This window comes from Hemicordylus capensis, chromosome 3 (genome assembly GCF_027244095.1).
Source record: "Hemicordylus capensis ecotype Gifberg chromosome 3, rHemCap1.1.pri, whole genome shotgun sequence".
NCBI lineage: Eukaryota > Metazoa > Chordata > Lepidosauria > Squamata > Cordylidae > Hemicordylus > Hemicordylus capensis.
In genome coordinates this window covers 9,674,953-9,890,150 of record NC_069659.1, presented here as the reverse complement: position 1 = coordinate 9,890,150, position 215,198 = coordinate 9,674,953, and the positions used below count along the sequence as shown (strand labels likewise).

General features: G+C 46.4%; 2 protein-coding genes and 1 long non-coding RNA gene across 8 annotated transcripts; 1 reads left to right on the top strand and 2 right to left on the bottom strand.

The window, feature by feature from the left end:
* Nucleotides 1-5,319: 5,319 nt before the first annotated feature.
* AQP11 (aquaporin 11) lies at nucleotides 5,320-32,465 on the bottom strand. 3 transcript variants are annotated; one of them, XM_053305998.1, is made up of 4 exons: nucleotides 29,734-32,465; nucleotides 22,025-28,925; nucleotides 7,567-7,683; nucleotides 5,320-5,638 (listed from the first exon to the last, which is right to left on the bottom strand). In XM_053305998.1, exons 2-4 carry the CDS (start codon nucleotides 22,623-22,625, stop codon nucleotides 5,568-5,570), a joined length of 789 nt encoding a protein of 262 aa, XP_053161973.1. In that variant the 5' UTR covers nucleotides 22,626-28,925; nucleotides 29,734-32,465; the 3' UTR covers nucleotides 5,320-5,567. The 3 variants fall into 3 exon arrangements, with proteins under 3 accessions (XP_053161973.1, XP_053161974.1, XP_053161975.1); XM_053305999.1 differs by lacking the exon at nucleotides 22,025-28,925 and having other exon boundaries at nucleotides 29,734-32,344; XM_053306000.1 differs by lacking the exons at nucleotides 5,320-5,638; nucleotides 7,567-7,683 and having other exon boundaries at nucleotides 27,411-28,925; nucleotides 29,734-32,359.
* A 39,540-nt stretch (nucleotides 32,466-72,005) lies between these two features.
* On the top strand, nucleotides 72,006-210,201 carry PAK1 (p21 (RAC1) activated kinase 1). 4 transcript variants are annotated; one of them, XM_053310631.1, is made up of 17 exons: nucleotides 72,008-72,306; nucleotides 131,791-131,847; nucleotides 149,179-149,389; nucleotides 161,916-162,008; nucleotides 164,534-164,634; nucleotides 169,799-169,946; nucleotides 172,153-172,190; nucleotides 185,777-185,890; nucleotides 187,846-188,023; nucleotides 190,487-190,550; nucleotides 194,770-194,818; nucleotides 195,719-195,831; nucleotides 201,892-202,009; nucleotides 205,358-205,457; nucleotides 205,849-206,045; nucleotides 207,722-207,859; nucleotides 209,406-210,201. In XM_053310631.1, the coding sequence occupies exons 3-17, from the start codon at nucleotides 149,200-149,202 to the stop codon at nucleotides 209,490-209,492; spliced, it is 1,728 nt and encodes a 575-aa protein (XP_053166606.1). In that variant the 5' UTR covers nucleotides 72,008-72,306; nucleotides 131,791-131,847; nucleotides 149,179-149,199; the 3' UTR covers nucleotides 209,493-210,201. The 4 variants fall into 4 exon arrangements, with proteins under 4 accessions (XP_053166607.1, XP_053166606.1, XP_053166608.1 ...); XM_053310632.1 differs by lacking the exon at nucleotides 131,791-131,847 and having other exon boundaries at nucleotides 72,006-72,306; XM_053310633.1 differs by lacking the exon at nucleotides 161,916-162,008 and having other exon boundaries at nucleotides 72,012-72,306.
* LOC128351250 (uncharacterized) lies at nucleotides 182,473-183,570 on the bottom strand. Its single transcript, XR_008319666.1, has 2 exons — nucleotides 183,217-183,570; nucleotides 182,473-182,665 (listed from the first exon to the last, which is right to left on the bottom strand). It is a non-coding gene; the product is annotated as an uncharacterized LOC128351250 (long non-coding RNA).
* Nucleotides 210,202-215,198: the final 4,997 nt, after the last annotated feature.

Genomic DNA, 215,198 nt, shown 5'->3' with positions numbered 1-215,198 from the left:
CATTGGAGGGCCTCTGAGTACCAGTTGCAGGGGAGTAATGGCAGGAGAGGGGGCATGCCCTCAACTCCTGCCTGTGACTTCTGGCAGCATCTAGTGGGCCACTGTGTGAAATGGGATGCTGGACTAGATGGGCCATGGGCCTGATCCAGCAGGGCTATTCTTATGTTCTTATGGTCCCCTGATCCTCAAGGACATACTTCTGGTTGGCACAGGGGGCTAGAGAGAGAACTGGGCAGGATCAGTGAAAATTGCCCACACACACTATTAGCAGATGTGTTCTGTCAGTGCAGTTATTAAGATGCTACCCAATGTCTTAAGAAATGTGGCTACTTAGTGAGGCTCAGTTCATTTTACAGCTGACATTTCCATGGTACACAGTTCTTTGTGTAAGAAAACTGAAGTGTGTAACACAATCAGTAGAATGAAATTCATATTTCTTATTACTGAGCCAACTAGTTGTCAGGATTTGGAATTAAAGGGGTTCAGTGCCAAAGAGGCATCTTGATGCCTCACTTCAGTAGTAGATACAAAATTTCTGTTAAACAGTGTCTTTTCACAAAACCAAAGTTTCAGAACTTAAGAGGAACTGAGAAGCACTGAATGTAAACAATGTCACATGGACTCTGCTACTTAGTAAGGCTTAAGCTTACACAAACACAAGGTTTTCACTTGGAACGGGAGAGGTCAGCCAAGTGCAAAGTTCAGTTCTTACTGCACATTATTTACTTTAAAAGAATAAACCCTGCAGAATAACACAACTTTTTCTCCCACCAAAAATATTTTACAAGTGGCTTGGCAGTTGAGTCTGGTATCCTTCTGAAATTACAACAGACATTTCAAACTGGTTTGTGAGAAATGTTCCTGGCTGTCTTAGAAGTGCTTTTGTGAGCTGAGAAAGGAGCACTGGTCACTCACCATGAAGACTTCTTCTGGCTGCTGGTGTTGAGGACATCTCATTTGGGTTATTCTCCCCGCACGCTCCAGAGGGCAGGACAAACCATCTAGGCAGAGCTTTTAAAAGGTGGGAGAGGATAGCCCCTCCCAGTTCTGTTTTATCAAGCCGATCTTCTAGAAAATGGAAGTAAAAGAATAAGTAGGAGGAAAGGTAAACAAGGAAGAAAACGCAGACCAGTAGCCGTGGACGCCCAAGAGTGGGTTGAGATGTCCTTGACACCAGCAGCCAGAAGATGCCTTCACGGTGAGTGACCAATGCTCCTTTCTCGGCTGCTGGGTGAGGACATCTCACGTGGGATATGCCACAGCTTGAGACCCCGGGTGGGGGCGTCACCAGCTAGGTCGGAAGGACTTGTTGTAGGACTCGTCTGCTGAATGCAGCCTGGACAGATTTGAAGAGGTCCAACTTGTAGTGTCTTGTGAAAGTGGAAGGTGAAGACCACATAGTGGCTCTGCAGATTTCATCCAAGGGGGCATTGGTGAAAAAGGCTGCAGAAGTGGCTGCCGAAAGAATGGAGTGGGCCATAAGCCGTAGAGGAGGTGGGAGGTGCCGGACCCTGTAAGCTAAGGCAATGCACACCTTGATCCAATGGGCCAAGGTTTGGCCCACGGTAGCTGGGAGAAACGAAACAAAGAGGGATTCCGTCTCCCTGAAGGTGGCCATCCTGGAGATATAAGTCTTTAGGCAACACTGTATATCAAGTTTGTGCCACTGTTTTTCCTTCTGCGCTGTAGGCCTGGGGCAGAAGGAAGGGAGAACTATGTCCTGGGATCTGTGGAAAACTGATGAGACCTTCAGGGGAACTGACGGGTCAGGAATCAGTCGGACAGAGTCACAAGAGAAGATACAGAGTCAAGGATTCATGGAGAAGGCCCCGAGAGGGCCCCTGAGCCCCTTATCCAGGCTGTCCTGTAGGAAATGGGGAAGTTGAGGGGTTCTGCAGCTATCTGGAGTTGTACTGTTTTGGCAGCACCAGGAAAGGAAGACCCTCCAGGTAGTCTAGTAGATGTGACTAGTCAAGGCCTGTCTAGAGGCAAGGATGATTATCATTCATTCATTCATTTGATTTCTATACCGCCCTTCCAAAAATGGCTTAGGGCAGTTTACACAGAGGATCATGTCTAAGACCCTTGGAGTGTACCCGTGTCGGCTCAGGCGGTTACATTCAGTCGCCAGGTGGCAAGCCTGAACCGGGCTGGATCGTGTAGTACTGGGTCCTGGCTGAGTTGATCTGGCACTGAGGGCAGGAACCAAGGTCCCGCCATAGCGAGATGAAAGGTTTATGGAAACCAGGGATGCCTTGGCCAGAATGGAGCCACAAGAATTACTTGCGTGCGAAACAAGCAAATGCAGTGGAGCAGGCAGCTCAAGAGTCGTACTGGAAGGAAGGCGTACAGGAATTTATGTGGCCACAGTGCTGACAGGGAGTCCACTGCTTCTGCTCTGTTGCAAGGGAAGCGGGAGAAGAATCTTGGGAGCTGAGAGTTGGACCGGGAGGCAAATAGGTCCACTGTTGGCCGGCTCAGGCGGAGAGTGAGTTGTTGGAACACCTGGGAATTGAGCATCCATTCTGCTGGGTGGAGATCTTGTTGGCTGAGCCAATCCACCTGGGTGTTCAGGGAACCACTGATGTGATGGGCTAGGAGGAGAGCCCTCTGCCCAGGACACGAGGACAACTGTTTTGGTGTGTAACAACTTGGAGCAAGTGCTGCCCTGGCGGTTGATGTGGGCTTTGGCTGGTGTGTTGTCCATCCGGATAAGGATGTGATGGTGAAGTATCATGTCCTGGAAAGCCAGAAGGGCCAGATGGATGGCCCGAAGCTCCAGCCAGTTTATTCTGTGTCTTGTGTCTCAAGGGGACCACCTGCCCTGAGTCAAGAGGTTGAGGCACTGGGCTCCTCAACCTGAGAGACTGGCAACCGTTGTGATGATGGTGCAGAGCAGGTCCAGGAAGGGACATCCCGTGTTCAGGTGGGAATTCAGGAGCCACCAGTTCAGGGAAAGTCTGACTGAGGGAGAGAGCTCTATTCAGACATGTCTCCTTTGTGCAATGGCTGACTGGTGAGGAAGAAGGAACAACTGCAAGGGGCAATGGTGGAAGTGTGCTCAGGGGACCACTTCCAGTGAGGAGACTATCAATTCCAGAAGTTGGGCTAGAAGAGCAACTGGACTGATTTTGCGAGTGGTACTTGACGAATGAGGGATTGGAGCTTGTCTATACTGTCCTGAGGGAGGAAGAGATAGTTAGGTTGTCTGTGACGACACCACGGTGCAATATCTTGGAGGGAGTCAAATTGCTCTTGGTCATGTTGACATGTAAGCCATGGTAGGTGAGAACTGAGTGTCACCTCAAGGTCCTTCCAGGCTGTGGTGAGGGAAGGCAGCTGGACCAGGAGATTGTCTAGGTAAGTGAAGACCCTGATCTTTTGAAGGCGCATATAGACCACCAGGTGCACCAGGGTCTTTGTGAAGATTCAAGGCGCTGAGGAGACGCCAAATGGAAGGGCTACGTGCTGGTATTGGAGGCCATTGTAAGCAAATCGGAGCAGGCGACAGTGGTCTGGGTGGATTGGAACATGGAGATCGGCCTCGGTGAGGTCCACAGATGCCAAGAAGTCCCCATGGTGCAGGGCTTCTGAGATGGAGCAGATGGGTTCCATGAGGAATTATCTACGCTTCACGAATCCGTTTAAGAACTTAAGGTTGAAGATGGTGCGGAGAGAGCCGTCTCTTTTGGGCACAGTAAACAAGATGGAATAAATGCCCTCTCCCCCACCCCCGTCCCGAGGGTCACCAAAGCTGCCTGGTCGTCCACAGATCTCTTCTGGGTTCCAGAGGAGCCTTGCTTCAGCGTGGACTTGCATGGCATGCGTGGGTCGTTTCTCATGATTAGGTGCCGGATTCTTTTCTTTGGGCATGAGGATGCGGAGAATGCTTGTTCTCTTTGGCTCCGTAAGATAAAGCAGGGGAAGGAGAGAACAGAGGGAGAACACAATGGAGGAGGACTGAAAACAAAGGGGTTTCTTTTTTCTTAAACGCCAGAGGTAAGGGGAATTGGAAGGTAGAAAGAGGCAAGCATGGAGAAATGAGAAAGGAAAGGTCTTAGGAGGGAGATAGAAGCTGGCAGCAGAAAACAAACAACCTTCTCGGGAGCAAAGCAGGACAAACTGAACTAGGAGGGGCTATCCTCCCCCGCCTTTTAAAGGCTCTGCCTAGATTGATTGTCCTGCTCTCTGTAGTGTGCAGGGAGGGTAACCCACATAAGATGTGGGCTATCTCACCCAGCAGTTGAAAATAGGCCAGCAATTCAGTGTTTATAGTCATGAATCCTTCAGACTGCTGATTGGATCTTTCTAAATCTTAATACTAACTTCAGTTGGAGTGAGGGGACCACTGCCCATGGCTTTCGGTAAAATTACAAACACAGGAAAAAAATGTAAAGTGGCTGATGGCAAACCATCTGCTTTAGATGTTAATAAAATATTGGCACAGATAGTTGCCGTACCAATCAAATGTTCAGTGTTTGCTACCTTAAACTGTATCCCAGAACTTTGCACAAATACCTAATGAAAGGCTTTTACTGAAGCACATAATCTTGGCAGCATTTATGAATCCAATTAACTGTTTTTATAATCTGATAATCTGGCTGGAAATCGTTTTGAGAATTCAGTAGAGCTTTTGTATGAATGGTTACACTTGCAAAATAATATAGAGACAAACAAATCTTTGAGTAACCTTGCTGCCTGAATCTAGAGTGCTGTATCATTACAAAATCAGTAACGTCTTATTGTGTGTGGCATTTTTTGGTCCCTCCTGGCTGATTCTGTGTCATATAAACAATTTATGTTAAAAGTGGCAGGTGAGATGCTTTAAAAGACAGAGCATTGAACAGCTTTTCTAAATGGCTGTCAGTGAGTGTTCTATGACAGGAGGCAATCGGTGGTTCTCTTAGCACCAAAATATGTACTGATTTCAGCGAGGGCAAAACATTTTTACCTCTAGATGTGTATAGTACTTTTTTTTTTTTTTTGCAATAGCCCCAGGATTGGACTGGCTATTGAAAGGAATTCCACAATTAGGAATCTAATGCTGACTGGAAAGAGTCCCTGCAAAACGTTTTCCACTGTGCCCTGCTTCCCCTTTCTGATACTTGCTGAATCTTAATGATTCCGATATATCAGAAGTTTTGGATGTTGGTTTTTGTTTTTCCTCTTAAAATGTACTTTGGTGGCTACAAATGTAGACTTGAATCCGATGGAATGGAGGATGGATACTAAAAAGGTGCAGATCAGTGACTTGAGGCTGGTTCTTCACCAGAACAAGTGAGGGGTGTGATAGTGAAAGAAGCTTGCCTACCAGAAGTGTTCACTCTTTTAAAACTTATATTGATTTGGAGGATGTAACAAGTGAGATGTAGAATTTAAAGTTAAGAGTCTTACAATTTGAGAGATCAGAACTATACAGCTCAACTGGGAAAATCAGTTCTAGTTCTTATGGGCACAAGCAAGTACTGTATTGCAAAGTCAGTCCAAATATCTGAAGGTTGCCTGAGTAAACCTAATGTCTTCTGTCTGCATTAGTTTTTCCAAGAAGCTCTCCAGAACATGGTTTTTCAGCCTAGCAAATGTTGTCTCCGTAGCAGGGGAAGTACTTCATCCCACAGTACAACCACCAATGCAGACCCTGAAACAATGAAAACAGAAAATGCTTTTAAGGCAATGACTGCAGATTGTGCAAGGGAACAGGGCTGCCTGCAACAACATGCAATGGAGAGTGGTTTGAAGATGTCAACCTTCCAGTCTTGTGTTGAGATGCTCTTTGCTAGGAGAGGGAAGTGTTGCCAGCATCATTGGCCAATGGTATTGCAGCTTGAAAGGTGCAATTCAATAGCGGGCAGGTATGTTTATATCTGAAGTGAAGCTTGCATGTTATGGAGGTGAAGCAAATGTACTCAAGCATGCGTGGCTGTGAGAAATTTGTGTGGTTTTAAACAGCCAAAGTGTCTACTATTTCAATGTACATAAAGTGGAATTGACCATCTCACACTAGCAGTAACTGGGTAAGGTAAAGGTAAAGTGTGACGTCAAGTTGGTGTTGACTCCTGGTGACCACAGAGCCCTGTGGTTGTCTTCAGTAGAATACAGGAGGGGTTTACCATTGCCTCCTCCCGTGCAGTATGAGATGATGCCTTTCAGCATTTTCCTGTATTGCTGCTGCCTTATAGGTGTTTCCCATAGTCTGGGAAACATAGCAGCGGGACCACTTGCTTGCTAGGCAAGTCATTTCCCTCTGCGCCATTAGGTGGGTAGGTCAGACTATATCTCTTGCATTTCATGGCTGCTTGACCCTACGTGTGTGCGTGGGAGACAGACATATTACATAATATGCTAATAAAACAGGCTTGCAGTTGCAGGCATTTCTTATACCACAAAACAGCCCTGCACTCTCCCTTTACTCATTGCTAGTTGATGTGCAGAAGAGTTTTTGTTTAGAAAAATGTATTTATCTCCAGCATTTCAGCTTTTTCTAGTGGTTTTTTTTCTTAAATGATTTTCAAAGAAATCCAACACAGTGAACTAAAAAAATATGGCTTGTTCATAATTCAGTGAAAGTCTGGACTTTGTCTCAAAGTACCCAAGAAAACTGCCAAAGTTAGTTGGATAGTATAATTTCCCCATGCTTTTCCAACTGGAGAGTTGTTCCTGCATTTTCTGGCAAATCCATCAATTTCCCCAGGATTTTCTATTTTTCTGATAGTCTGGGTGAGTTCTGAAACCTACCTGTAAAAATTGCATCTTTCTCTTTTGTGGTTTTGGTCTAGGAGGCCTAAGCAGCGCTCACTTGCACTCTGTGTGTGAGTGCGTGTGTGTACACACACACGCATACCTTCCAATTAAGCATAATGCTAGAGGCATCTGTTGAAATGGATGGTAGTCCATGAATGCTTCTGCTACAATAATGTGTTTGTCCAAAGTTCCACAAAACTCTGTTCCATTTGCTCGAACATTGCTACCCCTCTTGAACTGAACTAATGTAACTGTTGGTGGTTTTCTCATAACCACAATTTCTCCCTAACCTCACTTAAAAGGTTGGTGGTTGAAGTACCAATATTAATTGCTATGATATTTTGATGGGGAGAAGAATATTAGCCAGCCTTGTTTTTATACCAAATGTAAGCCCTATTCAAAGGTTGTGTTCAACAGACATACAGTCTGTGTGCAATGCATGCATGTACAGTTATTCACATTTTCAATGCATAGCCTGCATTTGAGGGAGTCCTACAATGAATGCATTGCAGCCATTCACACAAATGTGTACATATGTGCAGACTCCAATATGCACATATGACATAATGGCTGGGTTTACTCTTTAAAGAGCTAGAGTGCCGTGGAGCAAGTGTGAAAGCCAGCTTTTGTCAGGCATCAGCCAGAAGAAGTCGTTAAAAAGCTGCCATACTTAAAGGCCGGTCCCTAATCAAGGTTGCTGAGCATTGTGTGTGTTTTGTTTGATGTGTATACCGCCTTTTGCTATTGTGACCTCAAGCCAACATTGCTGCTTATAGGTAGGAGTACTGCTCCATTTTGTCCTAATAAAGATATAAAGGCACTTACCTAGGCAGGGTGCGACCCAGTACACCAGCATGTAATTCCAGAATGCGTCAAGGAAACAACTCATATGCAAGGAAAAAGCCAGTGCTGGGTTAAATATTGCTCCTGTGACATGTCCACCTATAAAAAGGAGGGGAGAAATCCAGTGTGACTAGAATTTGGTAGCAGACCAAAATATTTGTAACACAGAGTACTGCATAAGTATTAATTATCTGCCACTGCTAGCTTGCTACAACCTTGTTCCTAAAGATTTTTGCCAAACATGAACCACCTTATTCTGTCAGACCCACCTAGGCCAGTATTGGTAGTAGTAAATTTTATTACGGTCCTTAGACCAGCTTAAAATTTAACCAAGTATTGGTTATTTTTTCTAGGGAAGAGGATTTTTCCAGTCCTACCTCCAAAATCCTCTCCATCCTGGAGATGTTCAGGACTGAATCCACATGGAAAAACATGTGCTCTACCACAGTGTGTTGTCCCTCTCTCATAGAATGAGAAGTTGGAGGGGTCTCACAGACCATTTTGTGTAACTCCTTGCTCAGTGTAGGAGATCTACCACTTGGCGGTGACAAAGGAGAGGGTGTAGCTGATTCTTGCCTTAGGCCTGTAAGCCTGCCTTTGAGCATACAACAAAACCATGCTCTGAATTGGCTGTGCCATTCCTATTGCAGAATATTTGGTGCTCCACTTACACTGTTAGCTATAAATCTAACATACCTGCCATGCCGCTCAGTGAACCTAATCCACTTTTGTAGTGATGCTCTGCATCTCATGTCATAAGTCAGTCTTGTCTATTGATACTCCAGAGTTGCAGAACTGTGGTGAAATTGCTTCACTGGCATTAAATTGCTATTGCAAAGCTGATCCAGTAGAGCTGCTACATTCAAGACGCATGCAGTCTGTGTACAGCATTTACAGTAGTACACTTCCTTTCTCTATGCTGCATTCGAGGGGGGCTGTACACACTTTCACTTTTAAAATGAATTCACCTGTACAAGGCTTATTACTGTTTTTATCTTCTTATTAATCTTCTTGTTAACCACCCAGGGGTCTTTGGCCGAATAAAAGTAGACCACTGTATGTTCATACCATGCAATGCCTGAATACAGCTTACATCAAGATCAGATCAGTGTACCTGACATATAGAATCTACTCTAAAACTTCTGGGCAAAGCCCCAAAGGTGATGGAGGATTACACCCATGGTATCTTGGAAATGGCAATATTTGCTTTTGATGAGCTTCTGTATGGGGAAGGTTAATCATTCATGTATATAAAATCCCTTACAAATCCTCTCATTCATCCTTCCAATGTCTGCGAGAGGTACAATGCTGCTGTTCCTGTTTAACAAACAGAGCATTGTACCAGAGAAATAGTGCCTTGCCAAAGGTCATCAGTGAATTAGTGATGCAGCATCAGCTCCCTCAGATTAAGGCCAACACTCCACTGAATCACCTTGGTTGATGTGCTGCAATTAATGAAGGGTACTTGTTGAGTTGTGTGTCAGGAAATCATTGGCTCCTGGTTCAGATCAAGACTTGCCCATTAGCCTGCTACATAGGCTGCGGCAAGTCTCTCAGTCCATCATAGGTTATGATAAGGATACTAACCTGCCATACGGGATTGTTGGAAGGAATACTGACATGATGCATGTGAAGCGCTGTAGAAGTATTAAGTAGCAAAACATTTCAAAGCCACTAATGGAATTAGAAATGAGATGTTGCCATTTGTTGTTTTTTATTGAAAACCGCCTAGAGACATAGGTTTGGGGAGGTATGTAAATTTGTTAAATAATTAAATAAAAGTTACCAGCCTTGGCTTGGCCCAGCACAGAAGCACCTTGGAACCACTTTTATAACAGAACTGTGGCCATCTTTCTGCTAGTTGATTAGTGCATCACAAAATTGCTTCCTGGGTTCACCTTGTAGTATGTGGGCCAGGATTAATAGTTAGTTGTTTATTTACGATCTTAGATCAAACATCAATATACACAGAATATACACAGTGAAAAGAAAATAATGGAGACAAAGTCTAAAATGTCATCAAATATATAAAATCAGGAATCTTTGACAGTAACCAATTGCTGTGCTCTAGCTTCTCTTAGTTTGGTCAATGTGTAACAAAATTTAGCAAGGATTAATATCACTTTGCCATACATTAAAGGTAAAGTGTGCCATGAAGTCTATTTCAACTCCTGCTGCCCACAGAGCCCTGTGGTTTTCTTTGGTAGAATATAGGAGGGGTTTACCATTGCCTCCTTCCGCACAGAATGAGATGATGCCTTCCAGCATCTTCTTATATCACTGCTGCCCGATATAGTACCAGTGGGGATTTGAACCGGCAACCTAAAATAATGTGGCATAATTGAAAGCTAAGGGTTCTAGCAAACTAGTTTCCAAGTAATGATACAGCAGAGATACAAGTTTAGGGTGGTATAGAAATATTTTAAGTAAATAAAATAAAGGTGGCTGTGAGAGAGAAACTGCTCTGAGTATATCTGTTTTCAGAGATTAAACTTTTCAGTTAATGCTGTGTTGTACACAAACTTCAGTTAATGGATCTCGTCCAGCCCATTCCCATTAATGCGCATACACTACCCCATTGTGCAGAAAGCAACATCCCTGAGACAAGGACTGACTAGAGCAAAGGATCTCTACAACTGAGTACAAATTGTATCTTTATATCTCAGCTCTCTAAAGAGATCATCTCATCATGATTTGTACCATCTCCTGAAAGCAACTCAAAAATCCTCTGGTACTTATAGACAATGAACCTTCACTTGCAGACTCCTTATTTCTGTCTGTCCAATGCCTTAAACCTGAGAGACTTTGGTTTGAAACCTTCACCCCCATTCACTCTGTCCATCTACAGTTCTTAAAGGTTCAATCAGAATATAAGTTCCTTGCCAAAAAGGCATTTATCACATAGTAAGATGTTCGTTGGAAATCTCAAGAGAAAGGCATATTAATGAAAGTTTCAAGTACTGCCATTAATTCCAATAGATTTGGTTCTGAAACTGTGGTGGCTCTAAAAGTGGGTGCACACAAATAAAGTCTGGGAGCTTAATTTGGCCTGTGGGGGCTTTTTTTTGTACGGCCTGCAGGTAGGAATATTCTGCAGCAGCAATACTAAAAAAGCAAAAGACCGCTCCTTGGGTCAGTTCCCTCTTCACCAAGGTGGCCATCTCACTCTTCTCTGAAACTGACATATAGCACCATCCTATGCATGTTTACTCATAAATATTCCCACTGTGTTCCCAGTGATGCTTGCTCCTAAGTAAACATGCCGAGGTTTGCAACTTGAAAGCAACAGCAATTTAGAGAGAGAAGACTGGCCTTTTGGGGGGGTTGGCATGCACTCCAGGTGCCCCAGTGGCTGAGCAGGGCCATGGGCCTATTTTCTGGCCACTATTCTTAGTTAAAATTGTGGGCCCCTTGACAAGGGGAAAAGAGTCACATGTAATTGCTTTCATTAATATTTTTAATAATTAATGTTAATGTAATAATGCAGAGAAAATTGACCTGTGTCATGGTTGGTTCCAGCCCACTGGGGCATTTCAGTTGTGCATCCCTGCTCTACAGTGAAATGATGCAGTCGACATTTACAACTACTGGACCTACACACTTTTCTAGTAATACATTTGTTAATGGCCCTATCCACCCCACCCCCAGCACAATACTTCCAGTGGCTGCTGCTAGTATCTATCTAGTGTTTCTCTTTAGACTGTGAGCCCTTTGGGGACAGAGATCCATCTTATTTATTTATTATTTCTCTGTGTAAGCCGCCCTGAGCCATTTTTGGAAGGGCGGTATAGAAATGGAATGAATGAATGAATGTATAAATGTATGTTCATTCCCAACAGGAGTAGCATCCCAACTGCAATTGCGCAATGCCTAGCGGACACAGGCACAGTTTCACTTGCATCACAATAGTGCAGGCATCTCTCGCTTCCATCTATGGTTCTCTGCATGGTATGGCAGCACTATTGGTGTACCCTCAGAGGTATATAAAGAGGGCTAGCAGATAAAATGTTGCAACTCAATCCAGTTTCAAATCACATTAGTGAAATTGATATTATTGCTATGAAAAGATTTACAGCCAAATGGGACATGTTAGCAGGAGTTCCATGATCAGATATATCTCCCGTTTGCAAAAGAGCTGAATGCAGTCAGAAATTTAATTAGGGCCATGGCAGTGTGGAAGATTAGGCCTGTAGCCAGCCTAAAAATGGGGGAGGAGGAGGAGGGGCAGGCTTTATCACCTTAGTTGCTCTCCATTACATTACAATATAGAAGTTTTAAAAGTCGTCTTTTTAAAAAAAAAACCTGGGGGGGGAGGTAAAAAATTAGAATGGGCCAGGGCCCCCCACCCAAGTCTTTTAAAAACCTTTCCCCTGTGTTAAGTTCACAGTCTGAATTGCTTTCCTGGAGTTGCTATTTGCAAGGAGGCGGTGACTGCATTTTGCCCTTTAAAATATGCAACCTGTTCATGGATCTCCTGCTTCTTGTCACATAAGGCTGCCTTGGGAATAAATGTCAAGGCTTCTCTAGTACTGGGACTTTGAATGTGTAAGAAGTATAAGAATGTGTCTTCAGTGAGAGAAGAGCAGAAACCACTCTATTCACCTAGAACAGGACAAGAAGCAATAGGTGTGATCGCCTCCCCTCTCTGGGTTTGGTCATAGCTGAGCCCAAAGAGGTACCAAAATGAATGGTGATGGGAGTGAAATGAATGGTGATGGGTTCCAAATAATGTGAACACTCACACTTAACAAAGGGCTGTTCTAGCAGTGTAGGGGAAACAGTAAGAAAGTGGTCAATAATTTCCATTTTGTTCAGCTTTCACACAGGAAGTGGAAAAGGTCGCAGGCAACCTGCCCCAGTACACCATAGAAATTGACTTTGAGGTCACTGCAGAGCTGTTTTCCTTTGTTATAAATTAACTTTCTTGAAACGCCATGTTTATATTAAACTGGAATCATGGTCAAATACACCTATGTCTTTTAAAACAGGATCTATTGGGCCCCAGCAGGAGTTGTCCAAAGTGCTATATGGATGCTAACATGCAGCAAGTGCTGCTGAGTCTTCTGAACTATGAGCAATTCAGCAATGTTTCAGCTGGCCAAGGGAGCCTGTAGAAACTGGAGATTTCAGGGGCTGGTTAGCTATCAGTTTATTCAAAAAAAATGAATAAATAAATAAACTTAAGAAGATTTCATTCAACCCCTAACTCTAATCTAAATAAATTAATCAGACTGCCATGATGGCTGGTATCTTATGAAAGTGTACCTTCTGTGAAAGATGCTACTACAGTCGAGAAGTGCTACAATACTCCAGCTTTCCTGTATTCTGGCAACCTCCCAATCCTGGTTAATCAGCAGCAGCTGAAACTTATTTGTGCCCACTTCTTGGACAAGTTGCTGCTTCTACCTTTTCAGGAGCTATTCACTCCTCAGTCTCCATCATGCCTTTTAGAAAGCATGTAAAAACTTGGCTTTTTATCCAGGCTTTTATGTGATTGTCTCCACTGCTGCTTCTTTGTATTTTATATGGTTATTTTATGCTTGTATTTTAAAATCTTTTTAGTTAGATCTCTGTTTTTATATTTTAGCTTAATATTTTAATTGTGTAATTTTTATAGTCTTGTTTTAATTTTTCTATGTGCACTGCCTTGGGATTATTTTTAATGAAAGGCAGTATATAAATTTAACAATAAAATAAAATAAATAAATAAGACACTTAAAGCAGAAACAGTATGATATGTATACACCTGGCTAATGGTATGCTCAGAGTCCCAAGAAGTTAACAGAGGAGCAAGTGCCTATTCATCTTGATCATTAGGGGACAGCTTTGCCTTAGCTGAACTGACAAGTTTGCCAAGCTAATGAGTAAACACAAAACATTCCATTTGGAAACACTAAGCAGAAAGAAATGACCAGCTTAACAGCCTGGAGTCTGGACTATTAATTTACTCCTGGTAAGAGGTTATGAACAGAATTAATTTGCGGACCTAAAAGTTTTAGTTATTTAAATTCATCTCATCTCATTGAATTGAATCCCATCCCAGCCCTCTTAGTTACTTTATTTTGGAGACTGCAAGAAGCATGATTTGGCTAGAACTGGGGAAATTTAATTTAGGGAACTTCAATCTTCCTCTTCCCATAGCAACATACATAACACAATTTCAATACCTTTAGGCTGCAAGGGAACCATTCATTGCACGTCTACTCAAATATCACTGAGCATTGTCTCCTGTTCTACCCAGGCTGAGACAAGAGGGATTACACTGCATCAAATTCTCAGGTTGTTTTGGAACATCAGGGTCAGCCTTTACACATCTGCAATTCACCATGTTTATCGAGTCCTGCTTGTAGGATGGAGAGTTTTTCCAGTATTTACTTGGGAGTTTTGTCTCCCGCAAAGAGCAGCTTAACTTTGTGCCCTGGGATTTAAGAATATTTAAGAAGGAAATGTCTAATTTTGTTTTAATCCAGGCAGGTTGGGCTTTGAGGCAGACTGCAAAGGGTGTTCAAACTACCTTCTCTGTGCAATTGTTGCCTTAAGCCATTGACAACAACTTTTGCTTCACTGAAGTGTGGCGATGATGTTCCAGAGGTCTCCATCTTTACCACATGCTCTCCTTCCTTCTTAGCAGGAAAAGGCCAAGTCTATGTAGGAACAGCATGAAATGCCTTCTGGCCCCAGCAAGCATCACTTGAATGTACTTTTTTTTTCTCTTCAAGCAGATGGTTACTAGCTTCGTCCATGCAGCCTATGCTTCAGTTTCTCAATGAAGCTGGTTCACTCATTTAGCATCCCATCCCCAAGGCTCTAGCTCTCAAAGGGACATCACAGAATCCAAGACTTCTTGCTGGAACTTAAAAAATAAATAAATACACAACTTTTTGTCCTATGGAGTCTTCTTTGAATAATGGTGCTTTTGACTAATTGATTTTCGAGATCTGTTCAATGGTCCTTGCTCAATGTGGAAGGTCATACACTTTGCTGTCCTCCATAACAGCTGCCTATCACTAGCAGTGGCCTGTCCCTGTAGCAGGGGAGCCTGATGGCATGTGGCCAAAATGTCCTGCCACTCCTCCCCCTTCCCTCTGCCCAACCCATTGTATGTACTTATGTGCACGTGCACATACCCTGACTGTTCAACCCATCACATCCTCTTTATCTCATCCAACAGCAGTGTGAGCTAGAGCTCCCCTCACTCTCCTCTGCTCCCATCCTGAGTTTTGAACAGCCAGAGAAAGCTGTGGTAGGAAGAGCTGTTTTGAGGCCAGAAGGTTGCTGCTGGTCTAGAGTCTCCACAGAGACACTCTAAGTCATGATGAAGTAAAATTCCACTATCCACTTCCACCTGGTTATGTAACCTACATAAGTCCTAAAGGTCACAAGTTTCTGTACCCTGCCATTAGAAGGGTTCCTTTTCTTGGAACCAATACTCTCCCCTGCCTAAGTAGAGATAAGCACCTGTTGCCCTGCCTGACTAGGCATAAACACAGCAAAAAGCTGATTGGTGCATTATTGCTAGTTTCTGCCTTGTAACTGGTTCACCTTGTCTACCAATGGCTAAGCTTTATTCTGCTTGTACTAGTATGATTGGTGTATGCCATGAAACTTTGGCTTCTGATAGGCTCTGTACTCAATCCTATAGCCTGTATATCCTATATAATAAAAGGCTAAGTGAGTGGCCGTGGCTTTGGAACGTTGGGGATCTGCGTCCCTGCCTCCCTGCCTCCATGGGCTGTTCTGGGCCTGCGCTTCGCGCAGGCCCAGAACAGCCCAAGGGAGTCCGGACCCCCAACGCCAGTGTTCCAAAGCCACCACACACTCGACCTCCTGCCGTCGCCCGCCCGCCTTCCAACACCGTTCCGGGCCCACCAGCGGCCATTTCGCCCCTATCCCCGGCCCAACATGTGGCCGGATCGCTGTCTGCCCACCATCACTGCCCCAGCCACCAAACACTAGACCTCCTGCCGCCGCGGCCATTACGGCCGGATCGCTGTCTGCCCGCCCGCCCTCCATCACTGCCCCAGACCCATCCATGGCCATTCCGGACCAATATCAGGTGGTCCTTGCACGGCCCCACTGGCAGCCATTTCCCCCCCAACAATGCCGTTGCCCGCCCCCCGCCCGCCCTCTCTCCCAACTGCCGAGCCCTCCTTACCCCGACCATGTCCGTCGGGCGCAAAACACCAAAACTGCAGAGAAACAGAGGAGCTTGCAAGCAGAGCTCCTCTCTTTGGAATGGCTCTGCCTGAACTGACACTATGGCCGTAAAGGACGCAATAGGCGTCCTTTGCATCCAAACTGACAGTACGGCCAGAGGCTCTGCAAGAGAGTGGAGCTCTGCTTGCGACCTCCTCTGTTTCTCTGCATTTAAGTCGTTTAAAGCTGAAATTGAGCAGTCCTTCGCCCGACGGACACGGCTGGGGCGAAGGACAGGCAGAACAAGAAATGTATTGCTGCTCGCACTATTGCTTGCTATCTCACTTCCCTAAAACCAGACTCTTTTCCAAAAAGGTGTGTACCAGTATGGTTGCCAAGATTTTTTTTAAGACTTAGACCTTTAAGGCTTAGTGTGAAGTTGGCCTCAAGCTTGGAAAGAAAGGATATTGGATCTGGGGTTGGGGGGCAGAGCTTGCAAACAAGTTTGTGTGTCTCATTTTAGAAATTAAACACTGCTTGATTCTTTCCCTGTGATAATGACTACATTGACTACTTGATTTCTGTCTCACCCCAGTGTAAGGATCCATTGACTTTTGTGTAATCATTTCTGTTTGTCCCTCTTTGCCTCAAGTGTGCTGAGGATGAAATAGCAAGGTTATCTACTCTAATGGCATGTGGAATACGTTATATTCCATATATATTTTATTAATGCTCTGCTTAATTATTTACTATTTGTGAAGATGACTGTAATTGTTCAAAATTATAGAACTTTCCAATACTACTTTGCATACTGCGCAGAGATCCACAGCTCTGAGATGTGCATGTACTGCTTGCAAGCCACTCCAAAGTGCAACCACTCTGGGGCCACTAAGCAGTGCATAATTCTAATTGTGATGGTACTCTCATTTTTCCCAATGGGTGTGCAAAACAAAGACAGAGAGAAAGAGAGAGACAGACAGACAGACAAAAAAATAGACAGACAGCAGAAGACAAAACAAGGAATGAGGGAGGGAGACAGAACAATAGAGAAAAGAAAAGAAATAAAGAAGGAAAAACAGAAAAAAGAGAGAGATGGGAAAGAAAAGAACAAAATAAACAAAGAGAGAGGAAGGGAAAATAAGAGAGGTAAAAGTGAAGAACAAAGGGAAAAAACAAAAGATAGAAAAAGAGAAAAAGGAAAACACACACGCACACACACAACCCCACAGAACACACCCATTATAGAAAGAAGAGAGAAAAAGATAACGAAGAGAATAAAACATATAAAAAACAAAACAAAAAAAAGATAGAAGGAAAAGGAGAACAAGAAAAGGAAGGAAAGGAGAGAAAGGAAAAGATACAGGGACAAAAAAAAAGCAATAGAAAGGAAGAACGCTTAAAGGGAGGGGAAAGCTAGCGCCCGTTATTATAACGGGCTTAAAAATACTAGCAAACAGTATAAAAAACTCTTGCCAAAAGCCTGAGTGTGTGCTCTTGGAAGAAAGACACCTGGCATGCTGTGAACAATACATCTGATGGATGGTGAGGGGCTCTGCTCATTAAATGGACCCAGAATTCCTGGAATTTCTCCATCAGTCAGCATTGTGCTGGCTGAGTCCACTCCCATTTGCTTCCTTCACTGGCCTTTGCAGAGCAGAGGAGGGAACAACGCTTTGCTGAAGAGCACAGCACCACTTAATATGGTGTCCCCATAGCACTGGGGGAAGCAGGGGGCATTTTGCCACCCTGCTGGCACCCCAAGGGTCTGCTGCTCTAGGCAGATGCCTGACCTCACCTTATTGTAGGCTGCCCCTGCCCAGCTATCTCAGGCGTGAGGTTAGGGCATATAATTCCAAGTTCTCATTTGTTAGTGCCAACTGGGGTCAAAGATGGTGAGCACACACCTGCTCCCTGCTGAGCAGGCAGAAATAAACCCTTCCTCTTGCATGCTGTCATGCAATTTTTAATGTTTCACAATTAAGTTCTTTGTATCAACAGTTTAATGTACTTAGTGAAAGACAAACAAGGCTGACTTTGCTAGAGTAACATTTGAGGTTCCAGAGGTGAAGTTAAACTGATTTAATAGTTACACCTACAGAAGAGATCCTATAATCAACAATATACTGTACATAATCTTTTTTTTTTAAAGACTGTAAAATAAAGTTTGGAACAGCAAGCCCATGTCTGAATTAAATGTGCATGCCTATGTGCAATGTGGTGTAGTGGTTAGAGTTCTGGACTAGGACCAGGGAGACCTGAGTTCGAATCCCCATTCAGCCATGAGACTAGCTGGGTGACTCTGGGCCAGTCACTTCTCTCTCAGCCTAACCTACTTCACAGGGTTGTTGTGAGGAGAAACCCAAGTATGTAGTACACCACTCTGGGCTCCTTGGAGGAAGAGTGGGATATAAATGTAAAACAAACAAACAAATAAACAAATAAATAAAACTTGGCTGTCTTGCAACTGCTCTGCTTCCTATCACCTGGAATAGATTGGAGGAGAGCACCACCAATGGTTTCCATCTGTTTGAAGCTTCCAATTTCTGCAGTACTTGGCCTTTCCTCCACTGAGGAATAACCACACAACGTGAACTCCAGGAAGCAAAAGGACAACTGCTCAGTCTAGAGGCCAGACAGTGCAGTGCATTTCCTCAAAGAACCTACATATTGCCCTAATAAGGATAATGTAACATTTGCACGAGCCACCTAATGGCACAGTGGGAAATGGCTTGACTACCAAGCCAGAGGTTGCCAGTTCGAATCACTGCTGGAATGTTTCCCAGACTATGGGAAACACCCATATCGGGCAGCAGTGATATAGGAAGATGCCAAAAGGCATCACCTTATATTGCGCAGGAGATGACAATGGAAAACCCCTCCTGTATTCTACCAAAGACAACTACAGGGCTCTGTGGTCACCAGGAGTCGAAACCAACACAACAGCACACTTTACCTTAACATTTGCACAGTCGTGAAAGCACAAAAATTGAGTTGTGCAAAAGTAAAGTCATTATATAGGATGGCCTCACTGTTGTGCAACTCCAGTTTTGTAGTTTTTGCTCTTACACAACTGTGCAAATCATGTTCCACTGTGTGTAATGTTGCACAACATGTAAGCCACTGTTTCACAGAGTATTAAAGGAGAGCTTTTTTCCCTTACTCCCTTTGCCGGAGTCAGCTTTTCTTTCTCCCCTCCCCAGCTTTTTTTTTTAATATATATATATTTTTTGCTTGCTTGCTTGCTTGGGTTTCATGTTTTTTCAACACCTGATGGCTGCCAGCCTAACTGGGGCAGAGAGATTTTGGCCATATGCCAAGGTTTTCACATTAGACGTCACTGCTAAGAGGTGGCAGCTGGAACCCTTCTTCACACTACTGCCCAGTGAATAGCCACACAGCCCTTCTAGTGCATGGGCTAAACCAGAGGTTTTAAGCTGGTTCTAGGGAACCCTGGGATTCCTTGGAAGCTGGATCAAGGGTTTCTGAATGAGATCAGGGAAAGCAGACAAGGAGGCGCTTCACACGACTGGCGCGAAGCGCTGGAGGAGGTTCTGCGGGGAGAGCGGGCTTAGCCCACTCTCTCCACGGACAAGCAGCTGCTTGTAGCTGGGCAACTGGATCAGCCACCCACACGACTGCCAGCTCTATCAGTTCCAGCATGCCCCATGATGCGAGTGTGCAGGGCATCCTGAAGAGCCCTCCGAACCTGGGAGGCTGCTTGCAGCCTCTCGGCGGGGGTCTCCTCGTGTGTTGCCACGGCGCGGAGCCATGCCATGGTGGCACACGATTAGAAAACTAACCTGGGCTAAGGGGAGGGTTACTTTGGCGGGCTAGCTGCCAGAGACCCACCAGGCTCGCCCGCTGGTTCTCACGATGGGGAAAAACCAGGCTGGGCTTCTTTAGCCCGGTTTTCCCGCATCGTGAGAATAGCCTCAAGCTTTCCTGAAGGCCAGCTTTGTCACCCACAACTAATCTTTGAATGCAATGTGCAGGAGAATGTTGCTGGGTGTTACGATCTTGGTCACATGCTCAGTTCACACTTAGCAACAACTACAGCCCTGACCAGTGCCTTCCACAAAACAAGGCTGTGCTTTAGCACATGCCATAGAATGCTCTGCAATGCACGGGGATCCTGGGGCTAATGCTCAAGAGCTCCTTGGCAAACACTTTGATGTAGGAAGTATTCTCTGAAGGGCCAGACTGTGAAGAGCAGTGGGCTAAAGGATAGTTGGGATACAGTGAGCTACTGTAGGTGTGCCCAGTGTCTTTGGCATGCCCCGGGTGATTGATTGGTTTTAGTTTGAGCAGCAGCCTCTCGTAGGAACATAGGAAGCTGCCACATACCGAGTCAGATCATTGGTCCACCTAGCTCAGTATCGTCTTCACAGACTGGCAGCGGCTTCTCCAAGGCTGCAGGCTACTTGCAGGCTATCACAAGCTACTTTTGAAAGTTGCTTCAGTTTCAAGAGCAGTTTGTCATGCAGGCAGTGTTGTATGAGACAGCCCAAAGCCACCCCTTCAGAGGCATGAAATTAATTATTTAATTCTATGGATCTTTCAGTGTATTTCTCCCCCGCGCAACACACACACACACAGAAGCACGTGCAAGGCATTCTGTAGTATGTGCTCGTAAAACGTTACTTACATTTATACTGAGGCTTCTTTTATGCATGAACAGATTGGTCACTCTATTCCAAAACTCCTATTCCAAAACTTCCTCACTCTTAAGGAGGAGCTGTCAATCTAGCTGAGCTTTTTTGGGAAGAGGGCACTCTATGGCCATGTTCATATAGCTTGCATGCTTTGACCTGAAGCACCTGTTCTCTGCCAGTCTATACAGCATAGCACAAGAATGGCAGAGGTAATCCAAGTGCATTCCACATGGCACTTAGATACTGCTTAAAACACCAAGAAATTTAGAACTCACTTTTTCAGTTACTGCTTTCACTACTGAGCACTAAAATGCTGAACTGGTACTGTGGAAAATTCTCATGAGAATCTCTCTTAAGACTGGAAAACAAACTTTTGCAAGAAATGAGGAACTATCCAAAGCTCAAACTCTTGCTTTCAAATGTGTGACACACTTCTTACCACGTGTGGCTAAAGCAAGTTACTGCTTCCTCCTTGTTCCCCAAAATTCCATACACTTAGGATTGCAAAATCAGAATAAAACATTAAGGAAGACTGCAGAGCTATGGCATCTTTAATTTAAGTTTTAGATACCAGAAATATCCAGATAGGAAGCTTCTATATTGTGAAACCTTGAGAAAACTTCAGAAACCACCTTGGCTTGATGGGGAGCCAGAGTTCCCAACTCTTTGATGTTATAACGTTTCAGAGGTTACATTTCCTAACTTGCTTCTTAGAAGACTCAAATAGGGAAGGAGAAAAAACGGATGAAGATCTGATTCCACATGGTCCCCATCTAACTGGACAAGACTAAGATAGTGCCTGCTCTTTTTCCTTCTATACAAGAGTTTGCAAGATGTAAATAGGGTTTAAATGCCTAAGGGGGCTGTAACGTATGCAAACAGGCCTTCTTTAGGGTAATCTGCAGGACCTCTTGCCTGGAAGTTATTCCCCTTTTGATCATGTTGTGCCACAGGTCTTCAAAAACCACAACTGATAAGTAGGAAAACCTGTTCATAAAACTCATTTGAGGCAAGTTCTCTCTTGGGAATATATTGTTAGCTATAATAAAGTCAAAGGTAGATACAGTATAAAGGCAATTGTGTAATGAAACATTTAAATTATGCTTGTTCCACATTATGCCTGTTCTTAAACAGTTGTTCTGGCTGCTGATATTTTTCCAAGCAAAGTACAAAGTGCTGGTTATTACATTTAAAGCCCTGAATGGCTTAGGTCCGGGTTACCTGAGAGCACCTTTCTCTACAAGATCCCCACCACTTATTAAGATTTTATTTATTTATTTGATCATTTATTTATTTGATCAGATGATCAGGAAGGGTCCATCTTCGGGTGCCACCAGTTCATCTGTTGGTGACCTGGGATCAGGCCTTCTCAGCTGTTGTGCGTGCGCGCACACACCGTGGATATAAGAGGATTATCTTCCTTGGAGGCCTTTGGGAGAGTCTTAAAGACCCATCTTTTTAGCCTAGCTTTTAATGATACTTTAATTTTAATGAGTTTTAATCTGGTTTACATGAGTTTTTATTTTATTTTAATGTAAACTACCCTGAGCCACTTTAGGAAGGGCAGTATATAAATTGAATAAATAAAATAATCATTCAAAGCTGGTTTACAGCCCAACACAATAACAAAAACAGGATAAACGGCAACAAACCTTCATATACCAATGTGGTGATCAGCAGAGCTGCAATGTGAACTTTTGTCTTGTAATTCATGGATTCAAACTGCAGGAGGGTCAGATGGAACAAGAAGGAAAAGAGGAGTTCTAGGATAAAAGCGTTTGCTATGGTGGTTTGGATTGGGCTTCTGCAAGTCTCTGCCAATGCGCTTGAATGCACCAGCGTGACCCCCAGGTTCCAGATGAATTTAGTGTATACATTAGCCAGTACTGCACCAGTGAACTGAGCCAAAGTCTGTAGCCACCAGGTCTTGACCATGATCCTACCCATGGAAAGCTGCTGAAAGCTGCTGGAGGGATTGTTGACACTGTCAGGTAATGTCAAGCCATGAAGCACAGTGAAAATGTAAGTGAGGGAAAGTGCCATATAAGGTTGGGGGGGCAATTCAACCAGCAGCAGAAGCTCGTGGGTGCAGGCACAGATCTGGAAGGCACCAGTTAACTCTAGGAAGAAGCACTGGATATGGGAGTGAGACTGGCAGGGGGCAAACTGCTGGGCCAGTCGCCTGCAGTAAGCTGTGGCCACAATCGTACCTGCCATCACAAGCAGCGAGATGCAGGCTTCGCCGACAGCCATGGCAAAAGTGGGATTCCAGCAGCAGAAGTTAAAGGAGTGTGTCACTTTCCCCTCTTCCAGCTCCAGCCCGCCAGGGATGGTCTCAGCACTCTGTCCTCCTCAGCTTCCTTCACACACTAGTTGAAAGTCTCTCGACTCCCTCTGGAGGTGGACGACGTTTTCGGAGGGGTTGACAGCTCCCTCCTCCTCCTGCTGCCGCTGTCCACGCCGCGCTCTCAGGGGACTTCACTCCCCCAGCCATCTGCCCAGGCTCATCCGGAAACTGGCAGCAGCAGCAGCAGCAGCAGCAGCGCTCCTCCGGCCCTCACCTAGCCCTGGGAAGAGGTCTCTGGACTCCTGCGGATCCTTCCTTCCTTCCCATTCGGCTCCCTTTCGGGCTGTTCCGTGGCCTCGCCACAGTGCCGAGGGGGGCTCGGATCCGCTCGCTGCCTCTGCCGAGTCGCCCCACACAGACTGCGAGCGAGGAGCTGGGCTGGCAGCCTCTTCCACAGGGGGTCACGCTCAGTTGCAGAGGGCTGCCGCAGTCGGGGACGACGCGCCGCCGCTTCTTCCCCCTGGAAGTCACAGGTGCTCCCCGCCCGGGCGGAGAAGGCACCAGGGCAGACCCCGCCTCCTCCGAAGCCAGCCCGGCTCATCAAGCAGCTGCCCCAGCCGATGACCCCTTCCTCCTGCCCCTCCGAGGCGAGGCCAACCCAGCAACCTCCTTCCACCGCCCCGTGGCGCCTGTCCCCTCCTGGGGGGCGAATCTGGCTGCATACACCCCGCGCGGCTCTCTAGCACGCTGGAAAGCCAAGCCTGGGGCCGCCCAGTTCGTCGCCAGGAGGCTGCCTTTTCCCCGTAAGCCTCCTCCGGGCCGCCCCAGTTGCGGCGAGGGCCGCCGCCACGCTGCCTCCGGAGCCGGGCTGGAAGGGTCGCCGCAGCCGCCCGCCATCAGCGCGGCTGTGTGACCCTGGAAAGGCGACGGCGCAGCACGCAAGCGGGAGGCTTGCCGGGCTGCCGCGCCACGCTTGAAGAAGGCTGCGCCAGGCGGAGCGGGCCGAGGCCGGCATGCTGGCGGGTCTTGCCCGTTTGGGGAAGGAGAGATCACGGGGGGGGGCTCCTCCTCCCGCTCAGGCCCTGGAAGGAACCGCGCGCGAGAGGGGCATTTGCGCCGTGGCGCCTCCCGCCACCGGGATGCGCACCTTCAGGCACGGCCCGGGACGTGGTGGTGGGCCTGCGGGTTCAGCATAGGCGACCACAGAAAAGTGTGGCAAAGGCTAGGGGGGAAACCGCCGCCGCCGCCGCCGGGGATCTCTCGCCCCCATCCCACGCGTCCCGGGCAAGAACTCGCCAAAATCCGTCTCTCGTGCTCAGACATTGCCCTTATTCCCTTCCAGTACGACCCTTTAAACAAGACAGGATGTCGCTTATTTCAGAAGAAGCAAAACTCTAGACATTTCTGTCAAACTTTGGTCATCTTCCCCTTCATGCAGATATTAAATAACTTAATGTAAGTGGTGCTGCCTGAGAAGACCAGGACTTCCCTTAAATAGAGCTGCAGTGTCAGGCAGTGAATTAGTAAGATTGATTAAAATTTAGTTGACTAAACATCTCTGGCTAATTAGCGGCAGATTTTAAAAATGCAAACTTGCAATACTTGTAAAAACTGCACATGGCAAGGACCATCTTAGAAAAGGCATTCACACAAACACACCCCCCCACACACACACACACACTGAGAAAAGAGAGAGAATGATGATTATGCCTGCTGGCACATTCTTTTATAAACTTTTATATGCATTTAGCAATAGCAATAGCACTTACATTTATATACCGCTTTATAGCCGGAGCTCTCTAAGCGGTTTACAATGATTTTAGCATATTGCCCCCAACATTCTGGGTACTCATTTTACCGACCTTGGAAGGATGGAAGGCTGAGTCAACCTTGAGCCCCTGGTCAGGATCGAACTTTTAACCTTCTGGTTACAGGGCAGCAGTTTTACCACTGCGCCACCAGGGGCTCCTATTTAATTGATTGTCAACCCATTATACTATATAAATATATATTTAGTTATTTCAAAACTATATACCTCACCTTTCCACTCAAAAGCCTTCAACATACAAAAAGTAAACTGCAAGAATCAGAGTAAAATCAGCCAAAACAGACTTAAACAGCTCTAGCATTATAAGCAGCATACACATTTCAATTCTGCTCTACAGCAAGTACAAGCATCCTAAAGTACAAATTAATGTACTAATATATAACTTAGGCAGGTGTTTGCATTTGCTTTTTCAAACCATCTATATATTTATTTCTCTAAGACGTACCCATGGCTAATCCCATGTGTGGCAGCTCTCACAAGAGTTCACAAGCAGCTGCCACATAGCCACGGGTGCGGAGAGAGACAATGGTGGCCACCGCTGAGCCAGTGGGGAGGGAAAGCATCCTGAAGATGAAAAGGAGAAGTAGATTTGGGTGTCATCAGCATACTGATAACACCCAGCACCAAATCTCCTAATGACCTCACCCAGCAGTTTCATGTAGATATTAAAAAGCGTTGGTGACAGAATGGAGCCCTGGGGGGACTCCATATAGCAGCTCCCATTTTGAAGAGCAATTGTCACCAAGCTCCACCATCTGGAATCTTCCCGGGAGATAGGAGCGGAACCACTGCAAAGCAGTGCCCCCTATCCCCAACTCCCCCAGGCAATCCAGAAGGATACCATGGTTGATGATATCGAATGCCACCAAGAGATCCAGAAGAACCAGCAGAGTCACACTCCCTCCGTCGATTCCCCGGTAAAGGTCATCCATCAGGCCAACCAAGGCTGTCTCAACCCCATAGCCAGCCCTAAAGCCAGTTTGAAATGGATCTAGATAATCAGTTTCCTCCAAGACTGCCTGGAGCTGGTCGGCCACCACCCTCTCAATCACCTTGCCCAACCAAGGGAGATTGGAGATTGGCCTGTAACTGTCCATCACTAAGGGATCCTGAGAAGGCTTCTTTAGGAGTGGTCTAATCAATGCCTCCTTCAAACAAGGGGGTACCCTACCCTACCCTCCCTCAGTGATGCTTTTATATTAACTAGGCCATCTCCAACAATCTCCCTGCTAGATAGAAGCAGCCAAGTCGGGCAAGGATCCAGAGAACAGGTGGTAGGCCTCACTGCCCCAAGTAGCTTGTCCTCATGCTCAGGAGTCACAGACTGAAACTGATCCAATCTAATACTGCAAGAGGGATTGCTGGACACCTCCTCCATAAACCCTGCAAAAACAGTGGAGTCCATGTCGGCCTGAATACAGGAGATCTTGTTTGCAAAAATCTCATTAAAGGCATCACAGCAGAATGACCCCAGGGATTGATTTGAAGTAGAAGGAGCAGAAATCAAACCCCTCACAACCCGGGATAGCTCCGCTGAGCGCGAACCTGCAGCCGCAATGCATGCAGACCAAAAGCTCTTTTTTGCCGCACGCACCACGACCGCATAACTCTTCAAATGGGTCACATGCTGTATCCTGTCAGATTCGAACCGAGTTCTCTTCTACTTGCGCTCTAGTTGCCTACCCAACCGCTTCAGCCCTCACAACTCTTGAGTATACCAAGGGGCCATTTCTGAAGCAGATTGGAAGGGACGCTTAGGAGCAATAATGTCTACTGCCCTGATGAGTTCCCTGTTCCAGGTTCCCACCAGGGCATCGACAGAATCACTGGCCACACCAACGTCAAAATCCTCCAAGGCCTTTTGAAATCCCACTGGGTCCAGCAGCTGTGAGACCAACCTTAACCAGGTAGTGGTCCGTCCATGACAATGGGGAGACGACAGGATCCCCCACCCACGGAACACTCCCCTGATCCAAACAAAAGACCAAATCAAGTGTGTGGCCAGCAACGTGAGTTGGATCAGAAACCAATTGGGATAGGCCCATTGTTGTCATGGCCTCTATGAACTTCTGAGCTATGACCAGACAAGCCAGTCCCAAAGTGGATATTGAAGTCCCACAGCACTAAAAGTCTAGGAGACTCCAACACCAACTCCGTGACCAGCTCCGCTCAGTTAGGGAGTCGGTTGGGCAGCGGGGTGGACGGTACACCAACAGAATCCCCAATCTATCCCTCGTTCCCAGCCACAAAAATATGCACTCGATATAAGTCAGCTGTCTCACAGGGGCCCTGGTAAGGGAAATGGTATTCTTATGGACCACAGCCACACCACCACCACCCCGCCCACATCCTCTAGCCTGCTCCACGACAGAATAACCTGGTGGGAGAAGCTGAGCCCACACTGGACCACTCGCCTCCCCCATCCAGGTCTGTTATATATGCCAGGTCAGCTCCCTCATCCACGATCAGATCATTGACAATTTCGGTCTTATTCTGAACTGACCTGGCATTACAGAGGAGCAAGGCCAGACTCTGTGGGTCATTGGGGCTGCTCCCCGAGGCCTGAGAGTTGACAGAACAGTTGGAACTAAATTACTGATTTCCCTTCCCCTGTAACGGCCAGCTGCTCTGCCAGCGCCAATTCTTCTATTCCCCACCACAACAGTAATAGCTGCCCCAGAAACACTGGGTACACTCCCAGCACCATCCCCCTCAAGAGAGCCCAAACACATATATGAAAAAGGCCTGGCACAAGCCGCAGGTGGAACTCTTCAACAGTCTGGGGGGCTGGCAACCAGCCAGCTAGAACTTTGCGACGATATTTATAACAACAACAACAATACTGACAATAAAATTCAGGCATCCCAGGTCCTTGGGAAGGACTCGATGTCTGGATAAAACAAACCAGTCAATAACATCTGTCTGACTGTGTGAATAAGGAGTAATCATAATAAATATTTATATTCTGTCCCTCCAGTACAATACTGCTCAGGGCAGCTCACAACAATAAAGCAATAAAAGTAATATAAAATTTAATGCCATAGAAGAAATAAAACACAATGTTAACCCCGCTAACTTGGCAAACCCTGCTAACTTGGCAAAGAGGCACCTTTTAACGTGGTGATTCTCTTTATTGAGCAGGGGGAGAGTAACTGGCCCTATCCAGCCCCAGCACAATAGCTCCAGTGACTGTTGTTGGTGTCTATCTTGTGTTTCTTTTTAGATTGTGAGCCCTTTGGGGACAGGGATCCATCTTATTTATTTGTTGTTTCTCTGTGTAAACCGCCCTGAGCCATTTTTGGGAATGGGTGGTATAGAAATCAAATCAAATCAAATCAAATCAAATCAAATAAATAAATAAATAAATAAAACAATTAAAACAGAGTGCCCAGAGCCTTTGGATGGAGTGGTATAAAAATGCAATAAATACATAAATTAAATTTAAATTAAGAACCAACTGAGCTGTAATAAAACACATTAAAAAGCCTTTCTGAACAAGTGGGTTTTAAGAACATTTTTAAAAACCCTAAGTGAGGGAGCATGGTGAAGCTCTTCTGGGAGGGCATTCCAGAGCCTAGGGGCCACAACCAAAAAGACTTACTGTTCATCCAAGGCACCCAGAGTGGTGTACATGGTCCTGTTTATAATGTTGTCCATTTATTTATTATTATTTACTTATTACATTTATATACCATCCCATCCATGTGGCACAAATGGTTTGCATATTCTTCAGAGGCAGATACCCCATCGTTTATTGTTCACAGATTTGGTGCAGAAATCATTTGCCTGCATTCTGTAAAGCATCAGGTCAATAGGAGAAGGGGTGCATGTTTGCAAAGTCTTCAGCATCTCAACAGCGAAGGCTTTTTGCACAGCCCAGTGGGCACTGGGGGAGGGAGCATTTTTCGCTTCTTTCCTCACTGCAAAATACCTTTCTGCTTTGAAAAATATGTCCATGAGGGCTACGCAAAAGTACTCCCCTCCACACCCACTTGGCTGTGCAAAAAGACTACATCACTGCTTCGCTGGGACACAGAAGGCTGTTTGCAAACCCTTCTTTAGTCAGCCTACACTGTGCAGAATGTGCCATTGCAGAATGCCTTCTGTGGCATTTGTGCCATATTATTTGTGGTGAAGGAGTTTGTGGTTTAAGCTTCTTATAGCTGTGCTTACAATTACTGAATGAACAAAACTACTGGTTTTTGTAACCCTGTGGCTAAGTGTAGGGTCCAACTACAAACAAACATGTAACTAGAAAAGGCAGTGCGGTGGCAGAATGTTGGGTGTTGGGACACTCATTATTCCACACCACTAATTTTTGTGTTATCTATTGTCTTTTTTATCTAAAAATGTCCCATGCTTTTGAGTCTGTTCGACTTTCTGCAGTCTTCTTTTGAATCACTTCACTGGCACAGCTGGAAGATGTACCCTCTGAAAGCTGAAAAGGAAGGAAAGGTAACAGATTGTGTTTGGGGAACATGCAACTTTTCCCTTGGGGGAAAAGCCCCACCCCCACATGCTTCTTCTCCCAAGAAATGTGTGTCCCTTGCTTTCAGTGAATGTCAATACCCTTTTAATATCAGCAGGCATCATCCCAAGCTTCACCCTCAATGCAGACCTGTTTGCATCCCTAACAGCCAACATACACTCACTAAGAGGTAAAGAAGACTACCATCTTAGCTAGCCTGGAGGCAAAGGGTTAAGAAAACAGAATATGGATATACATAGGTGAGCACAACTAAGTGACACTGAAGGACTTGAGGAAGTGGAGTGGACAAGAGGAGGAAGCAGGTCACAAGAAGAAAGAAAAGTAGGGCAAATCCTACTGGAAAAAGAAGCTGGAGCTGACACTTGCCCACATATTCAGCCAAAGGCCATCTTTTACTGGCCAATTTCATATAAGTTTGCACAGTTTGGAGGGCATCTTCTGAATCAATGTAGTGTACTAAGTAGATGGTTGGATTAACACTAGGGAGTCTTGGGTTCAAATCTCCACTAAACCATGTCATTCACTGAGTGATCTTGGGTCAGTATATCTCAGTATAGCCTATCCTCACAGAGTTGTTGTGAGGATATAAGGGAGGAGAAGGATGCCTGCCACTCTCAGGAGGCTTGGAGGAAGGGTGAGCTATGAATAATAACTTTTTAAAAAGCTTTGCTAGTTGACAAGCGGATGCTTCAAATATTATAATCTTGCCCACAGTTACTATTTGAGACAGTGGAGGAAAGAAAGGACAATAACAGACCTGTATACACCACGGAGGTGATGACGAAAGCAAGCCTGTTGGCTCTGAAAGAGAGCTGTTGCTGTTCTGATGTCAGCATGGCCAGCTGGAACATGGTGGAGGTCACAAGCTCGATGCAAAAGGCTTTAAAGAAATCTGCTTGGTGAGGATTGCATTTGGGTTCAGAGAACTGATAGCTGATTCCCAGTGAGTAGATCCCATTGAAGTAAAGTCTAGCTATAGCGGCCCCGACAAACTGAGCCACTATCTTCAGACTGCCCAGCCTCACTGAGATGCCCTTCCGCAGGATATATAGGAAGGTGCAGGCAGGATTGCTGATGTTCTCATTCAAAGTCAGGATGTAATGCACAGTGGTGAGCACATAAATGTAGGTAATAATTAACTGGTTTTGGGGATGTATGTCCATCAGAAGGAGCAAGAAGCCATTGCAGGTGCACAGTTGGAAAGTGGCAGTCATCTCCATCAGGAAGAGCCGGGCCTCCCGCCGGTTTACGAGTGTGCGGATCAGGATCATGTGCCCTGTTGCCAGAAGCATGGTGGCCAGCTGTAACCCGAGCACCAGAAAGATGGCCTCCTTGGGCATGATGAAACTCTGCTGTTCCTAGACAGGCTAGGATGTTATTCAGGGTTATGCCTTCTTTTGAACACTTTTTTTGCAGCCAAATTAGCCCCGGCTTTTCTGGTAGTCCAGTTATCCCTGCTTTCTTTTTAGGGAGTCATCAAGCTCACTCTTCTGGCAGGAGTGGGGTTAATTTTCTCCTGCACTGCTTCAGTGTATCTCTTTTGTTATTAGGGGTCAAAGTGCCTCTTGTAATTAAGGAATGTAAGCAGCACTCCTGATCAAAGTTCTTCAATGCGCCCCACTTAGGAGGGACCCAAAGTCACTCCTCCTCAGAAAATCTGAATTAACTTCCTTTTGTGAGGGGGTATCATCCCCCCATTCCCCCTTCAACCTCTATATTTGCCCTCTTGTCCTGGAAGCCAGGCCCTATAGTAATAAATGAGTCACCACCTCTCTGCCTTGAATGCATCAAAGCACTTCTTACTAGGATTCTGTTTTATCCAAGGAATGTCACCAACCTAGCCCTTGCCAAGGTATAAAGGCCGCCTTCCTTTTTGGGATGGGATCAGAAAATCCTTTATGAAAGCGAAGTCTCTTTCCTTATTAGGGACTTGAGTGTGAGAGGAGCCCTCAGAAGCACCCCCTTTTCCTCACCCCGTCTGCTACTGCTACTGCTACTACAATATCTAAAGTCCACTTTTTATCAGTGGTCTCCTTCTCAGAGAGCTTGAGGAAGTTCCACTCCCCCCTTGTCCAGTGTGGGGGGAAGCTCTTTCCCCCTTGTATGAGTGGAAGGGGTCAAAACAGCCCATATACTTTGGGAGATTTAAACAGCCCCTTTGGGTTAAATGTTATCCTCTGTCAGTTTATGTATTTCCAGGGGAAACCCCGCTCCCTGCCCCAGTTTCAAGGTGATTTAAGCCTATCCCTCATGCTGCCAGGCTAAGCCCCTCCTCCTGCCTCCCCCCTAAATCCTGTGCGCCCCCCTCCCCAATTTGCCAAGCTTTCCCGCTCAGTTCCAAACAGCCACCAAAAAAGGCGCCAAAAGGGGGCGCCAAAGAGGCCCGACGACAACGGTTCAGCAGGGCACGTGCCCGGAGAGGGGCGGGCCACAGGCCCCGAGGCGCAGGCGCAATCCACCTCGCTCCTCGTGCCTCACATTCAAAAAAGCGGCAGTTTTTTTCTGCAGAGAGTCCGTTGGAGCCGGTCACGTGGGAAGAGGGCGGGAGGGAGTCGAGCTCGGGCATCGGACTTTCTCAGAGGGAGGGAGGCAGGGAGGGAGGGAGAGAGAAAGAGTTCGGGATTGTTATCGGCGCCCCCCCTACACCTCTCATGGGAGCCTCCACTGATATATCCTTCGCGCTCTAAGGACTTTACCATTAGGAAAAGGGGGGGAGGGAAGGAACCAATGAAATTCATTTAGGGGGGCTGGAAGGCTTCGAATTAAAGGGAGGCGGGCTGTACGTTTTTCAAAATCACATAGAAAACATAAGCTGCCCCATTCTCGCCCTCGTGCCTTTAATAAGGGTGTGCTGGGCAGCATGATTATCTGGCGCCGCTTTGTCGGGATGCTGTTCCGGAGTAAACTGCACCTGTTTCATTTCTGCCTGTCGCACATGCTATTAAAGGCACAGGCAGAAACTCTGTCAAGGGGGAAGGAAAACTAAACCCTGCTGGCAAATCCTATCACCACTTCACAGTAGCACCAATGCATCATCACAGTAATCTTTCTAGGAAGGCGCCTGTCTTTTCAATAGCTGTCTGGGGGACAGAAATCCAACAGGCACATTTTTCGGTCACGATGTAATGGGGAAAGCGGCAGGGGTTGATATGCTGGAGCAGACCTCAGGGCGACTGACCCAGCTGGTCCAATTGAGTAGAAGGCAGCTTCAGATGTTCATTCATGGTGCCAGAGCTCTGCAAATACTTGCCCACAAGAGGGCAGCAAAGACTCAGGAATGTTGGCAGATACTTCGTTAATTCCTCCACTGACCAGGTCACTGGAAAACCCTCCTTTTTTGTCTCCTTTGCACCCAGCAGACACAAAGGAGAATGCAGTCCTACTAGGCATGACAGCCACCACCTAGACTTGGGTCTGGGGAGAAGAGCCGGTCTTGTGGTTGGTTGGTTGGTTAAGTGCCTTCAAGTCGGTGTCGACTCTTAGTGACCACATAGATAGTTTCTCTCCAGGATGATCTGCCTTCCACTTAAGGTCTCTGGTGCATTACATAGGAACATAGGAAACTGCCATATACTGAGTCAGGCCATTGGTCTATCTAGCTCAGTATTGTCTTCACAGACTGGCAGTGGCTTCTCCAAGGTTGCAGGAAGGAATCTCTCTCAGCCCTAGCTTGGAGATGCAGCCAGGGAGGGAACTTGGAACCTTCTGCTCTTCCCAGAGCAGCTTCTTCATCCCCTGAGGGGAATATCTTGCAGTGCTCACACATCAAGTCTCCCATTCAGATGCAACCAGGACAGGCCCTGCTTAGCTATGGGGACAAGTCATGCTTGCTACCACAAGACCAGCTCTCCTCTCAGCATTCATTGCTGCCGTAATCGAGTCCATCCACCTTGCTGCTGGTCGTCCTTTTCTTCTCTTTCCTTCAACTTTTCCCAGGATTGTGGACTTCTCAAGGGAGCTGGGTCTTTGCATAGTTTGTCCGAAGTATGATAGTTTGAGCCTGGTCATCATTTGTGCCTCGAGTGAAAATTCTGGATGGATTTGTTCTATGCTCCATTGGTTTGCTTTCCTGGCCATCCATGGTATCCTCAAAAGTCTTCTCCAGCACCAAAGTTCAAAACCCTGCTAACTTGGCAAAGAGGCACCTTTTAACGTGGTGATTCTCGTTATTTAGCAGGGGGAGAGTAACTGGCCCTATCCACCCCCAGCACTGTACCTCCAGTGACTATTGCTGGTGTCTGTCTTATGTTTCTTTTTAGAGTGTGAGCCCTTTGGGGACAGGGATCCATCTCATTTATTTATTATTTCCCTGAGCCATTTTTGGAAGGGCGGTATAGAAATCGAATGAATGAATGAATAAAAGCGTCAATACTTTTTCTAGCTTGCTTCTTCAAAGTCCAGCTTTTGCATCCATCTTGTGGTAGCAAGCATGACTTGTCCCCTTTGCTAAGCAGGGTCCACCCTGGTTTGCATTTGAATGGGAGACCACACATGTGAGCACCATAAGATATGGGGCCGCTCTGGGAAGAGCACCTACATGCTTGTGTGCAGAAGGTTTCAAGCTCCCTCCCTGGCATCTCCAGGTAGAAGCTGAGAGAGACTCCTGCCTGCAACCCTGGAGAAGCCACTGCCAGTCTGTGTAGGCAATACTGAGCTAGATGGACCAATGGTCTGACTCGGTATGTGGCAGCTTCCAATGTTCCTATAACCAGTCTCTGTTCCCAAGGACCTCGCAAACGGAAATAGGCAATAGGGAAGCAATAGAGAGAGAGAGAGAAATGTTGGCAGATGGCACTGCACATTCTTGTTTGGTTAGTAAATTCAAGGCCATGTGGAAAAAGTGGATTTTGAAGGGCATTAGGGTTAGACGAAGAGACGTGGCACCATGTAGGGCATGCGTCCCCTAGATGCCTGGTCCCGAGATGTTGTTGGGCTACTCAGGGGTGTTGCTATAACTGAGCAGACGAGTTCAAAGAGCCCGAGCCCCCAGGTCCAGCCCTCCCTATTTTCTTCATTACCTCCCTCACTCCAAGGGGCCGCCAGGGAGGGGGCAAACATGAGCCCCCTCTCCCCTAGCTACGCCCCTGGGGCTACAATTCCCATCATCACCCTCACCACAATTGTCATGGTGGCAGGGGATGATGGGAGTTGTAGTCCAACAACATCTGGAGACCCAAAGTTGGGAATCCCTGGTGTAGACTGTGGTTTGCCACCATAAGCCAATGCAGTGCAGGATTAAAGTTTTGGATGAAGACTGAGGAGACCCAAGTTCAAATTCCTACTCAGCCATGTATCTCTGTGGGTAATCTTTGGCTGATCATTAGACCAGGGCTGCACAGATCCCGCCCCCCACTGCAGATATTGCACTACAACTTCCATCATCCCTGACTATTGGCCACTGTGGCTGGCAGATGATGGGACTTGTAGTTGGATGTCCAGAAATGTGCAGTGTTAGTCTTAGACTAACATGCTCAAAAGGTTGCTATGAGGATCAAATGGGGTGGAGTGGAGACTATTTACACCACACCAAGTTTCTTGGGTAAAACTGAGCATGTTTTCAATGATGATGATGATGATGATGATGATGGGCAACTGTTTAGGGCAGGGTTTCTTAACCTTGGGCCCCCAGATGTTGTTGGACTACAACTCCCATCCTCCTCAGCCACAAAAACCATGTCTGTGGATGATGTGAGTGCTGGAAGGGGAGAGGGGGCATTCAATCATGCAACCCAACCCCTTTCTTTCTGAAGTGGTATAATCTAGGAAGAGCTGTACCACTCGATTCCACTGAATTTATAGACAGAACTGATGACAATACATAGGAACCTAGGAAGCTGCCTTATACCGAGTCACACCATTGGTCTATACAGTATGTATTTGTGTGTGTGTGTGTGTATATATATATATATATATATATATATATATATATATATATATATAATCTGCAACTCTATAAGGCACCATGTACAAGGCCTGCTCAATTTAGGCCCCCCAGCTGTTTTCGGACTACAACTCCCTTAATCTCTAGCCACAGTAGCCAATAGCCAGGGATTATGGGAGTTGTAGGCCAACATCTGCAGGAGAGCCGAAGCTGAGCAGGCCTGATTACACTGATCATCAACAAACAGATATTCACTAGATTATGGTCCTCCCTGGCACTCATATTTTGTCTGTTTGGGGAGACTTTTTTTCTTTCGTGGGGTTGTATTCAAGCATGTAACTCAAGTTGCCAGGTTTTGCAACAGATATTAGCAGGTGACAACATTTCTCTCCATGCCCTGAAAATGGCCACTTTCTGCCAATCAAGCTGGCGTTAAAGACACAAGAGCTGGATAGACTGTCTGCCACTTCTTATCCTCCAATGCAAGTGTTTCACAACATCTGCTTGTGCAAGGGTAAGTAGTAGTAGAAGCACACCCTTGTGCAGCACCATGGGTATGTCATATATGTTTAATTGACTGCTTTGTTTTCTGTTGGGCCTGTGATTTGATTCAGCCTCGCTCCCAATGCTTAATTCCTCTGTAATGTTGGGTAGGAACATTCAATAGGAACTGCGCTCAAATCTGTATATGACCACCTTTTGCTAAAAGGCCCCAAGGCAGTGTACAATATTAAGACCCATATATCAGGGGGAAGCAACTTAGAGCTGTGCTTGGACTACAGCTTTTATAACCCTTATCTGCATTTAATTGTGGCTGGGGATGATGGACATTGTAGTCCATCAACAGCTGGAGAACCTCAGGTTGGCCACCCCTGCAAAATATAATAAAAACAATAAAACCATAATAAAAAATAAAAAGCAAAGTCTAAAAAGGGAAATCCAATTCATCATAGCAGAAAAAGTCCAGCAGAAAATGAAATCACAGCAGCAATATTAAAACTCTGGTCAGCAGGTCTCCCGCTTCCCCTGAGAAAAAGCCTGGGTAAAAGGCATGGTCATTGTTGGATTACAACACCCATCATCCCTAATCACAATGGCCAGTAGCCAGGAATTATGGGAGCTGTAGGCCAACATCTGCAGGAGGCTGCATTTGGAGATCCCTGGTCTTCAGTTTACTTTCCTAAAGATGGAAAGTGAAAGGATGGAGTAGATCTCTACAGGGAGAGATAGATAGATAGATAGATAGATAGATAGATAGATATAATGAATTATGGAAATGGATTAAAGTATATGTTAGGAACTTAGTGGGTAGCATCCACAATTGTCCTTAGTCTTTACCTCAGAGTATCCTTACTCCAGGATACACCAGAGTATCCTAAGTCCAGTGTAAGCTCTCCTATGTGGAAGCAAGCACTCCAGTTCCAAATGAAGGACAACTGTGGATGCTATCTATTGTATTTTGCATTATGAGATTACGCATTCATATGTACTAGTGCAGAGCATCTGCGTGCTAGTTCTTTATTGCTCTCCTTGTCCCATGCCACAGGCTGCCCCCACCCCCGCCATTGGCTCTCGCTTCCCATTCGTTTTTTATTTCGAGTACACACGCTCTCTCTCCCCTCCCTCTTTCATCCGCTCCCTTCTTTTTCTCTCTCCTCCCCCTCTCTTCCCATCTTTCTCTCTCCCCTCCCTTCTCTCTTCCCCTCCCTTGTGGGTTTTCTCACAAGCCCATGAACACCGGGGCCGGCCGGCTGCTTTCCTTAGCCGCCTAGGAAGGGTGCTTCTTGCAAACGCTGGAATGGCAAAGGCTCCCTCTGAATAGTGCACGGGCGGGGGGGGGGGGGGGGGGCTTGTGTCGGCGTAAGACTGCGCGGAGAGAGGGAGCGATCCAGAAGGCGGTTAAGCGGTGGCATTCTCGCGATCCGCTGCTCTCCTCAAGCCCCAGTCATCCGCCCTCCCTTGAGTGGGCGGGGAGGGCCACGTGCTTTCGTTTTGGGAGCTACTGCTGCTCCCGTTCAGTCCGAGGGAGAGTCAGCACAGATGCATCCCGCCACTTTGGGCCCGTGCTGCTCGCTCTCTCTCTTGCGTTCGACTTTCGTTTTGATTTGGGGGTTTTATTTTATGCTCCTTGCTGCAGCCAGCCAGCCTCTTCCGGGCTTCTCGCCCAGCTCCACCACCCTCTCCAAACCGAGATGCCGGCCCGGCTGGCCTCGGTAGCCCCGCCCACACGTGCCCCGATTGGTTAAGCACTGCATGGGCGGGGCTTGTCACGTACCACCTAAGGCTTTTATATAGATGGCTAGATGGCATTTAAATATATCATTGATTAAATGATATACTTCTTATTAGTAGTGTACTTTTATGAATAAAAATAAAATAATCAACAAATAAAATAAAAACATATCTGCAATGTATTCCAGACAACAGTCTGTTCGGTTCTGCTACTTTTTTGTTCCAAATGCAGCAGCCTCAACTTGGCTTTGCTGCTGCTGCAACAACATATGTTTCATGCTGTCCCTAGATGGAAAGCAGAAAAAAGACATTATTATTATTTCTTGTTTACACAGTCAGGTGTTATTGACTGGTTTGTTTTATCCAGACATCGAGTCCTTCCCAAGGACCTGGGATGCCTGAATTTTATTGTCAATGTTGTTGCTGTTATAGATATCCGCGCAGAATATAGGCTGTTCCCAGTAAAGTTGATTTTTGTAATTGGCTGGTGGTGATTTCTGTGGCCCCTATGGTGTTGAGGTGCTCTTCAAGGTCTTTTGGGACTGCACCCAGGGGGGCGCCAATTATCACTGGGATTATTTTGGTCTTTTTCTGCCACAGCCTTTCAGTTTCAAATGGTAGATCTTTGTATTTTGTGATTTTTTTTTATTTTTTTTTCTTCTATTCTGCTATCCCCTGGTATTGCTATGTCAATTATTTTAACTTGTTTTTCTTTCTTCTCGACTATAGTTATATCTGGTGCGTTGTGTAGCAGATGTTTGTCTGTTTGTAGTCGGAAGTCCCATAATATTTTTGCATTTTCATTTTCTACCACTTTTTCGATTTTATGGTCCCACCAATTTTTGGCTACAGGTAGCTTGTATTTTTTGCAGATGTTCCAGTGTATCATCCCTACTACCTTGTCATGCCTTTCTTTGTAGTCAGTCTGTGCGATCTTTTTACAACAGCTGATTAGGTGGTCCACTGTTTCATCTGCTTCTTTACAAAGGCGGCACTTGCTGTTTGTGGTTGATTTTTTTGACTTTTGCTCTTATTGCATTTGTTCTTAGTGCCTGTTCTTGTGCAGCCAGTATTAAACCCTCTGTTTCTTTCTTCAAGTTGTCATTCTTCAGCCATTGCCAGGTCTTGGTGATGTCTGATTTTCCACTTATATTGTGCAAATATTGACCATGCAGTGGCTTATTTTTCCAATTTTCTGCTCAGTTCTTGACTTGTTCTTTCTTGTAGGCCTGCTTTGTTTCATTGGTGTTGAATAGTTTCTCATTATTGACCATTTGAAGTGCATCTTCTTCACTGTCCTTGGTATATTCTTCAAGGCCTCTTTTCTCCTCCTCTACTGTTTGATGGACTTGCAGCATTCCTCTTCCACCTGAGCTGCGAGGGAGGTATAGCCTATCTACATCACTGTGGGGGTGCAGAGCATGATTGACGGTCATGATTTTCCTGGTCTTACGATCTAGCGTCTCTAGCTCTGCCTGGGTCCAGTCTATTATTCCTGCAGTGTATCTGATAACAGGTATAGCCCAAGTGTTTATGGCATGTATAGTGTTCCCGCCATTGAGTTTGGACTTGAGGATTTTTCTAACTCTCCTGATGTATTCACTTCCAATTTTTCTTTTAACTTAAGTGTGTGCGATGTTATCAGACTGGAGAATGCCCAAGTATTTGTAAGGTTCTTTCTCTTCCAGGTTCTTGATCTTGCTTCCATTGGGCAGTTCTATTCCTTCTGATTTTCTTATTTTCCCTCTGTTCATTATTAATGCAGCACACTTGTCTAGTCCAAACTCCATTGCTATATCGCTACTGAATATACGGACAGTGTTTAGCAGTGATTCGATTTCTGACTGGGACTTTCCATACAACTTCAGATCGTCCATGTAAGGCCGATGATTAATTTGACTTGATGTTTTAGATGTTTGGTATCCGAGGCCTGTTTTGTTTAGTATTTGTGAAAGTGGCGTCATGGCAATTACAAACAACAGAGGGCATAGTGAGTCCCCTTGGAAAATACCTCTTCTAATGCTAGCCTGTCCAAGTGTCTCATCATTGATTGTTAACTGTGTACTCCATATGCTCATTGCTTTTTAAATAAATATCTGAATGTTTTTGCTGACACCAGTTGTTTTGAAACATTTTAGTATCTATGTGTGAGGCAATGAGTCGAAGGCTTTCTTGTAGTCAATCCATGCAACACTTAGATTTGTTTTTCTTCTCTTGCAGTTTTCTAAAATCATTTTGTCAATCAGCAGCTGGTCTTTTGTGCCTCTGGTGTTCGGACAATTTCCTTTCTGTTCAACTGGAAGCTGTTCGTTAGTTAATAAGTGTTGCATCACTTCATCTGCTATTATTCCAGTTAATAATTTGAACATGGTTGGCAGGCAGGTGATCGGTCTATAATTACTTGGAACTGCACCTTTTGCTGGGTCTTTCATGATGAGATGAGTTTTCCCAGTTGTTAGCCATTGTTCAATATCACCTCCTTGCAAAATGTGATTGAACTGTTTTGATAGTTGTTTATGAAGGCTTGTTAGGTGTTTAAGCCAAAAGCCATGCAGTTCATCGTCACCTGGTGCAGTCCAATTTTTAATTTTCTTTGCTCTTTCCCTTATTAATTCTGGTGTTATTAGATCTTGCATTTGTTGGTTACATTTTTCAACCTCTTTCTCCCATCCTGATATATTTTATTATTATTATTTTATTATATTAACAACAACAAATATTTATATACCGCTCTTCAACCAAAGTTCCCAAAGCGGTTTATATAGCAACATAAACAAGACATAAATAAGACAGTCCCATGTCCCCAAACCACCTTAAGTGGCGCAGTGGGGAAATGCTTGACTAACAAGCAGAAGGCTGCCAGTTTGAATCCCTGCTGGTATGTTTCCCAGACTATGGGAAACAACTATATCAGGCAGCAGCAATATAGGAAGATGCTGAAAAGCATCATCTCATACTACGTGGGAGGAGGCAATGGTGAAACCCCTCCTGTATTCTACCAAAGACAACCACAGGGCTCTGTGATCACACTCGACGGCACAACCAACCAACATATATAATAATAATAACAATAACAAAAAGCAACTTTACTGGGAACAGCCTATATTTTGTGACGATATCTATAATAATAATAACAATATTGATAATAAAATTCTGGCATCCCAGGTCCTTGGGAAGGACTCGATGTCTGGATAAAACAAACCAGTCAATAACACCTGTCTGACTGTGTAAACAAGAAATAATAATAATATCTAATAATTTATCTAATAATAATAATATTTTTGTACTGCTTGCACTCTTGAATGTTCTCACCGCCTAGAGAGAGAGATATCTCACCACCTAGAGATATACATATCAGGCGGTATAAAAATATGATTGATAAATAAATAATAAATGTTCCCTTCCATTTTGATTATTCTTTGACTGATTCTAAATAGTTTTGGACAGATTAAGTTCCTCTCTGCAATTCAACAGCCAACAAAGTTTTATGATTATTGCTTGTTTCACAGAGTTCAGAGGAAATGTAATTTTTATTTAACGTCCAGGTCCAATTCTTGAGCTGTTTTGTTCCTGGCTTTGACATGTTACTTGTCACACTTTCTGTCAGCCATAAACCCCACAGGCACAGTAGAGAGCAAAGAATCTTATTTTCTACAGAACACTGCTGGCACTAAGGGAATATGAGATCAAAAACTCTGGTAGTTAAATAGTTTGATATGACTGATTTTTTGGAGGTGAATGTTCTGACATTTTTGGTGTGTTTAAAGCACAAGTATGGACCCACAACAAACTGTTGTAGTATATTCCTGGTGTGCATGTGTTACCTGAGCCTGAGCACGGTGAATGTTTTAGGCAGCTTTGCCCCTCAGAAGCAGAAAGGGTTGTGACTGTCTTAAGGGAGTATCGTTCATGCTGAGAAATTTCCCCTCTTTTTGTTCAAGTCCTCTTTCCTCCCTTCCTTCCCATTGACTTTCATTGGCTCTGCCCACCTGGTTGTTTATTAACTGCCCTCAGTCTATGAACTGAGTCTGTGAACATTCCACTCCATTAAGTTACATTGGGGCAGTAAGGGTGGTTTTTGGTGGGTGTTTTTTTGCCCCTTTAAGGATTTTTTTCTCTTCAGATTTTTGTGAAACTGACATCTTAGCTGGTTATGTCAAGTCTGCTGATTCCTCCCCCTCATTCTCAGATGCTCTGGTTATGAATCCATGAGGATAACAACATTTCCAGGTCTTTCAGAAAAGGATATAAGATTTGTAATACTGTCCGACAGGGGTTCTCAAATGTGGGTCCCCAGCTGTTGTTGGACTACAAGTCCCATCACCCCCTGATGTTGCTGGACTACAACACCCATCATCTTCCAAGGTCACCCAGAAGTTCTCAGACATGGATTGCCAGATACTATGGGACTACAACTCCCATCATCCCCAGAAGCTGGACTACAACTCCTGTCATTCCCAGCCACAATGTCCATACCTAGACTTCTCTGCACAGCCATCATGTTGCACTGTTAAGGAAGCAATCTGGAAGTTCTTCTTAGAGGTGGGGCAAAACATCGGCTCTTCCAAAATCTCCTCCAAAAAATCTCCAAAATCTCCTCCAGAAGTTCTGGTGCTGTCCAGCTGTAAGTGGAGGCCCCATGCAGGGAAGAAGAAGCGCTTTTGCCTCCCTGCCTTGGCAGAACCTAGAGTAGCCTGGGAAGGCAGCTGGATTAGACATCCTCCTTTGCACCTCAGTGGGATGCAGTGAAGAGGCTGTCTTTTCCCCAGCAGCCCCTCTGTGTACTGGAGACCTTCTGTCCTGGAATGTGGAGGGCGCTAGGAGTCCACCCCAGGAACTTCTGTCTGGGTTGTTTGAGCCTCATGCTAGGATAGAAAGTCTGTGATATAGTAAGGAGGTGGTGGAAAAAATCCTCCCCTGCTGAATCTGAGGGCCATCTGAGAGGCCTCTTTTCACTGGCCAAGAGTGAACCCAGAAGAAGCCATTCTAGTCTCCATGGTCCACTCTGGAGTTTGGGCAGAGTGTAATGAAATCATTCCACTTTGTCAAAATGCCATAATGCAGAACCAGACAATTGTGTCCATCCCTGATTCTAGCAGGTGGACACATATGAATGTAAGAAGCTGCCTTCTACTGAGTCAGTCCCTTGGTTCATCTAGGTCAGTATGGTCTGCATGGCCTGGCGGCAGCTATTTAAGGATTCAGATGCGTATTTCCCAGCTGTACCTGGAGATACCAAGGACTGAACCTGGGGCATTCTGCATGCAAAACTGATGCTCTGCAACTGAGTTATGGATACTCCTGATGCCCATAGGGAGCTGCCTTCTCCTGAGTCAGACCATTGATCTGTCTAGCTCAGTCTTGGCTTTTCTGACTGGCAAAGCTCTCCAGGGTTTCAGGCAGGAGTCTTTCCCAGCCCTACCTGGAGACCCCAGAGATTGAACCTGGCACCTTCTGCATACAAAGCAGGTGCTAGACCTCTGAGCTACAGCAACGGTTCCATATATGCTTCTGGGCAAACACCTCAGGGTTTCTTAACCTTGGGCCCCCAGATGTTGTTGGACTACAACTCCCATCATCCTCAGCCATAAAAGCCATGTCTGGGGTGATAGGAATTGTAGTCCAACAACATCTGGGGGCCCAAGGTTAAGAAACCCTGCACTAATTTAATAAAGCTTGTCTCTTTAAGTGTGCACTATAATATTTATTTTAAAACAAAAAACTTGTGTACACATTCTGAACATACTTATTTTTCTTTAGCTCATCTTAACCTCATAGTTTGATGCTAGATAGACAGAGCTGGCCACCAGTCCATAAGCTGGTCTGGTTCATAAAGCAAATTAATTTAGTATTTGGTGCAGGGTTTTGTTTTTGCTTTTTTAAAGCAAAGGTTGGAACTGCACTGTGGTATGTAATCGGAATTTGCACGCATAGTGTGAGCCTCTACAACACACCTGGGCATTCTGGCTATTGGACATCATCATCATCACCATCATCACCATCATCACCATCATCACCATTATTATTATTATTATTATTTTTACATTTATATCCCGCTCTTCCTCCAAGGAGCCCAGAGCGGTGTACTACATACTTGAGTTTCTCTTTCACAACAATCCTCTGAGGTAGGTTAGGCTGAGAACGAAGTGATTGGCCTAGAGTCACTCAGCTAGTTTCATGGCTGAATGGGGATTTGAACTCGGGTCTCCCCGGTCCTCGTCCAGCATTCTAACCCTACACCACGCTGGTGACATGAACTCTCCTGATGTTCAGACATTCCGCCAGATAATCTCATAAGGTCTGGCCATTGATCGATACCGAGATGCGGGAAATAAGTTTGCATAAGCATCCTAAAACATAATCTACTCCAGTTCAGCGGCAGATATTTGCTCCTGCTTGCAGGATCAGAGTCTGGGATTCTAGAGAAGCCTGGACTACTCGCTGTACTTTTCATATGCTTAGTCTCTCTTTTTTTGCATCAGCTAAATATAACACAACTTTTTAATGACTAATTGTGGGATGAGGCTGCAGCTCAGTAGCAGAGCATCTGCTTAGCATGTAGAAGGTCACAGGTTCAATCCCTGGTGTCGCCAGATAAGGCTGGGAACGTCTCTTGCCTGAAGCTTTGGAGAGCTGCCGCCAGGCAGTGTAGAAGGTCCAAGGTCCAATACTTGGCAACTCCAGGTTTCGCTGAGAAGGATTCCTGCTTCAAGCCCTGCAGGGCCTCTGCCAGTCAGGGTAGATAATGCTGAACTCCATGGACCTGTGGTCTGACTCAGTAGATGGAAGCGTCCTATGTTCCTAATTTCCAAACTGAATAGATGTTTTTGGGACTGCACATTTCCCCCCAGTACTTCACATTTTGTGTCTAGTTGCACACTTTATGGTAGTAGTTGGCCATGTAAACACAACAGGCTTGTTTAAGAAACAAAATGGCAGTGTACCAACAACATCATCACGACTGTCAAGCAACAGTCATACGTCTGAGGCTTATTAACTGCTTGGAGAGTTTTCAGCTGCAAATGAAGACACAAATCAAGTTCCCTCTCTCCCTTGCAGGCAAACTTATTTCTCCCTGTCTGCCCACTCCTTCTGTACTTCAAATAACACTTCAAGTAACAGCTTTGTTATGTAAGGCCCCCATGAGGGGCTGACAATTTTGACAGGAGGGTGGCCATAAGACATTCTTCCACCTCATACAAAAATAGCAGACCAAGCCAGCACAGAGTGCTAGTTCACAACCACAGTGTTGATCACACTTCAGATGACTCATCACTGCTGACTCATCAGTCCCACTAGGAGGAGAGCACCGGGAATAAACAGGGTGGCATGCTTAGAAGCAAAACTCCATCAAAGGCAAATGGGCCCAGATCAAGGGGGACTCTTGCGTATGGCTCCACTCCTTGCTTCCCTTAGAAGGAGGGAAATGTCTGAAGGCAGGGCAGCCCAACTCTTATTGGCTCCATAATCCCCAGCCACAGTGGCCAAATGTCCGGGATGATGGGAGTTGTAGTCCGTTGTATTCTACAAAAGTAATCTTTTGTGTTTTGTTGTTTGGAAGTTTGTCCCAGCGGGGCAGGAGAAGGAGAACATGGAGTGTTTCTGGAATAAAGCCTTAGTTAAATCCACCTAAAATTATTTTGTGTTTACAAGGGAAGCAGTTATAAAACAGCATCCAGGAACAGCTGGAGGGCCAAAGCTGCAGAGCCCTGGGTTAAAAGGGGCCAGCTTTCTCTTGGAGTAGAAAGAATACTGGAGGCCTGGCCTATGTGTTGCCAGATTTGGCCAGACTAACACGGCACTCATGCAATGAAAAAAAGATGCACTCTGCCCAACGAAGGCACGTCTCTGAGCCTGCTCAGTCTCTTGCATCCTTGGTCTGTTTGCCCAAGTGTTGTGCTTGCGCAAGAACAGCAGATAGCTTTGCGTAGTTCTCTGCATATGTGGACTGAGAAAGAGCTTTCACAGCAAGCATGCATCAGTGCATCATGTTGCACCTGCGTAACACTAGTCTGGAATGCAGTGATGGGGGCCTGGATGGAAAGCAGGGCCCCAGTGGTAGGGATGTGCTTGAAATGTGATTTGGTGTCCCAATCGCGGGCACATCACTTTAAAACCAAGAGCTTACACAGTCCCTTTAACACAGAGGAGAGCAGGTCCATACCTGCTCTCCTTCCAGTCACCACCATTGCAGTAATCCCAGCTCTCTCCCCAGCTATGCCTGCGTGCCGGTGGAGTATCTCCCAGCTGCCCCTGGGTGATGCCAGCACACACATGGCCACCACACATGCATCCTTTAAAAACCCTCGGCTTTAAAGGGATGTGCCCGCGATTCGGATGCCGAATTGTGTTCCAGGCACATCCCTACCCAGTGGCTCCTGGCGATCCAGCAGCCTGCGTTCACAGAACACGTATGAGGCTACTCCCCTGTAGACAGTCCTGAGCTAGATGGACCAATGGTCTAACTTAGTATAATTCCACTTCCTATGTTCCTCTGATATCAGAAGCAGAGTTTTTCCAAGGCTTGTGCAGACAGGGGAGGGGGAGCACACACCACAAGGCTCAGGCACATTGCGCAGAACATCACACATTTTGCTGCATTGTTCTCCATGGCCCAGTTAACTGGATCCCTTAGAATTCAGTTTTTGCATGGCCCTTTCATTTATGCCATCCTGGTATTTAATATAGCAATTTGGCATTAAGCCTGGTTTACATTCTTCAATTGACACCCTTCAAACCCTTACATGTATTGGCTCTCTGCAGGGAAGGACCTAGCAGCCCTATCTGAAGCCAACAGCAGCCTGTCTCAAAGCCAAGTTATGTTCCAACACTTATACAACAGGTATACAGTGTACACAGGTACAGATCTGTACACGGGTACACTCATTCATCTGTTATGTTGAATGCAGGTACAGAGGTACACTTCCTATTTGTACCAGGCATTTGAAGGGCCAGTATCCAGGTTCACTTTTAAAATGAACACAGGTACAGTCATTCACACAAACACATGTATGAGAGGACAGACATCTGTACACTCGTACAGCATAATGTCTCAATTAGGCTACAAACACATATATGAGTGTACAGATTCCATACATTCGTGCAATGTAATGTTTGAATAGGGCTTCAGTGTTCCTCAAACCCCGGACTTCAGAAGATGCTGGTGACAAAATAGACTCTTGCCTACAAACACTCATGTTGCAATAACTCTATTGGCCTGTCAAGTCCCAAGGCTTTTTTGTCCTCTCTTTTTAAGCAGCTTTGAGCTAGTTTTAAGCAGGCCTGACCTTCACATTTTGGAAGCTTATCTTCACAACAATGAGGACTACAAACAAAGCCAAGATTCTCAGGAACCTGAACAATTTACTGGATGCCGTGCTGGAAGCCAAATTTGGCATAGTCGCAAGAGCCATGTAGTACATTCTCAGTTTTGTTCTTGGTACATGGAGTTGGAGGTTTTCTGTAGGATGGGAGAAAAGGCTAAACTGAAGGTGGTACCTATTTTATATCTCCCTAGGCAGCTGTTACCATGGTATTTTTAGGCCCACTTGGAGAAGTGCTAATAGATAGGAACAGACAGGCTGCCTTCTCTGGAAGGTGAGAGAAAAATGGATGGGCTGCACCCATGCAGAGGAACCAGTGAATCAGGGATGGAGCTGTAAGCTCAGTGGTAGAGCAAACATCTACTTTTCATGCAGCAGTCCGAGGTTCAATCTCTGGAAGCATCTCCAGGTAAGACTGGTAGAGATTCCTGCCTGAAACCTTGGAGAGAGCAGCTGCCAGTCAGTGTAAATAATACTGAGCTAGATTAATCCATGGTCTGACTCAGGATGAGCCAGCTTCCTATGTTCCCCTCAATTTGGGGGTTTGTGAGGCTCACAGGCAGCCAGCAGCAGGCAGCCACTTGAGTGTCTGGCAATGTCCAGAATCCCACATCAGCTTGCTGGATCAGACCAAAGGTCCTCCTGCTTCCCACAGTGGCCATCCAGATGCTTCCAAGAATCCCACAAGCAAGGCGTGGAGACAATTGCACTTCCCTATTTGTCCTCAGCACCTAGTATTCAGAGGTACACTGCTACTTAACATGGAAACTCCATATAACATTGGTCTTATAATGCAAAAAGTTCAAGAAGCACCCCATACCTGAACCACTGTCTTCAGAGAGCAGATCTGAAGAACTGAAAGACTGTTCTCTTAAATGGTCTGATGACATTGCTTCCAAATAGTTAACTTCCATTTTTATTGTGTGCCTCCCCCCTGTTTCCCCTAGACCTAATTTGTGGCTTTGGTGGGGGCGGGCGGGGTTGGTTGTTCCCAATGCAAGTAGTGTGTGATCTGCAATCATGCAAGGGTACTGAAACAGCCCTTTTGCACAGCACTGTCTTCATGTGTGTTAGAGCCCCACAGTAGCACAGACAGGTCTGTACCTCCCTCCCTGCATCACACTGCAGGACAGTTGTTTCAGCCAATTTTTGTCCTAGTTTCTTCTCAGGAGGAATCTGGAAATACTCTTCAAATTCCACTTGGAAGAAATGTTAGTTTCACTTCAAACATCTACTCTGTGTTGGCACCCACAGTTCAGAATTCCCTGGAGGATGTTGCTGGTGTGGGAAATAACCGTGGCAGCCCCTTCCAGGTGGAACCCCCAGTTTCAGCATTACCTGAGTTCTGCAGTTAAAAATTACCATCCCTATTGCTAAGGAGCATATTTCTTAGGAAATTGGTTCCACTGAATTCAGTGGGACTTGTTCTTAAATAAGTTCTAACATGGGCAACGTTGCAGTTCACATTGTTCATGGGCACCTACAACGTCTGACTTTGATCTGTAAATTTTTTGACATGATCGAGCAAGCATATTACTTAATTGGAATCGAGCAATTAATTACATATTACTTCTCCCCAGCCTTTCGGTCTACTCAGCAAAAAACCGAAAGCAACGGTCATTTGCATCTCTTAATATTCTGCTTGTCTGCCTTTGCCATTCACACCGGCTGATCCCATGAAAAGCTTTTCCTATGGCTGTCTGCTTCCTTCATGGGAACCTGTTTTGCAACTGTAAGGATTATAAATGTATTGTACTGGAATTTCAGTCCGGCCTTTGATTGGATGCAAATATAAATAGTGGGGCTTATCCTTTTTCCTTTCTTTCTTTTTTTAAAAAAAGAAAATAATCTATGGTGAAATGCTTGGTGCTGGGAATGTGGAAGTCTGTCTCTCGCCTTCTCCTGCACACACATCAAGACATGACGAAGTGGACCTTTCACTTTTCTCCCAGCCATGTGGGAGCTGCTTCTCCATTAATGGTTTCCGTACAGTGAGGGTAATGGTTCCGAGGTTATGTAGGCAGGAGCTGATTGTGTGGGTCGTTTCTGCAGAATCAGTACACTGCAAAGCGGATCCTTTGTGGTTTGGATGAAGTTTAAATCAGGGGTTCTCAAGCCTGGGGTCCCAAATGTTGTTGGTCTACAACTCCCAAAAAAGAAAAGCATGGGGGTGGGGGAGCAGCACCAAACGCAGAGCCCAAAAAGAAATGATCAGCTGATTCTCTCCCTCCCTCTATTACAAAATCCCAACACATTTTGAGCTAGATGCTCTTCATCAGGGACTGCGCAAGAACATTAAGATACAGAGAAGTAAACAAAGGGAATCAATACTCAAAATGAAATATAGTAGATATAAAGTGTGCCATCAAGTCGATTTTGACTCCTGGCACCCATAGAGCCCTGTGGTTGTATTTGGTAGAATACAGGAGGGGGTTACCACTGCCTCCCGCGCAGTGTGAGATGATGCCTTGCAGCATCTTCCTATATCGTTGCTGCCTGATATAGTACCAGCGGGGATTCGAACTGGCAACCTTCTGCTTGTTAGTCAAGCATTTCCCTGCTGCCCCACTTAAGGTGGTATACTGTATATAGAAAGTAATAATTAAAAGAGAGTATATCTATTGTTTTATTGTATATGTTGGTTCCCTTTATTTTTATGTTTCTTGATTTCCTCACACAGTCCCTGATAAAGAACACATAGCTCAAAAAGGGATTTTGTAATATACATATGAGAGAGAGAGAGAGAGAGAGAGGTGTATGTAGCAGGACCCCTTCTGAGCAAAGAGGCACCTTTTAAAGTGGTGATTATCTGATATTAGCCGGGGGAGAGCAACTGGCCCTATCCAGCCCCAGCACAGCATCCCTCCCGTGGCTGGTATCTACCTTACTTTTCTTTTCAGATTCTAAGCACTTTGGGGACAGGGAAGCATCTTTTAGTTTATTATTTTTCTACATAAACTGCTTTGAGACGTTTTGTTGAAAAGTGGTGAGGTATTCTATCTAGTAACTCTTTTGTGCTTTGTTGTTTGGAAGTTTATCCCAGTGGAGATCCTGTAGAACAGTGGTTCTTAATGTGGGGCCCACCAGAGAGAGAGAGTGTGTGTTATTTTCCTTTCCTTTCCTTTCCTTTCCTTTCCCTTTTTTAAACAAATCTCTGTTGAAATCTATCTATCTATCTATCTATCTATCTATCTATCTATCTATCTATCTATCTATCTATCTATCTATCGATCACCAGGCCGCCGCTGGATTTCAGCTTGAATGTTTCTCTTTCTACTTTGAGCATGACGGGAGAATAGAAGCTTCCATTTGTGGTTTGTAACAAACTACAGTTTCCTATTCTGTCCAAATATGGGAAACTGTGATCTGTACAAACCATAGCCAGTTAATAAGCCAGAATATTAAACCAGGATCGGAATGCACAAGCCCTAGGCTTGTATCAGGCAGCATTCTGTGTTTCTAAAGGGATATTTGCATCCAGTTGGGACCAGGTCGGTCTGCCCTTCTTGATGTTCTTGCTTCAATAGATGGTATTAGCTACCTAAACTCTTAGTTCTCTGGCTGACAGCAGAGGCCAGAGTGTCTTTCTCACTTCTGCCACATGCCTGGATGTGATGTGCAGTAAAATGGTGTGGACGAGTTTGACTTCTAGGCCACACCTCATCCTTTACAACACAGAGGACAGAGGATTTCCTCAGTGGACAAACTGACATCAAGGGGGAATCTCAGTAGGCTTAGCGCTAGGGTACTGAAGGATTGCTTCCTTCATATTAGGAACACAGGAAGCTGCCATATACCGAGACCATTGGTCTATCTAACTCAGTAATTTTCTTCACAGACTGGCAGCGGCTTCTCCAAGGTTGCAGGCAAGAATCTCTCCCAGCCCTAGCTTGGAGATGCAGCCAGGGAAGGAACTTGAAACCTTCTGCTCTTCCCAGAGCGGCTCCATCCCCTGAGGAGAATATCTTGCAGTGCTCACACATCAAGTCTCCCATTCTGATGCAACCAGGGCAGACCCTGCTTAGCTAAGGGGACAAGTCATGCCTGCTACCACAAGACCAGCTCTCCTAACCAAGTTTTCCTCCTACCTTGCTTACACACAATCGAAGATTGGGAGCTCCCAGAGCTCCCAAACCTGGGTAGAACAAAGTTTTCGCTTGAGTGAATGACCTTGCTATCTACTGCTGCAGTAAAATGTATGATATTACTGTCATTTTTTAATATATGTACTGGTCAATGATTGTAAGAAAGTCTATTTATCTATTGCAGAGCTGCTCAGCTTCACATGTTCTCCTGTGCATGTTGGCCTACGATTCCCTCCTTCACATGTTGGCCTTCTGCACATGTTGGCCTACAATTCTCCTATACATGTTGGTCTACAATTCCCATAATCACTGTGCCTGGGGTTTATGGGAGTTGTAGTCCAAAAAGAGCTGGGGCCCCAAGTTGAGCAGTCCTGATCTATTGTTTTTAATGTTATTATTTTAATGTCTGATATTAATGTTCAAATTTGTAAACCACCTAGAGATGGTTGATGAGGCAGCATAGAAATGTAACAACTACACATGCAAACAAATAAAGGTATGTTGCAGATGTGTTCCCGGACCTCTCAGGTCACAGTTTGGCCCTTGGAAGGTAGGTTTGAATGCAGCAATTTTAAAATGCAGAGTTCAGTTGGAGGCACCCCTCCTTTCCCATCAGGAGGATTAATTTCCATGCAAGTAGCTTTGCAATGGGATACCCCTGAGAATAGGAGAGCTGAAGTGAGGGAGAATAAGCCGCTCAGTGTACTGTATTGTCAGAATCTGAATGCTTCGCTGGGTATTTTGTTTCCTTGAAAAAGAGGGAGAGTCACTGTGTACTTTGCTGTGCCAAAACAAAATGTGAATTTCCCACTCATCCTTGTATTTTGTTTCACAAAATAATCTCCCCCCACAGACTCTAGCCATGACTAGCCTCTAATGGGGAGGAGTGCTGGTCTTGTGGTAGCAAGCCTGAATTGTCCTTTGCTAAGCAGGGTCTGCCCTGGTTTGCATTTGAACGGGAGACTACATGTGAGCACTGTAAGATATTCTCCTTAGGGGATGGGGCCGCTCTGGGAAGCCCATCTGCATGCGTGCAAGCAGAAGGTTCCAAGTTGCCTTCCTGGTATTTCCAAGATAGGGCTGGGAGAGACTGCTGCCTACAACCTTGGAGGAGTTGCTGCCAGTCAGTGTAGACCAGGGTTTCTTAACCTTGGGCCCCCAGATGTTGTTGGACTACAACTCCCATCATCCTCAGCCACAAAGGCCATGCCTGGGGATTATGGGAGTTGTAGTCCAACAACATCTGGGGGCCTAAGCAACCTTGGTGTAGACAGTACTACTGAGCTAGGTGGATCAATGGTCAAACTCGGTATAAAACAGCTCCTTATGTTGTTCCTATGAATACCAAACAAATATCAGCAAGATTTACCCCAAAATCCCTGCAAGCTATCAGGGAGCACTTCACACATGATTTGGGGTGTTCATTGTTAGTGTGTATCCCGGTTTATATCCAGGGTAAAAAAATTCCACTTTTTGCATCAGTTTTTTTTTTTGGCAAGTTTGAACTGGCAGTAAACCCACAGTAAAGCCTGCTGTGTGTAAAACACCCAGGGGGATCGTGCAGAGTATTCAGGACCAATAAAGAATTAATCAGGGAGGTGCTCTTAGGGTTGATGGGGGCCAAGTACAAGTACAAATCTGCATCTGAATTATTACAGATTCAAGCAGCCAAATTGTGTGGGTGGTGGGAAACCTTCTGTTGTTGCTGTCAGGAGTCAGACTATTGCTGATGTATTGCAAATCATCTCATGGTTTCCCTCGCAGTTCCTTCTGTCCACCCGGAGTTATCTAATCAGCTTTTGACCTGCCCTAAAACAGCGTTCCTGATAGAGGAGGGCCCAAGTGTCCTTGAAAACCTCCAAGGAAGGTTTTCAGAGGCATAAGAAGCCCGGAAGTGGGCCATGTGCAAGGCAGAAGAAGATCCTCCCCTGTGGTTGTTTTTTGCGGCGCCAAAGGCACTGTTGTATTTTGGGGTGACGCCTGCCACTGCTCACCCACCACCAAGCCCCCCACTGCCATGCCAAGCCCATGCTCACCACCATGGCCATGCAGGGCCAGCACTAGCCCCATTTGCACCACACCTCCCTTGCTTTGCTGCTGCCCATCCTTTTCTTCTTGCCACTGCTGCCACCTCCTCCTCCTCTCCCTCCTCCTCCCACTTCCTCTTCTTCCTGCCTCTTCCTCCCCTCTCCTCCTCCTGCCTCTTCCGCTTCTTCCTCTTCTTCCCACTCCTGCCTCCTCTTCCTTCTCCCTCTTCCTCTTCCTCCTCCCCCCTCCCCTCCCATCACTGCCTCCCAGGGCCGGAGCCACCATTGGGCCAACGGGTTCAAAGAACCCGGGCCGCTGACCAATCAGGGGCCGCGAGAGCGGCCCCGACACGCCCCCCGCGTCTGACTTCAGATGCAGGGAGGCTAGTTTAGTTCCTGAGCGGGGGCCGCGCTATGCCCCTGCTGCCTCCGCCACCGTTTTTCAACCAGCTCACTACTACATGCTGCATTGTTGGCATCAGGGCACATATGTACCCACCACTTCCCAGCTGGCTCATGGGGTAGTAAGTGCCTGGAAGGGCTGCTTCCAGACCACCCAGCCACTTACCACCCCATGAGCCAGCAGGGAGATGGCAGTGGTGGCAGGAGAAAGAGGGGGCAGAGAGTAGAGAGGCCCGTGGTCCTTGTGGAGCTGCCGTGGAGGAGGCATGTGAGCAGGAGGGCAACAGGTGAAGGGCCTGTGGCAGCTCCTGTTCTTGGGGTCACCTGGGGTGGCCTGTGTTCTTTGAACACATCTGCCCAATTACAGTAACGGCACTTCTCTCTTTTTGGCACTCTGGACTGGTTTTGTGGTTGATATATTTCTTTTGCTACTTTTAACTTGAAATTAACTTTCCTCCGGCTTCAACTTACTTCTCCTCCCACCCCACACCTGCTGCAATCCCCAGTGGGTGTCATATTTTTAGATACTCACCAAACATGAAAAGTGAGGTGGGTCGGGAGGCAAAGTAATATTCGGCCTTTTGGCTGGGAAAGCATTCTCTACTAAAGTCATCTGTTTGCTAGGGATGTGCACGGAACCAGTTTGGAGGCCCTTCCAAACTGGTTCGAAGAACTGGCAGTTCTGCCAGTTCGACGGCAGGGGGTGTCTAACTTTAAGAGCGGAGGAGGGTGCACATACCCCTCCCGCCACTTTCCCCCCACCAGCGTCCGTTGTTGTCAAAGCCCATCGGAGCTACAGTGAACCTCCCTGCCGCCCCGTTGCCCCTGTATAACCGGAAGTATCCAGTGCGCCTGTACGTGCCTGTACCTGACATGCGCATGGGCATGCATGACGTGCGTGCGACTGTGCTGGCACGCGCAGGTGCAACGGATGCTTCTGGTTATATCCGAACAACGGGGACGACAGCGCAGCAGGCAGGTATGCTGCCACCCCGATGGGGCGGACGCCGGCGGGGGGAAAGCGGCAGGAGGGTTAAGTGCACCCTCCCCCTCTCTTAAAGCAGCACCCCTGCCGCCTTCGAGTCTCCCCCATGCGGTTCCGTGCACATCCCTACTGTTTGCATTTCTTAGGATGTAGGGCAGTGCGTGTTCCAGATGTGTGAGTAGAAGTCCTTCCTGCTCTTAGCATTAGAAATGCTTTGCTAAGTTCTTCTTGCAAATCTGTGACGGTGAGCTCATCCAGGAGCAAGGGAGATGAGGAATTGCTGTATAATCGGTGGTGGCACCCAGTGTTCCCTCTAAGGCGTGCGTACCTGCCTGCACTCACAAGTTTTCCAATGTCCGCTCAATTAACTGTAGATCCCACTCAGGTTGAATCAGGAAGGCCCCAGTCTGAAGGCAGGTGTGCACACACTGCCTTGATACTCCCACCCAGAACAAAACTCATCCCACACACCGATGAAAAAAATTAGAGAACACACTGGTGGCACCAGAGAGAGAAAATTTAGGCGGGGTGCACAGAAGGGACAAAATGCATTTATGGATGGGCAAGCTGCAGATGGATTTGATGGCAACAACAATGAATGCACCACTGAGAGACCTTAAAGGCCAATTTGAAGAGAGCTCATCCTGGAGAGACTCTATCTATGTGGTCGCTAAGAGTCGACACCAACTTGATGGCATTTAATCAAGCTGTGTCCCACATATTCGATTTTTGAAACAGGAATGGGAGTTTGCCAGATTGGCTTTTTTAAAGCCAAATTTTGGGTTGCGGCCCATTTGACCCACGAGTATACCCCTTGGGTTCTGGTAGTGGGGTGGGAGCAAGCTACTTTTCGGGGGGGGATTCCCCCCCCCACTGGAGCTGACCATGTGTATAATGCAACTTGGCCTTAGGGTGTCCATCTTGAATGGCCAACTAAACTATTGAACTAAAGAATGCTGCTGTCTTATTAGGGCTTGGGGGCAGACCCTAGAGCAGATTGAAAGCCTGGGGCCATGTTGAGGTCCAGACATTTCCGGTGGGTCTGCTGGTGGAGTCTGGTTGCTGTGATGGGTGTTGGCATATAGAGCACTGCAGAAGCTGCTCAGTCTGGTTACCTTAAAGACGGCCTCTTCCTGTATGAGCCTGGCTGGCCGTTAAGATCAGCCACAGAGGCCCTGATATCTGGTCTGCCCTGATCTCTGGTCTGCTGCCCCTGGAATTTTGGCTGGTGGGCAGCAGGGATGGGGCCTTTTCTGCATTGGCCCCTCCTTCATGGAATTCCCTCCCTAGGGAAATTAGACTGGCTCCCTTCCTCCTCTGTCTTCAAAGAGGTTAAAGGCCATTTTTGTTTCAGAAAGCACTTAGCCCTCTGCAGAGCTGATTTTTTTTACAAAAACAATTTTTGCGTTGGTTTTATGTATTCCTTTGGATTAATTTTTTTCTTTGTTGTATTGCATGTGATTTTAAATGGTTCTACTTTGCATTTTATATTATCTGTTTCTTTTGCAATATTTAATGAAAAGAGGGGCACACAAACTTTGAAAAGAAAGAGAGAGAGAAAGAAGAGAAAGAATGGAAAGAAGGGTTGCACAATTACAATAAAACAACCGAAGACTGGGCCAGGGGGTGTGTGTGTGGGGGGCAGAGAATGTCCTTTCATCTGAATACACCCACACAAACTGAGAAAGAGGGGAAAATGGCAAAGGGGAGGTCAACCGGCTAAGGCAGGGGTTCTCAACTTTGGTCCCACTGATTACGTTGGACTACAACTCCCATCATCCCAGCCACATGGTTGGGATGATGGGAGTTGTAGTCCAACAACATCTGGGGGCCCAAGGTTGAGAACCCATGGTCTATTCTAAGGGATAGAGGAGGTGACCATTAGTATGTAAAATTAAAATTATTGCCACAATTCACTGCAGCACTAATAGTGGAACAAACAAGTGGTAGTTTTAATAGTTTAAGGCAGGAGTTGGAACACAGGAACTTGGAACACAGGAAGATAGGAAGCTGCCATATACTGAGTCAGATCATTGGTCTATCTAGCTCAGTATTGTCTTCACAGACTGGCAGCGGCTTCTCCAAGGTTACAGGCAGGAATCTCTCTCAGCCCTAGCTTGGAGATGCCAGGGAAGGAACTTGGAGCCTAGATGCTCTTCCCAGAGCAGCTCCATCCCCTAAGGGGAATATCTTACAGAGCTCACACTTCTAGTCTCCCTTTTGTATGCAACCAGGGAAGATCCTGCTTAACTTAAGGGGACAAGTCATGCTTACTACCACAAGAACAGTTCTCTTCCCCAAATGTTCCCCAGATGTTGCTGGACTACACCTCCCATCATATTTCGGCCATTGTGGCTGGGGATGATGGGAGTTGTAGTCCAACAACATCAGATTGAGAATCCCTGGTTTAAGAAAAATAAATACAAATATATTTGAAGGTTTGGCCCTTCTGCCTCTGAGTTGAGAGTGAGGAACTCATGAGTAGGATATAGAGAAAAGAGCCAGCAGCCATGTATGATTTATCTTCGTGAGGCTTCAGATTTTGGGATGCCATTAAATGGTGGTAAATGACCACCATTCAGTAATTCTTGCTTTTTTACTTCCTGTTTAACATTTTCATGAAGCCCCTGGGAGAGGTCATCTGTAGGTGTGGGCTGCGATGCCATCAATATGCCGATGACACGTAGTGCTACCTATCTTTTAAGTCAGCAGACACCACCAGGGAGGCAGTGGATGCTCTGAACCGGGGCTTGGAGGCTCTTCTGGACTGGATGGGGGCAAACAAGTTGAAAAAGACGGACGTGCTCTGGGTTGGTAGAACAGATCATCTGAATAATGAGGTAAATCTGGTCTTGGATGGGGTCACGCTCCCCCTGAAGTCTTGGTCCGCAGCTTGGGGGTGCTTCTGGACCCAACGCTGTCCTTGAAGTCACAGGTGGTGGCGGTGTGCAGAAGTGCCTTTTTACCAACTATGGCTGGTACGCCAGCTACGACCCTACTTGGAAAAGTCAAACCTGACCTCAGTCATTCATGCATTGGTAACATCCAGATTGGACTACTGCAATGTGCTCTACGTGGGGCTGCCCTTGAAGACTGTTCGGAAGCTTCAGCTGGTCCAGAATACTGCCACAAGGATGCTCGTGGGTGTGAGTCGCTTCACAAGTATTACACCCATCCTGCGTCAGCTTCACTGGCTACTTCCGGGCTAGATTCAAGGTGCTGGTATTGACCTTTAAAGCCCTACACAGCTTGGGGCTGGGGTACCTGTTGGACCGCATTCACCCATATGAATCTGCCAAGGCCCTCTAATCATCATCTCAGGCCCTGCTCATGACCCTGCCACTTACAGAGATCTGGTTGGTGGGGACTAGAGTCAGGGCCTTTTCAGTTGTGGCCCCTCGGCTTTGGAACGCCCTCCCTGAAGAGCTTTGCCATGCTCCCTCCCTCAGTGTTTTTAAAAAACATCTTAAAGCACACCTTTTTAATATTATTATTTTGTTATATCTCGTAGCTTCTTTAGCTTTTTAGAATTTTCAGTTTTAATTTAAAGCTAATAATTGTTTTTAATCTGACTTTTTTTGAGGGACTTTTTTTTTAATTACTTGTATCTGTGTCTATCTTATTGTTCTATTCCGCCCCGAGCAGTATTGCACTGGAGGGGCGGGGTATAAATATTTTAAATAAATAAATAAATAAATAAAATAATATTCCTAGGAAGTATCAACATTTGAGTTTTCTGCCTTGGGTACCAAAATAGCTTTGGCTGTCTGTGCTTGAAATGCCGGAGTGGGGGTGGGGGAGGAATACAATAAAATAGTGACTGCCCCAGCAGCAAACAGAGACCCGTGTAACAAATGGATCTACAACAAAAGGCCATCACTGAATTCTGCAGCAGTCTTTTGACTGGGTGTGAAATGGAAGCTGACTGTTGTTTCTAAGGCTAGAGAGAATGCCTCATCTTTCCCCCTCCAAATCCTCCTACTGGATTCATTAACCAGATCAAGATCATGTGAGCATCTTTGCCAGAATAGTCCCCAAAGTGAAAGAACGGTTCACGGCTATAGTCTTTTTCACCATCTCTTTTAACTGGAGCTTTCCTTACGGGCGGGGGGGGGGGGGAGGCTTTCTTTGCTACTGTTCAACAGTACCAGAGATTAGCAGCTGCCCTTTCTGATGTCTCACTCAAACGGTGAGTTCTTAATGCTAAGAGCAGGAACTCTCCTGGAACCCCACTTAAAAGAGAGAGAGAGAGAGAGAGAGAGAGAGAGAGAGAGAGAGAGAGAGAATAAAAACTATTCTCTTTTTAAGAAACACTCTTGAAACAAAACATTGCCTACCAGGCTTTACAGACAGGGCTTCTACCCTGAATCTCCTTCAGAAGAGAGTGTGTGCGTTCACACACCTGCCAAACGTACCCCGAAGTCCCTTTGAGATCCTTGGACCCTCCACACACACAAATTGGGCTTTTTTTGGTGTAAATTCTAGCTTATCTCAAGGTATTTCCAGGTTTCAAAAATGCTGGTTTTAAGCTACTTTTTCTGAAAACATGGAGCAAATAGGAACAGGCACTGACTTAGTTCATTAGCATGAAAAGAAGGATACACCTTTTAGAAATGCACATGTAACTCTTTAGTACTCGCTCTCCCTGCCCCTCCATTGGCTAGAAGGAAGGAGGCATGCCATGTGAACTTGCACCAAAACAAAACCCGAGAGCAGAAGGGAGGGGCTGCTTCCTTTAATGCTGCGAGTGTGATTCGAAGTGGTTTCGCTCAACATTTACCCCACAGCATGAAGCCATGTGCGAATAACTCCCAGGGCCAAACTAGACATGTCTCATCTCATTTGGGGCTTGTTTTTCTGTAAAGTAACTGCTGCTCAGGGCCCTAATCTGGATTGGGACCATAGTGCAGAGAGGTAAGATGAGCAAGACCTTTTACTTTTGTTCCATTTTTTGTTTTGGCTGGAAATTTCCCTTGAAGCTGCTATGGGTCCTCAAAAATGCCCAATTGCGGTCCTAGAGCAGTTGGTGGGGAGTTGGAATAATTTTTGGTGGGCAAGCAGTCTGGAGGTAAAAGATTAAATATTCTATCACTGATCTGGATTAGGCCCTTGTGCAGCTGCTACTTTAGAGTAAAGCTTCTAACTAGATGATTGCAGAATCCACAGGAAAGAGTTGTGGCACCCAAAGACCAGGCAGTGGAGTGTGACTATGAATATTAACAGTTTATTGAAAATAAATCTAGATTACAGAAAGGCAAAGTGCAAACTGCTTTCTATTCTCCTGCTGTTTGCTGTTTGTCTGCCCTGCCTCCAGTCTAGAACGGAAGTGAAACTGTAACTAATCTAGAACCTGGCCTGGATCAAGGACAGGCTTCACTAGAAACGCAACAATGATGATGTATTTCAAAGTCGCATTTAGCTCGGCCTTTAACCATGGCTCACTGAAGTTGGTTCATTGGCCATTTACTTGGTCTCCTGGGATGAGTAAACAATGCCTCCAAGTGACCAGAGATGGATGATTTTGTAAACAACGGCTCCTGCCCTGGGTGTGTGCTGAAATGGTTCTTGTTTGTCTTTTGAAAACTGCTAATAACAAAGCATTAAAGGAAAGAGTGGAGAGAGAAAAGGAGCATACTGGGGCTTATTCCTAGATCAGTATACATAGGATTGCTGCGTTAAAGATAGAGGAGCCTTTTCAGGAGATGGTGAGGGAACTGAACACCAAGTTCTTCGAGGAACGATGTGCAGCCTGAAGGAAAGAAGACAGTGAAGCTCTCCTCACGATCTGTGAAAAGAGCTTCTGTCGGGTCTGTGGGGAGAATAGGCTTAGCCGACTCTCCCCGCAGACTATCCTGCCTAGAGATTTAGGGTAGACATCAGGAAGAATTTCCTAAACGTAAGAGCTGTTGTTTGACAATGGAACACTTTGAGGCTGTTCTCAGAACTGAAAACTGGATTGGACAAGTGTCCTGCCCAGGTTTGGGAGCTGTGCGCATGTCAGATTTTCAGTTGTGTGGGAGCAACCAACTAGGTAGGAGGAGGGAGAAGTGAATGTGTGGGAGATGGGAGCTGAGTAGGAGAGGAGAGCTGGTCTTGTGGTAGCAAGCATGACTTGTCCCCTTAGCTAAGCAGGGTCTGCCCTGGTTGCATATGAAAGGGAGACTAGAAGTGTAAGCACTGTAAGATATTCCCCTCAGGGGATGGAGCCGCTCTGGGAAGAGCAGAAGGTTTCAAGTTCCCTCCCTGGCTTCTCCAAGATAGGGCTGAGAGAGATTCCTGCCTGCAACCTTGGAGAAGCCACTGCCAGTCTGTGAATTCAATAGTGAGCTAGATAGACCAATGGTCTGACTTAGTATATGGCAGCTTCCTATCTCCCTATGTTCCTAGGACAGCACCATCCTACCCAGCTTTCATACCCAGCATTTGACCAAGGTAGGAGGAAAAGCTGTCCCACCCAGTCCTGTCTCCCACACAATCACTTCTCCCTCCTCCTACCTAGCTGTTTATTCCCACATAACTGGAAACTGGGAGCACGCACAGCTCCCAAACCGGGTTGGATGCTTGTCCTACCCAGTTTTTGGTTGTGTGAACTGCCTCTCTGTCTCAAACAGTGCTGGGCTCTCTTTCACTGCTGGTTTTGAAACCGAGGCTGGACAGTTACCTGTCAGGATTGGGGCCGTGAGTCCATGGAAGAGCATCTGCTTTGCACACAGAAGGTCCCAGAAGGAACCTGGTATCTCCAGGCAGGGCTGGGAAAGACTTTGGTCTGAAACCTTGGAGAGCTGCTGCCAGTCAGTGTAGACCAGGCGTTCCCAACCAGTGGTACTCCAGATGTTGCTGAACTACAACTCCCATTACCCCCAACCACAATAAATTGCTTTGGGGATGATGGGAGTTGTAGTCCAGCAACAACTGGAGAACCACTGGTTGGGAACCTGGACTAGAGCAACTCCTTCCTGCTCTAAACTTCAATGATTTTATAATAGCCCTGTTGCTAAGATCTGATCAAACCAGACTCTTACAGCTTATAGTGAAAGACCTGCCACAAAATTCCTACTGACACCTTTCAAAACTAAGGAACAATTCAAAGGGGTAGCCGTGCTAGTTATGGGCAAAATTGACGTGACAGCAGCAGATTTTATTTTGTATTTTTTTATTTTGATTAAATCTGGGTCTACCCCAATCGCATGTCAAACATGATTGGGGGTTGAATGACCCACTGCTTAGCACAAGAGGTTCCTTTATATATTTCCACTTAAAATATCTGATTTATGGCCGTGTGTTCTTTTATGGAATATGTCAGTGCCCTAATTGGCTGCAATCATAAGATGCAAAAGGACACTGCTAGCTGATGATTGGCATTGTGGTATTTAAGAAACAGAAGAACATAACCCCATCACAGCTGTCTTCTGAGGACCCAGCTTTTGAAGGCAAATCTGTACGAATATTCCCTGTAGCGCATACTATATTTACCCAAATAGAAGACACGATTCTAGTTAAAAACTAGGGTGAATAAATGTGTCTTTAGAGACTTTTTTAAAGCTATCAGAGATGGGGAGGCTCTTATTTCAGCAGGGAGCACGTTCCAAAGTCTTGGGGTATGGCAACAGGGAAGGCCCATTCCTGAATAGGCACTAGACGAGCCGGTGCCAACTGCAGATAGCAATAGCAATAGCAATAGCACTTGCATTTATATACCGCTCTATAGCTGGAAGCTCTCTAAGCGGTTTACAATGATTTTAGCATATTGCCCCCCAACATTCTGGGTACTCATTTTACCGACCTCGGAAGGATGGAAGGCTGAGTCAACCTCTCAGAGATGGACCTCTCTGGATGATCTCAACGCGTGATGGGGCTTGTAGTGAAGAAGAAGAAGTTAGCTTAAATGCTATGTATGCTAGTATCCCAGGGATCGGCCGCCCACACGACTGCTGGCTCTGTCACGGAGCTGGCGAGGGCTGCGGGCATCGAGGGCCGCGTGGCCCCTGGAAGTTCCAGGATGCCCCACGCGGGTGTGCAGGGTATGCTGGAGAGACCCCCGAGCCCGGGAGGCTGACTTTAGCCTCCTGGCGGGGGTCTCCTTGTGTGTTGCCGCGGTGTGGAGCCACACCATGGCAACACACAATCCTTAGGGGAGGGCGCCGTAAAGGGGTTACCCGCTTGAGAGCAACCGGGCTCACCTGCGAGCTCGGTGGTTCTCACGGTCTCCAGAAAGCGGGCTAGGCTCCCTCCACCCGCTTTTTGGCGATCGTGAGAATTGCCTCGATGCCTTTCAGCCTCTCCCTATATTGCTGCTGCCCGATATAGGAGTTTCCCATAGTCTGGGAAACATACCAGCGGGGATTCAAACCGGCAACCTCTTGCTCTCTAGACAACTTACTTCCCCTCTGCACCATTAGGTGGCTACGAATGTGCATGTACTGTAGACCGGTTAAAAGAAGTCATTCTATATAGCTTGGGGTTCGAGTTGCCAACTCTCCTGGATTCGCTTGGATAGGAGCATTCCAGAATCGGCACTGACCTCCCAGTCAGTAAGTATAGTGAACAATCCAGCAGATTTTAATGGTTTGATACTGTAACAACTACTGGGGGAAATCCTGCTGGGGCAAATCTCCCAGAATTGGGGCAAATCTCCCAGAATTGGCAAATCTCCAAATCTGGATCTCCAAATCTGGCAAATCTCCCAGAATTGGCAAATCTCCCAGAATTGGGGCAAATCTCTGGGGCAAATCTCCCAGAATTGCTCTGGTCAGAGCTGGCAGGCTGCATGGCAGCCAGGCATCTAAAAAGTGACCTATTTCCACACACACCTCCCTGAGGTTTAAGATCATTCTCCTTATGCCCTTCTCTGGATGCCCTCATCTTCTGAGGTTAGGTGGGTGGCATCCTGTGAAAGGGTCTTTCTGGTGGTGGCACCCCAGCTGCGGAACATTCACTCTGGGAGATTTGCTTGGTGTCAAGACTTCTATCTATCATTCTGGTGTCAGGTAAGGACCTTTTTATTCACCCAGGTTTCTTTCTTCTTCTTCTTCTTCTTCTTCTTCTTCTTCTTCTTCTTCTTCTTCTTCTTCTTCTTCTTCTTCTTCTTCTTCTTCTTCTTCTTCTTCTTTACAGACTTAACTACTTTAGGTACTGTAGCTGCTTTACTTTTTAAAGGTCTGCTTCTTTAGTATTGTGTTTGTTTTCCACAGTTGATTGATCTTAGCATGCTTTCTGAAGGGAAGAAAGCTATGAAATCACCACATCTGTATATGTGCCTACAGGTCCCCTTCTAATAACTTTTGTGTTTGATATAAACCCAGTTCTCAGCACACGGCGGGAGGGGGGTGTCCTAGGAAACTCCTTTTGCTTTGTTTTCTTGCTGATCCATCATCATCCATCCATCATCATGTTGGTTCAAGATGGCGGCCACTCAAAGTGCAGACAAGATCCTTTTCTAACTCATGTGCTGGCAATCAGATGCAAACTAAATTCACAGCTCATGGGAGGGGGTCCTAGGTAAGCGGCATCATGTTAACAGAAGCAATAGTTCTGTTTAGAATTACTGGTTACATTTTGGATGGTAAGCCATCATGGGAGTTGGAGAAATGAAGGATTAGATAAGTTTTTTAGCTAATCCACACAATCAAAAACTATGTTCTACACAGGTTTGGGAGATGTGTGTGCTTCCAATTTTCAGTTGTGTAGAAGCAAGGTAGGAGGAAAACCTGGTTAGCTCCCCCCTTCTGACATTGCTTCCACACAATCACTTCCACCCAGGTTTTCCTCTGACCTTGCTTCCACACAACCAACAATTGGGAGCACACACAGCTCCCAAACCCGGGCAGAGCACAGTTCTTGTTTGTGTGAATGATCTCCAAAACTACTATGTTAAATAAACTAAGAAACATATCCAAGAAGCCCAAAAGGGGGTAGGCAAGCTGGTCTTGTGGTGGCAAGCATAAATTGTCCCCTTTGCTAAGCATGGTCTGCCTTGCCTTATTTTTGGATGGGTGAATACATGTGAGTGCTGTAAGATGGTCAGGGGACAGAGCCATAACTCAGTGGAAGAGCATCCACTTTATAGGCAGGAGGTCCCAGGTTCACTCCCTGGGATCTGCTGTCAGGGCTTGAAAAGACCTCCATCTGAAACCTTGGAGACCTGCTGCCGGTCAGTGTAGGCAGTACTAAGCTAGATGGACCAATGGTGGACTATCAATGATGAACCACCCACCAGCCCTATCGAACCCCAGCACAGCATCCCTCCAATGACTGTTGCTGGCATCTGCCTTATGTTCCTTTTTTTTTTTTAAGATTGTGAGCCTTTTGGGGACAGAGAACCATATTTATTTGTCTATGTAAATTGCTTTGGAAACTTTTGTTGAAAAGTGGTATATAAATAGTCGTCGTCAGACAGCTTTCTATGTTCCTATGGCAGTAATGGGAATGGGATACTCACTGGACTAGGAACATAGGAAGCGGCTATAAACTGAGTCAAACCATTGGCCCATCCAGCTCAGTATTGTCTACACCAGGGATTCTCAACGTTGGGTCCCCAGATGTTATTGGACTTCAACTCCCATAATCCCCCGGCCCAGTGGCCTTTGCCTGGGGATTATGGGAGTTGAAGTCCAATAACATCTGGGGACCCAACGCTGAGAATCCCTGGTCTACACAGACTGGCAGTAGCTTCTCCAAGGCTACAGGAAGGAGTCTCTCTCAGCCCTGTCTTGGAGATGCTGCCAGGGAGGGAACTTGGAACCTTCTGCCTACAAGAATGAAGATGCTCTTCCCAGAGCAGCCCCATCAGCTAAGGGGAATATCTGACAGTACTCACACATGTAGAGCCCTTTCTCAGGATCAGTGAGGAGGCCTTGAGGGCGGGTGGGGAGGAAGGCCGCGGAAGCTGACCTCCCCTGCAGAGAGGATTGTGGGGTCTGCTCTGGGCATGAAGATCGCCGAGACAGACATGGGCTGCCACCCGGCAGAGCATCAGCGGAGGGTTGGGGGTTGGCCCCCGGGAAATCCCATAATGCACCATGCAACTGGCGCTGACAGACAATCAGGAAGACGGGGCGAAGAGAGTGCTTGCTCCCTTAACTTCATTTGAGAGGCTGGCTTTGCAGGCGGATTCACCGCCAGCAGCCGTGTGGCTTTTGGCCGTTCTCATGTGCATCAAAGCCTTGGCTTGGCTGCCTTGGCCTGGTCCTGGCTGGGCTCGAGAACAGCCTCATAGTCTCCCATTCCAAATACAAACCAGGGTGGACCCTAATTAAGCAATTCGTGCTTGCTACCACAAGGCCAGCTCTCCTGCAAGCCCTGAATGGGTTTCACTGGAACCAAAGAGCCGACAATGTGGAAAAACAGGGCCACTAATATCTGCACTCGAGGGTTTGCTGGGCAACCAAGCCACAAGAACCCTCTTGCCGTTCATCCCCAGGTGTTCCACCCGAGACAAAAGCTGCTAAATGAACTACCAAGCGCTCACTTGGCATCTCAATAGCGAAGCATTCCTGCCTGTTTCTTGCATAACCCCAGCCAGGGAGAAAACAGGGATTGAGGAAACAATGAGATGACCCCTGGAGGCACATTAGCCAGGAAAACTGTCAAAAGCTGTGAATGGCTGTGCCTAGGTGATGAATCAACATTCTCAGCAGGGGTGTATGTGTGTGTGTGTGTGGTGTGTGTGTGTGTCCTCCCTACCCCCACCTCCCTCTCTCTGGGCCTGGGGGGGCGACTTAGAGGACCTCACAAAAGGAGCCCGCTGGTAGTGCTGGAGGAAGGGAATTGCATGGATATTTGGGGTCAGTGGGCAGGAGCAGGAAATGCTAGGGCATGCAAGCCCCCTAAACCCTTCTAAGGGAGGTCTGGTTTCTTCCACATACTCTCTAGAAAAGACAGGGTCACAGTTGCTGGCAGGCTTTTCTGATTTGCAGGAAGGGAAAGTGACAGAGTTAAATGGGAGCTTGTTTCTGAGTAAACATACATAGGATACATAGGGAGGAGAGCTGGTCTTGTGGTAGCAAGCATGAATTGTCCCATTTGCTAAGCAGGGTCTGCCCTGGTATGCATTTGAATGGGGGACTACATGTATGAGCGTTGTAAGATATTCCCCTTAGCCGTGGTTCCCAATTGGTGGTCCTCCAGATGTTGCTGAACTACAACTCATTCCCAGCTGCAATGTGTTGTGGCTTAGTTGGGAAGCACTGCCCAAAGGGCGATATTTTACAGTGCTCATACTTAGCATGCCCCTCCTATAGTAACTGGTCTTGTGGTAAAGGTAAAGTGTGCCGTCAAGTTGATTTTGACTCCAATGGGTTTACCATGGCCATCTCCCACGCAGTATGAGATGATGCCGTTCAGCATCTTCCTATCACTGCTGCCGGATATAGGTGGTTTCTCATAGTCTGGGAAACATACCAGTGGGGTTTAGAACCAGCAAACTTCTGCTTGTTAGTCAAGCATTTTTCCGCTGCGCCACTTAAGATGGCTGGTAGCAAGCATGAATTATTCCCCTTGCTAAGCAGGAGCCATCCTGGTTTGCATTTGAACGGGAGACTATATGTGAGCACTGTAAGATAATTCCCCTCAGGGGATGGGGCTGCTCTGGGAATAGTACTTGTATGCTTGCACTGTCCAGAATAAAATTTCAGCCTTGGGCCTCTCAAGATTACCTCTTTCTGTTAAGTTATAACCAGGCTGTACAGGTGTTAAAACAAAGAATTCTGGACATGGAATATCAGAATGATCTTAGTCTTATTTCTGACTATATCAGGAGGAGACTTGATTTCCCTTTTGGAGGTTCATCTTCTTATTTACAAACTTTAAATTACCCCCATCATCAAAGGGCCTTTTTCAGGGCGAGACATGATGTACTGCCTTCTGCCCTGCTTTCTGGGAGATTGTTGAAGGTCCCAAGGAGTGACAGACTTTGTCCTTGCGGTTTAAGGGATGTTGAAAATGTACAACATGTTCTGTTGTGTTGCTTATTCTATAAGGAACTATGACAGACTTTATTAACTCCAATTGTTTTCTCTTTACCTGGTCGTTCAGAAGAATTTTATGTTGCCTTTTTGCTTGCAGACAAAATCCCCTCTATTATGCATAAGGTGGCTAAGTTTTGCTCTGTTGCTATTAGGACTCGACAACAACTAATTTCCTGTCCTGGCTTTTAGATTCTTGGTTCGGTTAGGATGCTGGCTAACAGCCAGCGTGGTGTAGTGGTTAGAGTGCTGGACTAGGACCGGGGAGACCTGAGTTCAAATCTCCATTCAGCCATAATACTAGCTGGGTGACTCTAGGCCAGTCACTTCTCTCTCAGCCTAGCCTACTTCACAGGGTTGTTGTGAAAGAGAAACTTCAGTATGTAGTACACCACTCTGGGCTCCTTGGAGGAAGAGTGGGATATAAATGTAATAATAATAATAATAATAATAATAATATGTAAATAGGATTTGTTCTCCTTCTGATTATTACTGTTGTTATTTTATGTATTCTTTTTATCTGTACTTTTCTGTAAACGTTTAATTTGTATTTGCTGATCTTTGATCGTTGATAGTAATAAACTAAACTAAACTGTATGCTTGCATGCAGAAGGCATATCCAGATAAGGCTGGGAGAGACTCCTGTCTGCAACCTTGGAGAAGTCACTGCCAATCTGTGTAGACAATACTGAGCTAGATGGACCAAGGGTCTGACTCAGTAGAAGGCAGCTTCCTTATGTCCTTGTGATTGCATTGCAAGGCCCCAATCTTATGCACATTTACTTGGGAGCAAGTCCCATTGAATTCAGAGAGACATAGACATCTCTCTGGAAACATTTATAGGACCGCTGTGCTGCAGGACATGGAGCTATGAGCCAGGAAGTCTCACAGGTTTGGATCTGGTCTCTGCCACACATGTAATAGCATGCCTTAGGCAAGGCAATCTCTCAGCCTCTGTCCCCATCAGCAATGTTGGGAAAATATCATATAAGGTGCTTCAAGAACCACATAGCCCCACATGATTCTGCCTACCTGTGCAGGTCTTTGGAAGAGGCAGTATGTCCTCAATACCAGTGGAGTCTTGGTTTATTTCATAGGAACACAGGAAGCTGCCTTCTGCCATGTCAGACCATTGGGCCATTTTGCTTAGTATGGTCTACACAGACTGGCAGTGGCTTCTCCAGGGTTATAGGCAGGAGTATCTCCCAGTGCTATCTGGAGACGCTGGGGAGGGAACTTGGAACCTTCTGCATATAAGCATGCAGATGCTCAGGCGTGGAGCCTGACCACCAGTGGCCTGTGTGTGGTGGCCCCGCTCACCCCTCATCCCGCGTCTGTTGTCAGATGTGGGGGGCGTGTTCTGACTCCCAAACGGAACCCCGCGGCTCTGTTCGGACGTATGTGTCAGGTTTGCAGCTCCGGCCATGTAACTCCCAAAGGGGCCACGCGGCCCCTTGGGCAGTTAGATTTGGGCTGGCGCTGCATTCGCAGCACAGCCAGGAGTTGCTCTTCCCTGCCTTAAAGGGAGGGAAGAGCCGCTCCTGGCTGTGCCGCGAATGCAGCGGCCTTTTAACTCCCGAACGGGGGCTGCGTGGCCCCCACTCGGGAGCTAAACCAGCACCCCCGCATCTGGCGTCAGACGCAGTGGGCGTGTCGGGGCCACGAGGCGTGGCCCCTGATTGGGCACGACCTGGGTTCTTTGAACCTGTTCTCCCAATGGTGGCTCTGCCCCTGCAGATGCTCTTTCCAGAGCAGCCCCATGAGGGGAATATCTTGTGGTGTTCCGATTTAGTCTCCCATTCAAATGCAAACCAGGGCAGACCCTGCTTAGCAAAGTGAACAATTCATGCTTGCTCCCACAATACCAGCTCTCCTGCCATTTCTGTTTACTAAATTCTGTACTACCTTCCTCATGGTACAAAACCATTCACATCAAATACATAAAAACAAACAAACAAAAAACACCTCAGGTTTGTTGCTAGGGCTGCAATGTTTGATTAATTTATAAATAAAAATGTGTCCCCAATTAAATGATCACCAGACTTTTTAAAAAAAATATATGTATTTATAAAAACTGCAGGCAGCAAGTACTGTGTTAAGAGGCACTGCCTTCTCTATGATAGAGAATGCTTCTTCGCAGATGATGCCTATTATGATACATGGGACATGCACTATTAGAAGCAAGGAAATTATGCTTTCCCCTGTTTTGATCTATTTTTCTCGTTTGCAGATTTATTCAGATTTAGGCACAACCCCATGCACACTTTCTTGGGAGCAAGCCCCACTGAACGCAATGAATATGTGAAGGCAAACAGGCACAAGACTATTAATTAATTGTCAGCCAATTAATTACCTCAAACTCGTATGATTAGTCAACTAAGGCTGCAGTCCTAAATACACTTAACTAGGTGTAAGTCCCAGTGAGCCCCCTAATGGCGCAGCGGGGAAATGACTTAATTATCAAGCCAGAGATTGCCGGTTCAAATTTCCACTGGTATGGGAAACACCTATATCGGGCAGCAGCAATATAGGAAGATGCTGAAAGGCATCATCTCATACTGCACAGGAGGAAGCAATGGTAAACCCCTCCTGTATTCTACCAAAGACAACCACGGGGCTCTGTGGTGGTCACCAGGAGTTGACACCGACTCAGCGGCACACTTGACCTTGACCTTTACGTCCCATTGAACTCAATGGAACTTGAGTAGACAAGTGTAGGATGCAATCCAAATCCAATTCCTGACTAAAGTTTAGGATTTCTCTCCAAGATTTCTTTAATCCATGCAAGGACCCTAATTATGAAGATTATTTTCCATCACCAACTAAACGTTGTTGCAATTAAGACGAGGACTTGGGAGATTTAAGATGAAACCCCCACTCATGAACCTCACTGGGTGACCTTGAGCCTGTCGCTCTCTCTAGCCAAGCCTACCTCACAGGGTTGTTCTGAAGATAAAAATGGTGGGGCAGACACCTTATAAACTGCCCCGAGCTCCTTCAAAGAAAGATGCAATGACACAATATTGAATCATAATTTGTTTATTTTTATATTGATTATGTTATAGATAGCTTAATGTTTAATTTATAATTATATGTTCACTATTAATTGGTTTAATAATTAAACTGATCATTCAGTATGAATGTTTAATTGTTATTGGTTTATTAATTTATGTATGTATTTATTTCTTTTATATACCATCTATCCCAGAACAGCTCAGGACACTTAACATACAAAAAACTTAAAACAACATTTAATTTTTTAAACACAAACATAAAATAAAAACAATTAAAATTAACATAAAATTCATTTTTAAAAAAACATTTTAAACCAATTAAATATTATTAAAAGCCGGGCTGAAAAGATATTGATTGCTTGATTGCTTGAGTGCCATCAAGCCGGTGTCGACTCTTAGCGACCACATAGATAGATCCTCTCCAGGATGATGTGTCTTCAACTTTAAGGTCTCTCAGTGGGGCATTCATTGCTATCATCATCGAGTCCATCTACCTTGCTGCTGGTCATCCTCTTCTTCTCTTTCCTTCCACTTTCCTCAGCATTATAGACTTCTTGAAGGAGCTGGGTTTTCACATAATGTGTCCAAAGTATGATAGTTTGAGCCAGGTCATTTGTGCCTCAAGTGAAAATTCTGGATTGATTTGTTCTGTGATCCAAGAGCCAGCGTGGTGCAGTGGTTAGAGTGCTGGACTACAACTGGGGAGACCCGAGTTCAAATCCCCATTCAGCCATGATACTTGCTGGCAGGGGCGTAACAAGGCTGGAGTGGGCCCGGAGACAAAATGTTAAAATGGGCCCCTCGCTGATACACACACACACTTTTCACAATATATATATATAGCAATAGCACTTACATTTATATACCGCTCTATAGCTGAAGCTCTCTAAGCGGTTTACAATGATTTAGCATATTGCCCCCAACATTCTGGGTACTCATTTTACTGACCTCGGAAGGATGGAAGGCTGAGTCAATGTGACTTGCCTCTGGGGGGCCCCTCGATGCGTGGGGGCCCCCAGGCAGCAGCCTCCCCTTGCCTAATAGTAGTTACGCCCCTGCTTGCTGAGTGACTCTGGCCAGTCACTTCTTTCTCAGCCTAACCTACTTCACAGGGTTGTTGTGAGGAGAAACTTAAGTATGTAGTACACCGCTCTGGGTTCCTTGGAGGAAGAGTGGGATATAAATGTAATAAATAATAAATAATTTTTTTTGTTTTCCTGGCTGTCCACGGTATCTTCTCCAGCTCCAAAGTTCAAAAGCATCAATGCTTTTTCTATCTTGCTTCTTCAAGGTCCAGCTTTCGCATCCATAGAGTGTCACGGGGAAAACCATTGTCTAAACTATTCTAATCTTTGTAGGTGTAGACACATCACGGCATCTAAATATCCTTTCCAAGGCCTTCATTGCAACCCTGCCAAGCGCTAGTCTGCGGCATATTTCTTGACTTCTAGATCCTTTACTGTTGATGGTCGATCCAAAAAGTCCGAAGCTATCCACCACTTCAACGTCTATTGATATTACACTGTATGAATTATTTTATTCACTGTATGAATATATAATAGTATGAATATATAATGTAATAATGAATTATTACACTATATGAGATATTACACTGTATGAATTATTTTATCATATGTATGCATTAGCGGTACGATTTAATAGTTATAATTTAATAGTTATAGTTATAATTATAATAGTTATAATTATAATTATAATATAATAGTTATAATTATAATTATTATAATATATAATAGTTATAATTTAATAGTTATATCAATGTATAAGCTATACTTCCATTTTATATTAATTTGTAAATTTTATTTTTAAAAACCACAAGAATAAAGCATTTATTCTCAAACTTTTCCACAGTCTTCAAGGTGTACTGGTTGCTCTGCGGGGATGATGCGATCCTCTCTCTATCTCTATCTCTCTCTGTCTCTCCTTTCCTCCCTCCTTCTCCCCTCCTTCTCCTCGGATGGATTTCACACGCCTCCTTCATCCTCTCCTCCATCCTCCGCCTCCAGCCCACCTAGTTCTCTGAGCAAGAAAGGGGAGCCAAGCAGGACATCCCCAGCAGCCAATGAAAGAGGCGGGTCCGAGGGGAGGCAAGCCAATGGGCGAGGCGGAGTGGGTGGCCGAGGGGGCGGGCGCTGCCGCCGCAGTCCTTCAGTGGGCGAAAGGAGCGCTGCTGCCGGCTGGGCTGGTGGCGAGGCTGGAGGTGCTGCCAATCGGGGTGGGGAGAAGAGGTGCGCGCGCGGCGAGCAGGTCCGGGCTGGCTGCTTTCCCTTCTTTTTCGCCTGGCTTGGAGAGGCGTGCGAGGAAGTGGGAGCAGCGCAGAGCGGCGGCGGCAGCAGCAGCAGGAGAAGAAGGAAACAAATCCCCTGCTTGCCTGCAGTAGAGCGGGGAGAAGAAAAAGCCGGTGAGTCTCTCTTGCCTGCTTTCAACCTGCTATAAAATCTTGCTTGGAGGACTTCGCTGGGCTTTTGGCTCAGCTGTGCCGGGAGATCCGTGTCTCCGCGTTCAGACGTGTGGTCTTCTCCTCTGGTTTCCCCCTCCCACCCAGCTCTGGTACTGCCAACTTCTTGGATCCGGGGAGACTTCGCCTTTTGTGTGTGCGCGTGCCCCCCCCCGCCCCCTAAAATCCTGCTGCTAAAGTTGGATGGGTGTTTCTCGTGGTGGCAGAGGGTCGAGAGCCTCACGGTCGGCTCACGGTGCTGGCTGGGTTTGCCCCGCTAGGTGTTGTCTGTAGCTTAGAGAAAAGGGAGGTGTTTGGGGTGTTTTTTCTTGTTCTCTTTCTGGCCAGATCTTCTCTCTTTTAACTCAGCAATGCAGGGCACCACACGTGTCTTGATCAGGCAGATGCGGAATTAATTTGGCATTCGGCTTCCCAGAGAGCCACATTGCGCTTTTTATGTGTATCTGTATCTCGAGATAAATGGTGAGCCCTGCTGGCAGCCCCAGAGTGGGGGTGAGGGGCCCATCCCTGTGTCTGCTGCCCTGAGCTGATCCGTTAAACAATCGCAGCCCTTCCAGTGGGCTGTTTAACAAAAGGATCAACCCGGGGTGGAGGCGGCGGCGGCGGCAGCTGCTCCTCCCCCTTGTCTCGGACTGAGTTGAGGACTTGAGCAGATCCTTTCTGGCTTTACTGATGATGGGGTGAAGAGGCTGGGCCCCAAGCACCTGGCTCCCCGCTCCCCACACGAAGCCGTTCACACAGGTCACAGGTGATCGGCTGGGGTGGTTTCCGAGCTCAAAGGGACTTTCGAAAGGACTTCAGCCGTTTTAACTCCAAATACTTTGGCTTGGCTGGATTGTGCATCGGGCTTTGGATGGGGGACTTTAATTGCGAGGAAACCTAGGTAGGCACATCAGTGAACACCAGTGCTTTGGATACAGTTGAATTTGCATGTGTGTTTGAGGGAGTGAAACAATGATTTAATAGGTCTAAAGCAGGGGTGGCCAACTGTGAGACTATAGAGCTGCTGTTGGACTACAACTCCCATCACCCTACTGCAATAATTTGTAGTGGGGGGATGGAAGTTGTAGTCTTGACAACAGCTGGAAAGCCTTGGCTTGGCTATCATTGCTCTATGAGGAGGTAAATGGATTTAGGCCCCAAGACAATGGTCTGTGGCAGGGTTTCTTAACTTTGGGCCCCCAGATGTTGTTGGATGACAACTCCCATCATCCCCAGACATGGCCTTTGTGGGTGAGGATGATGGGAGTTGTAGTCCAACAACATCTGGGGGCCCAAAGTTAAGAAACCCTGGTCTATGGGAGGAGAGCTGGTCTGGTGGTAGCAAGCGTGAACTGTCCCCTTTGCTAAGCAGGGTCCACCCTGGTTTATAATTGAATGGGAGACTACATGTGAGCACTGTAAGGCATTCCTCTTAGGGGAAGAGCAGGAGGTTCCAAGTTCCCTCCCTGGCAGCATCTCCAGGATAGGGCTGAGAGAGATTCCTGCCTGCAACCTTGGAGAAGCCGCTGCCAGTCTGGAGAGACCATATTGAGCTAGACGGACCAAGGGTCTGACTCGGTAGAAGGCAGCTTCCTACGTTCCTCCTAGAGTGTATTTCCGGGGCTATCTCCAGTGTTAAAGAATCACTTCCAGATAACCTATGAAGGCACTTAATTCCAAGCACCCAGGGTATTTCTGAGGTGGGTGCATGGTTGCATATTCCTGGTCACTTACACTGAAGGTAGAGGTGAAGACCCCTTAGTCCAGGGATTCTCAAACCTGATTCCCCGGATGATGTTGGGCTACAACTTACATCACCCCCAGCCACAATGGCCTTGGTCATTGTCACTGGAGATGATGGGAGTTGTAGTCCAACAGTATCTGGGGACCCACATTTGAGAATCCCTGCTTTAGCTCCTCTGTGGCTCTCAAAACCATTGGTTAAAAGAAGATGCATTTCCCCCCCTCAACTCTTAGATGTGTCCTCCCTGCTGAGTCAGGGAATCTGATTTATTAGGGCTGTTCCAGTAATGCATGCTCATCACTTGATGACTGCATCCTCCATTGATGACTTGCATGGGCAGATGAGCCATCACAGGCAGGGCTTTAAGAGTGCTCAAGTGCAATGCTTTCAAGGCACTTCACATAATAGTGAGCTTGTGTATGAGGAGAGGCATAGTTTTCTGGGGATAGTGAGGAATGAAAGTGGGGTGGGCTGCGGGTCCTATACTGTGCAGGTTGATGCTTCTGCTAGGGAACATAGGAAGCTGCCACATACTGAGTCAGACCATTGGTCTATCAAGCTCAGTATTGTCTACCCAGACTGGCAGCGGCTTCTCCAAGGTTGCAGGCAGGAGTCTCTCTCAGCCCTATCTTGGAGAAGCCAGGAAGGGAACTTGAAAGCTATGGGGAGAGCCCATAGTTCAAGAGTGGCCAGCCTGTGGCTTTTCAGCTGTTGTTGGACTACAACTCTCATCATGCCCTGCAGCAGCAGTGAGAGATTGGGTTTGTAGTCCAAATTCGCAGATCCAATTCATAGAGTCAGACGTTGGTCCATCTAGTTCAGTATTGTCTACACTGACTGGCAGTAGCTTTCCCAGTTTTCAGGCAGGAGGTTCTCCCAGCCCTCCCTGGAGATGCTGCCAGGGCTTGAATCTGGGACCTTCTGCATGCAAAGCAGATGCTCTACCACTGAGCTATAGTCTCATCCCCTCATTCAATCTCAGCATCACCAGTTAAAAGGCGCTCAGCTGGAAGGCTTGAGAAGAGACCCTGCCTGAAACCCTGGGAAGCTGCTGCCAGTCAGAGTAGGCAACTTTGGGCCAGATGGACCAATAGCCAGACTCAGTATAAGGCAGCTTCATATGTTCACATTGCTTGTTGGCAATGCAGGAAGTAAACCTATACTTGGTGATTGTTAAACACGACACAAGGAGGGCAGGCAGTTCATTTTATCTCAGCTTTCATAAAGAGCAATAAATGCAATCCAGGGTTCACCTTCTTGGCGCTTAGTTGACAGAGGCGTTCAGGGCCACAGTGAATACTCTCCAGATTGGAGGAGCAATGTGGGTGGTTACTGTGGTTGGTGATCAGATTTGCAGGCTGGGTTGCCTCTGGGAAGGGTGGTGTGCATGGCACTCTCCTGCCTAAATGCCTGGGTCAGTTCCCCCACCGCTTCTTTGGAGTCTGGAAATCAGGCATCTGCTTGGATTATGGGGCAGGGCTCTTATCCATTTGCTTCCCAAATGAGAGCTGTGCAAGAGATTTTTTTTTTAAATTAAAAGCATTGTTTGTAATCCATCAGTGCAAAGTGTGTCAGGATGTGATCTTTGCTCCCTTGAAACGGTCGAATAATACCGCCATCTATGCACTATTAAATACTGTCGTCCTCAAAACACTCTGCACCCGCACTAGCTCCGTGTATCTCATTAAGGACCGGCCACGCTCCTGGGGGTCAGGGTTACAGCTCGATAAAAAACTGCTACATCAGACCAGATCAGTGCAGGCTCCTGTAGGCTACAGGGCTTTCTTCACAGGAGCATAGGAAGCTGCCTAATACTGAATCAGACCATTGGGCCATCTAGCTCAGTATTGTCTACACAGACTGGCAGCGGCTTCTCCAAGGTTCTAGGCACGAAGCACTATCTTGGAGAAGCCAGGGAGGAAACTTGGAACCTTCTGCTCTTCCCAGAGCGGCTCCATCCCCTGAGGGGACAATAGGAAGCTACCATATACTGAGCCAGACCATTGGTCTATCTAGTATTGTCTTCATAGAATGGCAGTGGCTTCTCCAAGGTTGCAGGCAGGCTTCTCTCTCAGCCCTATCTTGGAGATGCTACCAGGGAAGGAACTTGGAACCTTCTGCTCTTCCCAGAGCGGCTCCATCCACCCCCTGAGGGGAATATCTTGCAGTGCTCACACATCAAGTCTCCCATTCATATGCAACCAGGGCGAACCCTGCTTAGCTAAGTGGACAAGTCATGCTTGCTTCCACAAGACCGGCTCTCCAGGATTGTCCACATTGCCTGACAGCTTAAGTCGGAGGTTCTTGACCTTGGGTCGTCCGATATGGCTGGACTATCGCTCATCATCCCCAGCCATAGTGGCTGGAAAGCCATTGGGGATGATGGGAGTTGTAGTCCAAAAACTTCACAGGAACATAGGAGACTGCCTCATACCAGAGTCAGGCCCTTGATCCGTCTAGTTCAGTACTGTCTGCACTGACTAGCAGCAGCTCTCCAAGGCTGCAGGCAGGAGTCCTTCCCAGCCCTACCTAGAGATTGAGCCTTGGACCTTCTGTATGCAAAGCAGATGCTCTACCACTGAAGTGGGGAGTGAATACCCCACCCCCAAACACCACTAAAGCCCCTGTTAGCTTCTCTTGCATGGTTGGTGGGCCCATGTGAATGGCTGAGGAAAAGCCATCACTCTATGAGAAAACACATGCGTTACAAGCAGAAGGGCCCAGGTTCGAATCTTGGCATCTTCTGTTTAAAAAAAGGTTATGGGTAGCAGTGCTGCAAAGCCCTAAAGTCTGGAGAGTTGCTGCCAGTCATGGTAGACTTTGTTTGGCTAGTTGAACCAATGCTCTCACTCCGTCTTGGGGAGCTTCATGAAAATTTAAGAAAAGCCCTGCTGGATTAGACCAAGCGTGCAGCATTCTTCTTCTCCAGATGCCTCCAGGAAGCCTGCATGTAGGAGTTGAAGGCAACCGCCTTCTCCTGCCAGCGCTCTCTAGCAATTGATGCTGAGTCCATACTGCTTCTGAACATGGAGGCTCACTTACTCATCCTGGCTAATAGCTGCCAGTAGAGATTTCTCCTCCATGCATGTGTTTAATTCCCCTTTTAAAGGTCTCTAGTGACCGTTGCTACATCTTGTAGCAATGAGTTTCATATATTATGTGTTGTGTGAAGTCCTTTATTTTGTCTGTCCTGAATTTACTGTCGCCTGTTTCAATGAGTGACCCCAAGTTCTAGGCTGAGAGGCTGACTTCCCCGAGGCCACCCAGTGAGCTGCATAGCTGAACCAGAATTTGAACCCGGGTTTCTTTCTAACTCTTAAAAAAATAAAATAAACCACAACACTGAAGCAAGTGGTTTTAGGATAGTGACACAATCCGAGTTCAGATCTTGGCTTGGTAAGTGGCTGGGAATGTGCAAATCACTTATGGATGCTGAAGTTCCCTTTTTTTATAAAATTGAGTTAATCGCGTCCAGCCTGATATGGTGTGGTTGTGGTCATGAATGAAAAGACTACCTTAATCATTAACATTAAGATGTCCCCTGCTAACTTGGCAAAGAGGCACCTTTTAACGTGGTGATTCTCTTTATTTAGCAGGGGGAGAGCAGCTGGCCCGATCCACCCCCAGCACAGCATCCCGACAAGTGGCTGTTGCTGGTGTCTTGGTTTCTGTTTCTTTTTAAGATTGTGAACCCATTTGTGGACAGGGAGCCATTTTACTGATTTTTTTTTCATTTATTTATATCTATGTAAACCACTTTGGGAACTTCTCTTGAAAAGCGGTATATAAATATTCATCTTATATTGGTTTAAAAGTGGTATAATATTTGTTGTATATCGTTGTCATGTGTAGTTCAGGGGTTTTCAGCCTTGGTCCCCAACTTGTTGGTGACTGCAGCTCCCATCATCCCCTGCTGCAGCGGACAAAGTCACTGGGGTGTGTGTGATGTAATCCAACAATATCTGGGGAATTCAAGGCTGAGAACCCTGATCCAATGGACGGCTCACCCACCAACCTGTTTCATACAAAAGTCCTGACTGTGAATGTATAATTTCTAATGATGAGCCAGCGTGGTGTAGTGGTTAGAGTGCTGGACTAGGACCGGGGAGACCCGAGTTCAAATCCCCATTCAGCCATGAAACTAGCTGGGTGTCTCTGGGCCAGTCACTTCTCTCTCAGCCTAACCTACTTCACAGGGTTGTTGTGAGGAGGAACCTAAGTATGTAGTATACTGCTCTGGGCTCCTTGGAGGAAGAGCGAGATATAAAATGTAAAAAAATAATGATAATGGCAATCTTTGTGGTTTGAAAATAATAAAAACACACAAACCCTAAACCAAAAACAACAAACGTCTGCTGGTACTTTTTTATCCGCCCCCCGGCCACAGCCTAACACCTGTTCATACTTTTTCACAAACTAGTTTTCCAAACACAGGGCCAGACTAATCCCAGGAACATAGCATGTTTGGGGGGTGGGGTTTTGGGGTTGGCTTTTTGTTTGGCCTATTTGGGATCCTGAAATCTCAGGTGCTTTAGTCCTCTCCGGTGCCCCTTTAGTCAAACTGATTGCAAAGAAACTGCCTAAGACCAAGTTAACGTTTAACCCGGACTGCCCCACCCATCTATTGGGGCCAATAAAACAAATGCTTAAGGCGGACTCTTGTTACAGCTTGAAGCAGTTCAGAGGCAAGTCTTGAAGATTTAGCATGTGAATGGAGGGAGATCAAGACATTTGCATGTCTGGGGGTGTGTGCTGCGGTTTGGATTTGGAATCTAGTTGAGGATCTGGTATCCAGTGCAGGAACAGAAGGTTCATTTCCTCTAACCTAGTTCTCACTGAGGTGCTTAACCAGGGTGCGGCTGAGAAAGATTCCTGCCTGCAACCTTGGAGAAGCTGCTGCCAGTCTGTGAAGACAATATTGAGCGAGATGGACTAATGGTCTGACTCAGTATATGGCAGCTTCCTATGTTTCAGACAGCATGTGGAAAACCAGCATTTCATGGAGGAGGCTAGGCTAGAAGTCTCAAGTTTTTGGCACAACCCCTTAATTTATTTATTTTATAAATGTATCATATTTTTATACCTCCTGATAGGTTCGTCTCTAGGCATCTTAATTTCCATCTCCTGTTGTAACTGCAGGGAAGTGTGGTACTGAAATAATTGCGTCAGGGGCAACCTGTCCTCTAGGCAAACCTGGGCAGTCGCCCAGGACACCAGTTCTGGGGTAGGGGGGGCGCATAAACAGTGCCAAAACAGAGCATTTCCTATTATTCTCTCCCCCCTCTTGTTTTGCACCCCTGAAGTTGTGCACATTCAGTGGTGTAAGAATGCAAGCTGTAATCCTGCACCCTGTTCCTCAAAGGGCCTGCACCTTCTGCACTCCAAAATACACGTTCTTCCTTGCTCTCAAAACAGCTGGTCTCCTAACCGGCACTCCCTCCCTTGAAGAGGAATTGCCTCCCTCCGCATGCCTTTCCAAAAAGAAATGGTCCTAGGCCGGATTTCCAAATGAACAGCGGCATCTTTTCTAGTGTTACGAGCTCCCCCACCTCCATGATAGACTGGGGTCTCTCTCCCACCGATCCTCAGACCAGCGTGGGCTAGTCGTTCTCTGGTTGTCTGCATGGGCTGATCATTCGACCTCACAAATGAGCAATCTGCATGGCTCAAGTTAAGGCCGGGGCTGTGCACTTCTTGGCTCCCCCCCACCCCGCCCCAAATCAACCCCAAAACTCAAGGGCTGCCCCTGAATTTCGTATTCTCCCCTCATTTGACCATGTCTCCCATGTGTCAATATCTGTTTTGTGAGCCTCTTGGGGCCAGGATCTACCAAGAACCCTGTACACAAAGTACAGTGTGCCGTCGAGTCAGTGTCGACTCCTGGAAACAACAGAGCCCTGTGGTTGTCTTTGGTAGAATACTGGAGGGGTTGACCATTGCCTCCTCCCGCACAGTATGAGATGATGCCTTTCCGCATCTTCCTATATCTCTGCTGCCTGTTTCCCATAGGTGTTTCCCATAGTCTGGGAAACATACCAGTGGGGATTCGAACCGGCAACCTCTGGCTTGCTAATCAAGTCATTTCCCCACTGCTCCATTAGGTAGCTATACCGTGTGCATAGATGGTGTGTTATCAATAATAGCAGAACGCTTCTCCTTGACATGCTGGTTTTCTGTGTCGAGGTTTTTTGTTTTTTGTTTTTGTATGGAGGGTCATTCAGAGAGTTGATCATGTGCCTGCAGTCCTGAGTGGTATTTATTTATTTATTTATTTATTTATTTATAATATTTCTATATTGTCCCAAACTTGGGTCTCTACCTGAAGTGGTACAGCCCAAACCCAGGTTTCCTGCCTCAGTGGACACTTCAAAAACCGATCCATACAGGTAGGAGAATTGCAAGTTTTATTTCAAAAATACCAGCTCCCTGGGAACTGTGGGGCTGAGTCTGGAGGCGCTTGACAATTCAGGTCTGGAGCTTTATGGACTTTTCAGGAATGGAAGTGGGTGTGTGTGGATGTTGCTTGCTTGTAATATTCCTGTTCTCCCTGCTGAGGATCTCCCCCAACACCCCACCACAAACAATTAGACTGGAGGTTCACCGCCTTGGATTCCCAAATGTTGTTGGGCTACAACTACCATTATCCCCAGCCATTATGGATGATGGGACCTGCAGTTCAGCAACATCTGGGAGCCCAAGGTTGAGTACTCTTGCACTAGACATTGCTGAAGCCTCTTCTTTGCTTGCTGTATATTGCATTAATTGACTCTGCAATTGGCTTCTTTGCATTGACTTTTGAAAAACTGAAGTTCACTGAGGGGATGGGGCCGTAACTCAGTGGTACAGCATCTGCTTTGTATGCAGAAGGACCAGAGTTCAATCCCTGACATCTCCAGGTAGGGCTGGGAAAGACGCCTGCCCTGGAACTTTGGAGAAAAGCCCTTGGAGAAGGGGCTGCCAGTCGGTGGAGACCAGGGCTGCATAGTGTCGGCCCTCCAGCTGTTTTTGGAGTACAACTCCCATCATCCCAATGGCCAGTACTTGGGGATTATGGGGGTTGTAGTCCCAACCTCTGCAGGAGGGCCGAAGTGGTGCAGCCATGGTGTAGGCACTACTGAGCTAGATGAGCCAAAGGTCTGAGTCAGTATAAGGCAAGCTTCCCATGTTTCTGTGGTCCTCCTTGGGTAGGGAGGTGGAAATCTTAATAGGATACTTCACCTCGCCATTGATCTTGTTGCAGGTATACAGTTCAGGCACGTTCAGATGCCATTCAGCCATGTTTACATTCTGGGTAGGCAGGTATGGGACAGGATGGTGTGATGGACGGGAAACAAGTGTACTGAACAACTGCATGTGCTAGTGCTCGCATGTATTCGATTTGCACCCAGAGACTGTCCAAAGCACTAAAAGTGTGGCAAGTTCCATCCGTCACCTACCGTGTTTCCCCGAAAATAAGACAGTGTCTTATATTAATTTTAGCCCCAAAAAATGCACCAGGGCAATTAGCGGTACATCAGAAATTACTGCTAGGTCTTACTTTCGGGGTAGGTCTTACTTTCAGGGAAACAGGGTATGTGCATTCGTTGATAACGTCTGTCTGTGGATGGCTCTTTGCACATGGTCAGGAACCCTGTAAAGGGAGTTCTCTACAGAAGTTTTGATGAACATGCAGATCTACTTCTCCCATCATGAGTGCATTCATTGTAAAGTAAAGTTGTACCGTCGAGTTTGTGTCGACTCCTGGCAACCACAGAATCCTGTGGTTTCCTTTTGGTAGAATACAGGAGAGGTTTACCATTGCCATCTCCCGTGCAGTAGGAGATGATGCCTTTCAGCATTTTCCTATATCGCTGCTGCCTGAAATAGGGGTTCAGGGATTCAAACCAGCAACCTCTTGCTCCGTAGTCGAGTTACTTCCCCGCTGTGCCATTGGGTGGCTGCATTCATTGTACCTATACCTATAGATTCTGAAAGAAAGGAGCAGAAGCCTGAAGGATGTGTGTGGAAGGATATACCAGGGCATGTGTGTGTCAACCGCTCAACTTCGGCCCTCCTGCAGATGTTGGCCTACAACTCTAATAATTCTTGGCTATTGGCCACTGTGGCTGGGGATTATGGGAGTTGTAGTCCAAAAACAGCTGGGGGGGGGGACTAAGTTGAGTAGGCCTGGCTGTATGCACTACAGTTTTAAAAAGGCGTGCACACCCCAGAAGGCAAAATAATAGGGTCAACAATTTACCACAGATGTGGCCCAGAAAACAGAGACCACCTCTGGGAAACAGACCGGTGGGGCATCTTCAGAGCTGCATCAGCTTCCTGGCAGGTGGGCTGCATCTGTCCTGCTCCGCTTGCTGCTTGTCGACTGGGGTTCTCCTGCCAAGGGTGATCCATCGCTCCAGGGTAGCTGCTTGGTGCCTTCCCTGTCACTTGGCTGAATGGCTTCTTGTGACATTCTTTCTGGGCACCATTCGCTACAGCTGTTAATCCCCCACTCCTGTCCCCAAGGCTTGGTTTTCTTGTTGCTTGCATTGGCTGATGCAATACCCCATACGCTTGGGGGGTCTGCAGGATCAACTAGAGCGGAGGGAGAGGCCTCCTCAAGATCGCCACTCCATGAAAATGAAGGACTTAGTTGGCTACTTGTTTTTCAGGGGCTAAAAAATTTCGAAATTTTTTTTTCCGGGGGGAGCTGATTTCTGGGGGTGGTGTGGCTTCATTACTGCTATTTTTGCAGCTTCTTCTGGGGTTGCAGTGGCGTGTCGCTCTTCTTGGTGGCAGGCACCCTCCAGATGCCATGAATACATAGGAAGCTGCCTTATACGGAGTCTGGTCCATCTAGGTCAATATTGTCTACACTGACTGGCAGTGGCTCTCCAAGGTTTCAGGCAGGCGTCTTTCCCAGCCCTACCTGGAGATGCTGCCAGGGATTGAATTTGGGAACTTCTGCATGCAAAACAGATGCTCTTCCGCTGAGCTGTGGCCCCATTCAGAAATTTATTATTTATTTCATTTCATTTCATTTCATTGATTCATTCATTTTATTTAACCTATTTTTATACTGCCCAAAACTTGCATCTCTGGGTGGTTTACAACAAAATAAAAACAGAAAGTAGAACATTAGTTAAAACAAAAACAAAAAGTTTAAAACATTACAAGAATTTAAAATTTTTAAAAGAATATTTTAAAACACCATTAAAACAATATTAGTTAAAAGCCTGGGTGAACAGATGTGTCTTTAAAGACTTTTTAAAAGCTGCCAGAGATGGGGAGGCTCTTATTTCACTAGGGAGCACATTCCAAAGCCTCGGGGCAGCAGCAGAGAAGGCCCATCCCTGAGTAGCCACCAGACGAGCCGGTGGCAAATGCAGAGGGACCTTCCTTGATGATCTCAGTGGGCAGTGGGGTTCATGACGAAGAGGACGTTCTCTGAAATACGCAGGGCCCAAGCTGTTTAGGGCTTTATAGGTTATAACCAACACCTTGTATTTTGCCCGGAAACATATTGGCAGCCAGTGTAGCTCCTTCAATACAGGAGTTATATGGTCTCTCCGAGATGACCCAGAGACCAGCCTGGCTGCACATTCTGGACCAACTATAGTTTCTGGACTACATACAAGGGCAGCCCCACATAGAGCACATTGCAGTAATCCAGCCTGGAGGTTACCAGCAGATGTACCACTGTTTTGAGGTCGTTCATCTCAAGAAACGGACAAGCAGCAAGCAGAGCTGGCGTATCAGCCGAAGGTGATAGAAGGCACTCCTGGCCACTGCCTCAACCTGGGAGACCAGGGAGAGGCTTAGCTCCAGAAGCATCCCCAGACTGCGTACCTGTTCCTTCTGGGGAAGTGTGACCCCATCCAGAACAGGCAGATCAAAATCGTCTCTCGAGTTTCGACCCCGCACAATGAGTACCTCTGGAAATGATTATGTCTAATTTCTATGGGTCTTCTGGGGAAATAAATTTGGCTACTGTCAATGGAATATTGCATCTGTTTCGCAAGAAGCCCCTTCTGGAATAAAATTATATCTCATAACTCGGAACTGGGCCTTCTCTATAGTTGCTCCTGGCCTGTGGAATGCACTCCTGGCAGATATCCGTAGTTTGGACTCGTTGGCCTTCAAGAGAGCCCAAAAAGACTTGTTTGGCCTAGCCTTCCAATGTTGTAAAATTGTTTTGTTTTTAAATATTTTAATTGGTTTTAAATGATTTTGAATTGTTTTAATTTTTTTACATTGTTTTAAGTAGCTTGTTTTAAATGGTGTTTTGCCATGGGTGGTGGGTGGGGTTTTATGGCAGCTCCCCCCCCCGCACTTTATCCTCACAACAACCCTGTGAGGTAGGTCAGGCAAAGAGTTGATGGCTAGCCCAAGATTAACCCAATGAGCTGCATGGTGGAGTGAGGGGCTTGAAACTGGGTTTCCCTGGTTCTGGTCTGCAACTAAGCCATAGTGGTACACTTAGCCCCCTCTGCAACTAAGAATAATAAAATGTTAAGAGTTAGATGGGACCTTGGAGGTCCTCTAGTCCACCCCCATGCTTAGTGCAGGAGGTTGCTACAGCATTCCTGACCGATAACTGTCCAGCCTTCATTTGAAAACCTTCAGCCAAGGAGAGCCCAGCACTGTGGAAGGCAGACTGTTCCACTACCACCAAACAGCCCTTTCAGCAGGCCTGCTCAGCTTAGGCACCCCCCCCCCCGCAGCTGTTTTTGGACTACAACTCCCACAATCCCCAGACACAGTGGCCAATAGCCAGGAATTATGGGAGTTTTAGGCAATGTTCGCTCTAACAGGGATTCCCAGATGCTGTTGACTACCACTCCCATAACCCCCAAGCAAAAGCCATTGCAGTTGGGGATTCTGGGAGTTGTAGTTCATATCTGGGAATCCCTTTTAGAGGGAACACTGGTTTGTGGGCCAATGTCTGCAGGAGGGCTGAAGTTGAGCAGCCCTGCCTTACAGTTAGGAAATGCTTCCTAACGTCCGACTTGAATCTGCTTCCTTGTAACGTCAATGGGTTGGTTCTAGCTGTACCCTGAAGAGCAACAGAGAACAAGACCTTCATCTGTGTGACGACCCTTCAGAACTTTGAAGATGCTGCCACATCTCCCTTTAGTCTTCTCTTCTCCAGGCGAAACATACCCAGCTCTTTCAACAGTTCCTCATAGGATTTGTTTTCCAGATCTCTCGCCATCTTCATTGCCCTCCTCTGATAGGTCCCAGTTTATCAATGTCATCCTTAACACGTGGAGCTCAGAACTGGACACAGTATTCCAACTGCACTCAGAACAGAGTGAAATTCTCCTTCCTTGTGAGCTGGGTAATGCTATGCAGCACTGGCTGTGCAGAGATACATCAATTACGGGCAATTACCTGCCTATTGCATAACGGCATCAGGAGTGATTGATAATACTATTTCCTCCTTATAATTGTGCAGTGAGGCAATTAAAAAGGTGTTGGTTTAGAGTGTGTGTGTGTGTGTGTGTGTGTGAGAGAGAGAGAGAGAGAGAGAACAGGGAAGAATTTTCTGAAACCTTTTGTTATATAAACTGGTTTGATAAGCTTTGTTGTTGAACAGTGGAACATAGTTATTATTTATTTATTTATTTATTAGAAAAATTTGATATACCTCCCACTCCCAAGACTCTGGGCGGTGTACAAAGACATGCAAAACAAGACAGCATTAAAATTACATTCTAAATAAAACTAAAGTAACTAACAGAAAAGAAAAAAGCAAATAGGTAAACTGCAGGGTAAAAGCCTGGGGCGGGGGGGAACAAAAGTCTTCAGTAGAGATTTAAAAATCAACAAGGAAGGAGCTAAATGAATCTGCAGGGGAAGGGAATTCCAGAGAAGTGGGGCAGCAACTGAGAAGGCCCTTTCACGGGTCCTAGCGCCCTGAACCCCTCGGAAATCGGGGACCGACGAAAGGGCCATCTGAGCAGATCTGACCAGACGGGATGTAACTGGATGGGAGAGGTGGGTCTGTAGGTAGACAGGTGCCAAACTCCTCAAGGCTTTGAAGGTCAAAACCAGGACCTTAAATTGAACTCGGTAGCGAATAGGCAACCAGTGCAATGACTGCAGGAGAGGTGTTACCCTGTCATATTTTCTGGCACCCATAAGTAAACGAGCCGCTGCATTCTGGACCTGTTGTAGCTTTCCGATCGTCCTCAAAGGTAAGCCTAGATAGAGGGCGTTACAATTATCTAGGCGGGAGATAACACAAGGGCATGGGTCACTGTCATTAATGCTTGCCGATCAAGGTAAGGGCGTTATTGACGAATCAGATGGAGCTGGGCAAAGGCACTTCTGTCTGCAGCCTCCACCTGCTGTTCAAGCAGGAGGTGTGAGTCCAAAAGGACCCCCAAATCATGTACAAGCTCCTTCGGGGGCAGTGCCACCCCATCTAAAACAAGGTTCACATCCAGCTGTTGGCCGGTACGAGGGCCAACATATATTATTATACATATTTTTTATTAATAATATTTTCATTTGTTCTTTGCTGCTCTGGGCTCTCTTCCTTCCAGTCCGGAGATGTCTCCAGATCAGGGACTCATGCAGAAACACGACAGGGTGGATGAGCTCCTCCTAGGGTGTCCAATTCTTACTCCATTCCACTCGTAACATATTATGTTGCAAGACTCTCCAATTTTTGCTTGGAAAAAGTGTCTTGTTGATCAGAAGTCTGGGAAACTGATGGTTGGGGGGGAATTTTTCAAGCAGGCCAGACTTTAAGAAACAGCCTATTCATGGGGACAAATCAGGGATTCTTCTTATTTCAGCACACACATTCCTAACTTTTTGCACAAGGAAATAATTTTGCACGTTGTGCCCTGGAAAGCGATACAAAGAACTGTCTTGGGTGGTGGAAATGCTTGTTTCCTTTGCAGACCACAAAACAGATTAATGCTTGGTGGCAGTTGGAGCTTTTTTTCTTCTTTTTCTGTTGGAGACCTTCTTCTTCGTGGACCGCTGACGCCAAGTGGGTTTAGATTGGCAGCATTTGCAAACCACAAGGCTGAGGCTGGACCACGTCTGGTTGTTTGCCTAGTCTACCAGCATAGCATCGTAGATAAAAGTCAATGAAAAGCAGAAGGTGGAAGGAGGATAACATGATTCTGTCTGCTTTTTCCTTTGCAAAGGACCTAAAATAATTGCCTGGAAAAATGCTGTGCTAGCAATTAGTTTGATAAGGGAGCATTCACTAGAGCTATATTACTCTTTTCCTCCATGTTAATGAATGTTGTCCATATCCTTCTCTTTGGTTTTGCCCCCACAATCACTATGCTAGATTGGAAATTGGCAGGCAGTCCAGTCTGCAAGATGCTGCCAGGAAGCGGGAAGATGCTGGTCCATCTCTGAGGCATCATCCCCATTAGCCAGGGTTGAGGTAACTTGTGTGTGGTCTTTCTTCCTTTTTTTCTTTAAAACAGAATTCCCATTGGTGTACAAGTGTGCGTTAAATTTATGAAGCAAGAGTACGTACTTGGGATCTCTGAACGGCTAATGCATAGCTAATATGTGTTAAGTGATCTTGGATATGCACTCTTGCTTAAGAACATAAGAAATGGCTTGCAGATCCCAGCATCTTGTTTCACACAGTGGCCCACCAGATGCCTCTTGGAAGCCCACAGGCAAGAGCTGAGGGCATGCCCTCTCTCCTGCTGTTGCTTCCCTGCAACTGGTATTTAGAAGCGTTTTGGAGGCCTACAGCCGTCAGACTGGTAGCCATTGATAGACTTGAACTCCATGAATTTATTTAAGCCCTTCTTAAAGCCATTCAGGCTGGTAAGAACATAAGAACAGCCCTGCTGGATCAGGCCCAAGGCCCATCTAGTCCAGCATCCTGTTTCGCACAGTGGCCCACCAGATGGCTGTCACCACATCTTGTGGCAGAGAATTCCATAGGTTAATATGGAACCTATTGGAACCACAGGTTGTGTGAAAAAGTACTTCCTTCTGTCAGTACTAAATATCTTGGCAATCAGTTTCATGGATGTCCCCCGGTTCTAGTGTTATGCAAGAAGAAGGCAGACCCCCAGAACCGGCATCCAGGGGCAACCTGCCTCTGAGTCTGGAGGTGGCATATAGGCATGATGGCTGGTCACTATCAGACTGAGGTCTGAAGCATTCTTCACAAGTATTCCTCCGGTTGGCATATCAGGCCTTGCACCGCTAACAGAGATCTGGCTGGTGGGGACTAGAGGCAGGGCCTTTTCGGTTGTGGCCCCTAGACTGTGAAATGCCTGCTGGGATTTTGCCATAGATATTGTCTCAGTTCTTTGTATGGGGTGTGCTTCTCTATGTGAATGTCCCTATGTACAGGCTTGCGGGTGGAGTCACGCTTTGTTTCTGTGCTCCTCTCTTGTTGCCTTGAATTCAAACTGAAAGCTTTTCCCTCTCTCTGCATTACAGACTGTTAGTCTGTTGTTTTCTTAACCTACATTTAGTTAGTAATAAATATCAAACTCTTGCATCTCAGTTAAAGTTGGCTTCTTGTTCAATTACTTATAGAGCAGAAGTAATTACTCTGCCCTCCTGGAAGAGCTTCTCCATACTCCATCCCTCAGTATTTTAAAGAAACAATTGAAGATGCATCTTTTTAGAGAGGCATTTAAATATTTAATTGCTGTTTTTATCTGGCAGGTTTCTTAGTGTTTAGCTTTTTCTTGATAACTTTTAATTTCAGGGTGTTTTTTTAAAAAAAAAATTGTCATTTTATTTGGTGGTTTTATCCTGGTCGTTTTAACTTTTTAAATCAATTTTTAATTCTTTATTGTATCAATTTTATTAATGTTGCGAGCTGCCCTGAGCAGTAGTGCACTGGAGGGGCAGGATAAAAACATTTTAAATAATATCCCAGCAAGCAGCAGGGACCAGTGGTCCCTCTAACGTTTTCCATCTCTGTGCGGAATGAGTTTTGTTCTGGGCGGCAGTATCAAGGCAGTGTGCGCGCACCATGTGCATTCAGAGTGGGGCTTTCCTGATTCAACCTGAGCGGACATCCAAAAACTTGTGATGATCCTTAGAGGGAGCAGTGGCAGGAACTAGTTGGGATCTTGGAAATAGGCCAGGGACCTACTGGTAGACCGTGGTAGGTAGACCTTTGTCCTCTTCTGTTCTCTGGTTGGGAAATTTAGATAGACGAGGGTGCATCTCTAGGAAAGCTTTTATCCAGCTCTGTGATGCGGGAGGGCTGGGTGGGGGTGTGTCCGAACCGGTCTGGAGGCCATTCTAAAGGCCTCCGAACTTCCAGACTGGTTCGGACTTGGCCGGTCCGGGTCCGGGTGGGGGGGTCCCCCTTTAAGGGCGGGGAGGGCTTACTTATCCCTCCCGCCTCTTTGCCCCCGCCAGAGACCGTATTGTACCTCGTAAATGGGGCGCTGGAAACCAGACGCCCCCGCCGCCCCCCCCCCCGCGAGCGGATTAGGGCCAAAAATTAGTAAAGTACTGCCGCCGTCCCGCCCTCCCTCCCCCCGCCCCCCCGAGTGCTCACCGCATTGTTTCCAAAAAAAGAGAGGAGCTCGCGAACAGAGCGCCTCTCTCGGCAAAGTCTGTGGCCGAACTGGGGCCTGGGGCGCGCGTGCGCGATACGACGTCTAAAGGAACTTCTGCCAGAGGCCCGGTCTACCTGGCGCATAAAGGAACATAGGAAGCTGCCGAATACTGAGTCAGACCATTGGTCTATTTAGCTCAGTATTGTCTTCACAGACTGGCAGCGGCTTCTCCAAGGTTGCAGGCAGGATTCTCTCTCAGCCCTATCTTGGAGAAGCCAGGGATGGAACTTGAAACCTTCTGTTCTTCCCAGAGCGGCTCCATCCCTTAAGGGGAATATCTTCCAGTGCTCACATGTGGTCTCCTATTCAGATGCAACCAGGGGGGACCCTGCTTAGCTAAGGGGACAAGTCATGCTTGCTACCACAAGACCAGCTCTCCTCTCTTGCTCATCCTACCAGTAGTGTTCCCTAAGGCATGCGCATGTGTGTGTGCTCACACGGGGTTTTTGTGTGTGTCTGCTCAGTTAATTTTAGATCCCGCTCAGGTTGAATCAGGAAGGCCTCACTCTGAATGCAGGTGTGCACATACTGCTGCCCTGAACAAAACTCATTCTGCACACAGGTGAAAAACGTTTAGAGAGAACACTGCCCACCGGCTCCACAAATTTAGGCTTAGCTCTCACTAGCCATCCATTATTTGTGGTTGCTCCCAATGTTGTCTGTTCCTTCATATCCTTTTCTGGCACACAGGCATAGCGTTTGGGAGACATGAGGGTCTTCTCTTATTGCACTGGGAGATGGAGATGGTGAGAAACATGGGGAGTCCTTTCCTCCTACTCGGAAAGGATACCTGCTTTTTCTTGTTCTCAAAAATGGCAGTGCAAAGGAGACCTCCGGGGAGGCGGTACGTGTGTCTGCTGGGAGTCCTGTTCACCAGAGGGTTGCGGGGCACTCACCGTTGGTGAGCTGGATTTGCAGATGACCGCCCATTGGCAATTGTGTTTCCTGTTGCTACTGAGCTCAGTTGCTATCTTTTTACCTACAAGATGCCGTAATGATTGCTGGAAGCATTGCCGTCACTCGGATTTGGCTTTGGGCATCAACAGATTGCGTGATTTGATTGGCTATGTTGCTGACAAAGTGAACTTATGCAGATTAATTCTTAACATCCACCCACTTATATTCACTTTCCTCCCTGCAGGATACAGGCCATTGCTTACTAGCTGAGCGCCCGCTTTGCATGCAGAAGTTCCAGATTCAGTCTTTGGACTCTCCAGTTAAAGGGTCTAAGTCAACATACCTGGGAAGGGGATCCCTGTCTGAAGCCCTGGAGAGCTGCTGCCGGTCAGAGTAGACAATGTTAGATGAGTCAGTGGACTGACTCCATAAAAGGCAGCTGCATGTGTCATTAAGCAGATGACATGCATACTAAATTTGCATTAAACAGACCTGTGAAAGGGCCTTTTCGGTTGCTGCCCCACTTCTCTGGAACTCCCCCTTCAGGTTTGTGTAGCTCCTTCCTTATTGATTTTTAAATCTCTATTGAAGACTTTTCTTTTTCGTCAGGCTTTTGCCCTGTAGTTTACCTATTGGTTTTTTTTTCTTTTTTGTTAGTTACTTTAGTTTTTAATTTAGAATGTAATTTTAATGCTGTCTTGCTCTGCATGTTTTTGTACACCACTCAGAGTCTTTGGAGTGGGCAGTATATTAAAGGTTTCTAATAAATAAATAAATAAAATAATGGATGTTAAGAATCCTCAATAAAAGAAAAAACATGTTCCCTTTCTCCCTGTCTTTCCCTTTCTTTTCCTGCCACTACCCTTGGGCGTACAATATTATTTTCTCTGGCTCTTTCCATGATGTCACAGATATTCTGTTAATCTAAATATTAATTTTTTAAATTGTATTTTTGTTATGATAAATATTTTGAATCTTTTGGAAAAGCAGTCTATCTTAAAAAAAAAATAAATCCTTGGATTCATTTTAAAAGGCAATAGATTCTGTCTTTAAAAAACCCACCATAATGTAAGTGCTTACTACTTCTCTTGATTGATCTGCTTCTTCCTTTTCCTCCATGCAATCAAAACACCAGTGCCAGGGCACTGAAGCTGCAGTCTCTCTTGGCCTGTAAAATGCAAGAAAAGGCAGTATGTACAGCTGCATAAGAACATCCCTGCTGGATCAGGCCCAAGGAAGCCCATCTAGTCCAGCATCCTGTTTCACACAGTGGCCCATCAGATGCCTCTGGGAAGCCCACAAGCAAGAGCTGAGGGCCGGCCCTCTCTCCTGCTGTTGCTCCCCCGCAACTGGTATTGAGAGGCCTCCTGCGTCTGAACCTGGAGGTGGCCTATAGTCACCAAGACTAGTAGCCAATGATAGACTTTGTCCTCCATGAGCTTGTCTAGGCCCCTTTTTAAAACAGGCGTCTCATTGCGCACTGCTCTTTCCTTACTCGGTGGCATTGGAATGTGGAGCAAGGTTGATGGGATGGCCAAGAAGAGACCCTGGGTGGCTTCACATGTTGCACCAAGCCTGAAGCTCAGCACAGCAGCTTGAGACCCAGGAAGGCATGTGTACCTATTTTCGGTCTCAGGATGGACATGCCGAGATTGGCCGTGTAATACAAACCCACCCATATGGGCATATCTGGGCTTACCCACAGTCTGACCCAGACAACTGCAGCTAAGATCCGAAGTGAGCAACAGTTGTTGGGTTCCGAACCTCAAGGAAGGCGGCATAAGCAGAGATTGGTGGGTTCATACACCACTCTCCATCTTGGCATGTCTGTCCTGACACCAGAGGTAGGGTGTGTGTGTTTTGGGGGCTCTGGCTGCTCTGCTGAATGTTTTTGGCGTGATGCATGAAGTCACCTTTTTAGTTTTACAATCTAAAACATAAGGTAGATACCAGCAACAGCCACTGGAAAGATGCTGTGCTGGGGTTGGATAGAGCCAGTTGCTCTCCCCCTGCTAAATGTAAGAGAATCACCACTTTGAAAGATGCCTCTTTGCTTAGTTAGCAGGGGTGATGCTTAGTTATCGGGGGTGATGCTTCTGCAGCTGTCATAAAGCTCAGTTGAACTCAAGGGAACAGGCAATGAAGAGGAAATCCTTCGAGTAAGAGCATTTTATTAATCCAATATAGCGGTTGTACAGTCTAATAACTAGACCTATTCATTCATATTGCCTTCATTCATACTGGGTGGCCGACCCAGCCAAGCAAAGGTGGAAACCGAGGGTCTGGTGGTGCACTGTTGTTTCCACTGGCAATTCCCTGATGTTCCTCAAGAACCTTGTCCATTTGGCTTTCCTTTTATAACAGTCCAGGCTCTCCATCCCTTACTAAAGTGCTTCAGTAACTTTCCATTCTGTGCTTTCTCATGCAAAGTTGTTTGTGCCATTTTTTTACAGACCTGCAGCTGCTTGCTTGTAAAGTCCTTATCAAGAGGTTGCAACTACCTTCTCATCAAGGCAGGGCTAACCACGGTGGAGTTTGTGTGTGTGTGTGTGTGTGTGTGGTGCAATCTGCCCTGGGCACACATGAAGCAAGGACCCCCACCTCGGGTCCCATGCATACTATTAATCTCTGCCCAACCCATGTCTCATTATTCAACAGAATTCTTGGTGTATTGTTCAAGATTTCCATTTAAAGAGAGAAAGAGAATGGTTTATCAGAGGATATGATGACATTGAGCTGCAAAATGGAGACCCCGGCCACGATAAACAAGGCAAGGAGAGCTATATGAGAGAATTCTCACAGGTGCATTATCTGTGCAAGAATTTGCACATATGCCCCCCCCCCCAAACTTGGTACACACATACATGAGTCAGGGCTGCTCAACTTCAGCCTTTCTGCAGATGTTGGTCTACAATTCCCATAATCCCTGGCTATAGACGGCTATGGCTGGAGATTATGGGAGTTGTAGTCCAAAAACAGCTGGAGGGCCGAAGTTGAGCAGCCCTATTTTAGAGGGACCATAACAACACATTTGTCCTAGGCCCCATAAATCCTCTGGGTGGACCTGCATCAAGATGTCTCCAACTGTCTTCCTAAATTGGCATCTACCTGCTGAATATTTGCTCTCCTTCACATATTCTTCAGATGTGTCACCTAAATTCCTGTCATTCATACTACACATTCCTGCATTCACACTAACTACAACCCTGTCCTGACGCAGCCTTCTGTGCCTCCAGAAAATATGTCACTGAAGATCTTGCAACCCTCAGGGACACATTTTCCAGAGGCACAGGAAGCTACAGAGGGAAAGGGGAAATAGGTGAAATTTGCTAATCTCCCCCATATATAATGTTTTTTGACATGTGCAACATTAGTCTGGGTGACAACTAGAAACTGGGGGATAATAAAATATAAAGAAAACAAGAAGCTGTGGATTCCTACAGGTTTGCCATCTGGCTGGTTTTAATACCTTTATTAGTTACTTTATTATTTTTAAAGTTCTGACTCAATGGTAAATTGTGTCTAGATTATTTTATGCCCTGTGAGAATGATGGTTTCTTTTCATTTATAATATATGAATCATCTTCGTTAGCTTTGAGTGTATTATATCTGTGTCCTATCCTTGGAACTAAGGGCAGTGGCTTATCCCACTTTATCCTGAAAACAACCTTGCTTTGAGGTTGGTTACACTGAAGCCAGGTCTCTTTGTACATGACAGAACACAATGGTTGACTTCTGAGGTGGTAGAATGGATTCACTTCATGCTGGTGATGGTGGTGGGATCACAGTTTTGGATGCTCCCGTGGGTAAAAAAACTTGAAAATTAACACTGCAGAGAGATACGTCCTAGCCCAGCTATATCCCTGCTATGCTAGCTTTCTACTTGCAGGGATGTCTTTTTAATGTAGAGAAACATTCAAAAATGGTAATCTTCCACCCAAAGTGGTGGGAGATGCCATTTTTGAATGCCTCTCTTAAAAAAAATAAAAATCCCTGCAAGTAGAAAGCTAGCACAGCAGGCCTTCCTACCTGCAGTCTCTTCTACCATTTCATTCTACTGCATGAATCTACTGGGTTGGAAATACAGCAACTTGGCTGAAGCTAGCAAGTTAGCAGTGATTTGAACCCAGGTCTAGTCAACTCTCTACCCCTTACACAAGGGGTTTTCAGACTTGGGTCCCAAAGTGTTGTTGGACTGTAGTACCCATTTTCCCCCAGCCACAAAGGATAAAAGTCTGAGATCCTATGCCTTACAGTATGCTGGCTTTCAGCGGTTTATGTATTCTGTTCCCGGATACTAACTTAACCAGTGGTAGATAAAACAATTGCTTAAACTCCTGGTATTGCAGAAAGCCAGGAGAAACCGTGGTTTCCTTGTTCAGAAGTAAGGAGAAACCATGGCTTGAACAAACCCTCTGTGAGCTGCACGCTCCCACTCTCCTCTCTCCCTTCATTGCACCCAAGAGGAGAAGAGGGAAAACCTTTCCTTCCACGTTGAAGAAACCATGGTTCTGTTGTAGGTCCAAACTCGGGAAACTGTGGCTTGCTTCAGACCACATCTAGGGAGCAAACGGAGATCTGAAACACTGATTTGATTCTGGTTTTTTATTTCCTAGCTGTGGTTTGTTATAAACCACAGTTCCTGAGTTTGGACGTAAACTGGAACTGTGGCTTGTTTCAAAGTGAGAGTAAAAGTTCACTCTCTTCTTGCACATGAAAGAGGAGGAGAGGAGAAGGAAAATGCACAGGCTTTTGGCTTTTAGGGGCTCATTGACGTGTCTGAATTGGCCCAATGTCTTCTGTCTGGGCCAGTTTGTATGATACTTTCGAGCTGACCTGCTGACCCTGCTCATCACATGATTAAGGCTGAGCACGTTCCACTCCCTTTCCCCACATATTTCCCCCCTCCTAATTGCATGTTGCAGGGTTAGATCGGATTATCTCTTGTGATTCAGAGAAGGGAAAAGGTATGCCGGAACATGGAGCAGAACACGTTCGTGCATGGCCATAATCGGTGAGGTGAGCTTGATTGTATCGTCCGAGCCAGCCCACCGTATCGTCCGAACCACCTGGAAAAGCACTTAAAAGACGCAGTCCTATGTATGTTTACCTGGAAGCATGGCTTACTAAGCTCACTTCTTTGTTGTTCTTGAGGGCAGGACTAGAACCTCTGGGTTGAAATAGCAAGGAAGCAGATTTATATTAGACATTAGGAGGAATTTCCTTAACTGCAAGAGATTTTTGATAGTGGGACAGTCTGCCTCGTTGCTCTTCTTTGCTGGATATTTCCAGACCGAGGCTGGATAGGGATCTGTCAGGGTTGCTGTTGCAATTTCTTACACTGAGCAGGGGGTTGGACGAGAAGATCTCCAAAGTCCCTCCCAACTCTAAGATTCTAGAACAGGGTTTCTTAACTATGGGCCCCCAGATGTTGTTGGACTACAACTCCCATCATCCTCAGCCACAAAGGCCATGTCTGGGGATGATGGGAGTTGTAGTCCAACAACATCTGGGAGCCCAAGGTTAAGAAACCCTTTTCTAGAATATTTCTGAACAAACCACGCTTGCTCAGAAGTAAGCCTCGGTGAGTTCAGTGGGCCAAAAACCCTTCCTCACCTTTAGTGGGTTTTTTTTCTGTGGTTTATTTAGCACAAGGTTGTCCATGGATCAAATATTCTAATGCAAATGTGACGTATTCTATAGGAACCCTCATTAAATACAGAGCTGCTGTCACGTTGATCATCCCAGGGATGCCCTCTCTTTTTCTTCTGAATTCTGCTTTCCCGCTTTTGATTCATAATGAATTAAACCTTTGAGCAGCATGGGGAGGAATCTTATAGCTGACCTTGAGCGTATCAAGTTAGCTTTTCATCTGTTTATCCCACTGCCTCCTGGTGATTTGAGCTTTTCTGATGAGAGACTTTGAGCAGGACTGCTGTTGTGGCCAGATTCTCTTGGTCTGTCTGGTTCAAAGGAGAGCATGCTGATGTATGTGGTTTTTTAAAATGACAATTAACTAGATTGGAAACATGAGACAGAAGGCATCTCCACGCTGAATCTGTTGCAATGCCTTTTGCTGCCGGATTCAGGAGGCCGGCTTGTGTGGTTGTGGGCAAGTCAGTTATGATCTGTAAGGCTGGATAACAATTAGGATTAGAACATTTGCTGCTGAATAATTATGCAGATACTTGGAATATATGAAGCCACACTAAGCAGGGTCTGCCCCGGTTTACATTTGAATGGGAGACTACATGTGTGAGCACTGTAAGATATTCCCCTTGGGAAATGGAGCCACTCTGGGAAGAACACCTGCCTGCTTGCATGCAGAAGGTTCCAAGTTCCCTCCCTGGCATCTCCAACATTGAGCTGAGAGACTCCTGCCTGCAACCTTGGAGAAGCCGCTCAGTAGACAACACTGAGCTAGATGGACCAAGGGTCTGACTTGGTAGAAGGCAGCTTCCTATGTTCCTAAATGGCCTTCCCCATGTGATAAAGGGACGCAGTGGGAGGGCATTGTGGCTTCCCTGAAAGATGTCACAGCATGTGTGCTCTCTGCATGTCCCCCCACTTAATTGTGCAGGCTGAGAAAGCATTGTCCAAAAGGACTCACTGTGTCTCCCCCTTCAGAATATTGCCTAAACATGCAGAATTAACAATTAGGACCAATAGGGTCTAAACAACTGCAATTTCTTTAATCCAGTGAGGGCCCTAAGCACAATATATGTCACACTTGTTCTTTCAAAGGCTGCTCCAGCACAGGACAGGCAGTGTGGCTGAATGGTTAGAGTGTTGGCACTAGGAAGACACAAGTTCAGATCTTCACACAGTCCCAAAACTTGGGCTAGCCTCCATCTCACAGCCGTGACCCACCTCACAGCATTGCTGTCAGAATAAAATTTGGAGGAGGGGGGGAAACCACAAAGGACAAAGAACCCTTGCTGGGATTTCAGCCATCAAAGGCGGCTGATTAGGCTGAATCTCCAAATATATAATTTTATCCATATTTTTGTGATTATGGGATTTCAGTCTTGGGTTGTTTCTCTGTTGTGCATTGCAGTGGTTGGGTTATTCTTCTTTCAACAACTCGTGATTTAGCCTTTAACTCTGCAACAAATTTATCCTGGTCATTAGAATATAAGAACCGCCCTGCTGGATCAGGCCCAAGAAGGCCCATCTAGGCCAGCAGCCTGTTTCCCACAGTGGCCCACCAGATGCCCCTGGGAAGCCCACAGGCAAGAGCTGAAGGCATGCCCTCTCCCCTGCTGTTGCTCCCCTGCAACTGGCAAGCAGAGGCATCCTGCTTCAGAGCCTCTGTAGCCATCCAGACTTATCAATAGCCATTGATAAGACCTGTCTTTAGAAGCCCCTTTAAAAGCCATCCAAGTTGGTGTCCATCACCACATCACATGGTGGGGAATTCCATAGCTTAATTATGCGCGGGGAAAAGGTATGTCCTGGCATTACAATCTGCCCTGACAGATTTAATCAGTTAACACAGGGGTTCCCAATTTTGGGCATCCAGATGTGGTTGGACTTCAGCCATTGTGGTGGGGATGATGGGAGCTGTAGTCCAAAAACCTCTGGGGACTCAAGGTTGGGAACCCTTAATATGTTAGTTTTACACCGACGTGTCGATCTAAAGGCTTTGGCAACCCTAAGGGTTGAGTCTTCCATGCTTTATCTTCCTTTCTTCCTCTTTGGTCTTAGTCTTCTCCGTTTGTTCTAGGGCTGGCCAGTTTTTTGCAGTTGGGGATGATGGGAGTTGTAGTCCAGCAACAAACAGCTGGAGAGCCACAAGCTGGTCATCCCTGACTACCCTTTTTCAATTCAGAAAGATGAGCAGGTTGAAATAAATAAATGATAGTATCTTGTCTTGTATGCTTCATATTTGTGGGTCTCCCACCACCCCACCCCGCGTCTCACTCAGCAGGGGTTCTCTCTTCATAAAGTGACAGTGGAGGTTGATCTCTGTGGATTTTCCTTTGCTCCCCAACTCACAATACCGGTCTATGTTGTTTCTGGCTCTATTAATTCTCTTTTTTATGCAAATGCTAGCTGCAAAGAAAAATGAGCTCTCCCCCCACAATCGGCAGACAGGGTTGCAAGCTGTGGTGTTCTTCTCCAGCCTGTTAATGGTGTTCCAAAGTAGAATGCAATTCATCTCAAAGACAGATACCCAAGACTCAATTCTGATATCCCAAATGTTCAACTCTTACTCAGTAAACTGGGGAAAAGTGGAGACTAAAGTGGCATTAAACAATTCCATCATTTATACTTAGTGGTACTGCCTATCTAAATGGGGTAAGTGAAAAGGGTGGGGCGGGGCACCCTTTCCCCACCATTTTCCTGACAAAAATCACCTTCCACCCCACCAGTTCCTCTTTGCTCTGGGAGGGATTTAAGTCTATGCAGATTTGTTTCCTTCAGGGCAAATAGCAACTTTGGGGAGGGATGCATTTTTGTCAGGAAAAAAGTTGACTCCCTGTCTCCACAGTCCCAGTCCAGATCACCCCTTCCAGCCCCTATTTTATTTTATTGTTTAAAATAATAAAATAAAACTGAAATGCAGTGATGCATTTCTTCTCATGATGTCCTGTTTGGTGCAGGGCAGAAGATGCAGGGCCTGTTCGGTGGTGGCACCCACATGTGGAATTCCCTCTCCAGGAAAGCCAACCTGGTTCCATTCTTCAGCTTGTCCCATTGTAAAGTTAAGACATGGCTCTTCTGAGGGGGTGCTGAGTGGGCTGTGTACTTTCAGCTGCATTGTGGGCGTTTTCTGCTAGGGTGTGGGTATGTGTGGTGATAGCCACTATCTTAGGTGGCTTTGCAACAGGCTTGGACCCATTCATGGAAGTTAGGTCTGTCAGTGGCTGTTAAGCCATGACAGCTGTATGGAACCTCCATATTGTGAGGCAGTATACCACAGAATGCCAGTTGTTGTGGGGTAATAATGGGGAAATGCTGTTTCCTTCAAGGCCTGCTTTGTAGACATCCTGGAGGCACCTAGTTAGAAGCCTCCTGTGGGAAATGGGGTCCTGCACTTTACAAACTTTAGCCTGATCCAGCAGGGCTCTCCTTATCTTCTGATATTTATTTGTTTGTTTAGCACAGAGCAGACCTGACTCTAAGAATTGCTGAGAGCTAGAACCAAGGCCTTTCTAGCCTTGTACAGTCTGATACCTAATGGTGCAGTGGGGAAATGACTTGCCTAGCGAGCAAGAGGTTGCTGGTTCGAATCTCCACTGTTATGTTTCCCAGAATATGGGAAACATGTATATCAGGCAGCAGCGATATAGGAAGGTGCGGAAAGGCATCATCTCATACTGCGTGGGAGAAGGCAATGATAAACTCCTCTTGTATTCTATGAAAGACAACCCCAGGGCTCTATGGGCTCCAGGAGTTGACACTGACTCGAGGGCACAACTTTACTTTACTTACAGTCCGATAATCCAGGGATTTCCTGGAACGGTGTCAAATTGCTTTTCCAGCAGCTGTGACCTTGGCTCCTTCACCTGAGATAAGAACTGAATAATTATGATTATTATATACTGCTTTCCCACCAAAAGTTCTCAAAGGCAGAGGGAAAGAAGAAGAATGTGGTTTCTTGTCCCCATAGCAGGGATGATTCTAAGGGGTAGTTGGTGCTTCTCCCCAAAATTCCTGTTCCCCCATCCTCCAGACGGCAACTTTCCAGCAAAGTGTCCAACAATGCAGTCATAGTATATTGTGGTTTTATCGCTTGAATTAATTAAGGCCTCCATTGTTTAAAGAGGCCTCATTTACTCACTCCTCCACCCCAGAACAAGCTGCAGAAGCCAGTCAATGACCTTATTTCTATAAAATACTTAATGCATAGCAAAATCCTGGCTCCCCTAATAATAATCCTGACTCCTCCAGTCTAGTTCTAGAGTGGCCCCTGCCCCAAATGGCTCACAATCTAAAAAGAAGGGCAAGGTAGACATTGGCTACAGTCACTGGAAGGAAAGAGCTGTGCCAGGATTGTAGAGGGCCAGTTGCTCCCTGCCCACTGCTAAATATGAGAATTGCCACTTTTGAAGGTGCCCCTTTCTGCATGCAAACCAGGCTCTCTACCAAGGAGCTAGCCTCTTTACTCTCCTCCCTCCCTCTTCCTTTTATGGGGGGAGGAGGACACCCCCCTTACATTAGAACCTTTCCTTTGTGAAGACCAGCTCCCCCTCTCAAATTTTCTCTTTGTTTTCTGGTTTTGGTGGTGGGAGATAAGGTAGATTCCTAACATGGCTGCTTCCCAAGAGGTTTTTCTTTAAAAAGACAAATGGCTTATCTTTGATACGATCTTTGCGGCGAGCACATGTGAATTATATGTTAATTAAGAGTGGAGAAGCTCTTTTACATAACTGGATTGCAGAAATCCATATTAGGAAAAGCAAATACATCATGAGGGATAGCCAAGGGTGAAGTGGGGTCGTGGTCCACAGAGAATCTGTAGAGTGAAGCATCGTTTTGATCCTGATCCAATTGTGTTTGACCTAGTGGCTTCCCTGTAGCGACTGTAACCACCAAGATAATCTGCATGTGTATAATTTCATAATAAGCTGTATTTTTGTATTAACACAGAATAATTTATTTTAATTGTAAGATCAAAGTCTTAGGAGCTGCTTGGGTCCAGCAGAACAAGGCATACCAAGCAAGTGAAACAAAAATTCTCCGTTGGGAACAACTTGCATTTTGAAAAATGCAGGATGTAAGTGTCTGAGTAATATTGGACTCTTCATCAGGCCTAGCCATTCAGAAAAGGGAAAAATGGTGGAAGGACACATGGTTGTTCATTGCCTTCTGATTATTCAGAGGAGCCCAAAGAATGATGTAGATGCAGACATGTTAGGAACATATTCAGTTAGGAACATATTTAAAATATTTTGGATCATCCGTTTACATGGTGTAGAGAATAACATCATCAACATGAACAACAACAACAACAAAAATCAAAGATGGGTCCCTGCCTGTAGAAGCTTACAATCTGCATTTTGACAGTGGGCAAGATCAAAGTGAGGAAGAAAGGGAGAGACAGAGTTGGGTGTGTGAGAATATGGACAGTATGGCTGCAGAAACTGAGACTTGGTTTCATTTGAAGGTGGGGGCTAAGGCAGAGAGAGAAGAACGATGTGTTGTAACTTGAGGAATGGCCATAGCTCAGTTGCAGAGTACCTGCTTTGTGTGTGGACGGTCCCAAGTTCCATTCCTGGTTAAAGTATTATACAGCCAGTGATGAGGGAGAGACTCTGGAGAGCTGTTGCTAGTCAGAGTGGAAAAGACTGGACTAGGTGGACCAATGCTCTGACTCTGTAGAAGGCAGGTTTTTTATGTTCGTATGCAAAAAAAAAAAAAAAAAAAAGACTGAATGCTAAAGTGTGGTAAAGCCACAGAAGGAGTTTGTTCTGCATGTGGAATTTCTCATTATTCTGCTATTCTGCTGGGTCCCTGGGGAACTTTCTTAGTGTGGCTTGTTGGCGACCTAATGAAGTGTTTGCTTCAATTCATTTCCCACTCCCTTTCCTATCTTTCTTCTATCTCTATATTTAATTCTCTTAAACGTATCTGTCACTAATCCCATGTGTGGCAGCTCTCACAAGAGTTCGTGAGTGAGCTGCCGATTAGCGATGAGGATGGGAGGAGAAGCAGTGCACTAGGCCGGTGGGCTGCCACGCAGGGGAAGCTAGTTATTGAATAATCTGTATGTCTGGCAAGAACAACAGGAAGCTGCTTTCTACTGAGTCAGACCATTGGTCCATCTAGCTCAGTATTGTCTACCCAGACTGGCAGCAGCTTTTCCAAAGTTGCAGGCTGGAGTCTCTCTCAGCCCTATCTTGGAGGGAACTTGGAACCTTCTTCAAGCCGGGGAATATCTTACAGTGCTCACACATGGAGTCTCCCATTCAAATGCAAATCAGGGCAGACCCTGCTTAGCAAAGGGGACAATTCAGGCTTGCTACCACAAGACCAGCTCTCCTCCCTTAGACCAACTGATCAATCTTTATCACAGTCATAGACCAGCATAAATTACAAGGGATGATTACATATTTAAAATAAGAGTAGATAGAAAGTACACAGGGTGATTGCATATGGTATGGTACTTAATAATATTATGTAAGGGACATAATAATATTAATATTAGTAGTAATAAGAATAATAGAAAGTACACAAGAAACATGAGAGCATAAAAGCCTGAAGAGATATAAAAGAGATGAGTTTTTTAAAAATAAAAATTAAAAGTGTAAAGATTAAAAGACAAATATAAAAGCCTATGTATTAAAACTAGATAACGGACGGACTATTAGACTGTTAGGCTATAAGAGGCAGTAAGAAAAAAAGGAGGAGCGTAAGTCTTTCTATTGAGTCAGTATTGAGTAAGCATCTCCTTTAAACATGATGGCTCTTCTGTGAGGCGAGGTGAAGCAGTGGCCTCAGGCAGCAGATTAGTAGAGGGGAGAGCTGGTCTGGTGGTTGCCTTAGCTAAGCAGGGTCCGCCCAGGTTGCATATGACTGGGAGATGAGAAGTGTAAGCACTGTAAGAGATTCCCCTCAGGGGATGGAACTGTTCTGGGAAGAGCATCTAGGTTTCAAGTTCCCTCCCTGGCATCTCCAAGATAGGGCTGAGAGAGATTCCTGCCTGCAACCTTGGAGAAGCCGCTGCCAGTCTGTGAAGACAATACTGAGCTAGATGGACCAATGGTCTGACTCAGTATATGGCAGCTTTTTATGTTCCTATAATTATGGCACCAGCAAGGTGTCAAGATGCCCTCCTTCCCTCTGCTTTTAAAAGTGTTGGGGGTGGGGATGGGAGGAGGGTGCACAAAAGTGTGGCCTCATTTGACCCCCTGCCTCAGGCACGTAAAGCAGCTGCCCCGGTGGCTGGCTACGGACTAAACACTATGATCCGATGTTACCCGTTTTAAAACTTGCATTCTGCACCATGCTTTTCCCGGGCAACAGGCACTTCCTAAGGGCTTGTGTACATAACCAAAGTTCACGAATCCACCCTCCTTGCAGGAACAAGGAGCTGGAGTGCTTCCACCACCTGTCCTTCACAGCTGCACCTGTAGGAGGCAAGGAAATCCATTCTGTTTTTGTTTGCTTTTATACAGCACAAATATATACAGGTCTGCACATCTTTCCTTGCAGATTCTCCTTCCTTTTGGGGGAAGGACTGGAGACAGGGAACCATCTTCTGCTGTTTCTTTTTCTATATGAACTGCATTGAACCTTTCTTTTGAAAAACAATATATCAATAATATTGTATTGTGTGTGTGTATATAGTGTTTATATACCCATCTGGGGAGCTGCTGCCAGTCAGTGTAGAAAATACCAGAGTTGCCAGCTAGGGACCTTTTATAAAGGACTACGACGACTACTACTTCTAAATACCGCTTTTCAACAAAAGCTTCCAAAGCGGTTTACATAGAAAAATAATTAAGATGGTTCCCTGTCCCCAAAGCGATCATAGTCTTAAAGAGAAACATAAGCTAGACACCAATGGCAGCCACTGGAGGGATGCTGTGCTGGGGTTGGATAGGGCCAGTTGCTCTCCCCCTGCTAAATATAAAAGAATCACCCCTAAGAGGTTCCTCTTGGCTTGCTTAGCAGAGGACATGTGACTATTTTGGGGACCATTTGCAGGTGTTGTGGTGCAGCTGGAACATTTTGTTGGTTCAGAACACTCTGCTCTCCTGAGCAGCTTCTCTTCGCCTGTCTCCTTCCCCTTCCTATTGATCGTTCCTCCAGTGGGGACGCCAGAGGGGAGGTTCTGCTTCAGGGGCAGGTTACAGAGTCATGTAATGCAGGAGCAAGGACACATAGTCCTGGCAGGTGCAGCAGCAGCATACTTGCTTCGTGTAGAGGCAGTGGCGGCGGCAGTGAGAGGTTAACAGTTAGCTAACTGTGGTGCAGTGGCGAAGCAACCTGCCTAGAGAGCAGGAGGCTGTTGGTTCGAATCCCCGCTGGTGTGTTTCCCAGACTATGGGGAAAAACCTGTATCAGGCAGCAGCGATATAGGAAGGTGCTGGAAGGCATCATCTCACACTGCACAGGAGAAGGCAATGGTCAACCTCTCCGGGATTCTACCGAGAAAACCGCATGGCTCTGTGGTTGCCGGGAGTCGACACCGATTGGAGGACACCACCTTTTCCTTTCCCCCTTTAACTAACTTTACTCGGCAGCTACCCCCACTAGCTGAGGAAAAAGGCACCTTTTAAAGTGACAAATTTCTTCCATTTATTAATCATGGGAAGAGCAACTGGCCCTACCCAACTCCAGCGCAGCATTCCTTCAATGGCTGATGCTGCTGTCACTCTGGAATCCAGAGGAGAGAGTTGTGGCATGCAAGGATAAGACAGTGGCGTTGAATTGGGAATATTAACAGTTGAATGAGATAGATATTATGTACAGAGAGGCAAGTGCAGGGTGCTTTTTCAGTGCCCTTGCTGCTGGCTGTTTGTTAGCCCTGCCTCTACTCCAGGACAGGAATAAAAGTTGGAGGGCTGTAGGCCACCTCCAGCCTCCAAGGCAGGATGCCTGAGTACCAGTTGCAGGGGAGTCACAGCAGGAGGGAGGGCAGGCCCCTTTCAGCTCCTGTCTGTGGCTTCTGGTGGGCCACTGTGCAAAACAGGATGCTGGACTAGATGGGCCTTCTTGGGCCTGATCCAGCAGGGCTGTTCTCATGTTCTTATGGCCATCAGCTTCACAGTGATGAGCTGTATCTATTCTCAGCTTATCTAATTTTTATCAAAATATGCATATATAATACCAATAAACCTATGCAAATTTTATGCAAACTGGAAACTTTTTGGAGACTTTTTTGGGGTGTGTGTGTGTGAAAAGCATCCTCTATTTCTACTTTTTGGTAACAGATATCTACTTTTTTCACCATCTAGTCCTGGCAACACTAAGACAGTACTGAGCTAGATGGACCAATGGTGTGACTCTGCATAAAGCAGCTTCCTGTGCAGTGTTCCCTCTAACAGAGATTCCCAGATGTGGTTGACTACAACTCCCAGAATCCCCAGCCAAAGGCCGCTGCAGCTGGGGATGCTGGGCATTGTAGTCAACCACATCTGGGAATCCCTGTTAGAGGGAACAGTGTTCCTGTGTAAGTCTTGCTGGCTATATGCTGCCTCTCGGCTCGGAGATGAAGTGTCTTGGAATCCAAGTAGCAGGAGACAAGGCATACCCATATCCCCTGCTTGTGGGCTTCCTGGAGACATCTGGTGGGTCACTGTGGGAGATCGGATGCTGGATGAGAGAGGCCTTGATTGTGCCTGGTCCAGCAAGGCTCTTATGACCATGACACAAGGGAAGGGGTTAAATATCCTCTTCCCATGCACCAAAGCCCTGATCGTTTCCCTTTGTGGTGCAATTTTAGTTAAAAAAAAAAAAAAAAGAGCAAGGAAAAACCCTACATATATGCAGGGCCAAACGAAACATTTAATGCAATGCTTAGTTTCACTCTTAAAGAACTGGATTCAGAACCTATTAGTCCTGGTCTTCACAGTCCATAGGATATGACAAGAGAACCTTTCTTCACAGCCTTAAAATCCATTGCAAAGCCTTAAAATCCATTGCAAGCAAAAGCCGTTCTCCTGTGCTCTTGGCTATTTTGAGAGTCTCACTGCAGGTAGCTTAGAATTTCAAATCTGCTCCTTTATATAGCCACATTTTGAATACTTCATTAAAACGAAATGGGGCAATGTTTGCATAAAGTCTGTCTTTTTCAAGAGTTTTAAATATGAAAAAAGGCAACCTGCATTAGATAGCACTGTTCGATTCCTTAGAGAGAAAGTTTAACTGAGAAACTGAGAGCTTTGGTGCATGTGACTTTTCGACTGCAGCCAGAACAAGCTCAGATGGATGCTTACTGAGCACTAAGCTACCGTGCTATTCATGTAACCACTTGGCAAGCTAGTTGACTTGCATTGGCCCTGCAAAGTAGGAAGGAGAATTTTGCTAGCCTTCTGCTTCTGTAGATGGTCCACTGCTAAATGTTTCAGTTGTTCTTAAAAGTAAAAATGGTTCTCTAAGATTAAAGGAAACATTTGTCTGCTTTTGTATGCCATGAATATATAGAGATTTTCAGATTCATGCTTGCTGTGGGAGGAGAGCTGGTCTTGTGGTTGCAAGCATGCATGGTCCTCTTTGTTAAGCAGGGTCTGCCCCGGTTTGCATTTGATTGGGAGACTGCATGTGAGCACTGTAAGGGGATGGGGCTACTCTGGGAAGAACACCTGCCTGCTTGCCTGCAGAAGGTTCCAAGTTCCCTCCCTGGCATCTCCAGAGGGGGTTGAGAGAGACTCCTGCCTGCAACCTGGGAGAAGCTGCTGCCAGTCTGGGTAGACAATACCGAGCTAGATGGACCAATGGTCTGACTCAGTAGAAGGCAGCTTCCTATGTTCCTAATGCATCACCTTAAATGACAGAGATAAATCATGCATTCAGATGCACAAATCATGTGTCACCTCCTTTCCCCTACCCCCTTTTTGAAGATGCACAAATACAGGATATTTATTTGTGAAGGTCCCAAGTTCTCTCCCTGGCATCTCCAGATAGCGTTGAGAGAGACTCCTGCCTGTAACCTTGGAGAAGCTGCTGCCAGTCTGTGTAGACAATACTGAGCAAGATAGACCAATGCTCTGACTCAGTATGTGGCAGCTTCCTATTTCCCTAACCTGAACACAGGGGCGTAGCAAGGTTGGAGGGGGCACAGAGACAAGATTTTAGAATGGGTCCCCCCTTACTGAAGCTCAGCTCATGAAGTATGAAACCTATGTGCCACAATAGAACACCATCCTAAATTATTTTTAAAAAGGTTTTGTAAATTGTGGAAGATGCAAGTCATTTAATGGTACTAGAGAAAGACATGCTGTTCTGGTAGCTCCAGGTCTTAACACTCACATCAATTTTGGAGGATAGATACAACTGAAGGAAGCCTGGGCAAGTGTGTGGTTGGGGGAGTCAGCCATATGACTTGCCTCTGCCCCCCCCAAGGCAGTGGGCCCCCAGACAACTGTCTTCCCTTGCCCTGTTATAGTTACGCCCATGCCTGAACACAGTGTCCCTGCAGTTACTGCTGCTGTTGTTTACTGTGTATTTCATTTTAGGAAACCACCTTCTTCTTGTTCTATGTAAACCACTTTGAGAACTTCTATTGAAAAGTGGTGTATAAATGAAATTAACAGGAGTCCTTAATCCAGAATAAGGTCTCCTGTTTCAGATTAAGGACAACCACAGATGCTACCCAGTATTCCTGAATTTTGATCTAGGGGTTTGCATATGGGGCTATTTTATTCTATTGCGGATGTTTCTTTTACCAGCCTTCCTCTAAGCAGACAGTTTTGTAATATTAGAAGGGCTGGCTTTAGACTGTTTGTTAATTTACCTAGTGACTTGATTCTGTGCTCTTAAAATAGCCCTGGATCACATCTCTCCTCATCTCACCTCTTGGTGTCTGATACTCTGGCTTTGATGGGAAGCTTTGAATTGATCTTAATTTAAAAAAAAAAAAAAAAAAGAGTGGCAGAAGCTTCCGATATTGCAGAACATTAGGGGTTTCCAACCTTGGGTTCCCAGTTGTGGTTGGACTACTACAATTCCCATCTCAATTTAAAATTAATTAATTTAAAGCCTGAGGAAACAGATGTCTCTTAAGGGTCTTTTTATAAACTGGGAGATATGAAGAAGCTCTGATATCTATCTATCTATCTATCTATCTATCTATCTATCTATCTATCTATCTATCTATCTATCACATTTTTATACCGCCCAAAACGTGAGTTATCTGGGTGGTTTACAAGACAATAAAAACCAATAAAAAGATTAACACATAAAATTTAAAATACTGTCAGGAAGTGCATTCCAGAGCCCTGAGGCAGCCACAGAGAAGGCCTGGTCTTGAGTAGTCACCAAAGGAGCCGGTGGTAACCATACATTGGAACACAGGAATCTGCCTTCTACCAAGTCAGACCATTGGTCCATGTTGCTCAGGATTGTCTGTCCAGACTGGCAGCGGCTTCTCCAAGGTTGCAGGCAGGAGTCTCTCTCAGCTCCATCATGGAGATGCCAGGGAGGGAACTTGGAACTTTCTGCATGCAGATGCTCTTCCCAGAGTGGACCACATCCCCTAAGGGGAATATCTTACAGTGCTCACACATGTAGTCTCCCATCCAAATGCAAACCAGGACAGTCCCTGCTTAGCAAAGGGGACAATTCATGCTTGCTGGCACAAGACCAGCTTTCCCAACCAGCTGTAACTGGACCTCCCCAGATGATCTTAATCTGTATAGTGATTTGATTGATGAAGTGCTGTCAAGTCGGTGTCGACTCTTAGCGACCACATAGATAGATTATCTCCAGGATGATCTGTCTTCCACTTGGCCTTTGAGGTCTCTCAGTGTTGCATTCATTGCTGTTGTAATAGAGTCCATCCACCTTGCTTCTGGTCGTCCTCTTCTTCTCTTTCTTTCAACCTTTCACAGCATTGTGGACTTCTCAAGGGAGCTGGGTCTTCACATAGTGTGTCCGAAGTATGATAGTTTGAGCCTGGTCATCATTTGTGCCTCGAGTGAAAATTCTGGATTGATTTGTTTTATGCTCCATTGGTATGTTTTCCTGGCTGTCCATGGTATCCTCAAAAGTCTCCTCCAGCACCAAAGTTCAAAAGTGTCAATACTTTTTTCTATCTTGTTTCTTCAAAGTCCAGGAAGGATAAAACCAAGTGGCTTGGCTTGCACTTGATGCTTTGAGAGACAAATGGCAGAAACTTGTTAGGAAAGCTGTCTTCAGTATTTTTTTGTAAGAGGGTTTCCTTGAGATAAACACGTGACAGTAGAATGGTTAGGTATGTCAGTACCACTCCCCATGGCAGGGGATGCACCCCGCTACTGACATATAATCGATGGGCATCTAAAGTGATACTGCTGTGTATCCCAAGACTGAGATTTAAAGTCAATGAATTATTGGCAGCATCTCCTAATTGCTAATAGTAGGACAGTGATAGATCCATTGCTCTTTAGTAACGTTGTCATCAATTTGGATGAGAGTGATTAGCCGGTGCTTTTTATCAAATCCACAGATGATACAGAAATGTGGAAGAATAGCAGAAAATCTAGCCCTTGGACTTCTGGCACCATCGACAAAGGATGCCTATGGGACCCCCCCTCACATTAGGAACATAGGAAGCTTCCATATTCTGAGTCAGACCATTGGTCCATCTTGCTCAGTATTGTCTACAACAGGGATTCTCAACGTGTGGGTCCCCAGATGTAATTGGACTTCAACTCCCATAATTCCCAACCAAAGGCCACTGGGTTGGGGATTATGGGAGTTAAAGTCCAATAACATCTGGGGACCCACACGTTGAGAAACCCTGGTCTACAATGACTGGCAGCGGCTTCTCCAAGGTTGCAGGCAGGAGTCTCTCTCAGCCCTATCTTGGAAATGCTGCCAGGGAGGGAACTTGGAAGCTTTTGCATGCAGATGTTCTTCTAAGAGGATCCCCTAAGGGGACGAACTTACAGTGCAGTCTCCCACTCATATGCAAAACTAGGGCAGACCCTGCTCAGCAAAGGGGACAATTCATGCTTGCTACCACAAGACCAATTCTGTTAAAATTGAATTCTGCACCTTCATCCTTTGGTGCCTGGTGCTGGCTGCACAGAGAGGAGGCAGTGAGAAGCCGGTGTGATACTTTAAAAAATGTGTAAAGTGTCTCGCTTCCGCCACCTGATGCCCCTCCCTGCTCCATGCTGAGTCCACCTCGCTATGTGCCTTACCCCAATGCTCAGCTGGTCAGTGTGCATGCATGGTGGCTGGCCCCTTAAATGGCCGCTGCGCATGTGCATCAGCCAGCTGAGTGGTGAAGTCAGGTCGTGTAGCAGGGGTGGGCTCGGCATAGAGCGCCATCATCCTTTGGATCCATTTTATGGATTTTTACAGGTATATTCTGCTTCTTCAGTGCCTCCCTCTGCACCAGCTGCTACTGGCGCTGCTCCGGTATTCCTTGCAGGTGGTGGGGCCGTTAGTGCCCACATTTTTGTCCCCTCTCCCCGAGATATGGTGCCTTCGGCGACTGCCTAGGTCTGTCTAATGCATGAGCCGGCCCCGAATGAGTTCCTTTTCACTGGGGAGGCCAGGAATTGAATCTGGGGCCTTTTACAGATGGGTCATGTCCTCTTCCACCAAGTTATTTCCCTCCCCAAATAATACCTTTCTGTTCAGCGTGGTAAAAATGCATCCGGAGCACCATGGCTGACAGGCCTGATTTGTTTCTGGTACTGCTGTTACTTCTCGCGCTGTTGTTGACAGTTTAACACAGTTACAGAGTGTCTCTCCCTTTCTAAAGAAAGCGGTTGACATTCAGAGTAAGTTTCTCTAAAAGCGAAATTTTTATTCTAATAGTAATTTCCATAGAATATTACTCAGGAGCAATTTCACCTGGATGTCAACTCGCAAGTCTTATACATTTTCTCTTTTGCTTTTTGATCAGGCACATCTACCTCCCTCCCCCCACCCCCCAGCTTCAGGGTTCATTTGGAGCGTGCAATTCAGACAAATCAGAGCCAGCCCTAGTCCTTTGGCATTTGAGAAGCGTGAGATCTGTGAACAGAGGTGTCTCTGCTTTCTTTACACTTGCAGGACTTGATGGCATGGCATCTTCACAGATCCTCACAGCTCTGTTCAGCAATGACTCATATTCCAGTCCCTCAAAGACTAGCTGTCGGATTTTCCCTTGGGCTAAATCTGAAGGTTGCTCTCCCTCCCTCCCTCCCTCCCTCCCTCCCTCCCTCCCTCCCTCCTGCCTTTAAACTTTTCTGACAGCTGGCAGTATTTTGATTTTTGCTTGTGCTGCTGCTACCTAATTTGTGATTAGCAATTTAGTTACCTAATCCAGGGGAAGGATTTCAGGAATCCCCATGGCTGTGAGCATGATATAAAAACGAACGCGGAATGAAGGAGGGATGCAGATGTGCTTATTATGGAGCAAGTTCTACTGATCCGAGTGCTAATTGCTTCTGAGTAAATGTGTTAGGATTGGGGCACAAAGTTGCCAACCCCCCCACTTCTTTGCTCCCGGGCCTCTAACATCAGCCTGCCTGACATGGAGTTCATAGCATGTTAGAGCTGGACAAGACCCAGTGCAGGAAGCTGCTAATTAAGCAGGTGAAGCTTGCTTATCATTTTGTCAGATCAGGAAGAAATTTGCAGGTTTAATTTCTGCCTGTCAGGCTGCTAAACACACAAGAACAAGGCCAGGAAAAGAAATGACAACCTGGAATGAAAGAACTTTTTTAGACTCCTGGGAATGCCTCCCCCACCCATTTTAAAAATGACACTTATATCTTTTTGTAGTTGCATAGAAAAATACTACTAAGAGTATATAATTAATTATCTTAGCTGGCATGTGTTTCCAGGATTTGGCGGCGGAACTCTCGCGACATGCTGCGAGAGTTCTGGCGAGAGGCCCGGCTGAGTGAGGAAGGAGGAGGAGAGGGAAGAACGTGGTGGCGGCAGCGGGCGGGTGGAGGGGAGGGAGAGAAAAGCAGCAGCAGGCGGGCAGTCGGAGACAAAAGTGGGGGAGGGAGAAAAGCGGCGGCAGGTGGGCAGAGGAGGGGAGGGAAAAGTGGCGGGCAGGTAGAGGGGGGAGAGAAAAGTGGAGGGAGGGAGAGAAAAGCGGCAGGCGGGTGGAGTGGGGAGAGAAAAGCGGCAGGCGGGTGGAGGGGGAGAGAAAAGTGGAGGGGGAGAGAAAAGTGGCAGGCGGGTGGAGTGGGGAGAGAAAAGCGGTGGGCGGATGGAGAGAGAAAAGCAGTGGGCGGGCATAGGGGGGGAGAAAAGCGGAGAAAAGTGGCAGCGGGTGGGCGGAGGGGGGAGAGAAAAGTGGCGGCAGGTGGATGAGAGGGGGAAAAACGGCGGTGGGCAGTGGGGCTCTTCTTGGCCGTCTGCCGCCCGCCGCGGCCCCTCCTGGCCGCCCGCCGTGGCCCTTCCGGGCCTTCCCTCTGTGTGTGGGGAGGAACGGGAGTGGGAGAGAGCTAGAGAGTGCGGGGCTGGAGGGAAGAGGAAGAGAGGAGATACCAGGGCAGAAGGGAGAGGGAGAGGGAAATAGCCGGCCCCACAGCACAGCACAGCACAGCACAGCACAGCACAGATGCTCTGTGCGGGGTTGGCTAGTATTTATATATTGCCTTTCAACAGTTCTTAAAGTGTTTGACAAAGAAAAGGAAATAATAAATAAGATATGATGCAATAAATAATAGCAATAGCAATAGCAATAGCACTTACATTTATATACCGCTCTATAGCCGGAGCTCTCTAAGCGGTTTACAATGATTTAGCATATTGCCCCCAACATTCTGGGTACTCATTTTACCGACCTCGGAAGGATGGAAGGCTGAGTCAACCTTGAGCCCCTGGTCAGGATCGAACTTGTAACCTTCTGGTTACAGGGCGGCAGTTTTACCACTGCGCCACCAGTGGCTCTTAATTTAAGGGGCCAGCGGCCATTTAAGGGGCCAGCCACCATGCATGCACACTGACCAGCTGAGCATTGGGGTAAGGCACATAGCGAGGTGGACTCAGCATGGAGCAGGGAGGGGCCACTGGTGGCCCCTTAATAAGATGCTGATCATGTAATTAGCAGTGGAAACAGGAACTCTATACAGTGAAAGCAACTGCTGTTCATCATGTATTCACCCCGCTGTCCTGTCTGCTATGAAACAGCACCTGGAGGTCCTCCTCGCAGCACATGAAGGGAAGGGCTGAATAGCAGGACCAGGGTTTGAATGCTCAGGAGAAGCCACCATTGCCTCTTCTCATGCTGCAGTGGAGAATTTAAAGGTGCAGCACAGATCCCTGGGATGGGAACAGGCCACCAGAATAGGGGCATCCATCAGACTCCTTGTCCCTGTTGAGTTTCCGGCTAATCATTCTCCCCAGAAACCCTTTTCAGTGGGAATTGTGACTTTTCCCCAACCACGGGAATCATGACTTCTCCCCAACCCTGGCCCATAATCCTAATTTGAAAATAATTATGGATTCTGCTAAGTTGGGGTACTCAACTTTGGGTCCTTCAGTATGGTTGGACTAGAACTCCCATCATCTCCAGCTCTTAGGAACATAGGAAGCTGCCTTCTACCGAGTCAGACCATTGGTCCATCTCGCTCAGTATTGTCTTCACAGACTGGCAGTGGATTCTCCAAGGCTGCGGGCAGGAGTCTCTCTCAGCCCTGTCTTGGAGATTCCAGAGAGGAACCTTCTGCTCTTCCCAGAGTGGCTCCATCCAATAAGGCAGGGGTGGGGAACCTTGGCCCTCCAGCTGTTTTTGAACTACAACTCCCACCATCCCTAGCCACAAACTGGGGATGGTGGGAGTTGTAGTTCAAAAACAGCTGGAGGGCCAAGGCTCTCCACCCCTGCCCTATGGGGAATATCTTACAGTGTACATACTTCTAGTCTCCCATTCAAATGCAACCAGGGTGGACCCTGCTAAGCAAAGGGGACAAGTCATGCTTGCTACCACAAGACCAGCTCTCCTCTTGTGGCTGGGGATGATGCGAGTTATGGTCCAGCAACTTTGGGGGACCCAAGGTTGACTAGAGCTAAAGCTTCCAGTCTTTAAGAATAGGAAGCTGCCTTATACAGAGTTGAACCACTGGTCCATCTAGCTCAGTATTGCCTACATTGATGGACAGCAGTTCTGGGATTTCAGGCAGATGCGCGGGATTGAACCTGGGGCCTTCTGCATGCAAACCAAGTGCTCTTCCAATGAGCTATGAATACTCTGGATAAACATACGGCACTGCCTTCTACTGCGTGAGACCCCTGGCCCATCTGGCAAATGGGGTTCCTTCCCAGCTTTGCCTGGAGATGCCAAGAATTGAACGGGAGACCTCCTACTAGGCAAGCAAGTGCTTTATCACTGAACTGTGGCCCTATCCCTGAAAATTGGGGAGGCAAATCTAAATTGCAACTATGGGGGAGGTAGCAAGGGTAATGTAAGGCAGGGGTCCCCCAATGTTGTTGGACTACAACTCCCATCATCCCTGGCCACAGTGGCCAAAGGTGATGATGGGAGTTGTAGTCCAACATCTGAGGACCTAAGCTGGAGAATCTCTGTTGTAAGGTGGTGTGTGTGTGTGTGTGTGTGTGTGTGTGAGAGAGAGAAAGTGTGCAATGTAGCTATACATACATGGGCTTCACTTGAGTTGGGGGATAGCAAATTCAGGGGCGGATTAAGCCTCTTGTTGCCTGTAGGCGGCCAAGGATTTGCTGCCTCCGCTGCCGCAGTCCGTACAGTCATTTGGGAGGGAGGAAGGGAGATGGAAGGAGCTCTCCTTCGCTGTCCACGCAGTGGCATTGCTAAAAGAGAGAACGTCCCCCTCAGCCCACCCCACCCCGCAGCCACCCCGTCCCCTGTGTGACATTTTAAAGGTAAAGGAGGGGGGACTTTCCCCTCCCCCCTGCAGCCGCCGCTGTACGGCCTTCGCTGACCTTATCCCGCTGGGCATAGCAGTGGTTTTTAAGGAGGTGGGGGGGGAGTTTTACTCTCGCCCCCAGAGAGGGACGGCTCCTCAAATTTTGCCGCCTTAGGCAAGTGCCTACTCTACCGCTGCCTAAATCCAGCACTGAGCGAATTGCTGGAAGGTTGACATTCAACAAAAGCTAGAGTCCTCCTGATGTAATAGAGCAGTGTTCTAATAGATGGCCTGGGAGGAGATCTGGGTCTCTGCCTATCACTCTTTTGATTCTGGCTTTAGCAGTTGACAGCTGGGGGGGGGGGATCTTGGGGCACGCCAGCCCTTTAACGAGATGGCTGAGAAGTGATGGATGAAACGGATGACATGATGGAACTCCCCCAGCATCAGGCACTCGGCACCAGCTGATCCCAGGAGTTGAACAGCCACGGCACATGATCTGGCTCTCTGCCATGCCTTGATGATCAATATCTGGGGACTGTCCATAAACAACCTGCAGCCTGGCCCTTATGGTGGTTCTGGGTAGTTTCTGCTGGGGCGATTTCAATTACATGTGATCTACATTGCCAATTCCCTTTAAACCTATATTGCAAGCTTTCTTAAGCTCCAGTGCTGAGGGCCATGTTGGAAAACGCACCTCATTGGAATTGCAGATCTTTTACTCCTCCATAATTCATATGGTTGGCAACGTATTTGCATGGACCGGGCGGATGCTAAGCCACTGCTGGCAGATCTATTTGATGGAGGGCTGGAATTCTGCACTAAAAATATCCAAAATCTGTAGCTGGGCTACATTGTACACTTTAGTAAAAACGCACAGAAATATTATCAACTAGGAGGCGAGGCGAGGCTCATCATTGTCCAAGCAAAGTTATTTTGCGTAGATTACACTTATAGGAAATTTCAAGAAATATATGCAATAGAATTGTTTTTAATGTGCTTGCAAAGGGGAATGAAAGAATAGTTGTAAGCTGGTAGGATTTCAACTGCAGAAATTATTTTACTGAATAATTAACATACATAGTCAATTTGAATCTTAGAGAGATCTTCTGCTTTTCTTGGGCCTGAGGTCATTTTGGAATTGATTACTGAGCATAAAAAAATCTGAGAACAATAACAGTTAAGAGACGATGATTGGATTCAGAATTCCTTCTGAAAACATACACACACGTTAAACCTTTAAACCCACCATATTCCAGTGTAACAAGTAGTGCATTCATCTAGTTTAAGCGGCAGGGTTGTTGATGTGACATTTGTTGTCTTTGGCCATTGGGAAGTACGACTTTATTTCGCACCAACAAATCCACAAACGAACAAACTCTCCAAAATAGAATACATTTCATAATGGTCTAGATCCTGTGATTTTTATGTGGACCCCGTCTCTTTTTATGACGCACAAAGGGACTGTAAGGGAGAGCAGTTCTGGAAGCCCCACGCCATAATCAAATGGTGCAGGGCCTGGTTATAGTTACTTGGTGATGGGAGAAATTAACCCCTGATAAAAAACCACAGGGCTCTGTGGGTGCCAGGAGTCGAAATTGACTCGACGACACACTTTACTTTACTTTTAAGCCCAGTCTCAGACTAAATGCTCCGTCTAATGATGATTCACCCCATACAGTCAGTAACGAACATGCTTGTCCTCAAAACTACTGTCTTCTGCATGGAGTGCTGCGAGGAAAGAGCTTGGGGTTGAGTCTGACAAGTCAGCCTGGTGGGAGGGGCGTTGGAAGGGGCCTTGGAGTAGGCTTGAGCCCGAAACGTTTCGGCGGGGGTGGCTCCTTAAGGGCGGGGGAGGGTGCATTTACCCCTCCCGCCACCTCCCCCCCTGCCAGCACTCCATTTATACTGGAATCCATGGGCCGCCCCTTCCCCCTTTCGTTGCCAAAAGTAGCTGGAAGTACCTGCCGCATGTGTGCCTGTTGCGTGCGTGTGGCGACTTTTGGCGACGAAAGGGGGAAAGGCCGGCAGGGAGGTACGTTGCTGCCCCATGAAAGGCCCAAATGGAGTGCCAGTGGGGGGAAAGCGGCGGGAGGTGTAAGGGCACCCTCCCCCACCCTTAAACAACCCTCTGCCGCCGCTGAAACGGTCCCAGAGCTGAAACGTTTTGGAGGCCTCTATCATGGTCTCCAAAACATTTCGGGCTCAAGCCTACCTTGGAGGTCTTCAGTGCAGGAAACCCACTACTCCCTCACTCCTGCACAACTCAGTGCAGGAAACTGCTACAGCATCCTTGATGGATGCCTGTCCAGTTTATGTTTGGAAAAACCCCAGCAAAGAAGCGGCGCTCTCATTGCATCAGGCCGACTGTTCTGCTCTTGCAGTCAGGAAATTCTTCCTAATGTTCTGAATCTCTTGCAGTTCAACCCATGCCTAGGGATGTGCATGGAACCTGGCAGGGGAGGCCCCGAAGGCGGGGTGTGTGTGTGCCGCTTTAAGGGCGGGGGAGGGTGCACTTACCCCTCCCGCCACTCTTCCCCTGCTGGTGCTTGGTTTTTCGAAAGTCCATGGGCAGCAGTGCACCTTTCTGCTGCCCTGTTTACTGGAACTGAGTGGAAGTATCTGGTGTGGGGGAAGAGCATCCGAAGGGTTAAGTGCACCCTCCCCTGCCATGGTGCATCCCCTGCCTTCGAATCGGCGGAACCACCCACAGTTCGAACCGGTTTGGGGAGCCTCCGAATCGGTTCTGTGCACATCCCTAATTCTGCCCTCAGAAGAAACGGAGAACAATTCTTCTCTGTGACAGCCCTTCAGATATTTGAAGACAGCTATCCTATCTCCCTTTGGCCATCTCTTCTTCAGGCTAAATATACCTAGCTCCTTCAACCATTCCCCATAGGACTTGGTTTCCAGACCCCTCGTCACCTCTGTTGGCTGCCTCCTGAATGAGTTCCAGTTTATCAGCATCCTCCTTAAGATGTGGTGCCTCAAACTGGACACAGGAGCTGACCTCTGGATTAAATTACTCATGAGTGGTCCCTTGAAAATGAATGGGATATGTTGGTCATGATTAATGTGTTGATATTAATTTTTTAGTGGGACTACTAATGAGCAATTCAGTCTGGATGTCGGCCAGATGACGAGTGCAAACGATACTTTGGGTATAAGAAATCTTCCTATAAGGCAGCTGAGCTCATCCACTTCAGCCGGAGTTCATCTTTCAGTTCTCCTTTGGACCAGCTCATTTGAGGCTTCATCCTCATCCAGCCCATATTCACAGAGCAGAGTAAGAGTTCGTGATCTGGGCCTATGCACTTTGGATTTTATGCGCAGAAGCCTTATTTGAGTTTTACAGCCCTGTGCGGGGATCAGTTTATCCCCCATCCTTCTTCCAAGATGCTCGGGGTGGCATACATGGGTTATTCCTTTAATCCTTATTACTGGAGGCAGGCCTAGTATGCTGGGTGGGCAGAGATCAGGGTAAGTTCTGAGCCACTTTAGGAAGGGCGGTATATAAATTGAACAAATACAATAAAATAAAAATAAAAATAAAGATATTGTCTGATCCAGCCCTTCGGATAATCAAGGATGTGCACGGAACTGAGCCTCTAACTCCAGCTCCTGGAATTCTAGACTCCTCGGTGGCTTTTGATTTTGCGAGGCATTGCCCAGATGCCTCCAAGCATAGCTTGGCAATGAGAGGGACTAGAAACTTGCTTTCCTTTTTAAAGTGAAAGTCAAGATTCCCAGGAAGCTGAATTCCTGTGCCCAGGACCACATTCTGTAATTCTCAGGCATTACAGTGCACATACACACAGCACTGATAAATGAATTTAGCAAAGTAAGAAATAAAAATAACAGGAATTCATATAATATTACTTCATATAATTATATTATAAATATAATTATATGAAATTATATTATATATTATACATTGAATATAATGTAGAAATTCTGAATTGAAATTTGGAAGCTCCCATAAGCCTTATTAAGACCACAAGGTGCTTTGTAAGGTTTATAAATACATTCCAGCAATGCGGCTGCTAGTTCTACTTTATTAGTCTTAAATATGGCTGCATTCTCACATTCACAAGGATCCTGGTTTAAAAGTTAAGCAGGATCAATGAGCCCTGCAGTGCTGATTGTGTGTTCTGATTAAGAGCCAATATTATAGCTCAGTGTTGTTTACTCGCATCCAAAAATGTTTTTTTGGGGGGGTCCTCAACCTTGAGTCCTCAGATGTTGCTGGACTACAGATCCCATAATCCCCAGCCACAGTGACCTTCAGTTGGGGATGATGGGTTATCGTCCAACAATAACTGAAGATCTGAGGTTGGGATTCCCTGGTTGAGAGGTTATCCCATAGAATCTCTTTAATTTGTTAAAGCATTTGCTTTTTGTTGGCTACGAAACTCCCCCCCCCCATTTAAATATATGTATCTGGAGCACTTTTAATGACCCAGCCTGGCAGAATATCTCCTGCTGAGGCGAGAGTTGTTCTCCTCCTGTTTTGCGCAGCAGTCAAGCGATAACTTTGCAAAACCTGTTCCTGGACTGGCTTCAATTCCCAGCATTATGCAACAGCGAACAGGAACAGACTTGGCTGAAGTCTGTCTAGTCTCCAAACAGCTACACAGCCAGTTTATTATTATTATTTAACATATTTCTATACCGTCCAAAACTTGTGTCTCTGGGCGGTTTACAATTAAAATCATATAAAGAGTAAAATCATTAACATTAAAATCATTTAAAACCCAACATTCAAAGTATTAAAACTATAAATCTAATTAAAAGCCTGGGTGAACAGATATGTCTTCAGTGCCTTTTGAAAAGTTGCCGGAGATGTTGCCAGTTTATTCCTGCTACCTCCCCGCTATTTGAACTTCTTTCTTTGAAAAATGAATGTGCATTGTTCCCGTCACCTCAGCTATGCCAGAAAAGGGGGATTCTTTTCCCCCTTCCTTGCTGTGTATGAGCTACTCCCTAGAATAGTTGTCTCCTTGGGAGGAGAGCTGGTCTTGAAGTAGCAAGCATGACTTGTCCCCTTAGCTAAGCAGGGTGCACCCTGATTGTATATGAATGGGAGACTACATGTGAGCACTATAAGAGATTCCCCTTAGGGGATGAAGCCGCTCTGGGAAGAGCATCTAGGTTTCAAGTTCCCTCCCTGGCTTCTCCAAGATAGGGCTGAGAGCGATTCCTGCCTGCAACCTTGGAGAAGCCGCTGCCAGTCTGTGAAGACAATAGTGAGCTAGAGAGACCGATGATCTGACTCAGTATGTGGCAGCTTCCTATGTTCCTGTGAAGTAGATATGCTTAAAAGGCTTGTATCCTGCTTTTAGAATGCAAAGTACTAAAATATTGAACAGGAGAGCTGGTCTTGTCGTCGCGAGCGTGACTTGTCCCTCTTGCTAAGCAGCATCAACACTGGTTTGCATTTGGATGGGTGACTACTGGGGAGCGCTGTCTGTTGTAAGAGATTCCCCTTGCAGGATGGGGCCCTCACTAGGTGACAGAGCATCTGCTTTGCACGCAGAAGGCTACAGGTTTACTCCCTGGCATCTCCAGTGAGCACTTGGAGAGATGCCTGCCTGAAACCTTGGAGTGTCACTACCAGTCAGTGCAGACAATACTGAGCTAGATGAACCAGTGGCATAACTCAGTAGGCAGCATATTCCTATACTCCATGAGAATGGGGCCGTAGCTCAGTGGTAGAGCATCTACTTGCATGCAGAAGGTCCCAGGTTCAATCCCTGGCATCTCCAGATAGGGCTGGGAGGGAATCCTATCTGAACCTTGGAGAGCCATGCAGATGAACAGCCACCTCATGCAATAAAGGAGATGTGGCGGGAGGGCATTGGACATCCAGCATGGTGTAGTGGTTAGAGTGCTGGACTAGGACCGGGGAGACCTGAGTTCAAATCCCCATTCAGCCATGAAACTAGCTGGGTGACTCTGGGCCGGTCACTTCTCTCTCAGCCTAACCTACTTCACAGGGTTGTTGTGAGGAGAAACTTAAGTATGTCATACACCGCTCTGGTCTCCTTGGAGGAAGAGCGGGATATACAATGTAAAAAACCAAACCAAAACAAACAAAATAAATAATCCGCAGAAGACACTTAATCATGCAGAAAAAGATGTCAGGAAAGCAATTCAGGAAAAGGGTTTTGGTGTTGCTAAGATGGTCCCCTCACACTTGAAACAAATACATTAAATATTCCATAGACAAAAACCCCTTCAGGTTAACATGTTATGTTTAAGGGCTTATTACATGCCGCAAAATGTCAGGAAACGCCATGTATGAAGGCTGCTGCCCTAACAGATGTGGTGTTCAGGCAATCTAGATGTGGTTTGTTATCCTATACAGTGGTGACCACAGTAGCTGATTTTTATCTCCCTGCTGGAATATACATGCTGGCTGACATCATGACTAATGTGCATATGCAACCAGCACAGTTGCACTAGGGCAGGGCTGCACAGCTTGGGTCCTCAAGCTGTTGTTGTACTACAGCTCCCATCATCCCCTGCCAGAGTGGCCAACAATCAGGGATGATGTAGTTCATCATCTGGAGGTGTGGTGTGTGTGTCTGTGTCTGTGTGTGCAAAGTTATGCAGTCCTGTTGCACTCGGGCAAGAAGATCACGTAGCTGTATGAAGGCACGGGGATTTTTGAAATGTCACTATTGAGCAAACGTCCCCTTTAAAGCATGTGAGAGGAGCTTCGGGATGTGCACCTGTTGCGCATGTGCAGACATGCTAGCGCTACACTAGTTTGGAACACACGCTGGGGATTCAGTGCAATTAGGCAGCACAGCAGCTTTGTGCTAATGTTATTTCCTAGTGCAAATGTGGCATTATTCAAGATGTCAGCCACTGATTCTGTGCAATTGACGCTAGCATTTCACATTACAAGTATCTAGCTGGCAACCAATATATGCAAACATAGGAAGCTGCCTTCTACAGAGTCAGGCCATTGGTCCATCTAGCTCAGTATTGTCTACGCAGACTGGCAGCGGCTTCTCCAGGGTTGCAGGCAAGAGTCTCTCCCAGCCCTATTTGGAGATGCTGCCAGGGAGGGAACTTGGAACCTTCTCCATGCAAGCATGCAGATGCTCTTCCCAGAGCAGCCCCATCCCCTAAGGCGAATATCTTATAGTGCTCACATGTAGTCTCCCATTCAAATGCAAACTAGGGTGGACCCTGCTTAGCAGAGGGGGCAATTCCTGCTTGCTACCATGAGACCAGCTGTACCACCCATCTAGAGTGATACAGTTGGAAGGGACTTTGAAGGTCATCTAGTCCACCTTCTGAGCTGCTCTTTGTAGTCCTGTTTTTCATTTGAATTCTTGCAGAATGATGTGTCGTCTGACTTGGGGCCCAAAGGCCAGCATAGTTTCTTGCTCTCCCTGCCCACTGAAGTGAGCCACACTTTCCTTAAACAGCTGGTTTTTTGTTTTTATTGACACAGTGAAGTAAGATACAGGTCTGTGCTACAGGTCTGGGTGATACTTTTGATTCAAGCTGTGTTTGCTCTTCAGGAAAAAAGCACGCTTCCCTACAAAAGCATCAATACTTGTAGTTGAGTAGTCTCCCAGGGAGAATTTAAACAGCAGGTGAGCATAGCCTGTTGTCCGGTGATGTGTCCCTCTCTTCTTATTTCCGCTATTTAGATGCAAATGGTCTCTTGCATTCCTCCTTTACACCATCTGTTCTCCCCAAGGCTTCAACTATATGTGGGGCTAAATTACAGGGGATAGGGGATCTGCTGACCTTCTGGGAATCTCATCAGGAACTTGGAATTTGATGTCTGCCTGCCTTACAAGATCTGGGCTCCTTTTTCTTTTTTCTTTTACCAAATACTAATTCATTCTCTCTACAACTGGTTACTGCCATTAGTAAGGTTGCCAACTCTTAAGCTGTTCTTTGAGATCTCCCCCCACTCCTTTCCCAATATTGTTTTATTATATCAAGCTTTTAAAACCTCTAGGATTGCTTTTAAGAGTTTCCTGGAGATTTATTTATTTATTTTATTTGACAGATTTCTATACTGCCCAAAACTCACTTTTTTGATGTCAGTATCTGGTCAGTCGTGGAGATAATCTTGGCAGGTAAAGGCTCAGGGCGGTTTACACAGAGAAATAATAAATAAAAATAAGATGGCTCCCTGTCCCCAGAGGGCTCACAGTCTAAAAGAGCAAGCGTGGTGTAGTGGTTAGAGTGCTGGACTAGGACCGGGGAGACCCGAGTTCAAATCCCCATTCAGCCATGAAACTAGCTGGGTGACTCTGGGCCAGTCACTTCTCTCTCTCAGCCTCACCTACCTCACAGGGTTGTTGTGAAAGAGAAACTCAAGTATAGAGTACACTGCTCTGGGCTCCTTGGAGGAAGAGCGGGATATAAATGTAATAAATATATAAATAAATAAAGGAAAGGAAAGGAAACATAAGATATACACCAGCAACCGTCACTGGAGGGATGCTGAGGGTGGATAGGGCCAGTTGCTCTACCCCTGCTCAATAAAGAGAATCACCACGTTAAAAGGTGCCTCTTTGCCAAGTTAGCAGGGGCTTAGTCCAAGGTGTTGCCAAGCTTGGGCCTCCAGATTTTATTTCATGTATTTTATTTAATTAATAATTAATATTTCATTATATTTATTTAACACACATTTATATACCGCCCAAAACTTGTCTCTGGGCGGTTTACAATAAAACAATACAAATTAAACCAAAATTAAAATCTTAAAAACATTATAATAATTTAGAATTTAACACGACATTAATAACTGTTAAAATTGCAAGTCTGATTAAAAGCCTGAGTGAACAAATGTGTCTTGACTGCCTGTTTAAAAGTTGTCAGAGATGGGGAGGCTCTTATTTCAGTAGTGAGTACATTCCAGAGTCTAGCAACTCTGGTGCAGCAACAGAGAAAGCCCGTCCTTGAGTAGCCACTAGAAGAGGCAGTGGAAACTGTAGACAAACCATTCCAGATGATCTCAATGGGTGGTGTGGAGCTCATGGCGAAGAACATGTTCTCTTAAATACCTAGGAACTAAGCTGTTTAGGGCTTTTAAGGTTATAACCAGCACCTTGTATTTTGCCCAGAAACTTAATGGCAGCCATTGTAGCTCTTTCAGTACAGGAGTATATGGTATCTCCAAGATGACCCAGAGACCAATCTGGCTGCCATATTCTGGACCAACTGCAGTTTATGGAGTATGCACTAAGGCAGCCCCAAATAGAGCACACTGCAGTAGTCAAGACAGGAGGTTCCCATCATCCCTAGCCACAATGGCCATTGTGACTGGGGATGATGGGAGCTGTAATCCAGCAACATCTGGGGATTCAAGATTGGGAGCACCTGATCTAGAGCATACCTAGCTGCCCTTTTCAGGTGGAAAAATCGGTATTGGTGGTGAAGTTATCCCTAGGGTAAGCTTGGCTGACATCAGTGAGTTCCTGCTTATTGAGGAACCCCTGGAAAGCTTCTGAGGAAACCCATGATCAAATATAATTTGCAAACCATGTTTTGGTAAGGTAAAGTGTGCCATCAAGTCGATTTCAACTCCTGATGCCCACAGAGCCCTGTGGTTGTCTTTGGTAGAATACAGGAGGGGTTAACCACTGCCTCCCGCGCAGTATGAGATGATGCCTTTCAGCATCTTCCTACATCGCTGCTGCTCGATATAGTACCAGCGGGGATTCAAACTGGCAACCCTCTGCTTGTTAGCCAAGCGTTTTCCCACTGTGCCACTTACATAGCACCAATCAGAGGACCTAGATATCAATCCAAAAGTTGTGTTGCGATTCTTCTGGCGGGACCCCTCATCCTCTGTGTGCCAACATTGGAGGCTTGATTGTTGTGCATGCTGGACAGGGCCTTCTCTGTTGTTGCCCCCAGGCTCTGGGATGCTCTCCTGGTGTGTGTCCATTCTCTGGCATCTGCGGCTGCTTTTAAAAAAATCCTGAAAACTCTTTTACATGTTCAGGCTTTTACCCCTTAGGGGTTGTCTTTTTCGACCGCTCTGTCTTTTTTTTTATGGCTGTTGATTAATGGTATTCTTTAATGGCTTTTATAGTCTTAATTGAGTTCAATATTTTAATGTGATTTTATGGAATTTTGTTTTATTAACTTTTGTAAACCTTCTTGGGATGAGTTTTTATGAAACGCGGTTCTGTATTTACCTTAATCTAAGATTTAAGTTTTTTCCAAGTTCTTTGATGTTAGAATTTGGAGGTTTGTCTTAAACTTAGGGTCCTCTTTTGGGTAAATAGTAGAACATATATGTAACCCATTTTTAAGGGGGCCCTCTTACATCCAGGGTTGTCTCTTATTCGGATAAATACGGTGTATAAACTGAACAATAAATAAAAAGTGGATCTGGAGACTAAATCTTTTCCGATTTAGTCATCTGGAAAGGCTCAATCTTTTCAGCCTTTCCAGTTGACCAAACTCTAAACTTCTTAATGCTCCCTTTTATCCGCCATGCTTTGCTGTGTCTTCGCAGTGGATAGGGAGGATAACCGTGGTGCAAGAGGATTGGATTGGCGTCCGATAAGCCACTGGACTAAACATTCAGATGCTGAACTCCACAGAACTTTGGTCTGATTCCCCAGAGCTGCTCTTAACATGTTTTTATGTTCTGCTTTTTAAACACTGAATAGGCAGAACTGAACTCCAGAGCACCATCTAGAACAAAAAGTGGGGTGAAGGGAGAGGATGGTGGCGGGTGCTGCTGCTGAGAAAGCCAAATTGTCCAGCTGCCACAAATAGAGGATGCAAAGCCTGGAAAAATCCCAGCAGAGCTGTTCAGACTGCTAGTGTCTTCAGATGATGTTGCAGCATAAAACATGGACATTAAAATGCTGCACAAAAAAATCTCAGTGTCCCTCCCCCAGGCTTCTGAGCCTGCCCACCACACATCATAGAAACATTTTCAAGCCTATCTTAGTGACAGAGGCTAGGAATTTGATTCAATCAAAAGAAGAATAGAGAAGAACGGAAGTGGTGGCGGGGCGTAACTCTGTGGCTGTGCATCTGCTTTGCATACAGAAGGTCCCAGGTTCAATCCCTGGCAGAATCTTCAGATAGGGCTGAGGAATACCTTTCTGAAACCTTGGAGAACATCTGCCAATTAGTGTAGATGGTACTGAGCTTGATGGACCAAGGGTCTGACTTTGTATAAGGCAGCTGCTTATGTTAATCTAAATGTTTCAGGAATGGGACCCTAGCTCAGTGGAAGAGCCTCTGCTTTGCATGTAGAAGGTCCCAGGTTCAGTCCCAGGCAGGCAGCATCTCCAGGTTGGGCTGGGAAAGACCACTTCCTGAAACCTTGGGAGAACTGCTTCTGGCCGGTGTACTGTAGACAATGCTGAGCTAGGTGGACCAGTGGTCTGATAGGGCAGAAGGCAGCTTCCTAGGAAGACAAGTTTCTCAGGTTGCTAATTCTAGGGTAAGTAAAGTGTGCTGTCAAGTCGATTTCAGCTCCTGGCGCCCACAGGCGTTGGATGGCTTAAAAAAGGTAAAGGTAAAGTGTGCCGTCGAGTCGGTGTCTACTCCTGGCGCCCACAGAGCCCTGTGGTTGTCTTTAGTAGAATACAGGAGGGGTTTACCACTGCCTCCTCCCGTGCAGTGCGAGATGATGCCTTTCAGCATCTTCCTATATTGCTGCTGCCCAATATAGTACAAGCAGGGATTCGAACCAGCAACCTTCTGCTTGTTAGTCAAACATTTCCCCGCTGCGCCACTTAAGGTGGGGTACTTCACACAAATGTCTGCGTGTGCATAATATAATTGCAGAATGCACACAGCTCTGGGCAACAGTGATTGTGTGAAGACAGCAGGATAAAGGTGAGTGTAGCGGCCTCATTCTTAGACTTCAAACCTGGCAGCCTCATTCTTAGACTTCAGTTTTCAATTATAGATGATGGTGCCATTCCAGTAACTCTTTTCAGTATGCTTGGTGAAAGTAACGGAATGAGCTCTTTAGTCATGGGAGAGCTCCCTGCTGGTCCCTGTGACTCTATCCTTGCTTCCGGGCAGCCGAGAAATTGCTCTTGTTATTTAAATCTTATCTTGTACCATGGCTGGAAAACTGTAATAGGTAATCGTGTCACAGCAGCTGAAGAAGCTGATGATGATGATTAATTATACTTTTCAACGCAAAAATCTTAAAAGCTGTTTTACTTGTAAAAGGTATGAGAAAATGGTTCCCTGCCCCAAAAGGACTCGCAGTCACAGGCACGGCAGCCGCCGCCAATGGAGAGATGCAGTGCTGGGAGGAATAGGAACAGTTGCTCTCTCTCTCTCTGCTGAATAGAAGAGAGTTGCCACTTCCAAAGGTGTCTCTTTGCACATTATTTGCCCAGGGCACAAATAATGACAATGCAGAGGCTGAACTCGAAAAATGGAGCTCCGAAAGTGTCGACTCAATGTGCGGCAGCTGTGAAAAAGGCAAATTCCATGCTAGGGATCATTAGGAAGGGGATTGACAATAAAACTGCTAATATTATAATGCCCTTATACAAAACTATGGTGCGACCACACCTGGAGTACTGCGTACAATTCTGGTCACATCTAAAAAAGGACATTGTAGAACTGGAAAAGGTGCAGAAGAGGGCAACCAAGATGATCAGGGGCCTAGAGCACCTTCCTTATGAGGCAAGGCTACAACACCTGGGGATTTTTAGTTTAGAAAAAAGACGACTGCAGGGTGACATGATAGAGGTCTATAAAATCATGCATGGTGTGGAGCAAGTGGAGAGAGAGAGATTCTTTTCCCTCTCACACAACACTAGAACCAGGGGTCACTCCATGAAATTGATTGCCAGGAGGTCTAGGACCAACAAACGGAAGTACTTTTTCACACAACGCGTGATCCAATTCTGGAACTCTCTGTCACAGGACGTGGTGACAGCCAACAACCTGGATGGCTTTAAGAGGGGTTTGGATGACTTCATGGAGGAGAGGTCTATCAATGGCTAATAGTCGGAGAGCTGTGGGCCACCTCCAGCCTCAAGGGCAGGGTGCCTCTGAGTACCAGTTGCAGGGGAGTAACAGCAGGAGAGAGGGCACGCCCTCAACTCCTGTCTGTGGCTTCCAGCGGCATCTGGTGGGCTACTGTGCGAAACAGGATGCTGGACTAGATGGGCCTTGGGCCTGATCCAGCAGGGCTGTTCTTATGTTCACCATTGCACCACCCCACAGAGAATTTCAGCCGGAGGCCAGCCCTAGGATTTTTGGTGCCCTGGACAAAAGTGTGAACTTGATGCCGCCCCTCGAAGAAGTATGGAGCCCTGAGTGTGCCCAGCAGTCAGGAGTGGTACAAGCACCTAGGGATAAACTCCTCCACGACAGCCCTCAGACCCTGAGCCGGCCTGCACTTCACCACCTTAGCACCAGGAGCCTGGCACTAAATAAATAATAATAATAATAATTATTATTAATAAATCAACTTTATTTGTTAGTCGCACCATAACAAATTGTTCCATGGGTGACTCACAATTAATTTTTATTTATTTATTTATGTTTACATTTTCTATCCCTCACTTCCTCCAAGGAGTCCAGAGTGGTGTACTACATACTTCGGTTTCTCCTCACAACAACCCTGTGAAGTAGGTTAGGCTGAGAGAGACGTGACTGGCCCAGAGTCACCCAGCTAGTCTCATGGCTGAATGGGGATTTGAACTCGGGTCTCCCCGGTCATAGTCCAGCACTCTAACCACTACACCACGCTGGCTGCACTACAATGAAAACATCCAATAACACACAAATTACAATAGAAAATACAAAATACGATAGAAAACTTTTTTTTCTAAAAAAAATCATTGAAAAGGCCTTCTCCCTAGTAACCACCTGCCATGCCTCACCTCATTTGGCAGGGGCCAGGGCGTCCAAAGAAGGTCTTAAGGTGAGAGTCAGGACATATAGGGCAAGGGGCGCTCTCTGGCCCCAAGGGTAAAACCAGCCATTTGAATTGGGCCCGGCAATGGACTGGAAGCCGGTCCACTAGGCTCTGTCCAGCACGTGGCTCATGTGCGTCTGAGCTCTGGAGAGGAGACAGTGACTGGCAGGTAGGTGGACAGGCAGCACACCTAGGGATGCTGCTGCCACTGCTCCCTTCGCTGGGGGATAGGCTCGCTCGGGCCCAGCTTGAGCCTCTTCATGCGCTGCCATCTCTCTACCACCTAGCAGGGGCAGCAGCTGAAGTGGTGGTGTGGCGGCACCTATGCTCCTTAAAACGTACCACCCTAGACGACTGCCTAGGTTGCCCATATGAATGGGTCGGCCCTGATGGTATCACTCTGTTCCGTGGCATCTCTGTGCTAAAACTCTTTCTGTGAGATGCAATTGTGGAAAGTAATTTCCGATCAGAAGGTCCAGTAAGGACAGCAATGACATGTGACTCTATTAAGAACATAAGAACAGTCCTGCTGGATCAGGCCCAAGGCCTCTCTAGTCCAGCATCCTGTTCCACACAGTGGCCCACCAGATGCCTCTGAGAAGCCCACAGGCAAGAGGTGAGGTGAGGTCAGGCCTTCTCTCTTGCTTCCCTGCAACTGGTATTGAGAGGCATCTTGCCTCTGAGGCTGGAGGTAGTCTGTAGCCACCAAACTAGTAGCCATTGATAGACCTGTCCTCCACAAATTTTTCTAAGCCCCTTTTAAAGCCAAGCCACCTAATGGCGCAATGGGAAATGACTTGCCTAGCAAGCCAGAGGCTGCCGGTTCGAATCCCTGCTGGTATGTTTCCCAGACTACAGGAGATACCTATATCGGACAGCAGCGATATAGGAAGATGCTGAAAAGCATCATCTCATACTGTGTGGGAGATGGCATTGATAAACCCCTCCTACCAAAGACAACCACATGGCTCTGTGCTCACAAGGAGTCGACACCAACTCGACGGCACACTTTGCCTTTACCTTTTTAAAGCCATCCAATCTAGTATCCATCACCACTTCCTGTATTCTCTTTCTATGTCCATGACGATAACTGAAACAGTGCCAGAGAGTTCAGGAATACAGCTATTCCTCTCGTTCTGGGCAGAAATCACCAGTTAGGGTGCCATTTTCTAACGCAGCACCCTCCATATGACTTGACCCAGGGCAAAAGGACCATGGCATAGCCAGCGCCTTTCATCTCAGCTAATGAGGAGATAAGAGAAGGGCTTATGGGGCTGTGTGAAACTGCAGGGACTGTGTGAAATGCACAGAAGTGGATTGCTCTGCTACTGATGTTAATGCACTGCAGTCTAAAAAGATGCAATACAACCACCACAAATGACTACCAGGCAAGGATGAGCAATCTTCCAGTGGCAGGACTGTGGCCAATAGTAGGTCCTGGCTGGGTTGCCACCTTTTTCTCTGAGAGAAACTCTGTGCCTTTAAGGAATGGATGGAAGGCAGAAATTCAGCCAGTGCAGTTTTCCTCAGCACGCACAGTGCAGATTCTCGTTTTCACTTCCCCGGTTTTATCTCATGCATCACCTAATCAGCCCCTTCCTTGTTCTTGGGTGTGTGTGACTGTTTTCTAACACCAAGTGTGCAATGGTTGAAGTCCAAAGTCTGTAGCGGCCAAGCTGAGGCTATCCACTGTTGTTGAGCTACAACTTGCATCAACCTCTGCCAATGTATTGTGACTGGGAATGATGGGAGTTGTAATCCAACAACATAAGAACATAAGAACAGCCCTGCTGGATCAGGCCCAAGGCCCATCTAGTCCAGCATCCTGTTTTGCACAGTGGCCCATCAGATGCCACTGGAAGTCACAGACAGGAGTTGAGGGCGTGCCCTTTCACCTGCCATTACTCCCCAGCGACTGGGACAGCTGGTGTGCCTCAGGTTGGTCACTCTTGGTCTATCGCAACTGCATTGATTTTATTGTTGGAAAAGAGTTGGGCTATAGGAAAATTAATCTGGAAAGATAGTTTGAGCTGGATTGTTTTGGTTTTTTAAAAATATGTTTTTAAGCTCTTTTGATCGAGAGATTCTATAGATTTACTTTGTTTCACGAGAAGATCAAAAGGCAGCGTTGGAGGGGTGGGTGCAAAGCTAAAGGGATTTGTATGACTAATGAAATGTAATTAATTAATTTGGTAGCAATTAGAAGTGGATACTCCATGCCTGCAAATTTGTTTTGCTGCCTTGGAAGCTTCCATTAGAATCTGGTCCTTTTGATGTTTATGAAAAACCCCAAGTGAACTTGTGTGGTCTCTCTCCACTTCCCACTCCTCCCGCGTATCATGTCTCAAGGCAGCAGAAGCGTTTGTGGAGTGCAAAGGCATGCGTCAGCTGAAGATGGTGTATGACTAAAAGAAGGTCTGGATGCAAGATTTTACAAATGGAGGAATTTCCTGCAAATGCACCCATCATTTAAGTTAAAGAATAGGGTAATATTAATTATACATGAGAACAAACAAAAACCCTTCATGTTTTAAAATCCATTTTTTCCAACCTATCGTGATCAAGCAATCTGACAAATGGCAGCTGTGTGTGCGCAGGGGCAAGAAGAGCACCATTTTGGATTCCAGAATGATGCTCGGAACGTTACAACTCGAAACGGGCCGTTCCGTTTGGAACAATTGGCTAGACTGGATATTCTGACGGGATGTTACATGGATTTAGCATTCCATTTAGAGCTCAGAACGAAACACTAAATCAATTTCATGCACATGCCTACCTGCACAAGCTACATTCTGTTGCTTGGTGAAAAGTGTATTTGATAGGGCACATTTACTTGAAAAGTTGATTTGTAAATACAGAACGATTGATGGACTATTATATAGTTTATTATTTGTGTGGTGTTCCTCACAGGTGGCTCCTGATCCAACAGAGAGGGTGTGAAACAGGATTGCGGACAAAAATCCTGAGGTAAGTCCTCGCTTTTCTCATTTTACAGCTGAGGAACTGAGGCTGAAAGGTGGTCATGTGCATGAGAAGCAGGTTCAATGTCACGGCCCAGCCAGACTGGGCCCTTGTCCAGGCTCATAAGAAGGCCCATGGCGGACACCCAAGGCCCCATTTCCCACCTTCTTGTGGCAGTGGCGGCAGTGGCGTGACACTCTTGGCCTAGAGACCTGCAGCACTGCTGCCACTGCAAATGGGAGGGTCCTCCCAGCAGCCATGAAGGATTTGTAGCTGAAGCATTTGTAGCTCCCCTCATGCGCATGAGCTTCCTCCCAGAAGCCGCCTAAACTCTTCGAGCCAGTGCCAGTCCTTAAATCTTCCAGTGAGCCATCTTGAAAAATGGCGGAGGCTTGGCCTCTCATGAGACCTGCAATTCTCCCCTCCCTATCAGGGCTCTTCTGAGCCACACTCGGCAGCCTGAGGCATGAGTGTGGCTGAGAGCTAGCGTGGTATAGTGGTTAGTGTTGGACTATCTCTGGGGAGAACTGAGTTCAAATCCCAGTTCGGCCATGAAGCTCACTGGGTGACTCTGGGGCAGTCACTTCTGTCTCAGCCTAACCTACCTCACTGGGTTGTTGTGGGGATAAACGTAACCGTGTAGACCTTGGAGGAAGAGTGGGATATAAATGTAAAAATAAATAAAGCCCACATTATTAGCAGAACAGAACAGAGTTGGTTGTGAATGGGCCTCCTGACTGGAAACATTGTGGGAGCAGGTATTCCTAAAGAACTACTTTTTTCAATCACTTACTCACTCAATCAGTGTTAAGGATAAAAAGCAGCCCTACACCTTGAATAAAGAATGCATTTTCTTTTTTTATTGGTGGCTGCAAGGATGGAAATACAAATATGTCCCATTAAATGCCAGTCATTCTCAGAATGTTCTTGCTATAGAGAAAAAGTACCTGTCAAATCAGTTTATCTCAGAGCACAGCACGTCTAGTACTCTGTACATCCAGTACTCTCTTTTTTAAAAGATCTGAAATCTCTCCCTGTAACTTGCTGAAGGCCAGGACAAACTCTCTGCAGCCTCTAGCTAAATATAGATTTGTATATACATATTAAAGAATTGTAATCGAGACACTGAACTTCCCCTTCTGTTTCTCACCAGCATGTCCATGTATGAATATGCCTCCATTGTAAGGATGGATTTGCGTTGCCATGATAGGTGTCCAACAGTGATATAGCAGTTTTTATAAGGTTCTGCGGATAAACAAAAAAACACATGGAACAAAATAAAAGAAAAACATTTTATTTTATTTTATTTTAATTTTAATTTTAATTTTTTAATTTTTAATTTAATTTTATTATTTATTTTAATTTATTTTATTATTTTTATTTTTATTTTTATTTTTATTTTATTTTATTTATATGCTGCCCTTCCAAAAATGGCTCAGAAAACAATTCCAAAAATTTAATGATTTGTAAGAAATCTTGAACATCGGTAAATAAAAATAAGGATTTTGTGTGGGGGTGCGGGTGGCAGCATAGATTTTGCTCTCTTGGACCTAATTCCTACTCTTACATAGGAACCTAGGAAACTGCCTTGTACTGAGTCAGACCTCTGATCCATCTAGCTCAGTATTGTCTACACTGACTGGCAGCAGCTCTCCGAGGTTTCAGGCAGGAGTCTCTCCCAGGAGATGCTGCCAGAGATTGACCCTAGAGTCTTATGCATGCAAAGCAGATGCTCCACCACTGAGCTAGGGGCCCATCCAGTGTTCTCTCTAATCTTTTTTTATCTGTGTGCAGAATGAATTTTGTTCTGGGTGGCAGCATCAAGGCAGTGCGTGTGCAAACATATTCTGAGTGGGACCTTCCTAATTCAATCTGAGTGTGATTTAAAATTAACTGAACAGACATTAAAAAAAAACAAAACCTTGTGTGCGTGCGCATGCCTTAGAGGGAACACTGGTTCCATTCCCTCTTTCTCTAGTGGGTCATGCTTCAACCCAATTCTAGTGTTTCTGGAGCCCTATCTACATATTGATTGACATATTGAGAACAAACTTTTAACTTGTCCTTTTCAATTTCAGTGGGGCTACATTGAGTACTTTCCTCAGTAGGTCAGCCATCTTCAGTGCACATTCAGTAGCACACTTCCTGTATTATCATCTGTATAATGTAATGTAAATAATATCTGTATTATTTCAGGGGGCCTGTACCCAGGTTCACTTTTAAAATGAATACATGCACAGTCATTCACACAAAAACATATACAGATGCACAGATACAGTACCTGTATACACACAGAACGTAATGAGGCAAGGCTACAACACCTGGGGCTGTTTAGTTTAGAAAAAAGATGACTGCGGGGAGACATGATAGAGGTCTATACAATCATGCATGGTGTGGAGAAAGTGGAGAGGGAGAAATTCTTCTCCCTCTCAAATAACAACAGAACCAGGGGTCATCCCATGAAATTGATTGCCAGGAAATTTAGGACTAAAAGGAAGTACTTTTTCACACAATGCATAATCACCTTGTGGAATTCTCTGCCACAAGGTGTGGTGACAGCCAACAACCTGGATGGATTTAAGAGGGGTTTGGGTAACTTCATGGAGAAGAGATCTATCATTGGCTACTAGTTGGAGGACTATAGGTCACCTCCAACCTCCAAGACAGGATGCCTCTGAATAGTAGTTGCAGGGGAGCAACAGCAGGAGAGAGGGCATGCCCTGAACTCCTGCTGTAGGCTTCCAACGGCATCTGGTGGGCCACTGTGCGAAACAGGAGGCTGGACTAGATGGGCCTTGGGCCTGATTCAGCAGGGCTGTTCCTATGCTCTTAAAGTCTGGCTAGAGCCAGGGGCAACATGGGAGCTATGTCCCTGTGGTTTGGTCCTGTGCAGCTTGGTTCAATAATGTTCCTTTCCCCCATGTTATTGTTGCCTCTCAGCAAGCAACCCTGAGCTATGGGAAGGAGCCACAGTTTGTGGCTGCTTACATGGTTCTTCTTTGAGACCACTGACTTGGATTGCAGCCACTCTGGTAATGTCTGAAGTGGGCCTCCATCTTGGCGCATTATGCGCTTTTTATTCTCGTTTGCAGCCACAACAACAAAGAACCTGGTTGGGATCTCCAATTCTGGTGGCTGACATGGCTCCAGACACTCTTGATTGCTGAAGGAAGAAATAGACTTGATGGTTCATTAAGTGTAACTAACGTCATGCAACACACGTAGAAGAGAATTTTGAGGCACAGAGTAAGAATGCATAACTAGTCCCTCTTGCTATCTTGCTGGAATCCCAAGGTTTGTGTGTGTGCTTCAGGTGACAAATTGATGTGATTGATAACCAGTCATAGTGACCCTTGTGCCCCAGGGAAAGGAGAGGGCCTTAAAAGTCTGATTAGACGAAAGGTGTCTCTTCCATGAGGTAAGGCAGTCACCTCAGGCAGCAGGTTATTGGGGTGGCAAGATGTTATCCTGCCCCCCACGCATTTAAAAAACCAAGAGAAAGGTGGCAGGGCCGAATTGACATTTTGAGACCCTAAGCTTAAAAGGCCCTATAGCATTGCACAATGGGTCAGAGGTCTGGCCACGGTGTGTCACTCATCCCCATTGCAGAACTGCTAATGGTGGTCTTGTAGTAGCAAGCATGAATTCCCCCCTTTGCTAAACAGGGTCTGCCCTGGTTTGCATTTGAATGGGAGACTGCTTGTGTAAACATGGTAAGATAATTTCCCTTAGGGGATGTGGCTGCTCTGGGAAGAGCACCTGCATTATTGCATGCAGAAGGTTCCAGGTTCCTTCCTTGGCATCTCCAGGATAGGACTGAGAGGGACTCCTGCCTGCAACCTTGGAGAAGCCGCTGCCAGTCAGTGTAGACCAGGGATTCTCAACGTTGGGTCCCCAGATGTTATTGGGCTTCAACTCCCATAATCCCCAACCAAGGGCCACTGGTTCTAGGGATTATGGGAGTTGAAGTCCAATAACATCTGGGGACCCAATGTTGAGAATCCCTGGTGTAGACAATACTGAGCTAGATGGCCCACGGGTCTGATTCAGTATAAGGCAGTTTCCTATGTGACAGCAGCATTCATCTGAAGAGGCAAATGCTACTTGTAACCATGATGGTGGATATTGGACTAAACTGGGCCTTGGTCTGATAAAATTCTGATCTAACTTAGTGATTTCTGTATGAATTTATAAACTCAATATGATAAACATTTGACAGCTGCGTCCATTCCTGGAAGAAAATGATCTCAGAATAGTGGTGCATCAGCTGGTAACTTCCAGGCTCGACAACTGCAATGTGCTCTACATGGGGCTCCCTTTGTACATAGTTCGGAAACTTCAGTTAGTTCAAAATGTGGCAGCGAGATTGGTCTCTGGGGTAACCCGGAGAGACCATTGTGGAACTCTCTGCCACAGGATGTGGTGACAGCCAACAACCTGGATGGCTTTAAGAGGGGTTTGGATGACTTCATGGAGGAGAGGTCTATCAATGGCTACTAGTTGGAGGGCTGTGGGCCACCTCCAGCCTCAAGGGCAGGATGCCTCTGAGAACCAGTTGCAGGGGAGTAATGGCAGGAGAGAGGGCAGGCCCTCAACTCCAGCCTGTGGCTTCCAGCGGCATCTGGTGGGCCACTGTGCGAAACAGGATGCTGGACTAGATGGGCCTTGGGCCTGATCCAGCACGGCTGTTCTTATGTTCTTATGTTTCCAGGCAAAATACAAAGTGCTGGTTATTACCTTTTAAAGCCCTGAATGGCTTGGGTCCAGGCTACCTTAGAGAGCGCCTCCTTTGGTATGATCCCCATCACACGTTGAGGTCATCTGGAGAGGTCCATCTCTAGTTACCACCGGTACGTCTGGTGGCGACTCAGAGGCGGGCCTTCTTGGTAGCCGCTCCTGGGCTGTGGAATGCACTCCCGGCAGAAATTCATAATTTCAGTTCATTATTGGCTTTCAGGAGATCTCTCAAAACTGCTTGGCCTGGGCCTTCCAGGTTTTTTAAATTGTGTTTTAGTATTTTAATTGGTTTTAAACGACTCTGAATTGTTTTCTTTTTATATTGTTTTAAGCAGTGTTTTTTTAAATGGTGTTTGTTTTTATGTTTTTCAAATTGGTGGTGCACCGCCCAGAGCCTTTGGATGGAGTGGTCTAGAAATGAAATGAAATGAAATGAAATAAATAAATAATTGTGTAGCCTTATAAGTATATTTTTGTCTTATCACAACTATAGTGTCTGTTTCAGAGTCTCCCCACCCCTTTATTTTCACTCATTGAGTCATGTTTTGGTATTCAGAGGCCTCTCATAACATGAGGCGTGAGCTATAGCTTACTTAACTTGTGCCTAAGTCTGGGACTGAATGTGTGTGTGTGTGTGTGTGTGTGTGTGTGTGTGTGTGTGTACACAAGGGACATGGGCAGCGGCATTTGGTGCCCTGCCTCAGGTGCCCAGAGGTCTTTCGCCACCCATGGGTAAGATGTTTTCCAGCTTAAGACAGACAGAAGAACAGCAGCGCTAGTCTCTTTCCTTTCGTATGGCCGTCCTTTTTTTTAAAAAAATGTGGACGTTATAACAGCTAGCTTAGAACCTTTCAATTACTATTTGCTTCTGGGCACATATGAATTATAAATGCCTTGCTTTTATGAGTTCTTCTGGGGAGACTTGAGCAATTGGTATGCCTCGGATATCATTATGTGTGTGGCATGTGCTGCGATTTGCACATTTGGAGGTCCTGCAGGTGGTTGTTACAACAGGAGGGGGCCAACATGTGCTTCTGCTGCATTGGGTGAAGTTGTCACCATATGGCCGGTGGGGCCCTCTTACTCTGCGGCCTCTTCCCACTTCCCTTTGCTTCCTATCTTAGCCTTTACTTTATAGTCAGTCAGTCAGTTTATTACAGTGAACAGACCCAAAATACAGCATAAAAAACAACAAACACCAGAAACAATTTGATGTACCATTTGATATCAACAGAACAACCGTGTCAAGCTATTAATTTCCTTCTGCGTTTAATCAGAGCTGCTAAAAATTTGGCTGCAGCAAGGGTTACCTCAGACCTGGAATCAAATCAGAGGAATTTCACATATACCTGGACTGAACGACCAGATTGTGGTATTGATAATGGGCAGGAGAGAGAGAGAGAGAGAGATGGGCAGGAGCGGGTGTAGAAGAGGGAGAAGGAAAGAAACAGCTCTAGTTTGTTCCTCTTTAATATACAACTCCTAGTGTGGCCACACGTGGAATGTTGTGTTTTACTACAGCTTGCTCCATCTCCAGGAAGCATAATGTGGAGCAGAAAAGGCTAGCCCAAATGATCAAATGATGTTGTTTCAGCAACATCCTTCCAAGGAAAAGCTAAAGTGTTTGGGATTTTTTTAGTTTAGAAAAAGTTGCCTGAAGGAGGGACATGATAGAGGTTTATAAATTACAAGTATGGACCTGCAACAGAAGGGTGCAGTATTCCCCTGGTGTGAGGGGAAATGAAGGTGAATGTGATTAGTTTATCATGTGCCTGCCTGTGTGCCATGTTGCACATACAGTGATTGGCAGACTCAGTGTGGTGACATTTGGTGAGAGTTCACATGCACACAGTTGTGTTTGTGTTATTTGGCAAGGGGGTTATTTGCAGCTTGGAGAGATTGGGACGTTTAGCCCTTTGTGCCGGAGGCTCGTGTTGGGCCTCAGGAGTGTCGAGCGCCCAGCATGGAGGAGGCGGAGGCGGCAGGCAGCCTGCCTGGACATTGGCAGCCTGTGTGCAGCCACACCACCTGCCCATATTGTAGCTATGCACTGGGTCCTTGTAAATCCTCAGTGCAGACACATTTGGAATCCTGTGTGCAGTAGTGGTTGCTCCGCCTTCAAAACATCTCCTGGAGCTTGGAAAAGGTGCAGAAAAGGGCAGATAGAATGACTGAGGAATTTGTGCATATTCCCTAAGAGGAGAGACTGAAGTAACACCCTGGGCTCTGGTTTTTGTTTTTTTTTTTAAGTTTAGGGAAAATATGATGGGAGGGCACAATAGGGGTGTTATAAAATGGCGAACAGAGGAAAAAGAGAGCATTTTTCTCCCTCCCTCTCTTAATACAGTTTGGGGTCAGCCAGGGAGGTTAATTTGGGGAAGATTCAGCAAAAGAAAAGGGTTCCTTTTTTCACACGATGTGCATTATGAGCCTGTGGAATTCACTGCCACAAGAAGTGGTGACGGCTTCCAACTGAGATGGTGTTAAAAGGGAAATTAGACCGCTCCTTGGAGGATAGGTCTATCAACAGCTATTACTCATGGTAAATGGAATCTCTGCATTCAAAATAGTATGCTACTGAATACCAGAGCCAAACTAGATGTGGAGTGACAGTTCTGTGACAGGAACTCCCAGTGTCTTCCTTTTTTATTTCTAAAAAAGCAGCCAAGCCCAAGAAGTGGGGTGGATTTGGATCAGGACCACAGTTGAGGAGGAGGAGGGTGTGTGCTAACCCTTTCTGCCCATACTGCAGCTAACGGCAGCTGGGGAGATTGATTAAAGTCAGGGAATGGTGGCTGGAGGAGAGCTGGTCTTGTGGTAGCAAGCATACATTGTCACCCTTTGTTAAGCAGGGTCTACCCTGGTTTGCATTTGAATGGGAGACTACATGCATGAGCACTGTAAGATAGGGATGGAGCCACTCTGGGAAGGGCACCTGCAAGTTCCCTCCCTGGCAGCATCTCCAGATAGGACTGAGAGAGACTCCTGCATGCAAACTTGGAGAAGCCGCTGCCAGTCTGTGTAGACAACACTGAGCTAGATGGACCAATGGTCTGACTCGGTAGAAGGCAGCTCCTTATGTTCCTATGGCTGTTGGGCCAGACAGACCTGCTGGAGGACCTGGCGGGTGTGACGGGTGGCTAGTTGTAACCCAGCTGCTGGTGGGCTGAGATAGGCTGTATAATTTTGGATGGGGCCGTAGATGGTATAGCATCTGTTTTGCCTGCAGAAGGTGCCAGGTTCAGTCTCTGGTAGTATATCCAGGTCGGCCTGGGAAAGACTCCTACCTGAATGCTGCTGCCAGTCAGTGCAGGGAGCTAGATGGACCAATGGTCTGACTCTGTGTAAAGCAGAACTCTGGGTTGCACAGAGGCAAAAGGGTAACATCCTCGGAGGAAGCTGCCGGGGAACCAAATTGGGACGCTGCCCTTATCTGGTTTTTGCAGAAGAAAACCATGCTGGGAGTTGCAGTCCTGGAAATCCCATATCACTTCTGGCTTGGCCCCCAGATCTGGAAACGAGCCACAGGGGACACAGGGGAAAGTCGTCACTTCTATGCTCTGCTTCCCAGTGGCATTTGGCTGACCAATGTTGAAACAAGATCTTTCTTGGGCTTGGTGGGCCTGATCAAATCCAGCAAGGCTCTTAATATGCTTTTGAAGACTGCTTTAAAGTCTCTCTCTCTCTCTCTCTCTCTCTCTCTCTCTCTCTCTCTCTCTCTCTCTCTCTCTCATTTGTTGCCAAGCAGACATTATCTACAGTTCAAGCTTTAATGGGTTTTGCTTTTAGCCGCATGTTTCTGAGTGTGTTCTGAATGAATGCATGCGCTCAAGGATCAAATTTTTGGTTTCTTTGGCTTCAGCCTGATTAGGGGGCAGGTGGAGAGAAGGACTCCGAAGCTCATGAAGAGGAGGCTAAAATTAGGAGTGTGGGGAGGTGTGCTTAAATGTCCCGTTGAGAATGAATGATGCTCACTATTTATAGGAGTGCCTTTTCACTCTTCAGAGTGTCTCACGTTAAGAGGGGCAAAGATCCCTCCGACGGCTCAGTTATCACTGGTATATTGCGTCTCGATGGATGACGTCCATTTCTGAACTTTAATTTCCAAAGCTGCCACTCCTGAGAAGCGGAGCTCTACGGAACCGTTGAAATATTTCCTTTAAAAGCCTCCACATCAGTGTCTTTTGAGTCCTGGCCAGAGCGTTGGTATTTGAATGCAGCGCAATTATGCCTGAATGCGAAAGGATCGGCCCTTGTCTGGCTTGACATGAAAAGCCGGCTGCCTAATTGGACTTCTGTCCTTAATGGCAGTAGATGATATGGAAAATGACTCTCTGCCCCTTGAAAATGGCACAGTGAGAAAGGCAGGAAATCTTGCTTAGCTCAGCTGCAGCTCCCGGCTGGCTTTTGTCTGTCTGGATGATGTCAGGCAGGAGCAGTCTTGATCCCATAGTGTGCTTTTGCTTGCAGCAAGGATTTTGGCAGGTGGCACTGGAACGCAAGCCAAATGTGTTAAAGACTAGGTTGGTGCTTCCTTGGGAGGAGGGGAGGAAACTTTGGAGCAGAAAGATGCAGAAAAGGGTAACAATCTAGGGATTGATACATCTTGCCTACGAGGGAAGGCTAAAGCCAGGGTGGCCCACCTGAGGCTCTCCAGTGGTTGCTGGACTACAACTCCCATCACCCTCTGCATCACAGCAGGGGATGATGGGAGTTGTAGTCCAACAACTGCTGGAGATCCTTGGGTTGGCCACCCTTGGACTAAAGCATTTGGGGCCTAGCTTTAAAGCAAAATTGACCATGGGGAAGGCATGAAAGAGGTTTATAAAATGGTGCATGGTATGGAAAAAGACTTGTCTCTCTCATGCATGATAGAACTTGGGGTCACCAAATAAAACTGGCAGGAAAAAGAAAGTGCTCTAACAATGCACAGTTAGTTTATGGCAGGTGTTCCCAGACCGGGGTTAGAAACAGAGTTAACTAGAAAGAACATGCTTCCCTAGAAGGACCTTTAGCCTGAATCAGCGGCACCTTTCTTGCATTCTTAGGCACAGTGTGAAAATCCCCCGTGTGTACCGGCCTTAATTCCATGTAATTCCAAATTACATTGAAGTGCAACATAATAAATTAGGTAAAAGATGAGAGTCCTAATCCCCTGGACTCCAGTGTATAATGCAAAGCCTCCAGTTAGGGTTATATAGGAAGCTGCATAATACTAGGGATGTGCATGGAACATCCCTACGACGTGCGTGCACACACCGGGAACCTCCAGTCACTTTTGGTCCAAGGAAGCAACGGGGTGGATGGGAAGTGTGTTGCCGCCCTGCCAGACACAGCGCTGGTGGGGGAAATGTGGCAGGAGGGGTGAGAGCACCCTCCCCCGGCCTTAGAGTTATCCACACACACACAACACACACCTCCGAACCGGCTCGAATGCTGGTCCACAGAACAGGTTTGGCACTCCTAGAATGGAGCACTGAACAGTTCTGTGCACATCCCTACCTTATACTGAGTCAGACCATTGGTCCATCTAGCTCAGTACTGTCTACTCTACACAGACTGGCAGCGGCTTCTCCAAGGCTGCAGCCAGGACTCTCTCTCAGCCTTATCTTGGAGATGCTGCCAGGGAGGGAACTCGGAACCTTCTGCATTCAAGTGTGCAGGTGCTCTTCCCAGAGTGGCCCCATCCCCATCTGACAGTGCTCATACAGTGAGGGAAATAAGTATTTGATTCCCTGCTGATTTTGTCCGTTTGCCCTCTGACACAGAAATGACCAGGCTATAATTGGAATGGTAGGTTTATTGTAGCTGTGAGAGACAGAATAACAACAAACAAACCCTCAAAAGCCCAGTGCCCAAAAGTCAGCGATGGATTTGCATTGTAGTGAGGGAAATAAGTATTCGATCCCCTATCAACCAGCAAGATTTCAGGCTCCCAGGTGTCTTTTCACTATATGCAGGTAACGAGCTGAGTTGAGGAACACCCTCTGTAAGGGAGTGCTCCTAATCCCAGCTTGTTGCAGTACCTGTATAAAAGACACCTGTCCATAGAAGCAAGCAATCACTCAGCTTCCAAACTCACCACCATGCCCAAGACCAAAGAGCTGTCGAAGGATGTCAGGGACAAGGTTGTAGACCTGCACAAGGCTGGACTGGGCTACAAGACTATCGCCAAGCAGCTTGGTGAGAAGGTGACTACAGTTGGCACGATAACTCGCAAATGGAAGAAACACAAAATAACTGTCAATCTCCCTCGGTCTGGGGCTCCATGCAAGATCTCACCTCGTGGAGTTGCAATGATCATGAGAACGGTGACAAAGCAGCCCAGAACTACACGGGGGGAACTTGTCAATGATCTCAGGGCAGCTGGAACCATAGTCACCAAGAAAACAATTGGTAACACACTACGCCGTGAAGGACTGAAATCTTGCAGTGCCCGCAAGGTCCCCCTGCTCAAGGCAGCACATGTACAGGCCCGTCTGCAGTTTGCCAATGCACATCTGAATGATCAAGAGGAGAACTGGGCGAAAGTGTTGTGGTCAGATGAGACCAAAATCGAGCTCTTTAGCATCAACTCAACTCGCCGTGTGTGGAGGAGGAGGAATGCTGCCTATGAGCCCAAGAACACCATCCCCACCGTCAAACATGGAGGTGGACACATTATGCTTTGGGGGTGTTTTTCTGCTAAGGGGACAGGACACCTTCACCGCATCGAAGGGACGATGGACGGGACCATGTACCGTCAGATCTTGGGTGAGCACCTCCTTCCCTCAGCCAGGGCATTGAGAATAGGTCGTGGATGGGTATTCCAGCATGACAATGACCCAAAACACACAGCCAAGGCAACAAAGGAGTGGCTCAAGAAGAAGCACATGAAAGTCCTGGAGTGGCCCAGCCAGTCTCCAGACCTTAATCCCATAGAAAATCTGTGGAGGGAGCTGAAGGTTCGGGTTGCCAAACATCAGCCTCGAAACCTTTCTGACTTGGAGAGGATCTGCAAAGAGGAGTGAGGCAACATCCCTCCTGGGTTGTGTGGAAACCTGGTGGCCAACTACAAGAAACGTCTGACCTCTGTGATTGCCAACAAGGGTTTTGCCACCAAGTACTAAGACATCTTTTGCGAAGGGATCGAATACTTATTTCCCTCACTACAATGCAAATCCATCGCTGACTTTTGGGCACTGGGCTTTTGAGGGTTTGTTTGTTGTTATTCTGCCTCTCACAGCTACAATAAACCTACCATTCCAATTATAGCCTGGTCATTTCTGTGTCAGAGGGCAAACGGACAAAATCAGCAGGGGATCAAATACTTATTTCCCTCACTGTACATGTGGTCTCTCATTCAAATGCACACCAGGGCAGACCCTGCTTAGCAGAGGGGACAGTTCATGCTTGCTTCCACAAGATCAGCAAGCTGCAGCTCCCACAGGCCCTTAATACCTTCATGACAGGTGAAAATTTAGTGGGTAAAGCTTTTCTTTGTACTGGGATGTAAAGTAAAGTTTTGCCATTGAGGCAGTGTCGACTCCTGGCGCCTACAGAGCCCTGTGGTTGTCTTTGGTAGAATACAGGAGGGGTTGACCATTGCCTCTTCCTGCGGAGTATGAGATGATGCCTTTCAGCATCTTCCTATATTGCTGCTGCCTGATAGAGGTGTTTCCCATAGTCTGGGAAAAATACCCGCGGGGATTCAAACCGGCAGCCTCAGGCTTGGTAGTCAAGCCATTTCCCGCTGTGCCATTAGGTGGCTGACTTCGTGGGAAAAGCCTCACTTGTTAAATTTCAGGCAGCTGTTAAAAGGAGAAAATGTTGGCAACCATTATGTCAGGTTGGGTTGCCAGCTGAATAGCTGGCTAGCTCTGCTCTTGGACCTTTCAAGTAGCACTTAACCTGCACTTATCAGCAGAGAGAGCTTTTCACCACTTTTACCACAAGGTCCAAAAGGCTGAGCCAATACTCTGCCTGAAATGTGTGCACATATCTTAGCACATCCCCCACAATACTCTGCAACGGGCAGATCACTTGAAAGCAGTTTCAAAATGTCCACTCTCTGTTTGATGTTTTTTTTTTAAACTATGCACCAAGGTCACACAAACACTGCAATCTTAATTAGTTATGCAAAGGGGCACAGTTTCTTTTGCCTAATTTGTTCTGCCTCTACTGGGCTCAGGGGAGAAATAAGAAACTATGCACAGAGGACTGAACCTCCTGACCAATAGTGGTTTGGCAGCTCCATCTCCTTCCTGCTGCTCATATTTTGCTAAAAATGGGCCAAGTGTTTCTTTCAAGCTTCCTCCACCATAAGGGCTAGAAACTTGTGCTTTTAAAAAATAAATAAATGAGAGCTTTAATTCTTCTTGGCCACGTTCCAACTCTGCCTCGTGTTCTCACAACAGTAAAGTAAGAAGTGGGGTCCCCCAGGGATCTGTATTGGAACCAGTGCTCTCTAACTTATTCATAAGCGATTTAGAAGTAGGCAGCGAAGTGGCCAAATTTGCAGATGACACTGAACTGTTCAGGGCAATGAAATCCAAAACAGATTGTGAGGAGCTCCAAAAGGATCTCTCCAAACTGGTGAGTGGGCAACAAAATGGCAGGTGCGGTTTAGTTTTGGCAAGTGTAAAGTGATGGGACAAAAAACCCCAACTCTGATGGGGTCTGAGCTGTCGGTGACTGACCAGGAGAAAGATCTTGGGGTTGTGGTGGACAGCTCGTTGAAAGTGTCGACTCAGTGAACGTCTGCTGTGAAAAAGGTAATATCCATGCTAGTGATCATTAGAAAGGGGATTGAAAATAAAAAGGCCAATATTGTAATACTTTTATACAAATCTATGGTGTGGCCAGATTTGAAGTACTGCATAGAGTTCTGATTACCATATCTTAGGAAGGACATTGTAGAACTGGAAAAGGTGCAGAAGAGAGCAACCGATGGTCAAGGGCCTGGAGCACCTTCCTTATGAGGAAAGGCTACAGAATCTGGGGCTTATTAGTTTGGAAAAGAACCCTCCTGTATTCTACCAAAAGAAAACCACAGGGCTCTGTGGGTGCCAGGATTAGGAAGTGACTTGATGGCACACTTTATCTTTACCTTTTAAGAGAAGACATAATAGAGGAGAGCTGGTCTTGTGGTAGCAAGCATGACTTGTCCCCTTAGCTAAGCAGGGTCTGCCTGGTTGCATATGAAGGGGAAACTTGATGTGTGACACTGTAAGATATTCCTCTCTTTCTGCCTGCAACCTTGGAGAAGCTACTGCCAGTCTGTGTAGACAATACTGAGCTAGATAGACCAATGGTCTGACTCAGTATATGGCAGCAGCCTATGTTCCGATGAGGTGTATAAAATTATGCATGGAGTATTGAGAATGGGCAGAGAAAAAATTTTCTTCCTCTCTCACAACACTAGAACCAGAGGTCATCCCATGAAACTGAAGGCCAGGAAATTTAGGACTGACTAAAGGAAGTACTTTTTCACATAGCACATAATCTGTGGAATTCCCTGCCACAGGATGTGCTGGTGGCCACTAGCATGGATGGCTTCAATGGGGGCTTAGATAAATTCATGGCATACAGTATCAATGGCTGCTAGTCTTGATGGCTATAGGCCACCTCCAGCCTTAGAGGCAAGATGCCTCTAAATACCAGTTGCAGGGTTAGGGTTAGGGTCAACAGCCGGAGGGGGGCATGCCCCCACCTCTTGCCTGTGGGCTTCTTGGAGGCATCTGTTGGGCCACTGTGAGAAACAGGATGCTGGACTAGATAGGTCTTGGGCCTGATCCAGCAGGGCTCTTATGTTCTTATGTGAATATAGTTTTACATTTTTGGTTTGCTGTGTCCTGAATGAAAATGACTAAAAAAGAAATTCAAACCCACATAACCAAAATTCTACACCACAAGTCTCTGCTGGGAATACATTATGCAACTTGAACAACACTGCATATATTTGCATAGCTTGTTCCTACTCCGCATGGGCAAGACTAAAGCCTGCCTCTCATTTTTGCTTCTGAAATTCCATCAGGCACTGCCCACATGGGACCAAGGCTACATTTAACAGCCTTGGTAAAAAAACCACCACCACCCATGAAAAAAGGATTAGAAAGATTATCAGATTGTGGAATACTATCCACAATACCAAAATTCCATCCTTGTGTGGTGTGAATGCACAATACACACCATAGTGCTCAAATTCAGCTGGCATTCTACAGTAAGGTATGGATTTCCAATTTTCTAGCAGGAGGAATTTTAATGAGTAGCATTGTAATTGATTCTTAGCGCTCGGAAACTTGCTATTAGGAATTCCCCGGTGAAGGTTTCATTTTAATGGCCGGGGCAAACTCCTATCTGCCAGATGGGGCGTTGAGCTTTCTGTTGTTCAGGTGGGGCGTTCCTTGGCATCAGCATCCCGCTTCCTCTGTAATTCATGCCCCTGGCTGCCATCCGGCCCTGCCCTCCTGTGCTGTTGCACTGGAGAATAACAAAACTGGCAGCTGGAGAGACCAAAAGGAGGCGGAAAGCAGAAGCTGTGTAACCGTTTTCTGGAGAGGTCTCTTTGACTGCATTCTAAAACGAGTTGCTGTCTCTGGCAGCTGTTTGTCAAAAGATACACAGTTTGACACGAAAGTGCTCAAGGCCTTGAGGATCATCAGGAACCATGTAGCATGAGACAATCAAGTCAGGAGTGCATGTGGAATATTGCCACATCCTGTGTCCAGCAGCAAACTCCAGAATTTACCCATGCCCTATTCAGACTATCTATCTATCTATCTATCTATCTATCTATCTATCTATCTATCTATCTATCTATCTATCTATCTATCACATTTTTATACAGCCCAAAACGCGAGTTCTCTGGGCGGTTTACAGGACAATAAAAACTAATAAAAAGATCAATGCATTAAAATTTAAGATGTTAAAAAAACTATTAAAACACGATTAAAACACAGTTAAAACAATGTCTAATTAAAAGCCTGGGTGAACAAATGCGTCTTGATTGCCTTTTAAAACGTTGTAAGAGATGGGGAGGTTCTTATATCAGCAGGAAGTGTGTTCCAAAGCCTCGGGGCAGCAATGGAGAAGGCCCGTCCGCAAGTAGCCACAAGATGAGCCGGTGGCAACTGCAGACGAACCTCCAGATGATCTCAATGGGCTATGTGGTTCACAGCAAAGAAGACATTCTCTTAAATACCCAGGGCCCAAGCTGTTTAGGGCTTTATAGGTTATAACCAAAACCTTGTACTTTGCCCGGAAACTTATTGGCAGCCAGTGTAGATTTTTAAGATAGGAGTGATATGGTCTCTCCGAGACCAATCTCCAACCAATCTGGCTGCTGCATTCTGGACTAACTGCAGTTTTCAGACTATGTACAAAGGCAGCCCCACATAGAGTGCATTGCAGTCGTCAAGTCTGGAGGTGACCAGCAGATGTACCACTGTTCTGAGGTCATTTATCTCAAGAAACGGACGCAGCTGGCATATCAGCCAAAGCTGATAAAAGGCACCTCTGGCCCCTGCCTCAGCCTGGGACACCAGGGAGAGTTTTGTGTCCAGAAGCACCCCCAGACTGTGTACCTGTTCCTTCTGGGGAAGTATGACCCCATCCAAAACAGGCAGATCAAAATCATTTCCTCAGTTCCGACCCAACACAATAAGTGCCTCCGTCTTATCTGGATTCAGCCTCAGCTATGTTGAATAGGGGTGGGCATGGTCCGGTGCACCCCCGGTCCGGCACGGGGGGGACTGTTGCTTTAAGCGGGGTGGTGGTAGTACTTACCCCCTTGCATACGTCACAGCGCGTGCACGGCAGCGTCAGAGACGAGCGCGTGCGCTGCGCAGGGCACATGGATGCTGCTAGCGCTCATCTCTGTTCAAGGCTTTACAAACAACGGCAGGGGCAGGGGCGGCAGGGAGGAACTCTGCCGCCCCAAGAAGATTTTTCAGCTGACCAGCGCCGGAGGGGGAAGAGCGGCGGGGGGGGAGTGCTACCCCCCCACTTAAAGCAACAGTCCCCCGCCCAGCCGGACCTCCGGACCGGTCCGGCGGTCTTTTGAATTGTGCCCGGACTGAACCGTGCACACTCCTAATGTTGAACACTTGTATAACAAGTGTACAGTGTACACAGGTACAGTTCTTCACATGTTATACTGAACACAGGTACAGCAGTACACTTCCGATTTTATGCATTTGAGGGTACAAATGTACGCAAATTCACTTTTAACATGGATGCGGGTACAGTCATTCACACACAAAAGTGTGTGGGTGTACAGATATCTGTATACTCGTAAAACATAATGTCTGAATAGGGCTCTTGTGCTACCTGATTCTATCATCTATGGTTAGAAGGTTTTTTTGGTGACTGCTTGAATACAGCATCTTTGCTTTGTTTTGTTTGTTAATACCCCACGATTCCTCCAAGCAGTATATACTGTTATGTTTATCCTCACAACAACCCTGTGAGGTAGGTTAGTCTGGAAGATTAGCCCAGAGTCATCCAGTGGGTTTCATGGCTGTATGGGTATTTTAACTCAGGCCTCCCTGGTGTTAGTCCTGTACTCTAACCACTATACCACACTGGTGCTAACCTTCCTTCCTTCCTTCTCAAATCCAGCTCGAGCAGCTGTCGCTGAAAATGTCCAATAATGGGCTAGAAGCGGAGGACAAGCCGCCTGCACCACCGATGAGGAACACCAGCACGATGATCAGCACTGGCAGCAAAGACTTGGGAACCTTAAACCACGGCTCGAGGCCTTTGCCTCCCAATCCGGAAGAGAAGAAAAAGAGGGACCGCTTCTACCGTTCCATCTTGCCGGGAGACAAAAGTACAGCTTTCTTTTACCTTGATTTGCAGATCGCTACTGGTTTTTGGTTCCACTGGGCTAGAAAGTTAGAGGCCTAGTTCTTCTAAACGGGAGACAAGGTGATCCACTTGTGTCCAGACTGTACCACTTCAGATTGCAGGTGAGGACTTGCATGGTGGAGTCCAGACCCATGGCTGAATGCTCTTCTGGACAAAAAAGCTCTATGCACCTAGGAAAGCGGCGTGTCGGGGAAAAGAGCTGAGCCTTCTTCTCAATATGTTAGTTTCCTGCATGCAGATAACATTTTGTCCGTAGGGAACATATCATGAATGTGAGCCCTCACCTGCAGTCTGGAGTGGTGGAGTCCAGGCACAGTTTTTCCACCTCCCAGGGGCAGCCCTTCCATGAAGGGAGGTGAAGCACTCACCTCAAGTGGCGGGTTTTGGGGGCACCACCAGGAGTGGCAAGACGTCCCTTCGCCATTGGAGCAGCTTCTTGCTGAGTGATGGGACGCCCTCCTTCATCTCCTCTGCCGCTTCTTTATTGCTTGCTGGGCTGATTATGAGAATGGGGGAGAATGCAGAAGAGGAAATAAGAAAAGGACACACCAGTACCGTAGATGTCCTCTAGAGCAGGGATTCCCAGCCTGAGGTACACTTCAACTCGCATCACCCCCACTACAGTTTATTGTGGCTGGGGATGGTGGGAGTTGTAGTAACTTCAACAACATTTGGAGAACCGCAGGTTGGGAACCCCTCTGCTATAGAGCATCTCCAGTAGTCAAATGCCCACCCCTCATTTCCTCCTCAACTCTCCTCCCTTTTTGTAATCAGCCCAGTGGGCAATGGGGGAACGTCCCATTGACCAACAGTGTTGTCTTTCCTAGTGTTGTCCGTCCCATTGACCAACAAGGTTGTCTTTTCCCAGCCTTATTTGGAGATCAGGCCAGGGGTTGAATGTGGGATCCTCTGCTTACAGAGCATATACTCTACTCCTGGGAGATTTGGCTGTGGCCAAAGTCACGAGAGAGGGAGATGCAGAGATGGAGAAATATGGAGGACATCACCCACAATCTCTGCATTAATAATGAGTTTGATCTCCTTCCTTTGGCTCACTACTTTTAAAAATGCATAGGAAGCTGCCTTATACTGAGTTAGGCCATTGGTCCATCTAGCTCACTCTTGTCTGCACTGACTAGCAGCGGCTTCTCCAAGGTTTCAGGCAAGCGTCTTTCCCAGCCCTACCTGGAGATGCTGCCAGAGATTGAACCTGGGACCTTCTGCATACAAAGCAAATGCTCTACCACGATGGTCTCATCCCCATAGCTTTCCAAAAAGTGGTGGGCCCATTTCCAGTTGCAATACACCAGGGCCTCCCAGTCTCGCACCTCCAGGTGATGTCAGACTACAACTCCAATCACCCAAAGACCTTTGTGGCTGGAGATGATGGGAGTTGTAGTCAAACATCATCTGGGGACTGGAGGCTGGGAAACTCTGCAATGCACAATATCAGTTTTTCTGGCTTGTTTCCAGTCCTTCAGCCAAGAGCTCTGCTCTCCTTTGGCTGCTGATTACCGAAACACGGGATTAAAACCCGTTAGACTCTTCCCGGCTTAACAGCACAATTTTGAAAATGCAACAGGAATCTTCCCTCTGCTGATGCTCATGCATCACTGTGTGCCGCTTTGTTTGCCGCTTTGTGTACCGCTTGTGCCATTTCCAGAAGGAATGCAAGAAATACCCCTGCTAGCTTGGCAAAGAGGCACCTTTTAACGTGGTGATTCTCTTTATTTAGCAGAGAGAGAGAGTAAGTGGCCCTCTCCACCCCCAGCACAGTACCTCCAGTGATTGTTGCTGGTATCTGCCTTGTGTTTCTTTTTGGACTGTGAGCTCTTTGGGGACAGGGATCCATCTTGTTTATTTATTATTTCTCTGTGTAAACCACCCTGAGCCATTTTTGGAAGGGCGGTATAGAAATCGAATGAATGAATGAATGTGGACATGACTGGCATTCATTGCTAGCACCAAAACAGCAGCAGGATTGCTTTCCAGTCTTCTGTTTTACAACCATTCTTACAGCAGATGTGCCAGTATGAGACCTAGCTGAGTCCAATTTAGATATGCTGTTCGAGTGTACAGAGGTTTGTGCACTCTTACACGTGTTTTTGGGAATGACTATACCTGTGTTCATCTTAAAAGTGAACCTGGGTGCAGGCCCTTCAAATTCCTGCTATAGCTAGGAAGTATACTTCTGTACCTGCGTTCAACATGTGAATGACTTTACCTGTGTATAGAGCTGTACCTGTGTACACTGTACATTCATTGTACGAGTGTTGGACATAACGTGTGAATGGACCTTTTATTTCATTTCCGTATACCAGATTTTGAGGCGTGTCTTTTCAATGACAGATGGCCAAGAAGGCAATTGAGCTTTCTGTATTATGTACAGTTGCATCCTATCCTCTGTAGTGTGTATCCTTAGAGCAGGCGTTCTCAACTTTTTTAAAAAAGCGTACACCTTTTGTTGCAAACCTTCAACTCAGGTAACCCATAGTGACTCTGTGTGTGTGTGTGTGTGTGTGTGTGTGTGTGTTGCATCCACAAATTTAAATGTTAGTTACAGTGAGGGAAATAAGTATTTGATCCCCTGCTGATTTTGTCCGTTTGCCCTCTGACACAGAAATGACCAGGCTATAATTGGAATGGTAGGTTTATTGTAGCTGTGAGAGGCAGAATAACAACAAACAAACCCTCAAAAGCCCAGGGCCCAAAAGTCAGCGATGGATTTGCATTGTAGTGAGGGAAATAAGTATTCGATCCCTTCGCAAAAGATGTCTTAGTACTTGGTGGCAAAACCCTTGTTGGCATTCACAGAGGTCAGACGTTTCTTGTAGCTGGCCACCAGGTTTGCACACAACCCAGGAGGGATGTTGCCTCACTCCTCTTTGCAGATCCTCTCCAAGTCAGAAAGGTTTCGAGGCTGATGTTTGGCAACCCGAACCTTCAGCTCCCTCCACAGATTTTCTATGGGATTAAGGTCTGGAGACTGGCTGGGCCACTCCAGGACCTTCATGTGCTTCTTCTTGAGCCACTCCTTTGTTGCCTTGGCTGTGTGTTTTGGGTCATTGTCATGCTGGAATACCCATCCACGACCCATTCTCAATGCCCTGGCTGAGGGAAGGAGGTGCTCACCCAAGATCTGACGGTACATGGTCCCGTCCATCGTCCCTTCGATGCGGTGAAGGTGTCCTGTCCCCTTAGCAGAAAAACACCCCCAAAGCATAATGTGTCCACCTCCATGTTTGATGGTGGGGATGGTGTTCTTGGGCTCATAGGCAGCATTCCTCCTCCTCCACACACAGCGAGTTGAGTTGATGCCAAAGAGCTCGATTTTGGTCTCATCTGACCACAACACTTTCGCCCAGTTCTCCTCTGGATCATTCAGATGTGCATTGGCAAACTGCAGACGGGCCTGTACATGTGCTGCCTTGAGCAGGGGGACCTTGCGGGCACTGCAAGATTTCAGTCCTTCACGGCGTAGTGTGTTACCAATTGTTTTCTTGGTGACTATGGTTCCAGCTGCCCTGAGATCATTGACAAGTTCCCCCCGTGTAGTTCTGGGCTGCTTTGTCACCGTTCTCATGATCATTGCAACTCCACGAGGTGAGATCTTGCATGGAGCCCCAGACCGAGGGAGATTGACAGTTATTTTGTGTTTCTTCCATTTGCGAGTTATCGTGCCAACTGTAGTCACCTTCTCACCAAGCTGCTTGGCGATAGTCTTGTAGCCCAGTCCAGCCTTGTGCAGGTCTACAACCTTGTCCCTGACATCCTTCGACAGCTCTTTGGTCTTGGGCATGGTGGTGAGTTTGGAAGCTGAGTGATTGCTTGCTTCTATGGACAGGTGTCTTTTATACAGGTACTGCAACAAGCTGGGATTAGGAGCACTCCCTTACAGAGGGTGTTCCTCAACTCAGCTCGTTACCTGCATATAGTGAAAAGACACCTGGGAGCCTGAAATCTTGCTGGTTGATAGGGGATCGAATACTTATTTCCCTCACTACAATGCAAATCCATCGCTGACTTTTGGGCACTGGGCTTTTGAGGGTTTGCTTGTTGTTATTCTGTCTCTCACAGCTACAATAAACTTACCATTCCAATTATAGTCTGGTCATTTCTGTGTCAGAGGGCAAACGGACAAAATCAGCAGGGGATCAAATACTTATTTCCCTCACTGTATGAGATGAGCTACTCCAGTCACTGGTTCACATCTACGCACTAGCCCAATTCAGACATTATGCTGTACGAGTGTACAGATGTCTGTGCATTCGTATGGGTGTTTGTGTGAATGACCGTACCTGGGTTCATCTTAAAAAGTGAACCTGGATACAGGCCCTTCAAATGCATGGTACAGACAGGAAGTGCACTTCTGTACCTGAGTTCAGCATAACATGCAGTTGACTGTACCTGTGTACACTGTACATTCATTGTATGAGTGCAGAGAATGTAATGTGTGAATGGGTCTTATGTTACTCATAAAAAGTCTCATTGCTATTAATGTGACAAGTTCACTTGTCCTAGCACTCAGTGCTAATGTTTGGAAGTCTATCAGTCGAGTTGTGGGGAGGGGTATCCTGAGCTTCGGCATGTAGCCAGCCAGTCGGGAACAGTGGACGCATCACTGAAGATGCATCAGCTTCAAGCTGGTGATCTTAGGATGGGGAACAAATAGTGCGTCTGCAGCATGGGGAAGTAGGAGGGCTCTGCATGCCTCCTAGAGGGCCTTGAAGTACCTTTTGGGTATGCAGACGTAGGCACCTTCCAGGCCTTAGCAAGAGTCTAGCCCTAGGACTTGGGGTTGCTGACCAGTCTCATGAAACAGAGCCCACAAGGTCTGGGGACTAATGCAGCCAGGCAGCATTGGCCAGGAGGAGAGCTGGTCTTGTGGTAAAGGTAAAGTGTGCCATCGAGTCAGTGTTGACTCCTGGTGCCCACAGAGCCCTGTGGTTGTCTTTGGTAGAATACAGGAGGGGTTTCCCATGGCCTCCTCCCACGCAGTAGGAGATGATGCCTTTCAGCACCTTCCTATATCGCTGCTGCCCAATATAGGTGTTTCCCATAGTCTGGGAAACATACCAGCGGGGATTCGAACCAGCAACCTCTGGCTTGATAATCAAGTCATTTCCCCAATGTGCCATTAAGTGGCTGGTCTTGTGGTAGCGAGCATGAATTGTGCCCTTTGCTAAGCAGGGGTCACCCCTGTTCCCCCCCTTTTTTCCTCTTCCCCTTTAATATTTCTATACCACCCAAAACATGTGTCTCTGGGCGGTTTACAATTACTACAATGGTTTGCAGTTGAATGGGAGACTACACATGTGAGCACTGTAAAATATTCCCCTGAGGGGATGGGGCCACTCTGGGAAGAGCCTCTAGGTTCCAAGTTCCCTCCCTGGCAGCATCTCCAAGAGAGGGCTGAGAGAGATTCCTGCCTGCAACTTTGGAGAAGCTTCTGCCAGTCTGTGTACAATCCTGAGCTAGATGGACCAGGGGTATGACTTTGTAGAAGGCAGCTTCCTATGTTCCTAGGGTAACACCATGGACAAGGGCGACAAACACATTGATCCAATAGCAGCTAGAGCAGGGGCGGAGTTATCATTAGGCGAACGGGTTCAAAGAACCCGGGCTGCGCCCAATCAGGGGCCGCACTTCGCGGCCCTGACATGCCCCTCGCGTCTGAAATCAGATTTGGGGGTGCTAATTTAGCTCCCGAGCTGGGGCTGCGTGGCCCCTTCAGGGAAGAGCCGCTCCTGGCTGTGCTGCAAAAGCAGCGGCAGCCTTAGTTTAACTCCAATTCCCGAACGGAGCCTCAAGGATCCATTCGGGAGCCAGATCCTGCCCCCCGCAGCTGACGTCAGATGTGGGGGGCGTGGCTAGCCCCATGTCTGACGTCAGACTTGGGGGGCGTGGCTAGCCCCATGTCTGACATCAGACGTGAGGGGCGTGGCTAGCCCCATGTCTGACATCAGTTGTGGGGGGCGTGACTAGTCCTGTGTCTGATGTCAGTGGGGCGGCTGCAGCGGCCGCACACAGGCCGCCGGTGGTACTGCTCCACCACTGAGCTAGAGGCAGACTGCACACTTAAAGACCTCAGAGCTCAGCCTCCCTGCCTGGAGAGCAGCAGTCTGCCAGCCCGGTGCTTAGCCCTCCTCCTCCGATAATGTATGGCAGGGATTCCCAACTTTGGGGCCCCAGATGATGATGGACTACAACTCCTATCGTCCCCAGCCACAGTGGCATGTGACTGGGGATGATGGGAGATGTAGCCCAACATAATCTGGGGACCCAAGGTTGAGAACCTCTGCTCTGGGGGACCTCAGTGCTGGGAACCCCTGCTCTGTCTATGGGTCTGTAGTGTGGGGCCCTCCAGGTCTCCCCTCTCAATCTAAGTGGGAGGTAAACTGCCTCTAAACCTGGAGGCTCTTACCTGTCATTCACGACAGATACAAAAAACCCCTTGGGACAAGGTAGGCAACTTTGGCTCTCCAGCTATTGTTGAACTACAACTCCCATCATTCCTAGCCACAGTTGTGGCTGGGAATGTTGGGAGCTGTAGTTCAATAACAGCAGGAGGACCAAGGTTGCCTAGATAGGTGTGGCATGCAGAGACACCCAGCTTGACTCTTGAGAATCCTGGCTGTCAAACCTTTAGGCTCTGTTCTGTGCCACTGGAAAGGCCCCGGTTTAAACAATGCCCACAGACGCTATCAGAAGAGATTAAACAGCAGAGCACGCTTCAACTGGTCTTTAAATCACTAATCCTCATAAGCCCCTACCTCATGCTGCGGTGTGTGGTGTTTTAGCAGCAAAAGGCGATTATGATGGTTAATATTTTAATGCGTTCAGACTCAGGTCTCAAAGCCGTTTGGATTTAGTCGAAGAAAACCATCTGCCGCTCATCTACAATTTGTAACCCTTCCTGTGTAAGAACTTAAGTGCCAGTTGATTTAACAGGGCTTTAGGGTAATTAATTTAGTTCATTGAATACCCGCAGTTGCAAGTTTAAACTGCTCGCCGCAGGGGTTCTCGAACTTGGGTACCAAGATATTGTTAGACTACAACTCCCATCATCCCCAGCTACCATGGCCTTTGAGCAACTGCGTGGCTAAGAGGTTTTCAGAAGTCTTGGTGAACTGTTTGGGCAGCACTCCCTCAGAGAGACTAAACTGATGGAGAGTAAAGAGACCCTAACTATCCTGGGCCTCTTTTTTCTTTTCTTTTCTTTTTTTCCTTCCCCCCACTGGCTGAAATGCTTGTTTTTAATAACGGAATTGCATGAATTCTAGGAGGTATCCAGAACCCAGTTCACTCATGCATGAAGGGTGGTTGGCCTTCATGCTTGAACACATGGTGGGATGTGTGAAAGGGAGTCTACACAGGCACCACTGGACCCCTCCTCTTTCATCTCTCTTGCCAAACCTGCAGGCACCGGGGCAGTCCTGATGGGCACAGGGGGTCGCACTAGTGCAGAGGTACCCAAGGGGCTCCTCTGTCAGGGAAGAAGCTCTTCGTCCTGTGGCAGCACAAGAGGAGGTGTTGTTGGCTGCTAGCCCAGCCAGATCGCGCTCTCCATCCTCCCCGTTGGCACTGCGATCTGCCCCACCTCCCACCGTCTGCGATTGAGGAGGAGCAGGAGAAAGCCGTTCCGGTTGTTTTTGGACCTTCTCAGGTCCGGATGGAGAGTGGTGGTGGCGGCCCCCAGAACAAACCAGCAGCCCCAGTACCTCCACCACCAAAATGGCCCGGGCCCGAGAGTAGCATGGTGTGGGACCACTTCAGGCTCTGGAATGGTGACCCACACCATGCTGTCTACATCCATTGCAGGACACAGGTCACCAGGCGTCTTGGGATGACGGCAATGCTGCAGCATCTACAACGGCATCACCCGGAGATCCCTTATCCTGCAGGCAGCAATGGGCCTGGTCTGTTCTTGACTTAGAAGCAAGGCTCCTGGCTCCCAAGCAGGGGAATTTGCCTGCGTGGGGGATACAGTTGGCGGGCAGGCGGTTTGGTCACCCAGAGCCTCATCTCATCAGCGGGGCCACTGGGGAGATGATTGCTTTTGACAACCAGCCATTCCAGGTGGTGGAGAACACCGGCTTCTGCCAGCTACTCTGACTGCTTGCCTCCGACCACCAAATCCCCTCTCACACCTCCTTTCGCAGGCGGGTGGTCCCCTCCCTGCACCGGTTGTGTAGGGAGGCTGTGTTGGGGCTGCTGCGCTTGACACCAGCTTGCACTTACTTCACTGCGGATCTGTGGCCCAGTCCCAGTGGGAGGCTCGCTGCATTTCTGTCCCTCACGGCACACGGTGCTCGTCTCTTTTGGACTTTAAGGAACGACGACGGGGGCAGGGGCGGCAGGGAGGAACTCTGCCGCCCCAAGAAGATTCTTCAAAGGAACATTGCCGGAGGGGGAAGAGCGGCGGGGTGGGGGGTGGTACGTACTACCACCACCACCCCCGCTTAAAGTTACAGTCCCCCGCCCATCCGAACCTCTGGACTTCTGGACCGGTCCGGAGGTCATTCCAATGGCCCCGAACCAAAACCATGCACACTACTACCCTGTGTCAGAGAGGGGCAAACCATTGTACTATTGCATTGCTTCCTGGCCTGCTCGATTGAGAAAAATGGTTACCTCTTGTGGATTTTCCATCTCTGTGTTTCCACCAGCCAGAGATCAATGATTTGCTTGAAGACTTCCTGGTTCTCTGCAGCATTGCTTGAGGCTACTAATTCAGATGGGAGCTTTAGATTCTCCATTCTTCTGTTTTCCTTTTTTCAATATATGCCACTCCTGATACCATGTGATGTTTCTGATTATGAAGAACCAGTCAAGGATGTAAGCTTATTTGCTGACAAAGATGTACAGCACTCAAAGAAGTCCTGCTGCTAACTGAGCTGCTTCTAGTGAGAGATTGACACTCCCGCCCCCTTTTAACATTCCAGGATGTTTCACTACAACAACAATTATTTATATACTGCTTTTCAACCAAAGTTCCCAAAGCAGTTTACACAGATACAAATAAAATGGCTCCCTGTCCCCAGAAGGCCCACCATCTAAAAAAGGAAACTTAAAATAGACACCAGCAACAGCCACTGGAGGGATGCTGTGCTGGGGACGGAGAGGGCCAGTTGCTCTCCCCCTGCTCAGTCAAGAGAATCACCACTTTTAAAAGGGGCCTCTTTGCTTAGTTATCAGAGGAATCCCTCCGAAGTCCAACTTTAGGGATTTAAGTGATTTAAGTAATTATCACTACAATTCCAACAGACAATGCACTTGTGTCCTTTGAAATCCCAGGTAAACGTATCCACAATCTCATTTTTGCAGCTTTACTCTTAAAGCTGTAGCCTCACATAGAGGAGGTTAGCCAATGAGGAAGCTGGGCGGGGCAAGCAAGACATGTCCGCAGTCGGAAATCTCTTCCAATTTCTACCTCTTTGAATTGCACAAAGTGAACAACTCGAAGATAGGGGCTACGCTAGGAGGCTCAGGTGAATTGGATAATTTTGTCACAGCTGCACCCCAGGAGCGGCTGTTCAGCAGAGAAGGGGTGAAACAGTGTATCCCTGTCCCCATCAGGTTTTGCTGAGATGAAGTGGTTTGCAGGCCTGCTTACAATCGTGTAGAAACAGTAGAAGCAAGTGATTTTGCTTTCTGGAAGAGTTCTAGTTCTCTGGATCTACCACCGAGTCCTACAGAGACTGTTACATTGTTAAACATGAGAACCCTAGGCATTAAAAGGTTTTAATTAATTGTATCTTTTGTTGTAATTGGTGCAGGCTAACTTTTAACAGGTAGATCAGAGTTAAGGTCATAAATTATTCGCCTCTCCCTCACCCCCCAAACTGGAGATATTGTTGTTTTGGATAGACTGGGAGGGGTTTTTTATTTTTAGTTTAACTTTAGTTGTTATAGCAGTTGGAAAAGATAATCTAAACCTCACAGAATGGGGCCATAGGTCAATGGTGGAGCATCTGTTTACAAACAGAAGTGCCTCCATGCAGAGGCACTCTTACCCCTGGACTTTGAGAAGAGAGCTGGTCTTGTGGTAGCAAGCATGACTTGTCCCCTTAGCTAAGCAGGGTCTGCCCTGGTAGCTTATGAATGGGAGACTAGAAATGTGAGCACTATAAGATATTCCCCTCAGGGGGTGGATGGAGCCACTCTGGGAAGAGCATCGAGGCTCCAAGTTCCCTCCCTGGCAGCATCTCCAAGATAGGGCTGCGACAGACTCCTGCCTTCAACCTTGGAGAAGCTGCTGCCAGTCTGTGTAGACAATACTGAGCTAGATAGACCAAGGGTCTGACTCAGTAAATGGCAGTTTCCTAGTTCCTATGTTCCGGGCCAAAGTTCAGGGCCTCCACAACCCCTGCCCCCCCCCCAATCCTCTTCATTCTGTCCCAGGCGGTGTGGTCACCAGTGGTCCTTCTAATTTTTTTTTCATCTCTGTGCGGAAAATGAGTTTTGTTCTGGGCAGCAGTATCAAGGCAGTGTGTGCGCACCTGCATTCAGAATGGAGCCTTCCTGATTCAACCTGAGCGGGATGTAAATTGAATTGAGCGGACATCCAAAAACTTGTGTGTGCGCCGCATGTGCGCGCACCTTAGAGGGAACAGTGGAGGGGGGGATGGGGAAAGAAATATGTGGGATGAGAATACGTTATGTTGCGTGTTGAAACGTTTCTGCTCATGCAGATTTGCATAAATATACCTTCATATAAATTGACCAGCTGGTGATGCAATATGCATATTTAAGTTGACTTCCAAGTACTCCTTTAAGACCTTCAAATTTATTACGTAAAAACAGACAGTGTGGTGTAGTGGTTAGAGTGCTGGACTAGGACCGGGGAGACCCGAGTTCAAATCCCCATTCAGCCATGAGACTTGCTGGGTGACTCTGGGCCAGTCACTTCTCTCTCAGCCTACTAACCTACTTCACAGGGTTGTTGGCGGGAGAAACCTTAATATGTAGTACACCACTCTGGGCTCCTTGGAGGACGAGCGGGATATAAATTGTAAATACTAATTAAAAACAGATAATAACTTGTAAAAACCTGGGTAAAAATGTTGTTAAAAGCATGTTAACAACAAACGTAAGTTTTGGCGTCAAACGCCAGCCTCATTGTTTTTCTTCCCATCTTCTGTGGATCACCCGCTTATAATGTTCACAGCTTTAATTACACTCACTCTGGCAGTAATTTCAATCAAACAAATGAGGTAAATACCGTGTTTCCCCAAAAATAAGACAGTGTCTTATATTTTTTAGCCCTCAAAAATGCACTAGGGCAATTAGCGGTACATCAGAAATTACTGCTAGGTCTTAATTTCGGGGTAGGTCTTACTTTCGGGGAAACAGGGTAGGTGTGTGTGTGGGGGAGACAAGAGATAAAGGGGGAACCAAGGTCATACAGCTGTGTGTCTGTAGTCCTATATAAATATGCCTTTTTAATATTCTTACATTCTTGGGAGTTCAGTTGCTGTTTGTGCCCTCAGGAACCCACATGTTAAAAATAATGTGTGTGTGTGTGTGTGTGTGTGTGTGTGTGTGTGTGTGTGTGTGTGTGTGTAGGGGGAATGATGCTCAACTTGCAGCCGGGGAAGGCCCTCCAAAGGCCTTTAGGTCCAGGTTCCAAAATTACCTAGGTGCATCTCAGTCTCCAGGGAAGGCTGGGAAAAACTCCTGCCTGAAACCTTAAGAGCCACTGCCAGTCAGAGCAGGTAATTCTGAGCTGGGTGGACTAACGGCCTGACTCCGTATAAGACAGTTTCACATGCTCACTATTTGAGGAAGGACTGCTAGCTCAGTGGTAGACCACATGCTTTGGAAGCAGGAGGTCCCAGGTTTAAAACCTGGTATCTCCAGACAGGGCTGGGAAATTCCCATCTGAGCCCTGGAGTGCTGCTGCTGCTGCTAGATGGACCAAGGGTCTATGGGAGGAGGAGAATTGGTCTTGTGGTAGCAAGCATGATTTGTCCCCTTTGCTAAGCAGGGTCCACTCTGGTTTGTATTTGAATGGGAGACATGTATGAGCACTTGAGGGATGGGGCCCTTCTGGGAATCGGACCTGCAAGCTTGCATGCAGAAGGTTCCAAGTTCCCTCCCTTGGGCTGAGAGAGATGCCTGCCTGCAACCTTGGAGAAACCACTGCCAGTCTGTGTAGACAATAGTGAGCTAGATGGACCAATGGTCTGGCTCGGTATAAGGCAGCCTTCTACATTTCTAAGGGTCTGACTTGGTATAAGGCGACTTGCTGCTTCTATATGTCTTTCCCCCCTCTTTTGTTGAATTGTAAGTTACCCGATTCAGCCTCTGGGTTCTCAAATATTGTTTGCATCTGTTAGGTTTTCCTCTGTGTGTAACTTGTGATGAATGCTTGCTTTCAGAGCTTTGGATAGTGACATGTAAACGTTTCTTTGTAAAAGCATAACACAAGACCACTGCTGGATCCCACTAAAGGTCCATCAAGTCTAGCTTTCTGTTTTCCGCAGTGGCCAGCCAGAAGCCTCTGGGAAGCTCACAAGCAAGACATGGAGACAGTTGCTTTCCCTTGTTATTGCCCTCACTCGCAACTGGCATTGGAGGTAAACTCACTGGTGAATCTGGGCCAATCACTTAGCCTAACCTACCTCACAGGGTTGTCATGAGGATAAACATAACCATGTACATTGTTCTGGGCTCCTTGCGAGGAAGAGCAAGATATACATTTAAGTAAGCAAGAAATAGGGATGTGCACAAAATTTGCTCAAATCGATTCGAATCTGAATAGATTCAAATTCAAAACCATTGAATGGAGTGGAGATTCACTCGAATCGATTCAAATTTGACTGAATTCGAATAGACTTTGGGCAAATTCAAATCAGTTTGAGCGATTACACTTTCTTCAGTAGTTTCAAATCTGAATCAATTCAAATTTGAATCCATTCTAGTGAATTTTGTGCACATCCCTAGTAAGAGCAGAATATAGAAGTTAATAACTAACAAACTGCAGTGCCTATAGAAAGATTGTAAACACATTTTGTTTCCTCTGAAATATTGTGTGTTGAGTAGAATAAACACCTCATTTAAATGCATGCACTTCTGACAGACAAAATATGCACTATAACTAAGAGCATGATATAAATGCAAGCAAGCAGATAAATATATATAAAATAAAATACATCCTCTAAATGGAGATACCAGGAACTGAACCTGGCTCTTCTATTACTAGATATTTATATACTGCTTAACAACAACAGCAAGTTGTCAATGCAGTATACATAGCAAGAGGAATGAGAAGACAGCTCCCCATCTCCAAAGGGCTCATAGGCTGACACAAGGGAGACGCCAGCAACAGCCACTGGAGGGATGCTGTGTTGGGGTTGGATAGGGTTGGTTGCTCTCCCTTGCTCAATAGGAGAGTTGCCACTTTAAAAGATACCTCACTGCTCAGTTTAAAAAGTGTGCCGTTGGGTTGGTCTTGACTCCTGGTAACCACAAAACCCTGTGGTTGTCTTTGGTAGAATACAGGTGGGGTTTGCCATTGCCACCTCCTGCGCAGTATGAGATGATGCCTTTCAGCATCTTCCTATATTGCTGTTGCCTGATATAGGCATTTCCCATAGTCTGGGAAACATACCAGCAGGGATTCGAACCGGCAACCTCATGCTTGCAAGGCAAGTCATTTCCGGATGCACCATTAGGTGGCTCCTCTGCTCAGTTACTAAGGGCTAACTTCTGCAAAGTATTTGCTTTATTACCAAGTCACAGCCTCTCCCCAAGACTAGCTCCAGAGAGCCTAGAGGCAATTAAAAAAAAAAATTGCTATAGGTTAAGGGTTACAGGAAGTCACAACTTATATATGGGTTTTGTTCCAAAAGCTCATTTTTGTAAGATGGATGTTCATAACTTGGAACATAGGAAGCTGCCTTATACCGAGTCAGACCATTGGCCCATCTATCTCAGTATTGTCTACACAGACTGGCAGCAGCTTCTCCAAGGTTGCAGGCAGGAGTCTTTCTGAGCCCTATCTGGAGATGCCACATTGGGAACTTGAAATCTTCTGCATGCAAGCAGGCAGGTGCTCACCCCAGAGCAGCTCCATCCCCTAAGGGGAACTATCTTACAGTACTCCCATGGAGTCTCCCATTCAAATGCAAACCAGGTGGACTCTGCTTAGCAAAGGGGGAAATTCATGCGTGCTGCCACATGACCAGCTCTCCTCCTAACTTGGAAGGCATATAGTTCCCAGGACAGATGACTTGCTTGTATGTGCGGGTTGGTATTTGTAAGTTGGGGACTTTCTGAATGTAATACGTAATGACACTTGGTTTGTAAATATGGTTCATTTGTAATTTGGGGAGTGCCTGTATTACAGTCTTGTTGGTGTGGTGCAGCTTGTTTTCCCTCTCTGTGTGGTGCCCTCAGATCGGGATTATTAGGCCGATATCTGTTGGCAGGACTGGCTTTATCTTCGCTCCCACCCTGTGCAAAAACTGATATTACACACCCCCTCCCCCTGAAAAATACAAGCATGGATGTCACCACCCTATTTACAGGGCTGTGTTTGGCAGAGCTGCAGAGTTCTGTCCCTCCCGCTGTTTTTGGACTACAACTCCCATCATCCCCAGCCACAGTGGCCAATAGTTAGGGATGATGGGAGTCGTAGCCCAACTTCTGTAGGAGGGCTGAAGTTGTGCAGGCCTAGTTTAGGGGTTTCATACCCATCTTACTGAATGACATACACTTTCATATGCAACACCCCCTGTATAGCACCCCTCCCCCAAAGCTGACCCTGTTGGCTTACACAGGTCATGCAGCCTTAAAACTGGCCCGTCTGCCCAAGAATTTCTTCTGGTTTATTCCACCTTGCTGAATACAAGAAATACGATGCACTGATGTTGCAGTTTGTTACGCTTACACCCAGTCTTTCTTCTCTTGTGGAAATTGGATAGAGTACATTCCTAGATGGTCTCCCTTCCAGGTACTGACCAAGGTGTACCCTGCTTAGCTTCAGCAAAGCTGCTGCATGATGTGCCTTCAGACCATGTCCTGATTACATATTATGGTTAGTCAATGTTGTCTCTTCATCTTTTGATATTTTTGCTTCATTTTTTGTTGTTTCAAATAGCCAACAAAAAGAAGGAGAAAGAACGACCAGAGATCTCCCTCCCTTCAGACTTTGAGCACACGATTCATGTTGGATTTGATGCTGTCACAGGAGAATTCACAGTAAGGAGAATGGGAATGGGGTTAAGGTGGAAAGAGGTCTTAGTTTTCATCTGCTTGGGCCAAGGGTGAGTGGAAGGTACATAGGAACATAAGAACAGCCCTGCTGGATCAGGCCCAAGGCCCATCTAGTCCAGCATCCTGTTTCGCACAGTGGCCCACCAGATGCCGCTGGAAGCCACAGGCAGGAGTTGAGGGCGTGCCCTCTCTCCTGCTGTTACTCCCTCGCAACTGGTACTCAGAGGTATCCTGCCTTGGAGGCTGGAGGTGGCCTACAGCCCTCCTACTAGTAGCCGTTGATAGACCTCTCCTCCATGAAGTTATCCATACCCCTCTTAAAACCATCCCGGTTGTTGGCTGTCACCACATCTTGTGGCAGAGAGACAAGTTGATTATGCATTGTGTGAAAAAGTACTTCCGTTTGTTGGTCCTAGATTTCCCGGCAATCAATTTCATGGGATGACCCCTGGTTCTAGTGTTATGGGAGAGGGAGAAGAATTTCTCTCTATCCACTTTCTCCACGTCATGCATGATTTTATAGACCTCTATCATGTCTCCCTGCAGTCATCTTTTTTTCTAAACTAAAAAGCCCCAAGTGTTGTAGCCTTGCCTCATAAGGAAGGTGCTCTAGGCCCTTGATCATCTTGGTTGCCCTCTTCTGCACCCTTTGCACTTCTACAATGTCCTTTTTTAGATGTGGTGGCCAGAATTGTACGCAGTACTCCAGGTGTGGCCGCACCATCGTTTTGTATAAGGGCATTATAATATTAGCCGTTTTATTTTCCATCCCGTTCCTAATGATCCCTAGCATGGCCTTTTTCACAGCTGCCACACATTGAGTCGACACTTTCAACAAGCTGTCCACCACGACCCCAAGATCCCTCTCCTGGTTAGCCACCAACAGCTCAGATCCCATCAACATATACTTGAAGCTGGGTTTTTTTTCGTGCCAATGTGCATCACATATACTGATTCAGACCACTGGTCTATCTAGCTTAGTATCTATACTGACTGGCAGTGGCACTCCAAGGTTTCTGGTGGATCTTTACCTAGTCCTACCTGCAGATGCCTTGAATTGAACCTGCGACCTTCTAAATGCAGAGCAAATACTTTTCAACAGAGCTACAGTCCTTCAAAGACTGGCAAAATACAGTGGACTGCTGGCAGTTTCTGGTAAACCATATGGAGCTGTCTTATCCTGAGTCAGACATTTGGTCCATCTAGGTCAGTATTGCTAATACTGGCTGGCTGCTGTCAGTGTAGACCAGGGATTCTCAAACTTGGGTCCTCCGGTGTTATTGGACCAACTCCCATAATCCCCAACCAAAGGCCACTGAGGCTGGGGATTATGGGAGTTGAAGTCCAATAACACCTGAGGACCCAAGTTTGAGAATCCCTGGTGTAGACAAACAGGGCTTTCCCAGTCCTATAGAAATGCTAGAGCAGGGATAGGCAATGTGTGGTTCTCCAGATGTTGCTGAACTACAACTCCCACCAGCCCCAGACACAATTTATGACAGTTGGGGATGATGGGAGTTATAGTGCAGTAACATCTAGAGAACCACATGTTGTCTACCCCTGTGTTGATGATTGAATCTGGGACCTTCAACATGTAAAGTATGTGCTGGACCACTGAGTGGTTCTTATTCACCAAGGTCTTCCTGAAGCAACAGGAAGGGTTGGCCAACTGGGGCACTGGATGAGGACCGAGGACCACTGAAGGGTCCATGATATTGATCAATGATGCAATGCCTCTGCATCCCAGTGATGCTGAAGTGGGAGCATTGCATTATTTCAAACACAGTAGCCGGCAAAAAGAAGCAGAAACAATGGAAAGAGTATTACCAGAAAGAGGTAAACAAAGATGGTGGCTGGCAGCGCAGCCACCACACCACAAAGAGAGGTCTTGCAATGGCACTTGGCTGAGGACCCATATGGATCATGTGCCCCCAGTACTGAAGCAAGAGTGCACCATCAGAGTTGCAATACATTAAACAACGAAAAGACTTTGTGGCACTCTAAAGAGGAGCCTGTTTCTTGTGCCGTGTTTGTGGGCTAGAGCCCTTTGTTAGATGCATATGTCCTATGATCTCAAAATGGGTAGATGTATTTAGAGATGCACATATCAGGCAGTATAAAAACATGATAAATAAAACTAGCTGTGCCGGCCCCTGACTTCTGCCAGCCTGTCTGCCAATTCCTGCTGGCCAGGCAGCCTGCCTCCACCTGCTCCTGGGGGCCAGGCCGGCCTGCTTCTTCTCACTCCCCCTGCCCCCGTCCAGCACTTTCCAGCAGGCAGGCTAGCCGGAAAGCCGGCCAGCCACTTCCTCCGACTCGCCCACCAATTCCTAGCAGTTGGGCTGGCCCACTGCCGCCTGCTCCCGGTGGCCGGCCAGCCCGCTTCTGGATGGGCCAGAACAGCCGGCTGCCTGCTCCCCCCCCCAATTCCCGGTGGCCAGGCTGGTGGCTTGGTGCCGCCGGCTGCCTGCTGCCGCTGGATGGGACAGGCTGGCCCGCCTGGCGCCGCCGCACGGGCCGGGCCGGGCCGCCTGCCGCTTCATGGGCTGGGCCGGCACTTTCTGGCAGGCGGGCCAGTCGGAAAGCCGGCCCGCTCCCTCCTCCCTCCGCCAATTCCTGGCGGCTGGGACGGCTGGCCGCCTGCTCCCGCCGGACGGGCCAGAACAGCCGGCTACCTGCTCCCCAGCTGCCAATTCCTGGTTGCCGGGCCGGCCGCCTGCTCCCTCCTGCTCTCGCCATGGGGTGGGGGGAGAGGCCAATTTTAACTATTGATTTCAATTTAAGTGGGGGGGGGGGGATCAATGCATTAGATACTTCCTAAATAAAAGTGCATATTGATCAGTAGGCAAAGTCATAAATATTTATAGAGTACAGATTCTGCCAGTCGCTGGGATGAGGTGATTACGGAGCACAAAACAGGAGCAAAAGGGTCACCCAGATGGATCAGTGGACGACACCTGTGGTTATTTATCTTGACAGAAGATGCCTCTGAATTTAAGATGACCCCCTTAAAAATAGGGGTTAAATGCAGACTCTACAAGTATTAACCCAAAAGGAAGATATCTCTGAATTTAAATGACTCCCCACAACAACAAAGAACCTGAAGAAAAAACGACCAGGCGGGCGGGGTGTGTGTTTGTCTGCACCCACACGAGCAGCAAGGTGGAGCTTACTACCTTTGGGATGTGGAGGAGGAAGTCCTCCAGTATCCCACAGTGCATTGCACAGGAAGCTGAGAGGCTGCCCCCTGGCAACGCTACAGCTCCTGGCTTCCTGTCCTGGCTACTCTTCAAGCTTGCATTCTGCTATTTCGGAAGCCAGGCTGCTAGCAACTGCAACACACAGCCCTGCTCCATCAAATAGTCGGGGCTGCTACGGTAAGATGGCCCTTGAAACCTGGGTTTAACATGGGGATGCATTTCTGGGAAGCCCTGCTCTCGAGCAGGTCCCAGAGCTCCGTACGAGCCTCGCTTCCCAGGTTTTCCCGCCCCTGCCTTCCTGCAGCGGCTTGTGAGAACAGCCTTATTGTGTTCTTTACTGCAAGGCCCGGAAGCCAGTGGGAGCTCCCATTGACCCGAAGTGTGGCTCCCTGACAAATTATTTTTTGGACCTGTGCACAGCTTCCGCTGAAGCTAAATACTCCGCACAGGGACCATGCAGGGCTGCACTTTGTCAGTGGGCACCTCTCCGAGGGAAATGGAGCTCTCTCAAGCCCCAGCACCATCTTGGAAGGTATGCATGGACGGGAATGCAGTCTTTCCCAGTGCTTTCTCCATGAGCTCTACGGGGAAAGCACTGGGAAGGATTGTGCGCCCTAGTGCTCTATGCATGCCTTCCGAAATGGCGCTGGAGCTCAACAAGGCTCTAGGAACATAGGAAGCTGCCATATACTGAGCCAGACCCTTGGTCCATCTAGCTCAGTATTGTCTACACAGACTGGCAGCAGCTTCTCCAAGGCTGCAGGCAGGAGTCTCTCTCAGCCCGATCTTGGAGATGCTGCCAGGGAGGGAACTTGGAACCTTCTGCTCTTCCCAGAGCGGCTCCATCCCCTGAGGGGGAATCTCTTCCAGTGCGCACACTTCTAGTCTCCCATTCATATGCAACCAGGGCAGACCCTGCTTAGCTAAAGGGACAAGTCATGCTTGCTACTACAAGACCAGCTCTCCTCTCCTCTCTGTTTCTCTTAAAGGGCCCCCCGAACCTGGACCAAGTGCAGCTCTGCATAGAGGTCAGCATAGTAGGAAATGGTTCTCACACTGAAGGTGTTTTTTCCCCAGAGTGGTCCCCACTTGAAAAATAACGAAGATCATTGGTATAAGCACATGAGCTATTGTGCTGTGTGATGATGGACAAAGATGTTTTCCTTACAGGGCTTTCTTTACAAAGAAAAGTAGCCTCTCCTAAGGTCTCTAGTGGTCAGTTGCTCCATTTTAGTCCAGCCCAGGCTTTTTGCTTTTGTGAGAGGGGGAGTGTGGGAGTGCATGGGAATTTTGGACCCATCAAGGGCTTCCTTTGTGTTGAAATTGCAGCTTGAGTTCTTTATTTGAGCAGCCATTACTGTCTGAAGACCCAATTTCCTCTTCAAATCCATGGCATTTTGCTGAGATGCATATTGCTAACCAAATGCTTGTTTAGACTGTATTGGACTTAAAAATAACAAAAACCCAACTCCCATCAGTTTGGCATTTCACATACCAATAACTGCTAGCAAGTTAATGCAGGAGATGCAGTTTAGTACATCTTTTAAGGGGTTGTAAATTTACCACCATCTTCTAGATGGAAATATTTGAAATAATATCATTGTTATTAGTTTCTAATTTTGAATTTACAGTTTCTGCAGTGATACTTGGACTTATTCCCAGGGACTGGAATACAGAGAGAAAGAACTATGGTTATTGTGGGCACTAGTTCTGGTGAAATGCCATATACTACAGAAATGATAATTAATGGACACTCCTGAGTAGAACAGTGGGTTTCTGATTTATTGCTTTGGAGAGTTTGGCAGGGGGAATGCTCATTTTAAGAGGGAAGCTTACAGCGAATTCCAGGTAATTTGGAAGCCATTCTGGAATTGCATGCATTGTGAAAGGTTTTTGTAGAAAATAGTGATTCTGTGACTAGATAATTTTTGTTTTTTGCTTTTGTCTAGGGCATGCCAGAGCAATGGGCCCGTTTACTACAGACCTCTAACATCACCAAGTCAGAACAGAAAAAGAACCCCCAAGCAGTGCTTGATGTGCTAGAATTCTACAACTCCAAAAAGACCTCCAACAGCCAGAAATACATGAGCTTCACAGGTAGGTAACTGTGATCAGCCTATTAAAAACAGGGTAACCTTCTATATAAAGAAAGCAGCTTGTCCTTGGCTGACTTTGAACTGGTTTGTCCGGGTGTCATATTTTTTGGTGATAGGTTTGAAACTACAAAATGAAAAAGGGTGCAAACCTTAGCTGCACAACAAACCCTCTGATTCACCCAGACTACCAGCTTGATTGAGCTTGAGGTGTACATTCTGGGTGTCTCCATCCTGTTTATGGCTCTTGATGTCCAACAGTTGTTTGCACATGCACAGCCATAACCAGTATGCTGTGTTTAAGTGTCTTTGGGGGTGCTGCCATTTTAAATATGTGCACTGGTATAGGAACATAGGAAACTGCCGTATACTGAGTCAGACCATTGGTCCATCTAGCTCAGTATTGCCTACACAGACTGGCAGTTGCTTCTACAAGGTTGCAGGCAGGAGTCTTTCTCAGACCTATCTTGGAGATTCCAGGGAGGGAACTTGGAACCTTCTGCATGCAAGCAGGCAGGTATGTTTCCCAAAGTGGCCCCATCCTCTAAAGGGAATATCTTACAGTGTCCACATGCAAACCAGGGTAGACCCTGCTTAGCAAAGAGGACAATTCATGTGTGTTACCACACGACCAGCTCGCCTCCCTAAGGATTAGACTGAAAACCACAATGGTAGAAAGCTTTGAGAATGGTAGAAGGAAGTATGTTCTTTCTTCTTATCACCCCTGAGTGGTCCAGGATCCGGAGTGCTCTCTGGTCCATCCACTAAGAGGCAAGTTCTTTGAAGAAAGACTTGCTTAGATGTGGCTGAAGAGGCAACTCCCACTTCCTCTTGGAGCCTGCTTCTGCACAATTTCTCAGAGTTGGGGGAGAATAAAATGTGGACAATTCTGATTTATAAAACCATGTGCAGTAAAGATTTGCCCACACTTTCTTTTCTTCTTCTGCTAAATTTATTTGTTGTGTTTAAATACTGTCCTATATGAAATCTCGGGGCGATTTACATTCCAATCAAACAACCAAAACCTAAAAAAACACAATTTAAACAGATCAAAATTACCATAAACAAAACTTTAAAACTTAAAAAAAATAATTGATGGACATAGATGGCCACTTCATTTTTGGAAAGTCCAACTGAAGCATAAAATCAGAAACCCTAAATATATTAAATACATTAACGTATTTTTAAAAAGTCAATAGGTCTTATAGCAGTTCAAATTTATCCCCCCCACCATGAGTAAACTACTCAATTCCATGAGTAATATGGAAAATAGCTGCAAACAGGCTTAGTTAGCCTTTATAATTTTGATGAGACCCAGTTGGCCAAGGTAACTTTGCAGTTGTCCTTCAGCATGAGTATAAAACCACTTTTTGTTTAACTGAGCTCTTTATCATTGCAAATAAGTACAGACTTTAAAAAATAAGGATAGATGTAGGAGGGAAAAAATGCAATTAGAATATCCAGCTGAAATCAGGTATTGATCCTGATGAAATATCTAAAGGCCAAAGCAGATCGATGTCTGCTAAGCAAATACCAGCCTTGGGCAGAGGGACAAGATGTTCTTTGTACTTTGCTTGTATTCCAGTTTTGATGTGCTTCAGTTTTGATGTGCTTCAGTCTGAATCAGATTCAAGCAGTGCTGGCCAGCCATGGAGGAGAGATGTGGTTCTGAAAGCACAGGCTGTATAGACTGGTCTTTAGTCTTACCTGTTGTGATTGTAAGAGCATTTCCCTTCTTCACTGTTGAAGTGGGTTTGGTGCTACAGCAGGGGTTCACAACCCAGATGTGGTTGGACTACAACTCCCATTATCCCCAGACACAGTGGCCAAAGGATGATGGGAGTTGTAAACTAGCACCATTTGAGGACCCAAGCAGCCCTATATAATTTAATTTTAATTTAATTGATTACATTTCTATACCACCCTCCCAAATAAGGCTCAGGGCGGTTTACACAGAGAAATAACAAACAAATAAGATGGCTCCCTGTCCCCAAAGGGCTCACATTCTAAAAAGAAACACAAGATAGACACCAGCAACAGTCACTGGAGGTCATGTGCTGGGGGTGGATAGGGCCAGTTACTCTCCCCCTGCTAAATAAAGAGAACCACCATGTTAAAAGGTGCCTCTTTGCCCAGTTAGCAGGGGACTATACATATATATGGACTATATATGTAGGAAACTTGTATAATAATTCTCCTCCTTCTTTCAGATAAATCTGCAGAAGAGTACAGCTCCTCAAACACACTGGTGAGTCTTCTTTCACTGCTGTACTGACCCGGGCACATTGAAGTCCATTGAAATAAGATTACCCTGTCGTCCTATATGAGGGGTTCAGAGGGGTGTGCTTGGTTTTCTCTCTGCTTTTTCCCCTTACAATAACCCTGTGGATTAGGCCAAGAGAAGTGTCCTATTTAGATGTTACATTATGCAAGTGAAAAGAGCTCTGCACACACGTATATGTTTTTGTGTGAATGACTGTACCTGAGTTCATCTTAAAAGTGACCTGGATAGAGGCCGCTCTAATGCATGGTACACATACAGGTCGAGTATCCCTTATCTGGACATCCGAAATCTGGAATGCTCCAAAATCCGGACACCACGCTGTAACAACAACAACAACAAAACCACGCCTAAGCTCACTTTAAAAATGCAGTCAAGCTGCCTCCCTCAGGGCCGGGCCAAACCAGTCCAGGCCATCCTGCCGCTGCCCGCCCCCCCTCCCCCCCGGCGCCTCCCACCTCCTCCACTTCTCTCTTCAGCCGTCCACCTCCTCGCCGCTGCCTCCTCACCGCCGCCATTATTTCTCGCCGCTGGAACTTTTGCAAGCTCTCGTGAGAGTTCCGCCTCACATTCCAGACCCCCATCTACCAGAATTATATACCTGTATACAGAAGATTCCCAAATCCGGAAAAGTCAGAAATCCGGAACACTGCCGGTCCCAAGCTGTCCGGAAAAGGGGTGCTTGACCTAGGATGTTTACTGTTGTACCTGTGTTCAGCATAACGTGTGAATAACTGTTCCTGTGTACATTCATTGTATGAGTGTTGAACAGAACATGTGAGCAGAGCTATAGTGACTGGCCCAAGGTTAGCAAGTGAACCTCTGGGCTAAGTGGAGATTTGAATCAGGGTCTCTCCCATTCTAGACCATCACTCTAACCACTATACCACACTGGCTCTTGCTATATTGCACTAGCATATCTTGGCCCAGGACTGGCATCAGCACATGGCATCCTTGGAAGGCTTCCAGCACCGAAACGCCCTGGGGCTTGCACTACTGATAGGAATGTAGGAAGCTGCCATATACTGAGTCAGACCATAGGTCCATCTAGCTCAGCATTGTCTACACAGACTGGCAGCGGCTTCTCCAAGGTTACAGGCAGGAGTCTCTCTCAGCTCCATCATGGAGATGCCAGGGTGAGAACCTGGAACCTTCTGCATGCAGATGCACTTTCCAGAGTGGCCCCATCCCCTAAGGGGAATATCTTACAGTGCTCACATGTAGTCTCTCATTCAAATGCAAACCAGGGAACACTCTGCTTAGCAAAGGGGACAATTAAAGCTTGCTACCACAAGACCAGCTCTCCTCCCGCCCTGGTTTCCTCAGGGACAGTTGGGCCTAACCAGAAACCAGCATCCACTAGGTGGATGGGTATGATGGTAGATCTGGGAGAAAAACAGAAACCGTGCCCACTGTTGCACCCACTGCAAAGATAAATACGAACATAAGGAGCCCTCCTGGATCAGGCTCAAGACCTGTCTAGTCCAGAATCCTGTTTCCCACTGTGGCCCACCGGTTGCTACTGGGAAGCCCACAAGCAGAGGCTGAAGGCATGCCCGTTCTGCTGCTGTTGCTGCCCTGCATCTCGTGTTCATAAACCCTCCTCCCTTTAAACCTGGATAGACTGTTGATAGCCTGCCCTCCGTGAATTTGTCTCGAGCCAAGCCATCCAAGCTGGTGAGCATCACCACATGCTGTGGCAGAGCGTTCCATAGATTAGGAAAGATGGAATGGGGCCCAGCAGAGGACACTTTGGAGCGGGTCCCCTCCTGCCCTCCCTCTAAGGTGAGCGTGTGTGCACTGAACTCCAGGCCCCCGCACAGCTGTTTCCAGCAGGCGCTCACTGTGCTGCTGCTGCTGCTGCTTGCTGCTTTTTCCTTCCCCCACCCTGCCAAGCCATGCTGCAGCATGCTGATCCTTCTTTTTCACAGTTCCCAGTTGCACAGTGTGGGATGGCATGCAGGTGGAGGGGGGAAAGGGAACTGACCCTTCCCCCCACCCCTCTCTTCCCCCCCCCAGTGTTCCCCTCCCCTCCCCCATCCACACTGCTCCTCCCTTTCTCCCCTCCCACTGTGCGGCAGCCCAATGGCATGCATGGAGGGGAAGACGCTGCTGGCGAGCCACTCCTTCCTTCCTCCGCCCCTCCCATGTCAGGAAGAGTGAGAGCAACAAGGAGGCTTTCTCCTGGCGAGGGAGGAAGTGGGGAGGAGGAGGAAGAAGGAAAGGGGGCTAGAGGGACTCCTGCAATCGGTAGAACGAGTTGGGCTGGGGTGGGCGAGTGGGATTTTGCAGAGGGTAAGGCAGAGGGAGAGCCACCTAATGGCACAGTGGGGAAATGACTGGACTAGCAAGCCAGAGGTTGCCGGTTCGAATCCCCGCCGGTATGTTTCTCAGACTGTGGGAAACACCTATATCGGGTGGCAGCAATGTAGGAAAGATGCTGAAAGGAATCATCTCATACTGTGTGGGAGGAGGCAATGGTAAACTCCTCCTGTATTCTACCAAAGACAACCACGGGGCTCTGTGGTCGCCAGGAGTCGACACCGACTCAATGGCACACTTTACCTTAAGGCAGAGGGAGGCTGTTTCCCGTGCCCCTGCTGCAGTGTCGCCTGGCGAGTCAGTGTGGAGAGGTGGCTGCACTTGTGGAGCCGGCCCCGAAAGCAGCAGCAGCGGTAATGAAGAAGAAGTGACCCAGCAGCACTGCAGTGAGATCACCGCCGGTGCTAGAAGCAGCGACCCTGTCCCTGTGCTCGTTTGACTGGGCTCCCTCTCTTCTGGTGTGCTCTCCAAACCTCCCTCCCTGGCCTCTTGGATGGTTAAGGTGCCTTCCCCACAGGAGGAGTGAATGGAATGAGTGGAGGATAAGGTGGGGGAAAGACGGGTTCCGCATTTCTTGGACATGGTGTTATTTTGGAGTTGAAGCCAAGCTCTTAAAATTCCATAAAGACAAAATTTATTCTGTCCCGAACTTTTCTGAAAGTAGCATCTTCTTGATACAGTGATTGCTTTTGACCATTAGGCTCCTGCTTGCTATGCTCTTATTATTTTCTCTGCCACTTACCAAAATTTGATAATTCTTGGGGAATAGTGCTAGATTCCCTCAGTAGACAAGATCTGGAATAACTAGACCATATACAGAACAGAAAGCCTTCAATTAATTAACTAGGAGATGAGCTGGTCTTGTGGTACCAAGCATGACTTGTCCCCTTAGCTAAGCAGGGTCTGCCCTGGTTGTATATGAATGGGAGACTTGATGTGTGAGCACTATAAGATATTCCCCTTCGGGGATGGGGCTGCTCTGGGAAGAGCATCTAGGCTCCCAAGTTTCTTCCCTGGCATCTCCAAGATAGGGCTGAGAGAGATTCCTGCCTGCAACCTTGGAGAAGCCGCTGCCGGTCTGTGAAGACAATACTGAGCTAGATGGACCAATGGTCTGACTCAGTATATGGCAGCTTCCTATGTTCCTATTTATAGTTGTTTTCATTACTTAAACATAAGTGTTTAATAGTAGAGCCTTTTTACTTTATTAAATTTACGGCCATAGACCAAGACATACAGTATAAAATCTAATAAACAATAAAACATACAATTTTAAAATGCATAGATCTTCTACAACTGATAATGATATAACAGAATTTAGCTGTAACATAAGATAGTAGAGTCTTTTTTTCTTTCTCAGAAAATATTTATTATTTTTCAGAAAAATTCTGAACATATTTTAACTGTCATTGAGTGTTAAATCACTGAGTGTTAAAACTCTGCTGAGAACAATGTTAAAATATATTCAGAACTTTTAAGTAAGTAAACCAGGTCTGCCCTGGTTTCCAAGCTGTGGCTGGTCGGTTGCCTGTGAAGATAAGGAAATAATCTCAGAACCTTTAAAAAAAAAAAACCCCAAAACTAGCTGGCCCGGGCACAGAGCATCTGCGCCTCTAGTTCCCCCTTGCCCCCCGCCGCTGTTTTCTCCCACCCCCACGCTTTCCCCCCACCTCCCGCACGCCTGTCTGCTGCCGCTTTCCTCTTCCCCTCTCGGCAGCTCGCTTGTGAATTCTTGGAAGAGCTGCCACACATGGGACTAGCGACGATGGGTACGTCTTCTGCATAAGATGTCCTCTGTATAACACACACATTTCAAACAGGATAAGTTTGAAGTTGGCCAATTAGCAGGGGCGTAGCAAGGTTGGAGTGGGCCCAGAGACAACATTTTAAAATGCCCTCCCCACTGTAGTTCAGCTCATGAAGTAAAGAAAGAAATCTTAAATGAGGCTGAATAGTGGTAACGTGTGTGTGTGTGTGTGTGTGTGTGTGTGTGTGTAAAAACCTATGTGCCACAATAGAACAACACCCTCAATTATTTTTAAAAGGTCTTGTAAATTGTGGAGGATGCAAGTCATTTAATGGAACTAGAGAAAGACCTGCTGTTCTGGTAGCTCCAGGTCTTAACACTCACATCAGTTTTGGAGGATGAATACAACTGAAGGAAGCCCGGGAAAGTCTGTGGCTGGGGGAGTCAGTCATGTGACTTGCCCCTGGGGGGCTCCCCAAGGCAGTGGGACCCCAGACAACTGTCTCCCCTTGCCCTATTATAGTTACACCCCTGCCAATTAGTGATTTTAGTTTAAATGCTTTGTTTTATTTGGAAACAATAACCCCCTCCCTCTCTTTTGCCCCTGAGAGGTGAGAGAATAAGAGAAAGATAAGAGAGTTAACAAGAGGCTTTGCTTAAAGTCCAAGAAGAAGAGGGAAGGTGGGTGGCCGCTTGCTTGTTTGCCTGTTAGTAAAAGAATTACCCAGAGGAAGAAGTGCCAGTTCACCATATCTCCCACTCCCCCCCCCCCCCCCAATTCTATAGTTCTTCGAATGTTGCCAAGATTTGCCAGTGGCATTAAAAAAAAAAAGGAAAAGAAAAGAAGTGAGCTCCCAGCAAATGCTGAAGAAATCCAGTATCTTCTGAGGGCTTGGTTGGGGTGCTAAGTGAGGAGAAAAGGGCTAGCATCCTGCTGGAGAAAGGTGGCCAAGGCTCCTACCTGCCCAAAGATCTCCAAAAAGGTCTGCTCAGTCTGCCTAGAAGAACCTTGGGAAATCACATGTAAGCTATTCTGATTGGTTGGTGGCAGGGCTGGCCCCTGCCCATCTTTGGGGAGGGGAAGGGGCACATCTTGATTGGTGCTGGGGTACTAAATATGCAATCTGGGTAGTGACTAAGTATGGTAGTTACTTCATTTGGGCTTAATGGGTCCCACTGAACATCCTAAGAGGGAGGAAATAGCTTTAAAAAGGAATTTAGAAAAAAGACCAAAGGCCAGTGCCATCTGTGGGCCAGCAGCAGAAATGTAAGAGCCACATTCCAGCAAGAGAGACAGACAGACAGAGAGGAAGAGATTATGTTTGGTGAGAGAATGTGGGGCTGGCAAGGAGGAGGGCAATGCCCCCTCTGCCCCCAATGAGACTTGTGAGGATGATGATGTCATCGACACAGCACTTCAGAGCATTGTGAGAGGGGTTGACTAGCCTCTGTTAGGGAGCTTGCTACCTCAGCTGCAGCAGAAGGGCACAGGTAAGGAGAGCGCTGCTAATTAATCTTGTCTGGAGACATGGAGTTAGTGCTAAATAAAGTAGTCCATTTAGGAAATCCATCAGGGAGATAGATAAGGCCTACATGCCTTGCTGCTAGCTACACACAGGAAGAGGAGAGGGAGAAGAAGGCAGTCTGTCTCCCCAGGTGAGAGAATGAAACCCGAGACTCTCAGGCTAACAAGTAGTCAGGGAAGGGGATTCCCTTGCTCACTATCTCTACTCCTAGTGGTCAATAGGGTTGCCGGCTATAAGAGTCAATGCCATCAGGAGCTGCATTTCCAGCAGCCTCCAGCTTTTCCTTGCTGCCGTGGCAGATGTGTAAATGAATGAGTAGCCATCTTTGCTCTGTCCTAATGGTGGGTCACATACTGCTTCTGGCCACTGGGCTAAGTTAGGCTGAGATACATCAGTTTGCCAGGGCCATCCTGTAAAACCCCTGCTAGCTAGCAACGTCCCCTGCACATTACAGCATTGTGTCTTTTTTTCAGAGGCTGTTGCTGGTGCATAGATTACATAAGAGACTGTCTTACACTGATTTAGATCCTTGATCCATCTAGCTCAGTACTGTTACGCTGACAGTCAGCAAATCTCCAGGGTTTCAGATAAAAGTCTTTTCTAGCTTTACCTGGAGATGCCAGGGATTGCCCTCTGCTTATATACTGCTTTTCGGGGGGGGGGGGGGATTCACAAAGTGGTTTATAAATGAATGAAAAAACTAGTTCCCTGTCCAAAGGGACTCACAACTGAAGAAAGAATACAACTCAAAAATGTGCATTTTATAAAAATGATGACAAAACAATGCAGTGTTTAAAGCATGAAAGGAGCCTGGGGAATTAATAATTTAAATAATGTACCTGGTGCTGAAAAGACATCAGTGCAGCAGCCCTGCGAATCTGATTAGGGAGAGAGTTCAAAAATCAGGGCACCAACACCACGTAGTCCCTTTCTCCAGTTACTGCCTGCGCCATCTCAGACTTATTTATTTATTTACTGCCCGCCCATCCATCTTATTCATTCATTCATTCATTCATTCCTCTGTGTAAACCGCCCTGAGCCATTTTTGGAAGGCCGGTATAGAAATCAGTCAATTCAATCAGAAATTAATCTCAGAGGCACTCGCTCCCCAAGATGACCTCATTGTACAGACAGGCTTATAATGGTGAAGGCAATCAAGTTGCATTTTGGATTGGACCTGGATTGGATCGGGAACAAGAGCAGTCTTTTAAGCATGGGCGAGATGTGTTCCTTTCAGCTGGTTCCAATTAGCAGCTGGTGGACAGATTTTGAACTAATTGCAGTTTCCAAGCAGCAGATTTGGGTAACTTGTTGTTTTTGGGACTACAATTCCCATCATCCCTGCTACAGGCTAATGGTAGTGCAAGTAGCAGACCAAAAACAATAATTTACCCAGGACTGCCAAATAGTCTTCAAGCTCATGGACAACATGTTAGAGTAGTCTACTCTGCCTTTAAGGCTCCGACTGGTAGTATTGGATAGATGAAGAAATAGAGGACATACCCTCACCTCTTGCCTGTGGGCTTCCCAGTGGTACCTGGTGGGCCACTGTGCGAAACAGGATGCTGGACTAGATAAGCCTTGAGCCTGATCATGCAGGGCTGTTCTAATGAAATATCTGGGAGTTCCAGCTTTCTTTCCAGCAGTGCCTTCCTTAGCTGTTTGGTAGACAGAAAATCAGCAGGTAGAGCTTTCCCAGCACTGCTATTTCCATCCTGGGTGGAATTGCTTCACCTATTAAATTTTTGCCTGTTCTGTGGCTACCAGAAACAGCTGGTTAAAAAAACCCCATGGTGTTTAAGGCCAGAGAAGAACTGAATCTTGAAGATACACAGAAAAAAGCAAAAACAAATAGGGTGAAAAAGTCATTCCATGAGGGAAAAATGAAGTGTGAAGTTGGCCTAGTTCTGTTGGAAGTAATTATTTTGTTCTTGTTGGAATAGAAAAACCCTCTTGTTTTTAAATTCAAAGTGAGCACACAAACACAGTGGGATGGAGAAAGAAGGCTAGGCATCAAGTAATTACTGTATTAAAGTGATTTTTGAGATCTAGCCTTTTTCAAATGATTTTTTGAAATGTCTTCGGTATATTAACACCTACACATGAATCAGTTTCTCCCTTTGCTGATAATTGTGTTCATTTTTAATAAGAACCTTTCTTTCCGCCTGCTTTTCTACATCAACAATAAATTGCAGCATAAGCAGGACTCTATAGATTTATTCAGACATAATGTATTACAAATGTACAGCTATCTGGACACTCATGCATATTTTTGTGTAAATGACTAGCTGTGCTCATTTTAAAAGTGAATCTGGGTACAGGCCCCTCAAATGCATGGTACAGATAGGAAATGTGCCTGTTGTCTGTATAACCTATCAGCTGTACTGCGTTCAACATAACATATGGATAACTACCTACGTACAGATCTGTATAATTGTACACTCATTGTATGAATGTTGAACATCATGGGCAAAAAGAACTTTTGTCTTCTGCAATTCTGCATATACTGAATTTTGGAAGATTTCAGATTTTGGATTTTGCTACCTTCAAACATAAGGCAAATTCCTAGCCCTCAGAGTTTTGGAGATACTTGAATAGTATAGAGAGTCTAGCGATAACGAAATTCAGCTTCTGCAATTGTTCTCAGTTACCATTTACAATTTGAAGATTGCTCCTTAACTTGGTAGCTGATCAACCACCTGCTGTCTATGGAACTTGTGGCCACTAGAAAATTTCCTTTATTCATTCTCTAGCGCCTTTTGGACAACCTCCCCCACTCCCCAAGGATTTTTTGTTCTCGAGGTCTCAGGATGTCCATTTTTCAAAAAGGGGATTTGTGGTGGTCTCTTTCCTAGCACATAATTGTCCTTTTCTCATCTTATGCATCCAGCATCTGCTACAGCCTTGGAGAGGATATATTTTTGCCCTTTGTTTCAGCTCCACCTGATCTGATTGCAGAGGGAGGAAGAGGCAATCACTTGAACAGGATTATTTGTCATGCCTGCTGCAGGGCACTGTTTGGGCAAAGATGGGGATGCAGTCCTTGATCCTGCTTTTGATGGAAGACCTCTCCCCCTCCCCCACCCCAGCAGTGGATCTCAACCTTGGGCCCCCAGTTGTTGTTGGGCTATATTTCCCATCACCCCACCAGGTCTTCATGGCTGGGCATGATGGGAGTTGTAGTCCATCAATATTTGGGGATCCAAGCTTGAGAACCTCTGTGTTAGGTGACTCAGTGGTCCTGATGAGCTCAACTGTTGCTATTTTAAGCAGCCGCGTGATGTGTGTGGAGAGAAATCTGGTGCAGCATGAAGGGAGGGAGTTTAACTCTTTGCAGTCCTGATCCAAACTGAGCAACCCCCTCAAGTGACTGTCTTGAGAAGGAAGCCCCCATTGGCTCATTTAATTTTAGAGCTGGAGAACTTGTAATCCAACCCCCTGATGAGTATAGGAAACTGCACTGAGAGAAGCAATAGCTTGCTTACTTCACTTTCAGAAGCCTTTTATTCATTGGGAAAGTTTGAGCAAGTCTCTGTTTTCCTTCTTTATTTCTTTGCTCAATTTTCTTGCTCTCTTCTTCAGGGTCAGAAGCTTCTTAGTTTACCAAGGAAGTGTCTGTTCCTATGAGACTTTGCATGCAACTTCCAGCTGATAGCAAAAGTCTTGATTTGCATGTCCCAAAAGCATCTCACCCCACCCCTCCACCCCACAAACACACTGCAAATGCAGCAGATCCTTTAAAAACTAGAACACAAGCCAGGTTCTCCTGCCTCTCCCCACTCTCTCAAATTATCTATTAGTTATCTATTATTTATATATTTAAAATATCTCTATTTACATTTCTTGGTGAAATGCAGTTTCTTTTATTTTGGCAGCAGAGGACATTTTCATCCTAGTTATATATATAATTTACATCCTGTCCTTTCTCTAAGGCAGGGTTTCTCAAACTTGGATCTTTAGAGCGTGTTGGACTACAGCTCCTATCATCCTTTGTCATTTTGGGTTGGGATTATGGGAATTGTAGTGGAACAACTTCTAGGGACCCAGGTTTGAGAACCCCTGCTCCATACCATACATAGTTGTCCCCCAAACCTATGACTTCACAACAACCCTGTTAGGTCAGGCTTGACTGAGAAAGGACAACTGGCCCCAAATGCCCCAGAGATCTTCATGGCTGACTGGAGATTCGAACCCAGGTCTTCCAAGTCGTAGATTGACACTCTTGTTCCTATGTTGCCGATTTAAATATTGGCAACCTACTTATGTAGGTTTGATAATAACTTCATTTATTTTTAGTGTGTTATTTCTACAGTGTTGTATTTCCATGGATAAAATCACAGTTCCATTGTTTGGTGGTTGGGTTCTTGATTTCCTTCAGTTGGCTTGCTACAGAGGGCAGAAGCCCCCAAATATTCTAGAAATGGAAGGCCGCCCTTTGGCCCTATGGGAAGAAATGTAAGTTGTCTAGAGGGGCATCGATTCCTCCTTGAGTCTCATGCCCTGGGTGTGTGTGTGTGTGTGTCTGTCCTCTCTCCATGCCACCTGTCTTAATGACAGGCATTTTCCTTGTTTGGCCATGAAAGGAGCATGGTATTCCTATTACTCAGCAGGTGAGCCAGCAGTGGGCTTGCGAACAAAGGAAGTGTTCAGAAAAGCCCTCAGCAAGCATTTTAATAAACAGAGCAACACAAACAGTTGGCGCCGGCCTTCTGCCAAAGCGTTCTTCGTTAGCACGGCACGAGGAAGTTGCCGTGCCAACAAACTGTCCTTGATGTAGCCCAGCAACTTCATGTTTTTCTCAAGGCGAGTCCGTCTGTCCTCCTTCACAATTGAAGTCCTCCACACTCCTATTGAAAATATAAATAAAATAAATCCCTTAGAATAATCTCATCTCTTTTCTTGGGATTTGCTAGGAGGAGAAAATGATATACTTGGTAGACTAGAGGTGTTGTCCCTACCAACTCGAATCCTAGAATTTTGAGTTGGTAGGGACCCTAGAGGACTTCTAGTCTCACCCTCTGCTAAGTGTATGAATCTGCTACAACATCCCTGACGGGTGACCATCCAGCCTCTGTTTGAAAACGTGCTGTGAAGGAGACCCCACCACTGCACGAGGCACCCAGTTCCACTGGTCAATAGCTTTTTGACTGTGGGGATTCTTCTTAATGTCTAGCCTAAATCTACCTTGTAACTTCCAACCCATTAATTCTAGTCCTTCCCTCAGGAGCAACAAACCTGCTCTTTCTTCTCTGTGACAGCTTTTCAGATATTTGAAAACGGCGATCATATCCCACCTAAACCTTTAGGCTGAACATTCCCAGCTCTTTCAAACGTTCCCCACAGGACTTTCTTTATGGGCTTTTGGCAAAACTATCTACAATTTCCTGGAGCGGCTTACCAGTTCTGCCAATTTGTGCCACACACACTTGCCGCCCGCCTTTCATTGCCCTGCCAGGGAAAAGCCGCACAGCAATGGCTTCCCTCGGTTGCTTAGTAACCACGTCACTCAGAATGCCTGTAGTGGCAAGTGTCAGCCCAGAAATGGCCGAGGTTGAAACACAATCACTAAAATATGAGGGACTAGAGGAAGGTGGTACAGAGGAATGTGGGGGGACCAGAGAAGCTATAGTAGGTGGTTTCAGAGAATTTAGAGAGCTGTAGTCCTCTTCCCCCTGCAGAGGGACAGGCCTAGGTAATTGGCAGGCCTGTGGTTGGCACATCTTTGGGTGGGAGAAGTTGGAGTGTGCACATACAAGCTCATACCTCTTTACTCTAGATCAGAGATTCTCAACGTTGGGTCCCCAGATGTTTTTGGAATTCAACGCCCATAATCCTCAACCAAAGGTCACTGGGGTGGGGGATTATGGGAGTTGAAGTCCAATAACAGCTGGAGACCCAGCGTTGAGAATCTCTGCTCTAGATCTCAAATAACCACCACACCCTGTGCCCACAATGGGTCAGTTTGGCCCAGTCAACTGGACCTGCCAACCACATGACTAGGGATGCAAGGAACCATGTCTACCTCCCGCTATAGAAACATAGGAAGCTGCTTTATACGGAGTCAGACGCTCGGTCCATCTAACTCAGTACTGTCTACACTGACTGGCACCAACTTTCCAAGGTTTCTGGCAGGAGTCCCTCCCAGCCGTACCTCGAGATGCTGCCGGGGAGTGAAACTGAGACCTTCTGCATGCAAGGTGGATGCTCTTCCATTGACCTATGGCTCCATCCTCAATGAGTCTCCATACCGGAATCTGCGTAATTGCATGAGGACCAATTCACTGGGACCGCTTCCTCACATGTGTTTTAAATACTAATATAAAACTTAAATAGTGTGTGAGATAGGATTGCCAGATCTACTTCTACTATTTGCAGCGTACTTCTACTTTTACTTCTTCTGTTTGCTAGATTTTCAACAGAAGTTCTCAGAACATTTTACATGGAAAAATAAATAAGATTGATCTGTTGACTGACTGCTGACGGGATCTATTCCAGGACCCTTTCCAGATTACCCGCTACAACAGTGTCACTATGTGTGTCCTTAAGTGTGCTTCCATACTGCCTGTGTTTCGACATCACAGTCCCTGCGCTGACAGCAAAGTGGTGTTCGCATTTCCAATGCCTTCTTTCGGATTTCATCCTTGCGTTTTAGCCCTACAACGGTGCATGTGCGTTGCACACAAAAAAAAAGAGGAAAAAAAGCAAAGCTGTATTTTCCCGTAGTAGGAGGGTTGCACAAGCTATTTACATTTTCAGGACCATCCTGCCAAGCTGAAGCATTTTACTGCTGAACAGCGTGGAATCTGTAAAGTGTCCTGGAGGTTGTTTTCTCAATTCTGCCCCCACCCCCCAACAAAATTTCCCCCAGCATCAAGCCATTAAAATCTCCATGATAGCTTTCAAGAGTCACCTGGAGATTGATGCTTATTCCTGGGGACTCCAGGCCAGTCATGGAGAGATGCCAACTCTAGTGTGAATGGGATGTTGGAGACCTCCCCAACAATAAAATCTTAGATTGGACTGGTGTGCTGGGGGAGAGAGTGTGATGTGTGTTGGCATCCCCAATATCGCGATGAGCAGGGTTGATAGGATCTGTAGTCCTAACTGGTTTATTTGCAGTCCCTGAGAGAGATTATTGCTGGTATACAGTAGTTTTATGGACTACATAAGACTACATAAGACTACATTAAGACCAGTCTTATGGCTGTCTTATGAGAGAGCCAGCGTGGTGTAGTGGTTAGAGTGCTGGACTAGGACCGGGGAGACCTGAGTTCAAATCCCCATTCAGCCATGAAACTAGCTTGGTGACTCTGGGCCAGTAACTTCTTTCTCAGCCTAACCTACTTCACAGGGTTGTTGTGAAAGAGAAACTCAAGTATGTAGTACACCGCTCTGGGCTTCTTGGAGGAAGAGCGGGATATAAATGTAAAATAATAATAATAATAATTATTATTATTATAATCTGTACTCTACAGCAGGACTGCACAACTTCAGCCCTCCAGCGGTTGGACTACAACTCCCATCCAGTCATCAGGGATGATGGGAGTTGTAGTCCAACAACAGCTGAGGTGCGGAAGTTGTGCAGCCCTGATCTTTGCTGAAGCCTGCATTGAAAGGCTCTGTCGTCGTGATCCTCTTTCAGCACGATCATTGTGAGTAGAAAAGGTGGTATATTAAGACACAGAGTTTTAAACAAGGGAACAGATGAACTTCTTGTCAGAGCCACAGAGCTCAGAGGCTTTCATAGGCGCTTTCATAGAGGTGGGGGGAGGACCGTGAGCGAGGGAGGGGGGCCGAGAGCGAGGGGCAAACTAGAGGTGCAGATGCTCTGCATCTGGGCCAGCTAGTATAAAATAAGAGTGGTGTCGAAAAATTAAAACCAATCAAATAGCATTGAATATGTTTCTGTCCAGATCGCGACCCCCTCCCCATCATAAGCGTGTCTTGTTTCCATGCAGAATGTGAAGGCGGTGTCTGAGACTCCTGCAGTCCCCCCTGTTTCGGAAGATGAAGATGATGACGATGCAGCTCCTCCCCCCACCATCGCACCTCGACCTGAGCACACAAAATCCGTGAGTAGTCCAAGCCACCAGGCACAATGTTGTCTTGGCCTTTGTCATTGCAGTACAAATCCAGGTTTGTCTCGAGAAAGATGTAACCGGGGTGAGAGGAATGTGGCCCATTGTGTACGCTGCGGGTGGGCATTTGGTAGCTTCGGCTCTCCCAGGCATTTGGTCTTGATTCTCCCTCCCAGCCAATACTGCAGACCTGATTTGCTGCCTGAGTGGCATTTTTAATCTCTGGGTGCTCAGAGTTGCTTTTTATTTTCTCTCCCATTAATATCTCCCCATTTTCTTCCCCCACAAAGCAGCCTCTCTTGCCCGCCTCCTGTCCTGCAGCAAAATTCACCTAGAATCCAGCAGTTCTGATGTTAAAATCCCTTATTCTGTTGATGTAAATGTTTGCACAAGCCATCATTTTGTTTGTGGTTCTGCCTCAGCAAGCCACTGTTTTGTGCTGGTACTTCCTAAGATACAGCCCCCAACCCCCAACCCCGCCAAGTTCCCAGAAGCTTGTGTGAAATCCTGCCCCCCCCATGAGTTTTGTGGTTGCATAGGGGGTTTGAGTCTGCATACTCTGTCTCCAGATGTCTTTCTCCTTGCTTTTGTGCCTCGCTCTCACTGAGGTGCTAAACATGTTTCTGGAATGTATCACTTCAGTCTGCAGGTGGGGACTCAGGTAGAATCAGGGTTAGAGTTGAATGGGTCCTCAAAGGCCCAGAGGTTTTCAAACTTCTTTTCTTGTCACTCATTTGAAGGCAGTCACTTATCCCTCTGGCTCAAAAGAATAAGAGTTTTTGTGCACAGTAGGGCAATACATGCTAGGTCTTACTGACTGTATTTCACAGCTCCTGTCTCTGTAGCAGTGAAAAGAAAGCGCTCTCATTAGGGATTGGCTACATTTAAAATGACTACCTCGTGCATGTAGCGCGTACACTTAAATTCAGCAATTGTACCAGAAAAAGCAATCCATCCTATATCTGAATGGCTATAATGTTCGTTTGAAAATGTTGGGGACAATATTTTAAGAGAACATAACAAGTTTTCGTTAGCAAGGGGACCCCGTGCCCTATATCCTGTGACCCAGTACTGGGCCGCGGCCCATATTTTGAAAACGGCTGTCTGGTTTAAGGAGAGGAGAGCTGGTCTTGTGGTAGCAAGCATGACTTGTCTCCTTAGCTAAGCAGGATCCCTTCTCGTTGCATATGAAAGGGATACTAGAAGTGTGAGCATTGTAAGATATTCCCCTGATGTGATGGAGCTGCTCTGGGAAGAGCAGAAGGTTCCAGGTTCCCTCCCTGTCATCTCCAAGATAGGGCTTCATGCTTGGAACCTTGGTGAAGCCACTGCCAGTCTGTGTTGACAATACTGAGCTAGATGGACCTATAGTCTGACAGTATATGGCAGCTTCCTATGATCCTCTCCACTGCTCATTTCAGGAAATGATCTTCCTTTCCACTCCGTTATGATGGGGGCTCTCAAGTTTGGGTCACCAGATGTCGCTGGACTTCCACTCCCATCATTAATTCCAGCCACAATGGCTGAACGGTGGATGATGGACGTTGTAGACCACCATCATCTAGGAACCCAACCTTGAGAACTCCCATGTGAAGAAACATATCACCACTTAGAAAACTAACTCATCAGAAGGGCCTCTATTATAGCTTTCTTGTTGACATGCTATTTTTCTATAGCCGTAAGCTCACGTTTTGGCTCCACACAAACCCAATGCGTGGAGGGGAAGCAGAATTCGGTTAACTGGCTAGGCTCCCTGAACTCTATGTGTTTAGTCAAAGTAAAAGAATGGGCTTCTACTACTGTATGTACAGCTCCTGCATGAATTGGTTGTGTCCTAATAAAAGCAGTTCCAAGCTAGAGTATCCATTGTTATGTCTTGTGGCAGAGAGTTCCATATGTAAATTATGTGTTTTGTCTGTAATATATGATTTATCCTCCCCATAAACTAGATATACACCCGCTCCGTGATAGAGCCCCTTCCGCCAACCCCGACCAAAGATGTGGCCACTTCTCCGATCCCCTCCCCTTCTGAAAACAACACCGCACCTCTGGATACATTGACGAGGAATGTGGAGAAACAAAAGAAGAAACCCAAAATGACAGATGAAGAGATCTTGGAAAAACTAAGTACGTTTCTTGCACTTCGATGTCTAAATTCAGAAGAGACAAAAATCTCAGTTCTTTCCAGTTTGTTTGCAGCTTCAAAACATTTCTTGCTCTTTGTTCAAACATTTCTTGCTCTTTGATAACTAAATTCAGAAGAGACAAAAATCTCAGCCCTTTCCAGTTTGTTTGCAGCTTCAAAACTGTGGTTAGACAGAAATATCTTGTCAGATTTCACCTCGTGTCTTGATGTTTTGTGCTACTTGTTAGCCAGCTGAAGTGTAAATTTTAGCAGTTGACACTTTGTGTGTCTGGGCGGGGGGGGGGGGGATCCTCTCAGCTTTCTGAAGCTTCTCACAGTGATGTCAGCTGTGGATTAGCTGATAGCTCAGCTTCTCTAAATTGTGTGTGTGTGTGTGTGTGTGTAGTGTAGTGTAAATATCAAGGCCAGACTAGAAGCTGCATTTTCTCTCGGAGCCTTAGGATATGCAAGACTGTACTTTAACTAGATGTGGTGGCAGTCAACAGCCTGGATGGCTTTAAGAGGGGTTTAGATAAATTCATGGAGGACAGGCCTATCAATGGCTACTAGTCACTACTACTACTAGGGCTATAGGCCACCTCCAGCCTCAGAGGCAAGATGCCTCTAAATACCAGTTGCAGGGGAGTAACAGCAGGAGGGAGGGCATGTCCTCACCTCTTGGCTGTGGGCTTCTCAGAGGCATCTGGTGGGCAGGATGCTGGACTGGATGGACCCTGGGCCTGATTCAGCAGAGCTGTTCTTAAGTAATTAACTCTGTAGGATGGGGCAGACATGGTTGGCTGACATCCAGGCTAATACTGAACGAGTCCCACAAACAAAGATGCACCCATTCAAGAAGGTCATGCAACTGAGTGAGCGGTGCTCAGAGTTACACCATCTCTTGCACTCTTGCTTTGCTTGTGCAAGCATTGTGCTTGTGCAGCAAGGATAGCAGGCCCCTTTGCATCATTCCTTGCAATGTCTTTTCAACAAGGAAAAGATTTCACAGCTCAGGGGCCTCACAAGTTGCACAAGTGCACCCTGTTGCACCCTCGCAATGCTGGTCCAGGAGACAAGCTCCCGACTTAGCAGAACTAGCTAACACAACAGCCTTACACTAGTTCAGTACGTTTGCACAAGTGCAGCATGGGTCTGGATGTCAGCCATTGAACATAAGAGGAGCCATGTTGGATCAATCAGTCCAAGGACCCATCTAACCCAGCATCTTGATTGCAAGAGCGGGCCGTCACATGTTGCCCATATTGGCTCTCTTGCTTGGGGCTGCACAACATCGGCCATCCATCTGTTGTTGGACTACAACTCCCATCATCCCCAGCCACAGTGGCCAGTAGCCAAGGATGATGAGAGTTGTAGTTTAGCAACAGCTGAAGTTTTCCAGACCTGCTCTTGCTCTTAATCCCCTCTCTACTTGTCTTTAGACGAATACTGCTTCTGAAACCAGACATCCAATTCATTGTTGTAGGTAATCCCTGCTTAAACTGGTCTAATTTTCTTTTAAAGCCACCTAAGTCTTTGGCCATCACCATATCTTGTTGAAGACTCCACAAGTTAATTCTGCAGTGTGGAAAAAATCCTTTCTCATGTCAGTCTTGAAGCTCTGATCTTGCCAGTTAAGTACATTGGATCCTTCTCTGCGAAGCAAGCAAGAGAAATATTTTTTCTTTCCATCCACTAGCTACACCAGAGGTTCCCAATTGTTGGACTACAGCTCCCATCATCCCCAGCCACATTTATAGTCCAACACCTGAGGACCCAAGGTTGGGAACTCCTTGATGTGCACCATGAATAATTTCTGTAAACGCCAGTCGTATCTCACCTTGAGGTCTCTTACCATACCTGCCAACTTCTTAAAATCTAGGTCAGGGGGGAGAGACTCCCATTCTTGACACCTCCATGCCTCTGCCTGCACAACTTGAGAATTAGTGGAGTGCAGTTGCTATAAGAAAATGGACTAAAAATTGCAAAGCTCCTGGGTTGAATCTTGCTGCTACCAGGGTGGTCTTGGACTCCATGTCTCTAGCCCATCTGTAACATAATACTCAATTAACTGGCAGAGCTGATAGACAGATTGCTGTGATGTGAAACACTTGAGCACTTAAGAGATGCACTATATAAACAACTTCCTCCTCCTCCATCTCCATCATCATCATGATCATCATCATCATCATCATTTTTATGTTCATGAAATGAAGCCAAGAAAAGCAGAACACAGGAATATTATCTATTTAATCAAACTCACTGGATTAGTTCCCATGTTAATCAATTCTATAGTAAGAACAAAAATATTAAGATATTGAAGCTTGAAGAATTTCTGCCATGAGGCTAGGTGACATTTGAGAGGCTAAATTTATTTCTAAATGTGCTTGCAGAAGAGCTTTTGGTTAAGTGAAATTGCATCCTAATTTTCTCTTTTTCTTTTGTCCTTTTTTTTTTTTTTTTGGAAGGAGGCATAGTGAGCGTGGGTGACCCCAAGAAGAAATATACGAGTTTTGAGAAGATTGGACAAGGGTTAGTATGTTGGCATTCACCTCCTCCATCCCTTCTCTCTTTCACCTAAAGCATACTGGGAAACACCACCGACCTCCCATCCTCCTCCTTTGCTAAAGTCAAGCTAACCAGTTGTGATGGCATGTTCTGCATGAATTGCTCTTGAGCTGTTGACTATGCACAACCCAGCGGAAGATTAAAATTTAAAATTTAGTTCATAAGTTTGTCACCCAATTAAAGATAACTTTGTTGATTTAATCACAAGAGTAGTTGACTGATTAAATCTGCAAATGAGAAAACAATAATTCAGGCTGGGGGAAAAAGCATTCTTCCTTTCTTTTAATTTGATGCATCTATATGTTGGAGCAAGCATCATTGTAGAAGAGAGGCAATCCCTCAGAAATGGGAAGGGGTGGGTGGGTACTCCATCTTTAAAATGGTGCTTGCTATCTGTTGTTATAGAAGCTGTTTAAACTATCAAACTCTTTAGATGGAAAATATATATCTTTTAATATAATTTAGAGAAAAGATAAACTAGATACAATTTGTTTTCTAAACACAATTATTTAGAAAAAGATAAACAATTTGATTAAATATATATTTCTTTTTAAATACAAGTACTTAGGAAAAGATAAATATTTTGAATCAAATTGATTTAATTGGGGATACTGTTATAATCAACCAACCAACATGTTTTTATTATTTATTTTATTTATATTTATTTATTTGATTTATATACCGCCCTTCCAAAATGGCTCAGGGCGGTTTACAATTAAAACAACTTATAAAACAATAAAAAGCTAAAACAAATTAAAACATTAAAACAACAACTAACAATTTAAAAACATTTTAAACAAAAATAAAACATTATCCCCAGACCCCAGCTCAAGAAAACGTAGACTCAATATAGAAGAAAAGGGCCACAACTTTGTTAACTATTACATGGCAGACTGCAACACCAGGTGATTAATCACCCTTAAAGAACAGTGCGGGCCAATAGAGCAGGTCAGAACTCTGAAATCCTACCCAGCACCCTACTGGGGGACACACCCTGGCTCGGGAATGGGCAGGTACACCCCACCCAATTCCTTCAAAGCCAACCCTCCCTTCTGTAAGAGAGGGTCTGGATACTTCTAGGCATTCGTCCACCCCGGACCGCACAGCCCAAAGGTTGGAGAAGTCCTGAAGCAGGGTTCATGGCAATCATTCTCCCCATGCCGCACAGGATACAAAGGAGCGATTAACCAATCACCCCTTTTACATATCCAAGGGTGCTATTTAATTAACTATCTAAATAATCAGTTGACTGAATGTTGCAGCCCTAAACAATACGTATGATTTGTGTTGCTAAATTTTTCAAGCAGGAAAAGAGCATTGTGGTTTCAAAACAAAGCTTTCAGAATTGTAGCATTTGTACCTCTTTGCTCACAGTTTCCTTTTGGTAACTTTGAGAAAGCTGGCTTAGTTGCCTAAGAGAGCACGACCTGTGTTGGGTTTTCAGATGGCCAAAGACTGTTTTGCATGGCTTAGTGGAGGTCTCATCCACCTAATGGTGCAGCGGGGAAGTAACTTGCCAAGGGAGCAAGAGGTTGATGGTTCGAATCCCCGCTAGTATGTTTCCCAGACTATGGGAAACACTTATATTGGGCAGCAGTGATACAGGAAGATGCTGAAAGGCATCTTCTCTTACTGCATGGGAGAAGGCAATGGTAAACCCCTCCTGCATTCTACCAAAGAAAATCACATGGTTCTGTGTTCAACAGAGGTCAGTCAACACCGACTCAATGGCACAACATTTATTTATTTAGCTAGCTAGCGTGGTGTAGTGGTTAGAGTGCTGGACTAGGACTGGGGAGACCCGAGTTCAAATCCCACCCATGAAACTAGCTGGGTGACTCTGGGCCAGTCACTTCTCTCTCACCCTAACCTACTTCACAGGGTTGTTGTGAGGAGAAACCTGAGTATGTAGTACACCGCTCTGGTCTCCTTGGAGGAAGAGCAGGATATAAATGTAAATAAATAAATAAATAAATAAAATAGCTAGCTAGCTAGCAGATTTATTGACCGCCTGACTTCCTTAGACTCTAGGCAGTTTACATAAATTAAAACAACAAGGACAAGAGAAGATGGGGGGAGAAAAAAAGAAAGATCCCCCCCCCCACACACACATTAACAACAAAAAGCCTGGCAAAATAAATAAGTTGTTAGGAGCTTCTTAAAGGACAGAAGAGAGAGGGCATTATGAATCTCAGGGGGCAGAGTGTTCCATAAGGAGGGGGCCACAACAGAGAAGGCCCCCCCATGAGTCTGGGCCCCACGTACCTCCCCTGGGCCCAGAACTCTGAGAAGGCCCACCTGAGACGACCTCACAGGGCGGGTCAAAAGTTGGACGGGAGAGGCAGTCCTGGAGGTTTACTCCAGTAAAGGTCAGCTTTACTGGAGGTCATAAAAACAAACCATGCACTTGTATCAGGAACCCATTTTTGTCACACAGCCAACGATTCCAGTAAATAGCCACAAATAAACCCACAGAGTGGCAAGGAGATTGAACCACAGCCAGCTGTGACTATAACATGAAGAATCTTCACCTCTATGACCAATGTAATGAGTGGACAAGTATTCATAATGCTTATCTCAGACAAAACACATTACAGTTACAGTTGTGCTGAATTTTTGCCTCTAAACATGTTGGACATGATGAGGGTGTGTGTGTGTGTGTTTGTTGGTGTGTGTGTGTAATGCTCTGAGAAAGAAGAATTCCAAATGTGCTCTTTTTTTACTAGGGCATTTTTGTGTGTGGCGGAGGGCAAGGCTATAGCTCAGCTAGAGCAGAAAGACCCTTACGTCAAACCTCCAAGAGCTGCTGCCAGTCAGTGTACACAAGTTTAGGAACATAGGAAGCTGCCTTATACGGAGTCAGACCATTGGTCCATCTAGCTCAGTATCGTCTACACAGACTGGCAGCAGCTTCTTCAAGGTCGCAGGCAGGAATCTCTTCCAGCCCTATCTTGGAGATGCTGCCAGGGAGGGAACTTGGAACCTTCTGAATGCAAGCATGGAGGTGCTGTTCCCAGAGCGGCCCCATCCCCTAATGGGAAGATCTTACAGTGCTCACACATGTTGTCTCCCATTCAAATGCAAACCAGGCTGGACCCTGCTTAGCAAAGGGGACAATTCATTCTTTCTCCCACAAGACCAGCTCTCCTCCCTTGACTTAGGTAGACCAATAATCCGACACAGGAGTAGGCAACTTCTTATGTAACCTAAGATTCCTTATTTGGGTAAGAACTATTGCTCAATGGTAGAGTATCTGCTTTGCATACAGAAAGTCCCAGGTTCAGTCCTGACATCTCCAGGTAGGGCTGGGGAAGACCCTGTCAGAAACCCTGGAGAGCTTCTGCTGCCAGTCAGCATAGACCAGGGCTTCACAACTTCATCCCCCCCGCCCAATCTCCAGCCACAGTGGTTAATAGTCGGGGTGATGGGCATTGTAGTCCCACATCTGCAGGAGTGCCAAAGTTGTGCAGCCCTGGTGTAGTCGATACTGAGGTAGAGGACCAGTGGTCTGGCTCGGCAGAAGGCATACCGTTGTGGATGGGAATGATGGAAGTTGTAGTCCCAGCAACATCTGGAAAACCCAAGGTTGGGAACCTCTGGTCTATTGAATTTAGCTACTGTAGCATTGGATGTGTTTGATGGGCATGAAGGTGGTTGGTTTGTTATCAGCGTTTTATTCCACTCTTCAAGAGTTCAGGGTGATTTGCAAAACAGAACATTTAAAAATTCCCAAATACAACAGTTCGAAACAATGATTAAACCATGGGGGGGAAAGTAGAAACCACAATTGAAACAACTACAAAGGCCTGGGAGAAGAAAACAGTCTTTGGCACTAGATGACCCTGCTAAAGTTTGAGTTCCACAATGGGGTGCCACAGCTGAGACACAACTCTCCCTAGTTACCACCCACCTTCTTTCAGTTAGTGGGGGCCATTGATGGGGAGACTACATGGCAGAAGACAGGTTGATCTGGGAGCAGCGACCCCTTCTTGCAGGGTTCTCCTCCTCTTTCTCTTCCATGCCATGGCACTGAGTAGCATTGCTCAGATGCCAAAGGCTATAGCCTTGTGAATGGCTTCCTGCAGAATATTGTGCACTGGCGAATAATTCATGACCAAGACACTTGAGTTTTGCTGCCCTCGATCTTCTTTTAATTGCTTTTCTTGTTCTGTTTTTGTTGCAGAGCATCGGGTACCGTTTACACAGCAATGGATGTCGCGACAGGGCAGGAAGTAAGTGCTTGAAGGACTCTGCTTCTGATTTGATTTTGGGTGCATTGGACTGAGCCTTAAATGCCCCACCATAGGAGTTCCCAACCCTGGATCTCCAGATGATGATGATGATTTATCATATTTCTGTACCGCCTGATAGGTATATTTCTAGGTGGTGTACAAAATATAAAACAATATAAAAAAAGTAAAAACATTAAAAATCCACAAAACACAGTAAGAACAAGTGGTTAGAACAAATTATTAAAATTATTTCCAGTTAAAAGCCTTTGAGAACAGGTGTGTCTTGAGGGTCTTCCGGAAAACAAATAAGAGAAGGAGATGCTCTTATTTCAACAGGGAGCATATTCCAAAGCTCCGAGGCAGCCCCAGGGAAAGCCCAGACTCGAGTCGCCACCAAACAAGCTGGCGGCAACTGTAACCGGACCTCTCCAGAAGATTTTAATAGGCGGCAGCGTTCATGACAAAGAAGGCGCTCTCTTAAATATCCTGGGCCCAAGCCATTGATGTTACTACTCTGATGATGATGTTACCACCAAACAACATGATAATGATGTTACTACTACTAATAATAATAATAATATACCACTTTTCAACAAAAGTTCTCAAAGTGGTTTATATAGAAATTTCCCTGTCCCAAAAGGACTCACAATCTAAAAAGAAACATAAGGTCGACATCAGTAACAGCCACTGGAGGGTTGCTGTGCTGGAGTTGGATAGGGCCGGTTGCTTTCCCGCTGCTTAAAATAAGAGATCCACCACTTCAACATCTGGGGACTCAGAGTTGGGAATCCCTGCTCTAGCAAATCATTAGCGACTCAGAATTTAGAATCAAGGTAACTAAATTTAATAGTTTGACACTTTCTCTCTCTCTTTCTTCCTGTTCTCTTTTCCTGATTTCAGGTTGCTATCAAACAGATGAACTTGCAACAACAGCCGAAGAAAGAGTTGATAATTAATGAAATTCTTGTCATGAGGGAAAACAAGAATCCCAACATTGTCAACTATCTGGACAGGTATGCGAGGTCTCACAATAGGGAGAATTCATGAGCTGGATGTAATCTGGTTTAGATCCAAAGCTACTCTGATAGGTTGTTAATTCTCTATTCTGTAATAATTCTTGTGGCCTTTTGTCTCTTAAATGGCTTCAGTCTGGGGTATCTGAAGAAGAGAGCTTGTCTTGTGGTAGCAAGCATGAATTGTCCCCTTTGCTAAGCAGGGTCTGCTCTGGTTTGCATTTGAATGGGAGACTACATGTGTGAGCACTATAAAATATTCCCCTTAGGACATGGGGCTGCTCTGGGTAGAGTACCTGCATGCTTGCATGCAGAAGGTTCCAAATTCCCTCCCTGGCATCTCCAGATAGGGCCGAAAGAGACTTTGCCTGCAGTCTTGGTGAAGCCACTGCCAGTCTGTGTAGACAATGCTGAGCTAGATGAACTAATGGTCTGGCTCGGTACAAGGCAGCTTCCTATGTTCCTATCTTCTTTGATATGAACCTGCCCAGTATTCACATTAATCTTCTGAGGCCTTGCTCCAAGTGCCTCTGCCATCTGAAATTAGATGTGCGGTGGTGTGTGGTAGGACCTTATCTGGGGTGGCACCCTATTTGCAGAGTGCCCCTGCTTCGTACTAACTTTCTTATCTTTCAGACAGCAAATTAAAAATGGTTTGATTTTCTTGGGATTTTAAAATGATTGTTTCTTGCTGTTTCTCCTTTTTAACTAGATCTTACGGTATAGACCAGGGGTTCTCAACGTTGGGTCCCCAGATCTTATTGGACTTCAGCTTCCATAATCCCCAGCCCCAGTGACCTTTGGTTGGGGATTATGGGTGTTGAAGTCCATTAACATATGGGGACCCAACGTTGAGAATCCCTGGTATAGACCAAGGGCTGGTTTCTTTGGCTCTCCAGCTGTTGCTGAACTACCTATAACTCCTTCAGCAATAGCTGGAGAGCCAAGATTGCCTATCCCCGGTTCAGACATTAGTGTTAATGGTTGGTTGTATTCCACCTTGAGGGCTGGGAAGTGGAAAGCCAGGATACGAGTGTGTTAGAAGAATAACCAGACTGGAGAGTCTACCTAGAGAGGCCCAGTTTACATGCAGTCAAAGCCCATATGGGAGAAAGGCGCTCAGAGAGATTCTGGACACGCAGTGTTCGGTGCTTTAAAGGTCAAATGAAGGGCTATGGATTATTTTTAATTAATTTTTACATACATAACCCACTCTTCCTCCAAGGAGCCCAGAGCAGTGTATGTGGTTATGTTTATCCTCACCTCAACCCTGTGAGGTGGGTTAGGCTGAGAGATACATGACGGGCCCAGAGTCACCCAGTGAGCTCTGTGCACTCTGTTCTGCAAGACAAATCAAAATTATCAATAATGGTTACTAGTCACAGAGTACTAGAGTTGCCATGCCCGCCAGAATTTTGGGTTTCACCCAGATTTTAAACATCTCACTCAGATTGTTTAGCTCACCCAGATTCGCCCGGATCTCAGCTTTCTTTCTTTTTTTTAAGCTAAGCTCTAGCCCTTGTAGACGCGGAGTTATGGAGCAAAACATGCAGTCACTATTCTCCTGCTCAAAAATTATTTTCAAGCCAATTTACATAATATGCAAATTAACTAATTAATTAATTATTTTTACATTTATATCCCGCTCTTCCTCCAAGGAGCCCAGAGCGGTGTACTACATACTTGAGTTTCTCCTCACAACAACCCTGTGAAGTAGGTTAGGCTGAGAGAGAAGTGACTGGCCCAGAGTCACCCAGCTAGTCTCATGGCTGAATGGGGATTTGAACTTGGGTCTCCCCGGTCCTAGTCCAGCACTCTAACCACTATACCACGCTGCCTTTGGAAAGCCAGAATATGGCAACCCTACTGAGAGTACTCAAGCCCCCTGCCGTGACTGCCAGATATCCTGTTCAGCAGTAGCTTAGTGGTAGAGCTATTGCTTTGCATGTAGAAGGTCCCAGGTTCAATCGCTGGCAGCATCTCCAGGTAGGCCTGGGAAGGGCTCCTAGAGAGCTGCTGCCAGGCAGTGTTGACAGTACTGAGCCAGATGGACCAAGGGTCAGCCTTGGTGCAAGGTGGCTTCCTGTGTTCCTCCCCAAAAGCCCTGTCAGGAAGGGCTCTAAGAGCATGTTCTCTTCTGGCCTACTTATATATTTATTTATTATTTATTTATTTAGCATATTTGTATACCACCCAGAACTCAGGTCTCTGGGTAGTTACATTAAAACTGAATAAAATCAAATTTAAATCATTAAAGCAATTCTAGTTTGTCTGGTCTCTGTTCCTTCTACCTGTCTCACATGCAAGTATGGGTTTTCCTCCTTAAGGGAATGTCCACCTAGGAACATAGGAAGCTTCCTAATATGGAGTCAGACCATTGGTCCATCTAGCTCAGTATTATTTACACAGCATGGCAGAAGCTTCCCCAAGGCTGCAGGCAGGAGTCTCTCCCAGCCCTATCTTGGGGATGCCAGGTAGGGAACCTGGAACCTTCTGCATGCAAGCAGGATGTTGCTTTCCCCAGAGTGGCCCCATCCCCATCTTACAGTGCTCACACAAGTAGTCTCCCATTCAAATGCAGACCAGGATAGTCCCTGCTTAGCAAAGGGGACAATTCATGTTTGCCCGCCACAACTAGGCACAGAGGCAGAGATGTCAGCTTTATTTGGGGGATGACATTGTGAAGGAATCAGCTGACATCCTGCCTAAGGCTGCATTTGTACAAGGCTGTTGTGCTGGCTAGTTGCAGGGGCGTAGCCACCGTTAGGCGACAGGGTTCAAAGAACCTGGGCTGCCCCTCAGGGGCTGCGCCTTGCGGCCCCGATACCTCCCCCCACAGCTGATGTCAGACACGGGGGCATGGTCTCTGTTTGGGAGTTAAATGGCCAGCGCTTTGTTCGCAGCACTACCAGGAGTGGTGCTTCTGGATGCGCAGCGAACACAGTGCTGGCCTTGATCTAATTCCCGAACGAGGCCATGCAGCCCCCTTCGGGAGCTAGACCATGCCCCTGCATCGGATGTCAGAAGTTGGGGGCGTGGCTTACCACTCACATCTGACGTCAGACTAGGGGGCGGGGCGAGCAGGGGCGCTGCCGCAGCTGGACACAGGCTACCACGGGCCTCCCTTGGCTACTGGCTTGTTGCATTGTCTGGAGCTTGTTTCTGAGAAACTGATTACAGTTTCTGAAAGTTTAGTGGTTTTCCAGAAAATGTCTCTTGTTTTGCCATCTCTAAATAGGTGAGTAAATCTTGCACAACTAACTAGAACAATTCTTCAGGAAGAATTCAGGAAAATCTTGTCTATTTGATGCAGCTTCTAACTAAAGTAAACTTTGATTACAATAGACAATAGGCCTCCTGTGTTGGACAGAAACTTGTATGTCTTTCAGCAAGGAAGGCTAGAAATTTCTGGCTTTTGTTCAGTGTTGGGCCAGCCAGATCTGAAGATCACAGGCCTTTAAGATCAAATACAATATCCTTCATTCATTTATCTCTTTACAGCTTTTCTTCTCAAAAGAGAATTCAGAGCAGCTAGGAAAAGGATAAGACAGCGATCAACAATCCATATAACAGGAAAAGAAATATAAATAACCTCAAGAATATAGCAATTTTGTGACACAATAACAAAAACCAAACCAAACAATATGAATATATAGCGAAGGACATAAATTTTGATTGCTAATCTTGCAAAGCCCTCTATCCCAGCCTGGTAAACTTCACCAGGCATTACCTAAATGCTTTCAAACATATTTGGACAATCTTTGGGGTCACTAACTTATGTTAAAAGAAAACAAAACAGAACAGAGTTCTTGTTTTGTGGATATTGAGCTCTATCCCAGTACTGTTCATGGTTTTGTTTTTAATTGTTTCTAAAGCTAATTCTAAAGTTTGTCAAGAAGATGCATGCCATAAGGTCTTAGCGGTATGATGCTGTGAATTCAGGACCAAGGGGAGGTTGCCTTCTCTTGCCATTTTCCAGACATGCTGCTCTGGCTTTTTCCTTTCTCCGGTCAGAAGGGATCCATGCTGCTATGAACATTTGCTCTCCCCTGTCCCAGTGGGACAGGGGATGTGGCAGGACAGGCTCAATTGTGCTTGCAGGAAATGTGACTGTGTTCAGATTCTTGGGGTTTAAATGCCCTCTGGCTGATCCTGAAGCAATTTCCTCTATACATAGTGCTAGAAAGGGTTGAAATCACAAGGAAGCAGAGTTGGGGTAGACCTTAGGGAGAATTTCCTGATTGTAAGAGCTGTTTTTACTTGGAGAGGAGAGCTGGTCTTATGGTAGCAAGCATGTCTCGTCCCCTTAGCTAAGCAGGGTCCACTGTGGTTGCATATGAAAGGGAGACTAGAAGTGTGAGCACTGCAAGATAGTCCCCTCGGGATGGAGCCACTCTGGGAAGAGCCTCTAGGTTCCAAGTTCCCTCCCTGGCAGCATCTCCAAGACAAGGCTGAGAGAGATTCAGATTGAGAGATTCAGTGGCTTCACCAGACTAGTAGCCATTGATAGACCTGTCCTCCATGAATTTGTCTAAGCCTCCTTCTAAAGCAATCCAAGCTAGTGGCCATCACCACGTCCCGGGGCAGAAAATTCCATAGATGTTTGTGAAAGTATTTCCTTTTGTTCGTTCTAAATCTTCTGACAATCTGTTTCATGCATAACCTACCTTACTTGCTGCAGGGAACTGGACACCTGTAACTTAGATTTGAAATGAGTGCTGGATGTCCAGTTCCCTGTCACAAGCAGAGTAGGATACGTCGAGATTGGTCATGCTGTATGAACCCACCAATTTCCTCACACCCAGACCAGAGTAGGGTTGGTGTGGCCTTTTGAGACTGCAGCAGTACAGACTCTCTACGATAGATAACAATGCTTGCTAACCCAGTAGAAACTCCTGTTTTTCATCCTCCAGTGACCCTTTTCTAGGGATCTTTAAGATATATATACCCAGGGGTTTCCTTATTTTACCCTCAAAACAACCCTATGAGGTAGATTTAGACCTTCCCATGGCCACCCAGCAAGCTCAATGGCTGAATAGGAATTTGAATTGGAACAAGGATGGAGACCCTAGCCTAGTTGGTGGAGCATCTGTCTTGTACGCAGAAGGTCCTAGGTTAATTACTTGGCATGATAGATCATCTGCTTTGGATCAGGGCTCATCCCATGAAACTGAACACCAGGATATTTAGGAACCGACAAAACAAAGTACTTTTTCACACAGCGCATAGTTAATCTATGGAATCCCCTGCCATGGGATGTGGTGAAGGCCACCAGCTTGGATGGCTTTAAAAGGGGCTTAGACAAAGTCATGGAGGACAGGTCCATCAATGGCGACTAGTCTGGTGGCTCTAGGCCACCTCCAGCCCCAGAGGCAAGGTGCCTGTAAATACAAGTTGCAGGGGAGCAACAGCAAGAGAGGGGGCATGCCCTCACTTCTTGCCTGTGGGCTTCCCGGAGGCATCTGGTGGCCCGCTGGGTGAAACAGGATGTTCGACTGGGTGGGCCTTGAGACTGAGTCAACAGGGCTGTTCTTATGTCCGCAGAAGGTTCAATCCCTAGCATCTTGAGGTAGGGCTGGGAAAGTCACCTGCCTGAAGCCCTGGAGAGCCACTGCCAGTCAGTTTTTAGACAATACTCTGCTAGATGGTTCTAACTCAGTATAAAGCAACGTGCTACATTAATCGAAATGTTTCAGAGATGGGACCCCTAGCTCAGCGGTAGAGCATCTGCTTAGCATGCAGAAGGTGCCAGGTTCATTCCTTGGCATCTCCAGGTAGGGCCGGGAAAGACTCTTGTATCCTTGGAGAGCCACTGACGGTCAGAGGAGATAATACTGAGCTGGATGGACCAAGGGTCTGGCGTGGTGTAAGGCAGCTTTCTACATTTCGAATCCATATCCCCACCCCAGTCCCCTCACTCTGTTCATTATTGCATGCTGGCCGTTTGTGTTCCCAGCTCTCTCCGTTTTTAAAAATAGCTCTAGTCTCAGATTTGGCAATAGGAAGATGTTTGGCTAAGAAAACACAATTGCCTTCTGTTCTTCCTCTGGCTTACCGCAGTTACCTCGTGGGGGATGAATTGTGGGTAGTCATGGAGTATTTGGCAGGCGGCTCGTTGACAGACGTGGTGACAGAGACCTGCATGGATGAAGGGCAGATCGCTGCTGTGTGCCGGGAGGTAAGGGTTTAAAATTTAAACAATGAGGGGTTTTGTTTGTTTGTTCTGTTCCCTTTGGAATGTGCACTTCACTGATGGAGGGCTATGCTTGCAACATTCCCATGTGAAAACCATTTCTTGGTTTGCATTTCTTGAAGGAACTGCTGGGGAGGAGTGCCAAAGGAATTCTGCTTGCTATGTGAAAGGGAAATTCTAGCCCAAGAAAAAGTTGAATTCTTCTACCTGATAAACTCATAGATATTATTTATTTTTATTTATTTAACATATTTGTTTACCGCCCAAAACTTGCATCTCTGGTCGGTTTACAATTTATTTATTTACTTAGTTATTTTATATACCGCCTGAGAGGATAGCTGGGCTGGTGGTAGCAAGCATGACTTGTCCACTTTGCTAAGCAGGGTCTGCCCTGGCTGCATATGAATGGGAGACTAGAAGTGTGAGCACTGGAAGATCTTCCCCTCAGGGGTTGGAGCAGCTCTGCAAAGAGCAGAAGGTTCCAAGTTCCCTCCTTGGCTTCTCTAAGATAGGACAAGATTTTTATAGGACAAGATTTTTTTATTGAACCAACAAACTACCAAAGCATACAGTACGTTGCCAAAGCACAATTATATACAAAGTGGTTGTTTGTACATGATATATCTAGAAAGATTTACACACAAGGATTTGGAAACCCACAAGGTTATGAAGTATATGCAGGTAGTACTGTAACTTGGGGTTGGGGGATTTCAAGGCACATCAGGTAATTGGGGGGGTTACGTCCGACATCCATTTCCACAATTTGTCCCACTTTTATTCTACTTGGGAGCAGTAATCTAGGACACTGAAGCCACTAGGAATCTTTGGCAAATCCACCTTGGCTTCTGAATAATCACCATTATATGTGTGTTTTCAAGCCTATCTCTGCAAACCACAGGGACTAGAAGACAACACTTTTAAGTTGAGATCCCTGGACTCTATACTAAACATTATGGTTGCAAAACATTTAAACTAAGAAATCATCATTGCCTTCGTTCTTTGAAATTGTTTCAGGTAAATAACGTTCTTTAAAAAACAAATTTCATCTCCACGCCAAAGAAAGCTTTACCTGCTAAAGTTCAGCCTCTCCCACAGCTCTTGAAAGTGCAGAGGCCCTGCTAGAAAAAGAAAATGCCATCCTAAGAGGAATCTATGTAATTACTTGGAGCTTGGTTATTAATGATGACCTGAAATATCCTCTTGTCCTCCAGTGTCTGCTGACTGTTAACTTCATCTCTGCTCCATTGCCATCAGCACTCCTATAATTTACCTGATAAATGCCTACTCATTTGAGATTATATATGCTTTTAAAAATAGATGAACTCTTGGCCATTGGAAAGTGGACAAGCCTGCTCTGTTTATACACCTAGTACTCTCTTCACTGTTCGTGCTGGGATTTAAAGGGCTCCCCTTAAAATGGATCATCTTAAGTGGCGCAGCGGGGAAATGCTTGACTAACAAGCAGAAGGTTGCTGGTTCGAATCCTCGCTGGTACTATGTCGGGCAGCAGCAATCTAGGAAGATGCTGAAAGGCATCATCTCATACTGCTCAGGAGGAGGCAGCGGCAATGGTAAACCCCTCCTACCAAAGAAAACCACAGGACTCTGTAGGCACCAGGAGTCGAAATTGACTTGACAGCACACTTTACCTTTACCTTAAAATGAAGAGTCTGATGTCAGGGGGTGAGGCCTCAGCTTCACAGGGGTGGAGCATCTGCTTTGTATGCAGAAAGCCCCAGATTCAGTCTCTGGCATCTCCAGGTAGGGCTGGCAAAGACACCTGCCTAAAATCTTGGAGAAGCTGCTGCCAGTCAGTTTAGACAATACTGACCTACATGGACCAATGTTTTGACTTGGTATACAAGGACAAGAGGCATGGCCCCACACCAGTATCAACAGGAGGAAGAACAGAGAGGCAGTGCAACAATGATTTATTGCTGAGGCAGGTTCCGATACGTTTCTAGGCAGGTTCTGATACATTTCCTCTTCTTTTCCTTGAAGCGGAAGTCTTTTATTTTGACACATGCATGTTTTCCCCTGAAGAAGAGGTTCCTACCTCGAAACGTGTCAGAACCTGTTGCACTGTCCCTCTTGCCTTCTTTCTGCTGACTCCAGTATATGGTAGCTTCCTAGGCACCTACCTATGTTTTTGTTTTAACAGTTGGTTAGATTTATATTATATTATCTGCTTTTCAACAACCATGTTCTCAAAGTGGTTTACATGGTGAGAGGTATGAGAACTTGGTTCCCTGTCACAAAAGGGCTCACAATTAATAAAAAATGCGTGCGCACACACACTAGCAATAAGAATACGACAAATATTTATATACAACTTTTCAACAAAAGTTCCCAAAGCAGCTTACATATATACATATATAAAATAAATAAATGAAACTAGCTGGGCCGGGCACAGAGCATCTGCGCTTCTAGTCCACCGCCACTTTCTCCCCCACCTGCCTGTCCGCCGCCTCCTCCCCTGCCCGCCGCCTCCTCCTGTCGGCCACTGCCACCTTTGGCTGGCCACCCACCCGCTGCAGTTTTCTTTGCTGGCCGGCCGGCCGGCTAGCTGCCGCCACCATTTTCTTCCCCGTCACTATCCGGGCATCTGCTCACAAACTCTCATGAGAGCTGCCACACATGGAATTAGCAACGGGTATGCCTAAGATAAATATATAGATAGATATGCTAGCTGATCCAGCGCAGACCACCTGCACCCCTAGTTCACTCTGTCATTTCCCCCCTCCCTTCAGCCCCAGTCGGTTCTCTGTCCTTCCCCCGTTTCAGCCTCAGTCTGTTCTGCGCTTGGCTTTCCTTCCTGCCCGCCAGTAGCGGTTTCCCTCCCCGCCAGCTGGGCTGGGCTGCGGGACCTTTCCCTCCCCGCCCACTGGCAGCTGCTGCCATTTTCTCCCCGTCGCTGTCCCCCAGGCAGCTGCTTGCAAACTCTCACGAGCTGCCACGCATGGGATTAGCGATGGGTACGTTTAGGAGAATTAGATAGATAGATGGATGGATGGCTGGCTCCCTATCCCCAAAGACTTCACAATTGAAAAAGAAGCATAAGATAGACACTAACAACAGCCACGGGAAGGATGCTGTGCTGGGGATGGAGAGGGCCAGTTCCTCTCCCCCTGCTCAATAAAGAGAGCCATTAGTTTTAAAAGATGCCTCTTTGCTCATTTAGCAGGGGTTAGATGCACACGGGTGAATTTTGTGCAAGAACATTCTAACAACTGTGACTAATCATAGTCCTTTGGCCATGTTCTCCTGACTTTTTGCATTAGGGGCTGTGTTAATACATTAACTAATTGTCCTCTGCTGGGTTTCCCCACACAGTGTCTTCAGGCTTTGGAATTCCTCCATTCCAACCAGGTCATCCACCGGGACATCAAGAGTGACAACATCTTGCTAGGGATGGACGGTTCTGTCAAGCTAAGTACGTGGATGGGATTATTGCGGGGGAATGGTAAGCTTGGGAAGGACAAGGCACGCCATGCCAAGATGCCACTGAAAGGCTCCATATAACATCACAGCCCCTCCACTCCTCCAATATGGCACCAAGAACCAGACACAGTACTCTAGATCAGGTCTAACTAGTGAAAAAATGTTTCTCGGCTCTTGGGAAACTATGGTTTTGTTAATGCAGTCTAAAGTCACATTAGCTTTGTTTGCAGCTGTTTCACACTGCTGGCTCATATCCAGCTTGTGATTGGTTGCAGTCCCAAAAAGCCTTTTCACATATATTGTCTTTCTTATACCAGTGTGTGCGTGCATACTCTCTCTCTCTCTGCCTAAATGTTGCTCTTTTCCGGTTTTTCTTTTTCCAGCCGATTTTGGTTTCTGCGCTCAGATCACTCCCGAGCAGAGCAAACGCAGTACCATGGTGGGGACGCCATACTGGATGGCTCCTGAGGTGGTGACAAGGAAAGCGTATGGGCCCAAAGTGGACATCTGGTCTCTGGGGATCATGGCCATTGAAATGATAGAGGGGGAACCACCGTACCTCAATGAGAATCCTCTACGGGTAAGATTTCTGTTAGGGCTGACCTGAAACTGCCCTCATTCAGCATTTCACCTCCCCTTTCACAGGTGAAATGGAAGTGGGATGGCTAGTGATTCACCCTATTTTGATTTCCCATCAATCCCTGGGAATGGCTCTGTGTTGTCATGTTTTCCCTAGGGGATTTATGAGGAATTTAAACAGAGGCCACCACCTGACTAGAGAAGTGCCACCCCTACAAAATTGTTGGTGGGAGGGGAGGGAGCCAGTGGATGGTAGTTTCAGAGCAGTTTCAGAGTAATTTCACCCTCCCTAGTTTTGAGATAAAGGTTTTCAACAAAAGACTTTTGGTGGTTTTATTTTATTACTCCTCTTCACCAGCCTTTCTCCAAAGAGACTGGAACAGTGTCAGATGAGGAGAAGAGCTGGTCTTGCGGTAGCAAGCCTGAATTGCCCTCTTTGCTAAGCAGGGTCCACACTGGTTTGCATTTGGATGGGTGACTACACATGAGCACTGTCTGCTGTAAGAGATTCCCCTTATGGAATGGGAGCATAGCTCAGTGGTAGAGCATCTGCTTCTGTACAGAAGGTCCCAGGTTCACTCCCTGGTATCTCTGCATAGGGCTAGGAGAGAATCCTGCCTGAAACGGTGGACAGCCACTGCCAGTTGGTATAGACAATACTGAGCTATGGTCTGACTCAGTATAAGGCAGCTTCCTATGTTCCTTTGAGAGTCCCTACAGAAGTGGTATTTTTCTGTCCTGGCACAGATTTACCACTTCATTGGTAAGTCAATTGCTTTTTGGAACTCTTTTTTTGGAAAAATCAAATCAAATCTGGTAATTGTGTCAAATTGCTAAGATCTTTGATCATAAAGTAAAACTCTTAGCAATTTGACACAATTACCAGATTTTATTTTATTTTTTAAAAAAGAGCACCCAAAATGTCATTTTGGAATGTAGTTCCAAAAAGCCGTTGACTTACCAATGAAGTCAGATACTATTATTTAAAAAATACAGCCAATAACCTGACAGTAATAACAGCAATCAATAGAAGTCAAGCAATCATCTAAAACTTTAAGAAAACTTAAAATAACAATAATCTGGCTAACTCAGGCCGTAGCTTGCAGACAGCAAAACAATATTTTGCAACATTTAAAGAAATGGCATCATCATTATCAGACAATAAAATCTGCAAATAGAAAGCATCCAAGTGCCCTGGCTATTTTGACAGCAATGGTAAGATTAATTGAGCCCGAGCATCTCTGTAATATGGCAGTACAACAGAACATGAGCAGAAGATTCAACAACCCCAGCTCCACACGGGCAAACCCTGGCCCCATAAGGAACCTTCTTGAATTTGCCTTCAAGAACAGCAGTAGGTAAAATACTAAATCTGACTAATGCCAAGGCTCTTCTTAGCTTGGGGGCCGTGATGGAATATAAATATCTAGCAGGTCTCAGCAGAGGAGAACCACTGCTAAGAAAAACATCTCTTCATTTGCAATTTGAAATTCACGAGGAGAAACACACCCCGCTTTTGACAATGGGCCTTCACTGCTCTTTCCTGGCTTTTCACTTACATGCATTGCTTTCTCTTTCCAATATGGAAATACTTGTGTTTGGTCTAATAGTTTGGGCACAAAATAGGGCACACAATGCAGCCATGGCTTAGACTCTTTCTGTGCTTTTTCTTCGCAGGCTTTGTATCTCATTGCGACCAACGGGACCCCAGAGCTGCAGAATCCAGAAAAGCTCTCGCCCATATTTAGAGACTTCCTTAATCGCTGCCTTGAGATGGATGTGGAGAAGAGGGGCTCTGCCAATGAACTACTCCAGGTAGGGGCTGTGTGACTCTGGAACAGCCTGCCTCATGCATTAGTGGGCTCTCCTTTGATGGGTGGTGGTGGGTTCGAACAGAAGCTGGGCAGCCATCCGTCAGGGATGCTGTAGCACAGCGGGTCTCAACTTTAGGCCCCCAGAGATTGTAGGACAACTACTCCCATCATCCCCAGCCATGATGGCCTTTGGATGCCGTCCAGTCTTAGTTCGAAACCCCCCCCCCCCCACCCCCCAGCAAAGGAGAGCCCAGCAGTGTTCCCTCTAACAGGGTTTTCCCCAAAGTTGTTGACTACAATTCCCAGAATCCCCAGCTGCAATGGCTTTTGCTTGGGGATTATGGGAGTTGTAGTCAACAACATCTGGGAATCCCTGTTAGAGGGAACACTGGAGCCTGCCACTGCATACACAACCATGCATCAAGAAAAGTGGGGAGTAGAGTGGAGAGAGAAATATTAAGCACGAATTCTGAGGGAAATGCAGCCCAATTCTCTAACCAGTGTCCCTTTGAGGCTTACCCATGCTCCCCCTCTCTCTGTCAGAGAGGGTGTGTTGAGCCACTGCTTGCCGTTTCCCTCCTTAACCCCCTCCCTCACACACCTCAGCAATGCCCAAAGCATGCCACACTTTCCCCTCCCCTAGGCAGATCTCTCCCCCCCCTCCACCCACTTCAGGTCCTGGTCCTCCCACTCCCCTTACCTTGGTAGCACATCTGCGCCACCACTGCTGCACCGCCTCCTATGGACAATATACCGTTCTTCAACCAAAGTTCTCAAAGCTGTTTACATAGAAAAATAAATAATACATAAACAAGATGCTCTGCTGTCCCCAAAGGGCTCACACACTAAAAAGAAACACAAGGCAGATACCAGCAACAGCCATTGGAGGGTGCCGTGCTGGGGGTGGATTGGGCCAGTTTTTCTCCCCCTGCTAAAAAAGGAGGAGAGCTGTTCTTGTGGTATCTTGTATCTTTAGCTAAGCAGGGTCTGCCCTGGTTGCATCTGAATGGGAGACTAGAAGTGTGAGCACTGTAAGATATTGCCCTCAGGGGATAGAACCGCTTTGGGAAGAGCAGAAGGTTCCACGTTCCCTCTCAGGCATCTCCAAGACAGGGCTGAGAGAGATTCCTGACTGCAACCTTGGAGAATCCGCTGCCAGTCTGGGTAGACCATACTGAACTAGACAGACCAATGGTCTGACACAGTATATGGCAGCTTCCTATGTCCCTAAACATAAGAGAATCACCACTTTAAAAGATGTCTCTTTGCTCAGTTAGAAAGCAGCAGTGGGGGGCATGCCACTGCCAGCTAAGAGGGATGCAGTGGGCTGGCAGAGGCAGCGGGTCAATGAAGACGGGAAGCATGGGGCAGCCTCTGCCAATCCACCACCTGAGGCGTGGCAGCCGTCTCACCTGGCCTCATTAGTGGGCTGCCCTGGCTTCCATTACCAGTCCGCTTCTGAATGTGTCACCTTGGATGGCTGGGCTTAATTTCGAAGAGGTATCTTCTTCCATCACCACAGCATCTTTTCCCCCCTTACCTTCCAGCACCAGTTCCTAAAAATCGCCAAGCCCCTGTCCAGCCTCACTCCTCTGATTATTGCGGCAAAAGAAGCAGCGAAGAACAACCACTGAAGTCTCCAAGGGGCCGCGGTCATCATGCCAAGCGCTCTAATCTGTGTTTTTAAAAAAACATGCTGACTTCAAAGAGCTCGACTCTTACTACTTTTATCAGAAAGACTCTTCAATCCTGCAAGATTGGAATCATGGCAACAAATTGCGTCGAACCTCAAAGCGGACATGTGGCTGGGACTTAACTCAAAATCGGTGACCTCCCGTTTGGAATATGTACGTTGAAAAGATTGTTAAGAGACTGCTGGATCCCGACCAATGCACTGCCAAGCCAGTATGTTTCCTTATCTTTTAATGTGTTGATTTAGGAAAGGGGGGGGGAGATTACCTGGAGTCTTTTAGACAACCTTTCCCCCACTTAGGTTAAATTTAAAATGCTACAGGGGCGCTCTCTATCTCCACAAGAGCCCTGTTCTTAGACTACTGAAAGACTGACACAGTTTCAATTACTTGAAAGTTAAAACAGCCGAGTGGAAATCAGGACAGCTTTTATAATCTCAAGGGGAACATGTAGCAATTCAGAGTTTCTTCCTCTGCACCACTGAACATTTGGGAAAGTGTGTGCATGCACCAGAGGAGATGCTGGAACAGTTAGTTGGCACCCCTTGACCATCTAAGGATTACATTAATGAATGATCATCATGCTGTGTTTTTTCTTTTTCTTTCTTGTGAAGCCAATTGCCTCTGAATAAATTCACATCACTGTTTGCAACCCTCTGGTCTCCAGTCATCTGTTATTGGTTAGAGAGGATTTCCCAAACTTTTGGAAATCCTCTCTATTGGTTAGAGAGGATTTCCCAACCTTTAGGTCGCCAGATGTTGTTGGACTTTTATCGGGGTGGCTCAGAAAGATAAAACAATGAAACAAATAAAAACAATAGAACAGTGACAGAAAAAGCCAGATTTACAAACTAAAAATTCACTAGAGACAAAGAATGAAAACGAAAAAGCCTCTTTAAAAGGATGGGCCTTTTAGTGTTTCTTAAAACTCTGAGGGAAGGAGCATAGTGACGATTATCTGGAAGGGCCCACCACTGAAAAGGCCCTGTCTTTGGTTCCCACCAACTGGATCTCAGTCAATAGCGAGGCCCCAAGCAGGGCCTGAAATGTAGAGCAAAGGGCCTTGGCAGGTTCATATGGGCAAATGTGGTCTCAGATGCCCCAGCCCCAAACTGTGTATGCGTTTAAAGGTCAAGCCCAGCACTTTGAATCTAGTCTGGAAGCTGAAGGCTGTTGTGGCTTGGGATGATGGGAGTTGTAGTCCAATAGCATCTGGGGGCCCAAAGTTGGGAATCTCTGGGTTAGAGGATCAGGTGAAGAATTTCTGTAAACGTGTCAGGCTATGGGTGCTGTGTTCGACGTCTCAGGAAAGCCCTGTAAGGGTTTTTGTTATTGAAGGGTAACCTTCTAAAGCAGCATCTTTTTCCAGGAGCATGTACATGCAACATATTTGTCTGTGTGCTGCAACATTCCCAAGGAGAAGTGGCAACCAAAAAGCTTGCTTGTTCCTTACAGCCAGAAGCCCCAGCCCCGAGATGGATGGCTCTGCACTAGGCTGCTAGAAGGGAAATGCCATTCTACCTTATGGGTTGTGTATTGGAGGTGTGTGTCAGCAGCTTGGTTGGGGGTGGCGGCTGCAACTGGAGGCTTTCTTCTTGCATTTTCTGTCATGGGGGCTGCAGTTGTAGTTAAGAACATAAGAACAGCCCTGCTGGATCAGGCCCAAAGCCCATATAGTCCAGCCTCCTGTTTCACACAGTGGCCCACCAGATGCTGCTGGAAGCCTACAGGCAGGAGTTGAGGGCATGCCCTCCCTCCTGCTGTTACTCCCCTGCAACTGGAACTCAGAGGCATCCTTCCTTTGAAGCTGGAGGTGGCCTATAGCCCTCCAACTAGTAGCCGTTGATAGACTTCTCCTCCACGAAGTTATCCAGACCCCTCTTAAAGCCACCCAGGTTGTTGGCCATCACCAACCATGGTCCACAGGTGTGCAGCACAGCAGTCATCCAGCCATGCTTTCTCTCCCCCCTTCTCCCGGCATCCAGCCATGCTTTCCCCTGTCAACTTCAGGTGGCCATAAACTGCAGTGAACACTCTTGTTTTTCAGGGCACTTATGGCTGTACATGCAACTATGCCTTAACTTAGCTACACTAATCCATGCTGTAACCGCTTTTCCATGTTGCACTTCTGGAATTTCCAGATAGAGGCTGAACCCCTCATGTGCCTGTTCCCAGCAGGCGTATGCTCAGCATTGCCTGATATCTTGTTGGTGCTGAGACTAGATGCACATTGGGCATTTGACAGGGACAGTGACAACCTTTGCACACAGGCAGGGCACAGGATGCAGAAAGCGACGGTAAAGTATTTGTCTGTCTTGTGTCATTGGGGGCCAATGCATTTTAGTAGGAGTGGGTTGCCTGCTTCCAGCATTAGGAAGGATATTGCGAGAAGAGAAACCATGGAAATGGCTGTGGGGAATATGGTAAGAAGCACTAAACATCCACTCCAGCTGGGGCAGCATTCAATTAGAATTTCAGTTGTGCATAATTTGCATCAAGGAATGCCAAATACAGAAACAAGAAAATCTGGGTTCTGTGACTTTTATAAGTGCACAATATATTCAACCTCACAGGGAAAGGCAAAGAGCTCCTCCTGTCGTTTAGCCCCAAATGCCAGGTATTCCCTGGAATATCCAACCTGTGAAAAAAGGTTGCTAAAAGAAGCCTAATGGATTGTAAGGATGCTCGTGATGACCTCCTTGCTGGGATCTCCAGTCATCCCCCATTAGCCCCAATGATCTTCAATATTCCGTGTTCTTCCAATCAGAGATTGAAAATTGGATGTAAGACGAAGCTAATTACAGCCAATCATAATTCAGGGGAAGCTTGCGAATCCCTGATGTAGGGAATGGTTAAAACAATGTGTGTTCTGCCTTTCCAGTGCACCAGGCAATGATAAATCCGAGCAACTGAAAAATAAAAACGATTCCATTTAGGTATTATGGCTGGCAGCCCTGAACAGACTCCTCCTTCTCCATGCAGTTGTCTAATGCAGGGATCTCAAACTGCAACCCTCCTGCTGCTACTGTGGGTTCAGAAGTGCACCTAGATAGTTTTGGAGGCTGGACCTAAAGGCCTTGGGAGCCCCGCCCCCACTGCGAGTTGAGCATCATCCCTCTACACTCAAGAGACCCTGACGCACAGTGTATGTGGGTTCTTTTGGGCACAAGCAGCAACTGAACTCACAATATTGTAAGAACATAGAACAGGTATATTTATGCAAATATGCATTAGCAGAAACATTTCAACATGCAACCTAACATATTCCTATCCCAAACATTTCTCTCCCCACTGCCCCCTCTGTCTCTAAAGGAGGTCACAGTCATGCTCGGCCACCTAGCGCAGTGCAGGGTGTGTGAAGGCCCTGGACTTTTGCCTGGAAGTCCAGGGGTAAGAGCACCTTGTGTGGACTACAACTCCTATCATCCCCAGTCACAATGGCCAGTAGCCAGGGATGGTGGTTGCTGTAGGCCAGCTTCCGAAGGAGGGCCACATTTTTGAGACCCCTGGTCTAATGCCTTTTTCAAAAGCTATCTAAGCTAGTGGCCATCACAGTTTTCTTGGGGGCACACGGGAAGGTTGCTGCTGTGTACAGATATTCTGTTTAAATCCTGCAATCTATAACCAGACATGCTATTCTAAAACTAGAAAAGGTGTAGAAGAGGGCAACCAAAATGATAAAGGGTATAGAGCACCTTCCTTACAAGGTAAGGCTACAGCATATGGGGCTTTTTAGTTTATGAAAATGCTGCCTTGGGGAAGACATAATAAAGATTTATAAAAATATGCATAATGTGGGGGGGGGAGGAAGAGGTTTTTCTCCCTCTGTCACAATACTTGAAGCAGTGCTCATAGCACGAAACTGACTGCCAGCAAATTTAGGACCAACACAAGAAAGTACTTTTTCACACAGTGCATAAACCTGCTGTGGAACTCTCTGCCACAGGATGTGGTGATGGCCACTAGCGTGGATGGCTTTAAAAGGGGCTTAGACAAATCCATAGAGGACAGGTCTACTAATGGCTACTACTCTGATGGCTATAGGCCACTTCCAGGCTCAGAGGCAGGATGCCTCTGAATACCAGTTGCAGGAGGGCATGCCTTCATCTTTGGCTTGTGGGCTTCTCAGGCATCTGGTGGGCCACTGTGGGAAACGGGATGCTGGACTAGATAGGCCATGGGCCTGGTCCAGCAGGGCTCATCTTATAGTTTTATTTGAATAGGACACAATTCATCTCAGAGGCACAGTTCCTCCCAAGCTGAAAAACTGGACACGTGAGTATCAAGCATAAAGCCCAGGAGCAGAAAATGCTGGGTGCCAGGGCATGGCCAGAGAGCACAGGACAGAACCACTTGACTGAAACTAGGCAGTTTTTGGATGGGCAACTGCCTTGGGGATCCCATACACACCACCTTGAGTTCATAATGGAAGAAAGGTGGCAAAGTCATGGAAATAAAGAAGGCTAGCTGGCAGGAACATTTCCCCCTTTGTGCTTCACACTGAAAGCCAGGCTGTCAAAGGCTTAGGTTCTCCAGTCTCCACTTCAAGCTCCACTTCCATCACTAAGGATGTTCAAAGGTCTTACAATGGGATTGTGGCATCATCTGTAGGCCAGGTTCTAGCAGCTTCTTTTGGTCATCTTGGCTTGGTTGGTGTTGGGCTCCTCGAGAGCATATTGTGAACCTGTGGAAAGTGGTGGTCCTTGGGTAAGTCATAACTCTTCTCACCACACTGTGATCATGGTGCAATCTCTTGCTTCTTCAGTGACATTCCTTTGACCCCAGCTGGGTCAAAATCAGTAATGTCAGTGTGTTGGGCTGGGAGTCAGCAAACATAGAACCCTAACCAGCATGCACTCCTGAGGTCCGGAGAAGGTGCATGCAATCAAGATTTAACCATGGTTCCACAGCATGTCTGAACCAGTCTGCAACAATCATTCTGCAACAACTTCTTTCCATTTTTGTTATATACGCTCCAGATGCAATTGCTGCCTCTCTCTTTGGCAGGTAGATTATCTTTACCAGCTTGTCCCAGGCCAGCATTCATGTTTTCTCCACATGTCTGTAGTTATCTTGGTCTTTTAGTCAGATGGATCCCCTTTTGATTTCTGCTTCCTTCCATTTCCTTCCGTTCTCCTCCCCACCCCGCCCCCCCAACAGGCTTCTCTGTTGTGACAGTGGCTGCTTAGTTGATGCTTCGTGCATGGTTTTATTGCAATGTATTAAAATCAGGGATGAGTGCATTGCATTATAGACAAAGATGGTAGGGGGCAGCAGCCCTGGCCTCTGCTAAAGTAAGCACCCCAAGCGTTTGGGGAAGGCTTACTTTGGGAGTGGTGGCTATTCAGAGTACTTCTCAATGTCTGTCCAGTGGCGCATCCCCACCAGGACCTCAAGATTGGTTGTGAGTCATTTGATAGCCCTTGCCCAGTATCCCAGTTGACCAACTCTGCAAGAATCCATCTGGCCCATCATCTGCTTCCAACTGCAGGTACCAGATGCCTCCTGGGAAGTTCACAAGGCAACAACTTTCTCCTATAGTGTGTCTCCAGTATCTGATGTTCTGATACAGAAGGCCTTTGATTCTGGAATTTCCATCTAGCGACACAACTGATTGTCATTGATAGCCTAGCTTATCCTCCATGAATT

Bases quoted from the DNA above. Each gene is read 5' to 3' on its own strand.
- AQP11 (XM_053305998.1), bottom strand. From the start codon at position 22,625: ATGGCTGTCGGCGAAGCCTGCATCTCGCTGCTTGTGATGGCAGGTACG. The intron at 7,684-22,024 runs GTTTGTTGCCGT...TCCTTTTTATAG, and splicing joins CACCACATTGGTATATGAAG to GTGGACATGTCACAGGAGCA. The intron at 5,639-7,566 runs GTAAGTGCCTTT...TCATTGTTTCAG, and splicing joins CTGGGTCGCACCCTGCCTAG to GGTCTGCATTGGTGGTTGTA.
- PAK1 (XM_053310632.1), top strand. From the start codon at position 149,200: ATGTCCAATAATGGGCTAGAAGCGGAGGACAAGCCGCCTGCACCACCG. The intron at 162,009-164,533 runs GTAAACTCACTG...TGTTTCAAATAG, and splicing joins ACTCGCAACTGGCATTGGAG to CCAACAAAAAGAAGGAGAAA. The intron at 202,010-205,357 runs GTAAGGGTTTAA...TTCCCCACACAG, and splicing joins TCGCTGCTGTGTGCCGGGAG to TGTCTTCAGGCTTTGGAATT.